The 288,358-nt window shown below is 45.6% G+C and overlaps 2 protein-coding genes across 2 annotated transcripts; both read right to left on the bottom strand.

Annotated features, from left to right (window-relative positions):
* Window positions 1-68,239: 68,239 nt before the first annotated feature.
* LOC146861505 (uncharacterized) lies at window positions 68,240-86,155 on the bottom strand. Its single transcript, XM_085646446.1, has 13 exons — window positions 86,093-86,155; window positions 85,801-85,853; window positions 84,601-84,674; window positions 83,977-84,048; window positions 82,256-82,319; window positions 80,692-80,765; window positions 76,921-77,895; window positions 75,991-76,054; window positions 75,397-75,460; window positions 74,774-74,835; window positions 72,693-72,812; window positions 70,360-70,467; window positions 68,240-68,805 (listed from the first exon to the last, which is right to left on the bottom strand). Exons 10-13 carry the CDS (start codon window positions 74,814-74,816, stop codon window positions 68,564-68,566), a joined length of 513 nt encoding a protein of 170 aa, XP_085502572.1. The 5' UTR covers window positions 74,817-74,835; window positions 75,397-75,460; window positions 75,991-76,054; window positions 76,921-77,895; window positions 80,692-80,765; window positions 82,256-82,319; window positions 83,977-84,048; window positions 84,601-84,674; window positions 85,801-85,853; window positions 86,093-86,155; the 3' UTR covers window positions 68,240-68,563.
* Window positions 79,168-184,248, bottom strand: LOC146861504 (uncharacterized). Its single transcript, XM_085646247.1, has 8 exons — window positions 184,186-184,248; window positions 179,292-179,384; window positions 129,087-129,148; window positions 126,351-126,458; window positions 117,459-117,535; window positions 99,791-99,898; window positions 87,431-87,485; window positions 79,168-79,226 (listed from the first exon to the last, which is right to left on the bottom strand). Exons 1-8 carry the CDS (start codon window positions 184,236-184,238, stop codon window positions 79,168-79,170), a joined length of 615 nt encoding a protein of 204 aa, XP_085502373.1. The 5' UTR covers window positions 184,239-184,248.
* Between the last annotated feature and the right edge of the window lie 104,110 nt (window positions 184,249-288,358).

The following is a 288,358-nucleotide window of genomic DNA, read 5'->3' as shown; positions in this document are numbered from 1 at the left end:
CTTATTTGAGTTCCCAAAGTATTAATTCACATGCAATGGTCATTTACAGTCAAAAGATTAAACATTAAAATATTACAATTTCTGAACCATCTGGATAAAGTTCGACATGTCCGGGGTCATCGTTTTTTTATATCAAAAAACAGATATTTCGGAATGTAGACAAAATGATTCAAATTGTCTATTGGATTGTGCCTCATGTTGAATAACCTCTTTTTAAAGCTTCACAGTGACCAAAATTGCAATTTTTACAGACTTTTCCTCCTTCTCAGAATCTTCTATTCAACTAATTTTGGGCAGAAAAATGACTCTAAACACACTTATTTGAGTTCCCAAAGTATTAATTCACATGCAATGGTCATTTACAGTCAAAAGATTAAACATTAAAATATTACAATTTCTGACCATCTGGAGAAAGTTCGACGTTGTTTCATCAGAAAATTGATTTTTTGGACTGTGGGAAAAATGATTCAAAATGTCAATTGGATTGTGCCTCATGCTGATTAACCACTTTTTCAAGCCTCACAGTGACCAAAATTGCAAGTTTTACAGACATCTCCTCCTACTCTGGAGCTTCTATTTCAACCAATTTCGGGCAGAAAAATGACTCTAAACACACTTATTTTACTTTCCAAAGTATTAATTCACATGCAATGGTCATTTACAGTCAAAAGATTAAACATTAAAATATTACTATTTCTGACCATCTGGAGAAAGTTTGACAGGTCCGGGGTCATCGTTGTTTCATCAGAAAATTGATTTTTTGGACTGTGGAAAAAATGATTCAAAATGTCAATTGGTTTGTGCCTCATGTTGAATAACCACTTTTTAAAGCCTCACATTGACCAAAATTGCCATTTTTACAGACTTTTCCTCCTACTCAGAATCTTTCATTCAACTAATTTCGGACAGGAAAATGACTCTAAACACACTTATTTTAGTTCCCAAAGTGATAATTCAAGTGCAATAGTAATTTACAGTCAAAAGATTAAACATTAAAAGAACAAGTTACTTACCTTCGGTAACGATGTATCTGTAAGAAACATTAGTTTGATTTCTCACCTTAGAATATCCCCAGGCGTCAGACTGGATCCGGAAGATTTTTGTAGCAATACCCCTTGCGCGTCGCTAGGCGTCGTCTGCGGCTCCGCGTCCGTCGTTGGCGTCGTGCGCCGGAATGACGTCGGAGTACTTAGACGCCGCCCTCGCGCGCTGACGTCAGTTCTTGTACATAGCTTTCCGCGCCAGGAAAGCAGAGCCATGCAAGAGACCGACACTGGTGCCAAAAAATCTAGGGCTCTGAAAAGGATAGCCTTAACCCTAGATGTCAGTTAGCAGAACGGGGAGGATGGGTGGGTCGGTGAGGAATCTAACTAACTAATGTTTCTTACAGATACATCGTTACCGAAGGTAAGTAACTTGTTCATCTGAAAGAAACACGTTAGTTAGATTGCTCACCTTAGAATAGATACCCAAGCAATACCAACCCCGGTGGTGGGTCTGCAAACCAAGATCACACCAGAAAGTCCTGGAGGACAGAACGGCCAAAGAAGCCATCCCTCCGGACTTGGCTGTCTAGGCAATAATTCCTGGCAAAAGTGTGCAGCGAAGCCCACGTCGCCGCCTGACAGATGTCCTGCAAAGGGACTCCCCGTCCCAAAGCAGTAGTAGCCGCTGTGGCCCGAGTAGAATGGGCTCGCAGCCCAACAGGAGGGTCCTTTTTTGCCAAGGAATAACAGGTTTTTATACACAAAACGACCCACCGGGAGATGGTCGGTTTGTGCACAGCTTTCCCCTTCTTAGCACTCACATAGCCAACGAAAAGCTGGTCGTTCACCGGGAACTGTTTCGTGCGGTCCAAATAAAAGGAGAGCGCACGTTTTGGGTCCAGACGGTGGAGCCGCTCTTCCTCTTTGGAATGATGCGGAGGCGGAAAGAAGGTGGGCAAGGTGACAGATTGCCCAAGATGAAAGGGGGTCACCACTTTCGGTAGAAAGGAAGGACGAGGCCGAAGGACAACCTTGTCCGGATGAACAGATAGAAAAGTAGGCTTGGACGATAGAGCCTGGAGCTCACTCACCCGTCTAGCCGAGGTGATGGCTACCAGGAAAGCAGTCTTAAGAGTCAGAAGACGAAGAGGACAATTGTGAAGAGGCTCAAAGGGAGCGCACATCAGAAATGTTAAGACAAGATTCAAGTCCCACTGAGGCATTACGAAAGGGACAGGAGGGAACGTGTGAGTAATGCCTTTAAGAAAGCGTGAAACTACAGGGGACTTGAAAAGAGAAGGCTGATCAGGAAGCCGTAAGAAGGCAGAGATGGTAGCAAGATAACCTTTCAAGGTGCCCAAGGCAGAGCCCTGCTGGGCCAAAGAAAGAAAAAAAGAGGAGAACCTCAGAGAGAGGGGCGGAAAGGGGATCCACAGCCTTTGCTGTGCACCATGCCACAAATTTGTTCCACCGGCAGGCGTATACCGTCTTTGTGGAGGGACGCCAGGCTTCCAGAATGATATCACAGACTTCAGGAGGCAAGTCAAATGGCATCAACTGCCGCCGCTCAATCTCCATGCATTGAGGTGGAGGCTGGACAGGTTCGGGTAGAGGACCGTCCCCTGCTGCTGCAACAGAAGATCCTCCCGAAGGGGCAGACGTATCGGAGGATCGGTCAACATACTGAGTAGCTCGGGACACCAGTACCTTCGTGCCCAATCCGGAGCCACCAAGATGACTTGGGCCCGGTCGTGCCTGATCTTCTTCAGCACTCTGGGCAGAAGTGGTATAGGCGGAAAGGCGTACAACAGACCGCAACTCCACTCGTGACGAAAAGCGTAGCCGAGCGAGTGCCGCCTTGGAAATTCCAATGCGCAGAACTGCTGACATTGCGCGTTCTCGTCGGTGGCGAATAGATCTAACCAAGGCTCTCCCTACTGCTGAAAGAGACCTTGCACCACCTCTGAGTTCAGATGCCATTCGTGATCCATCATGCACCGGCGGCTGAGTTCGTCTGCTCTGGCATTCAGAGAGCCCGCCAGATGTTGAACCACTAGGGTGATGCCCTGGTGTTCCAGCCATGTCCAGAGGCGCAGGGCCTCCTGACAAAGGGTCCACAACCCCACCCCACCCCGCTCTGTTTGTTGCAATACCACATGGCGGTGGCGTTGTCTGTGAACACCTGCACAACACTTCCCCGGACTGAGGGAAGGAAGGCTTTCAGTGCAAGTCGGACCGCTCTCAGCTCCAACAAGTTGATGTGGAGGCGAGACTCCGCCAGAGACCAGAGGCCTCTGATCTCCGCCTCTCCCATATGGCCACCCCATCCCAGGAGGGACGCATCCGTCACTATGACATGCTCCGGTAGGGAGAGGCTCTTGCCTGTGACCCAATCGCGGTCCGTGAGCCACCACTGCAACTGCTGTGCAGTGCCCTCCGAGATCAAGACATGGTCGGACAGGTTGCCGTGATGCTGGGCCCACTGAAACTTCAGGTCCCACTGCAGAGCCCGCATGCGCCGCCTGGCGTGATGCACTAGTAGGATGCAGGAGGCCATCAGCCCCAGAAGCCGCAACACTAGCCTGACCGAAACCCAGGATAGAGGCCGAAAGATGGGAATCAGGACCTGTATATCCCGGACCCGCTGTTCCGGTGGATAAAGCCGGAACTGCGCCGAATCGAGAACCGCTCCGATGAAGAGGAGCTTCTGAGAGGGGCTCAGGTGTGACTTCGGCACGTTGATGGAAAACCCCAGCAAATGCAGGAGAACCGCCGTAGTCTGGAGGTGGGAGACGACAGCCTGGGGCGAGCCCGCCTTCAACAACCAGTCGTCGAGATAGGGGAAGACTGGAACCCCTGATCTGCGCAGATGAGCTGCGACCACCGCCATCACTTTCGTGAACACCCGAGGGGCACTGGTAAGGCCGAAGGGGAGCACGGTGAACCGAAAGTGCTCCTGACCCACCGTGAACCGCAGGTAACGCCAGTGGGCCGGCAGGACGGGGATGTGGAAATATGCGTCCTGCAAGTCCAACGCTACCATCCAGTCTCCAGGGTCAAGGGCAGCTAGAACCTGAGCCAAAGTCAACCTTTTGAACCGTTCCTTCCGGAGGAACGCATTGACGTTCCTGAGGTCCAAGATAGGGCGTAGGCCCCCTTTGCCCTTCTTGGGAACCAGACAGTAGTGGGAATAACAACCACGACCTACTTCTGGGCTCGGAACGCGCTCGACGGCCTCTTTGGCCAAGAGGGCCGAAACTTCCTCTTGCAGAAGATTCAAATGATCCTCCGAGATACGGTGGTGCTGCGGTGGCATGGCTGGAGGGGTCGTCTCGAAGGGGAGGGAGTAGCCCCTTCGGACGATTTGCAGCACCCACCTGTCCGAAGTAATGGTACGCCAGTGGAGCAGGTGATGGCGAACCCTGCCTCCCACTGGTGAGGAATGGGCCTGAAAGCTCTGACTAGGAAGGCTTTGAGGCGGATGCTGCCGGGTGGATGTGGACTGACCGCGTTGTCCTCCAGTATCGCCTCGGCGGAAACCACGTCCGTGACCGCGTGCAGGCTGGTTCTGCGGCCGGTGGCTAGGCAGACGTGAGGAGGTGCCCCTTCCTTGGCCACGAAAGGACCGAAAAGCGGAAGGTTGTGGCCGCGGGCCGAGAGGCCCAAGGACTTGGCCGTAGCCCGGGAGCCCTTGAAGCGAGCCAGCGCACTGTCCGCTTTCTCACCAAAAAGGTGAGTGCCATCAAAAGGCATGTCCATGAGAGTGCTCTGGACATCCCCTGAAAAGGACGTGGACCGCAGCCAGGCGTGACGTCGAAGCACCACCGTGGTAGAAATCACCCTACCCAGCGAGCCCGTAGTGTCGAGTCCACATCGGATTGCATGGCGCGCTGCATCTCTCCCATCGGCCAGAGCTGAGGAAAGCTGTGCCCGGGCCTCCTCCGGGCACAGGGGCAGCACGTCCTCCACCGTATTCCACAGAGAGTGGGAATAACGGTCCAAGAGACAGGCGGTGTTCAAAGACCGCAGGGCCAAACTGAGCGAGGAGAACAGCTTCTTACCGAGCTGTTCCAGTCTCTTGGAATCCCGGTCTGGAGGAGCGGACGGGAAGGATGATTGGGAGGTAGAGGCCTGGATAACCAGACTCTCGGGGTGGGGTGTTGGGACAGAAAACCGGGGTCGCCCGGAGCAGGGCGGTGGCGCCTGGCAACGTTCCTATCCACAGGAGGGACTGTGGAGGGCTTGGACCAGGTGCCCTCCAGAACGTCAATGAGGGCCTCATTGAATTGCAGCAGAGGCTCAGTGGAGCTTGCTGCAGACTGAAGCACCTCAGTGAGGATGTTAGTCCTCACAACCACGGCAGGCAGCTCAAGCCCAAGGGCCGCGGCCGCCTTGCGCAGCACCACAGAAAAAGCTGCACCCTCCTCCGAAGCCACAGTCGGAGGAGAGATGAATCCAGTGTCCGGTGAGGTATCCAAACCACTGGACATCCCCAGTTCATCTGCCCAGCCCTGCGAAAGTTGGCCTTGAAGGGCCAAAGGGTCCATGGACCCTCCCAGTCGCCCCCGTCATCCAATTCCTGGTAAACAGGAGGAATGATCGGAGCCGGACGATAGACAAAATGTGTCTCTAGCGGCGTCGAGCGGCGCCGCACCGGCGTCGGGTCCGGACAGGAGCTGAACCAGGGATAGACGTCGACCGGAGTCGGCGTCGGAGGTGGCACCGGTGTCGGCGGAGGAGGCGTGACGAGGTTGACCGGCGTCGACGGGGGCCCATGCCTGGGCCCCTCGGGGACCTGCGGCGTCAGGGCCGGAGCCTCCAATGGAGCTGGGGCCGGAGCTGCCGGTGCGCAAGGTCGCCCAGTCGAGTCCGCGGGGCCCGAAGGTGCACCAGCGGGCATCGACGGCGGGGCCAGGCCACTCAGAGCCGAGAGGAAGGCACTGACCTCCGCCGGCGTCGCGTCAGTCCCAGGGACCGGCGGGTATGGAGACGTGCGCGGCGCCTGCGGCTCCGGCGGAACCGCGGGACCACCCTGACCCTCGGCCGAGTCGCGCGACCAGCGAAGGGAGTCCGAAGAGCGGTGTCGCCTCTTGGACTTCTTGGAGCGCTTCGACTTACCCGTAGACTTCGATCCAGACGAGCGATGATGTCGAGTGCGGCTCCGCGACCGATCCTTGGACCTCCTCCGGGATTGAGAGGGGCGCAGAGCCGAGTGGCGAAGCTCGAGAAGCTTACGGGACCGCTCCCGCCTAGCTTTCGAGGTCAGGGCCATACAATCGGAACACGACTCCGCGTCGTGGTCGAGCCCCAAACAGTACAGGCACCGGCAGTGATGATCGGTCACCGACATCAGTCGGTGACAGTCGTCGCAGGCCTTGAAACCAGGCATCCTACCAGCAACAGAGTCGAGAAAGTGACCAAAAAGAGTCAAAATATTTAGTCAAAAAATGACTAAAGGGGTAGCTCTCCCGGATCAGCGCTTACTGGCGCGGAAAAAAGAAGAACTGACGTCAGCACGTGAGGGCGGCGTCTAAGTACTCCGACAACGTCATTCCGGCGCACGACACCAACGACAGACGCGGAGCCGCAGACGACGCCTAGCGACGTGCAAGGGGTATTGCTACAAAAATCTTCCGGATCCAGTCTGACGCCTGGGGATATTCTAAGGTGAGGAATCTAACTAACGTGTTTCTTTCAGATTATTACCATTTCTGACCATCTGGAGAAAGTTCGACATGTCCGGGGTGATTGATGTTTATTCAAAATGACAATTGGATTGTGCCTTTTGTTGAATAACCACTTTTTGAAGTCTCACTGTGACCAAAATTGCCATTTTACAGACTTTTCCTCCTACTCAGAAGCTTCTTTTTCGACCAATTGCGGGCAGGAAAATGACTCTAAACACACTTATGTGAGTTCCAAATGTGATAATTCACATGCGAAAGGCATTTACAGTCAAAAGATTAAACATTAAAATATTACTGTTTCTGACCGTCTGGCGAAATTTCAACAAGTCCGGAGCAATTGTTTTTTAATCAGAAAATTGATTTTTTGGACTGTGGAAAAAATGATTCAAAATGTCAATTGAATTGTGCCTCATGTTGAATAACCACATTTTAAAGCCTCACAGTGACCAAAATTGACATTTTTACAGACTTTTACTCCTATTCAGCATCTTCTATTCAACTAATTTCGGGCAGGAAAGTGACTCTAAACACACTTATTTGATTTCCAAAAGTGATAATTCACATGCAATAGTCATTTACAGTCAAATGATTCAACATTAAAATATTACCATTTCTGACCATCTGGAGAAAGTTCGACATGTCCGGGGTCATCGTTTTTTTCATCAGAAAATTGATTTTTTGGACTGTGAAAAAAGTGATTCAAAATGTCAATTGGATTGTGCCATATGTTGAATAACCACTTTTTAAAGTCTCACTGTGACCAAAATTGCTATTTTACAGACTTTTCCCCATACTCAGAAGCTTCTTTTTCGACCAATTTCGGGCAGGAAAATGTCTCTAAACACACTTATTTTAGTTCCCAAAGTGATAATTCACATGCAAAAGTCATTTACAATCAAATGATTAAACATTAAAATATTACCATTTCTGACCATCTGGAGAAAGTATGACAGGTCCGGGGTCATCGTTTTTTCATCAGAAAACAGATATTTCAGAATGTAGAAAAAATTATTCAAATTATCAATTGGATTGTGCCTCATGTTGAATAACCTCTTTTTAAAAGCCTCACAGTGACCAAAATTACTTTTCCTCCTTCTCAGAATCTTCTATTCAACTAATTTCGGGCAGAAAAATGACTCTAAACACACTTATTTGAGTTCCCAAAGTATTAATTCACATGCAATGGTCATTTACAGTCAAAAGATTAAACATTAAAATATTACCATTTGTGACCATCTGGAGAAGGTTCGACAGGTCCGGGGTCATGGTTTTTTCATTAGAAAATTGATTTTTTGGACTGTGGAAAAAATGATTCAAAATGTCAATTGGATTGTGCCTCATGCTGATTAACCACTTTTTCAAGCCTCACAGTGACCAAAATTGCAAGTTTTACAGACATCTCCTCCTACTCTGGAGCTTCTATTTTGACCAATTTCAGGCAGAAAAATGAATCTAAACACACTTATTTTACTTTCCAAAGTATTAATTCACATGCAATGGTCATTTACAGTCAAAAGATTAAACATTAAAATATTACCATTTCTGACCATCTGGAGAAAGTTTGACAGGTCCGGGGTCATCATGGTTTCATCAGAAAACTGATTTTTTGGACTGTGGAAAAAATGATTCAAAATGTCTATTGGGATTATGCCTCATGTTGAATAACCACTTTTTAAAGCCTCACAGTGACCAAAATTGCCAGCTTTACAGACTTTTCCTCCTAGTCAGAATCTTCTAATTTGACCAATTTCGGGCAGGAAAAGGACTAAACACACTTATTTTAGTTCCCATAGTGAAAATTCACATGTAATGGTCATTTACAGTCAAAAGATTAAAAATTAAAATTTTCACATTTCTGAGCATCTGGAGAAAGTTCGACAGGTCTGGGGTCATCGGTTTTTTCATCAGAAAATAGATATTTCGGAATGCAGAAAAAATGATTCAAATTGACAATTGGATTGTGCCTCATGTTGAATAAACACTTTTTAAAGCCTCACAGTGACCAAAATTGCCATTTTTACAGACTTTTCCTCCTACTCAGAAGCTTCTTTTTTGACCAATTGCGGGCAGGAAAATGACTCTAAACACACTTATTTTAGCTCCCAAAGTGATAATTCACATGCAATAGTCATTAACAGTCAAAAGAATAAACATTAAAATATTACCATGTCTGACCATCTGGAGAAAGTTCGACATGTCCGGGGTCATCGTTTTTTTCATCAGACAATAGATTTTTCGGAATGCAGAAAAATTGATTCAAATTGACAATTGGATTGTGCCTCATGTTGAATAAACTCTTTTTATAGCCTCACTGTGACCAAAATTGCCATTTTTACAGACTTTTCCTCCTACTCAGAATCTACTATTCAACTAATTTCGGGCAGGAAAATGACTCTAAACACACTTATTTTACTTCCCAAAGTATTAATTCACATGCAATGGTCATTTACAGTCAAAAGATTAAACATTAAAATATTACCATTTCTGACCATCTGGAGAAAGTTTGACAGGTCCGGGGTCATCGTTATTCCATTAGAAAATTGATTTTTTGGACTGTGGAAAAATGATTCAAAATGTCAATTGGATTGTGCCTCATGCTGATTAACCACTTTTTCAAGCCTCACAGTGACCAAAATTGCTAGTTTTACAGACATCTCCTCCTACTCTGGAGCTTCTATTTTGCCCAATATCGGGCAGAAAAATGACTCTAAACACACTTATTTGAGTTCCCAAAGTATTAATTCACATGCAATGGTCATTTACAGTCAAAAGATTAAACATTAAAATATTACAATTTCTGAACCACCTGGATAAAGTTCGACATGTCCGGGGTCATCGTTCTTTTTATCAAAAAACAGATATTTCAGGATGTAGACAAAATGATTCAAATTGTCTATTGGATTGTGCCTCATGTTGAATAACCTCTTTTTAAAGCTTCACAGTGACCAAAATTGCAATTTTTACAGACTTTTCCTCCTTCTCAGAATCTTCTATTCAACTAATTTTGGGCAGAAAAATGACTCTAAACACACTTATTTGAGTTCCCAAAGTATTAATTCACATGCAATGGTCATTTACAGTCAAAAGATTAAACATTAAAATATTAAAATTTCTGACCATCTGGAGAAAGTTCAACGTTGTTTCATCAGAAAATTGATTTTTTGGACTGTGGGAAAAATGATTCAAAATGTCAATTGGATTGTGCCTCATGCTGATTAACCACTTTTTCAAGCCTCACAGTGACCAAAATTGCAAGTTTTACAGAAATCTCCTCCTACTCTGGAGCTTCTATTACAACCAATTTCGGGCAGAAAAATGACTCTAAACACACTTATTTTACTTTCCAAAATATTAATTCACATGCAATGGTCATTTACAGTCAAAAGATTAAACATTAAAATATTACCATTTCTGACCATCTGGAGAAAGTTTGACAGGTCCGGGGTCATCGTTGTTTCATCAGAAAATTGATTTTTTGGACTGTGGAAAAAATGATTCAAAATGTCAATTGGATTGTTGAATAACCACTTTTTAAAGCCTCACATTGACCAAAATTGCCATTTTTACAGACTTTTCCTCCTACTCAGAATCTTTTATTCAACTAATTTCGGACAAGAAAATGACTCTAAACACACTTATTTTAGTTCCCAAAGTGATAATTCAAGTGCAATAGTAATTTACAGTCAAAAGATTAAACATTAAAATATTACCGTTTCTGACCATCTGGAGAAAGTTCGACATGTCCGGGGTTATTGATGTTTCATCAGAAAATTGATTTTTTGGACTGTGGAAAAAATTATGCAAAATGACAATTGGATTGTGCCTTTTGTTGAATAACCACTTTTTGAGGTCTCACTGTGACCAAAATTGCCATTTTACAGACTTTTCCTCCTACTCAGAAGCTTCTTTTTCGACCAATTGCGGGCAGCAAAATGACTCTAAACACACTTATTTGAGTTCCAAATGTGATAATTCACATGCAAAAGGCATTTACAGTCAAAAGATTAAACATTAAAATATTACCATTTCCGACCATCTGGAGAAAGTTCAACAGGTCCGGAGTCATCGTTTTTTTTCATCAGAAAATTGATTTTTTTAGACTGTTGAAAAAAGTGATTCAAAATGTCAATTAGATTGTGCCATATGTTGAATAACCACTTTTTAAAGACTCACTGTGACCAAAATTGCCATTTTTACAGACTTTTCCTCCTACTCAGAAGCTTCTTTTTCGACCAATTTCGGGCAGGAAAATGACTATAAACACACTTATTTTAGTTCCCAAAGTGATAATTCACATGAAATAGTCATTTACAGCCAAAAGAATAAACATTAAAATATTACCATTTCTGACCATCTGGAGAGAGTTTGAAAGGTCCGGGGTCATCGTTTTGTTTTTTATCAGAAAATTGATTTTTTGGACTGTGGAAAAGATGATTCAAAATGTCAATTGAATTGTGCCTCATGTTGAATAACCACTTTTTAAAGCCTCACAGTGACCAAAATTGACATTTTTACAGACTTTTACTCCTATTCAGAATCTTCTATTCAACTAATTTCGGGCAGGAAAGTGACTCTAAAGACACTTATTTGATTTCCAAAAGTGATAATTCACATGCAATAGTCATTTACAGTCAAATGATTAAACATTAAAATATTACCATTTCTGACCATCTGGAGAAAGTTCGACATGTCCGGGCTCATTGTTTTTTTCATCAGAAAATTGATTTTTTGGACTGTGAAAAAAGTGATTCAAAATGTCAATTGGATTGTGCCATATGTTGAATAACCACTTTTTAAAGTCTCACTGTGACCAAAATTACCATTTTACAGACTTTTCCTCCTACTCAGAAGCTTTTTTTCGACCAATGTCGGGCAGGAAAATGACTCTAAACACACTTATTTTAGCTCCCAAAGTGATAATTCACATGCAATAGTCATTTACAGTCAAAAGAGTAACATTAAAATATTACCATGTCTGACCATCTGGAGAAAGTTCGACATGTCCGGGGTCATTGTTTTTTTCATCAGAAAATAGATATTTCGGAATGCAGAAAAAATGATTCAAATTGACAATTGGATTCTGCTTCATGTTGAATAACCACTTTTTAAAGCCTCACAGTGACCAAAATTGCAATTTTTACAGACATCTCCTCCTACTCTGGAGCTTCTATTTTGACCAATTTCAGGCAGAAAAATGAATCTAAACACACTTATTTTACTTTCCAAAGTATTAATTCACATGCAATGGTCATTTACAGTCAAAAGATTAAACATTAAAATATTACCATTTCTGACCATCTGGAGAAAGTTTGACAGGTCCGGGGTCATCATGGTTTCATCAGAAAACTGATTTTTTGGACTGTGGAAAAAATGATTCAAAATGTCTATTGGGATTATGCCTCATGTTGAATAACCACTTTTTAAAGCCTCACAGTGACCAAAATTGCCAGCTTTACAGACTTTTCCTCCTAGTCAGAATCTTCTAATTTGACCAATTTCGGGCAGGAAAAGGACTAAACACACTTATTTTAGTTCCCATAGTGATAATTCACATGTAATGGTCATTTACAGTCAAAAGATTAAACATTAAAATTTTCACATTTCTGAGCATCTGGAGAAAGTTCGACAGGTCTGGGGTCATCGGTTTTTTCATCAGAAAATAGATATTTCGGAATGCAGAAAAAATGATTCAAATTGACAATTGGATTGTGCCTCATGTTGAATAAACTCTTTTTAAAGCCTCACAGTGACCAAAATTGCCATTTTTACAGACTTTTCCTCCTACTCAGAAGCTTCTTTTTTGACCAATTGCGGGCAGGAAAATGACTCTAAACACACTTATTTTAGCTCCCAAAGTGATAATTCACATGCAATAGTCATTAACAGTCAAAAGAATAAACATTAAAATATTACCATGTCTGACCATCTGGAGAAAGTTCGACATGTCCGGGGTCATCGTTTTTTTCATCAGACAATAGATTTTTCGGAATGCAGAAAAATTGATTCAAATTGACAATTGGATTGTGCCTCATGTTGAATAAACTCTTTTTATAGCCTCACTGTGACCAAAATTGCCATTTTTACAGACTTTTCCTCCTACTCAGAATCTACTATTCAACTAATTTCGGGCAGGAAAATGACTCTAAACACACTTATTTTACTTCCCAAAGTATTAATTCACATGCAATGGTCATTTACAGTCAAAAGATTAAACATTAAAATATTACCATTTCTGACCATCTGGAGAAAGTTTGACAGGTCCGGGGTCATCGTTATTTCATTAGAAAATTGATTTTTTGGACTGTGGAAAAATGATTCAAAATGTCAATTGGATTGTGCCTCATGCTGATTAACCACTTTTTCAAGCCTCACAGTGACCAAAATTGCTAGTTTTACAGACATCTCCTCCTACTCTGGAGCTTCTATTTTGCCCAATATCGGGCAGAAAAATGACTCTAAACACACTTATTTGAGTTCCCAAAGTATTAATTCACATGCAATGGTCATTTACAGTCAAAAGATTAAACATTAAAATATTACAATTTCTGAACCACCTGGATAAAGTTCGACATGTCCGGGGTCATCGTTCTTTTTATCAAAAAACAGATATTTCAGGATGTAGACAAAATGATTCAAATTGTCTATTGGATTGTGCCTCATGTTGAATAACCTCTTTTTAAAGCTTCACAGTGACCAAAATTGCAATTTTTACAGACTTTTCCTCCTTCTCAGAATCTTCTATTCAACTAATTTTGGGCAGAAAAATGACTCTAAACACACTTATTTGAGTTCCCAAAGTATTAATTCACATGCAATGGTCATTTACAGTCAAAAGATTAAACATTAAAATATTAAAATTTCTGACCATCTGGAGAAAGTTCAACGTTGTTTCATCAGAAAATTGATTTTTTGGACTGTGGGAAAAATGATTCAAAATGTCAATTGGATTGTGCCTCATGCTGATTAACCACTTTTTCAAGCCTCACAGTGACCAAAATTGCAAGTTTTACAGAAATCTCCTCCTACTCTGGAGCTTCTATTACAACCAATTTCGGGCAGAAAAATGACTCTAAACACACTTATTTTACTTTCCAAAATATTAATTCACATGCAATGGTCATTTACAGTCAAAAGATTAAACATTAAAATATTACCATTTCTGACCATCTGGAGAAAGTTTGACAGGTCCGGGGTCATCGTTGTTTCATCAGAAAATTGATTTTTTGGACTGTGGAAAAAATGATTCAAAATGTCAATTGGATTGTTGAATAACCACTTTTTAAAGCCTCACATTGACCAAAATTGCCATTTTTACAGACTTTTCCTCCTACTCAGAATCTTTTATTCAACTAATTTCGGACAAGAAAATGACTCTAAACACACTTATTTTAGTTCCCAAAGTGATAATTCAAGTGCAATAGTAATTTACAGTCAAAAGATTAAACATTAAAATATTACCGTTTCTGACCATCTGGAGAAAGTTTGACAGGTCCGGGGTCATCGTTGTTTCATCAGAAAATTGATTTTTTGGACTGTGGAAAAAATTATGCAAAATGACAATTGGATTGTGCCTTTTGTTGAATAACCACTTTTTAAGGTCTCACTGTGACCAAAATTGCCATTTTACAGACTTTTCCTCCTACTCAGAAGCTTCTTTTTCGACCAATTGCGGGCAGCAAAATGACTCTAAACACACTTATTTGAGTTCCAAATGTGATAATTCACATGCAAAAGGCATTTACAGTCAAAAGATTAAACATTAAAATATTACCATTTCCGACCATCTGGAGAAAGTTCAACAGGTCCGGAGTCATCGTTTTTTTTCATCAGAAAATTGATTTTTTTAGACTGTTGAAAAAAGTGATTCAAAATGTCAATTAGATTGTGCCATATGTTGAATAACCACTTTTTAAAGACTCACTGTGACCAAAATTGCCATTTTTACAGACTTTTCCTCCTACTCAGAAGCTTCTTTTTCGACCAATTTCGGGCAGGAAAATGACTATAAACACACTTATTTTAGTTCCCAAAGTGATAATTCACATGAAATAGTCATTTACAGCCAAAAGAATAAACATTAAAATATTACCATTTCTGACCATCTGGAGAGAGTTTGAAAGGTCCGGGGTCATCGTTTTGTTTTTTATCAGAAAATTGATTTTTTGGACTGTGGAAAAGATGATTCAAAATGTCAATTGAATTGTGCCTCATGTTGAATAACCACTTTTTAAAGCCTCACAGTGACCAAAATTGACATTTTTACAGACTTTTACTCCTATTCAGAATCTTCTATTCAACTAATTTCGGGCAGGAAAGTGACTCTAAAGACACTTATTTGATTTCCAAAAGTGATAATTCACATGCAATAGTCATTTACAGTCAAATGATTAAACATTAAAATATTACCATTTCTGACCATCTGGAGAAAGTTCGACATGTCCGGGCTCATTGTTTTTTTCATCAGAAAATTGATTTTTTGGACTGTGAAAAAAGTGATTCAAAATGTCAATTGGATTGTGCCATATGTTGAATAACCACTTTTTAAAGTCTCACTGTGACCAAAATTACCATTTTACAGACTTTTCCTCCTACTCAGAAGCTTTTTTTCGACCAATGTCGGGCAGGAAAATGACTCTAAACACACTTATTTTAGCTCCCAAAGTGATAATTCACATGCAATAGTCATTTACAGACAAAAGAGTAACATTAAAATATTACCATGTCTGACCATCTGGAGAAAGTTCGACATGTCCGGGGTCATTGTTTTTTTCATCAGAAAATAGATATTTCGGAATGCAGAAAAAATGATTCAAATTGACAATTGGATTCTGCCTCATGTTGAATAACCACTTTTTAAAGCCTCACAGTGACCAAAATTGCAATTTTTACAGACTTTTCCTCCTACTCAGAATCTTCTATTCAACTAATTTCGGGCAGGAAAATGACTCTAAACACACTTATTTCAGTTCCCAAAGTGATAATTCACATGCAATAGTAATTTACAGTCAAAAGATTAAACTATTACCATTTCTGACCATCTGGAGAAAGTTCGACATGTCGGGAGTGATTGATGTTATCAGAAAATTGATTTTTTGGACTGTGGAAAAAATTATTCAAAATGTCAATTGGATTGTGCCTTATGTGGAATAACCACTTTTTAAAGCCTCACAGTGACCAAAATTGCCATTTTTACAAACTTTTCCTTCTACTCAGAATATTCTATTCAACTAATTTCGGGCAGGAAAATGACTCTAAACACACTTATTTGAACACCAAAAGTGATAACTCACATGCAATGGTCATTTATAGTCAAAAGATTAAACATTAAAATATTACCATTTTTGACCATCTGGAGAAAGTTTGGCAGGACTGGGTTCATCGTTGTTTCATCAGAAAACTGATTTTTTGGACTGTGGAAAAAATTATTGAAAATGTCAATTGGATTGTGCCTTATGTTGAATAACCACTTATTAAAGCCTCACAGTGACCAAAAGTGCCCTTTTTACACACTTTTTCTCCTTCGCAGAAGCTTCTATTTCAACCAATTTCGGGCAGGAAAATGACTCTCAACACTCTTATTTTAGTACCAAAAGTGATAATTCACATGCAATAGTCATTTACAGCCAAAAGATTTAACATTAAAATATGACCATTTCTGACCATCTGGAGAAAGTTCGACAGGTCTGGGGTCATCGTTGTTTCATCAGAAAATTGATTTTTTGGGCTGTGGGAAAAATGATTCAAAATGTCAATTGGGATTGTGCCTCATGTTGAATAACCACTTTTTACAGCCTCACATTGACCAAAATTGCCATTTTTACAGACTTTTCCTCCTACTCAGAATCTTCTATTCAACTAATTTCAGGCAGGGAAATTATTATTATTATTATATGATATTTGATTAAGCGCACGGCTACCCCCAACGGGGGTGTCCCGGCGCTGCGGACAACAGCGGCACGGAGCAGAAAGGCTAGCAAATAGCCAGGTCTTCAGATTACGTCTGAACAGGGATTCGGAGTCGATCATACAGATATTGAGTCGGAGCATTCCATAGCCTTGCCGTAATTACTGCAAAGGCTCTTCCGCCTTTCCTCGATCTATGGTATCTGGGGGGAAGCAGAAGTCGAAGGTGATTTGATCTGAGCGTCCGGAAGGAGTGAACTTGCTTCAGCCTTTGTCTGAGATATCCTGGCCCCCTACCATTCAAGGCCCTGAAGGTAAGGACCAGGGCTTTAAAGTGAATCCGAGAAGAGATCGGAAGCCAGTGGAGATTCTTAAGATGAGGGGAGATTGATTGGCGGTAAGGGATATTGCAGATCAACCTGGCCGCCGCGTTTTGTACAATTTGAAGTCGGTGAAGGAGATAGGCTGGTGTCCCCACGTAGAGGCTATTACAATAGTCCAGGTGGGATGTGATGAGAGCATGTACGATAGTTTTCAAGGAATCCGAGGGCAGATAAGGGGACATCATTTTTATCATACGTAATTTGCCAAAGCAGGCAGAAGTGACCTTAAGGATTTGAGTCTTACCTGATAGCTCATTATCCAATTGAAAGCCCAGGTTGCGGGCAGTCTTGACCGGTGAAGGGGGAGGGTTTATTTCTAAAGGCCACCATAAAGATGGAGGAAGAGGAGATTTTTGGTTAAAGAAAAGCACCTCGGATTTGTCCGTGTTAAGTTTCAGAGTATTGGAGGTCATCCAGGATACGATGTTAGAGAGGCAGGTTTTGAAATTGGAGAGTCCTTTGTCAGAGTGATCTTTGAAGGAAAAGATAAGCTGTGTATCATCCGCATAGGAGACCACTCTGACTCCAGAAGCCTCTACCACTTTTGCCAATGGTGAGACGTAGATGTTGAAAAAAAGAGGGCTAAGCGCCGACCCCTGAGGGATTCCGCAGCTGAGGTTTTTTTTGTCTTTAGACATAAAGGGGTGGCACCATACCTGTTGGGTTCTGTTACATGGAAAGGCTTTAATCCAGGCAAGTGGCGTGTCACGAATCCCTACATTATAAATTCTGTCTAGCAGTATGGAGTGTGAGACAGTGTCGAATGCCGTGGACAGACCGAGGAGTACCAACATGGCCACCTCGCCTCTGTCCACGGTTTCTCTAATGGTTTCCGAGACCTCTAATAGTGCAGTCTCCGTACTGTGGCCGGATCTGAAACCAGATTGTGAGTCGTGAAGTAGATTTTGAGCCTCTAAGTAGGCAGCCAGCTGTTCCTGCACGACTTTTTCTAATATTTTGGCTGGTTTGGGAAGAAGTGATATCAGTCGCTAGTTAGAGTAGATTAATAGATCAGCTTCAGCCTTTTTTAAAATAGGAATTAACATGGCCTGTTTCCAAGGTATAGGAAATTGGCCCATGGCGAGAGATGAATTCCAGATAGAGATAAGCGGATGGACAATAGCAGGGGCAAGGGAAGTAAACACCTGAGCTGGAACTGGATCGAGAGGTGAACCTGATTTACACTGCTGTATTTTTAATAAAGCAGTGTCAGCTGTAATTGCTTTGAAGGCATGAAACAGTGTTTCTCTAGAAGGGATTGGATCCTGATGGAGAGTACCCACATCTGCTCTCTCCGGGGGTTTGAAGTGGAGAATGTATTCATTATTTTATTATGGATAAAGTCAGAGAGGCCATCACAAAGCTCTTGACTGGATTTTGTGGGACAAGTAAGGGCTGTGGGATTAGTAAAATTTCTCACCATTTGATATAGTGTTTTGGTCAAATTTTTTGCAGTAGTAATTTTATTGGAGAAGTATTCTTTCATAGTAGCCTTTTTAAGTGTGTGGAATTTTTTCACTGCAGCTCTATAGATGGCTTTGGCCGAGGGGTCATATGTTAGTCGCCATCGACGTTCAAGCTTTCTGCATTTGCTTTTCTCTTCACGGAGCTTAGGAGAGAACCAAGGGGTGGAAGTAGACCGAGCCGAGGAGAAAGGTAAAAGGTGTCCACAGCTGAGGAGAGGTAACTAATAAACTTCTCAACATTGGAGTTAGGGTCATCCGACGTAAGCTCGTTCAGGTTGTTCAATATGGGCTTGATTTTATCACAGGTGACTTTATACCATTTTCTCCCCATCCCCTCTTTTCTGCTGTCATTGGGCAGCTGGGGGCTGAAGGTAAAATGAAATGGTATAAGAAAATGGTCAGACCAAAGCAGGGGTTGCGACTCTAAAGTGGTGAGGGTCGATAAGTTAGTAAATATAAGGTCAAGGGTATGCCCCGCCTTATGCGTAGGACCCTGGATTCTTTGGTCTAGGTTTAGGCCCTCGAGTGTTTCTAATAAAGATCTCGCTTTAGGGCATGAAATATCATCTACATGGAGATTGAAATCACCTAAAATGGTGAAGTGGGGGTGTTTCAGTGATAGGTCTGCTAGGGTCACTAGTAGCTCCGGGAGATGCGAAGATAGTGTGCCTGGTGGATTATAGATCAAGACTCACGCCAGACTCAGGTGCGTAGCATCTGATATGCTAAAATACATGGCTTCAATAGGACCGTAGTTAGCTAATTTTCTTGATGTGATGTTCCATTCTTTTCGCAGTATTATGGCAATCCCCCCCCCACTTTGGTACCTGGCCGGCTGATCCCTGCAAGGTAATAGTCCACGGAAATTGCTAAGGTAATATCAGGTTTGGAAGTGTCTTTGAGCCAGGTCTCAGTTAGGAACATCAGGTCCCATGAGTGAGACGCGAGAGATAGCCAGATATCATCCGCATGTTTTGGGACGGACCGGCAGTTCAGTAGACAGGCGTTTATTTGTCTGGGCGGCGTCCGATAGGGATTCAGGGAGCTGCGATCTTGCGGGCCACTAGGTACATAGGAGAGTGAGCATGAGCAATTTTTACATGTAAAACGCTTAGTGAGTAGTTGTGAAGGGTTGCATTTGTTATTACCATTGCAGAGCGGAGTCTAAGTGATAAAAGTTGTAACCTTGACAGGCTTAACCGCCTGAATGGAGGGCCACCGACAGAAGCGCCGGTTGCAGCACAGGCGCGTCCGGAAGTACGTCTTCTTAAGTGGCTGATGCGCTGACCCCTGGCTCCACCCTCCGAGCGTGGTGATTAGCCGCCCTACCCTCCACAACAATCAAGCAAGCCCGTGGTGGACCGGGGTAGGAGCGGAGTGACGAGGCACAACAGAGCAAACAGAGGTAAATTTACAATTTTAAAACGAGGCAGAGTTACAAAGTTTAAGGCACTTTTTAAAACAACAACAGCGAACAGCGGCACACCTGTAGCTGCTAGAGCGTCTAAGTTTTACTGCACGTGTCCCTGACACTAAACACACTTATTTCAGTTATTTCAGTTCCCAAAGTGATAACTCACGTGCAATAGTAATTTACAGTCAAAAGATTAACCATTAAAATATTACCATTTCTGACCATCTGGAGAAAGTTTGACAGGTCCGGGGTCATTGTTGTTTCATCAGAAAATTGATTTTTTGGACTGTGGAAAAAATGATTGAAAATGTCAATTGGATTGTGCCTTATGTTGAATAACCACTTTTTGAAGTCTCACTGTGACTAAAATTGCCATTTTACAGACTTTTCCTCCTACTCAGAAGCTTCTTTTTCGACCAATTTCGGGCAGGAAAATGACTCTAAACACACTTATTTTAGCTCCCAAAGTGATAATTCACATGCAATAGTCATTTACAGTCAAAAGAATAAACATTAAAATATTACCATGTCTGACCTTATGGAGAAAGTTCGACATGTCCGGGGTCATCGTTTTTTTCATCAGAAAATAGATATTTCGGAATGCAGAAAAAATTATTCAAATTGACAATTGGATTGTGCCTCATGTTGAATAAACTCTTTTTCAAGCCTCACAGTGACCAAAATTGCAAGTTTTACAGACATCTCCTCCTACTCTGGAGCTTCTATTTTGACCAATTTCGGGCAGAAAAATGACTCTAAACACACTTATTTGAGTTCCTAAAGTATTAATTCACATTCAATGGTCATTTACAGTCAAAAGATTAAACATTAAAATATTACAATTTCTGACCATCTGGAGAAAGTTCGACGTTGTTCCATCAGAAAATTGATTTTTTGGACTGTGGGAAAAATGATTCAACATGTCAATTGGGATTGTGCCTCATGTTGAATAACCACTTTTTAAAGCCTCACATTGACCAAAATTGCCATTTTTACAGACTTTTCCTCCTACTCAGAATCTTCTATTCAACTAATTTCAGGCAGGGAAATGACTCTAAACACACTTATTTCAGTTCCCAAAGTGATAATTCACGTGCAATAGTAATTTACAGTCAAAAGATTAACCATTAAAATATTACAATTTTTGACCATCTGGAGAAAGTTCGCCATCTCCGGGCTGATTGATGTTTCATCAGAAAATTAATTTTTTGGACTGTGGAAAAAATTATTCAAAATGTCAATTGGATTGTTCCTCATGTTGAATAACCACTTTTTAAAGCCTCACAGTGACCAAAATTGCCAGTTTTACAGACTTTTCCTCCTACTCGAAAGCTTCTATTTTGACCAATTTTGGGCAGAAAAATGACTAAACACACTTAGTTTAGTTCCCATAGTGATAATTCACACGCAATAGTCATTTACAGCCAAAAGATCTAACATAAAAATATTCCCATTTCCGACCATCTGGAGAAAGTTCGACAGGTTCGGGGTCATCGTTTTTTCATCAGAAAATAGATATTTCGGAGTGTAGAAAAAATGATTCAAATTGTCAATTGGATTCTGCCTCATTTTGAATAACCTCTTTTTAAAGCCTCACAGTGACCAAAATTGCCATTTTTACAGACTTTTCCTCCTTCTCAGAATCTTCTATGCAACTAATTTCAGGCAGGAAAATGACTCTAAACACGCTTATATTAGTTCCAATAGTGATAATTCTCATGCAATGGTCATTTACAGTCAAAAGATTAAACATTAAAATAATGACCATTTCTGACCATCTGGAGAAACTTCGACAGTTCCTGGGTCATCGTTGTTTGAGCAGAAAATTGATTTTTTGGACTGTGGAAAAAATGATTCAAAATGTGAATTGGGATTGTGCCTCATGTTGAATAACCACTTTTTAAAGCCTCACATTGACCAAAATTGCCATTTTTACAGACTTTTCCTCCTACTCAGAATCTTCTATTCAACTAATTTCAGCAGGGAATTGACTCTAAACACACTTATTTCAGTTCCCAAAGTGATAATTCACGTGCAATAGTAATTTACAGTCAAAAGATTAACCATTAAAATATTACCATTTCTGACCATCTGGAGAAAGTTCGACATATACGGGGTGATTGATGTTTCATCAGAAAATTTATTTTTTGGACTGTGGAAAAAATGATTCAAAATGTCAATTGGATTGTGCCTCATGTTGAATAACTACTTTTTAAAGCCTCATAGTGACCTAAATTGCCAGTTTTACGGACTTTTCCTCCTACTCAGGAGCTTCTATTTTGACCAATTTCGGGCAAGAAAATGACTCTATACACACTTATTTTACTTCCCAAAGTATTAATTCACATGCAATGGTAATTGACAGTCAATAGATTAAACATCAAAATATTACCGTTTCTGATCATCTGGAGAAAGTTCGAAAGATCCGTGGTCATCCTTTTTTTTCCATCAGAAAATGGGTTTTTTGGACTGTGGAAAAAATGATTCAAAATGTCAATTGAATTGTGCCTCATGTTGAATAACTACTTTTTAAAGCCTCATAGTGACCTAAATTGCCAGTTTTACGGACTTTTCCTCCTACTCGGAAGCTTCTATTTTGACCAATTTTGGGCAGGAAAATGACTCTACACACTTATTTCAGTTCCCATAGTGATAATTCACATGCAATGGTCATTTACAGTCAAAAGATTAAACATTAAAATATTACCATTTCTGACCATCGGGAGAAAGTTTGACAGGTCCGGGGTCATCGTTTTTTCATTAAGCCTGGGCAAAGCACTACGCTACGCTCGCGTAGTTTGCGAAGTTTGCGCAACGTCGCACTACGCGAATTGCACGTAGCACAGTGCAAACATGCGTAGCATTGCGTAGTGCAGCGGTCATTTTTTGCTTGCTCGCGGTCCTCAACATCAAGTTGGTTACCGCGAGCAAGCAAAATGACATCCCGGCGAGACTTTTTCCTTGTTCGCGATCAGCAACATCAAGTTGACGATCGCGAGCGTGGAAAATAAACATCCCAGCGAGATTCTCAACGCGAGGAGGTCAGGTTTCTCATTACGAGTGGTCGCGTATGCTCGCGACAGCTCGCGATGAGAAACTACCAGTCCGTGTTGAGGAAAGCTGCCGCTCGAGTAAAAATCTACTCAAGCGGCAGAAAACTACAGCTCGTACTGTGCAAGATGCCGTTTTCAATGATTGCATAGTGCTGGATGCTTGTCCGCACTGTGCAATCATTGAAAACAGCATCTTGCACAGTGCGAACAGGGTATTACGCAGTTTGCTTTCTGCGACGCGTAGCTCGCGAAGTGCACTTTGCGTAGCTCGCGTAGTGCTACTTCGTGAACTACGCCCAGGGTTATTTTTCATCAGAAAATAAATATTTCGGACTTTATAAAAAATGATTCAAATTGTCAATTGGATTGTGCCTCATGTTGAATAACCTCTTTTTAAATTCTCACAGTGACCAAAATTGCCATTTTTAAAGACTTTTTCTCCTACTCAGAATCTTTTATTCAACTAATTTCGGGCAGGAAAATGACTCTAAACACACTTATTTGAGTTCCAAAAGTGATTATCACATGCAATGGTCATTTACAGTCAAAAGTTTAAACATTAAAATATTACCATTTCTGACCATCTGGAGAAAGTTCGACAGGTCCGGTGTCATCGTTTTTCATCAGAAAATTTATTTTTTGGACTGTGGAAAAAATGATTCAAAATGTCAATTGGATTGTGCCTCATGTTGAATAACCACTTTTTAAAGCATCAAAGTGACCAAAACTGCAATTTTTACAGACTTTTCCTCGTACTCGGAAGCTTCTATTCAACTAATTTCAGGAAGGAAAATGACTCTAAACACACTTATTTTAGTTCCAAAAGTGATAGTTCACATGCAATAGTCATTTACAGTCAATTATTAAACATTAAAATATTACCATTTCTGACCATCTGGAGAAAGTTTGACAGGTCTGGGGTCATCGTTGTTTCATCAGAAAATTGATTTTTTGGACTGTGGAAAATATTTTTCAAAATGTCAATTGGATTGTGCCTCATGTTGAATAACCACTTTTTAAAGCCTCCCAGTGACCAAAATTGCCATTTTTACAGACTTTTCCTGCTAGACAGAAGCTTCTATTTTGATTAATTTCAGGCAGGAAAATGACTAAACACACTTATGTTAGTTCCAATAGTGATAATTCTCATGCAATAGTAATTTACAGTGCAAAGATTAAACATTACAAAATGACCATTTCTGACCTTGTGGAGAAAGTTCAACAGGTCCGGGGACATCGTTTTTCATCAGAAAATTGGGTTTTTTTTAGATAAAATTATTTAAATTTTCAATTGGATTGCGCCTCATGTTGAATACCCACTTTTTAAAGACTCAGTGACCAAAATTGCCATTTTTACAGACTTTTCCTCCTACTAAGAAGCTTATATTTCGATTAATTTTGGGCAGGAAAATGACTCTAAACACACTTATTTTGGTTCCCAAAGTGATAATTCACATGCAATAGTCATGTACAGTCAAAAGATTAAACATTAAAATATTACCATCTCTGACCATCTGGAGAAAGTTCGACAGGTCCAGAGCCATTGTTTTTTAATCAGAAAGAAAGTTCGACAGAAAATGTATTTTTTGGACAGTGGACAAAATTATTCAAAATGTACATTGGATTGTGCCTCATGTTGAATAACCACTTTTTAAAGCCTCACAGTGACCAAAATTTCCATTTTTACAGACTTTTCCTACTACTCAGAAGCTTCTATTTCGTTTAATTTCGGGCAGGAAAATGACTTTAAACACACTTATTTTAGTTCCAAAAGTGTTAATACACATGCAATAGTCATTTACAGTCAAAAGATTAAACATTAAAATATTACCATTTCGGACCATCTGGAGAAAGATCAACAAGTCTGTGTCATCATTTTTTCATCAAAAAACAGATTTTTTGGACTGTTGAAAAAATTATTCAAATTGTCAATTGGATAGTGCCTCATGTTGAATAACCAGTTTTTTAAAGCCTCACAGTGACCAAAATTGCCATTTTTACAGACTTTTCCTCCTACTCAGGATATTCTTTTCAACTAATTTCGGGCAGAAAAATGAATCTAAACATACTTATTTGAGTTCCAAAAGTGATAATTCACATGCAATAGTCATTTACAGTCAAAAGATTAAACATTAAAATATTACCATGTCTGACCCATCGGGAGAAAGTTCGACATGTCCGGGGTCATCGTTTTTTTCATCAGAAAATAGATTTTATGGGCTGTGGAAAAAATGATTCAAAATGTCAATTGGATTGTGCCTCATGTTGAATAACCACTTCGCTCAGAAGCTTCTATTTTGACCAATTTCGGGCAGGAAAATTGCTCTAAACACACTTATTTTAGTTCCCAAAGTTATATTTCACATGCAATGGTTATTTACAGTCAAAAGATTAATCATTAAAATATGACCATTTTTGACCATCTGTAGAAAGTTCGACAAGTCCGGGGTCATCGTTTTACATCAGAAAATTGATTTTTTGGACTTCCGATAAAATTGTTAACATCCTCAATTGGATTGTGCCTCATTTTGAATAACCACTTTTTAAAACCTCACAGTAACCAAAATTGCCCTTTTTACACACTTTTCCTCCGAGACAGAAGCTTCTATTTCCATTAATTTCGGGCAGGAAAATGACTCTAAACACACTTATTTTAGTTCCGAAATTGATAATTCACTTGCAATAGTCACTTACAGTCAAAAGATTAAACATTAAAATATTATCATGTCTGACCATCGGGACAAAGTTCGACATGTCTGGGGTCATCGTTTTTTTCATCAGAAAATAGATTTTATGGAGAGTAGAAAAAATGATTCAAAATGTCAATTGGATTCTGCCTCATGTTGAATAACCACTTTTTCAAGCCTCACAGTGACCAAAATTGCCATTTTTACAGACTTTTCCTCTTAGACAGAAGCTTTTATTTTGATTAATTTCAGGCAGGAAAATGACTCTAAACACACTTAGTTCCCAAAGTGATAATTCACATGCAATAGTCATCTACAGTCAAAAGATTAAACAAAAAATGACAATTTCTGACCATGTGGAGAAATTTTGACAGGTCTGAGGTCATCGTTTTTCATCAGAAAATTGATTTTTTGGACTGTGGAAAAAATGATTCAAAATGTCAATTGAATCGTGCCTCATGTTGAATAACCACTTTTTAAAGCCTCACATGACCAAAACTGACATTTTTACAGACTTTTCCTCCTACTCCGAATGTTCTATTTCAACCAATTTCGGGCAGGAAAATGACTCTAAACACACTTATTTGAGTTCCAAAAGTGATATTTCACATGCAATGGTTATTTACAGTCAAAAGATTAATCATTAAAATATGACCATTTTTGACCATCTGGAAAAAGTTCGACAGGTCCGGGTTCATTGTTTTACATCAGAAAATTGATTTTTTGGACTTCCAATAAAATTCTTGAAATTTTCAATTGGATTGTGCCTCATGTTGAATAACCACTTTTTAAAACCTCACAGTGACCAAAATTGCCATTTTTACAGACTTTTCCTCCTACTCAAAAGCTTCTATTTCTATTAATTTCGGGAAGGAAAATGACTCTAAAAACACCTATTTTAATTCCCAAAGTGATAATTCACATGCAATAGTCATGTACAGTCAAAAGATTAAACATTAAAATATTACCATCTCTGACCGTCTGGAGAAAGTTCGACAGGTCCGGAGCCATTGTTTTTCAATCAGAAAATTGATTTTTTGGACTGTGGAAAAAATTATTCAAAATGTCAATTGGATTGTGCCTCAGGTTGAATAACCACTTTTTAAAGCCTCACAGTGACCAAAATTTGCCATTTTTACAGACTTTTCCTCCTAGACAAAAGCTTCTATTTCGATTAATTTCGGGCAGGAAAATGACTTTAAACAAACTAATTTTGGTTCCAAAAGTGATAATTCACATGCAATAGTCATTTACAGTCAAAATATTAGAAATTAAAATATTACCATTTCTGACCATCTGGAGAAAGTTTGACAGGTCCGGTGTCATCATTTTTTTTTATCAGAAAACAGATTTTTTGGACTGTTGAAAAAATGATTCAAATTGTCAATTGGATTGTGCCTCATGTTGAATAACCATTTTTTTAAAGCCTCACAGTGACCAAAATTGCCATTTTTACAGACTTTGCCTCCTACTCAGGATCTTCTTTTCAACTTATTTCGGGCAGAAAAAGGAATCTAAACATACCTATTTGAGTTCCAAAAGTGATAATTCACATGCAATAGTCATTTACAGTCAAAAGATTAAACATTAAAAAATTACCAAGTCTGACCATCGGGAGAAAGTTCGACAGAAAATTTATTTTTTGGACTGTGGAAAAAATTATTCCAAATGTCAATTGGATTGTGCCTCATGTTGAATAACCACTTTTTAAAACCTCACAGTGACCAAAATTGCCATTTTCACAGACTTTTCCTCCTACTAAGAAGCTTCTATTTCTATTAATTTCGGGCAGGAAAATGACTCTAAACACACTAATTTTAGTTCCAATAGTGATAATTCTCATAGAAAAGTCATTTACAGTCAAAAGATTAAACATTAAAATATTACCATTTCTGACCATCTGGAGAAAGTTTGACAGAAAATTGATTTTTTGCACTGTGGAAAAAATGATTCAAAATGTCCATTGGATTGTGCCTCATGCTGAATAACCACTTTCTAAAGCCTCAGTTACCAAAATTTCCATTTTTACAGACTTGTCCTCCTACTCAGAATCTTCTATTTCAACCAATTTCGGGAAGGGAAATGACTCTAAACACACTTATTTTAGTTCCTATAGTGATAATTCACATGCAATAGTCATTTACATTCAAATGATTAAACAATAAAATATTACCATTTCTGACCATCTGGAGAAAGTTCGTCCGGTCAGAAAATTGATTTTTTGGACTGTGGAAAAAATTATTCAAAATTAAAATTGGATTGTGCCTCATGTAAATAACCACTTTTTAAAGCCTCACAGTGACCAAAATTGCTATTTTTACAGACATTCCCTCCTACTCAGAAGCTTCTATTCAACTAACTTCGGCAGGAAATTGACTCTAAATACACTTATTTTAGGTCCGAATGTGATAATTCACATGCAATAGTCATTTAAAGTCAAAAGATTAAACATTAAAATATGACCATTTCTGACCATCTGGAGAAAGATTGACAGGTCTGGGATGATCGTTGTTTCATCAGAAAATTGGTTTTTTGGACTGTGGAAAAAATTCTTCAAAATTAAAATTAGATTGTGCCTCATGTTGAATAACCACTTTTTAAAGCCTCCCAGTGACCAAAATTGCCATTTTTACAGACTTTTCCTCCTAGACAGAAGCTTCTATTTTGATTATTTCAGGCAGGAAAATGACTAAACCCACTTATTTTAGCTCCCAAAGTGATAATTCACATGCAATAGTCATTTACAGTCAAAAGATTAAACATTAAAATATTATCATGTCTGACCATCGGGAGAAAGTTCGACATGTCCGGGGTCATCGTTTTTTCCATCAGAAAATTGATTTTATGGACTGTAGAAAAATGATTCAAAATGTCAATTGGATTGTGCCTCATGCTGAATAACCACTTTTTAAAGCCTCACAGTGACCAAAATTGCCAGTTTTACAGACTTTTCCTCCTACTCAGAAGCTTCTATTTTGACCAATTTCGGGCAGGAAAATTGCTCTAAACACACTTATTTTAGTTCCCAAAGTTATATTTCACATGCAATGGTTATTTACATTCAAAAGATTAATCATTAAAATATGACCATTTTTGACCATCTGGAGAAAGTTCGACAAGTCCGGGGTCATCGTTTTACATCAGAAAATTGATTTTTTGGACTTCCGATAAAATTATTACCATTTTCAATTGGATTGTGCCTGATGTTGAATAACCACTTTTTAAAACCTCAGAGTGACCAAAATTGCCATTTTTACAGACTTTTCGTCCTAGACAGAAGCTTTTATTTCGATTAATTTCGGGCAGGAAAATTACTCTAAACACACTTATTTTAGTTCCCAAAGTGATAATTAACATGCAATAGTCATTTACAGTAAAAAGATTAAACATTAAAATATTATCATGTCTGACCATCGGGAGAAAGTTCGACATGTCTGGGGTCATCGTTTTTTTCATCAGAAAATAGACAGTAGAAAAAATGATTCAAAATGTCAATTGGATTGTGCCTCATGTTGTATAACCACTTTTTAAAGCCTCCCAGTGACCAAAATTGCAATTTTACAGACTTTTCCTCCTAGACAAAAGCTTCTATTTCGATTAATTTCAGGCAGGAAAATTACTAAACACACTTACTCTTGTTCCCAAAGTGATAATTCACATGCAATAGTCATTTACAGTCAAAAGATTAAATATGAAAACATTACCATGTCTGACCATTGGGATTAAGTTCGACATGTCCGGTGTCATCGTATTTTTCATCAGAAAATAGATTTTATGGACTGTGGAAAAAATGATTCAAAAAGTCAATTGGATTGTGCCTGATGTTGTATAATCACTTTTTAAAGCATTACAGTGACCAAAATTGCCATTTTTACAGACTTTTCCTCCTACTCAGAAGCTTCACTTTCAACCAATTTCGAGCAGGAAAAAGACTCTAAGCACACTTATATTAGCTCCAATAGTTATAATTCACATGCAATAGTCCTGTACAGTCAGAAGATTAAACATTAAAATATTACCATCTCTAACCATCTGGAGAAAGTTCGACAGGTCCGGAGCCATTGTTTTTTTAATCAGAAAATTGATTTTTTGGACAGCGGACAAAATTATTTAAAATGTCAATTGGATTGTGCCTCATGTTGAATAACTACCTTTTAAAGCCTCACAGTGAACAAAATTGCCATTTTTACAGACTTTTCATCCTGCTCAGAAGCTTCTATTTTGACCAATTTTTGGTGGGAAAATGAATCTAAAGACACTTATTTTAGTTCCATTAGTGATAATTCACATGCAATAGTCAATCAATCCACTTTATTCGATTAATTAAAATCATAAAAGTACAAGACAACAACTACAGTCAAGAACAAATACAGAAATAAATAACAGTATTATAATCAATCCTAAATGTGTCATTAAAAAGTTATTTCATAGCCATAAGACCGAAGGTACCTAGAAATACATGATTACATGTAAATAGTCATTTTCAGTCAAAAGATTAAACAATAAAAAATGACAATTTCTGACCATCTGTAGAAAGTTCGACAGATCCGAGGTCATCGTTGTTTCATCAAAAAATTAATTTTTTGGACTGCAGAAAAGAAATTATTCAAATGGTCAATTGGATTGTGCCTCATGTTGAATAACCACTTTTTAAAGCCTCACAGTGACCAAATTGCTATTTTTACAGACTTTTTCTCCACCTCAGAAGCTTCTATTTCGACCAATTTCGGGCAGGAAAATGTCTCTAAACACACTTATTTTAGATCCAAAAGTGATATTTCACATGCAATAGTCATTTACAGACAAAAGAATAAACATTAAAAAATTATAATTTCTGACCATCTGGTGAAAATTCGACAGGTCCTGGGTCATCGTTTTCATCAGAAAATAGATTTTTTGGACTTTAGAAAAAATGATTCAAAATGTCAATTGGATTGTGCCTCATGTTGAATAACCACTTTTTAAAGCCTCACAGTGACCAAATTGCTATTTTTATAGACTTTTCCTCCAACTCAAAAGCTTCTATTTCGACCATTTTCGGGCAGTAAAATGATTCTAAAGAGACTTCTTTTAGTTCCAAAAGTGATAATGCGCATGCAATAGTTATTTACAGTCAAAAGATTAAACATAACAAAATGACAATTTCTGACCATGTGGAGAAAGTTCGACAGGTCCGGGGTCATAGTTTTTCATAAGAAAATTGTTTTTTTGGACTATAGAAAAAATTATTCAAAATGTCAATAGGATTGTGCCTCATGTTGAATAAGGACTTTTTAAAGCCTCACAGTGACCAAAATTGCCATTTTTACAGACTTTTCCTCCTGCTCAGAAGATTCTATTTCGACCAATTTCTTGCAGGAATGTGACTCTAAACACACGTATATTAGGTCCACTAGTGTTAATTCACATACAATAGTCATTTACAGTCAAAAGATTAAACAATAAAACACTGACCACTTCTGACCATCTGGAGAAAGTTCGACAGGTCGGGGGTGATTGTTTTTCATCAGAAATAGATTTTTTGGATTGTAGAAAAAATGATTCAAATTGTCAGTTGGATTGTGCCTCCTGTTGAATAGCCACTTTTTAAAGCCTCACAGTGACCAAAATTGCCATTTTTACAGACTTTTCCTCCTGCTCAGAAGCTTCTATTTCGACCAATTTCGGGCAGTAAAATGATTCTAAACACACTTACTTTAGTTCTAAAAGTGATAATTGACGAGCTATAGTCATTTACTGTCAAAAGATTAAACATTATTATATATTACCATTTCTGACCATCTGTAGAAATTTCTACAGGTCGGGGTCTTCGTTTTTCATCAGAAAATTGATTTTTTTGGACTGTGGAACAAATGATTCAAAATGTCAATTGCATTGTGCCTCATGTTGAATAACCACTTTTTAAACCCTCACAGTGACCAAAATTGCCATTTTTGAAGACTTTTCCTCCTACTTCGACCAATTTCGGGCAGGAAAATTAGTCTAAACACACTTATTTTAGTTCCAAAAGTGTGAATTCAAATGCAAATGCCATTTACAGTCAAAAGATTAAACATAAAAAAATTACTATTTCTGACCATGTGGAGAAAGTTCGTCAGGTCCAGGGTCATCATTTTTTTCAAAATTGATTTTTTTCGACTGTACACAAAATGATTCAAAATGTCAATTGGATTGTGCCTTATTTTGAATAACCATTTTTTAAAGCCTCACAGTGACCAAAATTGCCAATTTACAGACTTTTCCACCTACTCAGAAGCTTGATTTCGACCAAATTCGGTAGGAAAATGACTCTAAACACACGTATTTTAGTTCCAAAAGTGTTAATTCACATGCATTAGTCATTTACTGTCAAAAGATAAAACATTATTAAATTACCGTTTCTGACCATCTGGAGAAAGTTTGACAGGTCAGGGGTCATCCTTTTCACCAGAAGGGAAAATGCTACTTAACCAGTATGCATCTGTGCTTGGCATGTAGAGCTGTAGAATATCATGCTTTGCATTAGATTGCCATCTAGTGTTGGGTCCGGATGTTTGCACTTTGGTTTTCTTGAAAGAAGTTTTCCTAGTCAGATTGTTTTCCACATGGGGTAAGAGAACAGAGTAGTAGTAAAGAATCGAGATGTCCCTGTGTAAATATGTATAGTAAACAGAGAACTACAGCAATTACAGGTACAGGAGGTGGGTGGGTGCGTGAGATTCTACAGCTCTACATCCCAAGAACAGATGCATACTCAGTAAGTCGCATTTTCCGTTCGAGGCATGTGAGCTGTAGATGACATGCTTTGCATAGACTATACAGCATTCTCGCCTAAGCTGTTGCTATTCTGTAAGTGGTGAAGTTGTCTGGAATAGTGTTTTAAGTACTGCTTGGTCCACATTTGCTTTTTGTCTTGTTAACCCATCTGCACAATAGTGTTTTGTGAATGTGTGTGGTATTGACCATGTTGCAGATTTGCAGATATCAGTAATAGGGATATTCCCTAAGAGAGCCATGGTCACCCCCAGCTTGCGAGTGGAATGTCCTCTAGGGGGTACTGTTAAAGTCCTTTTGGCTTTTGCATAACAAATCTGAATCCATTTAACAATCCACCTCGCAATACCTGATTTGGAGATAGGAGTGCCCTTGTGAGGTGGTGCAAAAGCGGCAAAGAGTTGTTTGGTTTTACAAAATGGCTGTCTTCTTTCAATGTAATAAAAAAGAGCCCTTCTGACATCTAAGGTATGTAGAGTTTGTTATGCAACAGAGTCAGGTTGAAGGAAGAACATAGGTAATTCAACCGACTGATTGATGTGAAATGCAGTTACCACCTTAGGTAGGAATTTGGGGTTGGTACGAAGAACTACTTTATATTTGTGTAACTGGAAAAAGGGTTCTTCTATGGTTAATGCCTGTAGTTCAACCACTCTCCTCAAAGAAGTGATTGCAATGAGGAATGCGGTTTTCCAAATGAGGAACTGTAGTTCAAATCTGTGCATGGGTTTAAATGGTGGACCCATTAACCTTGTGAGGACTATGTTATGATTCTACACTGGGGCAGGTGGAAGTCTTAGTGGGATAACTCTTTTTAGTCCTTCCATAAATGCATTCATGACAGGTACTCGAAATAACAATAAGTGTTGCCTATTTTGAAGGCAGGCTGCTATTGCAGCGAGATGCAGTCTGTTGGATGTATAGGCCAATGCTGACTGCTGCAAATGTAATAGGTAGCCCAGTATGTTCTGTATGGAAGCATCAGGAGGGCTGACGTGATTGCTATTGCAATAGATAACAAAACGCTTCCACTTGGCTGCGTAGCAGGCCCTTGTGGTGGGCTTTCTGGCCTCTCTAATAATGTTCATACAGTCTGGTGGAAGTTTCAGATAACCAAACTCTGAGTTCAGAAGCCAGATCACGAGGTTGAGTTGTTTGGGATCTGGGTGTTTGATTTCTCCATGGCTCTGTGTGAGGAGATTGGAGACTGAAGTGCCCATTTTGGAGTCACTAGTATTAGAGTGAGGGATGTTTGCCTGAGTTTCCAAACCACTGATGGACTGAGTGGGAGAGGCAGAAAAGCGTAGGCAAATATCCCTTACCAGTGTATCCATAGAGCATTTCCTTTGGACAACAGGTGTGGATACCTGGAGACGAAGCTTTGGCATTTTGCGCTTTTGGGTGTTGCGAACAGGTCTATGTGAGGGACTTCCCAGTCTTGGAAGTATGGTTGGAGAACTTGGGAATGAATTCCCACTCGTGTATTTGATACATCTGTCTGCTGAGGAGATCCGAAATTTGATTCTTGACTCCTGGGTGGTGTTGTGCTAGGAGATAAATATTGTGGTGAATCGCCCACCTCCAGATGTCTTGGACTAAGTAGGACAGTTGGAGAGAGTGTGTCACCCCCTGCTTCTGTCATGTTGTCAGTTTGGACTAGTACAGCTTTGCCAGACAGGTGATCTTGAAAGGCTTTGAGAGCTAGAAAGATTGCCGTGATCTCTTAATGATTGATATGAAGCAAGTTTTGCTGTCCGCTCCACAGCCCTTGCACTATGTGTTGTTGAAGATGAGCTTCCCAGCTAGTGAAAGACGCGTCCGCTGATAACACTGTCTGTGGAACCGGGTCTTTGAACGGCCGTCCTTTTGACAGATTTGGGTGTTCTACCATCGCAAAAAACGATGAGTACGGCCGCTTACCAACACTAGATCGGTTAATAGACCGTGTGACTGGTTCCACTGACTGGCTAAACATTCCTGAAGTGGACGCATGTGTAACCTGGCATGGGAAGCTATCATGATGCAAGATGCCATCATTCCCAGCAGTTGCATAAACAATCAAGCTGGAAGTCATTGAGTGGCTTGAAATTTGAGAATGAGCTCCAGAATGTTTCAAATTCTGACTGCATTGGGAAACGCTAGAGCTCTTTGAGTATCCAGAGTGGCTCTTATGTAATCCTGAATTTTGTTTGGCTGAAGATGTGATTTTAACAAATTGACTGAAAACCCTAGTTGGTGAAGCAGCTGAATGGTTATGGAAGTCTGCTTGCGACATTGTTGGTATGTGCTGGCTTTGATGAGACAGTTGTCCAGATAGGGAAAGACATGTATGCTTCAATCAATCACTCAATCAATCAATCAGGGGTTTATAAAGTGCGCTACTCACCCATGAGGGTCTCAAGGCGCTGGGGGGATATGCAGCTCTGGCTCAGTCTTGGTCGAAGAGCAAGGTCTAGAGGTCTTTCCTGAAGATGTGCAGGCTGGGGGAGCATCTGATGCTGAGTGGGAGCTCGTTTCAGGTTTTGGCTGCCATGTAGAAGGCCCTTTCTCCTGCTCTGCTTCTGCGGAAGTGGGGGGTCTCCGTCAGGGTGAGGTCGGTGGATCGCAGAGTTCTTTTGGGTGCATGGAAACAGACTACATTGAGGTATTAGGGTCCGATGTTGTGGAGGAATTTGTAGGTGTGGGTGAGAAGCTTGTAGGTTATTCTCTTCTCAACGGGGAGCCAGTGTAGGTCTCAAAGGTGTTCCGTCATGTGTTTGTGCCGTGGGGTCCCAAGGACGAGTCTGGCCGCAGCATTCTGAATGATTTGGAGCTTGTGTAGAAGGGTCCTGTTGATGCCGGCATAGAGGGCGTTTCTGTAATCCAGTCTGCTAGTTATGAGTGCATGGGTGACAGTTTTTCTGTGTTTGGGGGGATCCATTTGAAGGTCTTTCGGAGGATGTGGAGGCAGTTGAAACTGGTGGAGGTGACGGTGTTTATCTGGTGGGTCATGGTGAGAGAGGAGTCTAGGATGATGCCGAGGTTCTGAGCGTGGTCTGTCAGGGTGGGAGGACTCTCGAGGGCGGGGCACCATCATGTGTCATCCCAGGCAGAGGTCGAGGGTCCCAGGATGAGGACCTCTGTTTTCTCAGTGTTGAGCTTCAGGCAGCTGTCGTTCATCCAGGCCACTAAATCCCTCATTCCTTCCTGGAAGCTGAGCCTGGTGTCTTCGGGATCCTTCGTGAGGGAGAGGATGAGCCCATGCTGTCTGACGATGGCGGCTAGGGGGGCCATGTAGATGTTGAAGAGCGTGGGGCTGAGCGATGATTTCTGTGGTACACCGCAGTTGATCTCTGTGGATTCGGAGATGAAAGGGGGAAGTCTGATCCTCTGGGTTCTGCTGAAGAGGAAGGATCGGATCCAGTTGAGGGCGGTTCCTTGTACCCCGGCTTCGTGGAGTGTGGCTGTGAGGGTGTGGTGTAAGATGGTGTTGAAGGCCGCGGAGAGGTCTAGTAGGATGAGGGCTGCGGTGTGTCCCTGGTCGAGTAGCATGCGGATGTCATCAGTGGCGGCAAGCAGGGAGGTCTCGGTGCTGTGGTTGCTGCGGAATACGGACTGGTAGGCATCTAGGATGGAGTGCACTTCTATGAATGCCGTCATCTGAGCGTTTACGACTCGTTCAGCGATTTTGGTGGTGAACGGGAGCAGAGAGATGGGCCATTAGTTCTTCAGGTCCATAGGGTCGGCAGTGGGCTTCTTGAGGAGGGGATTGACTTCTGCCTGCTTCCAGTCGCCAAGTAAGGCGCCAGATTGGAGGGTGGCATTGATGGCGAGTCCTAGTTTGGGGGCAATGGCGGTGGTGGCCTGCGGGTAGATGTGTGGTGAGCAGGGGTCCGTGGGGGCTCCAGACCGGGTTTTCATCATGGTCGTGGTGATGAGTTCCACCGTGGCGGGGGTCCAGGTGGTGATGGTCCACTGGTGGGCATCAGACGTGGAAGGAGTGGTGAACGGCGTCTAGTCACTGAAGTGGTCATAGAGGGTCTTGATCTTCTGATGGAAGTAGGCGCTGAGCTTGTTGCAGAGTTCTTCGGATGGTGTGACGTCCGTGGCCTCGCTGGGGGGTTTGGTGAATTGCTGTATGACGTTTAAGAGTTCTTTGGCGTTCGTTGCATTGGTGTCGATTTTGTTCTTGGTAAAGGTCAGTTTGGTGTCAATTATGAGCTGGTGGTAGTCCTTCAGGGCGCTCCTATGGTTGTTTAGGTCTTCTGTGGTTTTCCAGCTTCACCATATTTTCTCGAGGCATCTGTGGGTACGTCTGGCCACTTGGAGTTCGGTGGTGAACCAGGTGGCCTTCAGCGGGCGTTGTTTGGTAGGGTGTCGTAGGGGGCCGATCTTGTCAGTGCATCTGGAGATTCATCGATGGAGATCATTGGCTGCGGAGTTGGCATCGGTCGTGGTGGTGGGGGGTCTAGGAGGAGGGTGGAGTTGAGGTGTTCCTCTGATTTTGCTCCAATTCCTTCGTGGTGGGCGGGGGGCTGGTTTGGGTGCGGTGGTGTTGTTGAAGTTGAAATGTACAGTATCCTTTTTCATCTTGTCAAGTGAAGTGTCTACCACCAGCCCAAAAAGGTGTTCCTTGTCAAAGGGTGTGTTTAATATTGAGGCCTGAACCTCCAGATTGAAAATTATGTTCACCACTCCGGCTTGTGTATCAGCAGTATTTAGGGAACATGTAATTTGGTTATTAGAAATTAATTGTCCCTCACGTAACAGGTCTTGCGCTTTTGTGTTCTTGGGGTAGAAATTGGATGAGTTGTTCCATTTCATCCCAGTGTCTGCGGTCATAGCTTGCTAGCAACGCTTGAGTATAACATAAGCACCAGAAGTTAGCTGCCAGGGAGGCTATCCTTTTCCCTAAAGCATCAAGGAGTTTAGACTCCTTATCTGAGGGTGGTGCATCTCCAGTACTCTGGGAGTTTGCCCTTTTATGTGCATTAGAAACTACTGAGTCTAGGGGTAGTTGACCTTTTATGTAGACTGGAACAGATGGGGCAGGCTTGTATTTTTTATCTACCCCAGGGGTAAGGATACGTGTTCTAACAGGATCCTTATAGAATAAGGTACTTACCTTCGGTAACAATATATCTTTAAGAAACAATAGTAGTGAGATTCCTTACCTTAGAATTACCCCCAGGCGTCAGACTGGATCCAGAAAGTTTTCGTCAGCAGTACCCCTGCGCGTCAGTAGTTGGTGCAATGCAGCTCAGTATCGGTCGTTGCTGTCGTGGTCACCAAGAAGACGTTGCGAGCGCTACTTAGACGCCACCCACGCTCGCTGCCGTCAGTTGTGAACATGACTTTCTGCGCCAGGAACACAGAGCCATGCAAGATACTGACTACTGGAGCGTTGAAACTAGGGCCCTGAAAGGGATGATCTTAACCCTAGAAATCAGTTCGCAGAATGGGGAGGATGGGTGGGGCGGTAAGGAATCTATAACTACTAATGTTTCTTACAGATATATCATTACCGAAGGTAAGTAACTTGTTCATCTGAAAGAAACACATAGTGATAGATTCCTTACCTTAGAATAGATACCCCAGCAATACCAACCCCTGTGGTGGGCCTGCGAACCAAGATCACGCCAGAAGTCCCGGAGAACAGAACGGCCAAAGAAGCTGTCTCTCTGGACTTGGCTGTCCAGGCAATAATGCTTAGTAAACGTATGCAGCGAGGCCCACGTGGCTGCCTGACAGATGTCTTGCAGAGGGACAACACGACCCAATGCAGTAGTGGCTGCAGTAGCTCTAGTGGAATGAGCACGCAGTCCCACCGGAGGTTCTTTTTTCAGCCAAAGAGTAACAGGGTTTGATACACAAGACCCAGCGGGAGATAGTCCTCTTGTGTACCACCCGACCTTTCTTGGTGCCAACGTAGCCAACAAAGAGTTGGTCATCCTCCCAGAACTGTTGTGTGCGGTTGAGATAAAATGAGAGCACACGTTTTGGGTCCAGACGGTGGAGCCTCTCTGGAAGGAGGCAGAAAGAAGGTGGGCAAGGTAAAAGTCTGCCCAATGTGAAAGGCTGTAACAACTTTTGGCAAAAAGAAATGACGGGGCCGGAGCACAACCTTTTCCGGATGGACCGACAGAAAAGTAGGCTTGCAAGAAAGAGCCTGGAGCTCACTCACCCGCCTAGCGGAGGTGATGGCCAACAGGAAGGCAGTCTCCAAGGTCAAGAGACGAAGAGGACAGTTGTGAAGGGGCTCAAAGGGAGCGCACATCAAGTATGAAAGAACCAAATTCAAGTCCCACTGTGGCATCACGAAAGGAATAGGAGGAAAACGGTGTGTAATGCCTCTGAGAAATCTATTTACAAAAGGGACTTGAAAAGAGAGGGCTGATCAGGGAGCCTGAGAAAGGCCAAAATAGCAGAAAGGTAGCCCCTGATAGTGCCCAGAGCAGAGCCCTGCTGGGCCAAAGAAAGAAGGAACAAAAGGACTTCTGAAAGAGGGGCAGAAAGCCTTTGCTGTGAACCATGCCACAAATTTGTTCCACCTGCAGGCGTATACCACTTTAGTGGAGGGACGCCAGGCTGCCAGAATGACATCACGAACTTCAGGAGGCAAGTCAAAAGGAATCAATTGCCGCCGCTCAATCTTCACGCAAAGAGGTGGAGGCTGGACAGGTTCGGGTGGAAGACCGTCCCCTGCTGCTGCAAGAGAAGATCCTCCCAAAGAGGCAGTCTGATCGGAGGATTGATGCTCATACTGAGTAGCTCGGGATACCATACTCTTCGAGCCCAGTCCAGGGCCACAAGGATGACTTTGCCCAGTCGCGCCTGATCTTCAGCACTCTGGGTAGAAGTGGTATAGGCGGAAAGGCGTACAACAGACTGCAACTACACTCACGACGAAAAGCATCGCCGAGCAAGTGCCGCCTTGGAAATTCCAACGGCCAGAACTGATGACATTGCGCGTTCTCTTCGGTGGCGAATAGATCTAACCAAGGCTCTCCCCACTGCTGAAAGAGACCTTGCACCAACTCCCAATCAAGACGCCATTCATGATCCATCATGAACCTGTGGCTGAGTTCGTCCGCCCTGGTGTTCAGAGAACCTGCCAGGTGTTGAAACACCAGGAAAACACCCTGATGTTAAAGCCATGTCCAGAGGCGCAGAGCCTCCTGACAGAGGGTGCACGGCCCCACCTCGCCTTGCTTGTTGCAGTACCACATGGCAGTGGTGTTGTCTGTGAACACCTGCACTACTCTCCCCTTGACAGAGGAAAGGAATGCCTTCAGTCCAAGTCAGATCGCCCGAAGCTCCAGAAGGTTGATATGGAGCTTGGACTCCGCTGGAGACCAGAGGCCTCTGATCTCCGCCTCTCCTATGTGGCCGCCCCATCCAAGGAGGGTAGCATCCGTCACGACTGTAAACTCTGGTTGGGAAAGGGAGAGGAATCTGCCTTCGACCCAATGCCGGTTCGTGAGCCACCACTGCAACTGTCGTGTAGTGCCCTCTGGACATGATCAGACAGGTTCCCCTGATGCTGCGCTCACTGGAACTTCGGGTCCCACCACAGAGCCCGCATATGTCACTTGGCATGATCGATCACCAGGATGCAGGGGGCCATGAGGCCCAGCAGACTCAGGGGCACTCTGACCGAAACCTGGGACAAGGGCTGAAAGATTGGAATCAGAGCCCGAATATCACGGACTCGCTGTTCGAGAGGATAGACCAAAAACTGCACCGTGTCCAGAACCGCTCCAATGAAGAGGAGCTTCTGAGAGGGAATCAGGTGCAACTTTGGCACATTGATGAACCCCAGCAAATGCAGGAGGTCGGCCATCATCTGGAGGTGGGAGACAACTGACTGGGGCGAGCCCATCTTCAACAACCAGTCGTCGAGATAGGGGAAGACTGAAACCCCTGATCTGCGCAGATGAGCTGCGACCACCGCCATCACTTTCGTGAACACCCGAGGGGCGCTGGTAAGGCCAAAAGGGAGCACGTTGAACTGAAAGTGCTCGTGGCCTACTGTGAACCGCAGGTAACGCTGGTGGGCCTGCAGGACGGGGATGGGGAAAGAGGCATCCCGCAAGTATGGCACTACCATCCAGTCTTGTGGATCGAGAGCAGACACGACCCGAGTGAGAGTGAGCATCTTCTCTTTGCGGAGGAAGCGATTGACGTTCCAAAGGTCTAAGATAGGACGCAGGCCCTTGCCGTTCTTGGGTACCAGAAAGTAGTGGGAATAGCAACCAGTACCTACTTCTGGCATTAGAACGCCCTCGATGGCCCCCTTGGCCAAGAGGGCCGCAACTTCCTGCTGAAGAAGCACCAAGAGATCCCCTGACACGTGGTGGTACCAAGGTGGAATGGCTGGAGGGGTAGTCTCGAAGGGGAGGGAGTAGCCCCTTCGGACTACCCACCTGTCCGATGTGATGGTGCGCCCGTAGGGAAGGTGATGGCGAAGCCTGCTGCCCACTGGTGTTTGATGGGCATGAAAGTCCGCACTAGGAAGGTTTGGAGGCAGTGGTGGCCAGGGTGGAGGTGGACTGACCCGCCCGCTGGCCCCTTGGTCTGCCACGGCGGAAACTGCGTCTGTGGCCGTGCTGGGATTGTTGCTGCGCAGGCTTGTGGATCTGTTGCGAACGCTGCGGGCGCCCGTTCCGGTGCCATGAAAGGAGCAAAAAGCAAAAGGTGGGGGAAGGCTGACTGCAGAGAGTCCCAAAGACTTGGCCGTAGCCCGTGAGTCCTTAAACCGCTCCGAAGAGGCGACAGCCATCAAAAGGCATGTCCATAAGTGTGCTTTGGACATCCCCTGAAAATCCACTTGTCCTCAACCATGCGTGGCGTCGGATCGCTACCGTCATTGCAATCGATATGCCCAGTGAGTCGGTTGTGTCTAGGCCACAACGAATCATGAAATTAGCTACATCTCTCCCCTCTGCAACAGCCTGGGAGAGAGCTGTCCGGGCCTCCTCCGGACACTGAGGCAGCACTTGCGCCACCGTATCCCACAGAGAGTGGGAATAATGGCCCAAGAGGCATGCGGTGTTCACGGACCTCAGCACAGAACTGGCGTAAGAAAATATCTTCTTTCCGAACAGATCCAGTTTCTTGGATTCCCTATCCGGTGGTGTGGAAGGGAAGGCAGTCGGGGAAGCAGAGGCTTAGACAACCAAGCTCTCAGGGGTGGGGTGTTGGGAGAGGAAACTGGGGTCACCAGGAGCTGGGCAATGGTGTTGGGGCACGTTCCTATCCACAGGAGCCCCTGTGGTGGGCCTGGACCAGGTGCACAAAAGAACGTCAGAAAGTGCTTCATTGAAGGGAAGTAGCGGCTCCGCAGAAGTAGCTGCTGGCTGAAGCACTTCTGTCAGGAGGTTAGTCCTGATGGCCACAGTAGGGAGCACAAGATATAGGGCCTCGTCCGCTCTATGCAACACCACAGCATAACGAGCACCCTCCTCTGTAGCCACGGTAGGAGGAGAGAGCATGCCAAGGTCTGGTGAGGTATCCAGACCACTGGCTTCCACCAACTCCTCTGCCCAGTCCTGTTCATACTCACAATCAGCTGCGAGAGGGTCCTCAGACCTCTCCTAGTCCTCCCCTTCCTCCTCAGGCTGTTCAACAGGCCTAAAATAAGGAGCAGGGATATGGGGATAGAAATCCCCAAGCAACGTCGAGAACGGCATTGATCGACGCCGGCCTGACGCCACGTCCACTTCGGGGCTGAAACCGGGGTCAACGTCGGCCCGAGGACAGGGTGACATAAGAAGTGGTGCCAGTGGGGTCGAAGTCAGTGGAGGTGTTATAAAGTCAACCAGCGTCGATGGGGATCCAGACCAGGATCCTGGGGGGTCCTGCGGCGATGAGGCCGGAGCCGACAGCGACGCTGGAGCTGCCGGCGGGGAAATGCAAGGACCCCCAGTTGGGACCGCGGGGCCCGAAGGTGCACCAGCGGGAGCGGATGCCTCAAAGAGGCGCTCCATGGCCGACAGGAATTCCTGTATTTGGGCCGGAGTCACCGATGGACCCAGGAAGGGTGGGTAGGCCGGCAGTGTCTGCACAGCCGCCGCCGGAGCCGTGGGGGAGGCCCCACCCGCACCCTCAGCCGCATTACGCGACCGGTGAGGGGAAGTTAGAGAACGATGATGTTTCTTTGACTTCTTCTGCTTCCCTTTACCTGACCCCGAGTGCGAAGACTTGTATCCCAAAGACCGATGGTGATGACTCCACGCACGGTCCCTTGTCCTCCCACGTGATCGGGATGTCGAACGGTGCAGAGCCAACTGCCGGGCAGCTTTCAGGACTGCTACCGCAAAGACTTTGGTGCCATGGCCCAGTAGTCTGGGCACGACTTGGGGTCGTTGTCGCGTCCCAAGCATAAAAGACACACACGGTGTGGGTCTGTCACCAACATCATACGGTGACAGTCCTCATAAGGACTTAAAACCGGGTATCCTAACTTCACCAAGAGTCGAAAACTCGATGAAAAAAAGAAACAAAAAGGCCTCAAAAAGTCAGTCAAAAATTGACGTGGGCGGTGTCTATGTAGCGCCCGTGACGTCATCTTGGCGACCACGACGTCAATGATGGACACGGAGCCGCACGATGCCACCTACTGATGCGCAGGGGTACTGCTGACAAAAACTTTCCGGATCCAGTCTGACGCCTGGGGGTAATTCTAAGGTAAGGAATCTATCACTATGTGTTTCTTTCAGGTAATGTCGTTTACATGTCTGGTCATTAATTTCAACATGGGCAACATGTGTTGTGACTTGTGTGTTGTTTAGTGTCTTAAAATGGAAGTCTTCTTCAAGGGATTCTCTATGGAGTTGGACAACATGGTAAGTAGCAGCCCTGCTTAGTAAATCAACAAATCCTACACTGTCATCTGGTGGAGAGGGCCTGGTAGGATATATGTCCAGATAGTTGTTAGTTGGGGAGTCAGTTTTATAGTTATCGCACACATCTCCAGGCTGATTGTAATCATTATCGTCCCCATCCCCATCACCCTGATTGTCCGGTGTATGTGGTGGTGAGTGCTCAGGTGAAGTTGGCACAGGCAGAGACTGGGGTAGAGGAGGTGGGGAAGGATTTGTCCCAACAGTTCTCTTCTTTAATGGAATGAGGTGTTCCTCTTCTGTAATAGCACCCCTCTTTAAAGTCACTTTAGTGGTAATATGTCCAGTTTTTGGATGTATAACCAGAACTTTGTTTCAGATCCGGTTTGTCGAGCGGATCACCGAAAGCATGCTTTTTAGGTGAGTTTGGTGTCTCCGTCCGTTTCGGCACCGAAGGTTTCGGTGCCGATGGTTTCTTGGTCGGAGTTTTCAGATCCGAAGTTGTTTTCGGTGCCGAATGGGGATGTTCGGTGCCAGACTTTTGTCTTCAACTCCGAAGGCTTTGGCTTGGTGCCCGATTTAGCATGGGGCTTGTCGGAGCTGGAAGGCTTTGTGCTAGGCTTCAGTGCCGAGCCCAAAGGGGGAGCTTCGGAAGTTTGATCTCTGTGCCGACCGGGGCCCGAGGGCGTGGGTTGGTCCCGAGCCACCTTCTTCGGTGGAAGTGGAAGTTGGAGCAAGGTATGAACTGTGCTTACAGTATGTTGTCCATGTGGGATGTCTTCTTCCTCGTCGGAGCTGTTCTCGGAAAATGAGATTTCTTACTGTTCCTCCTCGGCTCCAATGGGGTCGATGGCTTCCTCTTCCTCCGATTTAGGTCCAAAGTGGTCCCGAATGGAGCCTGTTTTTGTCTCTGAATGTCGCGTCATCGGCCCGACGGTCGCGAAGAGTCTTTTTGGAGCAGAAAGCTCAGCACGCGTCGCAGTCTTCTTCATTGTGTCCGGGTGACAAACACAGGTTGCACATGGCATGTGAGTCAGTGTGCGGATATTTCACGTGGCACCCAGGGCAGAACTTAAAGGGAGTTTGTTCCATCGACTGCGAGTCAGACCAGGGGCTAGGCCCTACCACAAGCTTTCCGATTGAAATTAGTTTTTAGTAATCACACAATCCGCAAAGAAAGAGGAACGCAATCGGAAACAATACCGTCGAGGTTGATTGTTATACGTGCTGAGAAGAACCGAGTTAATAGTTACATCCGAACCCGATGGCCGAAAAAACCAATCTGAAGATGGAGTCAATGACCATGCACATTATCACCCTACCTCGTGACTAAGAAAACTTCTTCCAAGAAAAACAAGGTGAAAACATCCGGACCCAACACTAGATGGCAATCTTATGCATGCCTCGAACATCTATTTTAGACTCTACAAAAATGATTCAAAATGTAAATTGGATCATGCCTCATGTTGAATAACCCCTTTTTAAAGCCTCACAGTGACCAAAATTGCCATTTTTGCAAACTTTTTCTCTTACTCAGAAGCTTCTTTTTTACCAATTTTAGGCAGGAAAATGACTCTAAGCACACTTATTTTAGTTCGAAGAGTGATAATTCACATCCAACAGTAATTTACAGTCAAAAGATTAAACATTAAAAAATCGCTATTACTGACCATCTGGAGAGGGTTCGACAGGTCCGGGATCAATGTTTTTCATCTGAAAATAGATTTTTGGGACTGTACTAACCCTGGGTGGAAAAATCCGCTCTGCTCGCTAAGTTTGCTGATTTTTGGCAACTCCGCATTCCGTGTAGAACACAGTTACCGAAAACTCTGCTCTGCAACGGAGTGGAGTTTTTTTTTTTTGTTTGCGTTCAAAATGCATTTTCGCGCATGCAGGAGTGACTCACCGGGATGCCTCCGTTTACCGACTAGATTTCCTTTCCGTTCGCATGTGCCACGAGATTTGGTAGCAGGTCGCACAGTCCCGCGAGAGTCTGCGATCGCAAACACGTCATTCGGATGCTCCATCGGACTTCTGGCGGAAGATTTGTGAAGATCGCAATGCCGAACACGCAGAATTTGCAAGCTGGAGAAGAATATCTCTTGTGGAACATAAAACCTTCTCGAAATGATTATTTGGATGAAAAAAAACTCCTCAGATTGACATTTGGCTGTACTTTTTGTGCAACAAGTCCTTTTTCTTTTTTTACTTATTTTTTTATAAGAGGAAGGAAGTGCCCCAGTGTCTCCAACTTCCTGTTCCTGTGCAGCAGGCTCCTCCCAGTGCTTAGTCCATCTCCTGTCCTCTTTTCATTTGGATTTGGAGCTGGAAGGATCCCTTTTTTTGTCTGTTGCATCAATATATCATTGGATTTGAGGACTTTTGGATTTGATATTTTACAAGTAAGTTGGAAAATTGGTATTGATAATTGTTTGATTGGGGCATTGCACCTACATTTTTTGTACTTTTCATTGTGTTTTTTCAAAGTATTGTGGTGGGTGGCCTGTAGTTTCACTAGGGACCTAGTTGTTCCTATGTATGCAATATTTCTTCTCATTTTCTTTTATGAGGGAAATATGTTGCAAAGTTCACTACATTTTCTCCAACTTTTTCAATTAATTGGCAATAATTATTTAATTCAGTAGCCCAGTCGTCTGCCAATATGCCCTGTTCAGTCAGTAGGCCCCGAACTACTCATGTGTGAATGAAACAACTTTCTGTGGTGTCTGTTGATTTAAACATCATTTAGGGCATTGATAGCATTGGATTGAATTGCAAAATGTGTTTTTGGAGTATTTCATTTTTTTTGTGTGTGTTAAATAAATACCTTTGTTAGATGTGTGTGGTGTGGTTGTTGTGTAACTTGCAAACCTTTTATAGCCCTTTGGTTTTTGCATTGTTGCATTAAAGACAGCTGTGTTGTTTAGCATGCCTCCTTTGTCTGTCCATATATGCCTGCTTGAGTTCATTGTTTTACAGGCCTTCTGCTTGTTGTGTGTGACCAACTATGTGGCTGGTTGCCATTTTGTGGTGGTAGTTAGTGTGCTGCTTTTGCCATAGGCCTGCATGTCTTTCCTTTGTTTCTCTTGGCTTACTGCTTCCATCCCCATTGTCAGCTGCAGCTTCCTGGATGATGCTGCAGCCCACGTGATACACAATACATTCACAAATCACAATGCTACACATGTTCTATTACATTTGTATTTTTGTTTTTGTTCTTATTTCCTATCCTTCCTGAGTGTACACAGTGCACCATGAAAACCCTTGTTGTCAAAGTCTCACAAATGGCTGCACTGTTATGTTTTTTAATTAACTGAGTTAATACAATTTATAAATATTAATAACACTAACAAGTGTGACCATACACTAAGTTATATATTATATTTGTTTGTAAAGTAGTAAATTGAACCACAACAATAAATGGCATGTTTCACTGATTTTCTTGCTTCTTTGTATTTAGGTGCACAAAAGAGGAGGAGGCGGCATCATCACCCATTGTACTGCCAGACAGAAGTCCTACTGCCCATGACATCCCGTGGCGTGGGACCACAGATATCTCTTCAACTTGTGCCACTGTGTGCTGCTGACATCTGAAGAAGATGGCCCCAAAGAAAGGTACCAGGTAGTGCCACTTAACACCACTTCTGGTGTGCCGACCAAGATCCTTTTGGGAAACCAAAAATTGCCCCTGTAGGAGCGGTGTCTGGGGATCAAGCTGAGAGCAGCACCCCCGCATCAGTGGACCGACCACACCAACCTATGCCCAAGCCCATGTCTGTCGCAGAGGCAGCCAGTCTCATAACGACAACGCCAATGAGCAGCGATGTTGAAATTGACTTATTTTTATCGCAAAGTATTACCCAATCAATGCAGGAAACTCAGATAAGTGGACAACAACAGCCGCAATCACCGCCCACAATAGTAGTTGTTCCTCCCTATGTAGGGGAAGTTCAGAAAATCAAGCTTCCTGCAGAGGAAGAAGAGCAAGCCACTCTTTCAGAAGATCCATTGTCTTCCAGATCCCCAGCAAGGAAGAGGGTGGTTAGCCTATCGAGTTCTTCTGCAAGCACCGCTTCTGATGATTAAGGCCATGGATAATGGTGGCTATTCCAGGGTCCTGTGTTTGGCGCACTGCATTAACATCATTGTTCAAGACTTTCTGAAAAAAGAATACAGAGTCAGCAACTTTCTGACCACCTACAGAAGAATATGCACACATTTTAGCTATTCTTTTAAAGCCCGGAAGCAGCTGATGATCATTCAATGTGAGTACAGAGTGCCAGGTAAAGCACTCATCCAGGAGGTGCCAACACGTTGGAACTCAACTTATTACATGCTTGACCGTCTGAGCAGTACAGACCAATCAATGAATATGTCATGCGAAGACTAGGGGATGCTAGTGTGAAAGGCATGACCATTGAGATGGACCAATGGGGCCTAGTTAAATGCCTGACAGAGATGCTACTTCCTTTTGAGCTCTTCACACCTGAAGTCAGCAAGGAGGACTGTACTATGGACCAAGCTATCCCATTGGTGCACATGCTACAGGAACAGCTGAAGGGGGTGTCTACAATGTACGCAGATGTGGAGAAAAAAAAAAGCATATGAGTTGGTGGAGAGCTTATCTCTTCACTTAGAAGAAAATACAAGGGTGCAAACTAAGATTATGTCATCCAACCATTACATTTCTGCCACAATTCTGGATCACGGTACACATCAGTACTGAACATTGACACATGAGTTCCTTTTTCACAATTGGAAGTTGCCAAGTACAAAACTTGGATAGCTGCGGCAGCCAGTGACTTTGAAAAAGACCTACTGGAAATTAGAGGCACTCTACTACAGTCCACAACAAGTACTGCAGGGCAGCCTGCATCAAGTTCAACTTCAGAGCCTGAGAGCAGTGCGGTTGGCTCACAGCAGCCAAAACCACCAACATCAACAACAGCAAGAACAGGATCATCATCAGCCCCAGTAAAATCAGCACAACAAGAATTGTATCCACAGCAAGGGCTTGTTAGGTCCAGTGCTGATGCAAATGCAATGGCAAAAGCGGGGCACCCCTGAGCATTGAGCGGATGGTCCATGCCTATCTGGACGACCCAACAGAGGTCTACATTGATCAAAACCCATTGCTGTATTGGTATGGAAAAAGTCGCCATCGGCCAGTGCTCAGCAGGCTGGCAATAAAATATCTGGCTTGCCCTGTCGCAAGTGTCTCTTCTGTGCATGTTTTCAGCACTGCTGGTGCCATTGTAACAGTGAAAAGGACCAGTCTCTTACCCCAAAACGTGGAGAGGTTAACTATGTTCAAAATTAATCAGCACTTTATACCACCGGATTACACCATACCTGAAGCACAGCAGGAACAGGAGGACAATGACTTATGTGACGAAAGTAGTGTGGGAGGTGACCTACTTCTGGGTGAACCACCAGAGTTTGAGGACGTGCTCTACTTCCTTGACAACTAGGCTTTCAACTTGTTACTTTCTTCCCTATTTACTTTTAATATTTGAGTGTCTCTGTTTTTCTGTTTCGAATCACAACAAATCCATCACCACCGTCTTGTCTTTTTATTGCCGTATTGGAGTTGCAACTGTCTGCATTTATTAAAGAAGTCCACTGCTCCGAGTCCTGCTCTATCCATCCTGACTCACCCTAAATCCATTTCCCTCAAGCCAGACATTGGATGAAGAATAGTACAAGAAATGTGTGCCTGCCTCGTCAAGTCCCACCAAAAGAACATGACTATAGCTATCCTCCTTTCCGAGCCGAGAGGGACTGACCCTTAAGATGAGAACAGGTAATACTAATGATGTATCTGATGGCATGCATTGGACGCTGACTCTGAGTTATTGGTGTTTGTGTTGTTGTGCATGAAGTGTACTAGTATTTAATCTACACACTAAAACAAAGTGACTTAAGTCAATGTTTCCCTTCTTTTTGTTTTATAACAAATTGTACTTCTACTGCAGGGTGATCCATTGCATTTTTGAATATGGAATCTGGACTCACTTGGTACAACATTACAGACTGAGTTGGGCACCATGATGACCACATACTCTATACTCTTCGCAGTCAGTCAGTAGGACCGAAGATGATTGATGGAATAACTCGGGCTTTTCATAAAGCGGCATAAAGGTAAACAAGTCAATCAACAACAGCCACAGCAGATCTGTCGTGGAGTGGTATGACTGGCAGCAGTGCATTGATTTAGTTACTTAATTTGGAAAATGCTATGTTGCTGTGTATGTGTTCTCTGTCTGGCTCAGTCAAAATCTAAGCTAAGCTTTCCGGATCCAGTCTGACGTCTGGAGATATTCTGAGGTAAGGAATCTATCACTAACTAATGTCTCTTACAGATATATCGTTACACAAGTAGTAACTTGTGCATCTGAAAGAGACACGTTAGTGATGGATTCCTTACCTTAGAATAGATACCCCAGCAACACCAGCCCAGGTGGTGGGTCTGCGAATAGATTACACCAGAAAGTCACGGAGAACAGAACGGCCAAAGAAGCCGTCTCTCCGGACTTGACTGTCAAGGCAGTAATGCTTGGTAAATGTGTGCAGTGAGGCCCACATACCTGCCTGACAAATATCCTGCAAGGGAACGCCGCGTCCCAAGGCAGTAGTGGCTGCCGTTGCCCTGGTAGAATGGGCACGCAGCCCCACAGGAGGGACCTTCTTGGCCAACGAGTAACATGCTGTGATGCACAGAACAACCCACCAAGAGATGGTTCATTTGTGCACAGCCCGACCATTTTTGATGCCCATGTAGCCAACAAAGAGCTGGTCATCCACCCGGAACTGCTGTGTGCGCTTCAGATAGAACGAGAGCGCACGTTTTGGGTCCAAACGGTGGAGCCTCTCCTTCTTTTGAAGGATGCGGAAAGAAGGTGGGCAAAGTGATGGTCTGCACGATGTGGAAGGGCGTGATAACCTTTGGCAAAAAAGAACGGCTTCTTAAAACCACCTTGTCCGGAAGAACTGAAAGAAAGGGAGGTTTAAAAGAATGAAGGGGCTCAAAGGGAGCACACATCAGATATGTCAAAACAAGGTGTAAGTCCCACTGAGGCATTATGAACGGCACCGGCGGAAACATGTGAGTAATGCCTTTTAGGAAACGGTTAACCGGGGACTTATAGAGCGAAGGCTGATCTGGAAGCCGTAGAAAGGCGGAGATGGCCAAAAGATAACCTTTGATAGTGCCCAGAGCAAATCTCTGCTGGGCCACGGATAGTAGGAACAGAAGGACCTCAGAAAGAGGGGCAGAAAGGGGATCCACAGACTTTGCTGTGGACCATGCCACAAACTTGTTACACCGGCAGGCATATACCATCTTAGTGGAGGGACGCCTGGCTGCCAGAATGACATCACAGACTTTGGGAGGAAGATCGAAAGCTGTCGCCGCTCAATCTCCACGCATGGATGCGGAGGCTGGACAGGTTCGGGTGTAGGACCGTCCCCTGCTGCTGCGACAGAAGATTCTCCCGAAGAGGGAGATGGATCGGGGGATCGATCGCCATGCTTCCGGCACCGCTCCCTCAAGGCCTTCGGGACCATGGCCAAACAGTTCATACAGGCCCGGGAGTCGTGGTCGCCTTCCAGGCAGTAGAGACGGCAAGCCCCACAAGACTTAAAACCAGGCATCCCTACAGTACCAAAGTAGACTCAAAATTACAGGAGACAAAAAGTCTCAAAAAGATAGTCAAAAAGTGACTAAGGTACGTGCTCTAACCGGATCGGCGCTTACTGGCATGGTAAAAGAAAGAACTCGTCAGTGCATGGTTGGTGCCAAGTAGTCTCCGTAATTGAATAAACAACAAGAGATCTCAACAGGTCTCATTCAGAGGCAATTATGCATGCATGTCAAAAACATTGCAAGCAAAGAAGGAAGACTCTCAAACAAGGAAATTATTTTATTTTTTTTGTTGCAAAAAGCAATCATGTATTAAATACAATTTGTACAAAAAGGAGAAAAGGAGGAAAAGTTACAGTTATATCAGCACTGTAGGCAGAATCAATTAGCATAAAACAATCCGAACATTGTACTTGGTGCTGGGAAGTGTACGTGACACATAAAGACAGCGACACAAGTGACAAAGTGAGGTCAGCAAGGGGACGGCGCAAAGTGATGTGAAGGTGAATATATACAATATAATACAATCGGCGGTTCTAATCTCAATTATATCAATGCAATAGAATTTGATCCATTTCATAGAACCAAATAACAGGGTGGTGCCGACAATTAGGCTGACAGGTCGACAGCGTTTCGATCCCCACGACTTGGGATCATCATCAGGACCGGATTGTGAAATTCAAACAGTACTGTATATTAAGAAAAGAAAAGGAGGAGAGAAATTAAAAGGAGATGGAGGAAAACTATTTGATCAGAAAGAGCCCGAAATAATAGAGCCAAAGTGAACCAGAAAAAGGAGACCAATTGATACACAGGTGGAGGCTAATAATAAACGAGACACAAATTAGAGTGAAGCATGTGTGAGAACAGATCAAAAGAGCATCAAGAACCGGTATTAGATGGACCGTGAATGATGTACCTGAGGAGTTGTACAAGGTAGGTATTCACCTGAGTGGTATAAACAATCTGGATGAACGTGTAGAAGCGTACATCCCGGAAGGACTTCAAACGGGCTGGAACTCTGAAAGAATGAAGGGGGAGGTGAGATGGGATATACAAATAGTAGAGGGAAGACAAGGAAGCCAAGACTGAATAATACCTGAATTGAGGCGTACTCCAGATGCGAGAAAAACGCAGGGCTTAGGGACTTCTAATAAGAAAAAACAAAAACAGACAGGGGCGGGGATGTTAAAAGGACTGGGAGAGATAGGGGAGGTGACAGAGAGGGGAAGGGGGGGGGAGAGGAGGAGGGGGTCGGGAAAGGAAAGAGGAGAGGGGGGAAGGGGAAAAAAAATTACCTTAATAGAGACGTATTCCGTTTGCGAATGAAACTGGGAACTTCGGAACTTCTAAAAGGGAAAACCGGACAACGGGGGGGTTAGGAAGACCAACAGAGATCTATGGGGAGACAAGGGGGAGAAATTGCCTCTGAATAAGACCTGTTGAGATCTCTTGTTGTTTATTTAATCACTTACCCTAATCTCAACTAGGTTTATGGGTCTATGCTCCTGTAGTTTTTTTACAAGATTGTGAGCAGCTGCCGAGCTGCGAGAGTAGGTCACTTTGTGGTGTTACCAATTCATTTGGTTTTCTTCTAGACTTATTCGTGTTTAGTAGAATGTCTAGGGAGACTCTCTCTTACTCTGAAGACTATATTCAACGCTTGATTGGTGGCCCCTCTCTTTTGTCTGGGCCTCCTGTTTCCACTGCCCCAACCCCTACCCCTAATTCCGCTCGTCTCTTACTCGATAAGACTTGAGAAATTAAAAAAGAAACAGATCAGAACCGAATTACACGCCCGTATGCTTAGAGAATATTTAAAGTCAGGCGTAATTCCACTTGGCCTCCAAATCAGAAACATTCCTGCCATTTTTACTCAGGATCCCAAGTTTCGGACTAGTTTCAGCCATCTAGCGACTACTTGTTCGCGTCACTGGATGGTTCTTGGAATTGATACCGCAATCGAACATAGCCGCTTGGAACTTGAGGAAATTGCGGAATTAGAGAAACTGATCTTAGCTGACACCACTTGCGCAGACGCTAAGAGCTTACTTGACAAGATTAACTCCACTATTTCCACCTTTAATACATTTGAGTTAAATAAATAACGAAAATCCAAAAGGACATAAAATTTTACAGTGTTGACAATACCTATCCTTATCTCAGAGAGGAATTCTACAACACTCCTTATATTCCACCTAGAGTCCACAATTGGGGCAGATTCCGTAACAACCAACGTGTCACTTTCTCTGATTCTTCTAATACTTCCCTAGAGGACTCTGACGGAGCCGATACCTCCAACAGTACTAGATCGGCCCCACGTCCACAACCCTTTTTACCACAAGGTTTTTTAGGGTCAGGCCGCGGACGCGGCCACACTCAATCAAGGCCAAGGAACAATCGCCCATACCAACACCAATACCCAGGGGGGAGACAAACCCGCAACAGATTTTACCAATGGGGTCCCCCTCAATAACACAAATCATTCATCCTACCGACCCCACCCCCTTGGATCCTCTTACCATACCGATCTTCAATCTCTCAAACCATATACTTACTCATGATGAAATCGGGATACTCAGCAGAGGACTCAGTTTTGTCCCTACCGAGCGCACCAATTTTCTGGATTTACAATCCAGTCTATTAACTTTCTTCCGAAGGGTTAGACTCAAACAGATTTTCTCTAACAAACCTTCCGACTTTACCTCTTCTCCACCCCGTTTCCATCCCCCTTCCAACTTCAACCCTCCGTCCTCTTCCATGCCAGCTGAAGTACTAGCCTTCGAACATTTAGTTCTACAAGAAATTACTGACTTAAGCACACGATTCGAGTTTGTTCCATACAAAATATCTCTCCTAGAGAAACAAGCTTTGACAAGTCTGGCTAATAACCTGGACCGTACCATAAAACCAGCGGATAAGAGTGGTGGTATAGTATTGATGGATAACGACAAATATGATCAGGAGATACAAAGACAGTTATCCAACAAAACTCACTATCAATTATTAACCAAGGACCCCCTGCCCTCTCTCAGAGACAAAATACTCACACTGACTGGGAAAGCGAAAACCCTTAACATTATTTCCTCTAAAGAATTCATCTTTCTTAACAATAAATTTCCCCGTACACCTGTCATTTATACACTTCCCAAAATTCATAAAGACTGCAACAACCCCCCAGGGTGCCCAATTGTATCAGGCTGTGGCTCTATATTGGAACCTCTTGGTAAATATATTGATGCCATTCTCATAGAATTTATACCGATGACTGACACCTATATCAAAGATACCATGGATCTTATTTTGACCATTGAGGACAGACCCTTTGACCACAATTCCGAGCTCATGGCAGGGTTGGATATCGAATCCCTGTATACGAACATCCCCCACTCAGAGGGCCTTCAAGTTATCAGAGACTTACTGGATACTAGACCACGTCCCGCCCTGATTCCCACAGATTTTGTTATGGATCTCCTTCAATTAGCGTTGGAGAATAATAATTTTTTGTACAGAGACTTTTTATTTACAAATTAAAGGCGTTTCTATGGGTGCATGTTTTGCCCCAAATTTTGCCATTCTTTACGTGTACAACCTGGAGAAAACTTATATTCTCACCAACAATAACCCATTTCTGAACTGTATTTCCCTTTGGCGTCGTTATATTGACGACATTTTGGTCTTGTGGAAAGGTACAACAGAGAATCTCGACCAATTTATGCTGTGGCTGAATCAATCTCAAGAACATCTTAACTTCACCTATGAAGCAAAAAACAATGACCTTCCTTTTTTAGATGTCACTATCCATGCAGAGGATGGGAAAATTGGGACCCGTCTTTTCCGTAAGCCTACCGAACGGAACACTCTCCTTCAATGTACCAGCTATCATCCCCAGGCACTCCGCGATGGCCTGCCATATGGACAGTTCTTACTCATTCGCAGGAACTGTAAGTCGCGTAAGGATTACTTCTTTGAATCGGATGTTCTAATGAAAAAACTCACCGATAGAGGGTACCCTACACGCCTTCTGAGAAGAGCTCGCAAAAGAGCTTGGTACTGTCCACGTGAAACTCTTCTGACTCCACACCACACTACTACGATGTCCAGACTTCCATTTGTTTCTAAGTTTAGTCCATGCAGTCACTTGGTTTCGAAAATCATCAAACGCAATTGGGCCTTACTCAGACATCTAGACAGTTTTAAGGAACCACCTATGTTCTCATACCAACGCGGCAAGAATTTAGCTACACATTTGGTGCATGCCATTACATGGTCTACTAAAACAAATATGACCAATACCCTCACTGCATCATGGAGCCTTCCGCCGACAGTTGGACACTACAAATGCCAAAACTGCTCAGTCTGTGATTTGACACAAAATACCAAGGAGTTTAAAAGTGCTAATAAAACTTATACACTCAAAACGTTCACTAACTGCAGGTCACAGAATGTGATTTATGCCATCAAGTGCCCATGCAATCTCATTTACATTGGCCAAACGACTCAGATGATCAAGCAAAGGATCATACAACACAAGAGTCGCATACACTGCAAAACAACTACTGCTCCTCTTGTAACACATTTTTTGGAAAAAGACCACAGTGCTACTGACTTTGTTTGGCAAGTGATAGATCAGCCTACACTTCCCCGTCGGGGTGGCAATATCAGAGCACTATTAAACAAAAGTGAATGCAAGTGGATGACCATCTGTAACTCGGTTCACTTGGGATTAAACACAATCGACGAGTGGAATAGTACCATCCTACTCTAATTATCCTGCATGTTTACTGTATAAATTATTTCTCTCTCCTGTTTCTTTGGCTTCCATACCATCTGCCCTCTTTTCGACAATAATCCATTGGTCTTCTCAATATTGTCTCCTTTTCTAGGGCCACGGTCCTTTGTAGTGTTCATTTGAGTCTGACATAGTTCATTTAAATTGTCATTCATGTACCACCGTACCCCAGGTTTTCCATCACTTTATAGTTACCTTTGTAACACATATTATGGCTTAATACTCGGTACTATGATAACACATGTTGAGTTGATCAGCCATCCTTTTTCTGAAGGGTTAATGTGTTTTTTATTGTGACTGTTATTATTCTGTACGGACTGTGTTTCCCTTCCCCTCTCCCCCCTCTTTCCCCCCCCTTTCCTCCCCCTCCTTGTGCCCTGGGTCAATCTAACAATGTACTTCATGCATTTGTGTACCTTACAATTTATATGATCATAACTTGTTTTCCCCTTCCTTTGTTATTGTTCATGAATGTATTACAATAACGTGATTTCAACTGTCACTATTGTGGCTCATAGTTAATGTTTAACTTATTGTCTACACAATGGTGTATGATCTTTGCTCTATGTATTTCGCTTTTGTTTAACTCATAATCCTGCAGTTCACAACCATGAACGACTGTTCATAAGCCCACAACGGACAGCGGTATACTATTTTTTTCCCCTTCGCTAACTCTCGTATTCCCACTCCTTTCCGGGTGCTTCTTCTGATCCCTTCCTCACTCGTGCACACCCCCTCTTGTCTTCACTCAGCCCCTCCCCGTCCTTTCCTGGTTCGTGCACACCCCCTACGTCATCTCTTAGCCCCTCCTCCCCTCCCTTTTACTTCCTGGTTTGTCCCCCGCTCGTTTCCTTCACCTGGTTGGACCCGTGCAGATTTACTCGCCGTCTCTCTATTCAATAGGTACGTCCTTGTCCTTTTCTCCCCCCCTTGTCTCCCCATAGATCTCTGTTGGTCTCCCTAACCCCCCCCCCCTTTGTCCGGTTTTCCCTTTTAGAAGTTTCGAAGTTCCCAGTTTCATTCGCAAACGGAATATGTCTCTATTAAGGTAATTTTTTCCCCCCTTCCCCCCTCTCCTCTTTCCTTTCCTGACCCCCTCCTCCTCTCCCCCCTCCCCTCTCCGTCACCTCCCCTATCTCTCCCAGTCCTTTTAACATCCCCGCCCCTGTCTGTTTTTGTTTTTTCTTATTAGAAGTCCCTAAGCCCTGCGTTTTACTCGCATCTGGAGTACACCTCAATTCAGGTATTATTCAGTCTTGGCTTCCTTGTCTTCCCTCTACTATTTGTATATCCCATCTCACCTCCCCCTTCATTCTTTCAGAATTCCAGCCCGTTTGAAGTCCTTCCGGGATCTACGCTTCAACGCGTTCATCCAGATTGTTTATACCACTCAGGTGAATACCTACCTTGTACAACTCCTCAGGTACATAATTCACGGTCCATCTAATACCGGTTCTTGATGCTCTTTTGATCTGTTCTCACACATGCTTCACTCTAATTTGTCTCTCGTTTATTATTAGCCTCCACCTGTGTATCAATTAGTCTCCTTTTTCTGGTTCACTTTGGCTCTATTTCGGGCTCTTTCTGATCAAATATTTTTCCTCCACCTCCTTTTAATTTCTCCCCTCCTTTTTTTTTCTTAATATACAGTACTGTTTGAATTTCACAATCCGGTCCTGATGATGATCCCAAGTCGTGGGGATCGAAACACCGTCAACCTGTCAGCCTAATTGACGGCACCACCCTGTTATTTGGTTCTATGAAATGGATTAAATTCTATAGCATTGATATAATTGAGATTAGAACCGCCGATTGTATTATATTGTATATATTCACCTTCACATCACTTTGCGCCGTCCCCTTGCTGACCTCACTTTGTCACTTGTGTCGCTGTCTTTATGTGTCACGTACACTTCCCAGCACCAAGTACAATTTTCGGATTGTTTTATGCGAATTGATTCTGCCTACAGTGCTGATATAACTGTAACTTTTCCTCCTTTTCTCCATATTGTACAAATTGTATTTAATACATGATTGCTTTTTGCAACAAAAAAAATGATAATTTCCTTGTTTGAGTGTCTTCCTTCTTTGCTTGCAATGTTTTTGACATGCATGTATAATTGCCTCTGAATGAGACCTGTTGAGATCTCTTGTTGTTTATTTAATCACTTACCCTAATCTCAACTAGGTTTATGGGTCTATGCTCCTGTAGTTTCTTTACCATAAGTAGTCTCCGTGACATCATCTCGGCACATACGATGCCAGCGACGGACGCGGAGCCGCACAACGCCACCTATTGACGCGCAGGGGTACTGCTAGCAAAAACTTTCCGGATCCAGTCTGACGCCTGGGGATATTCTAAGGTAAGGAATCTATCACTAACGTGTCTCTTTCAGATAATTGTTTTAATTGGAGGAGTAAACATATTGCAATTCATAAATGTGTCATGAAGATTTTTAAATGCTTGCACTAGTTCCTTTTACTACAATTACCAGGCAAGCATATTTTTAATAAACAAATTACGGAAAGGTTTCTAAAGTCATGAATTAATAATTGAGATGAATTTAGGTATTTAGGTATTTATACCGTCAATTCTGTATTAAGGTCTCTATATATATGTACTTATAATACAAGAATTTAGCCATTTATTCAGATATTTTATATTTATATATATATTTATATATCTAAATATTTTGCAAGTATTTTATTTATGTTTAAATAGAACTGTTTGCAATATTATGAACCCTCCCAAAATTGTTTTTGATTGAAAAAAGATTTTCGGCAATTTGTAACTGTGTCAACATGCACGCTGTTCTTCTATGTCCATGCTCAAGAGTGTTACGACATTGCATAGGTCACTTTAAGCAAAATCACGTGGGTAATGGTGAAAAAAATTGATTTAAACGAATCAATCTGCTAGGAGCGCGTCATGTGATCAAGTCCCCTGTGAGGGACGAAACGCAGCATGGCTACCATGGTCTGTTGGGAGCAACAATAAAAAAGCCAGCAGTAAAAACGATGTGGTCCGTATAATAATGTGATGTACTTCTGGCGAAATATCGATGATATATGTATGATTTGGAAGGGTGACAGACAGAGTGCGCAACAATTTGTTGATTCCATCAATGTAAATGATTTAAATCTTAAATTTACTGCAACCATTGAGGATGCCAAAATTGAATTTCTTGACATGTCTCTCTATGTTAGCAATGGTAAACTCAACACTAAATTACACCGGAGAACCACTGCAGGGAACTCTATTTTACATGCGGATAGTGACCATCCCCATCACACTATTCGGAGTATTCTCTACGGTGAATTTCTTCGGATTCGCCATATTTGTAGTGAAGAATCAGAATGTCAGATCTGTCAATCAGAAGCCTTTGATCGTTTCCTTAAGCGAGGTTATTCTAGAACAATCTTGAACTCTGCACTCATCAAAGCCAATTTGTTACCTAGGGATGACCGTTTAATTGTTAAAAAAGCACAAGTGACACCTTTTGCCCAACTTAACAGTGAGACAGATTTAACTAACATTAGATTTGTCACCACTTACAGTCAGCAAGATGAACAGATCCGCAAGATGATTTATACTCAGTGGCCTATAGTACTTACCAACATGACACTAAAATCTATTTTGCCAGAACTTCCTGCGATTACTTTTAGACGGGCACCTTCTATGAGGGATGCCCTTGTTAAATCTAGTCCTGAAGTCACCCCTAAAAAAATCTGGTTGACTAAAAAAGGCTTCTACAAATGCAATTCATGTCGAGCCTGTACATTTGCTATCAATAGCACTGATTACACTATGGCATTTGATAACAAGAAAGTTCCTATTCGGGACTATCTTACATGCCGCACAGACTTTGCGATTTACAAACTGCGCTGTACTTGTGGTCTTGAGTACATCGGAAGCACCAAGCTCCCTGTACATAAGCGTATTTTACAACATGTTAGGGCTATCGTTAATTCGGATCCCAATTATCCGGTGGGGAGGCATTTTAAAATGGTCCATGATAACAAACTAAAGGATCTTGAATACACTGTCTTAGGGGCTGTCCCCAATTCTGTGAGAGGAGGTAATCGTGAAAAAACCCTCCGCCAATTAGAGACTCATTTTATCATGTCCCTTGACACTAAGATGCCTAACGGTCTCAATAATAGTGAGGACTTACATAATTTTCTGTAATTTACTCTGTTTTAGTTCTACTTGTTGGACCTGTGCCCTGCCACTATCCGTGTTATAAATGACTTAATTATGCCCTTCATGTTTTAGTCTTAACATCTTAATGGTGCTATCTGTGTCACTTCTAACTATCCTTCAACCCTATGAAATTTGTACATTTTATTAAGCACTTTTGCTGTGTTCTAAGTATCTACCGCCGCATATTTGTTCAGGCTTGAACAAATGTTACCAACTGCCTCATTTTACTAATTTTAAGCTATTAGCTTTTTATCACTTTGCACACTGCACTTTATCACTATTTTGACTTCTTGGTATTCCATGTCACTTGATAGACCTGACAGCCTGTTCATTAGTTGATTCTACGTATTGCTCCTATTATAACTTTCTTGCACATTAGACTTAGATTGGTATTGTTTACCTTCCATATTCTGCGTTATATTGCACTGATATATATATATATAGTATATCAACTGCCATATTATTTACGAATTCTACCTATGATATAAACTAGGCTGAGCCGTTGTTTTTATATGCTTATTTGCACAGTGTTTTAGAATTTCTAATCATAAAAAACTTTTTTAAGAGACGTTTGCTGCTATATAGTTCAGTTTAATTGCTATTTTGCCATTATTCATTGTGATCATACTTATGCTTCTTTGACTATTTGCACTTGCTAATGACTAAGCAGTATTTGTACAGTAATTATGACACTTTGCACCTGCATCGTTGCATTTATTACAATAACATCACTGCTCGTATTATGATGAGACTCTCTATTATATGAATGGTATTCACATTGCGATATCCAATATGAAACGCGTTACTTACCTGTAACAGCAGTTATCCAGTATTGGTGTCTTTCATAGATTCACATGCCTGAATCATTCCCCGTCGTCGAGACAGGAGCCTCCGGTACATAAAAAAGTAATGTCCTATAGACATACATAGAGAAAAATAGGCCTAAGGGCCTCCCCTTAGCAGCCTATCCTAGTCCTTATGTAAAAAGGACCAAACTCTTAGAGTCAGCCAATCAGCTATCACCTCCCTCTAGAACCTTCCTGGCAGGAGCCTCAGTCCCTCAGATTTTCGTACGCACCAAGCTAGGTAGGCGTAATATAGTTAGAGAGAGACGTGAGTCCTTCCAGGGGAGGCGGGAGGGTTGCATGTGAATCTATGAAAGACACCAATACTGGATAACTGCTGTTACAGGTAAGTAACGCGTTTCTTATCCAGTATTAGGGGTGTCTTTCATAGATTCACATGCCTGAATCAGAGTAGTTAGCAATACATTATGCACATTTCTGATGTAACATGCCATAAAGATATTTGAGATAATACACTATTATCATATCAGTTTGAAACATTGGCATACATCAAAACAGTAAATCAGTAAAGAATGTGCATACCAGGATGGCGGGATGTTGGAAGGCTCACCTCACTGGAATAGATGGCGAAGCACCGCCTGGCCCACTGCCGCATCCTTCGTAAGTTCGGCATCAAGGCAGTAGTGTCTGGAGAAGGTGTGCGGTGACTTCCACGTCGCCGCTCTACAGATGTCCAAAATCGGCACTCCAGCGAACAGCGCTGCTGATGTGGACATCGCTCTGGTGGAGTCTGCTTCCACCCTGTCTCTCAAAGGCCGTCCGCCCCCTTCATGGCAGAATGCTATTGCTGAAGAGATCCACCTTGAAATGCTCTGTTTTGTTAGAGGCATACCCAACCTTGGCCTGCTGTAGGCCACAAACAGCTGCGATGACTTTCTGAAGGTTTTTGTCTTGTCTATATAAAACTTAAGACACCGCTTGAGATCCAGAGAGTGGGGCGTCCTTTCTGCTGCCGTGGTAGGGTTTGCGAAGAAGGAACGTAGGACCACCGGCTCGTTGAGGTGAAAGTCTGAAGGCACTTTCGGTATGAACTTGGGATTTGTCCTCAGCACCACCCTGTCCTGTTTGAACTGCATGAAGGGCTCCTGAATGGAGAGAGCTTGCAACTCGCTGACTCTCCTGGCAGATGTTAGCGCGAGTAACAGAGCCGTTTTCCATGAGATGTACTTGATGGAAGCTCGGTGAATGGGCTCAAAGGGGTGCTTCATGAGTTGGTTAAGGACCAAGTTGAGGTGCCATGTCGGTGGGACCCGTCGAGGTCTTGGAAAGGACCTATATAGACCCTTAAGGAACTGTTTGATAAGTCTACTGGACCAGAGAGACGGGCCTTTGGAAGTCCTGGTAAAACGTGAAATTGCCGCCAGATGCACCTTTATGGATGCATGCGCTAATCCGGACTGTGCCAAGAGCAGGAGATATGGCAATATCTGTTCAGGCGTGATATGAAGTGGTCTCAGGCCCTTCTCCGAGCACCATACGCAGAAGCGTTTCCATTTGAGAGAGTAGGTTTTGTTGGTACTGTCCGCCCTTGCTTTTGCTAGCACGTCCCTGCATTCCTGCGGGATGTTCAAATGACAGAACTCTCTGTGCTCAGGAGCCAGGCCGATAACCTGAGCGATTGCAGGTTCGGGAATTGCACCTGCCCATTGGACATTGTCAGCAGGTTCGGGTGCTGTGGTAGACGAATCGGTGTTCTGATGGAGAGGCGATGAAGGTCCGAGAACCAGTGCTGCCTCGGCCAGTACGGGGCAATCAGGATCAGGGTACAGGGCTCCGCCTTCATCTTCCTGATGACCCTGGGAATCATCGGGAACGGTGGAAAAGCATACGCAAATACGCTGAACCAGCCTATGGAAAAGGCATTTCCGAGCGACTCTGGTTGGGGATGCCAGCTTGCGTAGCTTGGGCATTTGGCGTTCTCCCTGGTGGCGAACAGGTCGATTCCTGGGACTCCCCATTCTGAGAATACGTGTGTTAGGGCACTCTCGTCGAGCTCCCATTCGTGGGAGAGGGATTTCTGCCTGCTTAGGGCGTCCGCAATGGTGTTGTCCTTTCCCGGGACATAGTCCGCCCTGAGGGTGATCCCATGGAGAACAAGCCAGTTCCAGATCTTTTGCGATTCGCGCGATAGAGTGAGCGAACGCGTTCCTCCCTGTTTGTGCATCGTCGTGGTGTTGTCCGTTCTGACGAGCACCTGGGAGTTCTGGATGCGTGGTAAAAAGGCTTGCAGCGCTAGGTACACAGCCCTCAACTCCAGCAGATTGATATGGAGGCGTTGCTCCTGATCTGACCATTTGCCACTTACTCTGAGGTCCTGAAGGACAGCTCCCAAGCCCGCTAGAGATGCATCGGTGGTGATCACAAGTGGCGCTGCTGGAAGCAGGAACGGCAGTCCCCTCGACAGGTTTCTGTAATCCTTCCACCACTCGAGGCTCTTGGATATTCGCGGTGTTATCCTCACAATGTCCTCGAACGAACCTGTACTCTGAGTCCACTGGTTCGTGAGAGCTTCCTGCAATGGACGCATCCGAAGCCTGCAGTGAGGGATGAGTAGTATACAAGAAGACATCATTCCCAGGAGTGATTTGAAGGTGCGAACTCTTAGGGATTTCCTTGATGCCACCGCCGTGGCCAGCGATATGATCTTGTTTTTTCTTTCGTCTGAAGGAAATGCTCTCGCGCATTCCGTATTCAAGGTCGCCCCGAGGAAGGTGATGCTTCTTGTTGGGGACATATGTGATTTCTGAAGATTGAGAGTCAATCCTAGATGTTGGAAAAGATTGGTACAGGCGTTGGAGGATTTGGTTGCGCCTACAGCCTTGGGCGCCTTGACCAGCCAGTCGTCGAGGTAGGGGAAAACTTGGTGACCCATTTGACGTAGGAAAGCTGCCACAGGAGAAAGGCACTTGGTGAAAATCCGCGGAGCGGATTTGAGGCCAAACGGTAGGACCTTGAATTGGTAGTGCTGTCCTGCCACCTCGAAACGTAGAAACTTCCTGTGCCCCCTGAGTATCGGGATGTGATAGTAGGCATCCTGAAGATCCAAGGATGTTATGAAATCTCCTTCCTCTAGAAAACCTAGGATTTCTTGGAGCGTCACCATCCTGAACGACTGACTCTTCAGGAAAGAGTTGAGTGCCCTGAGATCTAGAATGGGCCTCCACTTCTTTTCTTTCTTGCGTATCAGAAAGAAGCGGGAGTAGAATCCTTTCTCCCTCTGAACCGATGGAACCCGCTCGATCGCTCCTTTCCTCAACATCTCCGATATTTCCCGGAGCAGCAGCCGTAGATGCTTGTGTGGGAACCTGCGGGGAGGGGTTGCAGGCGGGATGGTGGTAAATTCTAGGGAATGGCCGAATCTGAGGAGTTGGAGCACCCAACGATCTGAGGTGATGATGCGCCAATTTTCCAGGAAATGGGTCAATTTTCCTCCAATTTGTGAAGAGGGAGATGGTAGCTGGACTGGCTGGAGTAACTGGTCACTGGCGTCCACCGGTGCCCCTCTTTTGGTTCTTACCCCTGAAGTTAGATCTTCCATAAGACGACTGCCGACCTTGTTGCTGCTTCTGCTGGTACTGGGTCTTATTCTGGAAGGAATACGAGGACCTATTCTGGAAGGATCCTCTGTAGGAGGACTGGCCTCTAGATTTGTTGCCCCGAAAGGACTGATTCCTTGCCTGCAAGGTTCCAAGCGCTCTAGCCGTGTCAGTGTCCTTCTTAATAGCTTGGAGCGCCTCGTCAATTTTATCTCCAAATAGATGTTGTCCGTCGAAGGGCATATCCAGCACCTTCGTCTGCACTTCCTGCCTGAACGATGTTGCCTTCAGCCATCCTTGGCGGCGCAGGACCGCAGCCCCAGCCAGTTGACGAAAGCCTGTCATGGCCACGTCTATGGCGCAATCGATGATCTCGGCCGCAGAGGTCTGGCCCTCAGAAAGTAGTGCCTTTACCTCTTCCTGAACTGTGCTTGGAAGTTCTGCTAAATATGGGGCTATATCCTCCCAAAGTTGGCGGTTATAACGCCCTAAGAGGGCTATGGAATTGGCCACCTTGATGGTCATTGCCGAAGTGGTCGAAAACCTTTTGCCAATTGTGTCCAATTTTCTGCCCTCCTTGTCCGGTGGTGCTGACAGAGGAGAAGAGGGGTTACAAGAATTTTTCTGGGCCGCTTGGGTCACGACCGAATCCGGTTTCGGGTGGCCAGTCAGGCAAGCTGGTGCCGTGGACGGAGCCTTATACTTCTTATCCAGGCGTGGAACAACCGCAGGAACGGAAGCCGGCGTCAGCATTAGCTTCTTTCCCTGGTCCCAGAGAAAGTCGATGATAGGGATCGATTTTGTCGTCTTCTTCGTCTGCTCCTTAAAGTCATGCAGGAAGCACTCAGTCTCCGTCGACTCCATGACCATATGGAACCGGGTCGCGGCCCGTTCAACTACCTTATGAAAACCACCAATATCCACTGGCGGTGAATCAGCTTGGCGCGGTTGTGGGGAAGGTGGTGAGGATGCCACATACTACTCCTCCTCATCCTGGTCCGACTGGTCTCCCTGGACCTCTCCTTCTTCCATCTCCTCAGCCTCCTCATCCGACGACTATCACCTGAGGTGGCGGTTTCTCGTGGCAGACCTGCGTAACCGGCCGTGATTGCCTTGGGGCTGTCGTTGGTGGGTTTGTAGTTGGCACTGGGACCCCTGCGTCCAGCGCCAGCGATTCCGGAAAACGTTGCCTGTAGTCCCGGATAAGGAATTTGAGGTCCTGAACTATTGACAGAGGAAGGCATACCATCGGAGTGACCTCCGTGCGAACCTGTTCCTGGACGGGGCGCTCCTGCGCGCTCATATCTTCCTGCTCCTCGTCCGTGCTTTGACATTTGACACACAGTTCAGAAGGGGAAGTAGCCTGTTCAAAGAGCTCCTCTTCAGACTCTTCACTCTGAAGAATCTCCATAGGCAAATTGGTTTGCACCTTGCTTGGAGATGTCGTTTCCGGTGTAATCTGTGGTCTGGCCAGTTTGCCAGAAGCAGATCCTTGTACAGAAACCCCTGCTGTCTTCTGTCCCATGGACGACGACGACGGGGTCGTCGACGGTATGGCTGTCACCAACGGTGTCCCCGTCGACGATATTTCCTCGTCGACTATGCGGTCGTAGACGATTCATTCGTCGTCGACGCCGCGTCGACATCTTCGTCGACGACGCCTTGGTCGACGCCCTCGTCGTCGACGCCCTCGTCGTCGACTCTTCCGTCGACGGTGGGCTCCTCATTGACGAGGTCGTTGTCGACGGGACAATCTTCGTCGTCGACGATGACTTAGACGTCGACGACGGTTTTAACAGTATAATAGACGAGATAGGAGTACCTGCTGACGATGATGAAGGGGTAGTCGTCGTCGACGAGAAGACAGACGACGCTGTCGATGTGAACACGGTCGTCGTCGCTGTGGAGACATGTCCTGATGGCCTTTTTTGCGCCGAGGAAGGTGTCGCAATTTTTGTGGCCGACAGAGTAGGCTTCTTGAAAGTGAGAGAGTCCTTGTCAGACACTGAAGATTTTGAAGATCTTGCCTCTGAAGACTTCTTGTGTGTCTTCATAGGAGGAGCGTCTGAGGGGCCAGGAGATGTCACTCTCGGCCTCTTCAGGGAGACTTCAGAGGTTCCGGAAAAGCTCGCCTCTGAGGACACCACACTCTCTCTGTCCTTGAGCCTGTCCAGCCAGATAAGCAGGCGACCCTCCCTGTCTCTCAAGGTCTTATGAGGGAAAGACCTACATATTTTACAGTCCTTAGGGACGTGGTCCGGATAAAGGCAATACAAGCATAGGTCATGCTTGTCGTCCACATGAAGCCTCTTCTTCCCACATGAAGAGCAAGCCCTGAAAAGGGCTTTCTTCTGGGATTCAGACATGCCAGGAGTTGTAGATGAAATAAACACTCACTGCAGCAATAAGAGGCCTGAGGTAGTCAGCGTTGAAATCCTTGAAGAAGAAAGTCACCAAAAAAGTGAACAATCTGGCTTGAAGAAATCCTGAGGAGAACTCAGGTTGGAGACTCCCTAGCACAACGTGCGGTAGAAAATCTGAGGGACTGAGGCTCCTGCCAGGAAGGTTCTAGAGGGAGGTGATAGCTGATTGGCTGACTCTAAGAGTTTGGTCCTTTTTACATAAGGACTAGGATAGGCTGCTAAGGGGAGGCCCTTAGGCCTATTTTTCTCTATGTATGTCTATAGGACATTACTTTTTTATGTACCGGAGGCTCCCGTCTCGACGACGGGGAATGATTCAGGCATGTGAATCTATGAAAGACACCCCTAATACTGGATAAATATATATATATTTTTCTATGTGTTAGCAGCAAAAAAGTATTTGATTCTAATTGGTTTCAAACAGCTATCATTACTAATCTGTGATTTGAATATCTATTCTATGCTGTCGGTAGTTTCAAGGCTTGATACCATACGTTTCGAAGTCTGTTGTTTACCTTTATGCACACATTAAGTTTTGTTTCTATAGTAATTTGTGCATGTGCTTAGATTTAACTATGTCTTTTCCTGAGCGCGTCATGTGATCATGCTTGCGGACGCGAGCGAAACGCGTCATGGCGGACACCATGTCCGATGAAATGCAATGGATTTATACTTCTTGCCTAATAAACTGATGTCTGCACTTACTCCAGACTCCTGTTGGTTGCTATAATCTTGAGCACACCGAAGAGGTCTCTGCCAGTGTCTTTCCTGCCCTTGGTTATTAGTGGCGGTGCTGGACTAGTTTTGTGTGTGTGTGTATATATATATATATATATCTGTCTCGTCGGCCACACTGGCAACAGATTAGATTGCCCAGTGTCCACCCATGCTTGGTAGTATTGGCTATTCTCTTTTTTCCATAGGAACATAATTATATTATTAACCCATTATTAATTATTCATTGCCGTCATGGATTTTATCCTTCCAGCACTAAAGGTTACGCTTTTACACTTCATAGGTCTAGTCCACTTCTTCAGTTTGTTCTAACTTGTACTAGGCTATCCCTGCCACCATTATGTTTTATTTTACTTTAGCATTAATATCAATATAATTCATCATCACTGTCTTCTTGTTCGGCAGTCTTCTTCTTGTGTACTTACTACTTACTGTACATCTACTACTCATTCCCAAGTCTCACTCAGGTTAATGACTTGCCTCATTTTCTTTTTTTGCAAATGCAACGGTCTACTACTGCTCCCACCACCCACCATGGCACCTTAGGAAACCAAACCATCACCATGCAGCCATTGCTTCGGCTACACATCAATCACAGGTAAGAAGAGAAGTGTGGGGGGAGGCAATAATGTATATTCTATGGAAATTAATTCACACACCCACATCCTTCCGAGTACATACTACAAAAGGGTTTTAGTTGCAGAATGCATAGATTAAGATGAGAGACTGACAGTAGTAGGACAAGTGAGGGTTTTGCATCTACCTGTGTGTTACACTATTGGCAGATTTCAAAAACTGTCTGTGGCCCTGCAGCAAAAGGAGGAAACAAAAACAAACAAGGTGACCTAAAAGAGTAATCACCCCCCCAGAAAAGATTTGCATCATATCATATGTATTGGAAAGCTATAAATTATTTATTATGGTAAGAAATATAAACTATAAGAAAAACACACAACACCTGACCCACCCATCTCCCTAAACCCAACCAATGTCCAGTAAATTAAATAAATGTCCATGTCCAAGTTATTTGTTTCAAGAGAAAGTAAACCCCAATGTTCCCCAACTAGTCCCAACATCCCACCCACCACAAAAAAGATTAAAAAAGGGGCAAGAGTCAAATAAGACTGAGGTCTGATGTCTAGCGGCGGGGGTGCCGTATTTTCTTTAGGACCTCCTCCATCTGGGCCTCAAGGGCGTGGAGCACATGGCCTCAAAAGTTCCTGTAGGAACAACAAGGGTGTGCAGCAGTAGATGTTGCCAATGGTGATGGGCGGCAGCCAGACCCCCGCGCCGGTGCACAGGGGCTGGCTGGGCCCGGGGCATTGGAGGAAGAAGCTTTTGCCTCCTCCTCCGCCAGGACAACCAGACAGCGATATTCATCCCGGATGGCCTCCAGCTTCCTTTGCCGGACCCTGGCCGCCAACTCCTGCCTATTGGGTTTTGAAGGAGTATCTATATCAAGAAAGGAAAACAAAAAAAATTGTTGTAACCAATACTCTTAGCAAAACATTAACAAACACTAAATTAAATTACAGCAGGCACATAAAAATGATAGTGGCACAGTAGTAGCAGTAGCACTAGCAGCTGTCATATCCTCCTCTCCTCCTCACTTCCCTTCCCTTCCTCTGCCCCTAAGATTTTGATGTGATGATTATACTTTCAGGCACTATGTATGGAGTAGAGTACAAGTATTTTTTCTCTTTCTTGTTTAGCACAATTAATCTTGTAGGCATGCCAGCTCAGTCAGCTTGTACCCTAGACAGACATACTTGTCTCGCAGACTCATGTACTTTACTACTGTCTGCATGTGGGGCAGCTGTACTACACAATTATATATTTCCATTACGGCCATACTCTGGTAAATCAATGGCAAATACTCAGACAATTTCACTTTCACCCTGACTGCACTACAGAAATAAGGCACATGATGATGGTTAATGATCACATGCTTATTAATGATGAGAAACGGCGGCACATCATTTCACTCACGTCACGTGATGATGACACATTGAGTGATTTGTAGGTACTAGTGACCAATTATCATGCATCCGAGAGGCCACCCATGACTGACACAGGGAGGGGACTGGAGCGGAAGTGGGGCTCGGAGTCAGAGGGAGGCGATTGTGGGTAGGGTAAATATTTAGTCATGCACAATATATATGTTGTGCTTGCAAACTACTGAGAGTCAAGGGAGTATTCCATTCTGAAATACAAGTACAACCTCAAACCTTTGAATCAAAAACCGAGCAAAACAACTGCTTTTTCTTCCCAGGGCATTTTTTTTTAATTTACATTCAGTGCATCGCTCTTCTAGCATTATTATTTTATTTCATAATATTCTACACCCTTGGCTTTGCTACTCTGGCACGGTTTAATTTTCTTTTACATTCTCTTCATCCAGTCTGACTCTGTTTTCACCTACTATGATACCAGCCAGGCATCCATCCATCCAAACATGGCTATCATCAATCATCATAAACCGGCTTACGACAACAACATACATTTTAGATATATAACCAACCACAACCCATGCCATGCGTCCCCTTGCTTGCCTTAGAGTTTGACCCCTCAAACCCCCCACGAGGATTCCTTTCAACGAGTTTCACCCACCGGGACAGGCATCCTTTCTGCTTTCTATTTCACCTTTTCCACCTATCCTTCAACTACCCATGCATCCTATTCCTATCATCTTTATCTGCCACCTATGCATCCCGGGGCCCCTTCCTTCACCCACGAATCCTTCTCTGCCAGTCATACATGTCGTCTGACTGTGTCTTCATCATAAAACTGTCTTTGCTGAGTTGAAGATAGAATATGCCATTAGTTACTAAACCCCGCAGCTAATGCTAATGTTTAAGTAAAGGCCAGGGTGTCTTCTTCAACTGTTCAATGTTCTCACTAGCAACAACTTAGCCTCAGCAGAAGTACAGTGTACTACTAGTACTGAGTGTACACCCTTGCAGCAAGTGTATTCATCATTCTCAATAAGCAAGAAATATGACTTACCACCGCCCGCCACTGCTGCTGGCTCACCCCCTGTGGCTGCTGCATCTGCTCCCTCTGGAGTGACATGGTGGCCCTCACCGCTAGCCCCGGAGCTGGTTGTGGGTACACCTGAAAAAAAAAAATCACATTTTTTTTAGATGACATTTACGCCTCCCCTATTTATTTTTTTAATTAGCAAGATTGAAAATACATAGTTAATAATACATATACACCAAACACAGACAGTATGTCCTAACAAAAATGACTAAATAATAGCCGGTTGGGCTTTTTGTTGGTGACAATTTTTGAAAAGCCTCTCAAGAAGAGGACAACTCATACGATTAGACTCAATGGGGCATCTCACTTTTTGAAAAGAATAAAGAGTGGCCAACTGGGCGGACATGAGGTCTCTCTTAGTTGGAATATGGTGCTGTCCTCCTACTCCTCTCAGATACTTCCTTCCAGTCATGGTGCATGGTAACAGTTCTTCAGTGTTCACCATCAAGTGCTGCTACTAAAAAAGTACTTGGCCAGGATTAGAAAAAGTAAAATACACCACTTTGTGGGGTCCTGCTCCTGTGCAACATGAATGACCACCATTACTGATTGAGCATGATGAGACAGTAAAAGAAACTAAAGCCTTCTCATCTCACAATTCACAAACCTGTGGATATACCTTACTTGTCTTGGCCATGCAATCTGCAGTCTGCACAGCACATTAGTGCTACTAGTAGTAGTAAGGAGTCCTTACTAGTACTGGTAGTAGCCTAGGACCAATGGGTTCTCTGGGTCTTACAGTACCACTACTAGGCAATCCACATAAGGGGAGAGAGAAATGAGGGAGGGTCCAGTTTTACCATATAACAAATGCCCTGGGACATCCTTATCACTCAGCCAGTATGCACACGTACGTAGGCCCTGCTGTCTTTTTCTGTAGGCCTTTTGTTAAATTGACCATAGTTCTGAACCCATTTTACTGAACAGCAGGCTCTAGGCCTGTCTGACTAAAGATCCCAGCCAGCTTCTCTCTGTGACGTATACTACTACAGGCTGGGTAGCCCCCACCATTTCCGTGTGCGCAAAGTTCACTTTCGCAAAGTTCACTGTCTCTCTCTCTCTCTCTCTAGCGTGTCGAAATACAGCCCACCACATCCTGGGTACGTCTGTCTATGAGAACAGGGAAGTTCCTACCACATATATATACCTTATTCCTTTACATTACATTTTTTCCGCTTCCCCTATGCAACTTAAGACGATCGCTTGGCAGGGGAACATAACCTTTCACCTAGTCTATGTTCCACATTTAGTAGGATAAGTACGACACTTCTGATAAATGTGCGACCCGTGGGCGTAATTGACGTAGGTGGGACTGACGTTGCAGTAGGCACTTTTGCTTCAGATCCCAGCATTAAAAGGTATAAAAGGAAAGCCCATGGGGTTCTTGTCGGACTACCTCCCTGTCTGTCTGTAGGTGACAGACTGTGAGGATTTTCCCCAAGAGCTCTTGATATCATTAAGATACATTTATTTTTCATTTACTTGTTATGTGTATATATATATATATATATATATAATCATATTTGCTGCATTATTTTTAAACTGATGCTCTCTTATTTTTAGGATTCAATATTTACATTGCAATTGTAAGGCTGTTTTCTCTTATGTTCAAATGTGTGTATTTTCAGCATTTTAAACCAAATGTGTTTTGCATTCTGAGAACATTTCCCTTGACCTAAATTATCTTTTTCATATTGCATCTACAAATGGTTTTGATCTGCACACCTTATGTAGCATTTTCTAAGTGTCTTTCTTCTAACTATTTAAAAGCCTTCTGAGTCCTATTGAAAGTCATATAAAAGTGCCTTCTGATAAGTGTGGCTCTCTGTGAATGCAAGGTCACTTTATTTTGTATTGTAATGCCTTTTTCTTGAAGCTGTGCCTTCTAAATACATTTGTTAAACCTGTTGGCTTAGTTTCCATTACTCACACATTTGTTTCCTTCAATTTAGTATGAGCGTTCCTGTGCACCCCACCTCAAGTTAAGTTGCCCCTAGAACGCTCCCCCGAACAGAAAGCTCAGTGAAACCCAGAAGAAAGCAAGCTACAGACAGACTGTCTAATACGGGCAGAGCAGAGGTTTGTCAGATGCAGTTTGATTTGATGAACAAATAAAAACAGACACTAGAAGAAACAATGTTAGAAGTAGTACTTAGTAACAGTGGAGCAATAAACAAGAATTTAGATGCAGATAGATTGAAGAGGATTTGGGAATAGTTAAAATTAGGAAATGGAAATAAGAGAGTGGTAAAAGTTAGGGAAATATTAATATATATTACAATACCAGGAGGACTTACTGGGGTCAGCAGCAGAGCCATCTACGGCTGCACCTGAGGCTGCTTCCTGCTCTTCCTGGGAGGACCCTCCAGCTCCCGCCGTACTGGCAGCTGCCCCAGTCTTCTTCTTGCCCCTGGATGCTGATCATGTAACGAGACAAAAAATTATTTGTGTTAAATATAATTGCCCTAAAAATATTTTTAGACAGGAAACGGCAATTGCAATAAGATTGACCTATGCTAAATCAATCAGATCAACTTATTCGACTAGTAGTAGTCGACTATCGCAGTCGAGTACCATACGATCACTATTATTCCACAGTTCAATTCCGATTCCTGAATCCTAAACATGCCTAGCCCGCCTGCTCCTGACTTTGGAATGAATCGCAAAAAAATGTATTTGCATTTTGCTTCTAAGTTCAGATCTCATTCCCAATCATCTCTCAGACAGCCTCAGTCTCAACTCCAACAACCCCCTTTGATGGGCCAATTACTAAGTCTGCATTTATTCTTCTTAATGCATAGATGAACGCATGCATAATTGCAGCATAAACCAAATTAGTTGGTTCAGTTGCTATTATTCACTCACTATAACTACAAAAAGTTCTACTAGGAGTAGGACTGAAGTCATGTGAGAGCATGATGACGCCTCACTCACGAGTCACGAAGCAGGCCGCTCAATTACCAAACAATACTAACTAACTACTACCACTATCTCAGTGACAGGAGGAGACAGGCAGCCTGACAGGACAGAGCAAAGGACTGGAGTCTTTCCTATGTGGATTAAATACCTACCTAACAAATTCTCTACCCTCTCTGACATAACCAGCCCAAGTTTCAAACAAGTACGACGATTAGTTAGTAGCGCCGAGCAACTGTCTTCAAGTAGCAATGCCATAATATAAAATGTTTGAACATAGGTTACCTTTCCCTGCATTTAAGCACTGCAGCAGCAGCATGTTAGGTTTTTGCGAAAAAAATAATATTCGCAATCGCAATAAATAAAAGTCAGAACAGAAGAACACGAAATAGTAATATAAATAAATAGCTACTCATCAAGCCCCGGGACTCCAACACCTAGCAGGTCCAGCAGGTCTTGCTCCCGGTCTAGAATATCTGACCACTGGTGCATCAATTGGTTATGTGTACGCCAGACCCCAGAGCAGCGAAACACTGCCCGACGCACCCTTGCCAACTGCCGGTGATGCTCCCGGAGCCTGTACCCAGACCCAGGCCTGCCGCCTGCTGACAGGGTTAAGGGGAGGAGGCGCTGGATGAATAAACACAGTGCGGCCACCTCTGCCTCACTAAGTAAGGCCCGTGCCTGCAGCCCATGTGGGCACCACTTTCCGCAAGGAAGGCAGTCGCGGCTCTCACTCCAAGCCCTACCAGTCTTCTTCCACCGGCCCTTTGCCATGGTTCTGGGTAGGCGGGGGCAGAAAAGAAAAGGTAGAAACTAAGAAAGTAAGTAAAAGAAATTAGTAAAGCAAGTAATAGAAAAAGAGTGAAAAAAACGAAAAAGTTAAACGGAAATTATACAATCAGGAATAGAGAGGGTTAGATCATAAATAAAAAAAAGAGCAAAAAAGTTTCGAGAAGCAAAGGATTGAAAAGATATGGGGAGGATAAAAAACAGGCCCAGAACCATAGCAAAAAGTGAAAAAGAAGATGGCCGCGCCCATTGACGACCGCGTAGTGAAGTTCAGGCGATATTTCCCCCCCAAGCACGCAAGAAGCGTCCCCGATCATGTAATACGCGTTCCCAAATGGGCAAAAAAAATAGCGAACGGGCCGGATTCAAGCAACTCCGCGCACTCATGGAAATTCACGTAGCTCACGGAGGTTTTCTGCAGCTTCGCAGTATTCTGCGAAGCGCGACTATGCGGACTTCAAATTTCAATTTGATCATGCCTCATGTTAAATAACCACTTTTTAAAGCCTCACAGTGCCCAAATTTTTACAGACTATACATCCTACTCAGAAGATTCTATTTTGACTGATTTCGGGCAGGAAAATGACTCTAAACACTTATCTAAGTGCAAAAAGTGATAATTGTCATTTACAGTCAAAAGATGAAACATTAAAAAATCACCATTACTGACCATCTGGAGAAAGTTCGACAGGTCCGGGGTCATCGTTTTTCATCAAGAACTTGATTTTTGGACTGCACAAAAAATGATTCAAAATGTCAATTGGATTATGCCATATGTTGAATTACCACTTCTTAAAGCCTCACAGTGCCAAAAATTGTCATTTTTACAGACTATACATCCTACTCAGAAGATTCCATTTTGACAGATTTCGGACAGGAAACTGACTCTAAACACAATTATTTTAATTGCAAAAGTGATAAATCACATTCATCAGTCATTTACAGTCAAAATATGAAACATTCAAAAATCACCATTACTGACCATGTGGCGAAAGTAAGACAAGTCCGGGGTGCTTTGTTTTTCCTCAGAAAATTGTTTTTTTAGACTGTACAAAAAATGATTGAAAATGTCAATTGGATCATGTCTCATGTTGAAAAACCATATTTATAGCCTTACAGTGACCAAAATTGCCATTTTTACAGACTTTTCCTTTTACTCAGAAGCTTATATTGTGACCAATTTTGGGCAGGAAAATGCCTCTAAACACTTATTTTAGTTCAAAAAGTGATAATTCACATGCAATAGTCATTTACAGTCAAATGATTAAACATTAAAATATCACCATTTCTGACCATCTGGAGAATGTTCGACAGGTCCGGGGTCATCGTTTTTTCATCAGAAACAGCATTTTATGGACTGTGGAAAAAATGATTAAAAAAGTCAATTGGATTGTGCCTCATGTTGAATAACCACTTTTTAAAGCCTCACAGTGACCAAAATTGCTATTTTTACAGACTTTTCCTCCTACTCAGACAATTGTATGTCGACCAGGAAAATGACTCTAAACATACTTATTTTAGTTCCAAAAGTGATAATTCACATGCAATAGTCATTTACATTCAAAAGATTAAACATTAAAATATTACCATTTCTGACCATCTGGAAAAAGTTTGACGGGTCAGAAAATTGATTTATTGGTCTGTGAAAAAAAGGATTCAAATTTTCAATTTTCTTGTGCCTCATGTTGAATCACCACTTTTTAAAGCCTCACAGTGAGCAAAATTGCCATTTTACAGACTTTTCCTTCTACTCAGATGCTTCTATTTCGACCAATTTCGGGAAGGAAAATGACTAAACACACGTATTTTAGGTCTAAAAGTGTTAATTCACATGCAATAGTCATTTACAGTCAAAAGATTAAACATAAAAAAATTATAATTTCTGACCATCTGGTGAAAGTTCGACAGGTCCGGGGTCATCGTTTTTTCATCAGAAAATTGATTTTGAGGACTGTAGAAAAGAAATTATTTAAATTGTCAATTGGATTGTGCCTCATGTTGAATAATCATTTTTTAAAGCCTCACAGTGACCAGAATTGCCATTTTTACAGACTTTTCCTCATACTCAGAAGCTTCTATTTCGACTAATTTCGGGCAGGAAAATGACTCCAAACGCACATATTTTAGTTCCAAATGTGTGAATTCACATGCAATAGACATTTACAGTCAAAATATTAAACATTAAAATATCACCATTTCTGACCATTTGGAGAAAGTTCGATATGTCGGGGGTCATCGTTTTTTATCAAAAAATAGATTTTTTGGACTATGGAAAAAATGAATTAAATTGTCAATTGGATTGTGTCTCTTGTTGAATAACCACTTTTTAAAGCCTCACAGTGATCAAAATTGCCATTTTTGAAGACTTTTCCTCCTACTTCGACCAATTTCGGGCAGGAAAATGAGTCTAAACATACCTATTTTAGTTCCAAAAGTGTGAATTCAAATGCAATAGTCATTTACAGTCAAAAGATTAAACATAAAAAAATGACTATTTCTGACCATCTGGAGAAAGTTTGACAGGTCCAGGGTCATCATTCTTTTTTATCAGAAAATTTATTTTTTCGACTAAACAAAAAATGATTCAAAATGTCAATTGAATTGTGACTCATGTTGAATAACCACCTTTTAAAGCCTCACAGTGACCAAAATTGCAATTTTTACAGACTTTTCCTCCTACTCAGAAGCTTCTATTTCGACCGATTTCGGGCAGGAAAATGACTCTAAACACACTTATTTTATTTTAAAAGTGATAATTCACATGCAATAGTCATTTACAGTAAAACGATTAAACATTAAAAAATTAAGATTACTGACCATCTGGAGAAAGTTCGACATGTCCGGGTTCATTGTTTTTCATCAGAAAATTTATTTTTTCTACTGCAGAAAAAATGATTCAAAATGTCAATTGGATTGTGCCTCATGTTGAATAACCATTTTTTAAAGCCTCACAGTGACCAAAATTGCCATTTTTACAGACTTGTCCTCCTGCTCAGAAGCTTCTATTTCGACCAATTTCGGGAAGTAAAATGACTCTAAACACGCTTACTTTAGTTCCAAAAGTGATAATTGATGAGCTATAGTCATTTACTGTCAAAAGATTAAACATTAATAAATTACCATTTCTGACCATCTGTAGAAATTGACAGGTCCGGAGTCTTCGTTTTTCATCAGAAAATTTATTTTTTGGACTGTAGACCAAATGATTCAAAATGTCAATTGCATTGTGCCTCATGTTGAATAACCACTTTTTAAACCCTCACAGTGACCAAAATTGCCATTTTTGAAAACTTTTCCTCCTACTTCGACCAATTTCGGGCAGGAAAATGATTCTAAACACACTTCTTTTAGTTCCAAAAGTGATAGATCACATGTAATAGCTATTTACAGTCAAAAGATTAAACATTAAAAAATTAAAAATTCTGACCATCTGGAGAAAGTTCGACAGCTCCAAGGTCAACGTTTTTCATCACAAAATAATTTTTTGGACTGTGGAAAAAATGATTCGAAATGTCAATTGGATTGTGCCTCATGCTGAATAACCACTTTTTAAAGCCTCACAGTGACCAAATTGCTATTTTTACAGACTTTTCCTCCAACTCAGAAGCTTCTATTTCTACCAATTTCGGGCAACAACATGACTCTAAACACACTTATTTTAGTTCCAATAGTGACAATTCAGATGCAATAGTCATTTACAGTCAAAAGATTAAACATTAAAAAAATTACCATCTGCAGAAAGTTCGACAGGTCCGGGGTCATCGGTCTCTTCAGAAAAATAGATTTTTTGGACTGTAGAAAAAATTATTCAAAATGTCAAAGGGATTTTTGCCTCATGTTGAATAACCACCTTTTACAGCCTCACAGTGACCAAAATTGCCATTTTTATGGACTTTCCCTACTACTCAGAAGCTTCTATTTCGACCAATTTCGGGCAGGGTAATGACCCTAAACACACTTATTTTAGTTCCAATAGTGATGATTCACATGCAATAGTCATTTAGTCAAAAGATTAAACATTAAAAAATGACCATTTCGGAACATGTGTAGAAAGTGCGATAGGTTGGGGGTCACCATTTTTCATAAGAAAATAGATTTTTTGAACTGTAGAAAAAATTATTCAAATTGTCAATTGGATTGTGCCTGATGTTGAATACCCACTTTTTAAAGCCTCACAGTGACCAAAATTGCAATTTTTATAGACTTTTCCTCCTACTCAGAAACTTCTATTTCGACCAATTTTGGGCAGGAAAATGAATCTAAACACACTTATTTTAGGTCCAATAGTGATAATTCACATGTGCGAGAAGTTGGACTGGCATATGCTGGTCACTAGTTATAGTGGCCACCTTGCACCAGTCCAATTGGACTCTTATGGTAGATAGGTTTAAGACAACCTTTTAAAGAAAGCTATCCTAGTGGTAGCTGTGGAGAGCAGCCTTCAGGCTAAGTCTCTGAGGAATGTAAAGCAGCTTGTTTTACCTTATAATCTCTTGAATTACCAAATGAAAGGACACCACACAGGTATATATATCAAATATATATGTATTTATTTCTAGACACACTCAACTAATCTCTTTATGAGATTAGAAGTCAGGAACACATTCAAATATCAATGTTTCACAATAAGTTAAGCACAAATATGGCTGGGGCCCTAGGGGCGTACCAGACCATATACTAAAAAAGAGGTTTAGGAAAGTCGACTTGCAGAGGGACAAGGCCTAGGGCCTGTAGAATCGCTGGGGCTTCACTAATCCACCCAAGGCAGGTAAGTAAAAGACCCACGGGAGACGCGTGCAGTGTGAGAACACAGCCGCGGGTTCCCTATTGATTTCAATGGAGCAAGTCGCGGTTGGATTTTTAAAGTTTTAGGGTACTTCGAGGAAGTCTACAAGCAAGCCACTTACAAGGTAATTAATTCGAGGGCCAACACACTCGAGGGCCAACACACACTAGGGCACCGGAGTGCACGAGTTACCTCACCCAGGGAAGCCGGGTGCATAGGTGTCTTTTGGTGTCGGGTCACGTCGCTGTTTTCTATGGAAGCCAAAGAAGATTTGCTGCTTACGAAGACTGAAGAAGCGTCCGGTGGAATCCAAGGCTGGATTCAGGATGACAATGACCTAAAAGCAGAAGGGACAGTGTTCACAGTCACTTGCCAGTGACCCGGGGCCAGGAAGATGGATGCCAACGGAAGTTGGGTGATTTCAGGTGATCAAGGGTGTTTTGACTCTTCACTCACGAGGACCAGGAGGCATCGACGATGACCAGCAGCTGGATTCGGAGTGTCCCACAACGTCTGCAGCTTACTGAGGTGACGGAAACCAGATTGGAGCCAACAAGCCTTGGCAACAGCAAGTCTCATGGAAAGTGAATAAAGTCAATGGTGCAGACCAGCAAGGTCTGAGGGACTCACCCAGCGGGGGCAGGCCTGGAGCAACCAGGGGAGCCCTTTGGTTCGATCAGAGAGTCTTCAGGGGACCCACAAGCAAACAGGCAAGGGATCGCAAAGACGCCTCATGAGGAAATGCTTTACAGGAGCCCACGGTCACTCGGGATGGGGTAGGCCTCTGATTTTCGGTGCACAACCTGCTGGAGGCTTGGGCCACAAATGGTCCAATGCAGAAGTTCGTAGAACGTCATGAAGGGGTTGCACTTGACAATAGTGCACGGTACCTGGGTATTGCTGTTCCTCGTCACTCATGGGTTCCACTCGCCTCAGCTCTGCTGGGGACTCACAATGGCCGTCAATAAGTCAGAAAATCCACTTCCGGGTCTGCAGGGAGTTCGGACTCCAACGGGAGCAGGAACATTTGCGACCATTCATTCAAAGTTATGGTGTTTATAGCCAGACACCAGTGTTAACATCAGAAAAAAAGTGGGGGCAACAAAACTGCAGATCCTACTCTCCTACAACATGCAATAGTCATTTGCAGTCATAAACAATAAAAAATGACCATTTCTGATCATCTGCAGAAGGTTCCACAGGTCCGGGGTCATCGTTTTTCATCAAAAAATGCATTTTTTGGACTGTAGTAAAAATGATTCAAAATCTCAATTGGATTGGGCCTCATGTTGAATAACCACTTTTTAAAGCCTAACAATGACCAAAATTGCTATATTTACAGACTTTTCCTCATACTCAGAAGCTTCAATTTTGACCAATTTTGGACAGTAAAATGGCCCTAAACACACTTATTTTAGTTCCAATAGTGATAATTCACATGCAATAGTCATGTACAGTCAAAAGATTAAACATTAAAAAAATGACCATTTCTGACCATCTGCAGAAAGTTCGACAGGTCCGGGGTCATTATTGTTTCATCAGAAAATTCATTTTTTGGACTGTAGAAAACAAATTATTCAAATGGTCAATTGGATTGTGCCTCATGTTGAATAACCACTTTTTAAAGCCTCAGAGTGACCAAAATTGCCATGTTTACAGACTTTTCCTCCTACTTACAAGCTTCTTTTACAACCAATATCAGGCAGGAAAATGACTCTAAACACACTTATTTTAGTTCTAATAGTGATAATTCACATGCAATAGTGATTTACCCTCAAAAGATTAAACATTAAAAAAATTACCATTTCTGACCATCTGCAGAAAGTTTGACAGGTCTGAGGTCATCGTTTTTCATCAGAAAATTGTTTTTTTTGGACTGTAGAAAAAAGGATTCAAATTGTCAATTGGATTGTGCCTCATGTTGAATAACCACTTTTTAAGGCCTCACAGTGACCAAAATTGCAATTTTTACAGACTTTTCCTCCTACTCAGAAGCTTCTTTTTTGACCAATTTTGGGCAGGAAAATGAATCTAAACACACTTATTTTAGTTCCAATAGTGACAATTCACATGCAGTAGTCATTTTCAGTCAAAAGATTAAACAATAAGAAATGACCATTTGTGACCATCTGCAGAAAGTCCGACAGGTCCGGGGTCATCGTTTTCATCAAAAAATAGATTTTTTTAACAGTAGAAAAAATCATTCAAAATGTCAATTCGATTGTGCCTCATGTTGAATACCTCTTTTTAAATCCTCACAGTGACCAAAATTGCCATTTTTACGGACATTCCGGGATACTCAGAAGCTTCTATTTCTTCCAATTTCAGGCAGGAAAATGACTCTAAACACACATATTTTAGTTTCAAAAGTGATAATTCACATGCAATAGTCATTTACAGTTAAAAGATTAAAAATTTCAGTATTAAAATTTCTGATCATCTGCAGAAAGTTTGACAGGTCCGAGGTCATCGTTTTTCATCCAAAAATACATTTTTAGGACTGTAGAAAAGAAATTATTCAAATTGTCAATTGGATTGTGCCTCATGTTGAATAATCATTTTTAAAGCCTCACAGTGACCAGAATTGCAATTTTTACAGACTTTTCCTCATACTCAGAAGCTTCTATTTCGACTAATTTCGGGCAGGAAAATGACTCCAAACGCACATATTTTAGTTCCAAATGTGTGATTTCACATGCAATAGACATTTACAGTCAAAATATTAAACATTAAAATATCACCATTTCTGACCATTTGGAGAAAGTTCGATATGTCGGGGGTCATCGTTTTTCATCAAAAAAGAGATTTTTTGGACTATGGAAAAAATGAATTAAATTGTCAATTGGATTGTGCCTCTTGTTGAATAACCACTTTTTAAAGCCTCACAGTGACCAAAATTGCCATTTTTGAAGACTTTTCCTCCTACTTCGACCAATTTCGGGAAGGAAAATGAGTCTAAACACACCTATTTTAGTTCCAAATGACTGAATTCACATGCAATAGACATTTACAGTCAAAAGATTAAACATAAAAAAATGACTATTTCTGACCATCTGGAGAAAGTCTGACAGGTCCAGGGTCATCATTCTTTTTTATCAGAAAATTGATTTTTCCGACTAAACAAAAAATGATTCAAAATGTCAATAGGATTGTGCCTCATGTTGAATAACCACCTTTTAAAGCCTCACAGTGACCAAAATTGCAATTTTTACAGACTTTTCCTCCTACTCAGAAGCTTCTATTTCGACCAATTTCGGGCAGGAAAATGACTCTAAACACACTTATTTTATTTTAAAAGTGATAATTCACATGCAATAGTCATTTACAGTAAAAAGATTAAACATTAAAAAAATTAAGATTACTGACCATCTGGAGAAAGTTCGACATGTCCGGGTTCATTGTTTTTCATCAGAAAATTGTTTTTTTTGGACTGTAGAAAAAAGGATTCAAATTGTCAATTGGATTGTGCCTCATGTTGAATAACCACTTTTTAAGGCCTCACAGCGACCAAAATTGCCAGACTTTTCCTCCTACTCAATAGCTTCTTTTTTGACCAATTTTGGGCAGGAAAATGAATCTAAACAGACTTATTTTAGTTCCAATAGTGATAATTCACATGCAGTAGTCATTTTCAGTCAAAACAATAAAAAATGACCATTTGTGACCATCTGCAGAAAGTCCGACAGGTCCGGGGTCATCGTTTTCATCAAAAAATAGATGTTTTTAACTGTAGAAAAAATCATTCAAAATGTCAATTGGATTGTGCCTCATGTTGAATACCTCTTTTTAAATCCTCACAGTGACCAAAATTGCTATTTTTACGGACATTCCGGGATACTCAGAAGCTTCTATTTCTTCCAATTTCAGGCAGGAAAATGACTCTAAACACACATATTTTAGTTCCAAAAGTGATAATTCACATGCAATAGTCATTTACAGTTAAAAGATTAAAAATGTCAATATTAAAATTTCTGATCATCTGCAGAAAGTTTGACAGGTCCGAGGCCATCGGTTTTCATCAAAAAATACATTTTTAGGACTGTAGAAAATAAATTATTCAAATTGTCAATTGGATTGTGCCTCATGTTGAATAATCATTTTTTAAAGCCTCACAGTGACCAAAATTGCCATTTTTGAAGAATTTTCCTCCTACTTCGACCAATTTCGGGCAGGAAAATGAGTCTAAACACACCTATTTTAGTTCCAAAAGTGTGAATTCAAATGCAATAGTCATTTACAGTCAAAAGATTAAACATAAAAAAAAATGATTCAAAATGTCAATTGGGTTGTGCCTCATGTTGAATAACCATTTTTTAAAGCCTCACAGTGACCAAAATTGCCATTTTTACAGACTTGTCCTCCTGCTCAGAAACTTCTATTTCGACCAATTTCGGGAAGTAAAATGACTCTAAACACGCTTACTTTAGTTCCAAACGTGATAATTGGCGAGCTATAGTCATTTACTGTCAAAAGATTAAACATTAATAAATTACCATTTCTGACCATCTGTAGAAATTGACAGGTCTTCGTTTTTCATCAGAAAATTGATTTTTTGGACTGTAGACCAAATGATTCAAAATGTCAATTGCATTGTGCCTCATATTGAATAACCACTTTTTAAACCCTCACAGTGACCAAAATTGCCATTTTTGAAGACTATTCCTCCTACTTCGACCAATTTCGGGCAGGAAAATGATTCTAAACACACTTCTTTTAGTTCCAAAAGTGATAGATCACATGCAATAGCTATTTACAGTCAAAAGATTAAACATTACAAAATTAAAAATTCTGACCATCTGGAAAAAGTTCGACAGGTCCAAGGTCAACGTTTTTCTTCACAAAATTGATTTCATAAAATAAAATGGTTCAAAAGGTCAATTGGATGGTGCCTCATGTTGAATAAACACTTTTTAAAGCCTCAGTGACCAAAATTGCCATTTTTACAGACTTTTCCTCTACTCAGATTATTCTATTTCAACAAATTTCAGTCAGAAAAATGACTCTAAACACACTTATTTTAGTTCCAAATGTGACAATTTACATGCAATGGTCATTTACAGTCAAAAGATAAAAAATTTAAATATTACCATTTCTGACCATCTGGAGAAAGTTCGACAGGTCCGGGGTCATCGATTTTCATCAGAAAATTGATTTTTGAACTGTAGAAAAAAGGATTCAAAATGTCAATTGGATTGTGCCTCATATTGAATAACCAGTTTTTAAAGCCTCACAGTGCCAAAAATTGTCATTTTTACAGACTATACATCCTACTCAGAAGATTCCATTTTGACAGATTTCGAACAGGAAACTGACTCTAAACACAATTATTTTAATTGCAAAAGTGATAAATCACATTCATCAGTCATTTACAGTCAAAATATGAAACATTCAAAAATCACCATTACTGACCATGTGGCGAAAGTAAGACAAGTCCGGGGTGCTTTGTTTTTCCTCAGAAAATTGATTTTTTAGACTGTACAAAAAATGATTGAAAATGTCAATTGGATCATGTCTCATGTTGAAAAACCACTATTTATAGCCTCACAGTGACCAAAATTGCCATTTTTACAGACTTTTCCTTCTACTCAGAAGCTTGTATTTTGACCAATTTCGGGCAGGAAAATGCCTCTAAACACTTATTTTAGTTCAAAAAGTGATAATTCACATGCAATAGTCATTTACAGTCAAATGATTAAACATTAAAATATTACCATTTCTGACCATCTGGAAAATGTTCGACAGGTCTGGGGTCATCGTTTTTTCATCAGAAAATTGATTTTTTTGACTGTGGAAAAAATCATTAAAAAAGTCAATTGGATTGTGCCTCATGTTGAATAATCACTTTTTGAAGCCTCACAGTGACCAAAATTGCCATTTTTACAGACTTTTCCTCCTACTCAGACGATTGTATTTCGACCAGGAAAATGACTAAACATACTTATTTTAGTTCCAAAAGTGATAATTCACATGCAATAGTCATTTACATTCAAAAGATTAAACATTAAAACATTACCATTTCTGACCATCTGGAAAAAGTTTGACGGGTCAGAAAATTGATTTATTGGACTGTGAAAAAAAGGATTCAAATTTTCAATTTTCTTGTGCCTCATGTTGAATAACCACTTTTTAAAGCCTCACAGTGACCAAAATTGCCATTTTAACGACTTTTCCTCCTACTAAGAAGCTTCCATTTCGACTTATTTCTGGAAGGTCAATGACTCTAAACACACTTATTTTAGTTCCAAAAGTGATAATTAACATGCAATAGTCATTTAAAGTCAAAAGATTAAACATTAAAATATGACCATGTCTGACCATCTGGAGAAAGTTCGACAGGTCAGGGGTCATCGTTTTTTTTATCAGAAAAATGATATTTTGGACTGTGGAAAAAAAAAATTCAAAATGTCAATTGGATTGTGCCTCATGTTGATTAACCACTTTCTACAAACTTTTCCTCCTACTCAGAAGATCTATCTCAACATATTTTGGTCAGGAAAATGACTCGAAACACACTTATTTTAGTTCCAAAAGTGATCTTTCATATGCAATAGTCATTTACAGTCAAAAGATTTAGCAATAAAATGACCATTTCTGACCATCTGGAGAAACTTCAAGAGGTTCTAGGTCATCATTGTTTCATCAGAAAATTGATTTTTTGGACTGTGGAAAAAATTATTCAAAATGTCAATTGGGATTGTGCCTCTGGTTGAATACCACTTTTTAAAGCCTCGCAGTGACCGAAATTGCCATTTTTATAGACTTTTCCTCCTACTCAGAATGTTCTATTTCGACCAATTTCGTACAGGAAAATGATTCTAAACACATGTATTTTAGGTCAAAAAGTGTTAATTCACATTTAATAGTCATTTACAGTCAAAAGATTAAACATAAAAAAAATGATAATTTCTGACCATCTGGTGAAAGTTCCGGGGTCATCGTTTTCATCAGAAAATTATTTTTTGGACTGTGGAAAAAATGATTCAAAATGTCAATTGGATTGTGCCTCATGCTGAATAACCACTTTTTAAAGCCTCACAGTGACCAAATTGCTATTTTTACAGACTTTTCCTCCAACTCAGAAGCTTCTATTTCTACCAATTTCGGGCAGGGTAATGACCCTAAACACACTTATTTTAGTTCCAATAGTGACAATTCAGATGCAATAGTCATTTACAGTCAAAAGATTAAACATTAAAAAATTACCATCTGCAGAAAGTTCGACAGGTCCGGGGTCATCGGTCTCTTCAGAAAAATAGATTTTTTGGACTGTAGAAAAAATTATTCAAAATGTCAAAGGGATTTTGCCTCATGTTGAATAACCACTTTTTACAGCCTCACAGTGACCAAAATTGCCATTTTTATGGACTTTCCCTACTACTCAGAAGCTTCTATTTCGACCAATTTCGGGCAGGGTAATGACCCTAAACACACTTATTTTAGTTCCAATAGTGATGATTCACATGCAATAGTCATTTACAGTCAAAAGATTAAACATAAAAAAATGACCATTTCGGAACATGTGTAGAAAGTGCGATAGGTTGGGGGTCATAATTTTATCAGAAAATAGATTGTTTGAACTGTAGAAAAAATTATTCAAATTGTCAATTGGATTGTGCCTGATGTTGAATACCCACTTTTTAAAGCCTCACAGTGACCAAAATTGCCATTTTTATAGACTTTTCCTCCTACTCAGAAACTTCTATTTCGACCAATTTTGGGCAGGAAAATGAATCTAAACACACTTATTTTAGGTCCAATAGTGATAATTCACATATGCGAGAAGTTGGACTGGCATATGCTGGTCACTAGTTATAGTGGCCACCTTGCACCAGTCCAATTGGACTCTTATGGTAGATAGGTTTAAGACAACCTTTTAAAGAAAGCTATCTTAGTGGTAGCTGTGGAGAGCAGCCTTCAGGCTAAGTCTCTGAGGAATGTAAAGCAGCTTGTTTTACCTTATAATCTCTTGAATTACCAAATGAAAGGACACCACACAGGTATATATATGAAATATATATGTATTTATTTCTAGACACACTCAACTAATCTCTTTATGAGATTAGAAGTCAGGAACACATTCAAATATCAATGTTTCACAATAAGTTAAGCACAAATATGGCTGGGGCCCTAGGGGCGTACCAGACCATATACTAAAAAAGAGGTTTAGGAAAGTCGACTTGCAGAGGGACAAGGCCTAGGGCCTGTAGAATCGCTGGGGCTTCACTAATCCACCCAAGGCAGGTAAGTAAAAGACCCACGGGAGACGCGTGCAGTGTGAGAACACAGCCGCGGGTTCCCTATTGATTTCAATGGAGCAAGTCGCGGTTGGATTTTTAAAGTTTTAGGGTACTTCGAGGAAGTCTACAAGCAAGCCACTTACAAGGTAATTAATAGGTAATTAATTTGAGGGCCAACACACACTAGGGCACCGGAGTGCACGAGTTACCTCACCCAGGGAAGCTGGGTGCATAGGTGTCTTTTGGTGTCGGGTCGCGTCGCGTCGCTGTTTTCTATGGAAGCCAAAGAAGATTTGCTGCTTACGAAGACTGAAGAAGCGTCCGGTGGAATCCAAGGCTGGATTCAGGATGACAATGACCTAAAAGCAGAAGGGACAGTGTTCACAGTCACTTGCCAGTGACCCGGGGCCAGGAAGATGGATGCCAACGGAAGTTGGGTGATTTCAGGTGATCAAGGGTGTTTTGACTCTTCACTCACGAGGTCCAGGAGGCATCGACGATGACCAGCAGCTGGATTCGGAGTGTCCCACAACGTCTGCAGCTTACTGAGGTAACGGCAACCAGATTGGAGCCAACAAGCCTTGGCAACAGCAAGTCTCATGGAAAGTGAATAAAGTCAATGGTGCAGACCAGCAAGGTCTGAGGGACTCACCCAGCGAGGGTGAGTGAGGGCAGGCCTGGAGCAACCAGGAGAGCCCTTTGGTTCGATCAGAGAGTCTTCAGGGGACCCACAAGCAAACAGGCAAGGGATCGCAAAGACGCCTCATGAGGAAATGCTTTACAGGAGCCCACGGTCACTCGGGATGGGGTAGGCCTCTGATTTTCGGTGCACAACCTGCTGGAGGCTTGGGCCACAAATGGTCCAATGCAGAAGTTCGTAGAACATCATGAAGGGGTTGCACTTGACAATAGAGCACGGTACCTGGGTATTGCTGTTCCTCGTCCCTTATGGGTTCCACTCACCTCAGCTCTGCTGGGGACTCACAATAGCAGTCAAGAAGTCAGAAAATCCACTTCCGGGGCTGCAGGGAGTTTGGACTCCAACGGGAACGGGAACATTTGCGACCATTCATTCAAAGTTATGGTGTTTATAGCCAGAAACCAGTGTTAACATCAGAAAAAAAGTGGGGGCAACAAAACTGCAGATCCTACTCTCCTACAACATGCAATAGTCATTTGCAGTCAGACAATAAAAAATGACCATTTCTGATCATCTGCAGAAGGTTCGACATCGTTTTTCATCAAAAAATTCATTTTTTGAACTGTAGTAAAAATGATTCAAAATCTCAATTGGATTGGGCCTCATGTTGAATAACCACTTTTTAAGGCCTAACAGTGACCAAAATTGCAATTTTTACAGACTTTTCCTCCTACTCAGAAGCTTCTTTTTTGACCAATTTTGGGCAGGAAAATTAATCTAAACACACTTATTTTAGTTCCAATAGTGATAATTCACATGCAGTAGTCATTTTCAGTCAAAAGATTAAACAATAAAAAATGACCATTTGTGACCATCTGCAGAAAGTCCGACAGGTCCGGGGTCATCGTTTTCATCAAAAAAAAGATTTTTTTAACTGTAGAAAAAATCATTCAAAATGTCAATTGGATTGTGCCTCATGTTGAATACCTCTTTTTAAATCCTCACAGTGACCAAAATTGCCATTTTTACGGACATTCCGGGATACTCAGAAGCTTCTATTTCTTCCAATTTCAGGCAGGAAAATGACTCTAAACACACATATTTTAGTTCCAAAAGTGATAATTCACATGCAATAGTCATTTACAGTTAAAAGATTAAAAATTTCAATATTAAAATTTCTGATCATCTGCAGGAAGTTTGACAGGTCCGAGGTCATCGTTTTTCATCAAAAAATACATTTTTAGGACTGTAGAAAAGAAATTATACGAATTGTCAATTGGATTTTGCCTCATGTTGAATAATCATTTTTTAAAGCCTCACAGTGACCAGAATTGCCATTTTTACATACTTTTCCTCATACTCAGAAGCTTCTATTTCGACTAATTTCGGGCAGGAAAATGACTCCAAACGCACATATTTTAGTTCCAAATGAGTGAATTCACATGCAATAGACATTTACAGTCAAAATATTAAACATTAAAATATCACCATTTCTGACCATTTGGAGAAAGTTCGATATGTCGGGGGTCATCGTTTTTCATCAAAAAATAGATTTTTTGGACTATGGAAAAAATGAATTAAATTGTCAATTGGATTGTGCCTCTTGCTGAATAACCACTTTTTAAAGCCTCCCAGTGACCAAAATTTCAATTTTTGAAGACTTTTCCTCCTACTTCGACCAATTTCGGGCAGGAAAATGAGTCTAAACACACCTATTTTAGTTCCAAAAGTGTTATTTCAAATGCAATAGTCATTTACAATCAAAAGATTAAACATAAAAAAATGACTATTTCTGACCATCTGGAGAAAGTTTGACAGGTCCAGGGTCATCATTCTTTTTTATCAGAAAATTGATTTTTTCGACTAAACAAAAAATGATTCAAAATGTCAATTGGATTGTGCCTCATGTTGAATAACCACCTTTTAAAGCCTCACAGTGACCAAAATTGCAATTTTTACAGACTTTTCCTCCTACTCAGAAGCTTCTATTTCGACCAATTTTGGACAGGAAAATGACTCTAAACACACTTATTTTATTTTAAAAGTGATAATTCACATGCAATAGTCATTTACAGTAAAAAGATTAAACATTAAAAAATTAAGATTACTGACCATCTGGAGAAAGTTCGACATGTCCGGGTTCATTGTTTTTCATCAGAAAATTTATTTTTTCTACTGCAGAAAAAATTATTCAAAATGTCATTTGGATTGTGCCTCATGTTGAATAACCATTTTTTAAAGCCTCACAGTGACCAAAATTGCCATTTTTACAGACTTGTCCTGCTCAGAAGCTTCTATTTCGACCAATTTCGGGAAGTAAAATGACTCTAAACACGCTTACTTTAGTTCCAAAATTGATAATTGGCGAGCTATCGTCATTTACTGTCAAAAGATTAAACATTAATAAATTACCATTTCTGACCATCTGTAGAAATTGACAGGTCCGGGGTCTTCGTTTTTCATCAGAAAATTAATTTTTTCGATTGTAGACCAAATGATTCAAAATGTCAATTGCATTGTGCCTCATGTTGAATAACCACTTTTTAAACCCTCACAGTGACCAAAATTGCCATTTTTGAAGACTTTTCCTCCTACTTCGACCAATTTCGGGCAGGAAAATGATTCTAAACACACTTCTTTTAGTTCCTAAAGTGATAGATCATATGTAATAGCTATTTACAGTCAAAAGATTAAACATTAAAAAATTAAAAATTCTGACCATCTGGAGAAATTCGACAGGTCCAAGGTCAACGGTTTTCATCACAAAATTGATTTTTTAGACTGTAGAAAAAATGGTTCAAAAGGTCGATTGGATGGTGCCTCATGTTGAATAACCACTTTTTAAAGCCTCACAGTGACCAAAATTGCCATTTTTACAGACTTTTCCTCTACTCAGATTATTCCATTTCAACACATTTCAGTCAGGAAAATGACTCTAAACACACTTATTTTAGTTCCAAATGTGACAATTTACATGCAATGGTCATTTACAGTCAAAAGATAAAAAATTTAAATATTACCATTTCTGACCATCTGGAGAAAGTTCGACAGGTCCGGGGTCATCGATTTTCATCAGAAAATTGATTTTTGAACTGTAGAAAAAATGATTCAAAATGTCAATTGGATTGTGCCTCATATTGAATAACCAGTTTTTAAAGCCTCACAGTGCCAAAAATTGTCATTTTTACAGACTATACATCCTACTCAGAAGATTCCATTTTGACAGATTTCGGACAGGAAACTGACTCTAAACACAATTATTTTAATTGCAAAAGTGATAAATCACATTCATCAGTCATTTACAGTCAAAATATGAAACATTCAAAAATCACCATTACTGACCATGTGGCGAAAGTAAGACCAGTCCGGGGTGCTTTCTTTTTCCTCAGAAAATAGATTTTTTAGACTGTACAAAAAATGATTGAAAATGTCAATTGGATCATGTCTCATGTTGAAAAAACACTATTTATAGCCTCACAGTGACCAAAATTGCCATTTTTACAGACTTTTCCTTCTACTCAGAAGCTTGTATTTTGACCAATTTCGGGCAGGAAAATGCCTCTAAACACTTATTTTATTTCAAAAAGTGATAATTCACATGCAATAGTCATTTACAGTCAAATGATTAAACATTAAAATATTACCATTTCTGACCATGCGGAGAAAGTTCGACAGGTCAGGGGTCATCGTATTATCATCAGAAAATAGATGTTTTGGACTATGAGAAAAATGATTCAAATTTTCAATTGGATTGAGCCTCATGTTGAATAACTACTTTTTAAAGCTTCTAAGTGAACAAAATTGCAATTTTTACAGACTTTTTCTCCTACTCAGAAGCTTCTATTCAACTAATTTCAGGCAGGAAAATGATTCTAAACACACTTATTTTAGTTCCAAAAGGTATCATTCACATGCAATAGTCATTTACAAATGATGAAACATTAAAATATTACCATTTCTGACCATCTGGAAAAAGTTCAACAGGTCATGTGAAAAAAATGATTCAAAATATCAATTGGTTTGTGCCTCATGTTGAATAACAAATTTTTAAAGCCTCACCATGACCAAAAGTGCAATTTTTACAGACTTTTCCTCCTTCTCATAAGCTTTTATTCGGACAAATTTCGGACAGGAAAATGACTCTAAAAACACTTATTGTAGTTCCAAAAGTGATAAGTCACATGCAATAGTCATTTAAAGTCAAAAATTACAATTTCTGACCATCTGGAGAAAGTCCGACAAGTCCAGGGTCATCGTTTTTTCATCACAAAATTGATTTTTTGGACTGTGGAATAAATGATTCAAAATGTCAATTGGATTGTGCCTCATGTTGAATGACCACTTTTTAAAGCCTCACCATGACCAAAAGTGAAATTTTTAGACTTTTCCTCCTTCTCATAAGCTTTTATTCGGACAAATTTTGGGCAGGAAAATGACTCTAAAAACACTTATTTTAGTTCCAAAAGGTATCATTCACATGCAATGGTCATTTATAGTCAAAAGATTAAACATTAAAATATTACCATTTTTGACCATCTGGAGAAAGTTCGACAGGACCGGGGTCATCATTTTTTTCATCAGGAAAATTAATTTTTTGGACTGTGGAAAAAATGATTCAAAATGTCAATTGGATTGTGCCTTATGTTGAATAACCACTTCTTAAAGCCTCACAGTGACCAAAATTGCCATTTTTACAGACTTTACCTCCTTCTCAGAAGCTTCTATTTCAAAAAATTTCAGGAGGTAAATTACTCTAAACACACTTATTTTAGTTCCACAGTGATAATTCTCATGCAATAGTCATTTAGTGTCAGAACATTAAACATTCAAAAAAGACAATTTCTGACTGTCTGGAGAAAGTTCAACAGGTCTGGTGGGGTCATCGTTTTTCATCAGAAAATTGATTTTTTGGCCTGTAGAAAAAATGATTCAAAATGTCAATTGGATTGTGCCTCATGTTGAATAACCACTTTTTAAAGCCTCAGTGTCCAAAATTGCAACTATTCCTCCTACTCAGAATCTTCTATTTCAACTAATTTCAGGCAGGAAAATAACTCTAAGCACACTTATTTGAGTTCCAATAAGGATAATTCAAATGCAATAGTCATTTACTGTCAAAAGATAAAACAAAAAAAAATGACCCTTTCTGACCATCTGGAGAAAGATCGACTAGTCCGGGGTCATCGTTTTTTATCAGAAAACTGATTTTTTGGACTGTAGAAAAAATTATCCATATTGTCATTTGGATTGTGCATGAAGTTGTATAACCACTTTTTAAAGCCTCACAGTGACCAAAATTGCCATTTTTACAGACTTTTCCTCCAATCCAGAAGCTTCTATTTTGATTAATTTCGGGCAGGCGAATGACTATAAAACACACTTATTTTAGTTTCAAAAGTGATAATTCACATGCAATAGTCATTCACAGTCAAAAGGTTAAACATTAAAAAATGAGCATTACTGACCATCTGGAGAAAGTTCTAAAGGTCCGGGGTCATCGTTTTATCATCAGAAAATTGAATTTTTGGACTTTAGAAAAAAAGATTCAACTTGTCAATTGGATTGTGCCTCATGTTGAATATCCACTTTTGAAAGCCTCACAGTGACCAAAATTGCCATTTTTACAGACTTTTCCTCATACTCAGAAGCTTTTCTTTCAACCAATTTCGGGCAGGAAAATGACTCTAAGCACACTTATTTTAGTTCCAAAAGTGATAATTCACATGCAATAGTCATTTACAGTCAAAAGATTAAACATTAAAATATTACGATTTCTGACCATCTGGAGAAAGTTTGACAGGTCCGGGGTCAGCGTTATTCATCAGAAAATTGATTTTTTTGGACTGTGGAAAAATGATTAAAAATGTCAATTGGATTGTGCCTCATGTTTAATAACCACTTTTTAATTCCTCACAGTGACCAAAATTGCAATTTTTACAGACATTTTCTCCTATTCAGAAGCTTATATGTTGGACAATTTTGGGCTGGAAAATGACACTAAACACTTATTTTAGTCCCAATAGTGATAATTCTCATGCATTAGTCAATTACAGTCAAAAGATTAAACATTAAAATATTACCATTTCTGACCATCTGGAGAAAGTTCGACAGGTCTGGGGTCATCGTCGTTTCAGCAGAAAATTGATTTTTTGGAATTTGAAAAAAATGATTTAAAATGTCAATTGGATAGTGCCTCATGTTTAATAACCTCTTTTTAAAGCCTCACAGTGACCAAAATTGCCATTTTTACAGACATTTCCTCCTACTCAGAAGCTTCCCTTTCGACCAAATTTCGGGCAGGAAAATGACTCTAAACACACTTATTTTAGTTCCAAAATTGAAAATTCACATGCAATAGTCATTTTCAGTCAAAAGATTAAACATTGGGGCATGGCTAAGATGGCGGCCTGATCGGACGCGGTTTATTGAGGCTCCCTGCCGCGGCCCTTCTTCCCCGGCTCCCTGGCACAGATCGCCCCCTAATCTTGGCATTCAGTGGCGGTCCGCCGACCAGTAAAGCAGTGGTGCGACGTCAGAGAGTTGGCGGCATCATCCGAGTGCGGTATCCCGCGCACTGCTCTGGTGGGGATTTGGCGCCAGAGTGATTGTTGTCGGGGTCCGCGGCGGGTGTCCTTTCACGCAGAGTGTGATCCGGTTCTGGAGGCGTGGGGCACGCGCCGCGGTGCTGCGTAGGCGGTGAGCACCTCCGGTGCCGAAGAGAGAGGCGGAGGTGTGCGAGCAGCGCCGCGCCCAGCTATCGCTGCAGTGGACCCGGCGTCATGAAAATCGAGGCCGCGGCTTTGGGGCCTAGCCGCGTGGGTGTGTGCTTCCCCGGTCAGCCGGCGGCCTGGCTTTGAGAGGCAGTGCCGGGCGCCCTGACAGCACGTTGCATCACACAGGCTCCAGCGTTGAGACTGGGCGCGAGGACCTGCGCCTCGAGGATGGTGTCATCGTCCGGCGGTGGACCAGCGGAGCTCCCGGGCCTAGCGGCGTGAATCTGAGATTCCTTTGAGCTCCCTCCGGCCCCGGAGCCTGTGAGAATCGGCCCGTGCCATCAGTTGGAGCAGAAGTGTGGGCTGATTCGGCAGCGGCGCTACCCTGGGCGGAGTAGAGACTGCAAGGGCCTGTGTTGTTACTGCCCACCTTGGTGAGAGCTGGGGGCGTGTGGTGGGGCCCCGTCTTGCTCGCCCCAGCTTTTGGTTGTCCAGCAGAGTCTGACGGTCCCAAGACTACAGTGCCTTGCTGCCCTGGTGTGCTGCGTGCCTTCCCCGACCTGGGGAAGTAGCCCAGACTTTTGGACTTTCCGACAGCCTCCATCCCACCTCCACGGTAACGGGGGGGGGGGGGGGAAAGCTCCTGCATTGGGGCGGTGGGCATATTGAGGGCACGTGCTGCCTTTCATTACTCCAGACACCTGCTAGGAGGGGTCCTTGTCGGGGCAGCGTGAGGCACGTTGTCCCTGTTACGGTGTTCAGCCCACTGCCCTGCCCGCTCCCGCCTCTCCACGCCTGGAGGCACAGCTTGCGGAGTGCCTTGGTCTCGGCCTGGGTAGGACCTAGGCCGGGGGACATCATCCTTGATAGACTCCTGGTACGTGCTCCCCTGTCATGCACTTAAGGCTTTTGGAGCTCCCCTACGGGTGTGGGGCTTTCACAATAGGCACCACCCGCGAGCCTTGAGATCTGGGTCTGCTGCCCTGGCATTGGAGTACCGGAGGGTGACGCCCCGGTTGGGATATTCTCCAGCGGTAACCACGGTCCTGTTGGCGTTGTACCTCACCTGGGCAGGGGTTCTTCGTCGTGCTGTATGCCTCAGTATTAGTCGTGGGGTGCCCCCAGCTTGTCTGAGCCTCCGTCCTCGCCCTTGCTGGGGCCCAACTCCTGCCCCTCCGGCGGTCCACAGCGTCACATCGTCAGTTTATATGCCGATTATATTTTGGCGACCCGTGAAACTCCCAACCGATCGGTCCCAGCGTTTTTACAGGAGTTAACTGATTTTGGCAAGGTATCAGATTTAAAGACAATGTGGGGAAATCAATGTGGGTGCCGCTGGGTCGAGAGCAACTTTCCAGAACTCGGGGGCGTGCGACCGCAATCTGAGCTCCCCTACCTGGGGATCATTCTAACCCCATCCACGGATCAGACAATAGCTCGAAATTATTCCCATCTCCACTCACTAATCACACGCTATCTTCGCAAATGGCGGTCCCATCCTCTGTCGCTGTTGGGCCGCGTAGCCGCAGTTAAAATGTCCATTTTGACTAAAATATTATACATTTTTCAGACCATCCCGGTGGGACTTCCTATGCGCTACATCCACTCACTCCAACGGGAGCTACCCATTTTATCTGGGCAGGGAAATGCCCACGAGTGCGTCGAGAGATTGCCTACCGATCTCCTGATGACGGGGGCTGGGGATTCCCCACCTACCGACTTACTACAGGGCGGCGCAACTCCGATATCTCGTTGAATGGAGTAGGCCTAAACCAGAGAAACGATGGCTATTTGAAGACAGGGCGATGGCTGGTCTTTCCTTGTGGAAGGTACCATTCCTGAAGCCTTCGGATAGACCGACATATCTTAACAAATCTCCTATCACTCGATCGGTGGTGCGGATTTGGGACGTGGTGGCGACCCAGCACCATCTCACCTCCTTCCCATCGCCACTTACGCCCCTATTCGATAACCCAGTCTTTCCTCCCGGCCTTGATGCACAGGCATTCCCAGAGTGGCGGGCTTCAGCCTGTAAGTCTGCTGGGCATCTATTTGATATCGACGGCTTCCTCCCATTTGCTGAGCTGACTGGCTGGCACGGCATTAAACATCCCAAACGCTTCCAATATTTCCAACTCCGCCATTGGTTAATGCACCCTGACACGCGGCCTCTGGGTAGCAGACATCTCACGACCTATGAGAAATGGCTTTTATCGAAGCACTCTGCCCGCCACGTGATATCTGAACTTTATGGTCAGTTACGTCCGCCGGCCCTCCTGGAGCGCTCTTCTGGGCAGCGCCGATGGGAGACAGAGCTAGGTAGGAGTCTTTCCTGGAAGTAATGGCAACAGATCTACTATAGAGCTAATCATACTGCCAGAAACACAGCGAGTAGGGAAGCAGAGGTTAAAGTTGTCCTTTACTGGTACCTAACCCCGGCCCGCCTTAATAAAATTAACGCAGACCCACCTGTTGGAGGGGTTGCGATGAGGGCACATTGGCGCACATCCTCTGGGACTGTAGAGAGGTGACGGGGTACTGGACAGCAGTCCTTAATGTTATAGATACTTACTTTGAAACTGAAATACCCCGCTTCCCTGCCTACACTCTGTCAGGGCTGCCTAATGCCATTACTTTTCCACTGAAATCTATTTGGGGGAAACAAATGGGGTTAGCACTGGGCGCAGCACTACACCACATATTAGCGCTCTGGGGTACGCAAACTCGCCCGTCCCATACTGGGTGGTTACACACATTTTGGTACATTATCGGGATGGAACGCATACACGCTACCCTATCTCATTCTTCAGATTCCTTCCGCACTATCTGGCGTCCTATCCTGGCTCTGCTGGCGCATGAATTTAACGAAGTTACATGACCCAGATACCTCCGCCTGCTTAGACTTACCGACGCCCCACAATCTAGGGATACAGCTTAGGGGCTGCCTCACCTCTGCACTTCCATAGCGCAGCTACACACGGGTATCTCAGGGGGGGTGGGGGGGGGTTAAAGAGGGAGGGAAGGGGGAAATGGTGGGTGGGTCGTGACGGGGGGCTGAACTAGATACTGCTTGTTATTAGTATACTGTCTGTAGCCGCCTTTGGCGCTATAAACCAGGATATGCTGCCTCAGCTATGTATTGGGGTTTGTTAGGCCGAGGGCGGGCAGTGCTGGGTCTGTTCCACTGTTATCCCACCTGCTTGAAATTAATAAAGTTATTTAAAAAAAGATTAAACATTAAAAAATGACCTTTTCTGACCATCTGCAGAAAGTTCAATAGGTCCGAAGTCATCATTTTTCATCAGAAAATTGATTTTTTGGGACTGTCAAAAAAATTATTCAAATTGTCAATTGGAATGTGCCTCATGTTGAATAACCACTTTTTAAAGCCTCACAGTGACCAAAATTGTCATTTTTAAACACTTTTCCTGCTACTCAGAAGCTTCTATTTCAACAAATTTCAGGCAGGAAAATGACTCTAAACACGCTTATATTAGTTCCAATAGTGATAATTCTCATGCAATGGTCATTTACAGTCAAAAGATTAAACATTAAAAAATGACCATTTCTGACCATCTGGAGAAAGTTCGACAGGTCCGGGGTCATCTTTTTTCATCAGAAAATTGATTTTTTGGACCGTAGAAAAAATGATTCAAATTGTCAATCGGATTGTCCCGCATGTTGAATAACCACTTTTTAAAGCCTCACAGTGACAAATTATATTTTTACAGACTTTTCCTCCTATTCAAAATCTTCTATTTCGACCAATTACGGGCCGGAAAATGACTCAAATCACACTTATTTTAGTTCCAAAAGTGATAATTCACTTGCAATAGTCATTTACAGTCAAAACATTAAATATTCCCATTTCTGACCATCTGGAGAAAGTTCGACAGGTCATCCTTTATCAGAAAATTAATTTTTTTGGACTGTAGAAAACAATTATTTAAAATGTCAATTGGATTGTCCCGCATGTTGAATAACCACTTTTTAAAGCCTCACAGTGACCAAAATTGCCATTTTTACAGACTTTTCCTCCTACTCAGAAGCTTCTATTTCGACCAATTTCGGGCAGGAAAATGACTCTAAACACACGTATTTTAGTTCCAATAGTGTTCATTCACATACAATAGTCATTTACAGTCAAAAGATTAAAGTTTAAAATATTTCCATTTCTGACCATCTGGAGAAGGTTCGACAGGTCCGGGGGTCATTGTTTTTTCATCAGAAAATTGGAACATAACCTTTCACCTAGTCTATGTTCCACATTTAGTAGGATAAGTACGACACTTCTGATAAATGTGCGACCCATGGGCGTAATTGACATAGGTGGGACTGACGTTGCAGTAGGCACTTTTGCTTCAGATCCCAGCATTAAAAGGTATAAAAGGAAAGCCCACGGGGTTCTTGTCGGACTACCTCCCTGTCTGTCTGTAGGTGACAGACTATGAGGGTTTTCCCCAAGAGCTCTTGATATCATGAAGATATATTTATTTTTCATTTACTTGTTATGTGTATATTATAATATATATTTTCATATCTGCTGCATTATTTTTAAACTGATGCTCTCTTATTTTTAGGATTCAAAATTTACATTGCAATTGTATGGCTGTTTTCTCTTATGTTCACATGTGTGTATTTTCAGCATTTTAAACTAAATGTGTTTTGCATTCTGAGAACCTTTCCCTTGACCTAAATTATGTTTTTCATATTGCATCTACAAATGGTTTTAATCTGCACACCTTATGTAGCACTTCTAAGTGTCTTTCTTCTAACTATTTCAAAGCCTTCTAAGTCCTATTGAAAGTCATATAAAAGTGCCTTCTGATAAGTGTGGCTCTCTGTGAATGTGAGGTCACTTTATTTTGTATTTTAATGCCTTTTTGTAGAAGCTGCGCCTTCTAAATACATTTGTTAAACCTGTTGGCTTAGTTTCCATGACTCACACATTTGTTTCCTTCAATTTAGTATGAGCATTTCTGTGCACCCCACCTCAAGTTAAGTTGCTCCTAGAACGCTCCCCCGAACAGAAAGCTCAGTGAAACCCAGAAGAAAGCAAGCTACAGACAGACTGTCTAATACGGTCAGAGCAGAGGTTAGTCAGATGCAGTTTGATTTGATGAACAAATAAAAACAGACACTAGAAGAAACAATGCTAGTAGTACTACTTAGTAACAGTGGAGCAATAAACAAGAATTTAGATGCAGATAGATTGAAGAGGATTTGGGAATAGTTAAAATTAGGAAATGGAAATAATAGAGTGGTAAAAGTTAGGAAAATATTAATATATTACAATACCAGGAGGACTTACTGGGGCCAGCAGCAGAGCCATCTGAGGCTGCTTCATGCTGTTCCTGGGAGGCCCCTCCAGCTCCCGCCGTACTGCCAGCTGCCCCAGTCTTCTTCTTGTCCCTGGATGCTGATCATGTAACAAGACAAAAAAAAATTTGTGTTAAATATACTTGCCCTAAAAAAATTTTTAGATAGGAAACGGCAATTGCAATAAGATTGACCTATGCTAAATCAATCAGATCAACTTATTCGACTATTAGTAGTCGACTATTGCAGTCGAGTACCATACGATCACTATTATTCCACAGTTCAATCCCGATTCCTGAATCCCAGTCTCAATTCCAACAACCCCCTTTGACGGGCCAATTACTAAGTCTGCATTTATGCTTCCTAATGCATAGATGGACGCATGCATAATTGCAGCATAAAGCAAATAGGTTGGTTCAGTTGCTATTATTCACTCACTGTAACTACAAAAAGTTCTACTAGGAGTAGGACTTAAGTCATGTGAGAGCATGAGGACGCCTCACTCAGGAGTCACAAAGCAGGCCGCTCAATTAGCAAACAATACTAACTAACTAATACCACTATCTTAGTGACAGGAGGAGACAGGGCAGCCTGACAGGACAGAGGAAAGGACTGGAGTCTTTCCTATGTGGATTAAATACCTACCTAACAAATTTTCTAACCTCTCTTACATAACCAGCCCAAGTTTTAACCCCTTCGCCGCGGCAGGAATTCCGCCGCGGCGCTGGGGGGGAGGGGGATGTGGGGGGGGTAGCGCGGTGGCGCGGTGCTCGTGACGGAACCGCTCCGTCACGAGCCACGGTTGAGCTGTGCTCATGACGGAGTGGTTCCGTCACGTCTCCGCCCACTACGCTAATCGCCCGCACAGGCGGGGAATTAGCGCCGCGTGGGCGGAGCGGCCGCCAACGGCTGTAGCATGACGGAACCACTCCGTCATGAGCACAGCGCAACCGTGGCTCATGACGGAGTGGTTCCGTTAAACAAGTACGATGATTAGTTAGTAGCGGCCGAGCAACTGTCTGGAAGTAGCAATCACATAATATAAAATGTTTGAACATAGGTTACCGTTCCCTGCATGTAAGCACTGCAGCAGCAGGTTAGGTTTTTGCGAAAAAAATAATATTCGCAATCGCAATAAATAAAAGTCATAACAGAAGAACACGAAATAGTAATATTAAATAGCTACTCACCAAGCCCCAGGTCTTCAACACCTAGCAGGTCCAGCAGGTCTTGCTTCCGGTACAGAATATCCAACCACTGGTGCATCAATTGATTGTGTGTGCGCCAGACCCCAGAGCAGCGAAACACTGCCCGACGCACCCTTGCCCACCGCCGGTGATGCTCCCGGAGCCTGTACCCAGACCCAGGCCTGCCGCCTGCTGCCAGGGTTAAGGGGAGGCGGCGCTGGATGAATAAGCACAGTGCGGCCACCTCTGCCTCACTAAGTAAGGCCCGTGCCTGCAGCCCATGTGGGCACCACTTTCCGCAAGGAAGGCAGTCGCGGCTCTCACTCCGAGCCCTCCCAGTCTTCTTCCACTGGCCCTTTGCCATGGTTCTGGGTAGGCGGGGGCAGAAAAGAAAAGGTAGAAACTAAGAACGTAAGTAAAAGAAATTAATAAAGCAAGTAATAGAAAAAGAGTGAAAAAAACAAAAAAGTAAAAAAACGGAAATTATACAATCAGGAATAGAGGGTTAGATAATACATTAAAAAAAGAGCAAAAAAAGTTTAGAGAAGCAAAGGATTGAAAAGATATGGGGAGGATAAAAAACAGGCCCAGAACCATAGCAAAAAGTGAAAAAGAAGATGGCCGCGCCAATTGGCGACCGCGTAGTGAAGTTCAGGCGATATTTCACCCCAAGCACGCAAGAAGCATCCCCAATCATGTAATACGCGTTCCCAAATGGGAAAAATGCATAGCGAACGGACGGGATCAAGCAACTCCGCGCGCTCAAGGAAATTTGCGTAGCTCACGGAGGAATTCTGCAGCTTCGCAGAATTCTGCGAAGCACGACTATGCCAACTTCGCCCAGGGTTGGGCTGTACAAAAAATGATTCAAAATTTCAATTTGATCATGCCTCATGTTGAATAACCACTTTTTAAAGCCTCACAGTGGCCAAAATTGTCATTTTTACAGACTATACATCCTACTCAGAAGATTCTATTTTGACTGATTTCGGGCAGGAAAATGACAACACTTATTTTAGTGCAAAAAGTGATAATTCTCATTTACAGTCAAAAGATGAAACATTAAAAAATCACCATTACTGACCATCTGGAGAATGTTCGGCAGGTCCAGGGTCATCGTTTTTCATCAAGAACTTGATTTTTGGACTGCACAAAAAATGATACAAAATGTCAATTGGATTATACCATATGTTGAATTACCACTTTTTAAAGCCTCACAGTGCCAAAATTTTTCATTTTTACAGACTATACATCCTATACATCCTACTCAGAAGATTCAATTTTGACAGATTTCGGACAGAAAACTGACTCTAAACACAATTATTTTAATTGCAAAAGTGATAATTCACATTCATCAGTCATTTACAGTCAAAATATAAAACATTCAAAAATCACCATTACTGACCATGTGGCGAAAGTAAGACAGGTCCGGGGTGCTTTGTTTTTCATCAGAAAATTGATTTTTTAGACTGTACAAAAAATGATTGAAAATGTCAAGTGGATCATGTCATGTTGAAAAACCACTATTTGTAGCCTCACAGTGACCAAAATTGCCATTTTTACAGACTTTTCCTTCTACTCAGAAGCTTGTATTTTGACCAATTTCGGGCAGGAAAATGCCTCTCAACACACTTATTTTAATTCAAAAAGTGATAATTCACATGCAATAGTCATTTACAGTCAAATGATTAAACATTAAAATATTACCATTTCTGACCATCTGGAAAATGTTCGACAGGTCTGGGGTCATCGTTGTTTCATCAGAAAATAGTTTTTTTGGACTGAGGAAAAAATGATTCAAATTGTCAATTGGATTGTGCCTCATGTTAAATAACCACTTTTTAAAGCCTCACAGTGACTAAAATTGCCATTTTTACAGACTTTTCCTCCTACTCCAAATGATCTATTTCAACCAATTTCGGGCAGGAAAATGACTCTAAACACACTCAAAGATTAAACATTAAAAAATGACCATTTCTGGCCATTTGGAGAAAGTTCAACACGTCCAAGGTCATCGTTTTTCATCAGAAAATAGATTTTATGGACTGTAGAAAAAATGATTCAAAATGTCAATTGGATTGTGCCTTATGTTGAATAACCACTTTTTAAAGCCTCACAGTGACAGAAATTGCTATTTTTACAGACTTTTCCTCCTACTCAGAAGCTTCTATTCAACTAATTTCAGGAAGGAAAATGACTCAACACACTTATTTTAGTTCCCAAAGTGATAATTCACATGCAATAGCCATTTACAGTCAAAAGATTAAACATTAAAATATTACCATTTATGACCATCTGGAGATAGTTCAACAGGTCCGGATTCATCGTTTTTCATCAGAAAATAGATTTTTTGGACTGTCGAAAAAATGATTCACATTGTCAATTGGATTGTGCCTCATGTTGAATAACCACTTTTTAAAGCCTCACAGTGACAAAAATTGCCAATTTTACAAACTTTTCCTCCTACTCAGAAGCTTCTCTTTTGACCAATTTTGGAAGGAAAATTACTCTAAACACACTTTTTTTAGTTCCAAAGGTGATAATTCACATGAATTAAAATGAATTAAAAACAAATTTTATTGCAATTTTCAGAATATATGTTATTTAATGAATAAAATATTTATAAATAAACAGTAAAAAACTGTAGAAAATCAGTACAAAAATAGGTATAACTACTGTCACATTAAAAATTAAACAAATTAGCATTTAAAAAACCTTTGAAATTCAGTGATGTCATCAGTGATGTCATCAGTGATGTCACTGACCATGTCATGAATGATGCAATATGTGACATCATCAGCAGTGCATTGCAGGCGTGCGAGTTATAGTTAGCAGAACTAACTATAACGGAGGAATTTCTATGGTTTAGTACAAGTGAAATGGCCAGCTAACAATAACACCCCTGAAACCTATGTTTTTTTCTGTGAATTTCTAAGGTTTTTTAAATGTTAAGTTCTAACTATAACGTCTCTGAAACCTATGGTTTTTTCAGTGAATTTCAAAGCTTTTTTAAATGCTAATTTCTAACTAAAACGTCTCTGAAACCTATGGTTTTTTCAGTGAATTTCTAAGGTTTTTTAAATGCAAATTTTCAAGTGTGACAGTAGTTATACCTATTTTTTTGTACTGATTTTCTACAGTTTTTTTAACTGTTAATTTATAAATATTTTATTCATTAAATAACATTATATATTTTTCTGAAACTTGCAAAAAAAAAATTGTTTAATTCAAACTGAAATATTGATTACTTTTTTTGCTTTCATTTTTTATTTTAATATATTTATATTTTCTTTTTAAAAAATAATTTCGGAGTCGCGCACTCAAAGCGTGCACATCACGATAGGTGCGCGGATTCTAGCCGCCATTTTAGAAAAGTTGTGTAGGATCCACGTACGGTGTGCGACGGCTGCGTGTTTTTCAGTTACATTATATTCACTTAATATTACGTCATGTGCGCGATTGGTATGCGACCAGTCCGCCACTCCTGCTCCCGCGCATTTGCGACACATGCGCATTACGGTACGAGATGCTTGCGCGGTGGCTGGTCCCGTGTGACGTCATATACGTGCTGGGGCACGCTGGGTGCGCGACTCCCGGAAAAAAATGTTATGTTCCAAAATGATATGTATGTCTCTTTAATATACATATTAGGGCAAGAGATTATCTAAGATATTCATAAAAATAATACATTTGTACTTATAATAAAAGTTTATTATTTTTAAATATATTTTCGCGAAGTCGGGTGCATGCATCGTGAGTACAGAGAACCAGGTCAGCAGAGCTGCTGTAGAGCCAGAGAAACCAGGTCAGCAGAGCCATTGTAGAGCCAGAGAACCAGGTCAGCAAAGCTGCTCTAGAGCCTAAGAAGCAGGTCAGCAAGGCTGCTCTGGAACCAGAGACCCAGGTCAGCAGAGCTGCTCTAGAGCCAGAGACCCAGGTCAGCAGAGCTGCTCTAGAGGCCGAGAATCAGGTCAGCAGAACTGCTTTAGAGCCAAAGAACCAGGTCAGCAAAGCTGCTCTAGAGCCATAGAACCAGGTCAGCAGAGCTGCTTTAGAGGGAGAAAACCAGGTCAGCAGAGCTGGTTTACAGCCAGAGAACCAGGTCAGCAAAGCTGCTTTAGAGCCTTAGAACCAGGTCAGCAGAGCCGCTCTAGAGGCAGAGAACCAGGTCAGCAGAGCTGATTTCGAGAGAGACAACCAGGTCAGCAGAGCTGCTTTAGAGCCAGAGAACCAGGTCCGCAGAGCTGCTCTAGAGCCAGAGAACCAGGTCAGCAGAGCTGCTTTAGAGCCAGAGAACCAGGTCAGCAGAGCTGCTTTAGAGCCAGAGAACCAGGTCAGCAGAGCTGCTTTAGAGCCAGAGAACCAGGTCAGCAGAGCTGCTCTAGAGCCTAAGAACAAACCAAAATGTGTGAAAAAAGTGATTTTTTTAAGCTAAAATTGAGGTTTGCAGGGGATTCTGGGTAAGGAAACGTTGGGGGATCCGCGCAAGCCATACCTCCCTGGAAGTCCCCGGATGTCTAGTTTGCAGAAATGTATGGGTTTGGTAGGTTTCCCAAGATGGCCGCCGAGAACCGGGCCAAAATCCCAGGTGACACCCCTTGCAAAACCAGATTGTTTAGACATAATTAATTGTTTGTTTCTACAGCGTGAGAATTTTGGAACAATATTGCAATGAAAATGTGACAGACATTTTGAGGTTTGCAGGACATTGGGGATAAAAAAAACTTTTTGAATTCACAAGATAGTCATCACCATGAACTCCCATGGGTTTACGACAATATCTACAGTTGGTGGGTTATTCTTACATGGAAAGTACACCTTGGCAGAGAAACTAAAGACAAGGATTCCTGCACAACCATCTATTCCTCAAACACACACACATACTGGTTGGATTTGGCACAAGGGCGAGTCATGGTTCAGTGTATTAAATTTTATTAACAAGAGATTTCCAAAAAATGAAATGCACTGTCAATAATTAAATGCGCAAAAAACCAAACCAATGACTCGCAGCTCGTGAGCTGTAAAGCCACGTCAAGGCCCCAACCACTTTACAGGCCATTCACACACCTTTCATACGTGATACACACAAGACCATTCGCACCACTAGGCATAAAAGCAACACATTACAAAATTCACAAAAAGGGACAAGGTACACCCTGCTTCAGAAAGACAAATATTACTGCACAGCCATCTAATCCTCAAGCACACACACATACTGGTTGGATTTGGCACGAGGGTGAGTGATGGTTCAGTATATACAATTGTATTAGCAAGTGATTTCACAAAAATGAAATGCACTGTTAATAATTGAAAGGGCGAGAAACTGAACCATTGACTCACAGCTCGTGAGCTGTAAAGCCACGACAAGGCACCAACCTCTTTACAGGCCATTCATACACCTTTCATACGTGTGAGACATACAAAACCATTTACACCGCCAGCTGCGGGCCCATCACATAACAAAACTCACACCAGCACACAGCGCCATTCAAGGGCCCATCACTTTAACACGCCCACATTCCTGACACAGCAACTACACAAGCTGATGGATTGCGTGGAGTGGCACTCAGCTAGCAGTGTGTGTAGTGACCAGCAGCAAGTCACTACTCACACACAGCCAGCCGAGCGCCAGTCCACGCACACCGCTAGCCGAGCGCCAGTCCACGCACACCGCTAGCCAAACACCAGTCCACGCACACCGCTAGCCAAGTGCCAGTCCAGGCCCACCGCCAGCCAATCGCCAGTCCAGGCACACTGGCAGCCAATCGCCAATCCACGCACACCGCCAGCCAAGCTCCAGTCCACGGACACCACCAGCCAAGCGCCAGTCCACGCACACCACCAGCCAAGCGCCAGTCCACGCACACCACCAGCCAAGCGCCAGTCCACGCACACCTCCAGTCCACGCACACCGCCAGCCAAGTACCAGTCCACACACACCGCCAGCCAAGTACCAGTCCACACACACCGCCAGCCAAGCACCATTCCACGCACATCGCCAACCAAGTGCCAGTCCACACACACCAACAGCCAAGTGCCAGTCCACACACACCAACAGCCAAGTGCCAGCCTACACACACCGCCATCACATTTAGGATTTTTTTAGACAAAAATAAAAACACAAACAAATCGCAAATAGATACAAATCTACAAACACAAAATCAGAAACTAAATACATTGCACTAACGCCAACCTTGAAACAGAATCAAATTTTCCAAAGAATACAGACCAGGCAGTTCACTTTACAAATCATGAATGCTCCCAAAAATTATTTTGCGTGTGGTACGCTCTAAAACAAGCAGGGACACACAGCCCAGGTTTAGAAGGACAATCGAGGCAGTACATATGAATCTCCTTCCGCGTACCTCTTCGCCAACAGACTCTACATCTCCTACTGGGAAAATCTTTTGAGGGTGTGGGAGGAATGTGATCAGGAAAGTGGCGATCTCTCAATCTAGCAACATCCTCCACCACTCCAACTCTAGGAACACTTGCCTGTTCCACTACAACAAGGCTGCCTATTACAGACTCCTGAAACTTAGCAAAAATCATCTTTGACTCAGGGCAAGAATTCTAGAACACAACAAAAGCATTAAAGGTTGCCAAGTGGAAAAGATGGATAGCCAACTTCTTGTACCAAATGTAAGCCTTACGAAGAGCAGCGTAAGGTTCCAACCTCTGATCTACTCTGTCAACACCACCCATGTGCCTATTATAGTCTAAAATGCACACAGGTTTGCGCGCTTCAGCGACCTGACCCCAAACAGTCACGGGTGCAGTGCTTTCATCATGGATGGTAGTCAGCATGTAGACATCTCTCCTGTCTGAAATCTTCACAGCAAGAAGCTCCTCGCAACACAACGCACTGCACTGTCCCCGCACAAGCTTTTGACAAACAAGTTATTTTGGGAAACCTTTACGGTTAGAGCGGATTGTGCCACAAGCAACAGTGTCCACTTTGGCCAATTCCCTGAACAACCACACACCAGTGTAGAAGTTATCTACATATAAATGGTGGCCTTTGTTAAAAAATCCTCTACCAAGTTCCCAAACAATTTTCTCAGTCACTCCAAAAGTGGACGGACAACCAGGGGGGTTAATCCTGGATTCCTTACCGGTGTACACCCTGAAATTAGAGACATATCCAGTCCTACTGTCACACAGCATATACAGCTTAATTCCTTAGCGTGCCCTCTTACTAGGAATGAATTGCCTAAAAACCAAGTGGCCCTTGAACAACACCAAAGACTCATCCACTGCAATTTCTTTCCCAGGAGCATAGATCTCAGAAAATCGATCAACAAAGTGATCAAGGACAGGCCTAATCTTAAAAAGACGGTCACACTCAGGGTGATCTCGTGGCAACGCTAAACCATTATCAACAAAATGCATCATCCGAAGCAGAAGCAAATACCTATCACGACTCATGACTGCCGGAAAAATAGCAGTTGCCATCAAGGGACTAGTAGACCAATATGAAGACATTGATGGCTTCCTTAGCAAGCCCATCAAAAAAGTTAAACCCAAGAACTTCTTCATCTCTGCAAGATTTGTGGGAGTCCACCGGGTAGCTCTAGAGTGTGGCTTAAGACTGGCACTGTTGTCCCTCAAAACCTGTTTGTCATACAAATTAGTCTGCTCAACAATCTCTGCCAAAAACACATCGTCCATAAACAACTGAAAAAAAAATTTATCGGCAAAAAGTTTTCAGTATTCACTCTACACCCTGGAACACCAGTAAAGTCAGGCAATGCCGGCTGCACCATGCCAGGGGCAACCCAGAGGTCATCACTTTCAAAGGGAAGCCTTGCAGCCCCAGCCTACAGCCCAGATGCCTCTTGCCGCACTACACCAACGGGAAGCCTTGCAGCCGCAGGCTGCAGCCCAGAAGCCTCTTGCCGCACTACACCAACGGGAAGCCTTGCAGCCCCAGGCTGCAGCCCAGATACCTCTTGCCGCACTATCGGCACATCAGTCTCCTCCTCTAACACAGGCACTTCATCCGCACTAAGAGTATCTTCATCTTCCGATGACTCCATATGGAGAGAAAACTCACTGCCAGAATCATCCCCTGCCTCCTCTGCCTCAGATGCAGAGTCAGTCTCTGAACCATGGTCAGAGGAAGACTCAAAAAGCAAACCAACAACCTGCTGAGGAGTAATCCTGCGGCTAGCCATTATACTTACTAAGATAGAAGACTGCACAAACAAGTCAACAACAACCAACAATGTGCAAACCAAGTAAGTAAAGAAATGTGTACCTTTATCACAAAGATCTGATGTCATGCGGAAGCGTGGGGGGGCTCGGGGGTGGCGATGCCATCCCCCTCTGTGGGGGAAAGATCGATGCCCCAGGGGGGAGCGCCAGCGCTTCCCCCAGGGGCTGTGCTCATGACGGAGCGGTTCCGTCATAAGCACAGCCCAACTGATGCTCATGACGGAACCGCTCCGTCATGAGCATCGAAGGGGTTAATTCCTGCAATCATTACTATATACAAAACAGTACAAAAGTCGAAGAAGTGCTATGTGCAAAACAGGCAAAAAGCAGCATAAAAAATATGTAGGATTGGAATTAGGTGGTAATCAAAATATATCTTTATCCCTGCTAATCACAGCCTGTAATCCACCACGCTTGAACCAAACCACCTGTTAAAATTTGCTGATGGCAATAACAATGACGGCAGTAATATCACTCTTCAAGATTCTGAAAGCCACTAAATATCTGGTCACCTTGAGGTCACAGAATAGGGGAATAATCCATTTCTTGCGCGGGCCTAGGTAACCAGGACAAAAGAATAGTGTGTGTCTCTTTCATTTTCCAAGCCACGCGCCGGACAGATACTTGAAGGTAAGTCCTTGTTTTATTTATTAGTAAAGGACCTCAGAGGTAAGGTACCCAATCAAAAGCGAATATAAAGCCTTTTCGCTAAGGGAGAGGAAACAGTATAAAAATTCCACAAAACGAGGAAATGGTTTAATATCTAAAAGTCTATTTGCCAATGGGTCAATTGACTGGTTATTGATATGGCTCACTAGGATATAAATCCAATAGCTGGATATTGATATCTTCTTTGCACATTATTTCCGGGTCCGCCCAAACCCTTTTCCAATCCCAACTTGCTTAGCCAGTCAGACAAATTTAACCCAGGGTACTGATTTGGCACCTCTTGCGCTAAGCAAGTCAACAAGGCAATCTCTGAACTCTTAATTCAGCTTTAACCCATAGACAAACCCAATAGACATGTGGTCTAAGTGCAGCCAGATCTGCAATTCTTTTTAGTGCTAAATCAAATAATAGGGCAATTAACTGCGTACTGTTTGGAACGGAAACCAGATGCCTGACAAATTTATTTTCTGCAGTGGTAAGTGGAGAAACATCAGTACAACCCCAAGTCTCAGCACCATAAATAGCGGCCCCTTGTGTCTTACCGCGATATACTTCAAGGGCCGATGAAACCGCACAAGAGCTTGTTTGCATGTGCAACCTATTGATAGCACTTGCTCTGTGTTCAATTAATAGCGTACTTGTGCTAAGTTGATCTTTCCACTTGAAGTTCTCCATTACTTTGACACACAGGTAATCTAAACTTCTCACCTTCTCTAGGGCTTCTCCACCTACTGTAATAATGGAGTTTTTGGCCACTCTTCCCAAACACCATATATTTGGTCTTATTAACAGTGAGCTCCAAGCCACTTGACGTGCAAAAATCTGAATTAGTCAATGGGAGCCCCATTGGTGTCTTAGAGATGAGAAGGAAATCGTCTGCAAGTATTAGAATCCATACCTTTCTGCTTTCTGAACAGGGGAATCATTTCTGCAGTTCATCAGAATATTAACCACGCAATTTATATAAAGGATGAAGAGCGTGGTTGCAAGAATGCACCCTTGCAGTACACCCCGCTGGATAGGAATGCGATCGGTTAATTCCCCCATGTGGCCGCATTGTACCCAAGCAAAATTACTGTACAGTTGGGATATAAGTTGGATCAAGTGCCCGGGGACCCCAATCATATTTAAAACATGCCACAAATTGGTACATGAAATGAGATCAAAAGCGGCTCTAGATCGATAAAAACCACATAGTTTCTAATGACACATTGAAACATTTCCAGTGCAAAGTGGCAAATCTCAAAATTTTATTAGAGGTACTAATCTTTGAGCGAAACCCAGCTTAGAGGGTTGACAATGTTTTTGGAGTCTACCCAATGCAACAATTGTTCAAGAATTTGCTTAGCAAAAATCTTTTGAGCATTACCAATTAGGCTAATTGACCTGTTTGAGGGCGTGCATGCGTCACCTTTTTTATATATTGTAACAATCTCGTTTCCTCTCCAAGAGTCTGGTATCTCGCTCCCTCGTGCTATTGCATTAGAGAGTAGATTAAGAAACTGTCCAAATCTGAGGTTCTGATTTACATAAGTCGCCACTGATTTTATCCAGTCCTGACGCCTAAGCAGATTTTAACAAGGCTATAGATCAAGCAGTATCCTCTAGGCTAAAGGTAATAGCTGGTACATGAGCTTCTATAGTGTTGTGACGAACTATGCCTGTGATAGTCGGATTGCATTAGGGCCCTAAGGTATATGAAGCCTTTGCTTCATAGAGATTAGAAAAGTGATATACCCATTTATCAGCTGGTATATGAAGCTGGTAGCTCTTCACATTTTCTATTCTAGTTTGGGCCACTGTTTGCTAGAAAAAGCTATCATCATTTCTTTTAACTGCATTCCAGTTTGTTTCTGCAAGATTTAACAAGGCTTTATAAGTGCACCTAGCTGGGACTATTAAATTCCTATCACTGCCTAAGACTGCAGATCTTAAAGAACTTTTGGACTGTCTGCAAGTGAGATCATACCATTTGATGTCTTTGCCAAGGCTGGCTTCTTATGAGCCACATCTTTATAAAATACCTGCTGTAACTCTTTATATAGGAGGTTGTGTATGCTCAAAATAGGAATTTCTGATTAATTTGCCCCTACATAATTTGGCAGGAACTTAGCATAAAGCCCATATATCTGGGACAACAAATTCAGATTGGACAAAATTCTAGGCCATGAGACAAAGCAAAGACAGTTTGCTAATACGGGTTCAGCACTATTGTATGGCATGTATTTGATTCCCCGGCAAGTGAAGCTACAACCAATATTGTAATCAAGGAGTCATGATCACTGTCAGGGTGCCCATCCACTTTCGTTTCAGCCAGAAGCGGCCACAATCTCAAGTCTGGAATAACAGAATCAATGACTCTCATATGATTACCTCTTGTAAAAGTAGGGGCTTGATCAGGGTTGGAGATAGTGCGTCCATTGCATGCCCTCAGCCCTCTAGCAACTGTTAATGAAGCTAGTTTAAGTCCAGATTCCGATCCTCTAGTACCACAGAGGTTCCAGCCAAGCTTGCCTGACGTCCTTGATTGCAACAGCAGGAAGAATTTTTTAGATGTAATGATGAAACCTGGTCCAATAAGGAGACAGACTACTAAAACGGTCCAATTTAGACTTTGTTAGTTAAGTCACTATCTCCTCAGGCACCCTTTTTGATGTAACCCAATGTCAGTTTAATCGACACAATTTGTCCTAGATTGCTCCTGTACCACGTGTGACCCTCCGATATCATCGGGGGATCGTAGGGGAGCAAATCAATTGTGACAAGAAACATTAGAAATGCATGCAGTTTTCTGCGTTTTTGAACATATCGGGGACCCTTGAGGGGTTGCCCTTCCCTTTGTTAGAGTTCAGATTTAGAAGGGACTCTACCTTTTCAATGAATATGTCTATGTCAGCCAGTGTGTTGGTATTCCAGTGCAGAGCAGCTACAGATTATTTATGTCCTGGCTTCCAGGGTTTCATGGCGTTAGTCTCAGCTTTCCTTTTACCCATAATGTAACTAAAGTAGTCACCTTAGCACAGTGTAGCCCAGTGTATAATATAATAAAATAGTAGAGAAATAAAAATTCAAGCTCACTCACCTAGGTGAAAGATGGATGAGGCCCTGCCTGGCCTCTTCAGACCTTTTATAGAATACGTGGCTCCTATCTTGTTATGTTTCATATAGATGTCCTAATATGGTCATGATCCTAGATACCCTTATATAGGCATGATCCTTCACCTACATTAATTCTCTACACTACACAATAACGGGCTCTGAGGATTGAACCTTTATCTAGTTTCAGCTCTGGGTGCAGAAGGAGGGTTTTTCCTTAAAGGCCTCCTATAACATCGCCAATGGGCTCATACATTATGTATGAGCATTCATGAGGGTTCTTGGAAACGAAGCAGAAACGACATCACCTGCATAACATCTATGTACAAGGTTCATCCCTTACGTCTTCCTCAGTCCGACAATGGCCCATACAAACCATACAAGGGACAAAGAAGTCCTAGGCACTTTCGGGTATAAATACACCACATATTGCCAAGATAAGGCAGAGGAGACCTTGACTTCCCAGCTGACACACTGACCGAAGATGAGGAGGTTCCTGCATGCAGACAATCTAGCTCGCAGTGGTTGAACATCCCTCGCGGGGTGTCACACTCGAGACCAGGACGGGGTCCCATGTTCTCTCCTTTATCAGGTAATGGGGTTGACTAGATCCTAGAGGGATTCTTGGCATAACTGCACAGATGCTAGCTACATTTAGGAACATCTAGTTAGGGAGACATCGTAGGACTACGCACTTTTAGGTTGCACTTTTTATCATGTGTTTTATATACTTGTATGTATTCATGATTATTGCAAGATGGTAGTGCTATACCATCCCTTTACTTACGTAGTACTGCTAATAATACATCTCTGCTACTGTCTAATGGCTGTTGCAGCTCATATATTCTACACTAGAATAACAACTGTTCAATAAATACTTATTGAAATGCCCAGACTGTTTATTCTGTGTATCTCCGAGTACAAACTAAGTGAGCACGAGTGACTGAGTGAAAAGTAGTATATTATTTTCACGATTCTGAGCACTCAGGGTTGTCATGTTCTGAGGTTGCCAGAAACTATTTTCTCCCCTATAAGAGGAGACTCTAGTGGCACTATGCGCTACTTGATGCAAAAGAGGCTAACGTATCCCGTGGGGGTGCTCGGAATCAGTCCGCCACCAAACCCACAGTTTATGTTATCCAAAACGTGCAGATCCTGTATAGGTTAAAAAGGAACTACACAACATGGCACCGTCAACATTAGTTGGGTACTTATTTAACAGTAGAATCTGAGTAGTTCAGTCGTGCTAATTCTCAAAGACCCCTACTCATAAAACAGAGGTCTGGAGTGGGTGGGCACAATATCCGCCACAGCTGAGTAGGCAAAAAATCCTATTTATTAGCTGTTGGTTATTCAAGTTTGAACGACACAATGTTCCTAAAATTGTGCATAAAACCTTATCTTAGTTCCCTTGAACAAACTTCTTTACAAAAATGACTGAGGACAGCGATAACGTCGTAGATCTACACGTCTCAGCCGGAGAAGATACAGATGCAATTCAAATTGCACCTAAATTCAGACATAGTCACCCTGAAACTGAACTGCTAGAGAATGGTTTAACACTTAGGCTTGGTGTAGTAGCTTTCGTGATCAAGGCACACGAATCTAACAAAACAGAGGTATTTTATTCATGGGTTACATTCCCAGCAGCAAATGCCAGAACACAAACATTTCATTCTTACACAGGAGATGCACCAATGGAATATGGTTTGTTCGAGGACAGAGATTCCACTCACATACCAGGAACATTTATACTGGTTTAAAGGTGCCCTACCCCACATAAGAAGTAGAGCAAGATTAGGCCCACTCGGGGGAGAAGGGACAACATGGCCGATATTGGCGGCCTACACACCACATCCTGACATTGACACAATGCCACAAGCAGACTTACTCATACAACACAAAGATTTATTACAAATATACAGAAACTTGACGCAATTTGTCATGAGGACTTTCACAGTCCAACCAACAACAGTTGCAACAAATGGAACTCAATCACAGGTTACAGCAACTAAAATCACAACACGCACGCGGTAATGGGCAAAATGCCTACAAAAACGTGAACAAATGCTATTCTGGGTAGCTCAGAAAATAACTCGGCTGGAGGCATTATTCCCGAATACTACCCCATATGAAAACCACAGAATGCTAACAATCTGCTTGCCCATGGGGATAACACCACAAGTAGAGGATTGTACCACTTGGGGTACAGTCTTTGCTGCCATATATACCAGGACTCATGGTATTCCTTCATTAGCAGTAGTACCTGATGTATTAAGACAAATACCAAATGAGTACGGCGCAGAACCTGCCCTAAATTTAGGGATGAAGTTACTAGGTAACTATGACCAGGTATCAGCCAAAATACTAGCTAATATTAAAGGGGAAGCAGCTTCAGTGGCTATCCATCAGCGCCTAAGGGAGTTCAGTCCTTTACATCAAAAACGCGAACTATCCAAAATAATTGAAACTGCATACGCAGAATTAGGCATTGTGTGTGGGTGGGAAACCTTTAAAACCACAACTGATGCGCAGCCCTGATAAGGACAATACTAAGCAAACACCTACTTCTACTAAAAAGAAGTGGGATAATAAAAAACAACAAAACTTTAAAGGAAACAGATCTCAATCCCGAGGTAGATCTCCTCCACAGGAGCCCTCCTAAAAGAGGTATAACCTTAGGGTTAGGGATACTATTAGGAAACCTGACGGGTATCAGGATACTGATACACGTTCCTCTTTTTCCTTTCAGAGTTCATCGAAAAACTCCGAGAAGGAAGGACGGTCAGAAAGACAAGAAGAGCGTACAAAGTCCAGAGACAAGCAGCACGCTCAAAATTACACTTCTAAAAAAAGAAGACAAGCCAAGCAGAAGCCTAAGTTTGAGAAGAAGAAAGTTGCAGGTTTAAAGATCAGACATGCCTAGTATTCTGAGGACTCGACTACTGAACGGGGAATGGGCTCTGACGATGCTAGACAGGGCGGCAGAAGTGACAATAGCTCGCCAGAACGTGATGGAATTTCTGGTGACAGCGGACTTGAATGATTATATCACAGTGGAAACACCTGATACTAGGGTGAGTGTCCCAAATAAGTTATATGAGATAACTCTCCAAATGGAGGGGGACAAGAGTAGGAAAGTGAGAGGTCTCTTTTGGGAGAATCTAACGTTTGGCTAAGACATTTTGTTGGCTGAACAAGATTGGCCACCAGCATTCGTCATTGATTGCCCTAAAGGAGAAACAGTAATTCTACCAGCCTTCTCAGATCATATTCCCAAGCACTTGCAGCATACTTATGCGCAGGAGTGGACGGTAGTCCAGGCTCCAGCATTATACAAAAACCATGTTGGATGGGATGAGGATTCAACCCACCACATACTTCCTTTAAAAAATACTCCAACTGCACAGAGGCAGTGTCCAATAAATCAAGAAGCTAAAAAACAGGTCAGGGAGATCTTAGATCAACTTGAATACCAAGGGGTGATTGAAACTTGCACCTCTCAAATGAACAATCTTTTGTTTCCAGTCATGAAACACGACAATACATATTGTCTAGTTTTAGACTACAGACATTTAAACACTTGCACTAAGACATTTGCAGTTCAAAATCCACACAGTGCTGCATTAATGAATAACATTGGGCAGACAAAATACAAAACAGTTGACATCTCAAATGGATTCTTTTGCCAAAATATAGCGCCTGAAAGCAGGTATCTAACCACCTCTAACCACATCTAACCAGCGGCAATTGTGTCCACCTCCCCTCCCCTCCCCCGGTATAATAACAGCCTGGGGTTCAGAAGCTTCTATTCAACTAATTTCAGGCAGGAAAATGATTCTAAACACACTTATTTTAGTTCCAAAAGGTATCATTCACATGCAATAGTAATTTACAAATGATGAAACATTAAAATATTACCATTTCTGACCATCTGGAAAAAGTTCAACAGGTCATGTGAAAAAAATGATTCAATATATCAATTGGATTGTGCCTCATGTTGAATAACAAATTGTTAAAGCCTCACCATGACCAAAAGTGCAATTTTTACAGACTTTTCCTCCTTCTCATAAGCTTTTATTCGGACAAATTTCGGACAGGAAAATGACTCTAAAAACACTTATTGTAGTTCCAAAAGTGATAATTTACATGCAATAGTCATTTACAGTCAAAAATTACAATTTCTGACCATCTGGAGAAAGTCCGACAAGTCCAGGGTCATCGTTTTTTCATCACAAAATTGATTTTTTGGACTGTGGAATAAATGATTCAAAATGTCAATTGGATTGTGCCTCATGTTGAATGACCACTTTTTAAAGCCTCACCATGACCAAAAGTGAAATTTTTAGACTTTTCCTCCTTCTCATCAGCTTTTATTCGGACAAACTTTGGGCAGGAAAATGACTCTAAAAACACTTATTTTAGTTCCAAAAGGTATCATTCACATGCAATGGTCATTTATAGTCAAAAGATTAAACATTAAAATATTACCATTTTTGACCATCTGGAGAAAGTTCGACAGGACCGGGGGTCATCATTTTTTTCATCAGGAAAATTAATTTTTTGGACTGTGGAAAAAATGATTCAAAATGTCAATTGGATTGTGCCTTATGTTGAATAACCACTTCTTAAAGCCTCACAGTGACCAAAATTGCCATTTTTACAGACTTTACCTCCTTCTCAGAAGCTTCTATTTCAAAAAATTTCGGGAGGAAAATTACTCTAAACACACTTATTTTAGTTCCACAGTGATAATTCTCATGCAATAGTCATTTGGTGTCAAAACATTAAACATTCAAAAAAGAGAATTTCTGACTGTCTGGAGAAAGTTCAACAGGTCTGGTGGGGTCATCGTTTTTCATCAGAAAATTGATTTTTTGGCCTGTAGAAAAAATGATTCAAAATGTCAATTGGATTGTGCCTCATGTTGAATAACCAATTTTTAAAGCCTCAGTGTCCAAAATTGCAACTATTCCTCCTACTCAGAATCTTCTATTTCAACGAATTTCAGGCAGGAAAATAACTCTAAGCACACTTATTTGAGTTCCAATAAGGATAATTCAAATGAAATAGTCATTTACTGTCAAAAGATAAAACAAAAAAAAATGACCCTTTCTGACCATCTGGAGAAAGATCGTTTCATCAGAAAACTGATTTTTTGGACTGTAGAAAAAATTATCCATATTGTCATTTGGATTGTGCATGAAGTTGTATAACCACTTTTTAAAGCCTCACAGTGACCAAAATTGCCATTTTTACAGACTTTTCCTCCAATCCAGAAGCTTCTATTTTGATTAATTTCGGGCAGGCGAATGACTATAAAACACACTTATTTTAGTTTCAAAAGTGATAATTCACATGCAATAGTCATTCACAGTCAAAAGGTTAAACATTAAAAAATGAGCATTACTGACCATCTGGAGAAAGTTTTAAAGGTCCGGGGTCATCGTTTTATCATCAGAAAATTGAATTTTTGGACTTTAGAAAAAAAGATTCAACTTGTCAATTGGATTGTGCCTCATGTTGAATAACCACTTTTGAAAGCCTCACAGTGACCAAAATTGCCATTTTTACAGACTTTTCCTCATACTCAGAAGCTTTTCTTTCAACCAATTTCGGGCAGGAAAATGACTCTAAGCACACTTATTTTAGTTCCAAAAGTGATAATTCACATGCAATAGTCATTTACAGTCAGAAGATTAAACATTAAAATATTACGATTTCTGACCATCTGGAGAAAGTTTGACAGGTCCGGGGTCAGCGTTATTCATCAGAAAATTGATTTTTTTGGACTGTGGAAAAATTATTAAAAATGTCAATTGGATTGTGCCTCATGTTTAATAACCACTTTTTAATTCCTCACAGTGACCAAAATTGCAATTTTTACAGACATTTCCTCCTATTCAGAAGCTTATATGTTGGACAATTTTGGGCTGGAAAATGACACTAAACACTTATTTTAGTCCCAATAGTGATAATTCTCATGCATTAGTCAATTACAGTCAAAAGATTAAACATTAAAATATTACCATTTCTGACCATCTGGAGAAAGTTCGACAGGTCTGGGGTCATCGTTGTTTCAGCAGAAAATCGATTTTTTGGAATTTGAAAAAAATGATTTAAAATGTCAATTGGATAGTGCCTCATGTTTAATAACCTCTTTTTAAAGCCTCACAGTGACCAAAATTGCCATTTTTACAGACATTTCCTCCTACTCAGAAGCTTCCCTTTCGACCAAATTTCGGGCAGGAAAATGATTTTAAACACACTTATTTTAGTTCCAAAATTGAAAATTCACATGCAATAGTCATTTTCAGTCAAAAGATTAAACATTGGGGCATGGCTAAGATGGCGGCCTGATCGGACGCGGTTTATTGAGGCTCCCTGCCGCGGCCCTTCTTCCCCGGCTCCCTGGCACAGATCGCCCCCTAATCTTGGCATTCAGTGGCGGTCCGCCGACCAGTAAAGCAGTGGTGCGACGTCAGAGAGTTGGCGGCATCATCCGAGTGCGGTATCCCGCGCACTGCTCTGGTGGGGATTTGGCGCCAGAGTGATTGTTGTCGGGGTCGGCGGCGGGTGTCCTTTCACGCAGAGTGTGATCCGGTTCTGGAGGCGTGGGGCACGCGCCGCGGTGCTGCGTAGGCGGTGAGCACCTCCGGCGCCGAAGAGAGAGGCGGAGGTGTGCGAGCAGCGCCGCGCCCAGCTATCGCTGCAGTGGACCCGGCGGCATGAAAATCGAGGCCGCGTCTTTGGGGCCTAGCCGCATGGGTGTGTGCTTCCCCGGTCAGCCGGCGGCCTGGCTTTGAGAGGCAGTGCCGGGCGCCCTGACAGCACGTTGCATCACACAGGCTCCAGCGTAGAGACTGGGAGCGAGGACCTGCGCCTCGAGGATGGTGTCATCGTACGGCGGTGGACCAGCGGAGCTCCCGGGCCTAGCGGCGTGAATCTGAGATTCCTTTGAGCTCCCTCCGGCCCCGGAGCCTGTGAGAATCGGCCCGTGCCATCAGTTGGAGCAGAAGTGTGGGCTGATTCGGCAGCGGCGCTACCCTGGGCGGAGTAGAGACTGCAAGGGCCTGTGTTGTTACTGCCCACCTTGGTGAGAGCTGGGGGCGTGTGGAGGGGCCCCGTCTTGCTCGCCCCAGCTTTTGGTTGTCCAGCAGAGTCTGACCGTCCCAAGACTACAGTGCCTTGCTGCCCTGGTGTGCTGCGTGCCTTCCCCGACCTGGGGAAGTAGCCCAGACTTTTGGACTTTCCGACAGCCTCCATCCCACCTCCACGGTAACTGGGGGGGAAGCTCCTGCATTGGGGCGGTGGGCATATTGAGGGCACGTGCTGCCTGTCATTACTCCAGACACCTGCTAGGAGGGGTCCTTGTCGGGGCAGCATGAGGCACGTTGTCCCTGCTACGGTGTTCAGCCCACTGCCCTGCCCGCTCCCGCCTCTCCACGCCTGGAGGCACAGCCTGCGGAGTGCCTTGGTCTCGGCCTGGGTAGGACCTAGGCCGGGGGACATCATCCTTGATAGACTCCTGGTACGTGCTCCCCTGTCATGCACTTAAGGCTTTTGGAGCTCCCCTACGGGTGTGGGGCTTTTACAATAGGCACCACCCGCGAGCCTTGAGATCTGGGTCTGCTGCCCTGGCATTGGAGTACCGGAGGGTGACGCCCCGGTTGGGAGATTCTCCAGCGGTAACCACGGTCCTGTTGGCATTGTACCTCACCTGGGCAGGGGTTCTTCGTCGTGCTGTATGCCCCAGTATTAGTCGTGGGGTGCCCCCAGCTTGTCTGAGCCTCCGTCCTCGCCCTTGCTGGGGCCCAACTCCTGCCCCTCCGGCGGTCCACCCATTGTCCTGAGGCTAGTCAGTGACCTGTGGGGGCAGCGGATCTTGACCTTTCCGACACTCTGTAGGGGGTGTCTAGGCGGACCCTGCACGTGGGATCACGGCTGCGACCCCTATGCCTTCCCTCGGCCTCTTTACCAGTGGCGCTAGCATGGCCAACATGCGGAAGAAAGGATACCGTTCTTTAAAAGACATGCTCACCAAAAGGGCAGCTGCTGGAGGTGGGAGAAGCCCTACCCCGTCCCCTCAGACGCAGTCCCCTCGACAGGAAGAGGGGGAGGTGCCCATCACCAGGGCATTCCTTGAGTCACTTTTTAACACCCTCCGGCAGCTGAAAGCAGCTCGAGCCCAACTGGCTAGCCTGGATTTGAATAGGGCGGAATATGCCGCTCTACGACTCAAACACTCATACTACGTCAGGGGGACAAGACGGGGAGGCTTCTTGCGAGCAAACTCCGAGCTAGGGCTCAGCGGTCTAAAATCGAGGCCCTTCGCACTCTGGCCGGTGAGCGGGTTGAAAGCAATGAACAAATCGCGGATACTCTCCGTGCATTCTACGCCACTCTGTATAGTAGGGACTTCCAGTCGATGGCTCGGGGGAAGCGTACCTCAACCAGGCAGCGGTAACTGCTTTAAACCCGTCTGGCGCTGCAGCGTTAGATGCGCCAATCAGGGTCGAGGAAGTCATTAGTGCGATCTCTTGCCTCAAACCCCTGAAGTGCCCGGGGCCGGATGGGTTTTCGGCGGGTTTTACAAAGCCTTCTGCCAGCCTATAGCCCCGATTTTAACTTGCTTGTGTAACTCCTTCGAGGGCCCAGGTTCTATCCCGATGGATATGCTGGAAGCAGATATCGTGCTGATCCCCAAACCGGGGAAGGACCCCACTCAGTGCGCGGCATACCGCCCCATCTCCCTACTTAACCTCGAACTAAAGTTGTTCACTGGCATCTTGGCTGCTCGCATGGGCCCCCGCTTGCAGGGCATTATTGAACCCGATCACTCTGGGTTTATACCCAATAGACAAAGCAGTGATAACACCAAGCGGTTGATGCATTTAATAGACAAAGCCCATTATATGGGGCTGGACGCTCTGTTGCTTTCAGTCGACGCTGAGAAAGCGTTTGACAGGGTGGATTGGGGCTTCTTAGTTCAGACGCTACAGCGCTTCGGCATAGGGGACCGTTTTAGGGCCTGGGTTGCGAGCTGCTACGACTGACCCACTGCGACGATTCGGGTAAATGGAATTAGTTCGCAGCCATTCGATATCAGACGGGGCACAAGACAGGGGTGTCCTCTTTCACCTCTGCTCTTTGCGCTATATATCGTGCCCCCAGCGCGACCGATTAGGGACAACCCCAACATCTCGGGTATTCCCTTGGGGGGGGGGGTGGGGGGGGGGGGAGCGTCACATCGTCCGTTTATATGCCGATTATATTTTGGCGACCCGTGAAACTCCCAACCGATCGGTCCCAGCGTTTTTACAGGAGTTAACTGATTTTGGCAAGGTATCAGGTTTTAAAGACAATGTGGGGAAATCAATGTGGGTGCCGCTGGGTCGAGAGCAACTTTCCAGAACTCGGGGGCGTGCGACCGCAATCTGAGCTCCCCTACCTGGGGATCATTCTAACCCCATCCACGGATCAGACAATAGCTCGAAATTATTCCCATCTCCACTCACTAATCACACGCTATCTTCGCAAATGGCGGTCCCATCCTCTGTCGCTGTTGGGCCGCGTAGCCGCGGTTAAAATGTCCATTTTGACTAAAATATTATACATTTTTCAGACCATCCCGGTGGGACTTCCTATGCGCTACATCCACTCACTCCAACGGGAGCTACACCATTTTATCTGGGCAGGGAAATGCCCACGAGTGCGTCGAGAGATTGCCTACCGATCTCCAGATGACGGGGACTGGGGATTCCCCACCTACCGACTTACTACAGGGCGGCGCAACTCCAATATCTCGTTGAATGGAGTAGGCCTAAACAAGAGAAACGATGGCTATTTGAAGACAGGGCGATGGCTGGTCTTTCCTTGTGGAAGGTACCATTCCTGAAGCCTTCGGATAGACCGACATATCTTAACAAATCTCCTATCACTCGATCGGTGGTGCGGGTTTGGGACGTGGTGGCGACCCAGCACCATCTCACCTCCTTCCCATCGCCACTTACGCCCCTATTCGATAACCCAGTCTTTCCTCCCGGCCTTGATGCACAGGCATTCCCAGAGTGGCGGGCTTCAGCCTGTAAGTCTGCTGGGCATCTATTTGATATCGACGGCTTCCTCCCATTTGCTGAGCTGACTGGCTGGCACGGCATTAAACATCCCAAACGCTTCCAATATTTCCAACTCCGCCATTGGTTAATGCACCCTGACACGCGGCCTCTGGGTAGCAGACATCTCACGACCTATGAGAAATGGCTTTTATCGAAGCACTCTGCCCGCCACTTGATATCTGAACTTTATGGTCTGTTACGTCCGCCGGCCCTCCTGGAGCGCTCTTCTGGGCAGCGCCGATGGGAGACAGAGCTAGGTAGGAGTCTTTCCTCGAAGTAATGGCAACAGATCTACTATAGAGCTAATCATACTGCCAGAAACACAGCGAGTAGGGAAGCAGAGGTTAAAGTTGTCCTTTACTGGTACCTAACCCCGGCCCGCCTTAATAAAATTAACGCAGACCCACCTGTTGGAGGGGTTGCGATGAGGGCACATTGACGCACATCCTCTGGGACTGTAGTGAGGTGACGGGGTACTGGACAGCAGTCCTTAATGATATAGATACTTACTTTGAAACTGAAATACCCCGCTTCCCTGCCTACACTCTGTCAGGGCTGCCTAATGCCATTACTTTTCCACTGAAATCTATTCGGGGGAAACAAATGGGGTTAGCACTTGGCACAGCACTACACCACATATTAGCGCTCTGGGGTACGCAAACTCGCCCGTCCCATACTGGGTGGTTACACACATTGTGGTACATTATCGGGATGGAACGCATACACGCTACCCTATCTCATTCTTCAGATTCCTTCCGCACTATCTGGCGTCCTATCCTGGCTCTGCTGGCGCATGAATTTAACGAAGTTACATGACCCAGATACCTCCGCCTGCTTAGACTTACCGACGCCCCACAATCTAGGGATACAGCTTAGGGGCTGCCTCACCTCTGCACTTCCATAGCGCAGCTACACACGTGTATCTCAGGGGGGGGGGGGGGGGGTTAAAGAGGGAGGGAAGGGGGAAATGGTGGGTGGGTCGTGACGGGGGGCTGAACTAGATACTGCTTGTTATTAGTATACTGTCTGTAGCCGCCTTTGGCGCTATAAACCAGGATATGCTGCCTCAGCTATGTATTGGGGTTTGTTAGGCCGAGGGCGGGCAGTGCAGGGTCTGTTCCACTGTTATCCCACCTGCTTGAAATTAATAAAGTTATTTTAAAAAAAAGATTAAACATTAAAAAATGACCTTTTCTGACCATCTGCAGAAAGTTCAATAGGTCCGAGGTCATCATTTTTCATCAGAAAATTGATTTTTTGGGACTGTCAAAAAAATTATTCAAATTGTCAATTGGAATGTGCCTCATGTTGAATAACCACTTTTTAAAGCCTCACAGTGACCAAAATTGTCATTTTTAAACACTTTTCCTGCTACTCAGAAGCTTCTATTTCAACAAATTTCAGGCAGGAAAATGACTCTAAACACGCTTATATTAGTTCCAATAGTGATAATTCTCATGCAATGGTCATTTACAGTCAAAAGATTAAACATTAAAAAATGACCATTTCTGACCATCTGGAGAAAGTTCGACAGGTCCGGGGTCATCTTTTTTCATCAGAAAATTGATTTTTTTGGACCGTAGAAAAAATGATTCAAATTGTCAATCGGATTGTCCCGCATGTTGAATAACCACTTTTTAAAGCCTCACAGTGACCAAAATTATATTTTTACAGACTTTTCCTCCTATTCAAAATCTTCTATTTCGACCAATTACGGGCCGGAAAATGACTCAAATCACACTTATTTTAGTTCCAAAAGGGATAATTCACTTGCAATAGTCATTTATAGTCAAAACATTAAATATTCCCATTTCTGACCATCTGGAGAAAGTTCGACAGGTCATTCTTTATCAGAAAATTTATTTTTTTGGACTGTAGAAAACAATTATTTAAAATGTCAATTGGATTGTCCCGCATGTTGAATAACCACTTTTTAAAGCCTCACAGTGACCAAAATTGCCATTTTTACAGACTTTTCCTCCTACTCAGAAGCTTCTATTTCGACCAATTTCGGGCAGGAAAATGACTCTAAACACACGTATTTTAGTTCCAATAGTGTTCATTCACATACAATAGTCATTTACAGTCAAAAGATTAAACTTTAAAATATTTCCATTTCTGACCATCTGGAGAAGGTTCGACAGGTCCGGGGGTCATTGTTTTTTCATCACAAAATTGGAACATAACCTTTCACCTAGTCTATGTTCCACATTTAGTAGGATAAATACGACACTTGTGATAAATGTGCGACCCATGGGCGTAATTGACATAGGTGGGACTGACGTTGCAGTAGGCACTTTTGCTTCAGATCCCAGCATTAAAAGGTATAAAAGGAAAGCCCACGGGGTTCTTGTCGGACTACCTCCCTGTCTGTCTGTAGGTGACAGACTATGAGGGTTTTCCCCAAGAGCTCTTGATATCATTAAGATATATTTATTTTTCATTTACTTGTTATGTGTATATTATAATATATATTTTCTATATATTTTCATATCTGCTGCATTATTTTTAAACTGATGCTCTCTTATTTTTAGGATTCAAAATTTACATTGCAATTGTATGGCTGTTTTCTCTTATGTTCACATGTGTGTATTTTCAGCATTTTAAACTAAATGTGTTTTGCATTCTGAGAACATTTCCCTTGACCTAAATTATGTTTTTCATATTGCATCTACAAATGGTTTTAATCTGCACACCTTATGTAGCACTTCTAAGTGTCTTTCTTCTAACTATTTCAAAGCCTTCTGAGTCCTATTGAAAGTCATATAAAAGTGCCTTCTGATAAGTGTGGCTCTCTGTGAATGTGAGGTCACTTTATTTTGTATTTTAATGCCTTTTTGTAGAAGCTGCGCCTTCTAAATACATTTGTTAAACCTGTTGGCTTAGTTTCCATGACTCACACATTTGTTTCCTTCAATTTAGTATGAGCATTTCTGTGCACCCCACCTCAAGTTAAGTTGCTCCTAGAACGCTCCCCCGAACAGAAAGCTCAGTGAAACCCAGAAGAAAGCAAGCTACAGACAGACTGTCTAATACGGTCAGAGCAGAGGTTAGTCAGATGCAGTTTGATTTGATGAACAAATAAAAACAGACACTAGAAGAAACAATGCTAGTAGTAGTACTTAGTAACAGTGGAGCAATAAACAAGAATTTAGATGCAGATAGATTGAAGAGGATTTGGGAATAGTTAAAATTAGGAAATGGAAATAATAGAGTGGTAAAAGTTAGGAAAATATTAATATATTACAATACCAGGAGGACTTACTGGGGTCAGCAGCAGAGCCATCTGAGGCTGCTTCATGCTGTTCCTGGGAGGCCCCTCCAGCTCCCGCCGTACTGCCAGCTGCCCCAGTCTTCTTCTTGTCCCTGGGTGCTGATCATGTAACAAGACAAAAAATGATTTGTGTTAAATATAATTGCCCTAAAAAATTTTTTAGATAGGAAACGGCAATTGCAATAAGATTGACCTATGCTAAATCAATCAGATCAACTTATTCGACTATTAGTAGTCGACTATTGCAGTCGAGTACCATACGATCACTATTATTCCACAGTTCAATCCCGATTCCTGAATCCTAAACATGCCTAGCCTGCCTACTCCTGACTTTGGAATGAATCGCAAAAAAATGTATTTGCATTTTGCTTCTAAGTTTAGATCTCATTCCCAATCATCTCTCAGACAGTCTCAGTCTCAATTCCAACAACCCCCTTTGACGGACCAATTACTAAGTCTGCATTTATGCTTCCTAATGCATAGATGGACGCATGCATAATTGCAGCATAAAGCAAATAGGTTGGTTCAGTTGCTATTATTCACTCACTATAACTACAAAAAGTTCTACTAGGAGTAGGACTTAAGTCATGTGAGAGCATGAGGACGCCTCACTCACGAGTCACAAAGCAGGCCGCTCAATTAGCAAACAATACTAACTAATACCACTATCTTAGTGACAGGAGGAGACAGGGCAGCCTGACAGGACAGAGGAAAGGACTGGAGTCTTTCCTATGTGGATTAAATACCTACCTAACAAATTTTCTAACCTCTCTTACATAACCAGCCCAAGTTTTAACCCCTTCGCCGCGGCAGGAATTCCGCCGCGGCGCTGGGGGGGGGTGGGGGGTACGTTGGGGGCAGCGCGGTGCTCGTGACGGAACCGCTCCGTCACGAGCCACGGTTGAGCTGTGCTCATGACGGAGTGGTTCCGTCACGTCTCCGCCCACTGCGCTAATCGCCCGCACAGGCGGGGAATTAGCGCCGCGTGGGCGGAGCGGCCGCCAACGGCCGTAGCATGACGGAACCACTCCGTCATGAGCACAGCGCAACCGTGGCTCATGACGGAGTGGTTCCGTTAAACAAGTACGATGATTAGTTAGTAGCGGCCGAGCAACTGTCTGGAAGTAGCAATCACATAATATAAAATGTTTGAACATAGGTTACCGTTCCCTGCATGTAAGCACTGCAGCAGCAGGTTAGGTTTTTGCGAAAAAAATAATATTCGCAATCGCAATAAATAAAAGTCATAACAGAAGAACACGAAATAGTAATATTAAATAGCTACTCACCAAGCCCCAGGTCTTCAACACCTAGCAGGTCCAGCAGGTCTTGCTCCCGGTACAGAATATCCAACCACTGGTGCATCAATTGATTGTGTGTGCGCCAGACCCCAGAGCAGCGAAACACTGCCCGACGCACCCTTGCCCACCGCCGGTGATGCTCCCGGAGCCTGTACCCAGACCCAGGCCTGCCGCCTGCTGCCAGGGTTAAGGGGAGGCGGCGCTGGATGAATAAACACAGTGCGGCCACCTCTGCCTCACTAAGTAAGGCCCGTGCCTGCAGCCCATGTGGGCACCACTTTCCGCAAGGAAGGCAGTCGCGGCTCTCACTCCGAACCCTCCCAGTCTTCTTCCACTGGCCCTTTGCCATGGTTCTGGGTAGGCGGGGGCAGAAAAGAAAAGGTAGAAACTAAGAAAGTAAGTAAAAGAAATTAATAAAGCAAGTAATAGAAAAAGAGTGAAAAAAACAAAAGTAAAAAAACGGAAATTATACAATCAGGAATAGAGGGTTAGATAATACATTAAAAAAAGAGCAAAAAAAGTTTAGAGAAGCAAAGGATTGAAAAGATATGGGGAGGATAAAAAACAGGCCCAGAACCATAGCAAAAAGTGAAAAAGAAGATGACCGCGCCAATTGGCGACCGCGTAGTGAAGTTCAGGCGATATTTCACCCCAAGCACGCAAGAAGCATCCCCAATCATGTAATACGCGTTCCCAAATGGGAAAAATGCATAGCGAACGGACGGGATCAAGCAACTCCGCGCGCTCAAGGAAATTTGCGTAGCTCACGGAGGAATTCTGCAGCTTCGCAGAATTCTGCGAAGCGCGACTATGCCAACTTCGCCCAGGGTTGGGCTGTACAAAAAATGATTCAAAATTTCAATTTGATCATGCCTCATGTTGAATAACCACTTTTTAAAGCCTCACAGTGGCCAAAATTGTCATTTTTACAGACTATACATCCTACTCAGAAGATTCTATTTTGATTGATTGATTGATTGGAGTACTTATAGAGCGCAACTATCACCCTACGGGCATCTTGGCGCTTGCATTGGGAACCCGTCCTGGTTTTTCCCTGTAAGATAACCCGTACTGGGCATCCCCAAGGTGAAAGCCAGGCATCCCGCCGCGGGGGGCCGTTGTGGAGATTAAGCAGGCTTGTTGCCCAGAGCTGCATAGTGTGAACTCATGCTTAGAGTGGGCACCGAAACGAGAATTATCGAGTCCGTGGACAATTGGGTTCTGGACCCTGCCGCGTCGGGAATCGAACCCAGGTCCCGGGCCTGATCTCTGCTTCAGGGTATGCCTCCTCTAACCAGTGAGCTACACTTCTCCACCTTTTGACTGATTTCGGGCAGGAAAATGACAACACTTATTTTAGTGCAAAATGTGATAATTCTCATTTACAGTCAAAACATGAAACATTAAAAAAATCACCATTACTGACCATCTGGAGAAAGTTCGGCAGGTCCAGGGTCATCGTTTTTCATCAAGAACTTGATTTTTGGACTGCACAAAAAATGATACAAAATGTCAATTGGATTATACCATATGTTGAATTACCACTTTTTAAAGCCTCACAGTGCCAAAAATTTTCATTTTTACAGACTATACATCCTACTCAGAAGATTCAATTTTGACAGATTTCGGACAGAAAACTGACTCTAAACACAATTATTTTAATTGCAAAAGTGATAATTCACATTCATCAGTCATTTACAGTCAAAATATAAAACATTCAAAAATCACCATTACTGACCATGTGGCGAAAGTAAGACAGGTCCGGGGTGCTTTGTTTTTCATCAGAAAATTGATTTTTTAGACTGTACAAAAAATGATTGAAAATGTCAAGTGGATCATGTCATGTTGAAAAACCACTATTTGTAGCCTCACAGTGACCAAAATTGCCATTTTTACAGACTTTTCCTTCTACTCAGAAGCTTGTATTTTGACCAATTTCGGGCAGGAAAATGCCTCTCAACACACTTATTTTAATTCAAAAAGTGATAATTCACATGCAATAGTCATTTACAGTCAAATGATTAAACATTAAAATATTACCATTTCTGACCATCTGGAGAATGTTCGACAGGTCTGGGGTCATCGTTGTTTCATCAGAAAATTGTTTTTTTGGACTGAGGAAAAAATGATTCAAATTGCCAATTGGATTGTGCCTCATGTTAAATAACCACTTTTTAAAGCCTCACAGTGACTAAAATTGCCATTTTTACAGACTTTTCCTCCTACTCCAAATGATCTATTTCAACTAATTTCGGGCAGGAAAATGACTCTAAACACACTCAAAGATTAAACATTAAAAAATGACCATTTCTGGCCATTTGGAGAAAGTTCAACACGTCCAAGGTCATCGTTTTTCATCAGAAAATAGATTTTATGGACTGTAGAAAAAATGATTCAAAATGTCAATTGGATTGTGCCTTATGTTGAATAACCACTTTTTAAAGCCTCACAGTGACAGAAATTGCTATTTTTACAGACTTTTCCTCCTACTCAGAAGCTTCTATTCAACTAATTTCAGGAAGGAAAATGACTCTAAACACACTTATTTTAGTTCCCAAAGTGATAATTCACATGCAATAGCCATTTACAGTCAAACGATTAAACATTAAAATATTACCATTTATGACCATCTGGAGATAGTTCAACAGGTCCGGATTCATCGTTTTTCATCAGAAAATAGATTTTTTCGACTGTCGAAAAAATGATTCACATTGTCAATTGGATTGTGCCTCATGTTGAATAACCACTTTTTAAAGCCTCACAGTGACAAAAATTGCCAATTTTACAAACTTTTCCTCCTACTCAGAAGCTTCTCTTTTGACCAATTTTGGAAGGAAAATGACTCTAAACACACTTTTTTTAGTTCCAAAGGTGATAATTCACATGAATTAAAATGAATTAAAAACAAATTTTATTGCAATTTTCAGAATATATGTTATTTAATGAATAAAATATTTATAAATAAACAGTAAAAAACTGTAGAAAATCAGTACAAAAATAGGTATAACTACTGTCACATTAAAAATTAAACAAATTAGCATTTAAAAAACCTTTGAAATTCAGTGATGTCATCAGTGATGTCATCAGTGATGTCACTGACCATGTCATGAATGATGCAATATGTGACATCATCAGCAGTGCATTGCAGGCGTGCGAGTTATAGTTAGCAGAACTAACTATAACGGAGGAATTTCTATGGTTTAGTACAAGTTAAATGGCCAGCTAACAATAACACCCCTGAAACCTATGTTTTTTTCTGTGAATTTCTAAGGTTTTTTAAATGTTAATTTCTAACTATAACGTCTCTGAAACCTATGGTTTTTTCAGTGAATTTCAAAGCTTTTTTAAATGCTAATTTCTAACTAAAACGTCTCTGAAACCTATGGTTTTTTCAGTGAATTTCTAAGGTTTTTTAAATGCAAATTTTCAAGTGTGACAGTAGTTATACCTATTTTTTTGTACTGATTTTCTACAGTTTTTTTAACTGTTAATTTATAAATATTTTATTCATTAAATAACATTATATATTTTTCTGAAACTTGCAAAAAAAAATGTGTTTAATTCAAACTGAAATATTGATTACTTTTTTTGCCTTCATTTTTTATTTTAATATATTTATATTTTCTTTTTAAAAAATAATTTCGGAGTCGCGCACTCAAAGCGTGCACATCACGATAGGTGCGCGGATTCTAGCCGCCATTTTAGAAAAGTTGTGTAGGATCCACGTACGGTGTGCGACGGCTGCGTGTTTTTCAGTTACATTATATTCACTTAATATTACGTCATGTGCGCGATTGGTATGCGACCAGACCGCCACTACTGCTCCCGCGCATTTGCGACACATGCGCATTACGGTACGAGATGCTTGCGCGGTGGCTGGTCCCGTGTGACGTCATATACGTGCTGGGGCACGCTGGGTGCGCGACTCCCGGAAAAAAATGTTATGTTCCAAAATGATATGTATGTCTCTTTAATATACATATTAGGGCAAGAGATTATCTAAGATATTCATAAAAATAATACATTTGTACTTATAATAAACGTATATTATTTTTAAATATATTTTCGCGAAGTCGGGTGCATGCATCGTGAGTACAGAGAACCAGGTCAGCAGAACTGCTGTAGAGCCAGAGAAACCAGGTCAGCAGAGCCATTGTAGAGCCAGAGAACCAGGTCAGCAAAGCTGCTCTAGAGCCTAAGAAGCAGGTCAGCAAGGCTGCTCTGGAACCAGAGACCCAGGTTAGCAGAGCTGCTCTAGAGCCAGAGACCCAGGTCAGCAGAGCTGCTCTAGAGGCCGAGAATCAGGTCAGCAGAACTGCTTTAGAGCCAAAGAACCAGGTCAGCAAAGCTGCTCTAGAGCCATAGAACCAGGTCAGCAGAGCTGCTTTAGAGGGAGAAAACCAGGTCAGCAGAGCTGCTTTACAGCCAGAGAACCAGGTCAGCAAAGCTGCTCTAGAGCCATAGAACCAGGTCAGCAGAGCCGCTTTAGAGCCTTAGAACCAGGTCAGCAGAGCCGCTCTAGAGGCAGAGAACCAGGTCAGCAGAGCTGATTTCGAGAGAGACAACCAGGTCAGCAGAGCTGCTTTAGAGCCAGAGAACCAGGTCAGCAGAGCTGCTCTAGAGCCAGAGAACCAGGTCAGCAGAGCTGCTTTAGAGCCAGAGAACCAGGTCAGCAGAGCTGCTTTAGAGCCAGAGAACCAGGTCAGCAGAGCTGCTCTAGAGCCTAAGAACAAACCAAAATGTGTGAAAAAAGTGATTTTTGTCAGCTAAAATTGAGGTTTGCAGGGGATTCTGGGTAAGGAAACGTTGGGGGATCCGCGCAAGCCATACCTCCCTGGAAGTCCCCGGATGTCTAGTTTGCAGAAATGTATGGGTTTGGTAGGTTTCCCAAGATGGCCGCTGAGAACCGGGCCAAAATCCCAGGTGACACCCCTTGCAAAACCAGATTGTTTAGACATAATTAATTGTTTGTTTCTACAGCGTGAGAATTTTGGAACAATTTTGCAATGAAAATGTGACAGACATTTTGAGGTTTGCAGGACATTGGGGATAAAAAAAACGTTTTGAATTCACAAGATAGACATCACCATGAACTCCCATGGGTTTACGACAATATCTACAGTTGGTGGGTTATTCTTACATGGAAAGTACACCTTGGCAGAGAAACTAAAGACAAGGATTCCTGCACAACCATCTATTCCTCAAACACACACACATACTGGTTGGATTTGGCATAAGGGCGAGTCATGGTTCAGTGTATTAAATTTTATTAACAAGAGATTTCCCAAAAATGAAATGCACTGTCAATAATTAAATGCGCAAAAAACCAAACCAATGACTCGCAGCTCATGAGCTGTAAAGCCACGTCAAGGTACCAACCACTTTACAGGCCATTCACACACCTTTCATACGTGATACACACAAGACCATTCGCACAACTAGGCATAAAAGCAACACATTACAAAATTCACAAAAAGGGACAAGGTACACCCTGCTTCAGAAAGACAAATATTACTGCACAGCCATCTAATCCTCAAGCACACACACATACTGGTTGGATTTGGCACGAGGGTGAGTGATGGTTCAGTATATACAATTGTATTAGCAAGTGATTTCACAAAAATGAAATGCACTGTTAATAATTGAAAGGGCGAGAAACTGAACCATTGACTCACAGCTCGTGAGCTGTAAAGCCACGACAAGGCACCAACCTCTTTACAGGCCATTCATACACCTTTCATACGTGTGAGACATACAAAACCATTTACACCGCCAGCCGCGGGCCCATCACATAACAAAACTCACACCAGCACACAGCGCCATTCAAGGGCCCATCACTTTCACACGCCCACATTCCTGACACAGCAACTACACAAGCTGATGGATTGCGTGGAGTGGCACTCAGCTAGCAGTGTGTGTAGTGACCAGCAGCAAGTCACTACTCACACACAGCCAGCCGAGCGCCAGTCCACGCACACCGCTAGCCGAGCGCCAGTCCACGCACACCGCTAGCCAAACACCAGTCCACGCACACCGCTAGCCAAGTGCCAGTCCAGGCCCACCGCCAGCCAATCGCCAGTCCAGGCACACTGGCAGCCAATCGCCATCCACGCACACCGCCAGCCAAGCTCCAGTCCACGGACACCACCAGCCAAGCGCCAGTCCACGCACACCACCAGCCAAGCGCCAGTCAACGCACACCTCCAGTCCACGCACACCGCCAGCCAAGTAACAGTCCACACACACCGCCAGCCAAGCACCATTCCACGCACATCGCCAACCAAGTGCCAGTCCACACACACCAACAGCCAAGTGCCAGTCCACACACACCAACAGCCAAGTGCCAGCCTACACACACCGCCATCACATTTAGGATTTTTTTAGACAAAAATAAAAACACAAACAAATCGCAAATAGATACAAATCTACAAACACAAAATCAGAAACTAAATACATTGCACTAACGCCAACCTTGAAACAGAATCAAATTTTCCAAAGAATACAGACCAGGCAGTTCACTTTACAAATCATGAATGCTCCCAAAAATTATTTTGCGTGTGGTACGCTCTAAAACAAGCAGGGACACACAGCCCAGGTTTAGAAGGACAATCGAGGCAGTACATATGAATCTCCTTCCGCGTACCTCTTCGCCAACAGACTCTACATCTCCTACTGGGAAAATCTTTTGAGGGTGTGGGAGGAATGTGATCAGGAAAGTGGCGATCTCTCAATCTAGCAACATCCTCCACCACTCCAACTCTAGGAACACTTGCCTGTTCCACTACAACAAGGCTGCCTATTACAGACTCCTGAAACTTAGCAAAAATCATCTTTGACTCAGGGCAAGAATTCTGGAACACAACAAAAGCATTAAAGGTTGCCAAGTGGAAAAGATGGATAGCCAACTTCTTGTACCAAATGTAAGCCTTACGAAGAGCAGCGTAAGGTTCCAACCTCTGATCTACTCTGTCAACACCACCCATGTGCCTATTATAGTCTAAAATGCACACAGGTTTGCGCGCTTCAGCGACCTGACCCCAAACAGTCACGGGTGCAGTGCTTTCATCATGGATGGTAGTCAGCATGTAGACATCTCTCCTGTCTGAAATCTTCACAGCAAGAAGCTCCTCGCAACACAACGCACTGCACTGTCCCTGCACAAGCTTTTGACAAACAAGTTATTTCGGGAAACCTTTACGGTTAGAGCGGATTGTGCCACAAGCAACAGTGTCCACTTTGGCCAATTCCCTGAACAACCACACACCAGTGTAGAAGTTATCTACATATAAATGGTGGCCTTTGTTAAAAAATCCTCTACCAAGTTCCCAAACAATTTTCTCAGTCACTCCAAAAGTGGACGGACAACCAGGGGGGTTAATCCTGGATTCCTTACCGGTGTACACCCTAAAATTAGAGACATATCCAGTCCTACTGTCACACAGCATATACAGCTTAATTCCATAGCGTGCCCTCTTACTAGGAATGAATTGCCTAAAAACCAAGTGGCCCTTGAACAACACCAAAGACTCATCCACTGCAATTTCTTTCCCAGGAGCATAGATCTCAGAAAATCGATCAACAAAGTGATCAAGGACAGGCCTAATCTTAAAAAGACGGTCACACTCAGGGTGATCTCGTGGCAACGCTAAACCATTATCAACAAAATGCATCATCCGAAGCAGAAGCAAATACCTGTCACGACTCATGACTGCCGGAAAACTAGCAGTTGCCATCAAGGGACTAGTAGACCAATATGAAGACATTGATGGCTTCCTTAGCAAGCCCATCAAAAAAGTTAAACCCAAGAACTTCTTCATCTCTGCAAGATTTGTGGGAGTCCACCGGGTAGCTCTAGAGTGTGGCTTAAGACTGGCACTGTTGTCCCTCAAAACCTGTTCGTCATACAAATTAGTCTGCTCAACAATCTCTGCAAAAAACACATCGTCCATAAACAACTGAAAAAAAATTTCTCGGAAAAATGTTTTCAGTATTCACTCTACACCCTGGAACACCAGTAAAGTCAGGCAATGCCGGCTGCACCATGCCAGGGGCAACCCAGAGGTCATCACTTTCAAAGGGAAGCCTTGCAGCCCCAGCCTACAGCCCAGATGCCTCTTGCCGCACTACACCAACGGGAAGCCTTGCAGCCGCAGGCTGCAGCCCAGAAGCCTCTTGCCGCACTACACCAACGGGAAGCCTTGCAGCCCCAGGCTGCAGCCCAGATACCTCTTGCCGCACTATCGGCACATCAGTCTCCTCCTCTAACACAGGCACTTCATCCGCACTAAGAGTATCTTCATCTTCCGATGACTCCATATGGAGAGAAAACTCACTGCCAGAATCATCCCCTGCCTCCTCTGCCTCAGATGCATTGTCAGTCTCTGAACCATGGTCAGAGGAAGACTCAAAAAGCAAACCAACAACCTGCTGAGCAGTAATCCTGCGGCTAGCCATTATACTTACTAAGATAGAAGACTGCACAAACAAGTCAACAACAACCAACAATGTGCAAACCAAGTAAGTAAAGAAATGTGTACCTTTATCACAAAGATCTGATGTCATGCGGAAGCGTGGGGGGGGGCTCGGGGGTGGCGATGCCATCCCCCTCTGTGGGGGAAAGATCGATGCCCCAGGGGGGAGCGCCAGCGCTTCCCCCAGGGGCTGTGCTCATGACGGAGCGGTTCCGTCATAAGCACAGCCCAACTGATGCTCATGACGGAACCGCTCCGTCATGAGCATCGAAGGGGTTAATTCCTGCAATCATTACTATATACAAAACAGTACAAAAGTCGAAGAAGTGCTGTGTGCAAAACAGGCAAAAAGCAGCATAAAAAATATGTATGATTGGAATTAGGTGGTAATCAAAATATATCTTTATCCTGTTGCAGGGATTCTGCTTATACACAGAACTATGCGTAGAACCCCAGGACCTCAGTGAGTTGTGGTGTACCAGAAACTCACCTCAGAACCCAGAACCCAGTATCCGGCTAGCATAAGTGTCCCATTCGTTATCCGAGATTTAGCTCGGCGGTCCCAATGAAAAGACAACCCAGAACAAGCGACTCAGTACATACTCAGGAATGGTGGGAATCGGAAATACCTGTTCGTATATTATTCTCACATCAGTCCACAACAAGAATCAACCGAGACACGGTGAAAATAAAAAGAGTTTATTTTTATAGACCACGTGTCCTAAGATGCAGTACTTTGGCTATTACAAGCAGACAAATGATTAAAATCAAAACCATCAACATAGTTACAATTCCATAGAATATAAAAGGGGTGATCATGTTATGACAGTGGATACTACCACTTTCCCTTTACTAAGAAGCTAATATTATTATTAGACTAACAGAAGGTCTCTTAGGCTTGAATAGGGGACCCCATACCTCAAAGATCAGCTTAGTGAAATCACATCACAGGAGCATCAGGAGTCTTCTCGCAGGAAGGCTCGTCTTCGGTCTGAATAATAAACATGATGTCCGTGATATTAAAAGCACCAACTTTCAGGTATGTGCAGCTGCTCGTGTGTTATGACTAAATAGTGGGTCGATCAACCTAGAGTGAAAAACATGCATTGTCTAACAACTCAGACTGTTTGTCACATCGTGTGCAGACCAAGGTCGCTTCGCAGAGCTCGGGATGGTAACAACAGATTGCTCTCGTGTGAGGCAAAACTCGAGTCAGCAGTTCGTTTAAGCAATAACATGTGAACGCAGTGTCGTGTGCAAAAGCAACAAGATGGCTTTCTAACTTCTGACGTGGTTATGCTAACTTAACAATGTATGTACGTATTAAGGGAGTCCTTACTACATGCCCCCTTGATCGAAGCACTACTTAGTATGCAAGAAAAGAGAGAACGCAGAGTTCAAGCGCGACAGAGCAGAACAAGGCGTATCCAATTTAAAAAACATTGATCAGTTCAGGCAAAGTCCGAACAGGAAAAAACCAAAAATGGAAAGAAAAAACAAAAAACCTCAAACGTGCCGTGGGGGGTGAAAAAATGAAAAAACGCCGCACCGGGCAGAAGTGCAGACGTACAGGGACAGTTCAAGACACGTGAGGAAAACACAGCGGACGATAGTTCACTCAATCCATGAAAGTATATGCAGCATATGTGGCCACTGCTTCCAGCAGAAAATCATTGGCACGGCCACTGAAGGTTTCAGCCATCCAGTTAAGTAAAGAAAAGGAACATACGTGTTCTTCTATTAGCGGAGCCTCTAGCACCATCAGAGGGCAACCAGCGTGTACTTCCAAGTAACTCATATTCAAGAAGTCATATGCCGCTCTCACGACGTCCCAATTACCCAGGATACCATGCGCCGCACCGCAGGCCATAATCCGAACACCAGAACAGGCAGACTCGTGAGACACTAAGGGCCTCATCAGTCGATCAAAATCCGGGTCCGGAGACACCATGTTGGTTAAGCACAAATCCATAGGCCATTCAAAGGGACAATCTAGGCAGTGGAAGACAGGTTGCACGCAGGTGAAGTAGGAATACCGGAAGGATAATCCATATGCCAGGCTCAAAGTCGCCAACGGCAGGACACCATAGTAATCAAGCATCCTGTCACGAAGAAGCTGCAGACGGGACAGGCTGTCGTGTGGCACAGAAAGAGCAGCCATTCCGCAAGATGAAAAGTAAAAGTAGCACACCTGCCACTAGAGCCAGAATTAACGGGACACCTCCAAAGACGCTGGAGAAAATAGAATGCAAAATGCCGGAATCACACCAAAAATAGTTTGGAAAGAGGTCACGAGGCCCGAGCCCACAAGTTTAAAAAAATGAGCCAGGCCAGTCGTGGACGAGGCATTGAAAATTGTTTGGATCAAAGCTCCAAAATGCAGGGGGAGGTCAGTATTCAAAAGCGCCTGTACCTCGGTGCGCGTATTTGCTACGTGAAGGACAAATGTTTCCCGGGAGGAAGTCAATGGCACCTCCTTTTGGGACAATAGCGCTCTTATTCTGCTCATCTTGTTGAACTCTGCTTTCAAGGTTGGAATCGAAGGCCAGATGGAAGCATCCAGCCTCCCATGCGGGGGTGGAAACAGGACGTTATTGCAGCAGACAACCCTCTGTGTTACAGTTACTATATACGGGATCCCTACTAACATCCCGCAGCAAGCTTCATTGTTTAAAATTAAATAACTACCGTTTGCAAGCAGCGTGAAAGATGGCGTAATCACTGGTACCGGGATACCTTTGAGGACGCAGGCTAAATTCGGAGCGTGTACATTACAAGCACCGTGCAATTGAATGTGCCTACAGACAACAGAATGATCAGGTGACGTTGTACATTCTTCACCCTTCAGATAAACCTCAGTACCGCCCCTCGTACATCTATACGTAAAGGGGAGGGACCAGACTTCATGTATGAAAGCGGTACCCAGCTGTTCATATCTACCCAGAGCATAGTGTTTCATACAAGAGGTAAACTTAAAAAGTGCAAACGGTAGAGTTATCAATCCGTGTAAGAGCCACACAGCGGAGTCGACCTCCGCTACAGAGAAAGGTAACGGCTCCAATTTCTCAATATGGAGCAAGGAATATGTAGCATCCTTCATGGACATGAACTGCTGTTTGTCAGTAAGGTTAAAGGGAAGAAATAACGATGTTGTATTCAGATAGTCCCAAGGGACCTTCCCTGCCTTCAATGTTTGTAATGTCCATGCAAACTGCATAACAGAACGCAACTGGTTCTGACCATGATACAACACAGACATATCATCCTGCACAATATCCACAATTGAAGAAACAATATTATCTAATGTATAAATGCGAGAAGAAAGAGTGTTAATGCTGTTATCAATAACTGCTAATACTTTTTCCATATTAGCCTGATCAATAGATCTCAATCTTGAAGCTGCCTCAATTTGCGACAGTTTCCATACTTCGTTGTAAATAGCATACGCCCATCTCTTGGATCTGCCACTCACAGGACCTTTAACAAAATCATTCAAATCCATTTTGTCATGTAACTTTGATAAATGAACTTTGACAGATGCCAAGGTGGAATGTCGCAGCCAGGACTGACATAATTTCCCTACAGAGTATGTAGTTACTGTATGTGACGACTCAAACCGGGGGTCCACGCGATCTTGAGTATACCCCGGTTTCAGTCCTAGAAAACGACGTTGACAGGTATCAGAACTGCTTTGCCAAATTAACCATCCCTCACTATTAAATTTTGAAATATTGAAAGATGAATTAAAAACTAATAACTGCAAAGCAGGAAGGGACAGATCTGTGTGATTATTCCAATTTGGGTAAGCACCCAGATCCGGCACAGAAGGCGAAGTTAGTTTTTTAGAAGTGGCCAATCCGAAACAGGTGGTTTGGAAGATGGTTGCATTTAAAAACAACATATGATTTGGTACTAGACAGGCACGGTGTAAAGCTTCAGTTCCCTGAACCTGCCACGGTTTGGAACCCCAAACCGACTTAAGATCAATAGTAGCCTTCCATAGATCATAACCTTTGATTGACAACTCATCCATAAAGGACTTAGAATATAGCAATTTGGTGTGTGTCAGTCTAACCTTGGAGGCAGACTCAGGCTTAACTTTAAAATAAAAGGATGCCGGGGCTGAAACACCGAAATCAGTAAAATAAGTAAACTTATCAACTAATGTATGTGAACTGCCAAACGAGGGGGTGGGACAATGTTCCCACTGGGTAAAATTTACAAAATTTCTAAACGAATTCGATTTATGCAGGAAGTGATTGCCATAATGTTGAAAACAATACTGTTCCGCATAATTAGCCGCATTTTCATATAAATCCTCAGCATCAAAGGCGGCATAATATTTCAAATCTGAAAACAGTGCTTCAATGGCGTGTACATCCCAATCATCAGAACGTATGTTCTGTTTAACTACATCACCCATAGAAACACGAAACACATTAGGCACATTAATGACCTCTGTAGGCCCATGAATTTGAAATTTAACTGCATCCCATGCGATGCCATCCATGACGGGCCAGGCAGTAATATTCACAAAAGTCTGGTCCCTTTTCATGATGTGGGATGAGGAGTGGGGGGCCAAAGTTCCATTGATAAGTCTAATTGTCGATCTCTCTTTGAGATAATGGCCATCCACCAAACGGAAGAAAACTACAACAAATCCAATGGACATAAACAAAAAAATACCAAAAAGCATCAACCAGATGTATGTCCAAGGGGCTATCAAAAAATGTTTCTTAAACCAGCTCACAAAAACAGCAATGTTTGATGGGGGAGTTGAGGGCAAAAAGTTAGTGTCAAAGGAAAAACGGGACTGGCCAAGTGCTGTAGATTGTAAAACAGGCGAAGGTCCACGTGTAGGATAAGCATACTCAGTCTCTTCGGGCAAACCACCAGCAGGTGGTATCAGCAAGGGATCAGTAACTGAATGCATCTCGATGGCAACATCAGACAAGGTGTTAGAAGCAGGAACCAACATTGAATGTCTTTGCATCGTCTGGCATGAAACTGCCGGAGTCATACTAAGAAGGATCGGCCACTCGCTGAAGTTTGACATTGTCAATAGAGATGTACCTGTTTTCTTTGCGACCAGGAAGTGGAGGTAAAATGACTGTTCTTGTACCCTGCACTCCAAGCACTGGAACTGGTGCACGATAAGAGGGGCCGAACTCCTTCTTGTTCTCCACCTTCTCACGGACCAGATCTCCAACTTGGGGTAGCCAGCCGACTACCGGAATCTGAACCTCAGTTTCAGACGTGGAGGGCAAATGTTCTTTCGAAAGAGAGTCTCTGGCTTCTTGTAGAGTCTGCAAAACAGCACAGTGATCATCTACGTCAAAGGGTGCGGTCGACGCCGCAATGTCTAGACCATCAAGGTCTGGAACAAACATTCTGATTCCGAAGAGCATCATGTACGGGGTCCGCCCACCCAGAGACCTTCTAGGGAGATTATTTAGTGCACGTTGGACGTTATACAAATGGGCTAGCCAGTTCCGGCCCGTGCCTAAAACACGTGCTGTCAATGATTGCTTTAAGTCACGGTTCATTCGCTCCACCACACTATTACCCTCAGGTCGGTAGGGAGACGAAAATTTGACAAGGACCCCCAAATTTTTCATAGCCTCCTTGTAAGCCTTAGAGGCGAACGCAGGGCCCTGATCAGAATGGAAGGTACCACACGCAAAAGTTCCCACAAAGACACGCAAATCCCTGATGACAGTCCGCGAGTCAGCACTCCTTTGTGGCCATACCCATAGAAAACGTGTGCACGAATCCACTGCAACCAAGATGTACTTGTACGCAGTATCAGAAGAAAAAGGACCGCAGTGATCTAAATAAACACAACCAAATGGCTTATTAGAAATGTACAGCTGTGTCTGTGGTGGGCGCGCAACAGTAGAAGGTTTAATCTGTTGGCAAATGTCACAATCAAGAACATAAGCGCGCGCTTGTTTATATAAACCAAACCACCAGTAACGTTGTTGTAGCAGAGATATTGTAGCCGACACACCGGCGTGGGCTGACGCCAACCCCTCGTGCGCAGCCAAGATCAGTGCTGGTCTGCAGTCCGCGTTGGGAATAATTCTATCACCAACGTCGTTAATCCTCACTAATGGGACGTTATCAGGACTTAAATGATAAATATACCGAGAGGGAAAACCCTTCGGGTAATCTCCTCCCTTCTCTGTAGCAGCAATAGCTGCCAAGATGTCATCATCAATCTTACTTTTGGATCTTGTAACTGCTGTCACTAAGTATGTAGCCACTGCTGTTTTCGCTGCCTCGTCAGCTAAGCTGTTGCCGACAGCATGGACACCAAGCCGCTGGTGACCAAGAGTGTGAATAACACTCACGAGAGGGAGACGGTCTTTAAAGTCTGCCACCCGAACCCAAAGCGTTTTATGCTTAATTGTGCTACCTTTAGTGTCGCGGTAATCATTCTGAGACCAGAAGTGTAAATTGTCATTGTAGGACTGGACACAGTAGAAGGAGTCACTCACTATAAGAGTAGTGACTCGGGGATCAGCAAACTCCAGTGCAAGCACCAGAGCCCGAAGCTCCGCCAATTGCGCAGTACAATCACCCAATGACTGCGTATGCACTGCATCAGATTGGAATTCACCATTTACGAATGTACCTACGACAATTGCGCAAGCCGCTGAATAAGCGTGCTTCGATCCAATAGCGGGCTGCGCAGACCCGTCAGTGTATATGACACAATGGTATTCTTCGAGCGTGCGCAAAGACAGAGGTGCCGGATGAACGAATTCATACTGCAAGTACTCTTGAGTCTGTAATGAGCCATCAAAGATGTAAGTGACGTCTGGCGACGTCAGTGTTGTGGCCCATTGTATCCACCGTGGATGCAAAGCTTTAGAATTTGGTACACTTGCTTTAGTCACTGCCTCTAAAGCAGGATATGGAGTTACAACCAGAATCTGTTTCCCATGCGACAGTGCGCGTTCCTTGAGGATCGCCATCTGCACAGCAGTCAGAACTTTTTCGACCGTGGAAAAACGTAATTCAGCAGAGGTGTACAAGTGGGATTTGTACGCAATGGGGACTGTGTCGCCCTCATTAAACGTCAAATACGTGAACCCCACGGCGCCTGGTACAATTCTTATTACCAGGTTAGTGCGGTTATCACGTGTCAGCAAGTATTGTGAAGCAAGAAGGTCAGCCTGTAAAGACTGTAAAATTGCAGTGTTCTAGCTGCCAGCTAGATTTCGAAAACGAAGGCTGTACCAAGGCGTAAAGCGGCTTGATACGCTGGGCATAATCAGGAATGTACGTACGGCCGAAATTCAGAAAACCCAGCAGAGATTGTAATTTCTTCAGTGTCGTAGGAGCACTTAAGCGTGCACACTTTTCCAGAAAGTGGGGGGCTAACCCCTTACCTTCATTGTTGAGCTCGTAGCCCAAAAACAACACCGTATATTCTGCGATGTGAGACTTCGCAAAATTGAATTTGTAGCCATAGTCAGCAAAACTCACGATAATATTGTCAACCCGAGACAGATGCGGCATCAGCTCATCATCCGTAAGATAGATATCGTCAACATAGGAGTATGCTTCGGGGTCTATTCTTTCTAAGAGAGAAACCACGCGAGCAGAAAAGACGCCAGGGCTATTTTTATAACCCATGGCTAATCTCGTAAACTGTTTTTGTTTTCCGCCTGAAGTAAACGCTGTCCACTGGCTACTCAGTGTGGACAGGTTGTGGCTAAAAAAGCCATTGGAAATGTCAAGTGTCGTTTTAAATCTTTTACGCACGAGACTGTCGACCAAAGCCGAGCTATGTGTATTTTGTACCGCGCAGGTCCGGCAATGGGAGTTTAGGTGCCGGTAATCCAAAACTAAACGGTACGAGCCGTCAGGCTTAGTTACAGTGAATAAAGGGTTATTCATAGGGGACACACATGTTTCAATAACACCCTGATATTCCAATTGTTCAAGGATTGCCGCGACGTGGGGTCTAGCTTCACGACGCATGGGATATTGAGGTTGAGGCTGGGGCATAGACCGCAATGGAATCTCATGGCAGGGGGACAATCTGTCCCATCCCACCTGAGTACGATACACCGCCGGCGCAAGCGCCCACTCCTCAGCATACACTTCAGCTTGGTCCTTAGGCACTGTGTGCGCAAAGGACGGGAGGATTACTTCCTCCCCTCTAGGAGCCTCTAAAATGAAAGCTGGGGGCCAATCTGTCTCCGCTAGGAGGATATCATAGGTGGTGGTCAGATTATCCCAAAAAATCCCTTTTATTGTACGTTGTATGTCACCCTCTATTAATAAGACTATTTCATAAAGTCTGTCAGGGGGAGCCACTCTGGTGTCAGCTGTTTCAACAGTAACCGATATATCAGTTGCTGTCACCGCCAGAAATGGACGCAGAGCTTGACGGACTATGGTAATTTCCGCTGCGCTGTCCAGGAGCGTCAGCGCCCATGTCCGGTTCCGAAGCTGTGTCCGCACTATCTGAGGCATACCTTGCCGTCAGAGCCGCCACTTTCTTCTTCTGAAACGGGGGTCTTTGTCGTGCAAATTCGTCCTGCTTGCCTTTACCCTCAGTCTGTCGGGGCTGGTCACGCTGTTGTGGAGCACCCCGACCTTTGCCACCGCCTCCGCCACCGGACTGTGTAGCTGATGTTTCCTGTGAAGAACGAGGAGAGCGCTGTTCAGAAACCTGAAATCTATCAGGAGACTTTATAGCAGCACGATCGCGCAGATCATAAGTGCGTTCACTACTTGACTGTACGGGAGAGGCAGGCCGAGAGCCCTGTTTCTGTTGCTGCTGCTTTCCCTGTTGTTTAACCTGCCATTTTTGTTTAGGAAAAAAGGGCCGATCGTCCTTACCAGACGTTTCTGCCTTACCCTGCTGTTTTAGATCGGGATTCTTTATTACAGGCTTAACTCCTAAAGAGCTACGACCCAAATCCCGATATGCCTCTGCGATTATTTTCGCAAATTCCTGCGGTTTGTCCTCCTCAGCAACTCGTTTCAGTTCATTACGAACCTGGAAATGCAAAGCATCACCCTTCAGGTTACCAATTATCATGGTAGCCACTAGGTCAAATTGACCGAGGAGCCGCATCCCTAACTCTATCGCAGACTCCGCACCATGGTTCTCTTGAACTCTTTTGATAACGGAGGGCAGCTGCAACATAGACGGAGTGCCAAAGCACTGCGCGTACGTCGCTGCAAAGACCTTGCCCCAATTTACACAATCATCTATGTGGGGGACCAAGTCTTTAGGCAAACTAATGGTGAGGATCCTGTGTTTCTCCACAGGAGTAGTATTCGGGTAAACCGCTTCTATTTGGTCAAATTTTTCAGCAAGCCAAAAGGGGAAATCATCCCTATTTTGGGGGCGCTTGCCCATAACAGAATTAACCATAACAGGACTAATGACCACCGCGTGATGATCAGTAGGCTGTCCCGCAACAGCAGGTGCCCCCGCCTGCATATTGCGCAACACATACTGCACTAACGCCCTATATACCGTAATGAGGGCAGTGTGTAGTACACGCAACTCAGCCACCGTCACCGTGAGGTAACGGGGATGAGGCGTAAATCCGGCTAGTACCGGCCAAGTGGCCCCTGCAATTGATAAAGGGCCCATTCTCGGCGGTATAACCACATGGGGAAGGGCGCCATTAAACCAAATATGATGCTGCCAAGCAGATATTGGTATTTCCTGTGTCCTATACGGCGTATAGTTCGCCGGCACTGCAGCGGCAGTGTAAGAATGAAAGGTGTCATCATCCCCCACCGCTGGAATCGTCACCCAAGAGTAGAACAACTCATAGGGATGAGCCGCATCGGCTCCCACTACAAAGATGACGTTCATACCAGTGTCCGGTACCCCATACTGCGTCAAATGACGTTTCACAGCTGCACGGCTATGCGCCGCAATTTCCACCGACATTAGGACAACACACACTTGAAACTATCAGTAGCACAAGGGTTCAATAACCTTTTTAATTATCAAGCTTGAAAGAACCTATATCAATAGACCTAGGTAGGTTTAAATCCGTCAGACTTGTTATCCGGAAACAAGAATGAGGGTGTTGTGGACAAACGCGAGCACTACTAAGGCGTTTCAACTCATAGACCAAACGTTAGGTGCGCCATGTTGCAGGGATTCTGCTTATACACAGAACTATGCGTAGAACCCCAGGACCTCAGTGAGTTATGGTGTACCAGAAACTCACCTCAGAACCCAGTATCCGGCTAGCATAAGTGTCCCATTCGTTATCCGAGATTTAGCTCGGCGGTCCCAATGAAAAGACAACCCAGAACAAGCGACTCAGTACATACTCAGGAATGGTGGGAATCGGAAATACCTGTTCGTATATTATTCTCACATCAGTCCACAACAAGAATCAACGGAGACACGGTGAAAATAAAAAGAGTTTATTTTTATAGACCACGTGTCCTAAGATGCAGTACTTTGGCTAATACAAGCAGACAAATGATTAAAATCAAAACCATCAACATAGTTACAATTCCATAGAATATAAAAGGGGTGATCATGTTATAATGACAGTGGATACTACCACTTTCCCTTTACTAAGAAGCTAATATTATTATTAGACTAACAGAAGGTCTCTTAGGCTTGAATAGGGGACCCCATACCTCAAAGATCAGCTTAGTGAAATCACATCACAGGAGCATCAGGAGTCTTCTCGCAGGAAGGCTCGTCTTCGGTCTGAATAATAAACATGATGTCCGTGATATTAAAAGCACCAACTTTCAGGTATGTGCAGCTGCTCGTGTGTTATGACTAAATAGTGGGTCGATCAACCTAGAGTGAAAAACATGCATTGTCTAACAACTCAGACTGTTTGTCACATCGTGTGCAGACCAAGGTCGCTTCGCAGAGCTCGGGATGGTAACAACAGATTGCTCTCGTGTGAGGCAAAACTCGAGTCAGCAGTTCGTTTAAGCAATAACATGTGAACGCAGTGTCGTGTGCAAAAGCAACAAGATGGCTTTCTAACTTCTGACGTGGTTATGCTAACTTAACAATGTATGTACGTATTAAGGGAGTCCTTACTACAATCCCTGCTAATCACAGCCTGTAATCTACCACGCTTGAACCAAACCACCTGTTAAAATTTGCTAATGGCAATAACAATGACTGCAGTAATATCACTCTTCAAGATTCTGAAAGCCACTAAATATCTGGTCACCTTGAGGTCACAGAATAGGGGAATAATCCATTTCTGGCGCGGGCCTAGGTAACCAGGACAAAAGAATAGTGTGTGTCTCTTTCATTTTCCAAGCCACGCGACGGACAGATACTTGAAGGTAAGTCCTTGTTTTATTTATTAGTAAAGGACCTCAGAGGTAAGGTACCCAATCAAAAGCGAATATAAAGCCTTTTCGCTAAGGGAGAGGAAACAGTATAAAAATTCCACAAAACGAGGAAATGGTTTAATATCTAAAAGTCTATTTGCCAATGGGTCAATTGACTGGTTATTGATATGGCTCACTAGGATATAAATCCAATAGCTGGATATTGATATCTTCTTTGCACATTATTTCCGGGTCCGCCCAAACCCTTTTCCAATCCCAACTTGCTTAGCCAGTCAGACAAATTTAACCCAGGGTACTGATTTGGCACCTCTTGCGCTAAGCAAGTCAACAAGGCAATCTCTGAACTCTTAATTCAGCTTTAACCCATAGACAAACCCAATAGACATGTGGTCTAAGTGCAGCCAGATCTGCAATTCTTTTTAGTGCTAAATCAAATAATAGGGCAATTAACTGCGTACTGTTTGGAACGGAAACCAGATGCCTGACAAATTTATTTTCTGCAGTGGTAAGTGGAGAAACATCAGTACAACCCCAAGTCTCAGCACCATAAATAGCGGCCCCTTGTGTCTTACCGCGATATACTTCAAGGGCCGATGAAACCGCACAAGAGCTTGTTTGCATGTGCAACCTATTGATAGCACTTGCTCTGTGTTCAATTAATAGCGTACTTGTGCTAAGTTGATCTTTCCACTTGAAGTTCTCCATTACTTTGACACACAGGTAATCTAAACTTCTCACCTTCTCTAGGGCTTCTCCACCTACTGTAATAATGGAGTTTTTGGCCACTCTTCCCAAACACCATATATTTGGTCTTATTAACAGTGAGCTCCAAGCCACTTGACGTGCAAAAATCTGAATTAGTCAATGGGAGCCCCATTGGTGTCTTAGAGATGAGAAGGAAATCGTCTGCAAGTATTAGAATCCATACCTTTCTGCTTTCTGAACAGGGGAATCATTTCTGCAGTTCATCAGAATATTAACCACGCAATTTATATAAAGGATGAAGAGCGTGGTTGCAAGAATGCACCCTTGCAGTACACCCCGCTGGATAGGAATGCGATCGGTTAATTCCCCCATGTGGCCGCATTGTACCCAAGCAAAATTACTGTACAGTTGGGATATAAGTTGGATCAAGTGCCCGGGGACCCCAATCATATTTAAAACATGCCACAAATTGGTACATGAAATGAGATCAAATGCGGCTCTAGATCGATAAAAACCACATTGTTTCTAATGACACATTGAAACATTTCCAGTGCAAAGTGGCAAATCTCAAAATGTTATTAGAGGTACTAATCTTTGAGTGAAACCCAGCTTAGAGGGTTGACATAATGTTTTTGGAGTCTACCCAATGCAACAATTGTTCAAGAATTTGCTTAGCAAAAATCTTTTGAGCATTACCAATTAGGCTAATTGACTTGTTTGAGGGCGTGCATGTGTCACCTTTTTTATATATTGTAACAATCTCGTTTCTTCTCCAAGAGTCTGGTATCTCGCTCCCTCGTGCTATTGCATTAGAGAGTAGATTAAGAAACTGTCCAAATCTGAGGTTCTGATTTACATAAGTCGCCACTGATTTTATCCAGTCCTGACGCCTAAGCAGATTTTAACAAGGCTATAGATCAAGCAGTATCCTCTAGGCTAAAGGTAATAGCTGGTACATGAGCTTCTATAGTGTTGTGACGAACTATGCCTGTGATAGTCGGATTGCAACAGGGCCCTAAGGTATATGAAGCCTTTGCTTCATAGAGATTAGAAAAGTGATATACCCATTTATCAGCTGGTATATGAAGCTGGTAGCTCTTCACATTTTCTATTCTAGTTTGGGACACTGTTTGCTAGAAAAAGCTATCATCATTTCTTTTAACTGCATTCCAGTTTGTTTCTGCAAGATTTAACAAGGCTTTATAAGTGCACCTAGCTGGGACTATTAAATTCCTATCACTGCCTAAGACTGCAGATCTTAAAGAACTTTTGGACTGCCTGCAAGTGAGATCATACCATTTGATGTCTTTGCCAAGGCTGGCTTCTTATGAGCCACATCTTTATAAAATACCTGCTGTAACTCTTTATATAGGAGGTTGTGTATGCTCAAAATAGGAATTTCTGATTAATTTGCCCCTACATAATTTGGCAGGAACTTAGCATAAAGCCCATATATCTGGGACAACAAATTCAGACTGGACACAATTCTAGGCCATGAGACATAGCAAAGACAGTTTGCTAATACGGGTTCAGCACTATTGTATGGCATGTATTTGATTCCCCGGCAAGTGAAGCTACAACCAATATTGTAATCAAGGAGTCATGATCACTGTCAGGGTGCCCATCCACTTTCGTTTCAGCCAGAAGCGGCCACAATCTCATGTCTGGAATAACAGAATCAATGACTCTCATATGATTACCTCTTGTAAAAGTAGGGGCTTGATCAGGGTTGGAGATAGTGCGTCCATTGCATGCCCTCAGCCCTCTAGCAACTGTTAATGAAGCTAGTTTAAGTCCAGATTCCGATCCTCTAGTACCACAGAGGTTCCAGCCAAGCTTGCCTGACGTCCTTGATTGCAACAGCAGGAAGAATTTTTTAGATGTAATGATGAAACCTGGTCCAATAAGGAGACAGACTACTAAAACGGTCCAATTTAGACTTTGTTAGTTAAGTCACTATCTCCTCAGGCACCCTTTTTGATGTAACCCAATGTCAGTTTAATCGACACAATTTGTCCTAGATTGCTCCTGTACCACGTGTGACCCTCCGATATCATCAGGGGATCGTAGGGGAGCAAATCAATTGTGACAAGAAACATTAGAAATGCATGCAGTTTTCTGCGTTTTTGAACATATCGGGGACCCTTGAGGGGTTGCCCTTCCCTTTGTTAGAGTTCAGATTTAGAAGGGACTCTACCTTTTCAATGAATAAGTCTATGTCAGCCAGTGTGTTGGTATTCCAGTGCAGAGCAGCTACAGATTATTTATGTCCTGGCTTCCAGGGTTTCATGGCATCAGTCTCAGCTTTCCTTTTACCCATAATGTAACTAAAGTAGTCACCTTAGCACAGTGTAGCCCAGTGTATAATATAATAAAATAGTAGAGAAATAAAAATTCAAGCTCACTCACCTAGGTGAAAGATGGATGAGGCCCTGCCTGGCCTCTTCAGACCTTTTATAGAATACGTGGCTCCTATCTTGTTATGTTTCATATAGATGTCCTAATATGGTCATGATCCTAGATACCCTTATATAGGCATGATCCTTCACCTACATTAATTCTCTACACTACACAATAACGGGCTCTGAGGATTGAACCTTTATCTAGTTTCAGCTCTGGGTGCAGAAGGAGGGTTTTTCATTAAAGGCCTCCTATAACATCGCCGATGGGCTCATACATTATGTATGAGCATTCATGAGGGTTCTTGGAAACGAAGCAGCAACAACATCACCTGCATAACATCTATGTACAAGGTTCATCCCTTACGTCTTCCTCAGTCCGACAATGGCCCATACAAACCATACAAGGGACAAAGAAGTACTAGGCACTTTCGGGTATAAATACACCACATATTGCCAAGATAAGGCAGAGGAGACCTTGACTTCCCAGCTGACACACTGACCGAAGATGAGGAGGTTCCTGCATGCAGACAATCTAGCTCGCAGTGGTTGAACATCCCTCGCGGGGTGTCACACTCGAGACCAGGACGGGGTCCCATGTTCTCTCCTTTATCAGGTAATGGGGTTGACTAGATCCTAGAGGGATTCTTGGCATAACTGCACAGATGCTAGCTACATTTAGGAACATCTAGTTAGGGAGACATCGTAGGACTACGCACTTTTAGGTTGCACTTTTTATCATGTGTTTTATATACTTGTATGTATTCATGATTATTGCAAGATGGTAGAGCTATTCCATCCCTTTACTTACGTAGTACTGCTAATAATACATCTCTGCTACTGTCTAATGGCTGTTGCAGCTCATATATTCTACACTAGAATAACAACTGTTCAATAAATACTTATTGAAATGCCCAGACTGTTTATTCTGTGTATCTCCGAGTACAAACTAAGTGAGCACGAGTGACTGAGTGAAAAGTAGTATATTATTTTCACGATTCTGAGCACTCAGGGTTGTCATGTTCTGAGGTTGCCAGAAACTATTTTCTCCCCGATAAGAGGACACTCTAGTGGCACTGTGCGCTACTTGATGCAAAAGAGGCTAACGTATCCGGTGGGGGTGCTCGGAATCAGTCCGCCACCAAACCCACAGTTTATGTTATCCAAAACGTGCAGATCCTGTATAGGTTAAAAAGGAACTACACAACATGGCACCGTCAACATTAGTTGGGTACTTATTTAACAGTAGAATCTGAGTAGTTCAGTCGTGCTAATTCTCAAAGACCCCTACTCATAAAACAGAGGTCTGGAGTGGGTGGGCACAATATCCGCCACAGCTGAGTAGGCAAAAAATCCTATTTATTAGCTGTTGGTTATTCAAGTTTGAACGACACAATGTTCCTAAAATTGTGCATAAAACCTTATCTTAGTTCCCTTGAACAAACTTCTTTACAAAAATGACTGAGGACAGCGATAACGTCGTAGATCTACACGTCTCAGCCGGAGAAGATACAGATACAATTCAAATTGCACCTAAATTCAGACATAGTCACCCTGAAACTGAACTGCTAGAGAATGGTTTAACACTTAGGCTTGGTGTAGTAGCTTTCGTGATCAAGGCACACGAATCTAACAAAACAGAGGTATTTTATTCATGGGTTACATTCCCAGCAGCAAATGCCAGAACACAAACATTTCATTCTTACACAGGAGATGCACCAATGGAATATGGTTTGTTCGAGGACAGAGATTCCACTCACATACCAGGAACATTTATACTGGTTTAAAGGTGCCCTACCCCACATAAGAAGTAGAGCAAGATTAGGCCCACTAGGGGGAGAAGGGACAACATGGCCGATATTGGCGGCCTACACACCACATCCTGACATTGACACAATGCCACAAGCAGACTTACTCATACAACACAAAGATTTATTACAAATATATAGAAACTTGACGCAATTTGTCATGAGGACTTTCACAGTCCAACCAACAACAGTTGCAACAAATGGAACTCAATCACAGGTTACAGCAACTAAAATCACAACACGCACGCGGTAATGGGCAAAATGCCTACAAAACGTGAACAAATGCTATTCTGGGTAGCTCAGAAAATAACTCGGCTGGAGGCATTATTCCCGAATACTACCCCATATGAAAACCACAGAATGCTAACAATCTGCTTGCCCATGGGGATAACACCACAAGTAGAGGATTGTACCACTTGGGGTACAGTCTTTGCTGCCATATATACCAGGACTCATGGTATTCCTTCATTAGCAGTAGTACCTGATGTATTAAGACAAATACCAAATGAGTACGGCGCAGAACCTGCCCTAAATTTAGGGATGAAGTTACTAGGTAACTATGACCAGGTATCAGCCAAAATACTAGCTAATATTAAAGGGGAAGCAGCTTCAGTGGCTATCCATCAGCGCCTAAGGGAGTTCAGTCCTTTACATCAAAAACGCGAACTATCCAAAATAATTGAAACTGCATACGCAGAATTAGGCATTGTGTGTGGGTGGGAAACCTTTAAAACCACAACTGATGCGCAGCCCTGATAAGGACAATACTAAGCAGACACCTACTTCTACTAAAAAGAAGTGGGATAATAAAAAACAACAAAACTTTAAAGGAAACAGATCTCAATCCCGAGGTAGATCTCCTCCACAGGAGCCCTCCTAAAAGAGGTATAACCTTAGGGTTAGGGATACTATTAGGAAACCTGACGGGTATCAGGATACTGATACACGTTCCTCTTTTTCCTTTCAGAGTTCATCGAAAAACTCCGAGAAGGAAGGACGGTCAGAAAGACAAGAAGAGCGTACAAAGTCCAGAGACAAGCAGCACGCTCAAAATTACACTTCTAAAAAAAGAAGACAAGCCAAGCAGAAGCCTAAGTTTGAGAAGAAGAAAGTTGCAGGTTTAAAGATCAGACATGCCTAGTATTCTGAGGACTCGACTACTGAACGGGGAATGGGCTCTGACGATGCTAGACAGGGCGGCAGAAGTGACAATAGCTCGCCAGAACTTGATGGAATTTCTGGTGACAGCGGACTTGAATGATTATATCACAGTGGAAACACCTGATACTAGGGTGAGTGTCCCAAATAAGTTATATGAGATAACTCTCCAAATGGAGGGGGACAAGAGTAGGAAAGTGAGAGGTCTCTTTTGGGAGAATCTAACGTTTGGCTAAGACATTTTGTTGGCTGAACAAGATTGGCCACCAGCATTCGTCATTGATTGCCCTAAAGGAGAAACAGTAATTCTACCAGCCTTCTCAGATCATATTCCCAAGCACTTGCAGCATACTTATGCGCAGGAGTGGACGGTAGTCCAGGCTCCAGCATTATACAAAAACCATGTTGGATGGGATGAGGATTCAACCCACCACATACTTCCTTTAAAAAATACTCCAACTGCACAGAGGCAGTGTCCAATAAATCAAGAAGCTAAAAAACAGGTCAGGGAGATCTTAGATCAACTTGAATACCAAGGGGTGATTGAAACTTGCACCTCTCAAATGAACAATCTTTTGTTTCCAGTCATGAAACACGACAATACATATTGTCTAGTTTTAGACTACAGACATTTAAACACTTGCACTAAGACATTTGCAGTTCAAAATCCACACAGTGCTGCATTAATGAATAACATTGGGCAGACAAAATACAAAACAGTTGACATCTCAAATGGATTCTTTTGCCAAAATATAGCGCCTGAAAGCAGGTATCTAACCACCTTCTCAGAGGTAGGGTCCCAGCGGCAATTGTGTCCCCCTCCCCTCCCCTCCCCCCCCGGTATAATAACAGCCCGGGGTTGTTTTCGGCCAGACTAACAGTTACTTCAAAAATTAGATGAAGAGGCATTGTACTATGTGGATATTTATCTGATGGACGATGACCTGGAGGAACACTTGAACAGAGTGAATACCATAATTTTGGAATTTGCGTCTGAGGGCTACAAATGTAACTTTAAAAAAATCAAAAATTGCCCACCTCAGGTTCCTGTTTTTAGGATATGAGCTTTCAAGCAAAGGAAAACCCTGGCAGCCATTTTTTTTTAGAAAAATGTGCGCTGCTCCAACCTCCAACATCATTAAAAAATCTACAATCCATACTGGGATTCCTAAATTTTGGTACAACATACATTTTGGATTACGCAGAAAGAGTAAAGCCTTTCTACGATTTAATAAAACCTGATTTCTCAGGGAGAAACTGGACACAGAAATACAGATACACTTTGTTCCTTACAAGCTGATATGATAGCGTCCAAAGACTTACAGACATGCGTAAACGTACGCAACCTGATGATCCGCGTAATTGCGGGTGAATCTGGGTACACCTATCTGACATACAATGAAGGTGAAACCATACCAATTGCCTACAAATCACATTTGTACACAAATGCTGAGATGCGCTTTGCATCCACAGAAAAGATTGACCGCAATACAGACTACTGTGGTAAGAGAAAGAGCACTGGCTCAGGGGAAACAAATAATAGTAGTGACTCTAGTTCCATCCTTAGAGGCTGCAACAAAGGCAAGCGTCCCAAACGCTAAAGCCTTACATCGAGTTGGATACAATGGGCTAATTCTCTCACTGCAACAGATGTAGAATACAGGTACGACCTAAATTTAAAGAGACAAGCATTCCTGCAATACGAACAAGAATATCCTCTACCAAATTAAATTATGCCACTAGATCAGTATGAATATATTTACACTGACGGATCTGCTCAACCGGCCATAGGGAGTAAGCAACAATATAGCGCAGCATGTGCTATCGTTAAAGGGCGCATGCGGGATGGAAAGTTCCATCTGAGTTGCACTAAAACACAATCTCGGCTCATTTGGCAGAGTTAAAAGCGCTGATACTGGCACTAGTAAATACGGATCGAGAATTCCTCACTAATTGTGTGCGATTCATTTTACTGTGTGAAATCATAAAATAAATACGTGCAATACTGGGTTCAAAACGGGTTCAAGGACTCAGAAGGTGGCACAATTAAGCATAAAACGCTATGGGAACAGGTAGTGAAGTTGAAATCGGAACTACCAAGGACTCACGTGTTACATACACTGAGTCATCAGCGTGATGGCGTTCAAGTTGAAGGGAATTCATTGACTGATTAATTCGCAAAGGGGGATGTACTTACAGGTTACGTAGCTGCAATCACTCGTTCTAAAACGAGAATTGATGGTGAGATTATGGTGGCTGTAAATGCTTCACGCAAAAACAGCAAAGAAGTACCAAAAAGGTTTCCACTCAAGTACTCCTACAAGTTAGATGCCAATAACATTCCATTTGCTCAGATTCCTGGAGTGGGGGATAGAGTAATTCCAAACATGGATCGCAGGCTAGGTTTAATCTTAGCAGAGCACAAAGGGATGGGTTCTGCACATGCTGGAGTTTCAGCAACTGTTTCTTTATTGAAACAACGCTATTGGTGGCCAAGGTTAACAAAGCAGACCAGAGACTTCGTCTTAAAGTGCGATATCTGTCAACAGAAGAAAGGGTCCCCCATAGAACGTCCAGCACAGATCCCATTGTTAGACAGCATCAGAGTGTCCATTCCTGTGCGTTTATCTGAACCACTGCAGCCCCTTACAAACTAAGGGTTGCAGTGGATTCCTGATCACAATTCCTATGGGTGTGGCCCCAGCGCTCGCCTGACACTCAAACTGTTATAAAAAATCTGAGTCTTTATAAGAACATACACAAGTGGCGCATTACATTCTGACTATGACCCTGCGTTTAGCTCTCGGGCTTACAGGGAGGCAATAGGAGGATTGGGTGTAGCATTGCGGTACTCCTCTCCATACCATCCAGAGGGAAATTCGGTCGTGGCGAGGAAAAACCGAGGCTTAAAGCAGTCTTTAACAGCTAGAGTATTAAGCACGGGTGAGAGCTGGTTAAATATTTGGATGGAGTTCAGCGGGCCCTTAATAACATGCCAAGACGTGCTCTAGGAGGGGTCACTCCATATGAGGTCCTATTTGGGACAAGAATGTGGGTACCTGATCTTGATTGTGAAGGCGCAGATGCGGATAAAAAGCCTTTTGATATCCATGATCGTTTGGCTGTTTTACAGGATCTGAATGAATTCAGGACAAAGCAAAGTAACGTCCACCTGAAAGAGACCGCCACTGGGGAAGTCAAATCAGTCATGGCAAGACCTGTCTGGATCCGAAAAGTCAGAGATGAAGGTCAGAGAGAAAATAGCAGCCAAGAAGTAATTTGGGCCATCATACAGAAAGCTGGTACCGGTCCTAGCAGTTCAGGGAAAAGAACTGTACTTCTGTCGCCTCTTGCCAGAAAAAAGGAGAAAATATTTGTCTCAATCGACCTAATCAAACCACACTATGTGGCTCATACTAAGCAGTAGCAGTAAACCACGTGGACTCCAATGTAGCAAACGCCCTCCTCTCACTACAATTCAAGAACTTTAAATGGAAAGACTCATCACGTTTGAAGAGCCTCCTGTACGGAATGAAGGACTATGCAACAATGCTATGGAACTCGTTCTCCTTGAACCCAAAGTTCGACTTCAAAATCAAACTCAAAGTAACACACAAGTTGCAATAAGACCAAATACTGATGTTTACGTCAACATGCCTCGACAAGAACAAAGTATGATTTCAACAAATCCTGATGCAATTCCAACAATTGATCGGACTGCTTCTGGCTACTTCATAAACTTTGACACGGTTTCTTTGGATCCAAGTGAACCGGAAACAACGCCAGCCCAAAAATCACGCGAACAGCAAGTTAATTACTTCTTGAACTTTCTCAAAAGAACTTACCTGGTATCACCGAAGGTAGAACTATGGTTAATTACTGGGGTGCTTTTCTTTCTTTTCTGGTTAGGCTTAGTAATAGTTTTTAACATGCTTATTAGTGGACAATAAATTCGACAAAGCTCTGAAGCCCAAAAGGGGAATATAATTTTGAAACCACATCATCTCTTCGAGAACAAAGAGACTTGTCATCAGTGAACATTACAGCAGTTCCTGTACCGGATGGTATAGCTTGGGACAAGGTTGATTTCGATATATTTGGCCCGACAGTTTTTTTTTTAAATCCACATTTATTCAAAATATCATTAAGTGATATCATAACCTCAAGTACATTGTCTGATGATTGGGATTTTGAAACTGTAAATAACATGTCTGATGTGGAAAAATCTGCTGCGTTTTCGAATAGTGAAACATTGGAAGGTAAATCAGACTATGAATCAATGTATTGTTATCAACATTATGGTCATCACTTTCTACATAAATCTGCAAATCCTAGAAATGTGTTCACATATCACCAGTGGGAACACTGTCCAACACTGCCAAAAGGCAGTTAAAAAACATTTGCACAAAAGTTTCCATATTTTTCAGGGTTTATATGTCTGACCCAGCCTCATATTATTATAAGGTCGCAGCAACATCAGCACAGAAAAATATGTTGACAAATACCAAACAGATTTATTCTTCATCCTTTCTTGCCCACTTGTTTGAAAAAGGTTTTGACTCATGGAAGGACACTTTAGACTTGAAATCAGTCTGGGGTACTAGAGAATGGCAAGAGCAGGGGATAGAGGCCTTATTTAGAGCATGCATCATACCACAACAAATCACGTTTTTGAATGAGACAGTGTAACAGACGTCTTGCCTTGGACTAGCCAAGAACAAAGACTTGAACACACCTCGGCTACCGACACCATCACACACTTAGGGTAATGAAACATCACAAACAGGGTTTACATTAGATTACATCATACAATGCAATAGATCAGATCCTGATTTGAAGAAATGGTTGATTTGGCCCACAGACACAAATGCTTGTCAAAAAAGATTCATAGGTAAAACAAAAGGGTTTAGTATCCATAGTCCAGATCCACGCTATGTACAGAGACATCATCCAGGGGTAGTGACGTCATACAGTGTTGGGAAGTTGTGCCTTGACTGGCTAGAAACCTCAACACTCACAGAAGTGAAACAGCACTTATATTTACTCACACAAGACATGGATCTTAGGGATTTTTTAACAAAGTCCCAGGAAACCACATCAAAAACGTTTCATATATGCAGGCATTTATGCTGCCTACAATGAAATTTGGAAAATATCCCAACAAGAGGCTGCAGAGAGAATACGGAAAATAGACCGTATTAACTTAGAGAAATTTCTAGCAGCGGTAGACAATGGGTTAACAACTTTGACCTCCAGGATATATTTCTTAGGCAACATTGTACCTTCTGCAATAGACATACTGGAACAAGATTTAGCCATATTACAACACAGGCAATCTTAGTTACGTTCTAATATGTTAAACTGGACGCTGCCATCTTTGCGTGCATGCTATGTCCCTTGGGGGTTTTATCAACAGTACGTCTCCGTTTTCTGAATACAATCTAACTGATAGTTAGAAATGGCACAAAGGGTAGCAAAATATACAATGCTGCGTACTGAAAAACTGGATAGATTACCATTTACGGTGGCGAAATCACCTTCCACAGAATGGCTAATCCATGGCCACATAAGTCTACCGGTCACTACGTTTCAGTTTCAATATTGCCTTGAACAAATGCAGGCAGGCAAATATGAAAAATGGGGAAAGAATACGTTAAGGAATCGTAGGAATTACCGTACAGATTTCGATGCCGGAGTGGGGAACGAGAAGTGTTTCTAAGCGGTACAAACTGCAAGAACGCTTTGAGCAGTTCTCTCATGTGCCAGGATATTTTGCTGCGCTTGTAATGGTTCAGTAGAAAACTTCTCCTGCCACCTCAAAGGGACTCCAACAGCCGTGATTAAACCGGTATTCAGACTACTCTCGAATGGGAGTTACTTGATGCTGAATGATCAAGGTTGTTGTGGGATGCTTCCGGGCATTGCCTATCTGGTCACTGTTGACTCCAGGGTTACTTGATGTATGCAAGTATTCATTCCTCCAACAAGTACAGTCAGGGAGGCGCCACTATGGCCTTCTCTAAATGTTTTCTTTATACAATTTGATACTTTGAGCAGAATGAAAGCCATGCTTCTACAGCAAATTGTGTCCTTAACCTCCGCCGGGGAGACCTCGGCTGAGATACAGGCACTCATACGTACAAATTGCCCCTCACATTTCACCAAAATGTTGGGAGGTATCTTTAACATGTCTGATACGAGTGGTACAGTACACCTAATTAAGACTATTGGGTCAGGACTGCTAAGTAATTTCAGACAGTCCTCGGACATATCCCAAATTGTATACACTCCGTATTGGGAAGCATTTTTGGAGGTCTTCCACTGTTCTTGCTTTTAAGAGCAGGATTGTTATTTTTCTGCTACGCAATGGAAGGCCCAATCACCAAGATGGCAAAAACGCTCCTGGAGCGGAGATACTGTGAACACATGGTACAGCATGTGGGCGCACCTCGCCTACGAGAACTGAGTGCCTATTGGTTCTTGTCATTTAGACCAGTCTGGATGGACTGCATCTTACCTGTACTTCGATGCCTGTTTTGCGGAGAAGAATGTGTGTTGGATCTCTGTGATATATTGGTCAGCTATGTCCACTTACTACACCTCATTGAAGAGCATCAGCATACTCCCAGTTAAGACCCTTCAAGGAAGAACAGCAGCATACCACCCCTCAAAGCAGAGCAGCGTAGTCAGATAGCATTCCTCAGTTAAGTGCAGCAGTGCACTCCCAGTTGCAAATATAAATGAAGCACAGCAGTGTATTCCCAATTACCTCCCATCACTGAAGCACAGCAACGCAGTGCCTGGCAACACCCCTTAAGGAGCACAGCAGCACACTCCCACCCATCATTTGCCATTAACACAACATAATGAAGTACAACAGCGTACCCCAATTACAATGCCTCAATGAAGCACAGCAACGTACTCCCAGTTACTACCACCAAGTAAAGCACAGCAGCGTAGTCTGTTACAAGCCCTCATACTCCCAGTTAGCACCACTCAAATAAGCACAGAAACGTACTACCAGTTACCACTCCTTAGTGAAACACAGCAGCATACTGTTACCACACTTCAGTGAAGCACAGCAGAGTACTTTGTTACCACCACTCAATGAAGCACAGCAATGTAGTGCATTACCACCCCTCACTTCATTAACTGTGGTAATTATTGTGATTATAAAATAAATTATACTCACTTCGGCTGAAGTGAGTATATAACCTCTCTGTTTAGACTGATGTGTGGGTTTTATTGGTTTTGACTCAACTCAACTAAGGTCTTATCTGCATAAATATGCTACTGTTCTTGATTAATTCAAGCAAGCTAAATTTCTCTTGCAGAATTGTATTACCTCTGACAAATGAGTTCCTTGTGAACATTGTTTTTTTGCTTAACTGCAACACCCAGTTTGCAAGGATATATGGGTCGCTCTTGTTTTTCTCAATACCTCAATAAAGCACAGCAACATACTGCCCGGCAACACCCCTCAAGGAAGCACAGCAGTGTTCTCCCAGTTACCACCCATCATATTCTGTTACCACAACACAAAGTACAACAATACCAAATTACGACCCCTCAATGAAGCACAGCAACCTACTCCCAGTTACCACCACCCAAGTGAAACACAGCAGCACAGTCTGTTACCAGGCTCATACTCCCAGTTAGCACCGCTAAGTGAAACACAGCAGTGTACTGTTATCACCCTTCAGTGAAGCACAGCAACATACTTCGTTACTAGCGCTCAATGAGGCACACTCCGTTACCACCTCTCAATGCACATCAGCATACTCCATAGCCACCGCTCAAAAAGGCACAGCAGCGTACTACCAGTTATTACCCATCAATTAAGCACAGCAGCGCACTTCCAGTTACCACCCATCATATTCCCTTACCACAAATTAATGAAGCACAACAGCGTGACCAAATTACAACCGCTCAATGAAGCACAGCAACATACTCCCAGTTATCACAGCAGCAGTCTGTTACTACCCCTCATACTCTGTTAGCACCCCTCAAACAAGCACAGCACTGTTCTGCCAATTACCACCCCTCAATTAAGCACAGCAGTGCACTCCCAGTTACCACTCAAGAAAGCACAGCAGCGTACTCCGTTACCACCCATCATATTACGTTTCCACAACATAATACAATAGCGTACTCCCAGTAACCAACCCTCAATAAAGCACAGCAGCGAAATCTATTACTCCTCAGTGAAGCACAGCGGTGTACTCCGTTACCCCCACAATGAAGCACAGCTGCGTACTTTTAGCTACCACATCTCACTACAGCACAGCAACATATATTCAGTTACTACACCTCACAGAAAAATAGCAGCATACTCCCAGTTAAGACTCTTCAATAAAGCACAGCAGCATACTCTCGGGTACCATCCCTCAATGAAACAGCAGAGTATCCAGCAACAACTTCTCAATGAAGCACATTGGCGTACTTCCAGTTACCAGCATTCAATAAACCACAACGGCGCACTCGGTTACCATCTCTCAATGAAACATAGCTGAGTACTCCGAGTTACCACCCCTCAATTTAGCACAGCACCGCACTCCGTTACCACTGATCAAGAAAGCATAGCCGCGTTCTCTGTTACTACCCCTCAGTGATCAGCAGCAAAATGTATCACCGTTCAAAAAAGCACAGCAGCGAAGTCCATTACCAACCCTCGTAATCTCACTCATCACCCTTCAAAGCACAGCAGCATATTCACAGTTAGCACCCCCCCAGTTAAGTACAGCAGTGCACTCTTATCAGCTCTAAATGAAGCACAGCGGAGTACTCCTAGTTACTGCCTGGTAACACCACTCAATGAAGCACAGCAGCATATTCCCAGTAACAACCCCTGAAAGAGGCACAGCAGTGTACTCCCAGTTACCATCCATCATACTCCATTACCATAGATCAATCAAGCACAACAGCCTACTCAGTAACAACTTCTCAAAGCACAGCAGCGTACTTCCAGTTACCATCCCTCAATGGCTTACTCAGTTACAATATTTCAATGGAGCACAGCAACGTACTCCCTGTTAGCACCCCTTAATGAAGCACAGCAGTGTAATCTGTTACCACCCATCAAAAAAAGAACAGCAGCATCCTTAGTTACCACCCCAAAATTAAGCAAAGCAGCATACTCCCAGTTCCCACTCCTTAATGAAGCACAGCAGTGAATTCCAGTTAACATTTCTCACTGAAGCACAGCAGCAAATTCAGTTACAACCCCCATACTCCCAGTTACCACCCCTTAATTAAGCACAGCAGTGCACTCCTTTACCACTTCTCAATGAAGCACAACAGTGTACTCCCAGTTACAACCCATGAGATTCTATTACCAGAACTTAAGTACAAAAGCGTACCCAAATTACAACCGCTCAATGAAGCACAGCAACATACTCCCAGTTACCACCACCCAGTAAAGCACAGCAGCATTATCTGTTACCAGCCCTCAGGTTCCCAATTAGCACCCCTCAATTAAGCACAGCAGCGTACTGCCAGTTCCCACCCCTCAGTTAAGCACAGCAGCATAATGCCAGTTCCCACCCCTCAATGAAACAGCAGTGTATGCCTAGTTAACATTCCTCACTGAAGCACAAAAGCGACCTCAGTTACAACCCCAAATACTCCCAGTTACCACCCCTCAATTAAGCACAGCAGCGCACTCCCAGTTACCACTAATCAAGAAAGCATAGCAGCATACTCCCGGTTATCATCCATCATATTCCGTTACCACACCATAATGAAGTATAACAGCGTACTCCAAGTTACCACCCCCAGTTAAGCGCAGCAAGCTACTCCCAATTACCACCCATCAACAAAGCACAGCCGCGTACTTGGTTTCCACCCCTCAGTGAAGCTCAGCAGAATATGTCGTTATCACCGCTCAAAAAAGCACAGCAGAGAGGTCCATTACCACTTCTCAAAGCATAACAGCGTCGTCACAGTTAGCATCACTCAGTTAAGAACAGCAGCGTACTCCCAGTTACTGCCCCTCAATGAAACACAGCAACATACTGCCCGGCAAGACCCCTCAAGGAAGCACCACATCGTAATCTCATTTACCACACCTCGATGAAGCACATCAGCATACTCCCAGTTACCATCCATCATACTCCACTATCACCCATCAATGAAGCATAGCGGTGTACTCCCAGTTACCACACCTCATTATAGCACAGCAGCATACGTTCAGTTACTACAGCTCAATGAAAAACAGCAGCGTACGACACAGTTAAGACCCTTCATTGAGGCACAGCAGCGTATCCAGAAACAACTTCTCAAAGCACAGAGAAGTACTTCCAGTTACCACCCCTAAATAAAGATCGGCATACTCCGTTACAATCTCTCAATGAAGCACAGCAGAGTACTCTCCCAGTTACCACCCATCAAGAAAGCACAGCCGCATACTCGGCTAACGCCCCTCAGTGAAGCTCAGCAGTGTACTTAGTCATCACCACACAAAAAAGCACAGCAGAGAAGTCCATTGCCACCCCTCATAATCCCATTCACCACCCCTCAAAGTACAGCAGCGTAGTCACAGTTAACATCCCTCAGTTAAGCACAGCAGCGCACTCCCAGTTACCACCTCTCAAAGCACAGCAGCGTACTGCCAGTTACCGCCCTTTGATGTAGCACAGCAACGTACTGTCCGGCAACACCCATCAAGGAAGCACAGCAGCGTACTTCAATTACCACCCATCATATTCCATTACCACAACATACTGAAGTACAGCAGCGCACCCCCAGTTAAGACCCCTCAATGAATCACAGCAACATACTTTTACTTACCACACCTCGTTAAAGCACAGAAGTGTACTTCCAGTTACTACACCTCTTTGAAGAACAGCAGCGTATTCCCAGTTAAGACCCTTCAATGAAGCACAGCAACATGCTCAGTATTAACTTTTCAATAAAGCATGTTGGCGTACTTCCCGTTACCACACCTCAATAAAGTACAACGGCGTACTCCATTACAATTTCTCAATGAAGGACAGCAGAGAAATCCCAGTTAACACACCTCAATGAAGCACAGCAGAATACTCCCAGTTCCCACTCCTCGGTGAAGCACTGCATTGTATTCCTAGTTAACCTTCCTCACTGAAGCATGAAAGCAAACAGTTACAACCCCTCATACTCCCAGTTACCACCTTGCAAATAAGCAAAGCAACGCAGCCCCAGTCACCACCCATCAAGAAAGTACACCCGCATACTTGGTTACCACCCACTCAGTGAAGCTCAGCAGTGTACTTAGTCATCACTGCTCAAAAAAGCACAGCATTGAAGTCCATTACTACCACTCATAATCCCATTTACCACCCCTCAAAGCACAGCAGTGTAGTGACAGATAGCATTCCTCAGTTGAGTACAGCAGTGCACTCCCAGTTATTAAATATCAATGAAGCACAATAGCCTACTCCGTTACCTCCCATCACTGAAGCGCAACAATGTACTGCCTGGCAACATCCCTCAAGGAAGCACAGTAGCATACTCCCAGTTACCACCCATCAAATTCCGTTAACACAACATAAGGAAGTACAACAGCGTACCCCAATTACAATGCCTCAATGAAGCACAGCAATGTACTCCCAGTTACAACCCATGAGATTCTATTACCTGAACTTAAGTACAACAGCACAGCAGCATAGTCTGTTACCAGCCCTCCTACTCCCAGTTAGCACCACTCAAGCATAGAAGCCTACTACCAGTTACCACCCAATATTGAAACACTCCAGCATACTGTTACATCACTTCAGTGAAGTACAGCACAGTACTTTGTTATCACTGCTCATTGAAGCACGGCAGTGTCGTGCATTACCACCCCTCACTCCTAGTTACCTCAATGAAGCACAGCGGTGTACTCTGTAGCCACCGCTCAAAAAAGCACAGCAGCATACTCCTGGTTACCAACCATTAATTATGCACAACAGCGCAATACCAGTTACCATCCTTCATATTGCACAAGTTACTACTTGTGTAACGATATATCTGTAAGAGACATTAGTGAGCAATACATTCCTTACCTTAGAATATCCCCAGGCGTCAGACTGGATCTGGAAAGTTTTCGTCAGCAGTAACCCTGCGCGTCGGAAGGTGGCGACGTGCGGCTTCGCGTCCGTCGCTGGCGTCGTATGCACCAAGATGACGTCACAGAGACTACTTAGGCGGCACCCATGTGAACTGACACCAGTTCTGTACACGACTTTCCACGCCAGGAACGCAGAGCCATGCAAGAAACTGACCACTGGTGCCATGAAACTAGGGCCCTGAAAGGGATGACCTTAACCCTAGAATCAGTACGCAGAACGGGGAGGATGGGTGGGGCGGTAAGGAATCTATCACTAACTAATGTCTCTTACAGATATATCGTTACATAAGTAGTAACTTGTGCATCTGAAAGAGACCCGTTAGTGAGATTCCTTACCTTAGAATAGATACCCCAGCAATACCAACCCTGGTGGTGGGTCTGCGAACAAGATTACACCAGAAAGTCACGGAGGACAGAACGGCAAAAGAAGCCATCTCTCCGGACTTGACTGTCAAGGCAATAATGCTTGGTAAATTTGTGCAGCGAGGCCCACGTAGGTGCCTGACAGATGTCCTGAAAGGGAGCGCTGCGTCCCAAGGCAGTAGTGGCTGCCATTGTCCTGGTAGAATGGGCACGCAGCCCCACAGGAGGCTCCTTCTTAGCCAACGAGTAACATGCTTTGATGCACAGAACAACCCACCGAGAGATGGTTCGTTTGTGCACGGCCCAACCTTTTTTGGCGCCCACGTAGCCAACAAAAAGTTGGTCATCCACCCGGAACTGTTGTGTGCGCTTTAGATAGAACGAGAGCGTACGTTTTGGGTCCAGACGGTGGAGCCTCTCTTCCTCTTTTGAAGGATGCAGAGGCGGAAAGAAGGTGGGCAAAGGGATGGTCTGCCCGATGTGGAAGGGCGTGACAACCTTTGGCAAGAAAGAAGGACAGGTCCTTAAAACCACCTTGTCCGGATGAACAGAAAGAAAAGGAGGTTTAGAAGAAAGAGCCTGGAGCTCACTCACTCTTCTGGCAGAGGTGATAGCTAGCAGAAAAGCCGTCTTGAGAGTGAGAAGACGTAAGGGACAGTTATAAAGGGGCTCAAAGGGAGCGCACATCAGATAGCTCAAGACAAGATTTAAGTCCCATTGAGGCATTATGAAAGGCACGGGAGGAAACGTGTGTGTAATGCCTTTGAGGAAGCGATTAACAACTGGGGACTTAAAAAGAGAAGGCTGATCTGGAAACCGTAGAAAGACGGAGATGGTCGAAAGATAACCTTGAATAGTGCCCAGAGCAGAGCCCTGCTGGGCCAAAGAGAAGGAACAAAAGGACCTCGGAAAGAGGGTCAGAAAGGGGGTCCACAGCCTTTGCTGTGCACCATGCCACAAATTTGTTGTACCTGCAGGCGTATACTGTTTTAGTGGAGGGACGCCTGGCTGCCAGAATGACATCACAGACTTCGGGAGGAAGGTCGAAAGCTGTTAACTGTCTCCGCTCAATCTCCACGCATGGAGGTGGAGGCTGGACAGGTTCAGGTGTAGGACCGTTCCCTGCCGCGGCGACAGAAGATCCTCCCGAAGAGGCAGTCGGATCGGGGGATCGATCGCCATGGTGAGTAGCTCGGGATACCAGTATCTTCATGCCCAATCCGGAGCCACAAGGATGACTTGGGACCGGTCGCACCGAATCTTCTTCAGCACTCTGGGCAGAAGTGGTATAGGCGGAAAGGCATACAACAGACCGCAGCTCCACTCGCGATGAAAAGCGTCGCCGAGCAAGTGCCGCCTTGGAAATTCCAACGCGCAGAACTGATGATATTAAGTGTTCTCTTCGGTGGCAAATAGATCTAACCAAGGCTCTCCCCACTGCAGAAAGAGACCTTGCGCCACATTCGTGATCCATCATGCACCGGTGGCTGAGTTTGTCCGCCCTGGCGTTCAGAGAACCTGCCATGTCCAGAGGCGAAGAGCCTCCTGACATAGGGTTCATGACCCCACCCTGCCCTGTTTGTTGCAGTACCACATGGCGGTGGTGTTGTCCATGAACACCTGCACTACACTTCCCCAGACAGAGGGAAGGAATGCTTTCAGTGCAAGCCGGATCGCCCCTATCGCCAAAAGGTTGATATGGAGCCGGGACTCCGCCGGAGACCAGAGGCATTTGATCTCTGCCTCTCCCAAAAGGCCACCTGCATCCTCCACCTCTTCTGTCCATTCCTGTTCCGACCCGCATTGCCGTGCGAGAGGGTCCTCAGACCCCTCCTATTCGTCCCCGTCCTCACCTGCCCGTGGAACAGGCTGCGGCGTTAGGGGAGGGACAGGGGAATAAAAATGGTCGAACGGCACCGGCAACTCCCAATTAGGGTCCCAACCAGGAACAAAATTGTCCGGGAAACCGGGTAAGGGCGGTGGTGGAACGAACGGAACCCACTGCGGCGCCGGGAACGGAGCTGCAGGCAGCGCCTGGGCCAGATTTGCCGGCGGAGGAGCTTGCGGCGCCGGGCCGGAGCCGCCGCCGGCGCAGGCAGCGGAGCCGGTGGCAAGGGTGAGCCCTCAGCTGGGCCTGCGGGGCCCGAAGGCACGCCGGCGGGAACCCTAGGCCTGAAAAGGCGGTCCATGGCAGCAAGGAAAGCTTGCACCTGGGCAGAAGTCGCCAACGGACCCGGATAAGGAGGGTAGGCCGCGGGACTCTCAGGCTTCAGAGGAGCCACGGGGCTACCCCTGGCCCCCTCGTCCGCATCCGGAGACCAAGGGGGGACGGAGAGCGAAAACCCTTCTTCGACTTCTTATGATGTCTCTTACCAGATTCCGAGTGTGAAGACTTCGACCCCGAGTTGTGATGATGATGGCTCCGCGGTTAGTCCCTCGATCGACCCCCTTGACCTCGAACAGCACGGAGACGACTGCCGGGCCTACAGCAGCTTACGGGACCGCTCCCCTAAGGCCTTCGGAGCCATGGCCAGACAGTCGGAACATAACCGGGAGCCATAGTCGCGCTCCAGACAGTAGAGACAGACGCCATGGGGGTCGGCCACCGACATCGTACGGCGACAGGCCCCACAGAATTTAAACCCAGGCATCCCTACGTAGCACCAGAAGTCAAAGACTCAAAAAGGAAAGACAAAAAGTCTCAAAAGTTAGTCAAAAAGTGACTAGGGTACGTGCTCTAACCAGATCTGCGCTCGCTGGCGCGGAAAAAGAAAGAACTGACGTCAGCACGCTTGGGTAGTCTCTGTGATGTCATCTCGGTGCATAAAATGCCAGCGACGGACGCGGAGCTGCACGACGCCACCTTCCGACGGGCAGGGGTACTGCTGACGAAAACTTTCCAGATCCAGTCTGACGCCTGGAGATATTCTAAGGTAAGGAATGTATCACTAATGTGTCTCTTTCAGATACCTTACCACAACTTAATGAAGTACAACAGCTCACAACAGTTACAACCCTTCGGGGGGCGGAGCTTGCCAGGAACAAAGATGGCCGCATAGTGTATTAGCTCCTCCGATCACTGTCACTATCCGGCAGGAATTTGTTGCTCCTTGTGCCGTTTACTCATTGACCAGAGCAGGGCGTTTGCTGCCTGTGATGTGGTGAGCCTATCGATGCAGAGATAAAGCATGTAGCTACGAGGGTGACTGAGATTTGAGCACAGAGATTGCCAGCGGCTGCGGCCTGGAGGCGCGCTTGATCCGAGCACCGATGCTTGCGTGCGCGCTCTGTCGCACGGCCACGATCGAGAATCCGAAGGATCCCCCGCGGCGGTGCTGCCCAGGGAACACTGACGGCTGATCAGCATTGGTGAGGAGAGCGGGAGTCATTTCTACTCGTGCGGGGGATGGACTATCGGGGGCCTATCCCCCCGCTTGAGAGCCTTGCACGGTGTCTTTTACCCCCCCGCCCGGAGTGAGGTATTGCACGGCGGCTATATCTTCGGCGCTGGGGAGGCTCCCTTTCCTTGCGCACCTTGTATGGTGCTGCGGTGTCCAGTGGCACTGCAGTGGCCTTGTGGCTGGGTCGCTGCACCATCCTGTCCTGTGGTGGTGCGTTGGGCCTGCTTGAGATCCTGGCAACGAGGGGGAGTTAGGCGGTGAGCCGTGCTCCTTCCTCCCACTTCTGTTAGCCCTGGTCTCTCCTACTCGCGGTGAATGGGGTGTTGCTGCCGCTTGCCTGCCTTGATCTCCTGCCTAACTGCTTCTGGAGCACAGCGCTGCGTGGGCACGAAAACGGAACACCAGAGCTGCATTGGATTAGATCCCAGTGCCCTCCCTGTGACGGTGTGCTTTATGGCATGCGCAGTGCCCTGTATTTAGGAAGACCCCCTTGCGGGGTGCTCACGAGGCCTGTGTGGGGGAAAGCGCCTGGGGCCTGTAGGTGCTTCATTGTTGTGGATCTTCGGGGGCCTGTTGATGCGCAACATATATCGTTGCATTACTGGGTCTTGGCTGGATCTTCACTACATGCCGCAAAACGCAACTAGCTGTCTGCTCTTGACCCATCACTGACTCGTATATTACGCCATACTTGGAGGGAGACTCCTGATCTGCCAACACTTCCACGGCTACGTTCGGTCTATACAGCAGGGGTAATGGACAAGCTGGATAAAACGCAGCCGAAAATCAACTTTGAGCAGCGCAAATCCAGGCGGAATGATGAGGTAGTGGAGACAGCACTGTCGGACACTGAGCGCCCAACAGAGGACACTATTGGAGATATTAAGTCCATAATTGCCACTATGCAGAAAGGTTTAACAGCTATAGACGCTAAAATAGACACTCTAGCCTACCAGATAGACAGGATGACCGAACGGGTCGACAAACATGCGGAGCGCCTGGATATGGCTGAGCACCGTATCACTGAAACCGAGGAGGCCCAAACGGACTCTGATGCTGTTCAAAAAAATATGGAGAAGGCTCTGCAAGATAGGGCTGAGGACTTGGAGGCGAGGTCGAGCAACCTCCGAATAACGGGCCTTCCAGAGACGACTGCGACGGGAAATGTGGAACTGTTCATAGAAAAATTGCTCACTACACTCCTGGGCCCTGAGGTCTTTTCGCCTATGTTTGTTGTGGAAAGGGCACACCGGTCTCTTGGCCATGGCCTTCTCCTGGTGCTTCCCCACGTCCTATTATTGCAAACCTTTTGAATGACAGGGATGCGGCGCTGCGTAAGGCCAGGGAGCTTGGTCCATTATAATATGAAGGTCCAAACCTCTCCCTCTTCCCTGATTTCACCCTGAAGCTCCAAGAGGCCAGAAGGCAATTTGCTCCAGCGAAGCGCAAATTGCGTGAACTGAACATTGACTACGCGATGCTCTATCTAGCAAGAATCAGGGTATGACGCGATGGCAGACAGCAAATCTTTACAGATCCTCGCTCCCTTCAAAAGGCCCAAAAGGAGTGGGGTAGGGCGGGCGCGATAGGCCCAGCAGAACGGGACAACCAGGAGGCAGGCCCCTCGGGAAGACTAGATGATAATGATTAATCTGGTGATAAAGTGGCGTTCTGTTTCATGATGCACCTCTTAGATCATTTGCAATGTTTTTTGAATTTGTTAGTTGAATGTAGTGCTGGCAGTCAGCTGGTGTCAATTGCTGTCTGTTCACAGGGGGGGAATCCTCGTATTTTTTCGCCCTGAGCTATTAGGTATACACTAGTACCGTTTAGTAGATTGGCTCATCACAAAATCCCTTTTTTCTTGTTTGCGCAAGGTGTCAAGCGCCTTATGGTTGGGTGGTCGAGAGCAGAGAAAGACAAATGTTGGGCTGCCTGCCAACATCTACCGCCATGCGTTCCACACACTTTGACACTGTGTCCGCCACAATTCTTTTGTGGTGTATTGGGTTTTTTCATTCAGAGTTTTATTGTGTTGCTTTTTTCAGGGAGGGATGGGAAATCGACTTTGCAGAGTTGGGACACGCAAAACGTGGGTGGGGTGTTGGGACTGTTTGTATTTTGCGTTGTATTTTTGGCATGGGAGAAGGAAATCGCAATGCCTTGGTGGTCTGCTATACGCATATGGTTACACCAGGTCGCACATCAGTGTAGATAAATGTTCATTACATGTCCCAACATAATGTAACGCAAGGTCACGCCCACAGATTGAAACTTCTGACCTGGAATGTTAGGGGTCTCAATGACCACAGGAAAATGCGTAATGTATTTGCCTACCTAAAGAGAAGGGACATTAACCTCGCATTGCTGCAGGAAACTCACTTGCATCCAGACAGCACATTCCTTCCAACTAAAGCATTGGCGGGTGCGTCTCATGCAGCTGGATTCTCCTCGCAATCTCGAGGAGTGCTGACATGCGTTAATCCCAAATCCAGATTACAATTGGAGCACTGTGTCACTGACAAGCTGGCTGGTATATTATCACTAGATGTTATGATAGAGTGACAAACTTTCTTATAGTTAACTCTTACGGTCCTAATTATGATGATCCACAATTTTATTTATCTCTTGCAGCACTGCTCAAGGATTTTGGTGCATTACTGATTGTTTGGGGAGGGGATTTTAACTGTGTCCTCGATCCCTCCCTGGATCGCTCTAAGGGTGCTCCCAGGGCACCCTCAGCTGCAGCTAAAGCGATAACGGATGTCACATTGCAATTGAATATGGTACATGTATGGAGAGTTAGATGTCCACGCCAAGGAGGGTACACTCATTACATAGCTTACCACGACATACACACACAAATGGACTACTAGTTTATTTTGGCCTCTTTGATGGCTCAGGTTCAGAACTGCACCATCCTAGCCCATACTTTCTGTGATCATTCTCCCATTGTGTTAGAACTTACGGTGTTTTCGCGACGGCCTCCCCCCTTCCTGTGGCGTTTTCCGCCTTACTCCCTACTCGATTCAGTCTTTAAAACTGACCTTGCAGACGCCATCAATGCATTCTTTCGCACTAATATCGGCTCCGTCGATACATTTTCGACGGTGTGGGAGACATTTAAGGTTTTCATACGTGGGATCGCAATTACAAAACACGCGGGGGTTCTCCGATCAATTAGAACTAGGTTGTCTCAACTCGAAAATACACTGGCTAACTTGGAAGCAGACTTGTTGCACAATACTCACTCCCAGGTGCAGGAGCAACTTAGGACTACATTAGAGGAATATCATAGTACTGCTGATAGTGAGCTTCAGCAAATGGGGAAGTATGCCACGGCCAGGGTCTATGGTGAGGGTGATAGACCTGGGTCGGTATTAGCTGCTTTGGCCCGGCGCAGAATTGTGTCTTACACTATACATGAGCTGCTGGATGAGGAGGACACACTGCTGACAGATCAGGCTGACATTAATAGATGTTTCAGCAGATACTATCAGGAACTATACACGTCTAAAGTTAACCCCACAGACGGCGATATTCTGCATTATTTGAAATATATTAAGCTACCATTCTTGACGAATGATCACAGGGAGTTTCTGATGCGTCCACTCAAGATGCGGGAACTCCATTTTGCATTAAGCTCCATGAGGGAGGGTAGAGCCCCGGGGCTGGATGGCTTAACTATACCCTTCTACAAAGCGTTCAGTGATATGCTGCTGCCCCATCTAAGCACGCTGTTTCAGGAGATGGGAGAGAGTGGAATAATGCCGCCCCTCATGCGGGAGGCACTGATTGTCACGTTACTAAAGCCAGGCAAGGACCCTCAAAAGTGCTCCTCTTATCGACCCCTGTCATTGCTTAATGTTGACACTAAGATAGTCGCTAAAATACTGGCCACTCGTCTCACTGCATTGTTACCTTCTCTAATCGGGGCGGAACAGGCCGGGTTTATTCCAGGCCGTACTCTGGTATATAATTTGCAGACTGTGTTCTGAGCTTTTCAGCATATTAGACCTGAGGTTCGGGCTGCGGCGGTCTTTCTAGACGCCGAAAAGGCTTTTGATTCAGTTGAATGGAATTATATGAGGGCAGTGTTGCGGCGAATAGGGGTGGAAGAGATTTTTTTTACAGCTGATCTCCGTGCTATATAACTCCCCGTCAGTTTGAGTGCAGACTGGTAATATGGTCTCAACGCCAATACTCATTCCTAGGGGTACCCGCCAGGGATGCCCTCTATCTCCTTTGCTTTATGCTATAGCGGTGGAACCGTTGACCTGTGCGATACACGAGTCTCATGGTCATAGGAGCTCCACTTCCCAGACTACAACCTAATTATCTCGGCCGATATGTTGATATACGTACGTGATCCGGCTATTAATCTTTTGCCACTCATCAGGGAAGTGATCCGATTTGGTGGACTGTCAGGTCTTACAATAAACTGGGATAAGACTCATCCATCCATTAACACCGGCTACAGTACAAATTCCATTAGATTTCCCTTTGCAGTGGACTGACCCCGTCCGGTAATTGGGTATTCAGATACATGCAGATCAAGTAATCAGGGCCAACTATGGTAGCGCTATCATCAAACTGAGCGCAGACATCGATCAGTGGATATGCCTCCCCCTCTCATTGGTAGGCAGGGTCTCTCTTATGAAAATGATAGTTCTTCCTCGTTTTTTGTTTCTGTTCGTAAATATACCCATAGTAGTCCCTCAATGCATGTTTCGGGAATTGCGCACACTCTTATGTAAATTGGCGTGGGCAGGTAAGACCCCTCGGGTCGCCTTTAAAACTCTCACAATGATGTATACCTCTGCGGGCCTGGGTGCCCCTGACTTAGAATTATATTATAGGGTAGCGCAGGCTTCGCATGCGCACCCCTGGATTCATGGCCCCGCAGACCTACCTCATCTACAAATAGAGAAAGTTGTGGTGCTCCCTGATCCGTTGCCCCGCTTACTGACTCAGCCTCCTATGCGGCGCTGTGGAGTATTGGACTCTGCAAACTCAACGACTCATATTTGGCACACTTTGCTTAAACTACAGGCCGGGTCCTATTTATATTCATCACTACTTCGGGTGGCATGGTGTCAGTGGCTACCACTTAGCTCGGAAAGGGGGGCCCGCCGATCCCTCGAAACCTTACACATACGTGATATGGGAGACTTGTTTGCAGAGGGGAGAGCCGGGACATGAGAGGAGGTGGTTGAAGGGTTGGATCCCCCTACTGCACTCACATAATTTTACTTTTATAGATTACGACTCTCTACGAGCTCTATTGGGAGATGACCTGTTGGAACCCCCTGAACTTCCGGCATTAACTACACTGCTGAGGTCTAAGTCACATGTGAAGCTGGTCTCTCGCCTCTATGCCTCGGCAGAATCCACTGCTCACACGACCTACACCAAAGTGAGACTAGATCGACAAACAGAACTTGACACACAAATTACGGATGAGATTTGGCATTATTGTTGCGAGGTTACGCAAAAGGTCTCGCTTAATGGTAGGCACAGACTTACTCATTTCAAATTCCTTAATAGAGTACATTATACGCCGCTATGATTGTTTAGATTTGGGCTCCTAGAAACGGATAGATGTGACATATGCAATATGGCAGGGGCGGATTTTCTACATGTGGCCTTGCTTTGCCCAGCTGTTGAAACATATTGGAGATATTTAGGGCCCTCACTGATATTACAGGGTTGTCGATTGCCCCTGACCCTCTATTGGCGCTGTTGAGCTATACTAAAGCGCTCAAAAAGGGAGTGAGGAAGTTGGTGGCCATGGGACTCCTGTTAGCAAAGCGGAGAATAGCTATGCGATGGATGCGGGGGCCTGTGCCTACCATTGTTGAGTGGGAAAGGGACATGTTTTGTAACACTCAATCAGATGTGTATAGTGAGTTGCTCCCTCCTAGTAATAGGCCGAAAAGCTGTTGGGGCCTATATACGCAGTATAATCTTGCAAGGCTAACTGCTGATGATTCAAACTAAGCGTACGCAGCCTGGAGGATTTTTGGTCATTGCAACGGGCGCAGTTATGCTCTTGGGGTACATTGTATGCGTGTTACAGTAGTTATGTGGCGTTTGTGGTTAACAGTAATATCTGTTGCAGGGTGTGACATATCGCTCCACGCTAAGATGTTCATTGGTCATGTTCTCTTATTGAAAACTAGCACTGTGTTGTATACTTGTACTTATCAGGGTAAATTGGATGGATCCTTCAGTTCAGGAACATGCTTCTTCCAAATGTCAAGCTGATGTTTCATTTGTGTTACTTATTGATTTATGTCTCTTTTTGAAGATGATTTGCATTCTTTTTTGTCTTTATATGCCAAAACGTAATATTTTTTTTTTTGTTTTTAAAGTTACAACCCCTCAATGAAGCACAGCAAGGTACTCCTTAGCCACCCCACAAAAAAACAACAGCAGCGTACTCCCAGGTCCCACTCCTCAATTAAGCACAGCAGCGTATTCAGCATTCCTCAATAAAGCACAGCAGCATATTCCTAGTTAGCATTCCTCACTGAAGCATAGCAACAAACTCAGTTACAACCCCTCCATTAAGCACAGCAGCACACTCCCAGTTACCACCGATCATATTCCGTTACCACAACATAATGAAGTACAACAGCGTACTCCCAGTTACCAATCCTCAGTTAAGCACAGCAGGGTACTCCCAGTTACCAACCCTCAGTTAAGCACAGCAGGGTACTCCCAGTTACCCCTCTCAATGAAGCACAGCAGCATACTTTTAGTTACCACACCTCATTAAAGCACAACGGCGTACACCCAGTTAAGACCCTTCAATAAAGCACAGCAACATACTCCAAGGTACCACCCCTCAATGAAGCACAGCGGCGTGCTCTCAGTAACCACCCCTCGATGAAGCACAGCACTGTTCTCGCTGTTACCACTACAGCAGAGTACTCCGTTACCAGCCATCAATTAATCACAGCAGCGCACTCCCAGTTACTACCCATCATATTCCCTTACCACAACTTAATGAAGTACAACAGCATACAGAAGTTAAAACCCCTCAATGAAGCACAGCAACATACTCGCAGTTATTGCCCCTCAATGAAGCACAGCAGCAAAGTCTGTTACCAGCTCTCATACTCCCAGTTAGCACCCGTCAATTGTGGATCAGCAACTGCGCAGACGACCTCACCCCACTTAGGACCCCGCCTAGCAGACCCGGCAGCAGGAGAGCATCCTGGTTCACCGACGAACTCAAGAGCTCCAAGAAGAACTGCCGAGCCCTCGAGAAAGCATGGCGCAGAGACCCAACACCAGCCAACATGACCACCCTCAAGCTCGCCACCCGAAAACACCACCAACTGATCCACGCCACCAAGAAAACTGTATTCAAGGCACGACTGGACAACAACGCACACAACAGCAAGGAACTCTTCAACAACGTCAAAGAGCTCTCCAACTCCAACGCCGGAAACAACGACATCACCCCATCTCAAGACCTCTGCAACTCCCTCGCCTCCTACTTCCACAACAAGATCGCAGACATACACAACAGCTTCAGCACACAACCGACGCACCCCACGACCGCACCAACGCCCCCCACCACCACTGTCCGCGCCTGGACCCCGATCACCACCGAAGACACCATCCGTACGATGAACTCCATCCACTCCGGATCTCCAACCGACCCCTGCCCGCACCACGTCTTCAACAAAGCCGACGCCATCATCGCACCCCAGTTGCGGGACATCATCAACACCTCCTTTGATACCGCCACCTTCCCGGAGAGCTGGAAGCACGCCAAACTCAGCGCTCTACTGAAGAAACCATCAGCGGACCCCACCGAACTAAAAAACTACCGTCCCATCTCGCTCCTCCCGTTTCCGGCCAAAGTCATCGAGAAGACCGTCAACAAGCAGCTGCCCGCCTTTCTCGAAACTAACGGATCCCTCGACCTCTCGCAGTCTGGCTTCCGAGCCAACCCCAGCACCGAGACCGCCCTCATCGCAGCCACTGACGACATCCGAGCCCTGCTCGACAACGGAGAAACAGCGGCCCTCATCCTCATGGACCTCTCCGCAGCGTTCGACACTGTCTGCCACCGCACCCTAGTGCAGCGCCTCAGCAACGTCGGAATCCGGGAGAAGGCACTAGAATGGATCATCTCCTTCCTCGCCGGAAGGACAGAGAGAGTCCGCCTACCCCCGTTTAGATCAGAAGCCACCAAAGTCATCTGCGGCGTTCCTCAAGGCTCCTCGCTCAGCCCCACCCTCTTCAATGCCTACATGAGCCCACTTGCCGCCATCGCACGCCAACACAACCTCAACATCATCTCCTACGCCGACGACACCCAGCTGATCCTCTCCCTCACCAACGACCCCGCCACCGCCAGAGCCAACCTACACGAAGGGATGAAAGAGGTAGCCGAGTGGATGATGAACAGCCGCCTGAAACTGAACGCAGACAAGACGGAAGTTCTCATCCTGGGCTCCTCACCCTCCGCCTGGGACGACTCCTGATGGCCCCCCGCCCTGGGCAGCGCACCCAAACCAACAGACCACGCAAACAACCTGGGCTTCATCTTGGACTCCTCCCTCTCCATGACCAGACAAGTCAACGCCGTCTCCTCGTCATGCTTCAACATCCTGCGCATGCTACGTAAGATCTTCCGGTGGATCCCCACCGAGACCAGGAAGACGGTCACCCAGGCCCTCGTCACCAGCCGACTGGACTACGGCAACGCCCTCTACGCCGGAACCACCGCCAAGCTCCAGAAGAGACTCCAGCGGATCCAGAACGCCTCAGCAAGACTCATCCTCGACACCCCCCGACACAGCCACATCTCCGGACACCTGAGAGACCTGCACTGGCTCCCCGTCAGCAAGAGAATCACGTTCCGACTCCTCACCCACGCACACAAAGCCCTTCACAACCAAGGCCCAAGATACCTCAACAGCCGCCTCAACTTCTACACCCCCACTCATCAGCTTCGATCCACCAGCCACGCCCTCGCCACCGTCCCCCGCATCCGAAGAGCCACCACAGGAGGAAGGTCCTTCTCCTACCTGGCCGCCAAGACTTGAACTCCCTCCCGACCCACCTCCGCCTGACCCAAGACCACCTCGCCTTCAGGAAGCAGCTCAAGACCTGGCTGTTCGAGCAGTAACGGACTCCCCCTCCCCAAGCGCCTTGAGACCCTCTGGGTGAGTAGTGCGCTATATAAATGTCTTGATTGATTGACTGATCAATTAAGCACAGCAGCGCACTGTTACCACCCCTCAGTAAAGCTAAGCAGCGTACTTAGTTATCACCGCTCAAAAAAGCACAGCAGCAAAGTCCATTACCACCACTCATAATCCCATTCACCACCTCTCAAAGCACAGCAGCGTAGGCAGTTAACATCCCTCAGTTAAGTACAGGAACACACTCCCAGTTACCACCTCTCAATGAAGCACAGCAGCTCACTCCTAGTTGCCACCCCTCAATTAAGCACAGTAACGTACTCCCAGTTACCATCCATTATACTCCATTACCACCCATCAATGAAGCACAACAGAATACTCCCAGTTCCCACCCCTCAGTTAAGCACAGCAGGGTACTCCCAGTTACCAACCCTCAAAACAGCACTGCAGCGTACTCTATTAACCCTCAATGAAGCACAGCGGCGTACTACCAGTTACCACACCTCTTTAAAGCACAGTAGCATACTCCCAGAAAAGGGCATAGTTCCAGTTACCACCCCACAATGAGCGCAACAGCTTATTCCCAGTAACAACACGTCACTGAAGCACAGCAGCGTACTCCCAGTTACCATTGTCAAACACAAGGTGCCTGATAGACAAGCTAGCTCAGAACAATCGGCATGAGTGTTCATTTCAGGTAGACGCGAGATGCCAGTCCCAAGACTGGAAGGGATACAGTTCAAACTCACCGGTATTTATACAGGGACACTTCATTTCCATCAGTTTCTGGCTGAGAAATCATAAATGGACTTTGCTGCCTTAAAGTCATCCATGTGGGCACACTGTAGAAGAGAGCAAAGTGAGAAGTTAATTCCACAAAGCAAGTCAGAGATATGCAAAATCGCCTAATGAAGAGAACAGTGTAACAAAATACTGAGAAGTTAATTACGCAGATAGAGGTATGTAACATCGCCTCACGAAAAGAGAAAAGTACCAAAACACTGAGAAGTCAATTATGTAGAGCAAGTCAGATGTATGCAAGATAGGCTCATGAAGAGACCTGAGCTTCAAATCACAGAGAAGAAGTAAGCTACACAGAACAAGTCAGAGGTATGCAAGATTGGGTTACGAAGAGACTAGTGCATCAAATACTGAGAAGTCAGTCAGTCAAAGTAGCTTTATTTGGTTTGAGGATACAAACCATAAAAGCAAATAATTACAATATAAGCAAAAGTCTAAAGATCACAATAAATACAAAGAAAATAGTATAAAAAAAGAAAATCAGCTAATCTTTGTAAATTTCTTGACATGCATAAGTAGTTATTCAGTACATCACAGTTACTAGAGAACTTAAAACTCACAGCCTAAATTCCTCAGCCTTACAGCAACTTTCATAAAGCAAAGTACGCTAAAAATAATATCCCCAGAAAGCAGCTGTAGGTACATAAGAGCAGGCCTAACGTAAAAAAAATTGCCTTTTTCATAATAGGGATGAAAAACGTTCCTGACATTGCATAACATTTCTAAAACATAGGGAAGTGCAGTGTATCCTGCGGAGACCTATTGTCGCAGCCACAGGGTAAAAATGTATAACCCTTGTACTTTCCCCAGGATAGGCTAACAAGTTGGACAGTACATCCAATCGACACCTAGTTAGCAAATATCAATTTTGCCGATTCTTAATGAAAAGAGGGTAGGGTTCTGTAGCGGACACTGTTCTCAACATATTATGGCGTAGAACACAGGGCTTTACTAGTTCAGCCCCTTCTCTATCCATGATCCTTTGCCTAAAACAAGGTCTATTTACCCAAGCATAATCAGCCTAACAGAGCCACTCAGGAGCAAAGAGAAGGTCACCCCTGCCCAAGTCCTGCAAAGAGGCCCTGGTATACTTAAGCCGCAGGCATATGAAATGCGGGATCCAGGGACAAATCATCTTTCTGAATCTCTCCACTTTGTTTAAGACCGGGCTTTAACTAGATCAAACAAAGTGCCAGGGGGCGAAAGGCCACAATACTAAATAAAACCTACGCCCAGTTCCTCATGCACCGAAAAGGAGGGGGTACTTTGAGGAAGACACAAGGACCGCCTTAAAAACTTAATTTCGACTATTTTTAGCTCCATATGGTTAGCACAACCCCCGATTTCACTCCCATAGATTACTGCAGAAATACATTTTGCACTGTAAATCATCAAAAGAGCACTAGTGTGTCTGCTGCCTAATCTTTCAGGAAAACTAAAAACTGCATTAGTTGCTGGTGTGAAATCTGCCTTTTCCTGCTAATTAAAGGAAGCCAACTTAATGCTGAATCGAATAGTAATCTGGACTAGCGAAGGCCGCACCCGCCTCCGTAGGGCCCAGCGATGGGGAAATCAGCTCCTCCGTGGGCGACGGCTGCAAACTAAGGCGGCCGTCCCCCAGGCCAAGCGGGGCGGGCAAGGGCCAGTTTGTTAAAAGTGTAGTGACAGTGTAAAGGCGTAGTGTGATGTAGTGTGCAGTGGTGTAGAGTGCTGTGGTATATAGTAGAATGTAGATGGTGATGAGTGATCCTGAGTTGGTGGTGTGCTGGTGCAGAGGTGATGCTCAGGTGATACTGAGGTGGTGATTAGTGATGCTGAGTTGCTGCAGTGTGGAGGGGGAAAAGAAAAAAACGGAATACATGCAAAAGAAGGGAGAAAGCGGTAGCCTCTTAGAGTGATGAGATTCGAAGTGGATCAGGACTATGCAGCCTTGGTTATTGGTGCACCAACATTTAATAGTGCCAACCCTTTGGCTTCGAAGCCAAATTGTTGTAATTTGTAATATTATAACGTCAATATTTATTCTTACGAAAAAAGTATGTGAGCTCTGGCAAATGACAGGCATATGATGTATGTCGATTTATACAAAAGTTCCCATACATATGGCAGTTGCTCTGTTCCAGGGCCACGTGAGAAAGCCAGTGCTGGCTGCAGACAGACGTGGGATGAAAGCGGGACAAAGCATGCAACTGATTCACACAATATATGCAGTTTTACAATAATTAAATTAGGACCAGCATGTTTTCAAGGGTGGGTACCATTGTGCAATCAATATCCACAAAATGCTAAGAATCACCATTGTTATTTAAGGGATACCATTTGCCAGGGCGGCCACCATAATGTCAAGCATGCATGCAATATGAAAAGAACAGTATTAATCCGGGGCCAGCATATTATCCGGGGGGGGGGGGGGGGCAGACCACAAGACTACATTTACACATATACATGTGCAAGCATACACCCACAAGCACATAGACATACAAACATATACATACACCCGTATACCTATCTCTTATCATGTATGACTTATATTTTTCGCAAGATTGCTGTGTGATGGGAACCTGCAGGCATTCCAGTCAGACTACCTTAATTCTTCTAGGTCATTCTCCAGTTTTGGTCCCGATGACATGGAAGGCATTGCATCCATGTCACTGATAGCCAAGAGCCCAATTAGACCCTGTCCGGTCAAAGTGAACTGGAGAGCTGAGGGGCATCATTTAAATCCCACATGGGGAAGCACTCCCAAAGGAGTCAAGACTGAGCACAGATATAGACCAAATCAGAAGCAGACAGCTGGCTCTAAACTGTTGTAACTAAATACCATTTGAATGGACTTCAGGTGAGTTGGTCTGCAGGAGATCACGAGATGCAATCATGTCACGTTGAGGCATTAGTGGCTTATACCTTGAAAACGAGTTAACTTGAACCATGAGGTTTGGCTAACCTTTACCCATAGACTGAGTATGGTTAGCCTTGAATACTGAAAGTAAAGTCTATGCTATAACCCTTTATGAATATGTACCACACCCACGGCATGGGATCTATGCCATTCATGGTTCCTGGCAGGGCCTCAGACCGTTCCCTACTGGTAACACATCAACTCTTGTGGTACACACGATACATTTAGACAGTTCATGTGATTAAGAAAATGGTAGCTACTAAATGCAGTTTTTATGAGTATCAGAGACATATGTAATGCCCATCAAGCAGTGGGTCTAAGGACAATCTGAAGGATGGGCCTCAAAAGGGAATATATTTCGAGGATTCAGTCAAACCCAAACGTTTTTGAACCTTTGGCACCTCTGGCTTAAAAAATAAGGTTGATTGGTATGTCAAGGACAGGGTCCTTACTAGTGTAGAGAACAACATGGGCATGGAGTAAAGAGGTTGCTGCATGACTGTCCTAAAGTTATTGGCATTCCTCTCTACTTGGAGAGCCTAGGCTCATATAAGGAAATGGATTATTGGGTTTAGCAATAGATTCCACAAAAGCCACTTTCTTAGCTGTCATAAAATGGTACACTGACATGTGAATATAAATTCTACCCTGCCTTTGACACACTGTAAATAGCAAGTCCCACTCCACATTTCATAAGGAATACTACCACTGTGTAGGAGTGGTAGTATTGTCAGCACACCCATAACTCGTCAGTGTCCATGCCTAAAGGGGCACACCTCACTATCTCATTTGTACACATATGCCTCACTCGATTCTACTGAAGCATTAAGATTATTGATCCGAACTTTTCCATTTCAACAGATCATGAATGCTACAGACAGCGTGGCGTGCAGAGCCCCTTGAGTAGGAACAATTAGTGCTTCTGCTTAAAAAGATCCTTTGACATGCTCCTGCTTTATAAGAAAAAGACTAGTCTTAAAATCCCCATCCAACATTCTATATACGTAAAACAGTTCTGTTGGTGCATTAAAGAGAGATTTCCAGAATTTGCAACTGAGCAAGGATTTCACAGGTCTCTGCATAGTTCATCTGAGAGCTTTAACTATAACAAACAACAATGCCACACAGCTTAGTCCAACCATCAGTACCCACCTGCCCCAGGATTATGCTGTGAAATGGTGGGAACCACTCCATATAAGAGCTGATATGCATCCTTGGTTTAGCTGTCCCCATCTCACTTGTTTGATCCTGAAGTCTCAATCAAAAGAGCAACCACCAAACACTCATTTGTCCAAATGTAAATTTATTGAATGCGCCCACTCCAAAGGAAGCACGAGGATTCTGCACACGGTGCATCAGACAAGAATCCACGCGCAATATCCCTCTGACATTGCGTCCCTGGTGGCCAAACAACTTCTGTTTATGCGTGCCTTTCACATCTACTTCAAGGACAACATTCGTCCCAAGTATGCTTCCCACCAGATAGTGAGAGCATTGACTGAACGTAGCTCTACAGTTACGGTTTGGCCAACTACCTTTTGGTGAGGCCGTTTCAAAGATAACGCCGGATGTTAGACTCGCATTTCCCAAAAAAATAAATGTTTTTTTTAAACTTCAGCTTCCCCGGTGCCCCTCGCCTGCCCCCCGCCCCACGCTTGACCCTGTGCCCATCCAACTTACAAAATATGGGGGCAGAGGTGTCCCAGTACCCACGGGCCCGCTTATGGCACTTCTGAAACCTTGCACAGCACTCCGATCAAAGCATGCTCACCACACCCCGACAAGACACGCGGGAGGGGGATATCAGCCACGGTCCGTGCAGGTAACGGCCCACCGCTGTTACCTGCACGGACCGCGGGCTATCACCTGCAGCCAGGAACATTGACTAAACCTTCCTGCCAGGCGCATGGGGGGAGCCTTGACGCACTATATACCTCACTCACCATTTGCGTAGGCCGCTCTCTATGACCCGCGCTGACCTCGCGTTCCTCACCATGCTCGCGGCTCCTCGGCTTCCAGCGGCCCTTGCGCCAAGTAGAATCAAACCATTCTTCAGGGCGGGAGCCACTAAAGACGCTTGCTGTCCGCAGAGCCCGCCCCACAAAGGCAGGCAAGGACCAATTACAGACAGTAATCGAAAGTCGTCCGCCCTAGCAGTTAAGTCACACCCTCTGCAGGGACAATTAAATACGGCAAACTTCTGCTGCGCTAAAATCACCAAGTATTAAGCAAATTTCTCAAGTTTAAAAAAATCTTAGGACACAGGACTAATCAGCATATTAGATAACTTTACAAGTAATAACTTCACACAACTTTTGAGCTCCCAAATCAGTACCAACTAAGTTGAGCAGCTACCGCATTGGCATGATAAACTTCAAAGCAGCCCTGCTTAGTCTCCCAGGTTCATATGTGATTGCTGCTGCTCATGTCCAGGTTTTTTTCTTTGAATTCTGGATCTTGTGTATTACATTAACAAACAGGACTACATGTCCCATAATTCTGATGGAAAAACCTGGGCTGGCTCCGCACATCACATGGACATGGGAAACTTGGCAGCTATAGTTGAAATACACGTTAGATTAAAAAAACAAAACTAAATATTGTCAGGCCTGTGAATAGTGAAGCATCACTCTGAGTAATCCAGAGACCCTCATATCAACTGTAAGGGTTGCTTGGGAACTCAACCTGCGGTGGGTGCACTGTTCCTGATCAGTGCCCAGTCCATCATTCTGATAGAGAATTCTAATTGTTCGCAGTTTAATACACAATATTAACTAACCAACAATTTTTAAGTTCCTTGAACTAGAGATCAGACAGCGAGTATGTGTGTGTGTGTGTTTTTGCCTGTGTATATGTAAAAATTAAGGTGAAATACAACAGACACCACCATACCCGACTGAAAGCACTGGTACCCAACTATTTACTACAAAATACATTTTTAGAGGGGTGTAACACCCCAAACAACCTCCTGAAGCTATGCCCCTGAAGCTACACCAACAGCTCTATGTCGATGTCGTTCCACGCCAGTTGTGGCATGCGTGGGCCTATATAGGCCCACGCACGTGCACTGGCATTAATTCAATTTTTTTTCACACCAACAGACGTGGATCTGGAGCTAACACTTGTCTCTTTGAGACTCTTTCTCAGTGACATAATTTAGGGGTCACCAGGGATCGCAGCTGCGGCCCCTGGCTTGCCCCTTTCAACCCCTGGCACTGCCTTTGTGACCCCTGGCCTCAAGGCTGAACTGACCATGGCAGACATTGAGTAGTCCTACAGAGTGCATTATGAAAACCACTGTGGGCAGTCGTCATTCTTACCAGGATGGCATGGTCTTTGAGGTTGGGAGAGGTCTTTGCAATTCCTTTCCTTCTGTACTGAAGCACACACAAAAGCAATGCCTTGCACATGAAAAGCGTTAAGTTACAGAATGTGTCTGAAGTCATTCTAGCGGATGTGAAAGTACACGAGCTGCCCAGGGTTCATGCACATTGCTACAATCGACATTAAGCTGACTGCTTTGAATATGGAACGCCCAGTGGTGGAAGTGGGTAGGATCAGCATGGCACATATTGCCCCTACTTTTTTACTTTAATGCAATCTGTTCCTGTGAGAAGCTGGCCTGGTATAAAAATAGTAAATAGCACAGAATGCACAGTGGACCCCAGGGAAAGACCAAACCATATACTAAGAAAGTGGTATAAGAACCACGACTCGGGTAAAGACAATGTTGAGAGGATCTAGAAGCGCTGGGGACCCAAGGAACCACCCAAGGTGAGTGACTAGGAACCCCACGGAGAGCGTGTGTAGTGTGGGAACACGACTGTGTGCTCCGTACAAGTGTACGTGTAAGTCGCAGTTGGATTTTTAAAGATTTAAGGACCCTTCCCAGTGGACCCTGAAGAAACACTGCAGAAGAGAGAGGGTTGGAGAGCCACCCCACCCGTGGATACCCTAGTACCCACGTTACCTACACCAGGGAAGCCTGGTGCATACGTGTGAAGTGGTGTTGAAAACCACCGTCGAACCCAACTTGAGGAAAGGGCAGCTCCTGGAGAAGACGAAAGTGTCCAGTGAAATTCAAAGGTGGGTTCTAGGTGAGAGGTACCTGCAAGCAGAGGGTACAGAGTCTATGTCACTCAGGAGTGACCAGCAGACTTGAAAGACGAATGCCCTCCGATGTCGGGTGTTGCAGGAGAGTTGACGATGGCCTTGACTCTGCAGCTGTGAGGACCAGGTGATGCTGAGGAGGACCAGGAGCTGTGCACAAGCTGTCCCACGAAGGATGTCGAGTGCTGAGGGGTAGGTGTCCGGCAGGATCACCAACAAGCATCAGGAAATGCAATCAATGCAGGAATTGAAGAAAGAGCAACGTTAGGACCAGCAAGGTCCGGGAGACTCACCACAAGCAGGGGACTCAGGGCAGGCCCGAGCAATCAAGAAAGCCCAAGAAAAACAAAGGTGACCCTCAAATGGACCCACAGGCTGGAGGCACTGGAGTCGCGAGAAGACCCCAAGCAGCTCAGCAAAAGATGCAGGCCACGATGCACACAATGCTGTATGGCCCAAGAATTTTGGTCACTGAAGATGCTCGAGGTTGGGGCTACTTGGAGCCCTAAGATCTTCTTGGAAGGAAGCTAACAAGTCTTTGCAACTGCAAGTTGATGCGGTGCATAGGGGTTCGGTTATTGCAACCCCCACGAGGGATACTGGCCTCAAACTTGGTGAGAGGACAGGCCTCAGGAGCTGTGGAGTACCACCACCTGTGTTGCAGAACCTTATGGAGTCCGGAGGAGCTCAGGATCAGCAGACCGGTCGAGTTAGTTGTGGTGCCTGCAAATGCAGAGGAGTGACTCCTTCACTCCAAGGGAGACTTCTTCAGGTGTCTTTGATGCCCACAGGCCTTGGAAGGTTCCTGTATGGTGCACAGGCACAGACAATGCAGCAGACTGGATCTGAGATGAGGTCGAGTCCAAACGAATTCCAGCGAAGTCCAGAGTGCCCAGACGGTAGAAGAAGAAGTGGTGTCTGACCTGAATCTTGCAGGAGGATTCTAGGGATCTACACCAAAGTAAACCCTTAAGTACCCTAAGAAAAGGGTTGGGAGGATTCAGGGGACCCTCCCAGGGGAGGGTCTGGACAGGGGGAAGGTTGCTCCCATGTCCTTTGTCCAGTTTTGCACCAGAGCAGGAGCCATTGGCTCCCAGGACTGGTTTGAACTTGACAATGCACTGGGACACCAAATGTGCCCCTCATGCAGAGTTTGTGGCCCTGGCAAACGCACCCACCCGGTCCCAATTCACTAAATCCTGTCTGGGAGGTGGTCACACTTCACTGTCACAGGATGCCTATTGTTCTGCCTTCCCTTGGTCGAGTTTGACTGAGCAGCAGGAGGGCAGAAATTTGTCTCTGGTCGATAGCAACCATTTTATACTTTTCGGGTCTAGAAGGTTTGTACCGGGAACACTGAGAGCCTAACGGAGGGCTCTTCCAGTGCTTGGAATCATACCTCCCACAGTGTGGGAGTATGATTCCAACACGGTTGATACCAAACATGATAGCATTCATTGCAGCCAGTTTCGAGATGTCATCACTTAATTACTCGGTGCCCCTCAATATGGTATATGGCTGCTTCACTGACAACCCGATAGAAAGGACTCCATAGGCTGTAGGGTTGTCCTGCTCATGCAGGGGCACCCTCTCACTTAGAACCAAGCACCCTGCCTCTAGGATTGCAAAGGTCTGCTAGAAGGGTGATTTATAGTTTGTAGATAAAGGAAACCTATATATTTAGTAAGTGGTGCAAGCACCATCTTACACAGGCTTCAATGGGAGGTCTGTAGTTCCATTTTGAATGGTCTCTCATTGGCGGTTTAATACATTCCTCAGCCCATGGGAGACCTATGGGATACCTATGCCATGGGTACCATATACTAGGGGCCCGATTCACAGAACTAACTTAAGACAAAATCCTAAACTTACTACCATTTTGGTATTCACAGAAGGCACTTACTCATTTTGGTATTCACAGAAGGCACTTACTCATTTCGGTATTCACAGAAGTTAGGAGTCCTAACTTTAGGACTCCTAAATGCCTTCTGTGAATACCGAAAGTCTTAAAATTAGGATTTTTCTCAATTTAGTAGTAGTAAAGTTAGGACTCCTAACTTTAGGACTCCTAAATGCCTTCTGTGAATACTGAAAGCCTTAAAATTAGGATTTTTCTCAGTTTAGTAGTAGTATAGTTAGGAGTCCTAACTTTAGGACTCCTAAATGCCTTCTGTGAATACCGAAAGTCTTAAAATTAGGATTTTTCTCAATTTAGTAGTAGTAAAGTTAGGAGTCCTAACTTTAGGACTCCTAAACTGAGAAAAATCCTAATTTTAAGACTTTCGGTATTCACAGAAGGCATTTAGGAGTCCTAAAGTTAGGACTCCTAACTTCTGTGAATACCGAAATGAGTAAGTGTCTTCTGTGAATACCAAAATGAGTAAGTGCCTTCTGTGAATACGAAAATGGTAGTAAGTTTAGGATTTTGTCTTAAGTTAGTTCTGTGAATCGGGCCCTAGGTACTTATAAGGGTACCCCATTATCAAGTCTGGGATGTACCTAATTCAAGGGGAAAAGCAGGGAGACTGGGGTCCTTATTAGCAGGAGTCCAGTCAGACTAGTCCAAAAACAGCTTAGCACCAGGGAAAAAGTGGGGGTAACCATGCAGAAGGATCCTACCTTCCTACAATTCCCCTACTTTTTAATTTTAAAAATGCACTTCAGGATGGCAGGCAAGATTGAAAGTGCTTACATAATCATCCAGCCCTATGTGGTGCACATTGAGGAAGGCCTCAGCAGTCGCCACTGCCTCCAGCCTCTCTACCTCTGTATCTGGGAGCAGGGACCGGAACAGCAACACTGAAGGGACCATCAATCTTAGGTGAGCACATGAAAACAGCTACCTATGATGGCCCTGCAGTGATTTACACCTCATCTTGTGACACTACCTGCCTGGCCCCACTGTGACCAATACAACAATCAAATCAGGGTGCATTGGCTTCATCTGCCCTTTATTTTCGTTCTCACTAAGACTGACGGAGCCACCAGGAAAAGAAGAAGAGGGCTCCAGTGTGAAATCTCTGGCTGACTCTGCCCATCCGCTCTCCACACTGCTAGACTTGCAAAATAGGGAAAAGGAGTCTGCAGTAGAGAAGGGGCCTCCACTAGCCTATGTACCAAATGCCTTTACAGCCCCACCAGCCTCTCCTGGAAATCGTTCTTCGTGCCTGCCCAGAGGTCACCAGCCTCTGCTTTATAGTTCTGCCTCAGCACTGGGGCCTGCATGACCGGCTCGGACTTCCAGGAACTGAACTCAGCGCTCTATAAAACAATCATCAGGTTAGTTGGGAAACAGACGAAAGTGCGCACTTAAAAAAAAATACCTGTGGAAAACGTTTAATGTGATTGTTATCAGCTGTTTTCCTTAATTTAGTTGATGCAATATGTACCACCACTCTGTCTGTTTAAGGGACGTGGCCTTTTTAAACCATACTGCTTACCTTTTGTAAGGCTATAGGCAATGTCCTTAGAAGAGTGTCCTTTCATGTATTCATGTCCTTAACCTTTGAAGCAAAAGCACTTATGATTTCTGAATAAATGAGTGTAAGGGCGTGAAGGTAACCATGCTGTTCCTGCTTACATTTCACATGTTTTATTTAATCTTGCACTCCCTATGAGTGTTTGTTTTTTCCAGCATGTTGTTACTGTTTTTTGAGGCAGCATATTACTCTTCTCTAGTACATAATTTTAAAGCAGTGCTATCCATGTGTTTAGAATGGGGCACAATTGGGTTGTAGCTGAAGGCAGGGTCAGTTTTGTCAGTGGGCCAGAAAGGTGCTTGGAGTGGGGGGAGTATGTGGCACTATGGCCAGAGTTGCCGAATTTGGAACAGGAGAACCAGGTTTAGCCTTCTTGACCAGTCCACCAAACCACTCTCCTGAGTGACCACCTTCCCCTGCTAGACCTTAGAAAGTGCCGCTAGACCTTAGAAGGCCTGGTCTCTTAGCACCAGCAGGTGGGCCCTAGCCGTGGCCAGTGTGGGTTGACCATGAAAGTCTGTCCACCACAATCCATAGGGAAGTTTACCTCCAGTCTTGTGGGCAGGCCTACGAAGCAGCACACCCTAGAGCAAATGTGACTCTGTCACTAAGGTCACATGACCCTTGAGGTCAGTGTGCTTCAACCATTTGTGCCTCCATTGGCCTTGTTTCAGCAGTAGTAGTGCAACTCACTAAGGATTGGCAATGCATGATTTGTGCGCACACCAAACTAAGGGGCCCATTACGATGCCGGATGGAAGGCCATCCGTGCTGGTGGCAGAAAACCGCCATGTCTTCCACCCCAGGTGCGGTCATTGCGACCAACAAATCACAATGGACCCATAGAGGCTGTTTTCCGTCCACCGCAGCCTGTTATGCTCCGCATGTTTTTTGCGTACGCAAGGGCCAACAGGGCAGGTCCGGCGTGCAGAAACACGTTCCGTCCGCCAAGCAAATCACGATGTTGCAGACAGCCCTTCTCACTGACGCGTAAAACCCACCACGTTGCGGATTGCGGAAATACAACATCGGAGAGGAAGAGCCGATACTGTAACCAACCAAACCCCCAGACCCGCCATGGATCCTCTGCCACAGGCCTTCCTGCTGCACTACCAGTTGCACCTCCAGCAGACAAGACACCGCCGCGCTCAGCAGCAGAGGTACATACCGTACATCTCCATTCATGCAACCCCTGAACAACTACAACTCCCAGCAAGCATGGCGGCACCGCAATGAATGTGGCAACCTGCCAAATGCAAAGTGCGAGTCCCACCCAATCCCATGAGTGACCCTGGGTGCCCCAGAAGGCAATTGGCGCCAATGACGAGCCCCGCAGTTGCAGAGTGCTCACACCGAAACATCTAAACATCGTACGCCGAAGGCACCCATTGGTTGATGGCTCATCCGCATAGTTTGTGCCACACCCTGGCAGCCTGGAAGCTGCGACCGCAACCCTGCAACATTCAAGTGTGGACAATGCGTGTCATCACTGCGAATGCCAGCTACAGCGCATGCGAACACATACTGCATTTGCATTGGCGCCCTGACTATTACATCACACATCACAACTCATTTGCCTAAAGTGACTGGTGCACCCCATTGGCAATGTTGTGGGGCACGAGGCCCCCATGCATATCGAGTGACCACACAGACACCGTACATGCATAGGAGAACTGGCCCAGGGCATGTGCGTCCGGAGCCGTTTGTTGGCAGGGTCACAGGTCCAGTGACGCCTGTGCTGGGTGGCTGTGGGAAAGTCAGCCCTCTGGGAGTGGCTGGCACATCAGAACAACTAGAACAGCGACCAGCTGGTCACTACACTGTGAAGGGAGGAGAGAGTGTGACCCATGAGCCAAGTCTTTACACACATGGAATGTCCAAGGAAAGGAGAGTGAAAATACATACATAGCCATGCCTCATGGCCAGCATGGACTTAAATGAGGGAAGGAGTAAAAAAGGACAAAGCTCTCACATACGCTACCAATGTTTTATAATGAAACATCCAACCTGTAAACCACGCTTGAATATCCCTTGACATCTGACTGGCTTCTCTTGGCCAGGGGTCAAATTGTGAAGGGTTAGTGGCATAGGCAGACACTCAGAGGTGTCCATTGTCTGCTAATCAGACATATGTGTAATCCCTAGCACACGCAACACACGTACTGGTGTGGCGTGCAGTGTGCCTAGCTGCCACTGCCTGTAAATGTCCCCACACACGTCAGTGCTACTCCAGACCAAACGCCCTCAAAAATCCTGCCCACCAGTATGGATGAAATGTGATTACCACACCTGGCAATCCTCATTGGCTCACGTGACATTCCCTGTTGACTGATAGTACTTACACACTTGCATGACTGATTGTCTCTGTACAATGTGTGCATGATGTAAAGCACTGTCACACCCCACACTCATATCAGTAGCGCCATACAACAAATGAAATGAACATGAGCGAGAGGACCTGGAGAGATGAGGGGCTATGGACGAGGGTGGCAGAGAGGTAATCCGAGGAGGAGGGCATGAGTGAGAGCATGAGAAGTGTCACTTGCCTGATACTTCCACCTCAGGAAACCTCCGCCTCCCATCAGGAGGTCCTTTCAAGGAAAAAACACACTTCTTGAGAGTGACAACATCTGGCAAAAAAATCTGGAAAGAAAGAATGCATCTCCTTGGCCCTTGTGAAACTGAGACGAAACAAAGTGGGTCCCTGAAGCAGGCCTGGCGAGAGACATAAGTGACAACTTGAGCACGTAGTGGCCCACCCAAATGCATCGTTGAACCACACAAACAAAGATTCCTGGAGCCGGCCCTGCCTGGGAGGCATCCCAAATGTTGATGGAAGCCATTGATGGCACACACATTGGCCTCGTACCACCACAGGAAAGTGAACCCGTCTCCAGGAACCGCAAACACTACCACTCCATCAACGTGCCATGGGTATGACAGGCGTAGCAGATAACCTCACACGTGTGTGCTGAGTTACCAGGGTCGGCACATGACAGCTACATCTGGTGGAACAGCACTATCACCCCCGCACCCAACCCACACATGCCCACTGACGATGACAGTGGTGGGGAAGAAGGCCTTGACCAGCATCTACAGCTCATCGTCAACTACTTCCGTTGATGGTGATGCAACAATGACTGACCATGACTGTGTCTGTGTGCCTTGCTGTCATCTCAAAGACTCAGACAAATTTCCCTGAGATTCCGCACACATACCGGACTATGTGCCAGAGATGAAAACACATGCATGCAGGGACTAAGCACCCAGAAGCACCACTGCGCACAGGACACCATTGCCGTGCTGCCTCATTTGCTCCGCTACTCACTCTGAGGCATCCAAGCGCATGCACACAAGCAGACAATTTGAAGACAAGAAACGTTTCCAAATGTGAAGTTTTTACTAGAGTGTCAAAGCATGCTAAATACGTGCCAAAACAGGTTGAAAATGCATGAGTACTGAACCAGTGCCACAGTGACATATCCATTTCATATGAAGCAAGATGTGGCATCAATAACCCATCTGGACGTCGAATCACAAGCATATCCCCCCACTCCTTGCAGGAAGGAGTTGTATGGGATGTCCCTGGTCTATGGCCTTTGTCAGCAGAAACCATTACCCGGGCTGTACATGGTGAGATTACCCAACATTGGCTGTGTCGCACTCATCACTGGATGGATGACCCTCCAACTGTGGGCCACCTGACACGTATTCCCATGTCAATCAAAGGGGATTCGTGTCCTCTAGCAGCTGTGAGACCTTGTTCATTTCGGGTGCTATGGCCTGAACAGACCAGAATGACAAAGGACAGGCTTCTGCGACCACTGACAGAATGTTCAGACAGTACTCCTGGACCGCGCAGTGAACAAGCTCTGTGGACACCTCTCATGTGACAGACATGTACTAAGGCACTTGCAGGGCACAAGTCCTAAACAATGAAGTGGGGGGACTGACCAAGTAAGACAAAATGCTCTTGACCTCACAACGCCCCGACGTAGCGCTATGAAAGAAGGAAAACCGTGCGACTAACATGACTTTTGCAAATACTGGGACAGACTAACCCATCTGACAGTCTTACAGTGTCAGCATTCATATTCAGGGACAGAACAAAGACAAAAGCATGCCTATCTTAAGTACCTTTGTAGAGATGGCAAACTGTGTGCACAGGTTCCCCTCTGTGGCATCTACATTCAAATGCAAGGTTCAAGGAGGACCCCAGTCAGCATGTACAAACAAAGGGATGCCGGATAGCCCCTTAACTTAGGCCCGGCTGGAGGTGAAAAAAAAACTTGCTGTATGTACGTTGCTGCTGGGAATGGACTGCAGACAGCATGGAGGTGCTGAAGAACATTTACCGGGATCCGGACTGTACACCGGGACAAGTTAAGCATATCCCTATTGGGACCAATGTCCTTGCAGGGGGGACGTCGTCAAACCCGGCCAAAGAGGGGGGGCACAGTGTACCTGCATGTACCCCCAACTCAATCTCTGGGTACTTGCAAAACAACAACGCCATGTCTTCTTCATGCGCTACAGCTGCATAATGAAAGCCGGGCTCATGCAAGTCGATAAAGTCCACAATAGTCAGATGACAGCCTCCACTTGCCCAGGTCTTTGGTACCAAGTGCAATAGACCGCAGAGCACAGCACATTCCAAGCCAATGTAGACAGGGCCATAGTCAGAGAGCTGAATGCCACATCTTGTCATGTCAGAAAGAGAGACAATGATTGAATTAGTCACCAACAAGATTCTGTTGCTGTAAAGTTTTTACGAATCCAGAAAGGCATAGGCAGTTTCAAAGGCAATCATTTCCAGGAGACGATCCAGTTCATCTTCAGCAAAGAGGATCGCCATCCAATCCAGAAGTATGAAGGAAAAGATGTGCTCCTCGCGCCACGAGGTTGCAAGGGGCATTGCATCGCAAGCTGGGAGAGGTTCGATGTAGGTATGGCACATGAGCCATTGCGCAAACGCACAGGCCCAGTTGTCAGCCTGCCTGACACATTGAAAGGCAACCCATAAACATGTCTCACCAAAGCAGCCTTGCACGTGGACCAACAAAGGAGTCACCCACAGCTCAGGATCCAGGTCAGCAAGGTATGTGTTTGATAGGCAGACATCCATGGCCACTGCAACAGACATCTTCTGCAGGAAAAGACGGGTTGCACGCAGGTGAAGTAGGCATAGTGGAACGTTAGCCTGTAACTGATGCCCAGCACAGCCAGTTGGACACATCCAAATAGAAGCTGCATGCGGGCACGGTACAGTTGCAACAGACCGGGCTCGGCCTGTCCCACTTGATAGTCAGACATGGCATTAGAGCAATGTCAGAAACAGCGCTCAGCTGTACAGCCAAAGTAATGGTCAGAAAGCGTGAAATGCAGTGTGCAAATTGGAGGACGGACACCCGGTGGTACTTCCGGAAAAACATGGAACGGAGGGACAAGGCCAGAGCCCACAAGTCTGATAAAAAGTGTGCAACGGCCTTCAGTATCAGATACTATCAATACTCTACGAAAATAGTGGGAGAGCCGTGTTCAGCACTGACTGAATCGTGCAAGACGGTCAAGACACTTGGTATCCGAAGGTCTTTAGCTGGTGTGGGATCAACTACTTGTCTACGCAGATGCTCATTGTGCCTGCACACTCATTGAAGTATCCTTTCGCTGTGGGAATATGAGGCCACAATTGACTATCCACAATCATTTATGGGGGTGTTTACAGAACATTGGCACAGAAAGGACAGGTTGTGCAGCTGTTACCATATGCTTAATGCCTGGCCTATGCATGTAGGAGGGGCCAGGTAGGTCCTCATCACCTGAATGGACCAGGGACTCTGCATCCGAGGCTTCACCTTCCGGGCTGGGGGCCGGCTGGGCTCGACCATGGCACGCCCGCCTTCTGCTGCTATTGAGTCAACTTTTAGAGTTAGGTTACTTTTGACAACATGTTTTGCACACAGAACAACTTAGCAGTTCATGTTTGCCACATTTGAATTGCAATGACTTGACTTTTGCCTTGGCTTTAGTAGACATTCATGTCAGAAGACCATCAGTCACACATGGTGTTGATGTACATACAGGGCTTTCAGGGGGCCGCTTCTCACCGGTGCTGTGCACCGTCCCTTTTTCTGAGTGGGCCTCGGTACGGGTTTGTTTCGTGCTCTGTTTTGTGCCCTGCCACAGGCGGGCCCTTCGTCCTGCTGGGATGCATAGCCAGCAGGCACATCAATGGGCGCATGGTCACACTCCTCACTTCTCACTGGTGGAGTACTTACGGCATGACATCATGCCAGGTGAGCGTTGTGGGGAAGTGAAGTCCTTTGTGGATTCATTTTGTCTCTGGAAATCACTCCTTTGGAGACACATGAGCAGCACCATCCTTGTGGGGGTCATTTGGCTCCATGCTGTTTTTGAGGGGAGATAGAGAGTCATGTGGGAGTTGTGGTGTTGCGGTCAGGGCTTGACATCCCCCTCCCCAGTGAGATGGCTAGATACCTGTTGGTAGGCTCAGTCGACAGCATTAGCTGCCACATGGCTGTGGGGTGGGGAGGGTGAGCCATGCTGGTCGTGAGGGAGGCCAGGGTGCATCAGCTGCTACCTACATGTGAGGTTGAGCTGAGTAAGGAGATGCTGTCCTTGTGATCCACTCATGTTGTAAGCGTGCATTCCACATGAGTTTGATTTGGGCGGGTGATTGGGGCTCACATTTGGGCTCACTTGTTGTGCACAATGATGTATTGTAGTGTGATGTGATCATTTTGTTGGTACTTACCAGTCTCCAGTCCCCCCGATTTTTGTGAGACTCTCTGGATGCATTTTGGCAGGAGCATTCTCCTCCCATTCGGTGAAGGTTGGAGGTGGAATGGGAGGGACACCACCAGTATTCTGGGCCTCCGCATTGTTCCTCTGGGCCGGATGCTTGTACCGGCCCTTGGGGTCGCACCACCGCTTCCTGATATCACGCACAGTGCATAGGGTGGTCCCTACGGCATTGACTTTGCTGTGTCAATCCTTGCCCACGTATGATTCTTGCGTACAAGTGGGGTGTGTTGGACCAGGTGCCCAGAAATGTGGTTCTGCCCTGATTGTCTCATCTGGCATCAAGTTCAACTCTGAGCCGGAGATGTTGTGCATGTTCTTGGTGGGCATGGTACAAATGAATGAGGGGTGCAGGGTGGAAGGTAATGGTGGAGATATGTGTAGTGTGCGAGGTGTGTGGGTGTGAGAGGTGTTTTGTGGATAGGTGGGTGTGATGTTGTGCAGTGTGAGTCAATGGTGTCGTGTCTCTCTGTCTCGGCTTGTGGTGTGCAAAGGTTGCTGGTCCAAGTAGGGGATGGTTTTGTACTGTGGTATGTGGGTGTGTCTACATGGGTGATGACCTCCAGATGTCTCTTCCATCCTGCGCATGTCTTTCCCTACCAGGAGCAGGTTGGGGTGTGTCATTGTGGCGTGTGTGTTGCGATTGAGGGCGGCAGGGAGTACAGGCACACTTAGGTGTTATTGTGGGGTTGGTTCCGCACGCCATTTATTTGGTCTGTGTGTGTGCGAGGCGGTCGGATGGCAGTGCTCGGTCCGTCAGCTCCGCATTCTCACTGTAATTGGCCGTGCTGTCATGCCGCGGCAGGAGCGGTCTTTTGGAGCCATTTTACAGCTTTCTCCGTCCGCTGAGGTTGGATTTGCAGCTTTTCCGACCGTGGTGGACGGTGTTTTGTGACATCCATCCACCTCGGTCTGATTTGGCGTTCATTGCATCGTAATTTGACCAACGGGAATGCCGCGGCCCATGTGGGGGGATTTTTCCCCCCACTATGGAGGTCAGAGGGCTTTTCCGTCCAGCATGGTCATGGCCCCCTAAGTTCGCAAACTTCACAGTCTTTGTGCTTCATGCACAAGTACTTTTAACATGTGCTAACTGCATTGGGGCCACTGGAATTATGCAGCAATGGAAGATAAAATTATGTCACAGTGTTGAATAAATTATGCATAAAAAAAGGCTGCGGTGTAATGTGGTACATTTTCGGACACTATTATTTTTTACATTTTTACACATACTAACAAACCCTGTAAAACTTTCTCCTCATTAATACTAGTGTAAAAAACAAATGCAGCAGCGAGAAAGGTGACCAGTCAACATTTGCAAAGAGCTCTCCACTTTCCAGCAACACAAGTCACATTTGTTTGTAACTTATGATCCATTTGAGCCACAAACAATTTTTTGTTAAAATCATCAGATTATGCAGCAGATGATGTATTCTATGGCAAATATGGCAGAGCCATATTTATGTGGAAAACATTTGCAAACTAGGATATTTTTCCATTCATGTTTGAACTGCTCTTGTGGAAAAAGGGAGAAGTGCTGATGACGGAAACTGCACGGCTTGGAGATGAATGGCACATGATTCCACTTATAGGCGCATTTGAGACATTCTGTGACTGGAAACGTATCCTACTTTGTGAATGTATTTTAATGTCCATAACTCATATTAAACCTTAAATAAACATGTATATTCATTGGTTAAATTAAATACCGTAATAAGCTGTAACTGGTCAGTGAAATGGCAAACAAATACCAATAACTGGGATGTTTTGCTCTTTAGCCACACCTCTGACTCCGCCCACTGACCTAATCCTTTGGTTATTCCCTCCCCCTGGTTCTCCACCCACAGTTCCCCTACCTTTTTTTATTCACTTCGACCACTGTAAACGCCTGATTTGTTTCGCTCCTCCATCCATCCAGGTACAGTTTTAGCATGTATTACAATAAATGTATATTTTCCTAAGCGCGGTGTCTCCCAGCAGTTTGCATAAATTGCCCAAGAACACCATTCCCGCTCCTGTTCCCTGGGCACTCTGTTCCTCAGTTACACCTTCTTCCTTGCTCCTCAGCACAGCACCCGGCAATGCCATGATATTAAAGGTCCATCCTGTCTGAAGCACCACCCTTGCAGCATATAGACAGTTGTCTTCCAAGTCGGATCCAATTCAGGCTAGAGACTTCCAATTTATTAAGCCACAAATGGCTTTACTTTAGCTACCTCCTGCCAGAATGCTCTCTGCATCAATGGAATTCAATGGGGGAAATACATGCCCTGATTTTATCCCCCCACTTTCCTGTTCTAAAATGTGGCACGTATGCCCTTTCTCAAGAGGCCATTCGCACTTGGTTACTGCTCCCTCAATCCAAAGTAAGGTCCTGCTCTGCCTTCCTTTCAGTCTTATGTCCACCTTCCCAGGGCCATCTTACCAGCATTATAGGCCCCTGGGCAAAGCAGTGCACTGAGCCCTGCCTACACAACAACTCACAGGAATAAAAATGTAAATTATCGCTAAAATAAAACGTATATTAAATTCTGGTCTGCACATGGATTAGCATGGGGCCCCTATGTTCGTGGGCTCCACTTGCAACTGCCCAGTGTACCCATGCGTTGAGATGGCACTGCACCTTCCTTCTTTTTAGCAGTGGCGTAATGAAACTTGAGTACACCCAGTCCGGAGCTCTCATGCTAGGGACCTGCCAGTGTCTGAGGGGGCCCGCAGAGCGCAGGGCCCCCCGGCACCGTGGGGTCCACGGGAGATTTTGTTATGCCACTGCTTTTCAGATAATTATCAAAGCCCCAAGAAAACATGTCAAAAACAGCTGCCTAAGATAGTGGAGCTCAAATTGCTATTGCAGCCCTAACACACAGTTTGCTCAGGCATAGGGGAGAGCAGTGCTCTGGGTGACCCTAGCTGTTAGGGGAAGAAAGGGGTCAAAATATCTGCACAATTGTAAAACCTAGCACAAGAAAAAAGAAAGAAGAGTTTGTCTCGCATTCTTAATTCAGCTCAGTTGGTCAGCGTGCCTACTGAGGAGAACTAATAGTAATACCTTTTTGACAGCTGATAAACATTAAACAGTAGTGATTTATCTATTTTAATTTACTCACACTTAGCAGATCTAGGCACAGTGTTATTATGCACCAAGGGAAGACTTCTGGCCCTGGCAATTACTGATTACAATTCTTACCATCTTGAGAACATTCATGTCAAGGAAAAATGTTTCCCACAAACCGGTGATGACTACTGGACTTGGCATCACATAGGTAATAGTTGTGAAACCTGGAATACGCTAACTTGTTTTGTCATCACAGAATGTTGGCAAGCATGCTGCAAGTTCCTGGGTGGGTGCTGCACATTGACATCTGCCGCCTGGCTCATCCACTCTCTGGTGTGTCATGAACTCTTGAACATGTGATTGTGCATGTTGCCTAAAACCCACGCTTACACGTGTAGTTAGTAGCATATAATAGTATACTTGCCGATATCACAGCATTGCTGATAATAAATGTACTAAATTATGACAGTTTTGCAAAGATCTTCATACACTGTTGTAGCAGAAATGTTATACAATGGTGAAGGTAGTGCCCCATTACAATATTGCACTATTGCTAACAAGCGTAGACTCTAGGTATTTTTAGATTGCCTGGATCGAGCCCTGCCCAGTAAGTTTTATGTAAGAACTCCCTCCTGCCGCCAAGTCTTCGTGGAGGTTGAGTTCGCCCTGGTAGTGCCATCTGACCTGGGTGGGGAGAGTATGCAGATGATGAAGCATGATACTATTGTGTGTGTGAGACATCCTCTTCCATTAAGGATGACCTTCCCATTCAATCTGATCCTTGCTGAGTTTAGCGATAGCGGATGACCTCTCTGGTAATTTAGACTGTGGTTGTCTAGGCACCCTAATTGCATGTGATATATGAGTTGATTATGGGAGGTATGAATGGGTGCATTGTCCTCCTCCTCTCTTTTTCGTGATATCAGGAGCTCAACTGATGCCAACCAAGGGTCCGGGACATGGGAAGGCAACTCTTGGGGATAAGGAACTCACTCCAGCAGAGGCCAGCAGGGCTCAGCCAGGTCCAGTTGCAGCAGATGAGCTGGACAATTTCAGGAAGACCCCTGGAGCTTGTTGTATTACTGTAGCTCAGAAGAAGAGGTCAGCCAACTGACCCATGGAGTAATTCAGTAAGCCTGGGATGAAGGGAGCAGGTCCAGTTTACCTTCTCAAACAGCAAGTCAGTCCTCAAGCAGCAGCAGGACAGACCTCTGGCAGAAGGGTAATCCTACTTCTGTAGTGTCCATAGGTCCAGGAGCTGTCTGATGAGTGTCTCAGGGGGTCCAATATTTAGACCTGGTGCCAGCCTTTGAAGTGGGGGGCTTCCGTGTACTACCCTCACATGTGGTTCTGCAGAGACAAGAAAATGGCAATTTTCTAAAAGTGTCATTTTCAGAATTGGACTTAAAATCCAACTTTACCATTAAATAAGATTTTAAATTACAATTCATTTGGGTCCAAACTTGGCTTTTCTATCTGCTTCCAATCAAAGTTAGAACTTATTAAATGTAATAAGGTACCCAATGTTATCTTATGCGTGAGATAGGGATTGCAGTTGTGAAAAACGACTATAGTTTTTTACTACTATGGACATGTATAACTTAAAAACATATGCATACTTTTTTTAAACAATTCACCTGCCCTATGTGCTATTTAGTGCGTACTTTAGGAAGGAATAGGCCTGGCAAACAGGTTATTTTGCCAAGTCAAATTGGCAGTTTAAAAATGCACTGCTTGCTGTAGTGGCAGGCCTGTGGTATGTTTTAAATTGGTACTTTAGTAAGTGGCAGAAGGAGTGCTGTAGGCCTACTAGTAGCAATTAATTTACATGCCCATGGTACATGTAGTACCATTTATTAGGGACATGCAAATAAATGTTATGTGCCAATAGGCTTAGTCCAACTTTACCATGTTTCAGGGAGAGAGCACAAGCACATGTCAGCAGTGGAAATGTGCACAGAGTTCTAAAGTCAACAAAAATGAATTCTTCAAAAATAGAAGGGGTGAAGCTAACAGTCACTATGATCAGTTTTTTTCTAGGTCATTTGTCTCTATATTTTCTACATTTTAACTCACACATGATGTTCAATATAGAATTGCTGGTATATGGATGTTCATAGCTATTGAACTGCTGAAGAATGCCCATTTGATTTCCATCACATATAGAAACTGGTTCCTAATCCCAGTTGCTTTTTTGGTGTCTACTGGAGTGTATTGATATAAGTTTCTGTTTTCATTTAACAAGTAGAATTAGCCATGTTTTTTTCTGCTTGCCTCTCACAATTTTCATCATTCATTATATCCTACCTGTCTATCCACACTTATTATTTACTCACCAATTGCATGATGTCTTCAATTGTACCCTCACGATTTTTGCAGTACAATTCCTCCTGCCTGTTCATACTGTTAAATTTTACGTGGAATTCAGCTTGACCATTCCATAGGCATAGGCCTCACAGGGACTGCATCTATTTCTAATTGACTGTGATTTTAAAGGTTTAGGAGTGAGAAAGACGGAATGGGAGATAGTAATAGAGAGTAAAAGTGAGGAAAAAAGGAGGTAAGGTGAGAAAGGGGGAAGAGAAAGTCAGTGAAAGAGTAAGAGAGAGATAAGGTAGCCAGAAAAAGGAAGTGAAAAGAAGGAAGAAAGTGCAACTGAGCAACACAGAGACTTGATGAAAACGACAGATTTACACATCATAGAGAAGGATGAAAGAAAGCAATGAGAGCAATGAAGTGCATATATGGAGAGAAAAGAGGGAGAAGGAAAGGAAGAAGGAGGTAAAAAAAGGAGAGTGATATTAAGAAGAGAGAAGAAAGGATGGTTGAGAGCAGATGTCATAGAAGTGTTGTGGTTAGGCAAAGGGATATGGGATTTAGAAAAAGGAGGAGAGAGCAAAAGAGTAATGGTGGGGAAAGGAGATGGGGATAACAGTATATTACGAACGAAAGATGCGTGGTCTAATGCACCATTTGCCACATTTTTTCATAATTTTTTTTAGTGGAGAACTTTCTAAAAACTTACCTTGTAGTTGTTGCTCTAGGTCACTGCGCTCATCCAGTCTGCACAGTAGCCCAGCGCTCGACTGGTATGACATAATTTGCCAGGGCTCCTTTTTGTTACCACTCCAGCTCAGTCTGACCTTAGAGGTGGAGAACAGTGCCAGAATCACAGGGGTTGTCACCACCAGACAGGGTTCTGACCTCAAGGGTTGAGAGCCTCAGAGGTCGAAAACAATGCCTGCCCCGGGCAGAGGTGTTCACACCTCTCCCTGGTCAGGAAGAGCCATCTGAGGCGGGAAGCTTCAAAGGCCTTCCTACCTTTGAAATGCAACCCGCCTCTCTTGGTAGAAGGTGCAAGACGAACTTCTGTTGGTGGTGAGACAGGTGGGAAAACTAAGAACGAATAGGAGGCGTGCCCCCTCTGCCAACTCCCCCCCTCAGATGCTGGAGGCGAGGTGAAGCACATTTTTCAGCGCCTACCATCTTGAAGATGGGGGGACTTCTCCAATCAGGGCTAGGGCAATATCCACAGGAGGTGGACATAATAGTGGGTGTGGACACCCAAGTTAAGGGGCCCATTGACCACTACCTGTCACTACCTTGAAAACTACCCAACATTTAGTATTTAGATGACAAACCCAGACCCTGGAAGTAGCATCCACGGACACAAGAAGAAGAAAAATCATGAAACGCTGTTGAACGGAGAACTGCAGACCTCGTGGTGGACTTTGGCCACAAACTCCTGCCTGTCACCACAGAACTCAATAATCACCATTCACCAGCTTGCCTTGTCATGGTGTGGCCTCCACAAACCCTGGAGGATCAGCAGCACTTCAGAAATCGCCAAGGAGCTCCCTTGAGATGATGGTGGTATCTCCATGCAGCAGTAGGCCCCAAAAACACCAAAGTTTGTTTTAGCATTGTCCAGCTTCCCAGCCCAACTGATGTCTCTAAGTGCCAGCCAAAGGTACACTTGCTCTGGAGGGTCAGCTTAGCCTCTGCACCAAGTCTTGAGGCCCCAGTACCCTCGAGAGCCGAAAGGCATGAATACCCAGGGTACCAGACCCCCTGCTGCAAACATCTATGAAACTGAGTCCAGGTGGACTCCAACTTTACAGAGGGCCAGCACCCAATGAGGGATAACAGTGCTCTGGAAGTCCACCTCAGCAGTGGCCCAGCATCTCCAGAATCGTCACTCCAAGGTGCCAGCTCCTGACTGCGAGGTGCATCCTGCCACACCATTGCCCAATTTCACATCTTCACTGCACCCAGCCTGCCCCGCTGAGGTATCTGTGAACCAGCTGTGCTCCTGTGGGCCTAGAGCCCTTGCGACCTCTACTCTCCCTTGAGAGCCCTCTGACTTGCCTACAAGTCCCTCTTTGCTTTACTTTTGCAGGTGGCCCCTTTCTTCATAGCATACCAGCTACAAAGTCCACCTGCTCCCAGTGGAATCTGGGAAGCTCCCAAGAACTTGGCCTTGGATCTTTGGACCTTGGCCCCCAAACCTTCCGATTCCAAAAGGTGAACCACAAAAGTAACTGTATTGCATTGATTTTCCGATTGTCTTTTTCCTTCCATAGGAAATGTATTGTACGTAATGCGTACAACTGTGATTCTTGCATTTACTGTGATTTTTCCATATTGTGAAAAGTATTTATCTTGTATTTAAAGTTCTTGGCCTAAATATTTATATCGCGTTACAATAAGGAGCTACAGAGGGTATGTGCCAAGCCGTCCTCCACTCAATGATCATTAAACCAAACAAGGCTTAGCACTAAGGAGGGATATAACTTCTATTATTGCTCTAGGACCTACACAGCTCAATGGAATAATTATTTCTCTTCCGCTGCTGGCATTATATCCAGATAGTTGTAGTCCTATTACCCTCAAATATCAAAAACAATAACAGCCCACCGTTAACCAACACCTTCACAGGAAAAAGTCAAAGATACTTAAAGAAAAATGAAGGTGAAAAGTGAGTGGGCACCTCACGTACGCAACACCAGGGAGGCTACCAGCCGGTTCTCGCCAGTATGCCCACGTTTTCTCATCATCGGTTGCCCACTCACAGGAAACAGGAAATTAGAGTCCAGTGAAGAAAAAGAGGGAACAGACTGAGAGAGAAAACTATTTACTGTTCCCAACAGAAAAAAGAAGAAAAGAAACCCGTGTATTGCAAAGAACCAGACGTTCAAAACAATATTTAAAATTGAGTTACAGACTCACTTATAATCACCCTCTTTATTCAAGCCAGTGAGCCTACTCAAACTAAAAGCACTCGATGTTGCTAACCTTTACGAAGAAGGCCAACATGTTTCATTGCCACTTAACTGTGTTCTGGCAAATTCTTCAGGGCAAGGGTTTCGATCACCTCACTGGACATATGCTTTTATGTTGCGGGAGGGCTGTTGAGAATAAAAAGACAAACAGAAACAGAATAGCCAATTTCTGCTCCATTGTCAATCGACACACACCAACCAAATGTGTTTATAGTCACATAAATTTACACAAAAATTACTATTTTTCAAAAAGTGGGGTATTTACCATATAGAGGCGGAGGGCATCCGTGCCTGCCTCCACTATGCCGCACGGGGTTGTATTGAATACTTTTACCCCCGGTTTTAATGGCTGCGCTATTGCTAGCTCGTTAACCACCTGTGGAAAAGAAGGCGTTGATCAGGCTACGCATCACACGGTATTGCACTATGTATAGTATATTGTAGCCAACGTGCGCCACAAGTAATTCCATGCTCTCAAACTCAGAACACCCACCACTCATTAAAAAACTATAAACCGGGGTATTTCTAATTTCAAGTTATACCCCAGGTATCTATGCCTAATAGCAGTCCGACGTGTCCAAACATCGCCCCCACGCATATGCAAGGTCGACATATGCACATAACATCGTTAAAAAAGCACTCGCACGCTGACACACTTCTCACCGCAACCGCTATCTGGAAGGGCCGTATCTCTTCCCGGCTTCACTCTTCCGGTGTAAGGCGGCTGCTAATATTGTCAAACTAGGCCCCCGCCCCTCTATTACCCTGCCACATCTCATGGAAAAGGCTCACACCGCATTAGAAACTGTAGCCCTTCCATGGCGGCCATCTTAGAGTGTCTACGGGGATATCATATACACCTAATCTAAAGATGCCCTGATCAGTGATAAAAGGCGGCGGTAATATTAGCGAATATATTCCGCGGAGGCTTAAAGTTTAGCACGGACAAGCTCACAGCATTTTTAATCTGTAGCCCCTTCAAGGTGGCCTGCTGAAAGTGTATAAGGGATATAAAGAGCCTGATCTAAAAAGATCCACTAGAACAAGACAGTGGTGATACCAGTGTCTATCACCCGCAAAAATATTTTTTCTTTATGGAAACTTGGACACACCAACCATTATAGTGGAATTCTTGGTCATTTATAGGCACTCTCTGGCTGAATGAGCACCTGTGGAAACCGATCTCAATTAATATTATTTGTATCAGTGATGGATAGAAATTGTCTGGCGTTTTCTGATGATCAGATCGCTGCAATCTTATCAGGTCCTTCGCTGTTCCCCGATTCCTCTCTTACAAATATAAGCTCAGCAAGGGAAGAGTGGGAGAAATTGAGCAACACTAAGAAACGTCAGGTGAGGGTGGCCCTTCATGGGGCCCTTATGACGGAGTATCACCGTGCTGGAGCAGCTCCTGCAAGCCTATTAGTGAGAATTGAACCACTGATTTTTCTGGAGGATAAGAAATTCAGACTAGATTGGAGTTACATTGCCAACAAATGTACAAGAGACTGGCTGATATTAATTATTAACACCGCAAAAAGATTGAGTGACGAACTATTGGTAGAGATTTTAGAATTAGAGGAACCCTGAAGAAAGATACTACGATTGCAGATACAAAAGAACAATTATTGCGCATTCAAGAAGATCTGGCTGATTATAAACATTATATGGTAAATCAGAAAATTAAGGGTTTGAAGAGGAATCTCGAGAGGTACACTCATGAATGGGCCTTCCCCTATGTAGATGATAAGCATTACCAACAGGGAAGTGAAACATCACCACAGGCTAGTTATCGTGGGAGGGGTGGCAAACAATATCAGAAGAGGACCCCACACAATTGGACTTTTGAGAATACCTCTAGTGAAGAGGAAGAGAGTGCACCAACATCTAATCAAGGGGGAGTTAGCTTTGATCCACAGATTAAATCCAACGAGGACTTGGGGGCTTTGGTACGCTCTTTTTTAGGACATACCAACAGGGGCAACAGAGGGGGCAGACAAAGAGGCAGAGGTCGTGCAAGGCAGGGTTACAATCAAGGACAACAATGGCCCACATTCTCCCCACGGATAACCCGCAGCCGGGGCAGGAACCCGCTGTGAACAACATAGTGATGAATTTATCTAACTGTGTACTAGCACCTAATGAATTGGGAGTTCTCAATAAAGGGCTTGGATATGTTCCAACTCCACGCCATGACGCCTTTAAATGTCGAACAGAGTTCTTTGAGACAATGAGAAAAATCAAACTGAAAAAGTTTTTTGCCAACAGAGAATTAGAACCTCAATCCATGTTCTCTACTAATTTACGACGTCCATCTCATTTTTGCCCTCCTAGCTCGATGGCTGGCCCTGAGGTTATAGTTTTTGAACAAAAGGTGTTGGAGGAAATCTCCAACCTGGAACAACTTGAACAGCAAGGACGGGCTTTTAGTAATATGAGCCAGGATGACTGGGATGCTTTGAGGTCCCTTCAGAATAACATTTCTATAACCATAAAGAGTGCCGACAAGGGTGGGGCAATTATGGTTATGAATACTTCAGACTACGATCTTGAAGTACGGAGATTGCTGGGTGAGCGGAAGAACTACCATCCCCTCTCCAGAGATCCCACTCCTGAGTTAATGAACTTAATCACCACTATGGTTGCGGATGCCAGGAGTAAGAATTGGATCACGAGTAAAGAGGCTGAATTTCTTGTGAACACCAAACCTAGAATACCGGCTTTCTATATACTCCCGAAAGTGCACAAAGCCCAACGGCCTCCCCCGGGTCGCCCGATAGTATCGGGTATATCTTCCATTCTTGAGCCACTTTCCCAATTTGCAGACTTTTTCTTACGGGAGTCAGTCCTTAAACAACAATCGTATGTGCAGGACACGACAGATATATTGAATATCTTGAGCACTTTGGAATTTGATGCCACGCAACAGTTTTTGCTCACTATTGACATCGAATCCATGTACACTAATATCCCCCAGGAAGCCACGCTGGTGGCAGCAGCGAGGGCCCTGGGGGAGCAGGACTGGTTCTATGATACACCCCAGACGTTTGTGCTTCAATGCATCGAACTTGCCCTTACTCGCAACTATTTTTGCTACAAGGATGAGCTATTTTTACAGGTGTCTGGTACATCTATTGGCGCTACTTTTGCGCTGAGCTTGGCCTGCATTTATGTAGGCCAGTTCGAGGAACATTTCTTGTACCAGTCATCTAATCCTTTCCAGAGACATATTTGTCTCTGGAAAAGATATATTGACGATGTGATATGCATCTGGGAGGGTACTGAGGAGATCCTTCTGCAATTTTTGAATTGGCTTAATAATCTTGACCCCTGTCTTAAATTCACCTGGACAGTGAGTAATGATCATGCGGTGTACTTAGATCTTGATATCAAGGTGCAGGGTAACAAGCTGTTCACGATGGTCCACCAAAAAGGGTCTGATAGGAACTCTCTGCTCCATTATCAGTCATACCACCCGAGGGCTCTACGGGATAATTTACCGGTAGGCCAATTTTTTAGGTATCGCCACAATTGTTCTACTGTAGAGAGTTTTTCCCAACAGGTAGAGGAGCTCTCGGGCAGATTAACCCAGAGAGCTTACCCTAAGGAGATCGTCAGTAGGGCACGCAAAAGGGCCTTGAATACACCTCGGGAGGCTCTTTTAGAAAGGAATCAAAGAGAATCAGATGACTGTCTGACTGTGGTGATGACGTATGACCCTTTGGCTACCAAAATACGACAATTGATCAGGAGGCATTGGCCATTGTTGTCCACCGCGGATTTCAAAATGCCCCAACCCAGATTCGCGTTTAAGCGTGCCACCAACTTAAAAGATAAACTGGTGCATTCACGTTCACAGGTAATACAAACGAGTTCCTCGATTCCGGCCGGACACTACCCGTGTGGTAGTTGTTCGGTCTGTAAGCTGACGGACAAAACTAAATCTGTAATTCTCAACAGCGGCAAAATTTGGCATTTGAATACATTTTCAAATTGCAACACCACGAACGTCATCTACAGGCTCACGCGTCAGTGTGGGCTACAGCACGTGGGCCTAACGACAAGGAAAATAAAAATTCGGGTCCAGGAACATCTAAGTACGATCAAAGCTGGGAAACTCACCACACGCCTGGTACAACATTTTTGTGAGTTTAAACATGACACACAGGCTTTAAAATGGGTGGTCCTGGAAAAGGTAGTGGCCAATAATGACTGTATTGAACAAGTATTAGCAACCAAAGAAGCGCGCTGGATTTTTTCGGAGAAAGTGGACCAAGTGGGGCTAAATGACCACATAGAGTGGAATAAAATCAGTAGGTAATAGAACCCTTGAAAGCAATGTAAAGATCTGTGTGGGTTTTATTACAGGAATTCCAGGTCGCAAGTACCCGGCCAGTAAGAATGCTCTGAGACTTCTATTTTCTATATTGCATGATTATACACTTGAAGATGGCCGCCGTGGTGTGCCACCTATTGGCGGCATCTTGGCTGGGTTGACTGAGGGGACATGTAGTTTTTGTGGGGAGAGCTAGTATATTACCACTGCGGGTGATAGACACTGGTATCACCACTGTCTTGTTGTAGTGGATCTTTTTAGATCAGGCTCTTTATATCCCCTATACACTTTCAGCCGGCCACCTTGAAGGGGCTACAGATTAAAAATGCTGTGAGCTTGTCCGTGCTAAACTTTAAGCCTCCGCGGAATATATTCGCTAATATTACCGCCACCTTTTATCACTGATCAGGACATCTTTAGATTAGGTGTATATGATATCCCCGTAGACACTCTAAGATGGCCGCCATGGAAGGGCTACAGTTTCTAATGCGGTGTGAGCCTTTTCCATGAGATGTGGGATGGTAATAGAGGGGCGTGGCCCTAGTTTGACAATATTAGCAGCCGCCTTACACCGGAAGAGTGAAACGGGGAAGAGATACGGCCCTTCCAGATAGCGGTTGCGGTGAGAAGTGTGTCAGCGTGCGAGTGCTTTTTTAACGATGTTATGTGCATATGTCGACCTTGCATATGCGTGGGGGCGATGTTCGGACACGTCGGACTGCTATTAGGCATTACCTGGGGTATAACTTGAAATTAGAAATACCCCGGTTTATATTTTTTAATGAGTGGTGGGTGTTCTGAGTTTGAGAGCATGGAATTACTTGTGGCGCACGTTGGCTACAATATACTATACATAGTGCAATACCGTGTGATGCGTAGCCTGATCAACGCCTTCTTTTCCACAGGTGGTTAACGAGCTAGCAATAGCGCAGCCATTAAAACCGGGGGTAAAAGTATTCAATACAACCCCGTGCGGCATAGTGGAGGCAGGTACGAATGCCCTCCGCCTCTATATGGTAAATACCCCACTTTTTGAAAAATAGTAATTTTTGTGTAAATTTATGTGACTATAAACACATTTGGTTGGTGTGTGTCGATTGACAATGGAGCAGAAATTGGCTATTCTGTTTCTGTTTGTCTTTTTATTCTCAACAGCCCTCCCGCAACATAAAAGCATATGTCCAGTGAGGTGATCGAAACCCTTGCCCTGATGAATTTGCCAGAACACAGTTAAGTGGCAATGAAACATGTTGGCCTTCTTCATAAAGGTTAGCAACATCGAGTGCTTTTAGTTTGAGTAGGCTCACTGGCTTGAATAAAGAGGGTGATTATAAGTGAGTCTGTAACTCAATTTTAAATATTGCTTTGAACGTCTGGTTCTTTGCAATACACGGGTTTCTTTTCTTCTTTTTTCTGTTGGGAACAGTAAATAGTTTTCTCTCTGGGTCTCTTCCCTCTTTTTCTTCACTGGACTCTAATTTCCTGTTTCCTGTGAGTGGGCAACCGATGATGAGAAAACGTGGGCATACTGGCGAGAACCGGCTGGTAGCCTCCCTGGTGTTGCGTACGTGAGGTGCCCACTCACTTTTCACCTTCATTTTTCTTTAAGTATCTTTGACTTTTTCCTGTGAAGGTGTTGGTTAACGGTGGGCTGTTATTGTTTTTGATATTTGAGGGTAATAGGACTACAACTATCTGGATATAATACCAGCAGCGGAAGAGAAATAATTATTCCCTTGAGCTGTGTAGGTCCTAGAGCAATAATAGAAGTTATATCCCTCCTTAGTGCTAAGCCTTGTTTGGTTTAATGATCATTGAGTGGAGGGCGGCTTGGCACATACCCTCTGTAGCTCCTTATTGTAACGAGGTATTGAACGGCGGATCAGCCGTGAGAGCTTTTTTAATAAAAAATATTTTTTCTTTATGGAAACTTGGACACACCAACCATTATAGTGGAATTCTTGGTCATTTATAGGCACTCTCTGGCTGAATGAGCACCTGTGGAAACCGATCTTAATTAAGATTATTTGTATCAGTGATGGATAGAAATTGTCTGGCGTTTTCTGATGATCAGATCGCTGCAATCTTATCAGGTCCTTCGCTGTTCCCCCATTCCTCTCTTACAAATATAAGCTCAGCAAGGGAAGAGTGGGAGAAATTGAGCAACACTAAGAAACGTCAGGTGAGGGTGGCCCTTCATGGGGCCCTTATGACGGAGTATCTCCGTGCTGGAGCAGCTCCTGCAAGCCTATTAGTGAGAATTGAACCACGGATTTTTCTGGAGGATAAGAAATTCAGACTAGATTGGAGTTACATTGCCAACAAATGCACAAGAGACTGGCTGATATTAATTATTAACAACGCAAAAAGATTGAGTGACGAACTATTGGTAGAGATTTTAGAATTAGAGGAAACCCTGAAGAAAGATACTACGATTGCAGATACAAAAGAACAATTATTGCGCATTCAAGAAGATCTGGCTGATTCTAAACATTATATGGTAAATCAGAAAATTAAGGGTTTGAAGAGGAATCTCGAGAGGTACACTCATGAATGGGCCTTCCCCTGTGTAGATGATAAGCATTACCAACAGGGAAGTGAAACATCACCACAGGCTAGTTATCGTGGGAGGGGTGGTAAACAATATCAGAAGAGGACCCCCCACAATTGGACTTTTGAGAATACCTCTAGTGAAGAGGAAGAGAGTGCACCACCATCTAATCAAGGGGGAGTTAGCTTTGATCCACAGATTAAATCCAACGAGGACTTGGGGGCTTTGGTACGCTCTTTTTTAGGACATACCAACAGGGGCAACAGAGGGGGCGGACAAAGAGGCAGAGGTCGTGCAAGGCAGGGTTACAATCAAGGACAACAATGTCCCACATTCTCCCCACGGATAACCCGCAGCCGGGGCAGGAACCCGCTGTGAACAACATAGTGATGAATTTATCTAACTGTGTACTAGCACCTAATGAATTGGGAGTTCTCAATAAAGGGCTTGGATATGTTCCAACTCCACGCCATGACGCCTTTAAATGTAGAACAGAGTTCTTTGAGACAATGAGAAAAATCAAATTGAAAAAGTTTTTTGCCAACAGAGAATTAGAACCTCAATCCATGTTCTCTACTAATTTACGACGTCCATCTCATTTTTGCCCTCCTAGCTCGATGGCTGGCCCTGAGGTTATAGTTTTTTAACAAAAGGTGTTGGAGGAAATCTCCAACCTGGAACAACTTGAACAGCAAGGACGGGCTTTTAGTAATATGAGCCAGGATGACTGGGATGCTTTGAGGTCCCTTCAGAATAACATTTCTATAACCATAAAGAGTGCCGACAAGGGTGGGGCAATTGTGGTTATGAATACTTCAGACTACAATCTTGAAGTACGGAGACTGCTGGGTGAGCGGAAGAACTACCATCCCCTCTCCAAAGATCCCACTCCTGAGTTAATGAACTTAATCACCACTATGGTTGCGGATGCCAGGAGTAAGAATTGGATCACGAGTAAAGAGGCTGAATTTCTTGTGAACACCAAACCTAGAATACCGGCTTTCTATATACTCCCGAAAGTGCACAAAGCCCAACGGCCTCCCCCGGGTCGCCTGATAGTATCGGGTATATCTTCCATTCTTGAGCCACTTTCTCAATTTGCAGACTTTTTCTTACGGGAGTCAGTCCTTAAACAACAATCGTATGTGCAGGACACGACAGATATATTGAATATCTTGAGCACTTTGGAATTTGATGCCACGCAACAATTTTTGCTCACTATTGACATCGAATCCCTGTACGCTAATATCCCCCAGGAAGCCACGCTGGTGGCAGCAGCGAGGGCCCTGGGGGAGCAGGACTGGTTCTATGATACACCCCAGACGTTTGTGCTTCAATGCATCGAACTTGCCCTTACTCGCAACTATTTTTGCTACAAGGATGAGCTATTTTTACAGGTGTCTGGTACATCTATGGGCGCTACTTTTGCGCCGAGCTTGGCCTGCATTTATGTAGGCCAGTTTGAGGAACATTTCTTGTACCAGTCATCTAATCCTTTCTAGAGACATATTTGTCTCTGGAAAAGATATATTGACGATGTGATATGCTTCTGGGAGGGTACTGAGGAGATCCTTCTGCAATTTTTGAATTGGCTTAATAATCTTGACCCCTGTCTTAAATTCACCTGGACAGTGAGTAATGATCATGCGGTGTACTTAGATCTTGATATCAAGGTGCAGGGTAACAAACTGTTCACGATGGTCCACCAAAAAGGGTCTGATAGGAACTTTCTGCTCCATTATCAGTCATACCACCCGAGGGCTCTACGGAATAATTTACCGGTAGGGCAATTTGTTAGGTATTGCCGCAATTGTTCTACTGTAGAGAGTTTTTCCCAACAGGCAGAGGAGCTCTCGGGCAGATTAACCCAGAGAGCTTACCCTAAGAAGATCGTCAGTAGGGCACGCAAAAGGGCCTTGAATACACCTTGGGAGGCTCTTTTAGAAAGGAATCAAAGAGAATCAGATGACTGTCTGACTGTGGTGATGACGTATGACCCTTTGGCTACCAAAATACGACAATTGATCAGGAGGCATTGGCCATTGTTGTCCACCGCGGATTTCAAAATGCCCCAACCCAGATTTGCGTTTAAGCGTGCCACCAACTTAAAAGATAAACTGGTGCATTCACGTTCACAGGTAATACAAACGAGTTCCTCGATTCAGGCCGGACACTACCCGTGTGGTAGTTGTTCGGACTGTAAGCTGACGGACAAAACTAAATCTGTAATTCTCAACAGCGGCAACATTTGGCATTTGAATAAATTTTCAAATTGCAACACCACAAACGTCATCTACAGGCTCACGTGTCAGTGTGGGCTACAGTACGTGGGCCTAACGACAAGGAAAATAAAAATTCGGGTCCAGGAACATCTAAGTACGATCAAACCTGGGAAACTCACCACACGCCTGGTACAACATTTTTGTGAGTTTAAACATGACACACAGGCTTTAAAATGGGTGGTCCTGGAAAAGGTAGTGGCCAATAATGACTGTATTGAACAAGTCTTAGCAACCAAAGAAGTGCGCTGGATTTTTTCGGAGAAAGTGGACCAAGTGGGGCTAAATGACCGCATAGAGTGGAATAAAATCAGTAGGTAATAGAACCCTTGAAAGCAATGTAAAGATCTGTGTGGGTTTTATTACAGGAATTCCAGGTCGCAAGTACCCGGCCAGTAAGAATGCTCTGAGACTTCTATTTTCTATATTGCATGATTATACACTTGAAGATGGCCGCCGTGGTGTGCCACCTATTGGCGGCATCTTGGCTGGGTTGACTGAGGGGACGTGTAGTGTTTGTGGGGAGAGCTAGTATATTACCACTGCGGGTGATAGACACTGGTATCACCACTGTCTTGTTCTAGTGGATCTTTTTAGATCAGGCTCTTTATATCCCTTATACACTTTCAGCCGGCCACCTTGAAGGGGCTACAGATTAAAAATGCTGTGAGCTTGTCCGTGCTAAACTTTAAGCCTCCGCGGAATATATTCGCTAATATTACCGCCGCCTTTTATCACTGATCAGGGCATCTTTAGATTAGGTGTATATGATATCCCCGTAGACACTCTAAGATGGCCGCCATGGAAGGGCTACAGTTTCTAATGCGGTGTGAGCCTTTTCCATGAGATGTGGGATGGTAATAGAGGGGCGTGGCCCTAGTTTGACAATATTAGCAGCCGCCTTACACCGGAAGAGTGAAGCGGGGAAGAGATACGGCCCTTCCAGATAGCGGTTGCGGTGAGAAGTGTGTCAGCGTGCAAGTGCTTTTTTAACGATATTATGTGCATATGTCGACATTGCATATGCATGGGGGCGATGTTTGGACACGTCGGACTGCTATTAGGCATAGATACCTGGGGTATAACTTGAAATTAGAAATACCCCGGTTTATATTTTTTAATGAGTGGTGGGTGTTCTGAGTTTGAGAGCATGGAATTACTTGTGGCGCACGTTGGCTACAATATACTATACATAGTGCAATACCGTGTTATGCGTAGCCTGATCAACGCCTTCTTTTCCACAGGTGGTTAACGAGCTAGCAATAGTGCAGGCATTAAAACCGGGGGTAAAGGTATTCAATACAACCCCGTGCGGCATAGTGGAGGCAGGTACGAATGCCCTCCGCCTCTATATGGTAAATACCCCACTTTTTGAAAAATAGTAATTTTTGTGTAAATTTATGTGACTATAAACACATTTGGTTGGTGTGTGTCGATTGACAATGGAGCAGAAATTGGCTATTCTGTTTCTGTTTGTCTTTTTATTCTCAACAGCCCTCCCCGCAACATAAAAGCATATGTCCAGTGAGGTGATCGAAACCCTTGCCCTGATGAATTTGCCAGAACACAGTTAAGTGGCAATGAAACATGTTGGCCTTCTTCATAAAGGTTAGCAACATCGAGTGCTTTTAGTTTGAGTAGGCTCACTGGCTTGAATAAAGAGGGTGATGATAAGTGAGTCTGTAACTCAATTTTAAATATTGCTTTGAACGTCTGGTTCTTTGCAATACACGGGTTTCTTTTCTTCTTTTTTCTGTTGGGAACAGTAAATAGTTTTCTCTCTCGGTCTGTTCCCTCTTTTTCTTCACTGGACTCTAATTTCCTGTTTCCTGTGAGTGGGCAACCGATGATGAGAAAACGTGGGCATACTGGCGAGAACCGGCTGGTAGCCTCCCTGGTGTTGCGTACGTGAGGTGCCCACTCACTTTTCACCTTCATTTTTCTTTAAGTATCTTTGACTTTTTCCTGTGAAGGTGTTGGTTAACGGTGGGCTGTTTTTGTTTTTGATATTTGAGGGTAATAGGACTACAACTATCTGGATATAATACCAGCAGCAGAAGAGAAATAATTATTCCCTTGAGCTGTGTAGGTCCTAGAGCATCCCTCCTTAGTACTAAGCCTTGTTTGGTTTAATACTAAATATTTATATAAAAAGAAGTATTATTTTTCTAATTCAGCCTCGACTTCGTTAATTGGGTGCATGTATCATTTATTGCCTCTGTGAGTACAACAAATGCTTAGCACTACCCTCTGGTAAGCCTAACTTCTGGCCCACACTACCACAAAATAGAGTGTTAGTATTATCTACTTTTGCCTCAGTAAACCAATAAGGGTCTCTCCGACCGCTCTGCACAGTGTACCCCATTGTGGTGCACTATATAGAGAGGTGGGTTTCCTACAGGCTGCATGTGCTTTTGTGCATCGGGATGCCACTCTCCTTTTCTGCCAATTTTGATTTAAAAATGTACCTTTGCTGGCAGCTGAAGTAAGTAAAAAAATACTTTTAAAGGTAGGTCGTGCATGTGTTTGCTGGAGTTTGTTTGAGAGAGTTTTGGATATGTGTGAGCATGTGTGTCTATGTGTGAGCATGTGTGTGAGTGAAAGTGAGTGAGTGAGAGCCACTGAGTGAGAACAATTGAGATTCAGTATCAATAAGTGAGTCAGAGTAGAAAATAGACATTTGTCTGTGCTGTATTTTTACATTTACCATAGAGTTATTAAGGAACGTAATGTCAGTTATTGTGTTGTCAAAAGGGTTAAGGTCATTTGATATCATCCCTAGGAATGTTCGGGGGTCAAAGGTCATATGATGTCACTTCCTGGGATGTCATTATTTCCAAAAGGAGGCCCCACACCTCTCAGCAAGTGGTGTAATAGGTGATCTTTGTTCCTATTGTAAAACCCCGCCTGTGCAATTCTTGAGAGAAAGAAATACTTTCTGGAGAAGTTCTGCCATTGCACTCCTTGTCTTGGAGAATCTGGGTTTTCAACACACATTCTGTGGTGAGGAGGAGCGTCACCCTTTGACTTCAAGTGTCTTGATCTTCTAGGTCCCTTCTGGTGAGGAGGAAGGAGTGTCCTTGTCTTCGAGAGTCTGGGCCTTCTTGGTCCCTCTGTGGTGTTGAGGAGGGGTGGGTGGGAATCCAGGGTTCTGGGAACCAGTTTATGGATGGGTTCTACTTTGCTGTAGCCCCCCACCCTTTACCATAGAGGATACCCACAGTTCTCTGTAACTTAGGGCTGTACAGTGGAGCTAGTTTATGACCTGAACTGACACTTTGACTGATTCCCGGAAAGCTCCAACAGATCGAGGATGGTGAGATATACGGCTTTCCCTAAGTTCTCAATCAGCTCATCCATACAGGCCATAGGATATGCCTCAAATTTGGGCTTGTGGTTGAGTTGATGGAAGTCAATGCAGAACCTAATGGACCCGTTTTGGGACAAGTACTACTGGGGAACACCCCGCACTGTTTGAGTGTGTATTAATTCCCTCTGCTAGCATGCTGGACACCTCACATTCCACCGTACCTCATCTAGCCTCTGGTATCTAACAGGGTCTGAGCCACACTACCTGATGTCCCTGTGTGATGATCTCAAGTTGTAGCAGGGAAGTGTTCCCGGATTTTGTTGAGAATGCATCCCCATATTGCTCGATCATCTCCTCTATTTGCCCTTTCAGCATGGAACTGAGACAGAGACCGAGCTGGACCATACCAGCAAGTGCATGTGGTTCTCTAGGGAAAAAACTAATATCTACGGGTAGGGAGTTTGTCACAAATAGAGCGTGTTATGTGGTATCGTCCTGCTCATTTTCTTCCTCTAACTTCTTGAGGAGACTGATGTGGTATATTTACCCCTTAGCAGCACAATGAGGCACAGGCAGCTTATAGGTCACTGGGGTTACCTGGGACAGAGCAGTATAGGGTCCCTGCCATATGGCAAGCAACTTATTGTCAGATAGTGCAGTTATACAGCTCGACCAGGGCATCCGTTTAGGGGTAGTAAACGGAAGTCCACATTTGTTTAATTCCCAGTATCTTACATACTTGAGACATTATATTCAACATAAACCCTGTTATAGAGAAGAACTCTATCATTGCCTGGCTGACTGAGGTTGTAGTCATACTCGATAATGGCACTGCCTCAGTATATCTTGTGGCATTGTCCACAAGGACTAATATGTATTGATAGCCCCAGGTTGAGGCTATCAAGGAACCCACGAGGTCCAACCAAACCCTTTTAAAGGGGATGTCGATAATGGTTAGCAGTCTTAAGGGTGACTTGGGTGAATGGAGTGGGTTAAAAACCTGACACATGTCACAGGTAGCACAAAATCAACAGATCAGAAAAGACCCTGGTAAACTTTTCTTAACAAATATTCCTCAATTTTTCCAGCCCATAATGTCCACCCCTAACCTGACAATGGGTCAAATGGAGAACCTGGTTTCTAAAGGGAAGGGGAACGACCAGTTGGGACACCAGCCCATCCTCCATGTTCATCCTCCTCCATAATAGAATCTTCACTACACAGTAAAATGGTCCTACCTGTCCTTTTTCTTCAGCCACTGCATGGCCCCATGCCTGTATTAGGTGGATGTCCTCTATCTGGGTGGATCAGAAGCTACGCTGCTGCCCTCACTTTTCAGCTGTAGATGAAGAAACAAAAAAAAGATTGGTGCCTCCCACTAGCACATAGAACTTATTATTGGCACATTGTGCCATTCACGCTTATTTTACAGCGCAGGACAAACACCCAGCGCTAAAATCAAGTGATTGATATGACATAAAGCACTCTGCCACTTGCGGAACTCCACATAGCACGGCAAAGCTTTTTTGGTCACTTTGCGGAGTTCCGTTAGGCGGAATATAGTGCACTCCACCCAGGCATAGTTCTTTCCCGTGGTTGCGGGGTAGGTTCTTGGTTTCAATGTAGGTTTTGGGCATGGTCTTTGAGAGGTTTCCCCGATTCTGGGGCAAGGATGGTTGGCTTGTGGGTTGCTGTCCCTGAAATCGGGGGATCTGTGGTATGCACAGCCCAGGTCAATTGCGACTGGGACAGTGAAGTGACGGATGCTGGTGAATCCATGCCTGGGTGGGTCTGGACAAGGCCTAAAAAAACTGCTCCATATGCACCTTTTCCAACACATCTTCCAATGAGGTGGTTGTGGAATTCACCCATCAGTTCCCCAAGTCCTGTATCCCATAGAACAGTGCCGGGGGATTGTCATGGGTGTTCCATTTCTCCTTCCTGAACTTTACCCTTTAAAATTCTGTATAATAGCCCAGCAGTTTAAACATTATCCAGGTCTTCACCCATTTGGTACTTCTGTAGAACCATACTGGGGACATTTGGATGGACTGTAGCTCAGGCAATGGCATCAGTCAGTCTCAAGGTAGCGGTGTCCTGGACGTGCTGGTTATCTGTGATTACTGTGGCTTGGGTTTTCATGGCTGTCTGGAGGTTTTCCCTGTCTTGCTGCCTGACTTGTGTTTGTTCTCCACTATGAGCTGCAGGTGTCTTTGTCCTTCAGCCAGGTGCTTAATCATATCTCCCATGTCACGGGTTGAGTCAAAACCACAGCCTGATAAGGAATATATTGAATATCCCACTTCTGACACCGCTGAAACAGGATGTCAGAAATGACTCGGAATCTGCGTCGTTGTTTTAGTAGTGTTTATATAATGACTACTAAATCAATGGGTGAACCACAAGAAGGATCTTCCACATTGCCATGTTGAATCCTGCAGGGTAAACCTTCAGGACTTCTTCTCATCCTTCTTTCTAGCTCAGGGAAACTTTCAGGGAAACAAAAGATAGGCCTTCAGTGATCAAGTACTTCTGATGCAGGGTGTTCCATCACCTGCACCCAAGTGCCAACCAATCTGAATAAGCTGTGGTCTACTCAGGTAAGTGATACCCTTAATACCATGTGTAAATCTTGCCTGGAGATGAATAAGTAAGTGCTGCCAAACTTTCAGTGCTATTATAAACACCCCCGTGCCCCTTACTTCCTTTAGAAACCAGACCAGCCTTAGCTTAACAACTGCGTGCTATCATTCTGAGCTGAGGTCTCTTACAGAACCACCAAATCCCCTTTGTTACCGCACAGCCTGAACCCCTTGCCGTCACTGGCCTGAGGCCACTACTCTGTAACAGAGACGCCACGGCCTGGCCCAAAGTGCCTTTCTTCAGGAATGAGCTAGCACCGCTTTCCAACCCCTTGGCCACCTCATCCTGTTTCAGTGGAGTTCGTGTGTCAGTTCTCCTGCTCTCCTCATTCTCTGGCACCTCCCCCACCCTCAATGGGGGTCGCATCTCCTCCTTTTGGCACCTACTATCTCTACAGGCTCCCTTGCATTTTCTTCTCAACAATGCTGCTCTGTCGGTCTTCTTCCGATGGAAACTCCTCCTCTCATTCTGCGATCTTGATCCTCCTTCCTCCATTCTCCATCTCTGGTGCTGCTTCCGCCTCTGTCTTTTTGCACACGCCACCTGGTTCGGTGTCCTCCTCATCAGGGGGCATGTCCCACTTGACCATTAGAACGCAATTCAGCGTTTCACTCTGGCTGGTGGTGTCAGCCATGAAGGTTGTACCATTCACTTCCTCAGTCCCTTGACCACAGGTTGGTTGTGAATGATTATGATTCTCCGTAAGGTACATGTTTAACAGAATGCATGATTAATGCTGTGGGACATGAGGTCTCACTGAATAAAAGGAAGAAAGCAAAACCAAGTTATACCAGTGCATTCTGATAGAGCACACACACACACAGCACAGCTTACTGCAGTTTATCGTAGAGCATGCCTTTGGGGTTGGTTTCAGAGCGCTATAATATGCGTGACTAATGCATTTTAGTTTAGTGATGCGGATACTGTGCTGGGGTCGACCCCTGCCGGGAAGGTCTTCAGCACAGGCCAAATCACTCACTCAAAGGCGCCGATCACGATCCGGTAAAAACCGGGTACGAACCGTCGGACGGAGCATATTCTCCGTCCGACGCGTACCCGGTCGTCAAAATTTACAAACAAGGAATTACGATTCGCACGGGAACACCATTTCCGTACGAATCGTAAAAAAGCCCGACCGAACAAAATAAACCTACAAATGCGATCCGAGGAAAGCGCCGACGTGACGTCGGGACGCTCGCAGCCTGCCATTCACGAACCAGGAATTACGATTCGCACCGACGTCATCCCGCACGGTGAATATTTTCCGGCTGCCAAAAACTGCCGGGAAATCAGGACGACGCGAACAAGGACCACCAGTACGCGACGGACAGACAGGACGACGCGAACAAGGAGGACCAGTACGCGACAGGACGACGCGAACAAGGAGGACCAGTACGCGACGGACAGACAGGACGACGCGATCAAGGAGGACCAGTACGCGACGGACAGACAGGACGACGCGAACAAGGAGGACCCGTACGCGACGGACAGACATGGACCCGAACCTACATGTCATCCCGGCCCTCATAGCAGTCGACCTCCTCTACAGGTTCGGACGCAGATGCCGCAGAAGGTCAGAATAACTAAGGGAGGGGGGAAAGTGGGGTGGGGTGGGGGTGGCAGGACCAGGGCAGGCCACAAAACCCCCACCAAAGTCACACACCACACATGCCCAGGACATACCTGACTCCCATGCCCTGGTCACTACGAGGGGGTGGGGGCGTGTCCAGCTAAGCCAGCGACCGCCACAACGGAAGTCCGTCACCACGCGAACCTGCAACACAACCAGACCGGTACGTCCCGTACCCACGCCTGAAGAGCGTGGGTACGAGACGTACCACGCCCACACCCACGTCACCCCAACAATGGCGGGACGGATCGTACCCACGTGGCAAAGGCCTGGGTACGGGCCGCACAAGCATCACATAGCGTGTGGACAGATATGTACGGACCCTACCCCCACCCGCGTACGTATGGAGCGTACCCCCACCCCACCAGTGTAAGTACGACTCGTACCCTCACCCGCGGACGTACGGACCGTACCCCCACCCCCGTAGGCATGGAGCCCACCCCCACCCCACCAGTGTAAGTACGACTCGTACCCTCACCCCGTATGCATGGAGCGTACCCCCACACCACCAGTGTAAGTACGACTCGTACCCTCACCCGCGGACGTACGGACCGTACCCCCACCAGTGTAAGTACGACACGTACCCCCACCCCCGTAGGCATGGAGCCTACCCCCACCCCACCAGTGTAAGTACGACTCGTACCCTCACCCCGTATGCATGGAGCGTACCCCCACCCCAACAGTGTAAGTACGACTCGTACCCTCACCCGCGGACGTACGGACCGTACCCCCACCCCCACCAGTGTAAGTACGACACATACCCCCACCCCCGTAGGCATGGAGCCTACCCCCACCCCACCAGTGTAAGTACGACTCGTACCCTCACCCGCGGACGTACGGACCGTACCCCCACCCCCACCAGTGTAAGTACGACACGTACCCCCACCCCCGTAGGCATGGAGCCTACCCCCACCCCACCAGTGTAAGTACGACTCGTACCCTCACCCCGTATGCATGGAGCCCACCCCCACCCCACCAGTGTAAGTACGACTCGTACCCTCACCCGCGGACGTACGGACCGTACCCCCACCCCCACCAGTGTAAGTACGACACGTACCCCCACCCCCGTAGGCATGGAGCCTACCCCCACCCCACCAGTGTAAGTACGACTCGTACCCTCACCCCGTATGCATGGAGCCCACCCCCACCCCAACAGTGTAAGTACGACTCGTACCCTCACCCGCGGACGTACGGACCGTACCCCCACCCCCACCAGTGTAAGTACGACACGTACCCCCACCCCCGTAGGCATGGAGCCTACCCCCACCCCACCAGTGTAAGTACGACTCGTACCCTCACCCCGTATGCATGGAGCGTACCCCCACCCCAACAGTGTAAGTACGACTCGTACCCTCACCCCGTATGCATGGAGCGTACCCCCACCCCAACAGTGTAAGTACGACTCATACCCTCACCCCGTATGCATGGAGCGTACCCCCACCCCAACAGTGTAAGTACGACTCGTACCCCCACCCGCGGACATACGGACCATACCCCCACCCCCACCAGTGTAAGTACGACACGTACCCCCAGCCCCATATGCATGAAGCCCACCCCACCAGTGTAAGTACGACTCGTACCCTCACCCGCGTATGCATGGAGCGTACCCCCACCCCACCAGTGTAAGTACGACTCGTACCCTCACCTCGAATGCATGGAGCGTACCCCCACCGTGTATGTTCCAACCGTACATATCCAGAAATAGGAGGTGTTTGTGCAGAGTCCTCCCAGCAGTGCCCTGAGACAGGAGGGGTGTGTGCCTAACACTCCCAGCAGTGCCCTGAGACAGGAGGGGTGGGTGCAGAGTCCTCCCAGCAGTGCCCTGAGACAGTAGGGGTGTGTGCCTAACACTCCCAGCAGTGCCCTGAGACAGGAGGGGTGGGTGCAGAGTCCTCCCAGCAGTGCCCTGAGACAGGAGGGGTGTGTGCCTAACACTCCCAGCAGTGCCCTGAGACAGGAGGGGTGGGTGCAGAGTCCTCCCAGCAGTGCCCTGAGACAGGAGGGGTGTGTGCAGAGTACTCCCAGCAGTGCCCTGAGACAGGAGGGGTGTGTGCCTAACACTCCCAGCAGTGCCCTGAGACAGGAGGGGTGGGTGCAGAGTCCTCCCAGCAGTGCCCTGAGACAGGAGGGGTGTGTGCAGAGTCCTCCCAGCAGTGCCCTGAGACAGGAGGGGTGTGTGCCTAACACTCCCAGCAGTGCCCTGAGACAGGAGGGGTGGGTGCAGAGTCCTCCCAGCAGTGCCCTGAGACAGGAGGGGTGGGTGCCTAACACTCCCAGCAGTGCCCTGAGACAGGAGGGGTGGGTGCAAAGTCCTCCCAGCAGTGCCCTGAGACAGGAGGGGTGGGTGCCTAACACTCCCAGCAGTGCCCTGAGACAGGAGGGGTGGGTGCAGAGTCCTCCCAGCAGTGCCCTGACACAGGAGGGGTGGGTGCCTAACACTCCCAGCAGTGCCCTGAGACAGGAGGGGTGGGTGCAGAGTCCTCCCAGCAGTGCCCTGAGACAGGAGGGGTGGGTGCAGAGTCCTCCCAGCAGTGCCCTGAGACAGGAGGGGTGGGTGCAGAGTCCTCCCAGCAGTGCCCTGAGACAGGAGGGGTGGGTGCCTAACACTCCCAGCAGTGCCCTGAGACAGGAGGGGTGGGTGCAGAGTCCTCCCAGCAGTGCCCTGAGACAGGAGGGGTGGGTGCAGAGTCCTCCCAGCAGTGCCCTGAGACAGGAGGGGTGTGTGCCTAACACTCCCAGCAGTGCCCTGAGACAGGAGGGGTGGGTGCAGAGTCCTCCCAGCAGTGCCCTGAGACAGGAGGGGTGTAACACATGTGTGTGAGGCTGGAAGTACACACATGCATACTGCCTACAAGGGAACATGTCCCCATGAACTCATGTCAACAGACTCCATACACATGTACAGTGATCACCAAGGATGCCACGAATGTTGCAGGTGGAGACATGGCCCTGCATGCATGGCCAAAGTAGAAGGGCTCCGTCACACACACAGCTCATGTAGACACAGCTCTGCGCTAAATATTGGGAACACCCTGCAGGGAAGATATCAGGGTACACAGAGGGAGGAATACACCCTGGGACAATTGCACCATGCAGTAACTGCTTACATGAACAAAGAAAGTTAGCTAACACCTTGTGATGGCACACAGATCCCAGGGTCCCCCCAATGAGCAGCACACTACTACATTTCCCACACACCCAACACATAAACACCACCCAAAACCATGTAGCAGCCCCACCAACACCAATACCAGCATAGCAGTAGTGTCAGAATGAAAAAAAAAGTAAAGCTTTATTCAGCATGATCACAATGTCCGTGGATCTCAGGCAGTTCAATATTCACAAAGCCCATAGGGCAGTCAATAAGTCTCAGCTGGATGGGGGACACAGTGGGATGCGTGTCCCCTAGCTTGCCTGCACAGTTACATGCCGTCGTCTTCCACAGGGGTGAGGGCATCATGGGGGGGGGGAAGCACCAGGCACCGCAGGGACATCAGGGCAAAGGGGAGGCGTTGTGGGTGCAGGGATGGAGGACTCCACCACAGGGGGTGGAGCAGGGCCAAAGGCGGAGGCCAGGATGGCACTACACACCTTTGCAAGGTCCTCCAGGGATTCCCCTGCACCCGAAGGATCCACAGGCCCCAAGGAGGGGGGGGGGGTCAGAGGGATGGGTCGCAGCGCCACTGTGGGAGGGTGTAGACAGGGGGGGGGGAATCAAGCACCCTGACCGGGGACCTCCTTGACCGCTTGCGGGGTGGTGTCTCTGTGGGGCTCAGGGACAGAGCGGCCATGAAGGAGTCTTTGGGGGAGAGGTGGCCAGGAGAGCTGAGGGGAGGGGATTTGGAGGGAGAGGACTGGGTGGAATGCGGACTCCCACTCTGGCTGCGTGTCACACGTTTGCCCCCCGACCCAGTGGGTGTGCCTACCTCACCCTGTGTGTGCGTGTCAGGAGGAGTGCGGTGGACCTTCCCTGCTGGTGTGGTGCCTGTGTCTGTTGATGTGGGTGCATGCCGACGTCTGGGTGTACGTGGGACAGGCATGGGAGTGGGAAGTGTGGATGGGGCAGGTGTAGGTGGTGGGAGGTCGCGCTGCAGGAGACCCACTGCTGCAGTCAGTGTCGAGTCTATCGACCTCAGCAAGCTGCGTTGGTCAGCCTGCGATGAATGAATGCCCTCCAAGTATGCCTCGATGTTGGTGAGGGTCTGGCCGTGGGCATGGAGGACATTAAGGATCGCAGCCTGACCACCCTGCAGCTGCCGCTGGATGTCCACAGACTCGGCATTGGCGGCAGCAGTGGAGACAGGGGCAGGGGGTGCGGTGCCTGGCATGAAGGAGACATGCGGTGACCGGGCACGCTGGGTAGGGACACGAGCAAGTGGGAGGCGGCTGATGGGAACGGAGGGGGCGGTGCGAGGTGTTGTTCCGCCGTCAGCTGCTGGTGCAGCCTCCGCCCACTCGGAGACATCCTCCTCGGACCTGTCAGCTTCGTATTCTGACGTGCCAGTCGACAGGTCCTCGGCCGCACTCTCCTCCGCCTCTGTCCCACTCGATGTGCCAGCCACGATGTCACGGCTGGCACTGGTGCTCGGTCCCTCCGCCTGGTCTGTGTCCATGTCTCCCTCTGTGTCCCCCGACGATGCTGTGGGCAGGGTGGAGAGACAGAAATTAATCAGACACCTGTACACATCTGTCACATGAGTCCAATCTACATAGGTTACATTGCATAGCCTGAAAAGGAAGATCCCTAACATCTACTAAACAAGGTACCGATGTAGGGCATGAAACACACAGTTGGTTGAGCCACCATGCCACTGAAATACCATGGAGAGCATGAGACAATAGCAAATGACAGGAAACGGAGTCTGACATAGCACCCAGGCCCTGGGGACAATCCAGCACTGCATCTGCACCACACAGCGTTGGCGAAAATAGGGATGACCAGGGACCATATCCATGAACTTGAGACACATGCTGCATAGGTAATGCTGAAAACATGCCCAACATGACTGGGTCACTGCACCTTGAGTGTATGTCCAGACAAACATCACACACTGCCCAGACCCAGCAAGTAGAAATCATGATTTGACATATAGGCTTTGCCCGCCCCAACCACCCCCTACACGAGGCAAATTGTTGAGACACAGGTGGCACCAACATCTCATAGTCTGGGTGATAAACACAGGGGCAGGCAAAATGCAAGATTGGACGCCAAACACCCAAGGTGCGCCTGTACAAATAATGAGGTACCAGTGCCCATCCTCATATGAGTATAACAAGACACACAGGCACTGGCAACTGTGAGTATGAAGAAGGACATTCAGGTCAGGCTGCACAGTGGACACCTGTACTAAATTTCACGTCTATATACATGGTGCCAGGGGACAATGGCACAGAGCACAACCTACGCTGTAGACACTGAGAGTGTCCACGTTTTGTGATGACACATACAACACCGAGGAATAGGTGCCCCAGGGGACAGTAGTGGCCACACAACTCCATGCTCCTGAATGGTAATGACTGCAACACACGCCACCATCCCTGCACTATGCGTATCGCACACTCATGCACATCATGTCACAGGCCACTACATAGTACATGCGCGCTGTAAGGCATGACACTTGAGAGACTAACTCCCATGTCTGGACTCAGCATCAGTGCCAACTGACATGGAACCCACATGCAGTGAACTGGACAGGGCACAGGCAAGGTCCCAAAACCTGTCACACACCACCCCCACATATGATGCTACAGGCATAGTTCTCGTGGACAAAGCGCCAGCCTACATTACCTTCTGAAGGAGTGACTACACACAGACCAGGGAACGCAAGGAGGGGAAGGGTGGCAGGAGCGCAGCGCTATACTGGGGCAAACTGGATCTGCACAGCACCCTTAAACCCTGGCAGTGAATTCATGCTACTGTGCCCTTACAAATGCCGGTGACACACAACAAACACACATGTACCTACCCCCTTCCGGCTGCTGCATCGCCTGTAAGCGCCTCTCCAAGTCTGGAAAGACCACCGGCAGCACACGCCTGTGGAGGTGGCTCAGACGGCGGCGCCCGCGGTTCTTGTGGCTCACAGGTGAGTCCCCCAGCAGGACCCGTGCGATCCTCCGCGTCCAGCACCGGATATCCTGCCAGCGTTTCCTCACCTGGGACAGGCTCCGCCTCCGACCATCCACACCCCTCACGGCACTGACGGCGGTCAGCCAGATCTGCTCCTTGGCAGTGGCGCCTACCTGTGAGGAAGAACAAGTGACACCACATCAATACACCAGCCACATGTCACAGAGAGACATATGAGAACAAATTAGCTGGTTACAACAAGGCATGTCATGCAGCCAACGCATTGCACCTTTGTCATAGGGACATGATCCTCTGGGGAGGGAAAAAGCAGTACGTGCCATTGTAGGTACACAGGTGGAATGATGGCAATGTCACAATCAATGATCAAGGCTCACACTGTGCATCACACCCACCCCTCCTGTCTCAGGGCACTGCTGGGAGGACTCTGCACACACCCCTCCTGTCTCAGGGCACTGCTGGGAGGACTCTGCACACACCCCTCCTGTCTCAGGGCACTGCTGGGAGGACTCTGCACACACCCCTCCTGTCTCAGGGCACTGCTGGGAGGACTCTGCACACACCCCTCCTGTCTCAGGGCACTGCTGGGAGGACTCTGCACACACCCCTCCTGTCTCAGGGCACTGCTGGGAGGACTCTGCACCCACCCCTCCTGTCTCAGGGCACTGCTAGGAGGACTCTGCACACACCCCTCCTGTCTCAGGGCACTGCTGGGAGTGTTAGGCACACACCCTCCTGTCTCAGGGCACTGCTGGGAGGACTCTGCACCCACCCCTCCTGTCTCAGGGCACTGCTGGGAGGACTCTGCACCCACCCCTCCTGTCTCAGGGCACTGCTGGGAGTGTTAGGCACACACCCCTCCTGTCTCAGGGCACTGCTGGGAGGACTCTGCACCCACCCCTCCTGTCTCAGGGCACTGCTGGGAGTGTTAGGCACACACCCCTCCTGTCTCAGGGCACTGCTGGGAGGACTCTGCACCCACCCCTCCTGTCTCAGGGCACTGCTGGGAGGACTCTGCACCCACCCCTCCTGTCTCAGGGCACTGCTGGGAGGACTCTGCACCCACCCCTCCTGTCTCAGGGCACTGCTGGGAGTGTTAGGCACCCACCCCTCCTGTCTCAGGGCACTGCTGGGAGGACTCTGCACCCACCCCTCCTGTCTCAGGGCACTGCTGGGAGTGTTAGGCACACACCCCTCCTGTCTCAGGGCACTGCTGGGAGGACTCTGCACCCACCCCTCCTGTCTCAGGGCACTGCTGGGAGGACTCTGCACCCACCCCTCCTGTCTCAGGGCACTGCTGGGAGGACTCTGCACCCACCCCTCCTGTCTCAGGGCACTGCTGGGAGTGTTAGGCACACACCCCTCCTGTCTCAGGGCACTGCTGGGAGGACTCTGCACCCACCCCTCCTGTCTCAGGGCACTGCTGGGAGTGTTAGGCACACACCCCTCCTGTCTCAGGGCACTGCTGGGAGGACTCTGCACCCACCCCTCCTGTCTCAGGGCACTGCTGGGAGGACTCTGCACCCACCCCTCCTGTCTCAGGGCACTGCTGGGAGGACTCTGCACACACCCCTCCTGTCTCAGGGCACTGCTGGGAGGACTCTGCACACACCCCTCCTGTCTCAGGGCACTGCTGGGAGGACTCTGCACACACCCCTCCTGTCTCAGGGCACTGCTGGGAGGACTCTGCACACACCCCTCCTGTCTCAGGGCACTGCTGGGAGGACTCTGCACCCACCCCTCCTGTCTCAGGGCACTGCTGGGAGTGTTAGGCACACACCCCTCCTGTCTCAGGGCACTGCTGGGAGGACTCTGCACCCACCCCTCCTGTCTCAGGGCACTGCTGGGAGTGTTAGGCACACACCCCTCCTGTCTCAGGGCACTGATGGGAGGACTCTGCACACACCCCTCCTGTCTCAGGGCACTGCTGGGAGGACTCTGCACACACCCCTCCTGTCTCAGGGCACTGCTGGGAGTGTTAGGCACACACCCCTCCTGTCTCAGGGCACTGCTGGGAGGACTCTGCACACACACCTCCTGTGTCTGGCCAGCACCTCAAAGCAGTCACATGCCACAGGCCACTGACGCCACCTCAGCAGAGTACACAAACACACACAGGCACAGGACATTCACCTGCCATTGCCAAATGCAGATACAAACCTCACTGCACATGTGCTACTAGATCGGGGGGCTCACAGGTGTGGGGCTGGCTCTGCATGTCAGACACACAGCACTGCTCCCTGCTCACATGAGATGTGCAGGGCATATCCAGGCCTCATGCATCTGGGGTGGTCCACTACACATATGCACCCACACAAATGACATTGGACTTACACACACAGATGTCCAGGGGACGAACACATCATGTGGACACTCTCAGCATAGGTACAGTGGACAAACACACATCTGTAGGTACAGTCACCTGTCACACTGGGGTAACCACAGAATCACAGGAGGACTGTAGTAGCTCCATACCCTGGAGGATTAGACAGGCACAATGTGTAATGCCACATGCAGTGAATGTCACAGTAAACACAATGCAAGTGAGGAGAGCAGACATGCACCACAGCATGCTCTGGCTGGGAGACATCAGGCATCCCCCCCTGGCACCCCCCCTACAGTACATAGCATGTGTGTCACACCAGGACACAATGCCAGAAGTCACAGTCACAACAAAGGGACAGTCTGTGCCAGTGGCCTATGCACTCACCTGATACCCTGGTCGCCCATACAGAAGGGGGTACTGTGGGAGGATCACATCCAGCAATGCCAGGTTCTCCTCCAGGGTGAATGGCTGTGTCCTCTCCACAGCCCTTGACATGGTTCCAGGGAATCAGTAGCAGCAGCTGGGTCGACAAATTCAAAGATGTGCAGGCAAGTGCTCCCTCATGGGACCTGGCTGCCTTATATCTGCCTTTCTGCCCTGTCTCATGCACAGGAGTACAGAGTGATTGGTCACTCACATTTGCATCCTATGTTTCCACCAATCCCTTCAAACGTAGCAGTCTGTGTGTATTCTATCGGTTTCATTCTCCTGCATGATGTCAGCCCCACAAACACATTGCAACAAAGTAGATTAATTCCAACTGACTTCTGCTGTGCACCTTCCAGAACAAATTCGAAATTTGAACTTGGTCTCCATGACAACCAGCATGCATGAAGGCCTTAATACTTGTCCCTCATGTGTCCCCTATGTAATTTGGAGCTTCACACACAGGTACGGTGCGTTCCGGGGCCCTAGGGCACCCCAAATGCATTGCAACGGCCCGTACACGCGTGCCTACGTTCACTATCACTATGGGTGTCCTCGCGTATGCGTACTCGTAGTGGTACGGGCCGTACACACGCCTGTACGCTCCCTATCACTATGGGTGGCCTCGCGTATGCGTACACGTTGTGATAGTGAGCGTACAGGCGTGTGTACGGCCCGTACCACTACGAGTACGCATACGCGAGGACACCCATAGTGATAGGGAGCGTACAGGCGTGTGTACGGCCCGTACCACTACGAGTACGCATACGCGAGGCCACCCATAGTGATAGGGAGTGTACAGGCGTGTGTACGGCCCGTACCACTACGAGTACGCATACGCGAGGACACCCATAGTGATAGGGAGCGTACAGGCATGTGTACGGCCCGTACCACTACGAGTACGCATACGCGAGGCCACCCATAGTGATAGGGAGCGTACAGGCGTGTGTACGGCCCTACCACTATGGGTGTTCTTGCGTATGCGTACTCGTAGTGGTACGGGCCGTACACACGCCTGTACGCTCACTATCACAACGTGTACGCATACGCGAGGCCACCCATAGTGATAGGGAGCGTACAGGCGTGTGTACGGCCCGTACCACTACGAGTACGCATACGCGAGGCCACCCATAGTGATAGGGAGCGTACAGGCGTGTGTACGGCCCTACCACTATGGGTGTTCTTGCGTATGCGTACTCGTAGTGGTACGGGCCGTACACACGCCTGTACGCTCACTATCACAACGTGTACGCATACGCGAGGCCACCCATAGTGATAGGGAGCGTACAGGCGTGTGTACGGCCCGTACCACTACGAGTACGCATACGCGAGGCCACCCATAGTGATAGGGAGCGTACAGGCGTGTGTACGGCCCTACCACTATGGGTGTTCTTGCGTATGCGTACTCGTAGTGGTACGGGCCGTACACATGCCTGTACGCTCGCCATCACGATGGGTACACATACGGCAGCACTCCCATAGTGAAATGGTAACGTACACAGGCCCTCTTCGCAGCAGTACAGTGGTTTTCACACATCACAGTGGTGACAGGCGGCACACAGGTAGGGATAGGGCGGACATACTTGTCCATGGATGGACATACTTGTCCATGGATGGACATACTTGTCCATGAATGGACATACTTGTCCATTAATTGACGTCGAGGCATCGTCTGTGCATTACTACATGTGTGGGGCACAGGTATGACGGCCTGTGATGTGGAAAATTACTCCTGAGTCGAGAAGGCACCAGATGTATGATGAGATGTCTACAGATGTACTGTGTGATGGTGCAATGTGTGCCAGGCATGCCCTTGACTCCTTTGACATGTGTGCATGTCGTACTGCACACTTGGGGTGAGCGTCACTGGCATGGCACGGACACCAACACACGGAAGTGTCCCCTGATGACCGGTGCAGGGGTTACCACACCTGACCCACGGTGCACAATGTGACTATGTCATGTATGTGTGGGGGCTTCCCATCAGGTTGATGTTGGAGCACCCTCAAAAGCTGCAGCCGTTGCAGCAACCAACATGTGTCTGTGTGTAGATTGACATTGCACACTGTTCCGCACACCATGCCACATGTGGTATCGGATGTGAGGTGCACATGTATGCATGGGACACGGAGTAGCGTGACAAGGACATGTCTGCATCCTCACAATGAATGTGTGGTGAGTCATGACATGTGCACCTTCATGGCAAGGTGTGTGGGCTGTCCTAGTGTGATGTCATGTGACCTGTGGCTCTAGTGTTCCGCTACCAGTCTCTGCAATCGGCATCCTACTTCTGCTGATGTGTGGGCGTATGTCACTCCTGTCTTGCGTCTGGCTGTTCACTTGCACTGGGACACAGCTATTCCCATGGCGTGGCATGGGGAGGTTCTCAATCTCCGTGTGTAGCTGGGTCTTGGTAGGAGTGTCACCTTGCATCCATACGTGTCCTGGGCATGTAGCACATACCTGACTCCCTATGTAGCATATGTGTATTGACAGATTAACATGTGCTCAGTACATATGATTTGTTGTCGTAGTGCACTCACTCTTCCTTGTCACTTCCAAATTACTGCAGAGCGCCGCCTCTTGCCCGACCAATTCCGGACTTGGCTGCCATGCAGGAGAATGACAGCATCCGGCTCTACCGCTTCACCCAACCGTTGATTCTGGAGTTGACGGCGAGACTGGCACCACACCTGCAACCGCAGCACAGGTATCCTACGGCACTGACACCCCAGCTGAAGGTAATGGCTGCCCTACATTTTCTTGCCACGGGTACCTTTCAATATACCATAGCTAATGTTGGTGGCATGTCCCAGAGCATGATCTGCCGTGTGCTGCATGATTTCTTAGAGGCCATGTTGATTCACCTGGATGACTTCATCAAGTTCCCAACCCCTGAACAGATGACTGCGGTCAAGCGTGGATTCTATGCCCTGGGAGGGATGCCCCATGTCATTGGGTCCATAGATGGGACACATGTAGCTTTGGTACCACCACACGCACGGGAGGTGGCGTACCGCAATCGAAAGCACTACCACTCCGTTAATGCCCTTGTGGTGTGTCAGGCCAACATGGTGATTTCACATGTCTGTGCTCGTTTTCCAGGATCAGCACACGATGCCTACATCATGAGGCGTAGCAGGATGCCTGAAATGATGATGCAGCTGCGCAACGAACGGGCATGTGTTGTTGGTGGGTACAGTCTGTCTGTCCTGTATTTTGCATAACCTACCAGCACGACCGCTTCACCACTTCTAACGATGTCCATGTGCTTCCCATGTAGGGGACGCTGGCTATCCCAACATGCCTTGGCTGCTCACACCTCTCCGCAACCCATCACGCCGGCCCAGCTCAGCTACAACACCGCCCATGGCCGGACAAGGCGAGTGATCGAGAGGACGTTTGGCCTGCTGAAGAGCCGTTTCAGGTGCCTACACAAGACCGGCGGCGCACTCCCATATGCCCCGGCGAAGGTCTGCAAGATCTTCATGGTCTGCTGCATGCTGCATAACATGGCAGTTGAAAGAGCTGTGCCACTCATCCTGAATCAACATGACGAGGACCATCCACCCGTGGAGGACGAAGGGCTTGGCAATGGGGCTAGTGATGTGGAGGATGTGGAGCCGCAAGAGGACATCCGGACTCGGCTCATACGCGACTTCTTTGCTTAGTGGTGAGTACCAGTGTCTGAGTGTGCACGCATTGGTCCCCGTGTGGCATGTGTTGTGATGTGTGTGTCCACCTGCATGTATGGCACGTGAGTCAGAGGTGTGTGTGGGTGTGTCACTGGAGTGATGGTGGCAGTGATGGTTGTATTTCCCCAGTCATAATTGTGACCTAGCATGTTGTCATCCATACATGTGTCGAGTAAATGCACATGCAAGTGGCTGTGCTTTTTGTGGCTGACTACTTGTGTGTCTCTCTTCCCCAGGTACTTGCGCATGCCGTCTGCTGCTTGCATTGTTGTGGCACTGCTATTCCTCATGGACATGACATCGTGGGCTGACTCAGCGTTACAGGCACGGACACGTTTGGAAGTCTCCATAGGGTAAGGGATGCATCTGGGGTGTATTGGGTGTGGCAGTCGTTCACGATGTATGCACACTGCCCCTGTCGATGTTTGGTTCCTCTGCAGCCATGTTGCATCACCATGGGACACGACATGCAGCTGTGCACACCTGAATAGATGGTCTGCCTGGTTGACAGTCATCAGTGATGGGATAGGGGATTGTGATGATGGCATCAATGTGTGTGACACTGCCCTCGGACACATACGGTTAGCATTGGCTTGACATGGTGTGGGACTTCCACATCAGCGGATCTATGGTGTATGGCAGGCTCTCCGTGAGCAGCTGTGGGTGTTTAGCTGTTAGCCGACGCTTGTGTGGCAGTTCCATGGCGAACACGCATTTGTACTGCAGAAGGGGGGTGCCAGTGTTGGACCCACATGTTACTCCACATGATGTGTTCATGTGTACTTCAAGTTGCCTCTGCAATCCCGAAAACATGACTAATAAAGGTGTCCCTATGCCTCCAAGGTGCCTCTTCTCAGTCAATGCTGGTGTGTTGCCACGGTGCATCCAGCATGTCTGGCATGGTATTCCCTGATTGTGGCTATGTGTCAATGTGTCGAGTAGCAAGATGCAAGCTGTGTGTGTGGGCTGAGACTGTGTATTGGGCATGATGTCCATGACTGTGTGGGTATTGTGACATGTGCCATCCCCATGCATCCAACGTTGTCCAGGACCCCATTCTCTGCATCCACCGGACTCAAGCTTGCAGGACATGGTTCTGCCACCTGTCTACACATACCTGGATGCCCCCCAGGACACTGGACTGGATCTCTGACCTCTGCGCATGACTGTTGCTGTACTCAATGTGTCTGTCAGCACGGTTGTTCGGGCACCCCCTCAGCTGGTTGGGCCCATCACGGGTGTGTATGGTGCTCCATGTCTGTCTTGCCTAATACACTGTGACCCATGTGTCCTGTGCCAGACTCAGGCCCCAGGGTGTGGATGGTTGAAGACAAAAGATGACTCAGGCATGTTTAGACTTTACAAGACACATGTTAGGTAATAATGCAACCAGCAGGCATCTACTCTTCATAGTGTGATTTATTATTGGGGGGGGGGGACAAAGTGAGGGGCTTTCCGGGAGTTTGGAATCCAAAGTTCAGTAGGGGAGTTGGTGTCCTTGCCATTTGAAATCCTCAGAGTCCATGCCACAGTCTTTGTCAACATTGGTCAGCCAGTGACCAGCAGGGCCATGTGGCAGAGAATGTCTCTTGATGCTGTGATGCTGTTGCTCCAGTGGGCCAGGTGCCAGGCCAGGTGTCCTGGGAGATGGTGATGTAGCGCCGACCCTCACGGTCCTTTCCGTGGACGACCCGGCCTCCTGCGGGGACCCTCAGCAGCAGGCCGTGACGACGTCTGGGATGCTCCATCGGATGTTTCCTCCTCCTCCTCCTGATCCCTCCCTGTGGGTGGTGATGTTCTCCGCCTTCTGGCACAGGGAGGGTCGGCCATGTTGTCGGCCATCCGACGGAGTGTATCGTGAATCCCCTGGAACGCCGTCACTTGCTCAGCCTGTCTGTCCTCCATCCTCCGTTGGTGTCGCAGTAGACAGGCATGTTGCTGGGCCTGCTGGGTCTTTATCTCATCGAGGGTCCCCTTGATCTCATTGAGGGTGGACACAACCTGGGCCATGCCCGTGGTGTCCTGCCGGTATGTGTCCATGATGTTTCGGACATGGGCAAATACCGGTTCCCCAGCCAACTGGTCAGGCTCGCGCCTCCGCCGTCCTCCACTCCCACCACCCCTGCCCACTTGCACCTGGCCTGCCCTTGTGGGTACATCGGGTCTCCGGGACCCCTGAGGGGTGGCATTGGCGTTGTCGCCTGCCTCCTCCTGGGTGCCCGGGACACCGTGTCCCTCCTGGCCAGCCTGGCTGCATTGTGGTGTTGGGGCAGGGATCCTGGGTGTCTCCTGGGATGTGGCAGGAGTGGGGGTGGTGGTTGGCACAGTTGTACCTGACGCAGGTGCTGCAGGTGGTTGGACACCAGAGGGGCCAGGTCGGTCGGGGTCGTCCACAGAGTGGTGAGAGTGGTCGCTGCCGGTGGGATCGGGCTCCCGCAGATCCGGGTCCTGTGAGTCTTCCCCCCCAGTGTTGGGGGGTGAACCACGACGTTGACCTGTGTGTGAGAGAGACAATGTTAATTTTGGTCCATGCAACATCCATGTTTCATCTGTTTCAAAGTTGGGACATTTCCTCTTGGAATTGGGATCTGTCTTGCATTCCACTCACAGTGCACTTGTGCATGGGTGTGTCCCTTGGGCACCACTTTGGCCCCTTTAACTATGTGTGGCACGGTCTTACTTGCTGCGTCAAGTGTGACTGCAGTCAGCAGTGGAGTGGGCAGGTGTGGCGAGCCATGCATTGGCGCCTTCCGTGTAGCACTGTACATGTGCACATGGAGTGGATCCACACACTTATATGATCCAGGTAGCTGTCGTTGTGCTTGTGAACAGGTTGTGACATGGCCCTGTGTTTTGCCATGGGGAAGAGGGGGGGTTCTGGGACTGGCCACCCTTGTCTACATGCACGCAGTCTACCTGCTGACGAGCAGACATTCGCACACGCCACACGGCTGATTTGCTCTCCCTGTGTCTCGCTCCCTCTCTGTCCCCCTCTCCCTCCCTCTCTGTCCCCCTCTCCCTCCCTCTCTGTCCCCCTCTCCCTCCCTCCGTGTGTCAGCCTCCTCCCTCTGTCCGTCTCCCTCCCTCTCTGTCCCCCTCTCCCTCCCTCTGTGTGTGACCCTCTGTCACCTCAGCCCAGCTTCCTGGGCACACACTGTTAGCAGATCTTTGAGTGGCCCTTGGCTTGTTGATGTGAGTTTGTTTCTGATCTCCAGGCACCCATTGGGTGTGATGTGTGTCTGTGCGCTGCTGCTGTGGTGGTGTGTGCTGCCACTCTTTCACAATGTTGGCTGTTCATCAGCTGCTGTCATGTGCAAAACAGTGCCTTCACCCCCATGTGTTGATGCAAGGCGTCCGCCATTTGCTGGCAAGTCATTCCTGTGTTGGGACACACTGTTTGTCTGGCTGTGACCTAGGCCATATGGGCAGAGGGCATTGTTGTCTGCTTCTGAGTTGCACTATGTGATTTTTGGGGCCCAGCCTCCCGCCATCCGGGTTACCGTGTCATGTGTTGGTGTCTTCTGTGGCCTGTGACTTGACGTTGTCCAGCTGGGTGCATGGGGCATGGTGGCAGCAGTGGCATGTGCGTGCTCATGGAGTGTGGTTGAGTCATGCGATGGCTTGGGGTGGTTGCGTGCCTGTTAGTGATTTTGGTTGTGGATGCCGTTCCCCCCATGTGAGGTGCGTTGTTTGTGTACTCACCCGGGTCTCGGAGTCCTTCTAATCCTTCGACTGCCTCCACCGGCAGTATGGCCATCACCCTCTCCTCCCAGGGCTGGTAGTGTACGGGTCTGCGGGAGGGCCTTCCTCCGGTGGCGTTGGCCTGGTCGTGTTCCTCCTGCCTCTTGGCTCGGACCCTCCTCCGCAGATCGTAACACCTGTTCTGGCATTCCTGCCTGGTCCTTCTGGTGTCCGCAACAGCATTCACAGCATCGACGATGGTCTGCCACATGGCTGTTTTAGCTGCCATGCTGGTGTTTCTGACCAATGTTCCAAAGAGCTGTGGCTCGACTCTGAGGATTTCATCGACAAGAACCTCCAACTCTCGGTTACTGAACTTTGGATTCTTGGTAGTGGGCATGGTGAGGGGTGTGGGTGTGGATGGTGGGGGGGGTGTGGATGGTGGGGGGGGTGTGTGGATGGTTGTGGGTGTGTGGGTGTGGTTGTGCAGGTGTGTGTGTGAATGTGATGAGGGTGTGTTTGTGAAGGTGGTTGTGTGGAGATGTGCAAGTGTAAGGTGTGGTGAAGCTTGTAGTAAGGTGCTGTAAGTTGTCTGTGGTGTCTGGCAGCAGTGAGTCTGTTGCAAAGGCTCATGGTTTGTGTGTGTGGGCCCTTTTTATTGGTCCATTGGTGGGTGTGGCTGTGTTTGAAGTTTGGGTGGGTGTGTTATAAGGAGTGGTGGTGTTTAGGGCCTCTGTTTGTTTTTGGCAGTTGCAGGTCAGTGAATGTGTGTTTTATGAGTGTTTGTTGGCCATGTTTAGTGGCTTTGTGCCATTCGAATAGTGTATTCTTGTGTTGTTTTGTTTTGTCCTGGTTGTGTACGTGCGTTTTGAGCGTGTGTACGGTGTGTAGATGGGCCATTTGGTTGTACGGTGCTGTCCTTGTGTGTGGCTTGGCACGACTCGTACATGCGGTTGTGATGTTGGGGCATGGGGTGCGCTCCGTACTTAGGAGGTTGTGGTGGGGGTGCGACTGGAACGTACTGGGGTGTGGGTACACGGGGGTGTGACACGTACAGGGGTGGGGGTTCGACTCGAACGTACTGGGGTGTGGGTACACGGGGGTACGACACGTACAGGGGTGGGGGTACGACTCGAACGTACTGGGGTGTACTTAGCCGGTTGTACGACACGTACTGGGGTGGGGGTACGACTCGAACGTACTGGGGTGTGGGTACACGGGGGTACGACACGTACAGGGGTGGGGGTACGACTCGAACGTACTGGGGTGTGGGTACACGGGGGTGTGACACGTACAGGGGTGGGGGTTCGACTCGAACGTACTGGGGTGTGGGTACACGGGGGTACGACACGTACAGGGGTGTGGGTACGACTCGAACGTACTGGGGTGTACTTAGACGGTGGTACGACACGTACTGGGGTGGGGGTACGACTCGAACGTACTGGGGTGTGGGTACACGGGGGTACGACACGTACTGGGGTGGGGGTACGACTCGAACGTACTGGGGTGTACTTAGACGGTGGTACGACACGTACAGGGGTGGGGGTACGACTCGAACGTACTGGGGTGTACTTAGACGGTGGTACGACACGTACTGGGGTGGGGGTACGACTCGAACGTACTGGGGTGTGGGTACACGGGGGTACGACAAGTACTGGGGTGGGGGTACGACTCAAACGTACTGGGGTGTACTTAGACGGTGGTACGACACGTACAGGGGTGGGGGTACGACTCGAACGTACTGGGGTGTACATACATGGGGGTCGGACACGTACAGGGGTGGGGGTACGAATCGAACGTACTGGGGTGTACTTAGACGGTGGTACGACACGTACAGGGGTGGGGGTACGACTCGAACGTACTGGGGTATGGGTACACGGGGGTACGACACGTACAGGGGTGGGGGTACGACTCGAACGTACTGGGGTGTGGGTACACGGGGGTACGACACGTACAGGGGTGGGGGTACGACTCAAACGTACTGGGGTGTACATACATGGGGGTCGGACACGTACAGGGGTGGGGGTACGAATCGAACGTACTGGGGTGTACTTAGACGGTGGTACGACACGTACAGGGGTGGGGGTACGACTCGAACGTACTGGGGTGTACATTGACGGTGGTACGACACGTACAGGGGTGGGGGTACGACTCGAACGTACTGGGGTGTGGGTACACGGGGGTACGACACGTACTGGGGTGGGGGTACGACTCGAACGTACTGGGGTGTACTTAGACGGTGGTACGACACGTACAGGGGTGGGGGTACGACTCGAACGTACTGGGGTGTGGGTACACGGGGGTACGACACGTGCAGGGGTGGGGGTACGACTCGAACGTACTGGGGTGTGGGTACACGGGGGTACGACACGTACAGGGGTGGGGGTGCGACTCGAACGTACTGGGGTGTGGGTACACGGGGGTGTGACACGTACAGGGGTGGGGGTACGACTCGAACGTACTGGGGTGTGTGTACACGGGGGTACGACACGTACAGGGGTGGGGGTACGACTCGAACGTACTGGGGTGTGGGTACACGGGGGTACGACACGTACAGGGGTGGGGGTGCGACTCGAACGTACTGGGGTGTGGGTACACGGGGGTGTGACACGTACAGGGGTGGGGGTACGACTCGAACGTACTGGGGTGTGGGTACACGGGGGTACGACACGTACTGGGGTGGGGGTACGACTCGAACGTACTGGGGTGTGGGTACACGGTGGTACGACACGTACAGGGGTGGGGGTACGACTCGAACGTACTGGGGTGTACATACACGGGTGGGGGTTCGACACGTACACGGGTGTACATACGGGGGGGGTGTACATTGACGGGGAGTACGACTCGAACGTAAGGGTGCTGGGGGGAGTGTTTGGCGCGTATGCGGGCACATTTCTCCATGGTTGCAATGGGAGTTCGGTGCGGACGGTGTTTTAACCGTACGGTTGTGAGTTCGGACGCACGGGTGGGATCGTGATTCCTCGGTCGGACTTGACTTTTCACGTTTGTACGGTAAATCGTACGAGGACGTGTCGGACACATTTTCCGACCCGAGGACGTGTGGGGAATGATTCCAAATGCGGTTCGTATGGACTTTTTACCATGCGAATCGTGATTGCCAGTTCGTACGGAACTTGTACGATTCGTACGGTAAAAAGACCGGATACGAGTCGCACGGGGATTTTTTCTACCGGATCGTAATCGGCACCCAAGTGTGCAAAAGAATCACTAGCGTATGGCAATTACTACTTCGGGACTGACCCTCTGTTTATTTAACACCTCAGAAGTGCCGGTCTATTTGGTGTGTGCTGATATCGGGGCATATGGTATCACTTGGGTGGCTCAGTACATCCCATCAAACATTATATGGCAGGAACCACATTGACTTGGGCACATACAAAATCAGAGTCTCTGAATGAGGGTCGGATAAAGTCTCAGTCCATATGAGTGCCTTCCCCCACCCAGTGGACCCATTGGCACTCCTGATCTTTTGAGGTCTGGCCTTCCTCTCCCTCTGTGGGCAACATTCCCTCTCTGATTCCTTTTTAGGGGAGCCCCAGGCTGCCAGAGCCTTCCCTTGCCTCTGCATCCTATGATATGGGGTTGTCTTTGGTCCCAGGTATGCCCTCGTCCTCTTTCTCACGTGCATCAGTTGGTCGAAACCATGATATGTTTTCTTGTGGGGACCTCATGCCCTTGCTTGGCAGTTATCATAGTACTATTTACTTTTGTCACTGTCAACGCTCTTCTCTCTAACGGGTTGCGTATCTTCTATTCTGGGTGGCAGTACCTCACCAGGACTTGGTCCCCCACATCTACATGTCTTTCCACAGCCTTCCTTGCCTGACTGGCTCTTTCATTTCTTTTCTGGTGCCTTACTTGCATGCCTGTCACATCCAATGTGGCCAAACTCTAGTCTGGGCCTGTCAGGATGCTATGATTTACATGCCTTTGAAACATCAGGTGCATTGGGTCGTGCAGTGAGGGGTGTTGCGGTACACTAAACAACAAAAGAGTGTAATTATTCAAAAAAGAGCCAAAAGATAAATGAAAATCACTATGAGTTTTAAAAAGAACACTCACTCACCAACCTAGTTGGTGACATGCTTCACTATAGGGTTCCCATCAGAGAGGCCGAGTGCCACCCTGGTGTGCTACTACACCTGTTTACAGCGGAGCTGGTTATTTTTTGTGTGACTGTGCAAAGAGTGTGTGCAATGAGGGGATTAAAAAAAATGCCTGGGTTTTATCCAAAGAACTTTATTGGCGGAAAACCTGGCATCAATAAAAACAGATGTGAAGGATAATTAAGTGGCTCTATTTATCAGATGTATCCAAAAGTAAATATAAAGTGAAAAATAATAACAAGAAGAAATTGGTCAACATGTTTCTTCCACTATACGCTTTTTGCAGGGCATTCGTCAGAACCAGCCCACCATGGCGATGTGCGCACCCTAAGGTACACCCTAACCTGTGGGGTATATAGAACCAATTAACTCACGGTTTTCGTAAATGTCTTCAGGATTTCTGAAGAACCATGTATATCTGTGAAAACCCAAAGACAAACAAAACAAAAAAAGGACAATACTCGTCACATCTTATACATGGAACTTTCTGTGCATGCATGAGCTCATAAGTGATTTCATTATGCTGGTATTGCATGCTCTTCAAGGTCTAACGCAAAAGCTCTCTGACGTTAGAAAATTATGGTGCAGTATTAGTGACATCTACCTTTCATCCCACATGTGGTTAAGTGCGTTATGGATAGTTCAGAAAAGGTGCCATACTCTTTGTGTCTAATCGACACCTAAATGACCAATAATATAGGTAGATGCATGCTCAGTCATTACCGGCATATACATTTTTAATTCAACCTAAATTAAAAAACGGGATGTGACTGTCGTGAGAGAATCACTATACCCGTAAGTGAGGCAGTGAACTATGTTGCAGTACATCCTCAGAAATTGGTGCAAACTCCATTCCAGGTCTATGTTTTGGTCCACTGCAATGCAAAGGGCTTTATTCAAGGTCCTCGTAAACCTCTCAAGATGGCCATCCACGCTGAGCTAGAAAGAGTCAAAGTATTTTGCCATTTCTACAGCAAAGTCTTTAAGTATAGGATTTGCACACTGCTATCCATGCAGAACTGTAAAATGACAAAAGCGTTTCACTACTCCAGGCACAGCATAACAGATTTGCATTGGTAAAATAACATCCAAGCCAGCCTGGAATGAATAAAAGCAACCGATGACAAATGTTTCGTTATCAACTACCATTAGCAAAGATTGCCATGTAGTGAAGCCATAGAGTACCATAGAGTCAAATTGTTGGAAATGGCCCTTTTTGCAGGGTTATCCCTAACAGTTTGCTTTCCTCCGCCTATTTTTTCTGACCTCATTTTTGTTGGCTTCAGGACTCTGGGTACCCTACCACTGCTGACCAGCGATAAAGTGCACATGCTCTCGCCATAAGACATGCTAGCAGTGGATCATACCCAAGTGGCATACATAATTGAGATATAAATCCCTATTAAAGTGGACCACATGTGCCCAGGGCCTTTAAATTAAATGTTACTAATGATCCGGCAGCACTACTTGTGCCACCCAGCCCTCCCCAACCCCTACTTAATGGCGGCCGCTGTGCAGCGGCACCGAAGGTGCACTAAAGGCAAGCCCATTGGCGCCCATCCGCATCCTGAACGCGACCAGCGCCAGAAACCCTAGACCTCCGAACCGCCATCGCTACAACCCAGCGGCACTCTACGCACTCAACCCAGGTCGCAACAACAACTGCAAGCTAACATTACCAGCCGACACCCACAGACCCTTTCAGTTGTCACCGCTGCCGCCACTCCTGCAGCACCGCCAAGACCACGGATCCAGCACAACCCGCCCGCAGCAACTCGACCGCACCAAAGACCCTGCAATACATCCTCCTCAACGTCCCATACCTCCACAAACGTGCCACCAAAATCTGGGACCTCCTCAACAGCACCACCCCGGACATCGCATTCCTCACTGAAACCTGGACCAACACCACCTCTGGCCCTGACATCGCCATCGCCATTCCCCAAGGGTACAAGATTTACTGGAAAACCGCCCCACCCGCCCTGGGGCAGAATCGCCATCGTCCGCAGATCCACCTTCCGACTGAGCACACTTCCCGACGAGCCCATGGACCTGATCGAGCACCTACAGGCCAGCCCTACCACCACCCTCTGGGGAACCCTCACCTACCAACCCCCGGACCCCACGGACCATTCAGCAACTCCATCACGGACAGCATCACCCCGCAGGCCATCGCGTCCACCAACAACACCTTGCTGGGAGACCTCAACTTCCACCTTGACAATCAACAAGACCCCAACACCACATCCCTCCTGGACAACCTCCACAACATAGGACTACGCAAGATCATGACTGAACCCACGCACTCAGCAGGACACACCCTCAACCCCCATCTTCACAACAGGAAACTCCATCACTTTCAGCCATACCACCGAACTCCCGTGGACAGACCATCACCTTCAGAACACCCAACATCCACAGAACACAGCACCTGCTCCCACGAACAAATTGGACTAAAATCACTGACGACCAGCTCACCACCTCACTCAGCAACTCCACCCCAACCATCACGGACAATGACAACCCCAACACCGTAGCCCGAACCCAGATGGCTCTCCGACTGCGGCAACACCATATCCCCCCTCAAGAACAACAAAACACACGCCAAGAAAGCCAGCTGGTTCACCATCGAGCTCAAAGAGTTCAGACGCACATGCCGCCACCTCGAAAAGGCCTGGAGAAACTTGAAATCTACAAAAGTCCACAAAAACTTCAGAGCCGCCACCAACGCCCACCACCAACTCATCAGTAATACAAGAAAGAAAGCGATCAAAGACAGAATCTCCATGCACGCGCACAACAACAAAAAACTCTTCAGCATCATCAAGGAGTTCGCCCAACCCATCAGCGAGTCGACAGACATCCTTCCCTCACAAGACCTCTGCGACAAACTCAGCACATTCTTCCACCACAGAATCAAGAACATTGACAAAGACAGCCAACACACAGAACTCTCACCAACCACCCCGAAACCTTGAAGCCAATGATTGACAGTTGAACCGCCCTCACCACCGAAGATACACTGAAGACGATGAAGTCAATCCACTCCGGGGCCCCCACGGACTCTTGCCCCACCACATCTTCAACAGAGCTGCCGACACCATCGCCCCTATGCTCTGCCACACCATCAACCGCTCCTTCGCGAATGACTCCTTCCCCTACGAATGGAAGCACGCCGAGATCAACACCCTCCTGAAGAAACCCTCGGCGGACCCCACCGACCTCAAGAACTATAGACCCATGTCCCTGCTACTGTTCCCAGTGAAAGTCATTGAGAAAGCCATCAACAGCCAAGTCGCCACTTTCATCAAAGAGCACAACATCCTCGACTCCTCCCAATGCAGCTTCAGAAAGAACCACGGCACAGAAACCGCCCTCCTCGCCGCAACAGACGACATCCGCTCCCTCCTGGAAATAGGAGAGACAGTAGCCCTCATCCTCCTTGACCTCTCAGCGGCCTTCGGCAGAGTCTCTCACCTCACTCTGACACGCAGACTTCACGATGCAGGGATCTGGGTCAAGACCCTCGACTGGCTCCGTTCATTCCTCTCTGGCAGAACGCAGTGGGTCAGACTCCCTCCATTCCTCTCGAAACCTACACTGACCACCTGCAGAGTCCCCCAAGGATCCTACCTCAGCCTCAGGCTGTTGAACATCTACATGGCTCCGCTCGCCCCATCATCTGAACCCACGGACTCCACATTGTTTTATACGCAGACGACACCCAACTCATCCTCTCCCTATCCAACAAACCCAACGCAGCCAAACACAACTTTCAAGAAGGCATGAAAGCAGTCGCCAAATGGATGAAGAGCATCTGTCTACAACTCAACATGGACAAAACAGAAGTACTCATTATGGGCCCACACCCCGGTGCCTGGAACGACACCTGGTGGCCCTCGGAAGCCCGCCCACCCCCAAGGATCATGCACGCCACCTCGGAATCATACTGGACTCTGAACTCAAAATGACCGCCAGATCAACTCTGTCACATCCCCCTGCTTCTACACCCTCCGCCTCCTATGCAAGACCTTCAAATGGATTCCCTTGAACACAGAAAGACCTTCACTCATGCCCTCGTCACCAGCAGACTTGACTACAGCAACGCACTCTACACCGGAATCAACAAAATCCTCACCGCAAGCTTCAAAACATCCAGAATGCCGCCGCCAGACTAATCCTCAACCTACCACGACACTGCCACATCTCCCAGCACCTGTGCACACTCCACTGGCTCCCCATCGAGGCAAGAATCAACTTCAAGATTCTCACCCACGCACACAAAGCCTTCCACAACACCGGACCAGCATACCTGAACAGCCGACTCAAATTCCACGCACCCCAAAGGACCCCATGATCAGTCCAGATCGGTACGCCGCTCCTTCTCCTTCCTCGCGGCCAGAGCCTGGAACGCTCTCCCGCTCCACCTCAGACAGCCGACATCACCCCCCATCTTCACAAGGGTCCTCAAAATATGGCTCTTCATTAGACCTCCTCTTTGATGGACAGGACCCTACGCCTCCCCCCTCCCCCCAGCACCTTGAGACCCTTACGGGTGAGTGGACGCGCTTAACAAACCCATGATTGATTGATTGAAGTAGCCCCTTAACCATCTCTCAGGCCTTCCACTGCAGGGCCTGTGTGTTCAGTTTACTGCGACTTCGACTTGGCATTTAAAAAACTTGCCAAGACTTTAAATATCCCCTTTATTACACTTTAGTCCCCCCCAAGGTAGGCCTTGGGTAGCCCTATGGGCAGGGTGGTATGTAACTAAAAGGCAGGACATTTACATTTAAGTTTGACATGTCCTGGTAGTGACACACAGCCTAGTGTTTTTCTTCACTACTGTGAGGTCTCCTCCTCTCATAGGCTAGCATTGGGAATTCTTCTATATACATGTAAGTAGTAATTCCTGATCAGAAAGGAATAGCTTTGTCATGTTTGATATGGTCAGAATAGCAATGATAAATCCTCCTTATTTCTTTTTTTCTTTCTTTTTTTTCCTCATTTGCCTATTTGCTGCCCAAAACTCTAACGAAAACACCCTGGGCTTTTCAACCTCATTTCACTGGAAATAGTTTAAGAGGGAGACAAAAGGGAGGTAGGGGAGTAGATAGACAGGAGGAGGGCCACGCCAAAGTCTAAGACCAAAGCTCCCCTTCCCCAAACCCTTCCAATCACCCAAACAAAAACCTTCACCAGCCGAGGAGGGCTCAGGCTTAATCATTGGACTTTTACATCTTTCAGAACAAAACACCCTACACCCTACACTTCCCCCAAACGCGCCAAAAAAGGAATCCAAAATTGGTATCTTTTCTTTGTCTGATCCGAAATGTCCATTCTTGCAACACAACCAGTCATGCTCAGTTGGAGGCACCGGAGTGACCCATAATTTGCATATCTCTCTACGGGCCAAAAGCACAGCATAGAAAATAAGCTTGCCATTATTGTCTGTACCCTTACCTTGCAGATCAGCTCTTCCTGATATGACCAGCTCTGGGCTTACCTGAATCTGGGCCCCCAGGGTACTTGCCAAAAAGGAAACCACAGCCTCCCAGAAAGCCTGCATCTTCGGACATCGCAGGAGCATATGTAAATCGTCTTCACTCTGACTTTTACACTTTTGACACACTACCACACCACCTGAACTGAACTTGGAGAGTCTTCGAGGGGTCCAGTACGCCCTGTGTACCATAAAAAAATGATTCCTCCTTAAAAATGCAGGTTTCGAGATTTTATAAAGCATAGACATTGTTACTTGCCATTGATCTTCTGTATCAAACACCGGCAAGCAGTCTCCCCACAGGGTCTCTGGAAGCGTGAACCGGCCATCCTCCATTTCAAGCAACGACCAATACCACAGCGCTATTTCTTTCACGAAAGCACGGGTGGAAAACAGCTTGTCCTCCAATTCATTATAGAAACCAATTTGATCAGACATTCCCACCGACCAGCTCTGGATCTGTAAATACTTGAAACTAGAGAAACTAGAACCCCACTCCTCTTCACACTGAACCCAAGTTATTAATGATCCATCTGGGAATAACTGCTCCCATCTCTGAAGACCCTTCTCCCTTAAAGGACGAGCCAGCAAGTCCTTAGACCACGGTGGAGATCCTCGGGCATCCCAGATTGAGGCTTTCTGACTATAATATGGAATCTTAACCACCCGCCTGATTCTATACCAAGTCTCGGCAATGTCTCTTAAAACCTTCAACCTAACCTTTTTTTTTAATTTCGGATCAGCAAATTTATACATAAATCCATTCTGATTATAATCCTGCTTCTTGAGCATGGTTTCACACATTCTACCAATTGCTGAGTTTGTCGGGGTATTCAGGAGCATCTTCATATTTTTTAACAAAAATGACCATGAATATAGTTGAAAATCTGGGACCGCCAGACCGCCCTTCAACAACCGTCTCCTTAGCTTCTTCCACGAAAGACGCGACCCTTCAGATGCCCAAAGAAAAGTAGCAATCTCACTTTGAAGTTTTAAGAACCACTCCTTCTTAAAGGACAAGGGCACTGTTTCAAACAAAAATGTTAACCTTGGCAGAATCACCATTTTAACCAAGGTTACACGGCCAAACAATGTCAGCGGTAGATGCGACCAACCCCTTAGATTGGCACTGATTTCCTTTTTAAGTCTGAAGATGTTGACCTTAGTAAGATCCAGCAGGTTATGAGTAATTCTTAGTCCAAGGTACCTCATATCTTTTTTACATTCTATTCCCTCAGTATTCATATTCCAGGCCATTACTTCAGTTTTTTCCTTATTAACATCATAGCCGGACACTGCCCCAAATTATTTCGTAATATCCAACAAGTAAGTCATGGTTTGTTGCAGTTTAGAAGTAAAAATTATTATATCATCTGCGTAGAGCCCGATCTTCTTCGACCAAGCTCCCACCTCAAAGGGCACAATCCTCCCAGAAAGTCTTATCATACAGGCAAGAGGCTCTATATATAAATCAAACAAAAGCGGAGACAACGGACACCCCTGCCTAGTGCCTCGCCGAATCCTTACTGGCTGTGTCAAAGATCCATTCACAATCACTCTTGCTGTAGGGGCCCGGTAAATAGCTGACAGAATTTTACAAAAATTTGCACCCAAATTTAAATGTTTAACTAAAGAGTGCAGATGTGCCCAATTGACTTGGTCGAATGCCTTGGCGGCATCTAATGCGATTACCGCCAAGGGAAGATCATACGAAGAGGCTAAATCTATAGAACCAATGAGAGAAAAGGTAAGCTCCTTAAGCTGTCTCCCTGTAATAAAACCTTTTTTGGTCCTCATGGACTAAATGTGAAATCACCATATTCAATCTTACCGCCATGATTTTAGCAAAAAACTTATAATCGGAATTTAAAAGGGAAATGGGTCTTTAAGATTCAACCTTCCTAGGAGATTTACCAGGTTTAAGAATGTGTTATATTTGCCTCATTCCATGAAGGGGGGAGAGAAGTGTCACCAGTAAAAATCCCATTAAACAACTGTGTCAAAGTGGGAAGTAAAACTGGAGACAGGGCTTTATAAATTTCGGCCGGAAGACCATCCGGGCCAGGAGCCTTGCCTCGCTTTCCCTGTCTCATAACCCCCTCAACCTCTTCCTCCGTAATCTCTTGGTTGAGAACAACCTTAAACTCATCTGATAAAGGGACTAAGAATTACACCCATCTTAAAACTTGCTGATCATACACCACCAAATCTTCAGATAAACCTTCTCAAAATAGTCGTAAGAGACTGCAGCTATACCTTTATTATCACTAGTTATTAATCCCGTCACATCACATTTCACTTCTTTAATCACATTACGCACTTGCTCACTCTTTATCTTCCAAACTAAAAGCTTGCTGCAGCTCTCACCATACTCAAAATGAGCAAGCTGGCTAGCATCCCACTTCTCTTTAACTCTGGTTCTAAGAATTCCTGCCAAATCTGCTTTTAAACTCATTAAATCATGTACCAACTTATCCCTGAACTCCAAGTTAACTAGATTAACTAAACCTGCCTCTTGCTTACGAATCTTCTCCTCAATGTCTGAGACGGTCTTATAATATACTCTTCTTTTTCTAGCTGCCAAAGCTCCCAACCTTCCACGTAGGAGCGGCTGGTATGTGTCCCAGACAATCTCAATCTTACCCGAGCCCTGATTACTCTAAAAAAATTCTCTTGACTCCTGTTTCAGATTCTCCATTATCTCCAATTCAGAGAGTATCGTTCAATCCAGCCTCCAGACTGAGGCCGAGGAGCCATCACCCAGTGTCAACCTAAGCAAAATAGCAGAATGATCCGAAAGATGTACACCGATATGCTCAACTAACAAGACTGAATAGACCAGCCTAAAATCTACCAAAAAATAATCAATTCGAGATTTATGATTGTATTTTTTATTATAGAACGTAAATCCTAACAAATTACCAAACCTCCTTCTCCAAATATCCCACAACCCCAACTGAGACATCAACAGTCTAATTCTGTTCGCCATTTTAGGATTCACCGCTGCTCTACTGCTTTGTGATCTATCTAGTTTATGATTTAACACTCTGTTAAAATCACCAGCCATTATAATCTGGCCAGGAAAATTCAACAATTCCCTTGCCAAGTCATCTAGAGGGCCTACATCATCCTGGTTCGGGCCATAATAACCCACTAAAACATACACTTGTCGACAGACCTTTAAATTAACAATCACCCATCTCCCACCAACATTTGTCACTTTACCTACCACTGAAATATTCAGACCTTGTTTAACTAAAACTACCACTCCTTTAGTTACAGCTGTCTGTGGAGTATATACTGCAAGGGCCAGCCAACGTTGAGATGAAAACAGCAATTTACTTTCCTCACCAGTCAGATGAGTCTCTTGTAACATGAAAATTTGTGCTGGAGAGTCTTTCAAATATTGCATAATCAACTCCCTTCTTCTCCTTACACGCAACCCATTCACATTCCACGATAAAATCCTCAATTCGTTTAAACTACCCCCAGTCATCCCTCCCCAAAAGTGCAAACACACCCACCCTACCAATAACGACAAAAGTGCAAATGAGGATTTCCCTAAACATTCCCTCCCAAGCCCACCAAACCCCTACAACCCACCCCATTTCCCGGGAAAACCCTTTCCTACTACCCATGGCGCCCCTTAACAGGCGGCGGATTGAAAAAATATATAAAACCACAGTGAATAGAGTGAAAAGAGTCATAACCTATCACCAAGAAACATCCGCGATATCACACAAGAGTCTCAAAAAACTCCCAAAACTCCGAAATTAAAGACTACCTGAATGACACTGTTCCAAAAATGTATCTACATCTTCTACAAAACGAAAAGAGTGCATCTTATTATTCCACATCACCTTTAATAATGCAGGAAATTTTAATTGAACTGATGCCCCCAATTTCCTCTGCGGTTCAATTCTTCTGCCAAGCTCCCACTGTCTGTTAGCTGTAACTGTAGATAGGTCTGACCTCATTTCAACTTGAAGGCCACCAACTTGCAGCGTTTTCTTCTTGAGAGCAATTGCTAAGATCTTTTCTTTCAAAGTAAATGACATGAAATTTATCATAAGTCTCCTAGGTTTAGCACGATTCGAATTCAGCCTGAAAGGATCCCGATGCACTCTCTGAATATCTTTGGAGATTTCCTCCTCAGTCTCCTCCAACTGTAACTCAGTCTTCAATAAATGTACTACAAACTTCCTAATATCCTCTCCTTCTCTCCCCTGCGGAAGTTTTAGGATTTTCAAATGATTCCTTCTCTGAATATTCTCCAATCTTTCTACCCTTTTGTCATATTCCCTTTCCTTGCTCTTAATTTGATCTAAATCCTTGAGATTTACCATAATATCGGCCTCAAGATCTCTGACCTCCATCTCTAGTGCGATCGTACGGGAGCTCAAATCGTCAATCTTCTTTTCTAATAGGCCACAGACCACCCTAATACTCTCCTGATTTGACTCTGACTTCTCAAACCTCTTTTGCATCTCCAAACTGATATTTCTAAGCATAACAATTATAGAGGATTCACAACCCTCCTGCAATGGCACTGGGTCTAACTCTGCCCCTAACACACTCAATTGGTCAGAGTGTTCACTCCCCTGCGCTAACATGGTCCCTGCCTCCGTCACCACAATACCTGCTGCTGCAGCAACTACAAGGCCAGAACCAGAGCACCTAGGCTTAGAGAGACCCCCCATCCTGAGCCGGCGCCTGAGCCTGAGCCTGTGCCTGAGGAGCGTCGCCCATATCTGGAACCAGAACCTGAAAACGATTAGGGGACAAATGGGGCGACCAATCGACCAGGTCTATGTCTGGACCCTCCCCCAAGTTCCCAGTACCAGACCCACAGTTGGGATGAAGCTGTTCCCCCATCAGAGCAGACCCTGGAGTAATTGGCTCCACTAAATGTGTAGCTTTCAGGACCAGAGTCTTAGGGAGCACCTTAAAATACGATCTAAGGGAGGGAGTCACCTTAATCTTGCTGTCCAATAGATCCCCTCTTGATAACTTATTGTGCACTGTACTGTTTTTAGCACGTTGCCTACCTCTACGCTTTGGCTCACTCACCCTCCTCACCTCCTCAATGTGTAATAAGCCTCCCTGGTTATCTCCCAAGTCCTGTGCTGCTCTCCCCGCACTCCCTGCGCTCCTCAGCGCATACCTGGCGATGCCTCCTTCGTCCCCCCCACCAGCAGCTACAGCAGTATCACTCCCACGCTCTTGAACAAGTGACTGATTACCAATAAGCACTGCCCTTGAAAAGTCACTATCTAATCCCACCTGCACAGCGGGCGAGACCTCTAATGCCACACAGTGACGTTGCTGGGATTTTTCACGTAGACAAGAGGAGAGTACCTGTGTTTTTACCGCAGCAAACCGCTCGACTGATCTCCTCTCCCTGTCGGACCTTGGAGCAGCCTGACTGCCACTCCCCCGTCCTCCCCCTAGGAAGACGATCCTGGCAGCAGCTCGGCAGCCCCTGCCGACCTCAAGCGCCGCCCTATCCCACCCTCGGCTCGCAGGTACCTCCTCTGCGACGTCGTGCAGTCTCTCCAAGCTCCGTTGAGATCCGTACGCTGAACCCGCCATACGCCGTGCGCCGCGTGCTACAGGAGAGCGACAAGGAAAGTGAACCGGCAAAATTCTCCACGTACAAGTAATCACGGCGATGCTGGCATCCCTTCAAAAGAGAAAGGTTCCGGGCAAGTCACCGCGGCTTTAAAAAAGCAACTCGCAGGTCTAAGACTCCATTCAGCCACAAACAAAATACGCAAAACGTCGTCCGCCTTGGGAGCCGCTCGCGACCCGCTACTAGCCGGCCGCCATGTTTTCCCCCTCCTGAGGTTCAACCTCCCTCATAAATCCTCCTTATTGGTGAAGTTAGATTTCACATTACTATTTTAGAAATGCCACTTTTAGAAGGTGGACATTTATCTGCTCTTAACATAGCTCTGTGTACATGTAGCCTGTCTTAGCTACACATCTGGGCTGGGTGACAGCTACACTTTGTGCATTCCCTCTAGACAGCCACAATACAGGAAGGACTGGGTGTGACAGGAGATTCATCTGCATACTGATAGCCTTCATGGGCCGGAAGTGGGCGAGGTGACTCATACTTATACCTGAATAGCTTGTGTCCTGCCCTCACACAAAGGGCTGATTTAACCCCTTATGGTAGTCTGGAGACAGGGCTGGGCTGAAGGACATCCTTGTGCACTTCTGAGAGTTCTTTTGAAGTCACCCCTACCTCACAGGCACTTTTGGGTATAGGTACTAGGGCTCTGGCCCTACCAAATCAGTACACTACTGGACTCGGGGAAGAACTTCAATGGAGTTAGGATAGCTGACTGTGAGGATTGTCACTTTGCCTTGACTTACTGTTCCAAGGAGCTGCTTCTCTGCATTGCTGAGATGCCCTGCCACCTGCTGACCTTGCCCTGCTGAGGACAAAGTACTGGACCCATCCATTTGAATCCAGAGTGACTCCAAGGGCTTGTTGGCTTTTCTCCTGTTTTAGAAGTCTCAGGACAGAAAAGACTTCCTCCATCTTCTTCTGGTGTTGCTGGACTCTGCCAAATTTGAATACTGCCATTGCCTGAGGTGCCCCCCAAGTCCTAGGGCACAAGAAGGGGGTTTTACTGCAATGCCCTTCTTTAAATCAAGCTTTTGGTCTTTTCACGAATGCGCCCATTCACTCCAGAACGGTGTCGCTTGCACAAAGGATCAGCACAAGCAGGTGCAAGTTTGGCTCTTTGCACTGCAGCATTGCCGCTTGTGACCGCAAGCCCACAGCCTTCCTGTCTGCAGCGCCTAGTGGCTCTTCGCACTCCATAGTTCATCGCCAGTAACACTCATCGCGGGCGCCGGTCGCTGGAGCAAACTGTTTCCTGAATCTGGGGATCTGAGCACCGCGAGGACCATAACCCCTGCCAGACACACCTGTGTCCTCTTCCCGCTGGTTCCGCCTCCTGCCCTCGACTAAGGATTACTTCTCCCGGCCCCCGCTTCGCGGGAGCCGGTCGCTGGAGCAAACTGTTTCCTGAATCTGGGGATCTGAGCACCGCGGGACTGCGAGGACCATAACCCCTGCCAGACACACCTGTGTCCTCTTCCCGCTGGTTCCGCCTCCTGCTCTCGACTAAGGATTACTTCTCCCGGCCCCCGCTTCGCGGGCCCCGGTCGCTGGAGCAAACTGTTTCCTGAATCTGGGGATCTGAGCACCGCGGGACTGCGAGGACCATAACCCCTGCCAGACACACCTGTGTCCTCTTCCCGCTGGTTCCGCCTCCTGCCCTCGACTAAGGATTACTTCTCCCGGCCCCCGCTTCGCGGGCGCCGGTCGCTGGAGCAAACTGTTTCCTGAATCTGGGGATCTGAGCACCGCGGGACTGCGAGGACCATAACCCCTGCCAGACACACCTGTGTCCTCTTCCCGCTGGTTCCGCCTCCTGGCTTCCGGATAATACTGGGCTGCCTCACCGCTTCGCGGGACGCGTGCGGGGCGCGCGCCCGGCGGGCCCGTTTATGCCCGTTCGTGCCCGTGAGAGTCCGGTCTGGCCCTACCCTCTTAGTGCATCTATTCTGTGAGTACATTTAAACTCTTGCTCAAAGTGCCAGAGAACAATGGTGAACAAAAGGGGTATGAAATCGACCGCCACTGATCATGTTGCTGGTTCGCTGGATAAATTTATTGTTAGAGCCTCTTCAATACTTGAGCATGAAATTGCAATTACTGAGCGCCGGCTGTCTATGGAACCGCTCTCTTCTAAACGCTCTTCACTGGGCCCAATTGCACTTAGTCGCTCTCCTGCTGTTTCCCCCTCCACCATGTCTACTATGAACACACATAAAGGTCATTCTCTTTTACCAACTCTACCTATTGTCCCTGCTGATAATACTACAGACATGGCAATTAATGTTCCCGCTTCTGTACAGGGACCTTCCATCATGCCTGTAATCCCAGCCCGGGAAGTGGGCACTATCCCTAAAAGGAAACGAACTGGGACTTTGCCTAGAAGTAGGAGGAATAAAATACAGAAACCAAATTCTGACACTCCGGACACTTCTTTGACTGTATCCACAGCTACTGCCCAGTCAACCTGCATAGAGCGTTCCTCCCCAGATGTAGCCTCACAGTTTTTTGATATAGATCAGCTACTTGGGAAAATGTCTACTGTGCTAGCTCTAGCCATTCTGCCGCTAGAGCTTAGATTATTTGCTATAGAAAATAGGTTGGTTGCATTGGAGGTAGCCATAGCTAAAAATGATAAAAATTTACAAACCATTATACCCTGTCTACATTCTTGCCAAAATCAAGACAAAACTCTTGATACCCCCATAACCTCGCAAGACTTATCTGGCACTCAGCCGACCCAACAACGGGAAGTTTTACGTAATCCCCACCAGAGTCTACGACGGGGGCCTCCTTCACCTAAATCACATGCCAAAAATATGTCTGTTAGCCTACTTCCAACAGACAACCATTGTCCTGAGCCCCCCGTTGAGGCTCTTCCTCCCTTGGATCTCCCACGCATTGATCTTCCCCCTGAAAGTGCCTCTTATGTGGTCGTCCTGACCAATGTTCCTAAATTGGCCTCCAAGAGACCAGAATCTTTTCAGGAACTTAAAAACAAAGTAATGTTCTGGTTGAACACCTATAGACCTCTGCCTACGAATGTACGATCTTCTATCTTGTATGTCAGAAGAGTTGGTTGGGTGGGCCACAAACTAAAAAATGTGGGAGGTGACTGTGTTATTGTCAATTTTAAAAACCCTGAGGTAGTTGGTCATATATGTAGTTCCGCCTTTGACAACCTATTCTCCAACATCAAAACGCTTCATCTAGGTTATTTTGACCCCCCGCCTATCAAACCTCCTTTTCCTTGCCTAAAGTCCCTTGCTCCGTCTTACAATTATGCTGTTCGAGAGCAATTTAGTGATGGTATGCGGGGTAGGATGCCTGTTAACGAAGCCTTAGGCTTTCCAATTAATAATAGGTTTAGCCCGCTGGATGAGGTGGAATGACTCAAGACGCAAGGTAATTACCAACTATCCTCCACCTCCCCTGTTGATGAGACCGGTGGCAAGGGAGGCCATGGTGTCCTTGCGGTGACTTCTCCCGTGGGTCCTGTATCTTCGGTTGTCGAAGCCATTCCTTCTATCGTTTCAGGTTCCACGAGGGACGTCCCCACTCAACCTCGGGTTTGGAGGTTGCCCCTGCCAACCAATTTGTAACTACTGATACTCTACCCGCCCAGACCAACTCTATAAATGACCTTCCTAATTCCGACAGACTGCTCAAAATTCTTAGTTGGAACATTGCGGGTCTAGTTACCAATATTGACAACCCAGAGTGGTGTTCTTTTATTGATCCCTTTGGGATTTGCCTATTACAGGAAACCTGGTCAACAGAACCCATACATAGATTGGGGTATATCACCTATATGCAACCTGCCATAAAAGGCCTTAGGGGGAGACCTTCGGGGGGTCTGTGCGTCTGGGTGGGCACTCACCTTGGCTTTAAGATCAAAAGGGTTGAAACGAATAGTAGTGATATAATCTGCATTCTTATGTCCCATAAAAAGACCCCTAAGATTGCACTTATTAACATTTATTCGCGCCCTACTCGTGGGGGTGGTACATCATCTACTCTCGATTCTTTGTCAATCCTTTTGGAATCCCTCCCAGACGACGTCGTGTTGATGATCGGAGGAGACTTTAATTGTCACTTCGAGCCTCTGTCTGGAGCAACCCCAATTTCACTCGAGGAAGATGAGGTTAGATCTATACCACCCACTAGTATGTATGCAGTCAAACGCTGGACCCCCTTGGTCCTTCAGCTTACCTCCCTTATTTACGCATTCTCTTTGAGAGCGTGTAATGGGCGTTTTAATGGGGATATACCGGGGCAGTCAACCTACAGGGGAATGGGTCACGAATCTGTGATTGATTACGTCTTGGTCAGTCTAGATCTGTGGCCCAATGTGTTGGATTTTAAGATAACTAGACGAACTGAGAGTGATCATGATCCCTTGACAGTTGCTTTAAATTTTCAATTACTGAACATAGGGCTAGCTATAGACCCCTTCCCAGCAGGAAACCTAAGAGTCATTCAAGGGGAGAAGAGGATTCGCTGGCCTACTATAAAACAGTCCGATATGGCAATTGCCAGCCTGTATCTAAAAATACTCCCTTTACTTGAAAAGGTGTTTAAAACGGATGGTAATAATTCTGTAGCTGACGGAACCATGGATTTGGTTAAAATCCACAAGGATCTTGTTGAAACACTGCGTGGATTTTTCTACACTATAGGCACAGTCAATGCAAAGAAGCTGGGTAATAAAAATCCCTGGTTCACAAAGGGCTGCAGGCTAGCCAAACAGGACTTATTACAGGCCATCAGGGTAGGCAACCCCCCACTCATCCTGGAAGCAAGGCGGGCATATAGAAAGATAATTCTTATTGCTAAAACCGAGTGGGAAGAGGAAAGATGGGTTGCTATGAGATTAGCTCTTGTGGCAAAAGATTCAAGATCCTTTTGGAACCTTGTCCACTTCAGGAAACCGGAGGGCAACACTTTGACTGATCCCAATGTTTCTGAAGACGCTTGGGCTTCTCACTTTAAAAATGTGTATTCCATTAATACAAATAGGAGAGATGATCCGCCCGCTATCTTAATGGCCATGGATCCATCTTGGCTTGTTCCCCCTTGGACGCTATCAGAAGTGGATCTGGCACTGGATCAGCTCCAAGCGAATAAGGCCCCCGGGTTAGACCGGATTCCCGGGGACCTTTATAAAGACGAACGGAAGGTCTGGGCCCCCTACCTTCAAATCCTTTTTAACGCCATCTTGCAAGGCCTACCGGTACCATCAACCTGGATGGGCGCGGAAATTATCCCCATTTTCAAAAAGGGATCCCCCCCTTGATCCAGGTAACTATAGGCCTATAAGCCTAATAGATGTGAGCCAGAAAATCTATTCTAGGCTCCTCTTGCAACGGCTACAGAATTGGATAGAAGAGAATAATATTCTAACCCCACTTCAAGCGGGATTCAGGTCCAAAATATCAACTATGGACCAATTATTTAGGCTCCAGATCCTTTATTGGAAACATGTCATATTGGATGGGGGTAGTCTATACATGACCTTCGTGGATTTGAAATCTGCATTCGATATGGTGGATCGTAATCAGCTATGGAACCTACTGCTAGCCATGGGGGCCCCACCATACTTATGCTACCAATTGAAGATTCTCCACGATGGGACTTATGCTAGAGTCCGCTATGGAAAATACGGCAACCTGACTGGCCCATTCCCAGTTGAAAAGGGAGTACGACAGGGTTGTGTCCTTGCCCCAACCCTGTTTTCTCTCTTTCTTAATGGGCTCATTGACGACCTTTTGGACACTACTGATATTGACGCACCAAAATTGGCCTCTAGAAAATATCCTACCCTTATGTTTGCAGACGACACCCTGCTGCTGTCAAAATCCCCAATGGGTATGCAGCGGGTGTTGGACCAGTTTACCAATTTCTGTAAAAAAAGGAACCTGGTGGTCAATATAGGTAAAACAAAGTATATGGCTTTTAACGTAAAATCCTCCAATTACCCACACCCCAAAATGGAAGGTATCGCCCTGGATCGGGTTTCTATATTTGAGTACCTAGGTCTGACCCTGAACGATAAAATGGGATGGTACCCCCAAATGCGTAAAGCTAATTTAAAACTTAATCAGGCTGTGGGGGGCATCCTCAAAGTTTACAAGAAATGTCGTTCAAAAATTATAAGTGCCCCTCTTGAAATCTACTGTGTGCAATCTAGGTCCTCTACACTGTACGGGGCAGAATTATGGGGCCATACCCGTGCAAATGACCTGGTCAGTACAGAAAACAATTTTATCAGGAAACTCTTAACCCTTCCAAATAACACGCCGCTTATGCCATTGAGGTTGGATCTTAACATCCGTACCATCTCAGAGGTCGTTGCCGCCAGGCCGGTGATGTACTGGAGAAGGCTCTGGAGTACACCAGAGCTGGCGTGCTACAGAGACGAATTGAAAGTAATCCTGGGTTCATTTGGGGCCGATAAGATCCCTTGGCTCCAGTATGTTAGGCAGACATTAACTCACATTGGCCTTCCCCATCTCTGGGTTAACCCAGAGAATTCTACTTTAGGCATCTCCAAAAAATCTCTTGCCTTAACATTTAAAGATTACTTTTTAATGAAAGTTTATAGTTCAGTTAAACCATCTAGTCTGACTGATGCTTTCTTAGATGTTAAATCACACTACGCCTTTGTACCTGACCTTGATGTTATCCAGCCCATTCTAGCAAAGAAGCTATATCTACAGTTTAGATATGGAACCCTCCCTTTTTATTCATTTACCGATCGATGGGTGGGTGGTTTCCAGCATACTTGCCCTGGTTGTTCAACCGAACTGGAAACTATGATCCATGTCGTGCTTTTCTGCCCAGCATATGTCGGTATTCGGAAAAAATGGATCATACAATTATGTTTAAACTTGGGTATTAGGAGTTACCTTGATTTCTTTAGGATCCTGAGAAGCGATATAAATCCACTTGTTGTGGTTGCAGGTTCTAAGTTTTTGTTTGCAATGTGGATAATTCGTAGGAAATTAATAAGCAATTATACTGATTGATTTACTGGCTCTAAAAGGGGTCAGCCTACTGATAAATTATCTTGATACCCTGATCTCTGACACTAGCTTCTTGTATTAACTGGAATATGTACTCTAAATGAAGTTTGTTTTATGACTGTACTTTTATGATTTTAAACAATCGCAATAAAGTATTTTGGATTGGATTGGTAACACTCATCGTGCACCCAGCAAACTTCTTTCCTGCAAACGGGACTTCTAGCTCTGCTTGGAAAGGTAAAACTTCAGAGGGACCTGTTTGGAACTGTATCCGGCCCATGCTCCATTGCAGTTGGTTTCACTTTTCACATCTACCCCGGTCTAGTGCCAACTTATGTAACCTTAAGCACTATTGACTTCTAAGTACTACTTTTGCATTTCTTCTTCAAAATTTCCTGTCTCTACTTCTACTGATTGGATTTTTGTAGTTTTGGTCTTGTTTTACTTAGATAAATATTCACTATTTTTCTGAACCTGTGTGGAGTCTTTTTGTTATGTTGTCATTGAGTTACTGTAATTTAAGTATTACGTTACACATTGCCTCTTAAGTTAAAACTTTCCACCGGGACGAGCCTGGTCTCTTTATAAAACCGTACATTTTGTGGTTTTATGAACTGGACTGGGATTTGTATTGTAATGTGTTTTTAACTTTTTAACTGTTTGGAACTTCTAAATACTTTACACATTTTCTTAGGGTATGCCTGACTGCTATGTGCCAAGCTACCAGAGGGTGAGCACAGGTTAATTTAGGTTGTGTATCTGACTTATCTTGACTAGTGTAGTGGTCCCTACTTGGATAGGGTGCAAGTCTCTGCCAACGAGAGACCCCATTTCTAACATAAACTAAAACAGTAGATTGGGTAAGCCAGCACAGCACAAGCACACCGAGTGAAGGCAAACTGGAACATTGCACTGACTGAGACCTCTTCTTCAATAGAGTTTCTTGGATGGTCAAGGACTAAAGTGCTGATGCGGCAGCTTGCCTAATAATCAGCATCTGCTCCCAGGGACCCATCACAGATAACCCCACTTCCAAGAATTAACATAAACCTCTTGTAAGATTGATAGAACCAAATGTATAATAGCCAGACTCAGGAATTGTGTTGCACATCCTGGGCCCATATATATGCAAATTGTGGAGCTCATAGTAAGGCTACCTGGTGATGATGCAGCGCCTGGGGCTGTGCAAGTAACACCTCAATAAAATACTTGAAGCCAAAGCAAACTCTAGGAAGGTCTACAAACCGAAATGAACTCTATGAAAGTGGAGGTTGGTGTTTCAAGGGATGAGAAGAGGAAACTTGCAGATTGCATGAAACACAATCAAAAATGTGCAGAGTGGACTACAGCCTGTCAATTAAATGCTACCGACACAAATATTGGATCTAACTGCACTTTTGAGATTCTTAGAATATAGGGCAGAAGATTCAGAAGGGTGGGGCAGGTGCAACAACATACGTGTAGTCGGCCTACCTGAAAGCATCAGCAATGTGACTGCTAGACTGGCTCTATGAGGCATTGCACACCAAGGCCTATTAAGTTTCTACACAGTCAAGAGAGCCCACAGGGTCCCTGTTAAATTGCTGCTACCAGGGGGCCTACTAGGGTCCGTAATTATCCAAATATTGAACTTTAGGGACACAGACATGATCCTAAGAAACGTTAGGAAAGCAAAACACTACACAGTGGAAAATAGTAAGGTTATAATTTTCCCAGATGATAATGCAGCAGAGCAACATAGACGGCCTCTTTCCTGATGGTCAAAAACAGACTGCATGACATGGGTGAGAGGTATATGCCAATCCAATCCAAAAAGCTTTATTCGACAGTTATGTCATAAAAGCACAATACATAAAAATGGAAATATTTCTTAGCATAGTACATAATGAATAAGAGAAGTTTAAAACTGTTTGTGGGCTGTCGCGAACAATAGTAAAACACGAACAATACAGTTAAAAAGACTAAAAGGGGTAAAATGGATAAAAATAGATTCAATTCTTGGTAAAACATTGATACCTAAATCAACCTTCGGGTGCTGAAGACATATAAAAATATTCTATTCATTAATGCGATACATGTTAAATAAGAAGCCAACTTCATTTACAAAGGCGCGCAATATAGCAATAAAGATTCATCAGTTTACTGGAAGTGTGTGTGATCTAATAACCCACATCCATCTCAGAAACTTAGCTATTGCAATGGTAATTCAGGGTGGTGTATCTGTGCGCGATAGTCTTAATGCATCACCGCACTTTCTGGTACCCAGTAACCTGCAAATTGGGGTAAGCCACGCTCGACAGGGGCCAGCATATGCTGGGCAGACAAATAATAGGTGGGCCAGCGACTCTAATTGGGCCTGACAAGAAGGACACGTACTGTTGCCTGTTGCTGCCCATTTTGCTGTATAAGATCTTATTGATAGTGAGCCCACCCTAAATTGGAAGTACAACTTCCGGTCGTGTGGTTTAAGTATTATGTCCCAATAATGCTCCAAACTTGGCCGGGGTTTAGCTTCTAAGAACCCTCCCGTCAGTGAAGACGTGTCGCTGTTTCTGAGTGTATTTTGAAACACCGATTCTCAATATTTTTCGTTAAAAATCTCCTTTGGAGGGAATGGGGAACTCAATGGATTTTCCCACAGGGTAGACATGCCAATGCTGACTAGGGAGGCTTTTAGCTCCCGCAACCATCTAATTTTGTGGAAGAAATCCACCACAATTAAATCTTTGAGACCTGCAGCATATTTTGCCAGTTCTGGTGTGCACCAGATTCTTCGCCAGTATAGGATGGGACGTAACCTGGCTATATAAGGCAGTGCTTTTTTACCTAGATTGTATAGCAAAGGGCGCACTGGGGTGCTTTGCAGGAGGCTGGTGATCGTTTGTAAATACCCATTTTCTGCAACAGTTAGTTGTGAAAGATTCTCGTACCCCCAGAGCTCCACCCCATATAGAGCGGAGCTTACAACTTTCATGCTGTAAATATGCAGCACGGGACTAACTGGCTTGGTGAGTGAGGTGTTGAACTCAGTTTGCAAGGTGCCTGATAGTTGCCGATTGTTTCAATGTGGCCATGTCAATCTGATGATTCCACCTCATGTCGTTTTGCAAAACAACTCCCAAAGAGGTGAAGGCGCTAACTTGTTCCAGAGGTCGATTATTCATAAGTATGCCTCCTCTGAATGCTCGATGCTGGTTGAAGGTCATGAGTTTCGTTTTAGATACATTAATTTCCAAGCCCTGAAAAAGACAGAACTCCTCAAAAAGTAACAAAGCACGCTGAAGATGGCTAGGGGTTTTTGAAATAATTTGCGTGTCGTCAGTGAACATTTAAATAGGGATTTTTACACCTGCTAAAACTGGGGCATCAGTAGGGATAGACATTAAAAACTTAGCGATCCCATTTATGAAAATGGAAAATAAAGTAGGGGCCATTACACAGCTTTGGCACACTCCTTTCTCTATAGGAAAGGAGCTGGTGAAGTTTCCATGAGAGACCCACCGTATTTGGGCAAAATTGCCCTCATGAAGGCGAGCAATAAGGGAAAGCAATTCTGGTGACATCCCCAACTCCTGCAACACTACCCAAAGTTTACTGCAGGAAACGAGATCAAATGCTGACTTAAGGTCGACAAAGGCAGCATACAAGTTTCCCTTGCCACAGTCTGCCAATGTATTATTATGAACCGAAACACCTGGTCGATGGTGCTGGTATGATCCCGGAAACCCTCCTGTAGTGGAGATAGGATGCCCTGCTCATCTATCGAATCTTGTACCTTATTCAATACCAACCGTCCCATCGCCTTTTGCATAGCATCTATTAGGCTGATGGGCCTATAGTTGCCTGGAAGAGATGTAACCCTTTTTTATGCACGGGGATGACCTTGGCCCCTTTCCAGGATTTAGGGACTGGAGCACCTTGGGCGATTGCGTTTGCCAGACACAAGATGTACCGGCCTCACTTGGGCTTGTCGTGGAGGAAGATGTCAGTCGGAATGCCATCTAGGCCTGGTGCTCTTCCCCCCTTTACTGCCCCTGGGGCGGCATAGACATCGGCCAAGACAAAGGCCGTGTCTTGATAACACAAATGGGGTGGCTCGCCGAGATTGCCCTCATCTGTGCTACGTGCATATTGGGGTTTACAATGACTGACCCATAGATCCTGGGCTGCGTAATTTTGTGGCGATAATGGCTGTCCCACCCTGTCCATTTTACTATGTTAAAAAACTGTTTGGAACTGTTGCTGGCACATGCCAGTCTAAGGTCCTGCCATCTACTTTCATCCCATTGCTTCTTGGCCTTTTCCTGGGTCCTCCTGTAGTTTCTCCTGGTTGACTGTACATTACCTGGGCCCCCAGCTTTGATCGCTTCCCCCAGGACTCTACGTGCCAATCTACATTCCACATTAACCATTGGCAAGAATTCTTTTGTGAGTGCTCTTGGCCCTACATTGCTTGAAGAAATAAGAGCGTAAGTGGGCGTAGAATTTATTATGAGTGGCAATTATAACCTTAGGGAAATCGGGGTAAATAGAACAGGCCTCTAGTTGGGCTATCAAGAGGTCAATATCCTTAGTAATAGTGGCTAACAGATCGGGCTTCTCTAATATCTTTGCCCATTTTAGTGGCCGCATATTGTTTGTGGGGACCAAATCAAGAGTGATAAGTTCATTAGCTGGCTGTGTAAGTTCCCTCTGTGCTTGTAGGTCTAGAGTAGAGCATAGGGGGTTATGATCACTCTCTAGGCGGTCCATCATGATCATATCCCGAAGGGGATGCCATAGCTTTAGATTGATTAATAAATAATCTATACAGCTTGCACTATGGCCATTGTTGAATGTGTTCACCCCATGTCTGTTGGAGACGGATCACCCATTTGCCACCAGTAGCCCTTTTTCTAGACAAATTGATTTAATTTGAATTGCCACATCTGACCATTTCTTAATAGGTGTTAGTTCCAATCTTGGGATACCCCACTGGGCGTCTTCCTCTACTGCTAGATCATGCTCCTCATTTCCAAGGGGCTCAAAGGTTGAATTAAAATCACCGGCAACCAACACTAGGGAAGCACAGAAATGCAAGTCTAGGAGATCGTCGAGAGCTGCTAAAACTTCCGACTTCTTCCCCCCGATTATTCCTCTCGCATAGACTTTGTAAATGTTGATGTTACATTGTGGGCCCGTCCTCAGCCGAAATGCAAGGATATCGTTGCTCTGGGTCGGGAGTACCTTGATGTTATAACTGATGGCTTGGTGAACCCAGATTGTTAATCCCCCTGATGGACGACCTTTTCCCCCACTGGTAGCTGGAATGTGGTAGTTTAAGTAGCCGGGACAATGGAGAGGGTCCACCTGCCATGTTACCTGAAAAAGGCAGATATCGTAATGCTCTATGAAAGAGTGTCAATCAGGAGATATGTCCTTTGACCTAAGCCCTGCGATGTTCCATGATATTACGGCTAGCCTTGATGAGGTGAGATGAGGTGTGACCTGCCCATTACACCTACTGGTTATTTTTACTTTAGTGTCTGTCCTTAGTGAGAGGTATATGCTAGACGGAGTAGCATATGTTTTTGTCGATCCAAAAGCATCCTGAGAAGAAATGCACAACGGTGACCAGGGGCCTCCAATAAGTATGGGGGCTCAATAGGGGGTTCAATAGCCTTAAAAGCAGAAGGCACCAGAAACACAGGCCCTAGTAGCTAGACAACCATTGTAAGCAAAAGTACATAAAGAAAAGCGTTTTGCAATACCTGCTGTCAATGGCAGCTAAAAGTCTCCACTAGCACAGAATCAGACAGCACAGATAGACACTTGAGCTCAGTGCAATCAACAGGAAAAGATAACGACACGTCAGACGAAACACCCTGAAATGCTGATGATTTACTTTGGCAAACTTAGGATTCCACTTGTAATAGCGGTTACTAAAGTGCTGTGCTCGGAAGTAATGAGACGTGTCTAAAATGTATGTTATGTGCACTTAAAATGACCCAATGAGCAGCCGGGGAGGGGATCTTCCCCATTCATAGTACACCAACATCCCTAAGTGTATCAGGCTCTCAGAACATTTGAAGGAGGCTAGAGATCATTTTGGGTTTTTTTTTGGTTTGGACCATTATCTTACCAACCTGGGGAGCGTTTTTTGGGAATGTTCTAAAGTAGGTGTTAACAATTTGATTTCTGATTAGGGGGGTGAAAACCCTTCTCAAGCAACAATCACTATCTTTGTCGGGGTGAAACACAAAAGTCACTAAATTAACATGTGCTTATCTCTCTGGTTGCTTGGCACAAAAGCAATCAGGCATAACTTAGAGGCAATGTGTAAAGTATATATGCAGCACATAAACAGTAATAAAGTGAAAACACCAGACACAAAAAATCCCACACCAATTTACTAAAATGTAATTACAAAAATTGCGACCAAAACAACACAAATCAGTAGAACTGGAGTTAAGAATTTTTAAATACTCAAAAATAGCACCTAAAAGATCAATTCACCAATCACAGACATATAGTCGCATGAGACGGTGACAAATTGAAGCTTATGGTCGATCGCGATGGAAAGTGGCATGGGTACAAGAAGTAAATTAGACCCGGTCTCGGACTACCTTTTGAAGAGAAATGACTGAGAAAGTAAAGTTCAGCAATGTAAGGAAGCAAAGGGTGTCCACGGTCCTGGTCTCCTCTCGGTTCTCAAGGCATTTTGTGGCTGAAAATCTTACAAATCTTATTTTTCTATTTCGGCTGTTTGGGCATGTTTGGCACCACTTCCAAGGCTTCAGGACAGGATGAGCACCGCTTGGAAGGTAGGACTCCCATCAGGCTGGGTCTAGGTGCAAAATAATAGCTGTAGGAACTGTGTATGTCCCTGTAGCTCAGAAAAGGAGGCTAGCCAACTAGCCCCTGGAGTCACTCAGGTAGTCTTGGGTCCCAGCAGCAACGCAGTCCTCAAGCAGCATGGCAGTCCTCTGAGAGTTCAAGGCAGGCTTCAAACAGCAGGGTAGCCCTTGGGAAGCAGCAGAGCAGTCCTCTAAAGTACAGGACGGGCCTTCTTAGTATCCTCCATGGACCCAGGAGTGAACTAAAGAGTGGGTCTGAGGGTCTATTTGTATACATGGTGCCAGATTTGAGGTGTATGAATCTTCTGGAGTTTCCACTCTATCATTGGTTACTGGAATTTCCTTCCTCCCTGTCCAGGTGCCAAATAGTCTAGGGAGACAAAGAGCTAGTATGAAGTTCTTTGTAAGTGTGCTGAGGCAGCTCCTTTGAAATGTAAGTGGGGAAGGGAACAGCTCCATCCCACACATCCATTGAGTTCGGTAACAATAAACATGTTATTCAGCACCAAGTTACCCTTTGGGGCAAACGTGCGCTTTACAAAAACTCATGTTATGTTATGTGATCCTGTTAGGATGGCCAACTCTTCTAATTCCTAGTCCCTCCATGCCTCTATCTCTGAGAGGATTATACAAAAGCCAACTCCCATTCTAATAACAATCATGTGGCCCAGGGCACAGGCTACAGGATCCAAATGGTCAGGGCAAGAAAATGTCATCTTTCTAAAAGGGCATTTTCAGCATTGGGATCTAAAATCTGACTTTACCATTAAAGAAGATTTTAAATTACAGTTCTTGAGAAACAAGCATGACATTTTTACCCGATCCTAAACAAAAGTTAACACTTATGTCAGAGCCCCTTTCAGAGGGCCACAGGGCGCGCTGTAGCCAGTGGGCTCAACTATGGTGGTTGAGGCCTTTTACTTGTGGTGTCCCAGGGCCCGACCAACTGTGGACCCTGAGCAACTGGGCCAAGTACCTCTTCTGCACTTGACTCTCAGTGGTAGCTTTGGTCAAGCAGTCAAGGCTTCCTCTGAGGGGTATAGACACAGGTTAGTGAACACGACTCATAACTCAAAGTACAAACAGTATCAACAATAAACCAATGTCCAGTCCAAAACTTGCTTTGATATAAAAAAAATTGTGTTTTATTCCTAACTCTACACATGCAAAGATATATGACATTCAGAAGCAATATCACAATCCCCCTTGAGGTCAGTTTCTAGTACTTGTCAGGTAAATCCCTGTCCCACCCTCCTTTGTGATTTTGGTGTGGTGATGTCCCCACTCCAGCAGGGAGACTAGCAGGCCTTTGCCCCCAGTCCTGGTCACAGGCATACGTCTTGCAGTGCTTCACCTCCTCATACAACTCATCTGGCTGCTTGACAGATGACAACGTTTCGGGTCTCAACCTCTCCTTTTTACAGTCTTTTTCGAGACACTAAATGTGATTTAGGGTCGGAGTTTTTTTAAGTTTTATGTTGGGGTTTTGCTTCTTTTGAAGTGGGCATATTTCCTTTTTTTCTTTCTTCTGAAGACATGGTTGTCACAGCAGACATGACTCTGAGGATTATTGACCCACAACCCAATTAATGGGAATGACCAGAGTTCACATCTGGATGTCAGCCACAGTGCTATGAGCATTAAAAGGTTAATTCCAGATTCCCAGCCATACTCTTTATGTTTCCTGTATCACCCCCAACTGCCTTCCTGAGTGTGTGCCCAGGCCCCTTCCTTGTGATGGATCACTGAATCAAAGAGCACCCTTTGAAGTGTACAGCGGGAGAGTGCTTTCTATCCTCCTGTGTGTCCCACCCAGCTCACAGGAATGCAGCAATACACAAATCTGTCCGGGGGGATTCCTCTACTCCTCATGTCTTCACTAGGCTTGGACACAACTTTTGGAGCTTCGCTCCGCAGAATTCTGCGAAGTTATATAAGAGCTGCATGAGATTCTATAGAGTTCCGCCAGCAAGTGCAAAATATGCATGTCGTGCTGCTCACACTGCAATTTAGTGCCAGTAGCACGAGCAATGATGAAAAATCAGCACAAATCGAATAGCACCATGTGGTGCACAAGACCACACAGCCATTCGAGTTGATTTTGCTGCAACTTAAGTAGAAAATCTACATGAGTAGCAGAAAATCTACTCGTAAAGCAGCCCTCTGACTGCAAAAGCCCTCATTAGAAAATGGCGCTAGGAGAGGCCAAATCTCAGTAGCATTTCTGGAGCCTCAGGGGAAAGACTTGTGCCACGTCAGAGTGACCCTGAATGGGGAGGGTCGTTACTTCTCCCTTCAACTACTTTGAGGGCAATGAAAACTGACACTGCTCAGCCTGTACACCCGAACACTTCCCAAGACACGTATATTAGACATACCTTGCAGGAACAACTGGATGGGTTGAAGGACGACATTATAGTCTGCAGGGACTTTACCTTGGTCTGGAACCCCTCTCTCGATAGAAGTAACACGACATTCCAGAACACGGGACTATGTCTACAAACCTTAAGAGGGACATTGTGTACTGCGGGTTGATCGATGCATGGCGTTATAAACACCCTGGTCTGAGGGAGTACTGTTTTTATTCTCATGTGCACGCTTCTCATTCTCTCATAGATTATGTCTTTGTCACCTCCTCCATCTTACGCCGCCTTCACATAGCGGAACTCTCAGATATATCTCTATCTCCGGGAACACTCACCTAATACTCACCTGGGATACTGGTTCATCCCACCAGGAGCACACCCTGCACTGGCACTTAGCCCCACACCTTCTGTGTGATCAAAGGACATAGAAGAGATACGCAAGGGAATCACTGATTATTTTTGCCTTAATGCGCTACCTGAGATCTCCCTGCATACCCTTTGGGACGGGTTTAAAGCAACCATCAGGGACACAATAATGACAATTGCAATAGCATGGGTGCAAGAGGCGAAACTGGTAGAATCCAACCTTACAGCTGAGATTAAACAGCTGTAGCGCCTGGAAAAGTCGTCCCCAACCCTAAGGATCAAAAGGCAATTGGACTTGCCGCGTGGTGTGTTGCGGGCCAATTGCACAGGTAAAGCAGAGTGTACTCTTCTATCCCTATGTCAGAGATATTATGAGGGTGGCAACAAAGTAGGCAAAGTCCTGGCCCGTACGCTGCGGCACATGTGCGTTAGGTCACACATTGCTAAATTAGAAGTAGGGAGTGTGAGAAGTTGGCCTGATATGTAGTGCTCACTATTCTAGTGATCACTGTGTATCATTCCAAACGACCCTCATTGATGATTGGTTGTAAGTCAACCTTTTAGACCAGCTATCCTAGTAGCGTGGATACGAGCAGTCTTAGGCTAAACTCTAGAGGGCGTGTTAAGCCGGCTGTTTACCATCACATATACCCCTTGAACACCAAGTGAAAGGACACCACACAAGTTGTTATGAAAATAAAAGGATATTTATTTATAACAAGACTACCCTGGCTCTTTATGAGTCAGGGAGCTAAGCACACTACAAAACTCTTAGGAAAATACTTCAGTTGCACAATTTACACAAATGCCCGAGGGGCACGAGAAACCACCTACACTAACAGTGAAATGCGAATGGTTAGAGTCGGGAGATACTGATCCCGGAGTGATCCGATCAGTGGGACTAGACGAAAAAGGAACTGGACACTTGTAGAGCGAACCTGCGATGGAGCACCGAGATGCTCGAGTTACCTAGCCCGGAGGCTGCAGCTGCGTGAGGTTCGTCAAGATGTCGGGAGTCCTCGTGTAGTCTCAGGAGCCTGAAAGAAGAAGTTGCTGGCAGGCGACCAGTGACGATGTTCAGGGCGATCCAAGCCTGGATCGGTGATGAAGGAAAACCTGAAAGCAGAGGGGACTCAGTTCTCAACCGCTAGCCAGCGATCGTGTGGGTACCAGGAGGGTACCGGCTGAAGTCACCTCGACCAGGTGAGTGGGTGACGTCGGACTCGGCTGTTCCTCGGACCAGGAGGTGCGGCGGCGACCAGGATGGAGGGCGAGCTGTCCCACGAAGGTGTCTGCTGTCGATGATGCTGGGCCCAGGAAGGGGCAGCGGATCTTGGCAGTGGCAACCCAAGCGGGGGAGTCGAGATGGCGTCGGGAGTGGACCAGGAGGGTCCGGGGTCCTCCTCTGTTGAAGGGGAGCAAGAGCCAGTCTGGAGCAACCAGACCGGGGATGCAAAATAATCTTGGAGCGTCGTGAAGAGGGCCACAGCCGGTCGGCAAGTGGTCGGACAACGCGGTGAACAGCAAGGAGCGGAAGGGCCCCCACGCAGATCTCGTGGATGCTGGGGAGACAGACTTCGAAGCTGGAGCTGCTCAGGGTTTAGGGCTTCTCAAACCCTAGGTGCACTCACTCGAGGGTCCCTCGGTGGGCGTGCTAGATAAGCGTCGTGCAGGTTCTGAAGATAGCCGGTCCCGCAGGTCTCGTCACACCTACGACTCTCAGCTGGGCTGATGAGGCAGGTAAAAGGTCAGAGATGGCAGGGAACTCGGGTCTCGTCGAGCTGGGCAGTCTTGATCCGTAGGAGAGACTTACAGCAAACCGCAAGCGCTTAGGTGGTGCCTGCTGGTGCAGGGTGGCTACTCCTTAGCCACAAGGGAGAGTCTTCAGAAATAGTCAAGAGTTCCTTTCGTGGAAAGTGGTTCGTGATTCGGAGGTATCCGATTATCTGATTATCCAATTTGGGAAGGGGACTCGCTCCTACCTTTATTCTAAGAAAAAGGGGTTGGCCCGTGACTAGGTTCTACCTATGGGTGGAGCCAGGAGGGGGGTGGTTACACCCCTATCCTTTGTCCGGCTTCGCGCCAGCTCAGGGGCTGGTGTGCCCCCGAAACTGGTCTGAGCCGGGCTATGCACAGTGAGCACCGGGGTGCCACTTGCAATCACCTTCCTTTCAGCCCTGCCTACCTGGAATACACAAACCCTGTCTGGGATGGTGCTAACACCGCCCTCGACAGGAAACCCTTTGTCCAAACTCCCTTCGCTGGAAGGTCCCCCAGCAGCAGGAGGTCAGACTTGTGTCTGGTGGCAGCATCCATTTTGTGATGCTGAGGCTTGAGTCAACTTTAACCGGGGTTCAGGGTTACTTCCATGTCGTGCCCCTCTAGAAGGGGGGAATGCTAACCCCGTCGCCAGAACTAGCGAGGGGTTCGTATTCCAATTCGTATGACACCTTACTCGACATGTGTAGGTGATGCGATGCCAAAGTTAGCAAATAGTTGGCCCGCGTCACCATGGAACGGCTATTAGGACTTGGTTCCGCAAGCCGTCGACGGGCTCGGCTCGCGCCAGAGCACCATCCCACATGACTCCCCGCACTCTGCCTTCAGGATTGATAAGGCCTGCCATAGGAGTGACTGATAGGAATCCATGTGTCCATTTTAGGGTTAGGTGTAGGAATACTACACCTACAGCAACGGGTGATTACACCACGTGGCCCCAGCTGTCGTGCAGCCAGTTGTGTCAGATTTGGGCGGCCATTCCAGGGGTGGCATAATACATGCTGCAGCCCCTGGTAGGCCCTGGGTACACCGATGCCCTGGATACCTGTGGTATGCTGAGACAGGGACTGACAAGGCGGCCCAGTTCCAATTAGTGGATGCACCTAATGTACATGTGTGTTAATTTCGAGAGAGAACAGCTAGGCTGTGGGTCTGATCGGCAGGCCCACAGCCGGGGAAAGTCGTAAACCAATGAAGCAAAAGCAAAAAATCGGGGTGATCATAGGATTGCAGACCCTACTCTCCTACATGACCCCCCCCCAAACTTTGGGACAATAAGCTAACCTTGACCAGGTGAGTCTTCTTGCTCTAAGTGGAAATACCTGGAGAGCCCATCTGCATTGCCATGATCAGTGCCAGGTCTATGCTCCACTGTGAAGTCCATCCCCTGTAGGGAAATGGACCACCTAAGTAGTTTGGGGTTTTCACCCTTCATTTGATTTAGCCACAAGAGGGGCTTATGGTCGGTCTGAATCTTGAAGTGAGTGCCAAACAAGTATGGCCTCAACTTCTTCAGGGCCCAAACCACAGCAAAGGCCTCCCTCTCAATAGCTGACCAATTCTTCTCTCTGGGGGTCAGCCTCCTGCTAATAAAAGCTATGGGCTGGTCATGACCATCAAAATTCAGTTGCGATAGAACAGCTCCCACACCCAGCTCCGAAGCGTCTGTTTGGACAATGAATGGTTTGGAGTAGTCTGGACTCTTTAGGATAGGTGCTGTGCACATGGCCTGCTTTAGGTCATCGAATGCCTTCTGACAGCTTGCTGTCCACTGAACTTTTTTTGGCATCTTTTTACTTGTCAGGTCGTTTAGCGGGGTCACAATGGATCCATAATTTCTGACAAATTTCCGGTAATAACCAGTCAGGCCCAAGAAAGCTCGAACCTGAGTCTGGGTGGTTGGAGGAGCCCAGTCCTGTATGGCCTGTATTTTGCTCTCCAACGGTTGAACCTGACCCCCTCCTACAAGGTGGCCTAGGTATACAACCTGTGTCTGCCCTATCTGGCACTTGGTGGCCTTGATAGTGAGGCCTGCCTTCTGCAGGGCCTCTAACACTTTCCTCAGGTGGACCAGGTGATCCTCCCAGGTGGAGCTAAAGACAGCGATATCGTCCAGATACGCCGCACAGAAGTCGTCCAACCCAGTGAGAACTCGATTCACCAGCCTTTGGAAGGTGGCAGGTGCATTTTTCAAACCAAAGGGCATTACCACGAACTGATAATGCCCACCCGGGGTAGAAAATGCTGTTTTGGGCTTGGCCTCCTCAGCTAACCTGATTTGCCAATACCCAGCTGTCAGGTCAAACGTACTTAAGTAGTTGGCCGAGGCCAACCGGTCGATAAGTTCGTCTGCTCTTGGTATCGGGTGGGCGTCAGTCTTAGTGACTGCATTGAGACCTCTGTAGTCCACGCAAAACCTCATCTCTTTCTTACCGCCCTGGGTGTGAGGTTTCGGCACGAGCACTACGGGACTAGCCCAGGGGCTGTCCGAGGGTTCAATGACTCCCAGCTCCAACATTTTCTGCACCTCTGTCTTGATGCAGTCTCTGACGTGATCAGGTTGCCGATAGATTTTACTCTTTACGGGTAGACTGTCCCCAGTGTCGACCTCATGGGTACACCAATTGGTCTGACTGGGTGTCAGAGAGAACATATGTCGAAAGGATTGAAGAACCTGTTTACAATCCTTTTGTTGATGTCCAGAGAGGCTGCCACAAAAGACAACACCATCTACTGATCCATCGTCAGGGTTCTGAGAGAGCAGGTCCGGGAGAGGGTCACTCTCCTCCTCCTGTCCCTCATCTGTGGCCATGAGCAAGCCCATGCCCTCCCTGTCGACATATGCCTTGAGCCTGTTTACATGGAGCACCCTGTGGGGGCTCCGGGGAGTTCCCAGGTCTACCAGGTAGGTGACCTCTCCCTTTTGCTCAATGATCGTGTGGGGCCCAGACCATTATACTTTGAGTGCTGCTGGGGCCACTGGCTCCAGCACCCACACCTTCTGTCCAGGCTGGTACACAGTCAGGACAGCCTTTTGGTCGTGCCAAGCTTTCTGTAATTCTTGGCTCGCCTCAAGGTTTTTAGACGTCTTTTCCATGTACTCCGCCATCCGCGAGCGGAGACCGAGCACATAGTCCACAATGTTTGATGCCGGCTTTCTGAGAGGTCTCTCCCATCCTTCCTTTACCAAACAAAGGGGTCCCCTTACAGGATGTCCGAACAGAAGCTCAAAAGGGCTGTAGCCAACCCCCTTCTGCGGGACCTCTCTGTAGGCGAACAAGAGGCAGGGTATCAGGACATCCCATCTCCGCCGAAGCTTTTCAGGTAGTCCGTGAATCATCCCTTTTAGGGTCCTGTTGAATCTCTCAACAAGCCCATTGCATTGTGGGTGATAGGGTGTGGTGAATTTGTAATTGACACCACATTCCTTCCACATAGCAGTCAGATATCCCGACATGAAGTTTGCACCTCTGTCTGAGACGACCTCCTTAGGGAAGCCCACTCTGGAGAACACTCCAAGTAGGGCCCGGGCCACCACAGGTGCTGTAGTGGTCCTAAGGGGAATAGCTTCAGGATACCTGGTGGCGTGGTCCACCACCACCAGTATAAACTTGTGCCCTGATGCTGTCTGGGGTTCCATTGGTCCGACAATGTCGATCCCCACTCGCTCAAAGGGTACCCCCACCACTGGTAGTGGTATGAGGGGGGCCTTTGTCGTGCCACCTGACTTACCACTGGCTTGGCAAGTGACACAGGAGCGGCAAAACTCCTTCGTATCTTCGGACATGTGGGGCCAGTGAAAGTGTGGAACAAGTCTGTCCCAAGTCTTATTCTGGCCTAAGTGACCTGCAAGGGGAATCTCGTGGGCCAAGGTGAGAAGGAAACCTCTCAGAGACAAGGGGATGACCAACCTCCTGGTCGCACCAGGTTTGGGGTCTCTTGCCTCGGAGTACAGGAGTCCATCGTCCCAGTACACTTTGTGGGTACCTGTGGCGTTCCCTGCAGCCTCAGCAGCGGCCTGCTGTCTGAGGGGTTCAAGTGAGGGGCAGTCTAACTGTGCCTTCCCCAGGTCTTCCCTGGAGGGTCCCCCTGAGCCCAGAAACTCAACCTGACCAGGTTCAAGCTCTTGCGGCTCAGTTTCCCTCAGTTCCTTAAGGTCAGCCTCCTCGGAGACTTGATCCACGACCTGGGGCAAGGGGGAAGGCGAAGCCTTACCCTTACTGCTCCTTTTCTTGGAAGGTGTCTGGTCCGTTCTTCCAGGCTCCAGCACCTGTTCAGTGGGGCATCTTTTGGCCTGTGACCTGGTCACAGCAAGGACATGTGCTGGCAAGCCTAACATCTCCATGTGAGTCCTCTGCTCCACTTCTGACCATTGTGACGTTTCCAAATCATTGCCCAACAGACATTCTACGGGGAGGTCTGAACTAACCACAACCTTTTTCGGGCCACTTACCCCTCCCCAGGAGAAATCAACAACTGCCATACTGTGATTGGTAGTGACGTTGCTGGCATTGGTCACTAGGTAACTGGTACCTAGCATGATCTGTCCAGGGTCCACAAAGTTAGGCGTCACCATGGTGACACTGGCACAAGTGTCCCTGTAGGCCTGAGCCACTTTTCCATTGATCAAAGGTGTCTGTCTGTATTTGCCCAAAGTATTGGGACTGGCATCAGGGGACATATCCATATCCCCTGTACAGACAAGGACGGCCTGAGTGAGCGTGCTGACTAAGTCGTCACTCCCCTCGGTTCCCAAGGTTAACCCAACTAATGCCTTGGGAGGCGCACTACCACTGCTGACTGTACTAGGGGGCGCAGGTGCCTTAGGGGCTGCCGTGGTAGGAGTTTGCCCTCCTTTCTTGGTGCACTCACTAAACCAGTGAGTCTTACTTTTACAGTATTGGCACCACCTTTTTGACTGGCCTTCTTGAGTCTTCTTCTTCTGTGAAGCCTGACCCCCACCCTCTTTGGTTTGTTGGGGACCTGTCGAAGACTTCTGGTCATTTTGTTCGTTCTTGTTACCCTTTTGGTCTGCTTTCTTCTGACCACCCTGGTTCTGATTCTGGTTCTGCTTGACCCTTGTTCTGACCCATCTGTCTGCCTTCTTTCCCAATTCTTGGGGAGAGGTCAGATCCGAGTCGACAAGGTGCTGATGCAACAATTGGTTCTGACAGTTGTTTAAAATCTGTTCTCGCATGATAAGATTGTACAATCCTGTGTAATCAGTAACCTTGCTACCCAGCAACCAGCCTTCCAAAGCCTTAGTGGCACAATCGACAAAGTCAGCCCAATCCTGAGACTGAATTTTCTGGGTGTCCCGGAACAGCACCCGGTACTGTTCCGTGGTTAAGCCGAACCCATCAATCAGTGTGTTCTTCAGGACTTGGTAGTTGTTAGCATCCTCAGCTCTAGTAGTGAGGAGCTTGTCCCTTCCTTTACCTTCAAAGGAAAGCCACAGTATAGCTGCCCACTGACTTGGGGGGACGCACTGGACAGTGCAGGCCCTCTCCAAGGCAGTTATCCACTTGTGGATGTCGTCCCCTTGTTTAAAGGGGGGCACTATTTTACTCAGGTGTCTAGTGTCTATACCCCTGTCTTTCTCTCTATTGAGACTGCTGCCACCAGTGGGATCTAACCCACTTAATTTCTGCTCTCGGGCCAGGGCAAGTCTTTCTTTGGCGAGGGCAAGTTCTTCCCGCTCGATCCTCAGATTGACTTCCCTCATCTTCGCTTCATGCTCCCTTCTCTGAGGGGACGTCATTCCTCTCTGAGAAGATGCCTGAGAGACATGTGTATGAACCGATCTGCCGGAGCCTCTGGAGAGAGACCTAGCTCGTCCGTTCCCAAGGTTAAGCCTGCTTGAGCGTGGGCCCGGGGCTCCCCCAGTTCCATTCTCATGCCTGCTTAAGTTGGTCCTTGTAAGCCTGCTGACTACCACTGGACCTTTGTCTGCCTCGTCTCCCGATAACTCGTCCTCGTCCTCCTCCTCTGTGTGGAGGTCGAGGTCGGGTTCACCGAGGGTTCCCTCTAAGGGAGGCATGTTCCCATCTGCACTGGGGGGACCTGTGTTAGAGGACCTCCTAGCATCGTACGCCTCTAAGAGACCTATCAGAATTGCGATGGTAGGGTTAGAACCCTGGTTTAGCTTCCTGGAGGCACACAGTTGTCGCATCTCCTTGAAGCTAAGAGTTGCATATCGTGACACGACCTGTGGAGGGTCACTGACCACTAAGGGAGTCTGCGAAGACTCTCCGTGGATCGACATGCTTTTCTAGTGAGGTGTAAGTGTTGCACCTACCTACACTATGGGTTTACCTACTGATCCCTTGCTAGGAGTTGTAGTCAGGGTGTGCTAAGCCCTGTTACACTACAACAGCCGGTTCAGTAGAACTCGGAGTATTCTAAGTTAAGTTATATGTACCTGGGTACTTATGTGATCTTTCACTGCGATATTCTTAGGATACGTGTGTGGTAAAACAACAGCAAGCTCAAATCCCAACCGCTGCTCACCAATGTGAGAAGTTGGCCTGATATGTAGTGCTCACTATTCTAGTGATCACTGTGTATCATTCCAAACGACCCTCATTGATGATTGGTTGTAAGTCAACCTTTTAGACCAGCTATCCTAGTAGCGTGGATACGAGCAGTCTTAGGCTAAACTCTAGAGGGCGTGTTAAGCCGGCTGTTTACCATCACATATACCCCTTGAACACCAAGTGAAAGGACACCACACAAGTTGTTATGAAAATAAAAGGATATTTATTTATAACAAGACTACCCTGGCTCTTTATGAGTCAGGGAGCTAAGCACACTACAAAACTCTTAGGAAAATACTTCAGTTGCACAATTTACACAAATGCCCGAGGGGCACGAGAAACCACCTACACTAACAGTGAAATGCGAATGGTTAGAGTCGGGAGATACTGATCCCGGAGTGATCCGATCAGTGGGACTAGACGAAAAAGGAACTGGACACTTGTAGAGCGAACCTGCGATGGAGCACCGAGATGCTCGAGTTACCTAGCCCGGAGGCTGCAGCTGCGTGAGGTTCGTCAAGATGTCGGGAGTCCTCGTGTAGTCTCAGGAGCCTGAAAGAAGAAGTTGCTGGCAGGCGACCAGTGACGATGTTCAGGGCGATCCAAGCCTGGATCGGTGATGAAGGAAAACCTGAAAGCAGAGGGGACTCAGTTCTCAACCGCTAGCCAGCGATCGTGTGGGTACCAGGAGGGTACCGGCTGAAGTCACCTCGACCAGGTGAATGGGTGACGTCGGACTCGGCTGTTCCTCGGACCAGGAGGCGCGGCGGCGACCAGGATGGAGGGCGAGCTGTCCCACGAAGGTGTCTGCTGTCGATGATGCTGGGCCCAGGAAGGGGCAGCGGATCTTGGCAGTGGCAACCCAAGCGGGGGAGTCGAGATGGCGTCGGGAGTGGACCAGGAGGGTCCGGGGTCCTCCTCTGTTGAAGGGGAGCAAGAGCCAGTCTGGAGCAACCAGACCGGGGATGCAAAATAATCTTGGAGCGTCGTGAAGAGGGCCACAGCCGGTCGGCAAGTGGTCGGACAACGCGGTGAACAGCAAGGAGCGGAAGGGCCCCCACGCAGATCTCGTGGATGCTGGGGAGACAGACTTCGAAGCTGGAGCTGCTCAGGGTTTAGGGCTTCTCAAACCCTAGGTGCACTCACTGGAGGGTCCCTCGGTGGGCGTGCTAGATAAGCGTCGTGCAGGTTCTGAAGATAGCCGGTCCCGCAGGTCTCGTCACACCTACGACTCTCAGCTGGGCTGATGAGGCAGGTAAAAGGTCAGAGATGGCAGGGAACTCGGGTCTCGTCGAGCTGGGCAGTCTTGATCCGTAGGAGAGACTTACAGCAAACCGCAAGCGCTTAGGTGGTGCCTGCTGGTGCAGGGTGGCTACTCCTTAGCCACAAGGGAGAGTCTTCAGAAATAGTCAAGAGTTCCTTTCGTGGAAAGTGGTTCGTGATTCGGAGGTATCCGATTATCTGATTATCCAATTTGGGAAGGGGACTCGCTCCTACCTTTATTCTAAGAAAAAGGGGTTGGCCCGTGACTAGGTTCTACCTATGGGTGGAGCCAGGAGGGGGGTGGTTACACCCCTATCCTTTGTCCGGCTTCGCGCCAGCTCAGGGGCTGGTGTGCCCCCGAAACTGGTCTGAGCCGGGCTATGCACAGTGAGCACCGGGGTGCCACTTGCAATCACCTTCCTTTCAGCCCTGCCTACCTGGAATACACAAACCCTGTCTGGGATGGTGCTAACACCGCCCTCGACAGGAAACCCTTTGTCCAAACTCCCTTCGCTGGAAGGTCCCCCAGCAGCAGGAGGTCAGACTTGTGTCTGGTGGCAGCATCCATTTTGTGATGCTGAGGCTTGAGTCAACTTTAACCGGGGTTCAGGGTTACTTCCATGTCGTGCCCCTCTAGAAGGGGGGAATGCTAACCCCGTCGCCAGAACTAGCGAGGGGTTCGTATTCCAATTCGTATGACACCTTACTCGACATGTGTAGGTGATGCGATGCCAAAGTTAGCAAATAGTTGGCCCGCGTCACCATGGAACGGCTATTAGGACTTGGTTCCGCAAGCCGTCGACGGGCTCGGCTCGCGCCAGAGCACCATCCCACATGACTCCCCGCACTCTGCCTTCAGGATTGATAAGGCCTGCCATAGGAGTGACTGATAGGAATCCATGTGTCCATTTTAGGGTTAGGTGTAGGAATACTACACCTACAGCAACGGGTGATTACACCACGTGGCCCCAGCTGTCGTGCAGCCAGTTGTGTCAGATTTGGGCGGCCATTCCAGGGGTGGCATAATACATGCTGCAGCCCCTGGTAGGCCCTGGGTACACCGATGCCCTGGATACCTGTGGTATGCTGAGACAGGGACTGACAAGGCGGCCCAGTTCCAATTAGTGGATGCACCTAATGTACATGTGTGTTAATTTCGAGAGAGAACAGCTAGGCTGTGGGTCTGATCGGCAGGCCCACAGCCGGGGAAAGTCGTAAACCAATGAAGCAAAAGCAAAAAATCGGGGTGATCATAGGATTGCAGACCCTACTCTCCTACAGGGAGCACAGGCTGGGGAACTGTAGAGCGAGACAAACTAGAGGCTTTCAGAAACTATTATCAGCAATTGTACTCTCGTGAAGCCCCCTCCCCCACAAGCCTTCATTAATTTCTCTCTGAATGTGACTGTGAGCCTCTATCTTCAAACCATTTTACCCTCCTAGACAACCCCATCACGGCAGAAGAACTGTGTGATGCAGTTCGCGACCTCCCCTTAGGCAAAACTCAGAGACCAGACGGGCTTCCGGTACTCTTCTAACACCTATTTCTTCCCCAGTTGCAGGAGCACCTCCTACGCCTGTTCAACTTTTTCTCACAAGACACTGTTCTAACCCCCACAATGGCAATGGCAGAAATCTCTCCTATACCTAAAGTGGGAAAGGACCCTGAACAATGCTCCTCACATTGCCCAATAAACCTTCTCAATACGGATGCCAAGCTTTTTATTAAAATACTACATACCCACGTCGACCCGTATCTCCCTGGCTTCATTAATCCTGTAAATGAGAGAAATATCCTTTGGACAAGGCATATTTGATACAAACAATAAGCCCTCCACACATTACATAAAAATCCGATCAATCCCTTTTACCATACTCATTCGTCCATACTGAGGAAGATTGAAATACATAAAATCAGCAGATAAACAATACAAAATTAGTCTTAAATTTAAAAAAAAAAATTCTTTACACATTAATTTATTGATTATTCAAGATACAGTTGCAAAGGAAACAAAAAATCAATGAACATGATTATTCACAATATTCATTAGCAGCAGTCCTTAATAGAAGCCAAACACTGGTATCTATAATAAAAAATCCAAACAATAAAAAAACAATAAAAGAACGAGAGTCACTAACACAGACAAACACAATATGTCATTAAAAGATTTACACATCCGTGGTAACAGTACATGGGACGTAGAACCTGGTACTTTATGGTTTGTACTCATTCACTGTCGCCCGTATTTACGGATTGTGTAGTTAGATAGGCGTCGACGCGTTTCGATGGGTAAGTTATATCTCCATCTTTTCCAAGGCCAAACTCTTGACTCTCTTATAGTTAAAAACTTGCAAAATGACCAGGTAAACACCTATTATTCTTGGTGAGGCAAGCCACCATCCATGTGTTAAATCAATAGTTTTCAATTAGCTGAAGGGATAAACTCCTATAGTAAATCAGGATGGCCTTACAGCTTATCTTTCATTTGCTTCTGCTTTTCCTTTTCGAATTTATAGAGTGCAACTGTTATAGCCAGGTTCTATAATTTAAATCCATACATAGCATGTAGAACGCTCTTAATATAGAGCAATATTGATTTCAAGTTGGACTTGCTTCAAATTTCTTGGCAATCTTGCCGTTGTACTTATTTAGCTAAGTCACAATGATTCAAACCGCATGGTTTCCCTCTTATAATTAGGGTTTTAGCAAGTGTTTGTTCCCACGTACGGTCGGTGACCGGCAAGGAGTAAATCATTAATCCTGACCAGGTGGGTTTTATTTGCCAGCTGCAAGGGGCAGATAACTTCCAGTGTGTAGCCCATTTAATATAAAAAACACGCCGACTTGATATTCCTGCCTCTCTCCTCTCGCTCAATGTGGAGAAGGCAATTGACAGGGTAGACTGGACATACCTTCATTCAGCACTATGCAAAACAGGCCTTGGGCGGGCCTTTATCTCCAAAATCATGGCATCGTACATGATTCCGACCGACTACAACTGAGTGAATGGGAGGGCCACATTTTTGATCTCCCTGCGCCGAGGCACGAAACAGGGATGCCCATTCTCACCCCTGCTCTTTGCCCTGGAAGTAGAACCCTTTACTATCCACGTGCGGGGCTCGGATTGGGATTAAAGGTATACCTTTTGGCGGCCAGGTGCATACAATCAACTTGTTTGCAGATGACCTCCTCCTTACTCTCACTCAGCCCGCCATCTCGCTCCCTAGTGTTGTAGAGAACTTACAGATCTTTGAGGCCATCTCTGGATTCAAAATCAACATGACCTTGTTGCTAGTCCTTAACCTTAACATTCTGACCCCAGAGGTACAAGCATTGCAGAGCACAATCCCTTTTCAGTGGTTGTCAGACTCTATCAGGAACTTAGGCCTCCATACCACTCCCACCCTTACCTCATAGTCCCGTGTTAATTGGTCCCTTCTTCGTTGCTCGATTCTGACGGACCTGCAGAGGTGGAAGCCTTTCTATATCTCCTGGCTAGGGCATGTTAACACCATGAAAATGAACATCCTCCCGTAGGTCCTGTATATTTCCCAGACATTGCCCACATCGATCCCACAGGAGGACAATCAGCGCCTCCAGAGGGACCTGCGTGCCTTTATATAGAATGGGAAGCAACCCCGCATATCTCACTCACTACTGATGAGGCCGCGCGGCAGGGGTCTTAGATTGCCCAATATATATATGGAATATTATTGGGCGACACATCTGAGATATGTCTCCAAGTGGGTTGTGCGCAAAAGTGAAAAGCACTGGTTTCACAACGACCGAGCGGTGGCGTGACGGTCCCTGTGGGATCTTGTCTGGCTGCGTAAATGAGCCCGCCCACGCAGCGCTTATGTTGCAACCCCGACCAGGACAGTATTATACATTTGGGCTAGAATACCCCTGAAGCGGGGGCTCAGCACATTCCTGTCCCCTATTACCCCCATTAGCGCGCCGTCCTAACTTACACCCGGGCCTGTCGACACTCGGATTTTGCAACTAGGCAGATGGAGACTGTCGGACCCTAAGGGACCTTTTCGTGGGACACACCATGAAGTCTTTTGAGGACTTTAGGACCGAATTTGCACTCCCGGCCACTGCACAGCTCCAATACTTCCAGCTGTGGCACTGGGCATTATACCCAGGGGTACACGCGGCGGCTGTTTGCCCCCCACCCTTTTTGAGAAGCTAGTATGCACCGTCAATGGCACTAGAGGACTGACCTCTAAAACCCACCAGGTATTACAACACTCATAACTTTCAAGCCGCCTGGCACGACGCTACCCCCGGGGGAATGACCACCAAACATTGGGAAACACTATGGTGCGACATCCCTAAACCAACTGCAGTCTCCCCTCTCATGAGACTGCGTATAAATTGATGTCCCAATGGTATCATACGCCTGCCCGCCTAGTTGCCATCTATCGCACTGACCTCAGTGTATGCTGGCGCTCTAGACAGGAAGAAGGAACCCTGGGCCACATATGATGGTCAAGCAAAGTGATATCTACATACTGGAAGGAGGTCCTGAGACATATTAAGGGCATCATAGGTTTTCCGCTTCTACATCTTCACCCCACGATTGTCTTAGGCATATGCCCTCTGGCATCACTGCCTTGACACACGCTGATTGGGCGCTGGTAAGCCATTTACTATTAGCTGCACAACAGCTCATAGCATGCGCTTGGAAGCAAACCTCACCCCCCTCTGTGGCACAGTGGTTTTCTAGGATGTGGCACCTCCTGGCAACGGACCAGCAGTCTCACAGTTTAGCCCACACAGATAAGAAGCTCCAGCATATATGGCAACCACTGATATACTACCGTATGCGCATGGAATTTAAGTGCTTCTATCCCCCAAAACTCGGTGCTCCGAGTGACACATAACTTCTCTCAGCCATCTTGGAACCCATCACTCACTGCGGTTACCCGGCTACCACCCCCCTATGCTTTGTACGATGATGCACCCCTTCAACACCTTACACTTGGAGAACTTTTCGACCTGCATAAACCTTGTTTGTTCGATGTTTTTAGTTTATAAAAAATGACGATACCCTGGTCCTAGATGCCAACACACATCTGGCTGTTCTGCCATCCGACATAAAACCCACTAACAATTACATGGCAGGAGATGGATAGGTAAACAACTAATAGGGTTTCTGCACAGCCTAGATCTATTTCTGAATGCTATATAATGCCCCTCGGGGGGAGTGATGTACCCACGATTATCTTTATCTCCCAAGACGATGAAGCATCATGAGCAACAGTTGTGCAGATCTCCCCCTGTAGATCACCAGTGATACTGGATATCGCAAAATGAAAGCGGCTGGCCCTATGTGATGTAGGCGACTTGACTGTGTATTTACATATGTAATACTTTTTGCTTTATTTGGCATGGATATGCAGCCGGCCCAACCTGGATTGTTGGGGATACGCTGTGTCTCATAACGATTGTTTTGATGACAACAATAAAACTTCAAATAGAAAAAAAAAAGACTTGTGCCACGCGGTGATTGACAGAATTTTGCAAGAATAACGCAGATTCGCCAAATTACTGCAATTTTGTGGGTGGAAGGAAACATTCCACCCACCCTTAGTCTTCATCAGACAGGCCTGGACCTCCCGAAGAGATACTCAGGGGGTCCCTCATGTAATGTCCCATTGCAGGACCATTGGCACTCATTGTGCTTTCACAGCACACTTACTGTACAGTACCGCTACTTCCAGTCATTGAACTATTAAAGGCACAAATACATTCAGCACACACATTCAGTCTCTGCTTACTGTTCAGGCCTGAAGCTTTAATGCACTGTACCAGGGTGTGCTTTTGGTTTTTATGACACGTACACTGCCAGCACACAAACTCACCATGTGTGCTGCACAACTCTACACCCTTCATGTATTGTACTTCATGCAAGCACACATTCCCACAGCACATGCTTTCCTTACGCATGCATTGCCCAGCACTACATCTTTTATGTACTGTAGCCCAACAGGCATACATTCATTCTGTGTATGCACTAACCATACATATAGTGTGTAGTACTTCTTTATTGCTGTCTTGTACCCTTCACAGGCACACATGCAGAGTCACTACTCCTGCGCTGCGTAGCACTTCTAGATCTAACTGATGTAGGCCACGGGTGAGTTAAGCACACAGCAGTTGAATTTTTAAATTGGTGAGTAGCCTGGAGGCCTTACTCCAGTGGCACAGGGTGAAAAGGACCTGTTCACTACCACTAATCACTGCACGCTATGCTGTAACCACCGCGCTTGTGCTGCTCAAGTCCTGGTGAAGGCAGTAGCCTTCCACCACTATAAGCGTAGCACTCCGCAATCCGTAAGACAGGCCGATATCATGGCACACACACATGAGTCGTCTTCGCAGATGACAAAAAACTAGTATTAGGGATTAAGACAACTGTCCAGTGGGACATTCAGGGCAGGGGTACACATCTCTTAGAATGCAGAGGAGTTTTCGTCCCAACAACTGATTACATTTAATAAGTTAACCCAGTGTTATCCTATCAGAGAAGTCATTCTCAAAGTACGGAAAAACAAATTTGGGAGTTTTTCACTATTGGGACATGTGACACTTAAAACTACATGCCCAACTTTTTAAATACATTGCACCCTACCCTAAGGGCTGATTAGGGTCTACCATAGGGGTGCCCTATTTCTATTTAAAAAGGAAGTTTTAGGCCTAGCAAATGGTTATTTTGCCAAGTCGAATTGGTAGTTTAAAAGTGCAAATAGGCTGCAATGGAAGGCTTGAGACATGTTTGAAAGGGCTATTTAAGTGGGTGGCACTATAAGTACTGAAAGGCTGTCTAGTAGCATTTAATTTACAGGCCTGGCTATATGGTTTGCCACTTAACTAGGGACTTATAAGTACATTAATTATGCCAGTCATGTGTAGGCCAAAGGTACTATGTTTTCAGGAGTGAGCACAGGCAATTTAGCACTGATTAACTGTGGTAAAGTGCACAGAGTTCGAAAGCCAACAAAAGTGAATTATAGCAAAACAGGAGGGGAGAAGGCAATTGTAGGAAAGGGCCCTCTTTTTGCATGGTTTCTCCCCACTTTTTGCCTGAAATCTGATGCAACCTGACTTGATGTGCTCTGGGTCCCTGTCAATCAGGTTCCCAAAGCCTGTGTTCTTTACCAAACCTCTACCTTTGTACCCACAAGTGGCACATCTCGGGCCACAGGTAAGCCCCTTGTAAAAGGTACCATGGGTAACAAGGGCACTGTGACCAGGGAAGACATCTAAGGGCTGGCTGCAGCACCTATTGTGCCACCCTTAAAGGCCCTGCATCTTAACACTCACACACTGCCATTGCAGGCTGCATGTTTTGGTGCAGTGGAAAGTGAAGGGTTAACATGGCACGCATCCCTGTGTGTCATGCTTGCCTGAGGCCTAGGTAAGTCACTCCTCTAGCAGCGTGAGGGTACAGGGACATGAGCCCTGTACCCCTACAGTGTCTAAGTCTATTCTTAGACATTTTAAGTGTAGTAAAGCCATAAAGAGTATATGGTCTGGACGTTGGTCATTACGAACTCCACAACTCCGGAATGGCTTTACTAAAACCTGGTAAGTTTGGTAGCAAATGTCTCAGCACATTAAACACACACTGATGCCAGTGTGGAATTTAATGTAAAATGCATATAGAGGGCATCTTAGAGATGCCCCCTGAAAAACAACCATCCCTGGTGTGGTTCCTGAATGGCTGCCCGCCACTTGCCACCACCAGACTGGTTTCTGGACCCCTGGGTAGAGAGTCTCCGCTCTCTGGGTCGGAAGACAAAGCCCATCCTGGGCAAAGGTGTCATGTCTCCCCCCCCCAGGATGGGCCGGGTCGACGAAGGGTAAGCTTCAAAGGCCTGCCGCCTTTGAAAGCTGACTCTGCCTTTTACTGTACTCAGCAACTGGCTCCTACCGGTTCTACCTCCACTGGCGGGAGAATGGGTGGAAAGCAAGCTAGGAAGAGAGGTGTGCCCACCTTTCACAACCCCACCCCTCAGGTGAGGGAAGTGAGGTAAAGTACGCATCTCAGTCCCCTCCATCTTGAAGATGAGGGGACTCAGCCAAAAAGGGAGAGGCTCTTGCCCCCTCCCACTGGAGGGCGGCATAATAGCGGGTGTACCCACCCCAAGGAAGGGACCCATTGGTCCAGATCTGTACACCCCTTTTAACACCCCTAAATCTAGTATTTAGGGGAAACCCTGAACCTTGCCTCCTCAGATTTGAGGAAGAAAGAAGAAGGACTGAAGACCCAGGAAGAAGAGAACACCTATTGCTTTGGCCCCAGCCCTACCAGCCTGTTCCACTCCGACCTACCTACGGGTAAGAACCCGGTGTGTTCATCAGCCCTCCAGAGCCTGAAGGACCTGCCCTGCACTCACCTTACAGACTTTGTCTCCCGTGAGCACGGGATTTGGTCAACAAAAACCCCAAGACCATAATCTGAATTCCGGTCACTCCGCGATTCTGCTCCCAACGCCAACAGCCAGTGTTTGAGTGGCCCAACACCATGAGGAGGTCTCCCCAGCGATCCTGATCTGGGATCTGGTGATCCCTGACCTCCCTGATGCTTCAAGACGACGCATGCAGCCTCAACCTGAAGGGTCTCCCCGACTGCGACTGGAGCTGGTAAAAAAAAACAAAGTCAGAAGACACCACTCACCCGACGCCCCACAGCCTTGGGTGGCCCAACCAACAGTGTCCCAGCACCCCCCAAGTTCCCAACCTACCTCTACAATCAGTGGTTGCCTTAAGGAAGTCACCTGGCCCTAGCCGGCAGCAACTTCACTGAACCAAAGGTCTCCATTGAAAAGCACAGGACAACGTCTTTTTGGCACCCTGCATCCGGCCGTCCCAGTGCCGCTGGTGGTGCAGCTCCTGTGCTGGTCGTCGGCCCCTGCAGTGATGACCCTACCCTCAGGAGCTTTGCTCCCACACCCGAG

Source organism: Triturus cristatus, chromosome 3_1, assembly GCF_964204655.1.
Source record: "Triturus cristatus chromosome 3_1, aTriCri1.1, whole genome shotgun sequence".
NCBI lineage: Eukaryota > Metazoa > Chordata > Amphibia > Caudata > Salamandridae > Triturus > Triturus cristatus.
This window is presented reverse-complemented; position numbering and strand designations above follow the sequence as displayed.

Bases quoted from the DNA above. Each gene is read 5' to 3' on its own strand.
- LOC146861505 (XM_085646446.1), bottom strand. From the start codon at position 74,816: ATGAAAAACGATGACCCCGGACCTGTCGAACTTTCTCCAGATG. The intron at 72,813-74,773 runs GTCAGTAATGGT...TTACATGATCAG, and splicing joins TGTCGAACTTTCTCCAGATG to CATCCAGGGGCAAGAAGAAG. The intron at 70,468-72,692 runs GTAAGTCCTCCT...TTTTTTTTTCAG, and splicing joins TGGCTCTGCTGCTGACCCCA to GTGTACCCACAACCAGCTCC.
- LOC146861504 (XM_085646247.1), bottom strand. From the start codon at position 184,238: ATGGTGAGGAACGCGAGGTCAGCGCGGGTCATAGAGAGCGGCCTACGC. The intron at 129,149-179,291 runs GTGAGTTTGAAC...TTTTTTGTGCAG, and splicing joins GTGTCCCTGTATAAATACCG to TCCAAAAATCAAGTTCTTGA. The intron at 117,536-126,350 runs GTAAGTCCTCCT...TTTTTTCCACAG, and splicing joins TGGCTCTGCTGCTGACCCCA to TCCAAAAAATTAATTTTCCT.